Genomic DNA, 288,358 nt, shown 5'->3' with positions numbered 1-288,358 from the left:
TGCCCCGTTTCTGTGTTAGTTTACCCCGTTTCTGTGTTAGTTTGCCCCGTTTCTCTGCTGCTTCATCCCCTCAGTGCAGAGGGCATTTGGTGACTGCAGGTTCAGGGACTCTCGTGGTCATTACTGTGCAGAGGGGATATTTTCCCCCTAAGAACACAGCCCTGGCCGTGAGTGGGAGCCTTTGACCTCCCCTACACTGTGGCTGAGATCACACTTCCAGTACAGGTTGTGTCCACATCTTGCTTTGTCCTGTCCTAATAAACACAGCCAAGCTGTGTCATGGGAAATGTGCTCCTTGCCTGGCTTGTGTCAGGGATGTCACAAGCACATGGCATTGCCACTCCTTTGGTCTGTTCATTTTTATTCCTTTGGTCTTGTCAGGCAGCATGAGCATGTCCCCAGAGGAGGGATCTTCCCAGTGTCTCTTTCAAGTCGAACAGTTCCATTATTCCTTTTCTACAGATTAAGATTTTTTCGAAGTTACAGCTAAGAAGGGTAAATTTTGAGACAAGTTAAATGCCCAACTCACTGAACTCTATGGAAGAATAAAGCCTTCTATCTGCTAGTGGCTATCTTTCTGTGAAAAACATTAATCTTCAAAACGACTGGGGAAATGTGAGTAAATAAAATCACTCCTCAAATTGTACAGTCAGCTGAGAAGGGGTTACAGATTCAAAGCTTTGTACTTCCAAAACCCTCTTTGGATTCTTGAAGCAGAAGACCTTCTGGAAAAGTGCACATTCTTTTCAGGTCTTGAAACATTCCTGAAATTATCCAACTTGCTACACATTGGCAGTGCAATTCTGCAGCATCTAGATACTTCTCTGCTCATTCCATTTGTGAATTTGAGATGTTTTGACAAGCTTATACATTGCCAGTAAAAATACTGAATTATCAGCAAACTTGCAGTTTATCTGCAAAAGTGATGGGATTGATGTGTGTGAGCCCAGGTACCTGAACATTCTTTGTCTTTGCACCCAGGAGTTTTGCCTTAATTTTCTCTATATTCCCAGTCTTCCAACTGTCTGTACATATGAAAGCTACAAAATTAAGAATATACTTTCAGAAGTTTGTATGGAGACTGTATTTCCTTGGTCTATTCAGTCTTTCAACAGAGAAGTAGGATTTTTAAAAAGGCCTGAGATGTTTTTGAAAAGACACAGGAATGTATTTAAGACGTGTTTACACTACTTTCAGCTTCCAGTGAGCACCTGAGTTGAGTTTTCACTCGCTGTTACCTTGCACTGAATGAAGAAAGCTGGGGCTGCTAAAAACATCTTCTCTTTATCGCGCTGTAACGTGGCCTCAGAGGGGCAGTGTGAGCATCCCGACATTCCCTAACGCTGAAGCATTTCTCCCATGGTGGATCCTGGCACACGGATGCTTTTTCCAAGGTTAATTTAAAAACAAGTGTAAAAAAATGTGTATGATATTTTTCCTTCCTTAAATTTTTTATTATCTATAGTAGCTAAGCATACCTTGGAGAATTCCATCTAAGAGCACTCGAGCACTCCAAAGCCATTGCACTTAGGGATATAAACCCCAAGCTGACTCCAGGAAGCAAAAATGTACAGCATAAATTAAAAAGTGAAAGCTCCATCTCCTACCAGTGAATTTGCAAATACTCTTCTCTCCTGTGGAGTGTCAGGGACACGATTTCAGATAAAGTTGATGTCAATTAGATATTTAATAATCCAGTCAAACCTGCCCTTAATCCATATTTTGTGCTGATAGGCTAGTTCACAGATTAGGGGCTCTTCTCCCCTTTTTAGAAACTAATAGTATGATCTTTTTAAGAAGGTAAATTCTTATCACATTCAGATGGTTCTCTCATGGCTCTGTCACCCCCTCTGCCCTGAACTGTGGAGTTTAATGTCATTGTATTTATAATGATGCTCCCTGGCCTTCTCCCACGTTCCTTTTCCTGCTGTCCTTTCTTTGATGGAGCTCATTCTGTTGCCATACAGACTGTATGCCAAATGTTCCTCCAGCGATGATTATTTCAGATCAAAGGTTATTTTCCGTTGGCCTTGTTAAAAGGAAAGAAGAGTAGGGGAATTTTTTTTTTGTTGGTTCCACCACAAAAGTAGCTGCAAAGCAGTGGGAACAGGGGGTTCTACAAATCATAGCACTTTATTTTTGTTCAGCTTCACTTATCAATGAGTCTAAAGACAAAGGCAGAGAGACAAATAGAAGAGAGAGGTTTGTTGGTGACTTTTAGTTGAAGTTGGTTTTTTATTCTTTAATGAAGATGTGGTATGGCAAAATTAACTAATTAGAGGAAATGTTGGCAGGCATCCCTAAGAGCCCAGAAACTTGGTATGGTTTGACTTTTTTAGACAGATTTTTAAAGTTTCTTTCAGGAACTTTCACCTCTTTCTTTGCTGGCATTTTCTCTGTTCCACACTGACTTACTTTTTTTCTTTTAAATTGTCTGGTTGATTATCATAATTAGGTTAAACCTGTTTTAGCAGCTTTGTTGTCAGAACTGATGAAAGGACCACGGTACGTATTTTCCAGTCAGCAGATCCAATCCCAGATACTGCTCCCTGCAAAGCCTGTGTTCAGTGCTGGCTTGTGGGGATTACAGCTTGGGCAGAGTTGGGAACAAGTCAACAAGAACTCGCCTGTGAGGAAGCAGGGCTACACCACTGCCAGTTTAGAAGTACCCATTTCTGTTACCTCTTTTTAGTAGTTTGTATTTTAATGTTTGTTTACACGTTAATGTTATACACAACCTCACCAGCTCACTGGTCTGTCCTGCCTTCGAGCAGAAAACCTTCCAGTGCAGGCTGACCCACAGTTTGGCAGCAACCAGAGTCCCGCTGCTGCTAACCCTGCAGGGAGAGGGCAGGCAGGGAGTCCAGGGAAATGGAAACTGCCTTGGTGTTATTACAGAAAGAAGGGCCAGCACACGAGGAGAGCTGCAGCTATTGTGGTTGGGGCATGTGAAACCGTTCTTAATAACAATATCCTCCCACATCCATTCAGCATCTGTGCCTCACTAAGTCCTAATGATGTGTAATAACAGTTTCAGCCGAGCGCAAACAAGTGTTCTCTCCTCACAAAACACAAGCTACATCTTCCCTGTATTTAGGAATTGTATCCTATTATATCGAACAGGGGACAATCACCCTGCTTATCAGCAGTAAGAAAATTTTCCATTTAAAGTATAAATCTTTTAGAAACCTAGGAACAATTGAAAACAGGAAATCATTCCGGAGTTAGTAGCACAATGAATCAGAAGCTGCATTATGGTTCTGATTTGCAAAGCTGAATTGAAGTCATTGAGCTGTATCTAGTTAGCACTGATAAGACTGTGGTTCAAAAATGGTCATGGATTAAATGCAGCCTCCATGGCTCAATGATTACTGCCAATGTTCAGTGTTGATATTAATATTAGCAGCTCCTCAGCTGGGATCAGGAGACAATGCTGATTAGACACCTTGGAATAGATGGTTTTCTAAAGTACAGTTTCAGAATCTAATTTAAGACAAGATCAACCAAAAGAGAAATCAAATCCTTTTTTTGAAAAATAACTGCACACTGCAATAATATGTGAAAGATGGAGAAGAAACTACAGAACTAGAGTGCACAGCAAGCCTGCAGGAAAGGAAGATCACTTACCTCTAGCTGCTGAATGGCATTAACGTGTCACAATGCCTGTGGCAAGCTGCAGAGAGCCAGGGAAAGGAGCAAGAAGCTTTGCCACCTTTTGATTTCTCCGTTTGTTATATATCATCCATTTATGTTAGTCCTGGCTTGCTTTGATTGGAATCAGAAGCTGCCTTGTGAATAGTGCAGATACGTGTTTGACTTTTCTTCACTCTTACAGCAAGATCTACATTCCTCAAGAAATCCTCTAATTCAGAGAAATCTTACGGTGACATCTAGACTTGGTAGAAAACACTTCACATCCTTTGAGGGTTTTTTACCTTCAGTATCTAAAATAAATCTAATTTTAAACACCTACATTTCTTTTCAGACAGTTTCTTTGTACAAAACCTCTGTATGTGGAAAGCGAGGGTTAGGCTTATTGCACCCACTTCACACCTGTTTGATTTACTGAGCATTCCTCAGTGCTCTGCAGAGCCAAATAAAGGGCTAAACTATTGCAGCTCCATTGTGGAAGGGCAAGAGACACACACACACAAAAATACCTGTGAAGAGAATCAGGACAACTGAATTCCTGACCCCAACTTTACTGCTCTCTTGATTTTTCACTTTTCTTTAAGAGCATCATCCTTGTATTCCTTATCCTCCCCAGTATGGCATTCCACAAGGATTTATGCAGTGTACGTAGTCCTCGCTTCTAAATTTCCTAGAACAACAACACAGAGGCAGAAAGTCGGCTCAGAGAGTAACATTGCTTGATCGGCTGCATTTTAAGCTTTCTGTTGGAGTGTGGAATAAATGAAAAGTGAGAATACCCTGAGAAAGAGAATGTCACTGCTTTGTCAGAGAGAAAGGGTATTTATGGACTGGTATGGGAAGCTGATGTTGTTGTCATTTTGTGGTGAAATATAGGATTTCTTCTTTAATTACTATCAATCTTCAAGCATAATTAAGGAAAACCAGAGGTGAAAGTGATGCCCAAATTTTGTAGCTGGTTCTGCTATCAGGCCACACACGAATCTCTCACTGCAATTAATATCCCTTGGACGACTCCCACTGATGTGCAGCAGTTTGAAGAACAGAGGGACACACTGAGTGATATTTTGCTGCCTATCAAACTAATGGGAATTTGTGCATCTGTGACATTTAATAGGTGCAGATCTGTTGTCACGTACACATTTGTGAAACCTAAACTTGCATCAGCAGTAGGGGTGTTTACACTTACTATGCTTCTTCTTTTTATTTTTTACTTGACAAGGTTCTATACCAAGAGGCATTTACAGAGATTATTGCAAACTTGCCCGTTTTCAGAAGAGCATCTCTTAAAAACACAGAGATAAAACTCAAATTCCAGGCAACTTCAGGTCATGATAGATCTTCAGTTTCAGTACAGTCCTGGGCTTGTATTGATATTTTCATAACGACTAATCAAAACAAGATAAGAGGAAAATGCTTCCTATTTTACCTCCTAGTAAATTTTCCTGGAAAATTACTCAAGGCTAAAGTCCCAGTTATTAAAGTACTAAATTTTCAAAGCAATAACTTGAGCTATTCTTTTTCCCCTTCCCCCATTCCTCCTCCTCCAGGAGCAACAGTCTTCCAGCTGCCTGATATTGTGTAAAAAGCCAGGGTCATGTAGATGTCACATCTTTGCTGTGTCCCTCAGCTTCTTTGCACGCTCCTCGAGGTTGCCACGGTTTGGCATTTGGATGTTACCGATGTGCTAATTACAGAGGAATTTGAGGATCTCCAGCAGTCGGCTTTCTGACCGATTTCATTGTTGCAGCTGTCTGTAATCATTGTAAGATTTACCTCCCAAAATCCGTAGAAAGTCCATCTCTTTCTCAGTCTGTATGCTAGATGGAATAACCTGAAATATGGCCTTTTAAAAGGAATTACCTTTTAAGTGGACAGTGGAAACCTCCCCACCAGAAGTGGTGAAATCCTGAACGCTGGGCTTTTACATTAAATACCTTGGTGAGTCTGAAATGCTGCACAGATTCTAATGGGTGAGATCAAAACCGAGTCCCATGGCCACCTTCCAGAGTTTTAGAATGGAATAAGTCTTTTACTAGCTTTGTTTCCACTCTCTCACACAGGTTGGGTTTTTCAAAGCTCTGTGGATGGGTTTATGGATTATGCTGGAAACTACATTTGCTTAACTGAGATCTTAATCAAATGAGCTGCTTACAAGTGCAGTTTATAGGATTGCTGCCTTCACTTTTCGTGGGTTCTCCATCTTCTCTGTGGAACGAGCTGCATGGGGAATTCCTTCAGATCTCACACGCGCAGAACTCAGCCCTACACAGCATCTCCAGACATGGAGCTGGGTTCCCTCTGACTGCCCATCCTTCCCACAGGGGTGAGATTCAGTAAACCTTACCAAAAGCAGGGCTCAGTGGTTCTTAACCAGTTTGAACCACAAACAGTTTTTTTCTTACTTCAGCACAGTGGCCAGCACAAATCCTTCCCAGCTCACACCTCATGTGGGGTTTTCAGGTGTGCTTCACTCTGCACTGCCGTTGTATTTTATGAGGCTACATACAAAAATGTTTGTTATGATCACTCTAAAAAGCATGTTTGCTCAATTAAATGATAACTTGCTTTTTGCTTAACAGCCGATTTTCACATTTTTTACTTGTTTTAAAGAGAAAGCACAAGAAGGATTGTGTACAGCCCATGAGGTTTTTGTAAAAGTGAGTTTTTTATTAATAGGCTTCAGCTCTGTAAAGCCTTCTACGTGTGCTTCATTTGACTGCAAGTGTCATCTCTTGGTTTCCAGGTGATTACCCCCCATCAGTGCAGCTCAATGCGTGTCAGGTGCACAAATCCAAGACATTTCCTTAACTTGTTTATTCCCTATGTGAGACACTGGAGGTTTTTCAATAAAGGTTTTTAAGAAAACTTCCACAAAACAGGTTCCAATCCTTGCCCAGCTCCTGTTAAATTCACAATGCTCTCTTCTCCACCATCTCTGAGCAGCAGCTGCAGCAGCTCCGGGATCAGACTCCTGCCAGCAGGAAGCCTTGCTGTCCCCCAGACACCATTAGCAGCAGACTGTTCGTGAAGGTACATGTCAGGAGATTAAATTTTCTTGGCAAGCAAGGTAGCCCAGGGTTAAAAACATCAGAACATCTGCATGCTGGTGTCCTTCAAGTTTTAGCATGCTATCTTCAGGATTATGCCCCAGATTAAAGAGTTTTATTTTACCATCAAAGTTCTATAATGAGAATCTCTTGGAACAGGACACATGATCTGTTTTGCTCACTGCTCTAGGGGCTTTCTTCATCTTTTCAGGAGTTTGAAAACTAATGTTCTTTGACATTCACTTTACATTGACACTTGATATCCAGTAAATCAAAATAAAAATATAAATTTGATCTCTGGAAATCAAGATTAGTTTAATGTTTACTATCCTGATGCAAATTAGATTTCTCTTCCTGTCTACAGGGGGTCAGTTTAGAGGTATTACAGAGGTTTGTGTTGACATTCTACTAACTGGAACAATACTTTGGCTAAAAAGAGACTGTTTATTTAATACCTCTCAATTCATATATATAGCAAATCTTCTATGCATTATTAGTTTAATTTGCCTTCTGTTTCACATGTGAAACTGCAAGATTTATATTTTTATGACAAAGCCTTTCCCTCTAGTGAGAAAAATACAATGTTGATGTAACCGATATGCCTTTCTTTAGTTAATGACTCCATAACTTAAATTTTCAGCATAGCCAGAAGCGAAAATTTAAGACTGATATGTTACACACATATTTAATTTTTTTTAATAAGCTGAAGTATCTAGATTGTGATCTGAAAAAGTGTTGAAAATTTCCACAAGCAAGCTGTGGAAAGCCTGACAAACTGTTGAACCTTTTCTCTGTATCTTCACATGCCGTTCATCCATATTCTCTGCCTCCAGCTCTCCATGTGCAGCCCGATTGTCCAGCAGGGTGGAATCACAGGTACCGAGCTGCTGGGGTGATATTCCCAGTGCCTGGAGTATCAGAACCACTCATAACACTGAGGAAATGTTTTTAATTTATTTTCAATACTAATATTTTAATATTTAACTTAGCTGGCAGACTCCTCTGAAGTGAAACTGACTGTATGTTCTGGCAGTGCTTATTATGCATGGAGTAATCCAAGTGCTCTACATGGAGTACTACAAGCACTCTACAAGTAGTAATACAACAGGTCCCAAACATGGACCACTGTGCTATTGTAAGACAGCTTGTATTTCAGAAAGATATTTTTCATACATTTGCACTAGAATTAAAATTACAAAAATCACTGTAATAGTAGAATTCCCTGGGGGCAAACAAGTAAAACGGGATTTGCTTTGTTAATGAGTGAAAAAAGCCCAAGCAAATTCAATCCAAAAGCAAAAGCACACACACAAAAAAAAGAAACCCCCAAAAAAACCCCACCCAAAAAAAAAGGTAAAGAAAGAAAAAAATACTGTGTGGTAAAAGCTTCAGCAGCTTATTCTGCTATGAAAAAGTGCTTGGAAACACGTTTGTTTAAAACCAGGCATATAAACATCCCGTCCGTGATACACAGAGATATGCACGTTTGTGCAGGGCGTTTTGACATATTCCTGTTTCTGTGCTGGCACCAAAAAGACCATTTGCTGATCTTGATCTCAGACTATTTTAGAAAATGTGCAATTAAAAAGGGTGTGTGGTGGGGGGAGGAGGTAGGATTGCTGGAGTGGAATCACTCTTATTCAGGCTGCTAACCTGTTTTTGAAAGGTGGAGTGATTTACTGCTGTACCATGGCCATCAGCTCGTTAATAAAACTAGAAAGAACTGAAAAGCTTCCAAAAAGATAACTTGGTGGAGTTCCTCCCCTGATACATGAACTGAGGAGGAGCAATGCTTTAGAGTGCAGAAAGACTGAGCGTGCAGCCTCGTGAGTCCTGTGCTGGAGCAGTAGATGAGATCCATCAGCACCACGTCCTCAGGGAAGGCTGCTGGAAACGCCAGGGCTGGCCATGTTTGCTTTGGACCATGCACACCATGATGTTTGTTAGTGCTGTGCCCCGTGCACAGAGCAGAGCCTCGTGTAAATGTCACTGTCCTCTCCTGACACCGAGCTGCTCCAAAGCAGAACAGGAGAGGTCCCATGTGGGGAGCTACTTTTGCCTTGGGCAGCACAGGCATCCTGTTCAGCAGAGGCCTCTGTGGATCGGGTGCAGGTATTTCCAGCTCCTGAGCTGGAGCTGCAGTGAGAGCAGGTTGCTGCAGAGTGGAAGGCAGTGGAGCTGGGAGAGTTGGCACCAGGCGAGGGTTTGGTTCTGGAGCTGGAATAGGCACAGAGGTGGCTGCTGGTATGTAGCTGATGCTGACATACCTGAGGGGTCTGTTTTATGGTACAAGTCAGAGAGGAAAGAATTTCATTTTATGTGCAAAGAGTGGAAAATGATCAAGCAGTATTCAATATTGACAGCAGGCAATCATTTCTTATAGAGGAGTGGAATGAACAGAAATGTGAGTATTTCACCCATGGGTTGATACAGATAAACAACTGGCCAAGTGCAAAATTGTGTGTCAGTCTGCTGGGGAAAAGGGTAAGCTAAGAGGAACTTAGGAAAAGTGAAAAGTAAATGCAGAAACTTCTGGTAAGTGAATGGATCTATTGCTATGGGTGAATAGGCCCACCTGTGAACAGTCCCTGTCACTCCGTATTTCACTCATCAAATACAAGTTCTGTTGATAACATTCTGTACAGAACAACCTAATTAATGGACAGATTCCAATGTAGAGCAGCTACTGTGAATTTTCTATTACAGATTTTCAGTGCCTTTTAACTTCTTACATTTTCCTTTTAAGTAATTTAAGGACTACTAACTACCATAAATATGTAAAAAGTCCTGTTGTGTGTGCAGAAAAACAAAATACAGAGTCAGAGAGACACCAATTTTTTATACTCTGTGTGTGTGTGTGCCAATAAATGTTCTTAAAGTGTTCTAAAATGCAGCTTTGCATTGTTTTCTGCAGCCCTCTGTTGTGGGTGGGCAGTTTTGGGGGTTATCACCTTCCCTTTTCCTGCTCTCCTCTAAGTGGGACTTCCTTCGCTGTGGGCAGTGCAACAGCTCTGCTCTGCTCTACTTGTCGTGTCCCATTTGCTGCCACCCAAATCAAAAGCAAGTGCTTTGGCACATCTCTGAGACAGCTTTTTTTTAAAAAAAACAACCTTCCAAGGACATAACTACACACAGTGCCATTCCCGGGAACCAGGCTGCGTTTCTAAGCCCATTTGCTTTACTTTATGTGCTGCTTCCTGTTCTTTTCACATTCTCCTCTCTTTTGTCTTTTAAGCCTGAACTGCGGAGATTCTCAGGGCCAGATCAGAACTTTCCTTCCAGGTGAGATCAAAGAGGGTCTGTTAGAGGCCTGGTTGTCTCTTTTTCAGTTGAAAAAAAATAAAAATCAAACTTTCCAACATCTGCTGGAGCCGGCACAGATGTACATACACTCTAGTATGGCAGAGGATTTAAGGCAAATTTCTGAAGCTGTTTTCAACACCTTTCATTGCCCTTGATGTTTTATTTTAAAGGTTCTAAATGCCAAATCTTAGTTTGTGGATTATGACAGAAGAATCAATCAGTTGGGCTATTGAATTCCTTATTTCCAGCTGCTGTGTTCCTGTTGAGATACTGAAGTATATGAGCAAACTGAGATCTGGTTCATTATAAAATAGGTACTGCAATGTAACTTCTAAAAAGTGTTCATTGATTATGGAAATTCCACTGTTAAATTGAGAGCAATAGCTCAGGATCTCATACTGTTATCCAGGGAAGAACACTGGTTTATAACTGCTTTCCTGAAAGTGTTATCCTATTTTCCTCTTTCCATCACTTTATATTTCAAAATTTAAAGATTTTCAGTGTCAGGGTCAGCTCTTTCAGGAATAGGTAATGGCTGTAGGATCTGCTCATGATCAGAACCTCCATACAAAATTTCTCCTATCTACTATTTCTCACCTTTTCCCACTGCCATTTTCCTTTTTTTCCCCTTTCCTTTTCTCTCAGCATTCTGGATTAGTATGATTTATTTTGGTTCCACATGGGATAACTTCCTCCCTCCTCAGCCACCAGCTCTGCCCCACTGTCCCACAAATGTCACACACCAATGTGACCGAATTAGTGGCTTTTAGTCCTAACAGGGGCGACCAGAACCGTGCAGTTGGTGCTCAAACAGGCTCGTGGCACTAAAGACACAGTTATGACTATTATGCCAGTGGTTAGAAGGAAGGGAAAATACGGGCACAGCATATGGAGATCACTGCAGAGCCTGCAGATTGTTTTTGTACAGGAAAGAGGAACAGGGGATGACAAAACTCTGACCTTACTGTCAGCCTAAGAACTTGGCAGGAGAGAGGGCATGGAGACTGAGTTAAGGGCACCTTCAGGAGAGAGGCTGGAGATGCAAAGGAAAAATGAAGTAAGAGATGGAATTGTGCCCTCACCTCCCCAGAGCCTTGAACAAGTATTTGATTTTAGTGCAGAGGAAAATGCAATTGAATGAAAGGATTGGAGAAGGTGGGAAAAGACACAGTGAGAACAGCAGGAGCTTAAGAAAGCAACAAAGTCTGCAGGTGGTTTGAGTTGAGGAGGGCAGAGGAGGTGGCTGCAGCACTGTATTTATTCCTTCCCTGTCATTAGAGGTCGTGTGTGTGCATGTAATGGCATTTCTCTTGCAGCTTTTTCAAACCATCATCCTTGGCTGGTAGCATTTGTGCCACTTCCACGTAAGATCAATAACAAAGCCAAGTTCCTGCTGGACTTCATAAAATCTCAGGAAAGTCTCCTTTGGAAGGGTCGAAACTGCTGGGAAAAGACAAGATAGGAGTTTGCTCTAGGGTTGTTTTATTGTGCTGTTGTTACTCTGGAGGAGTGCAGCAGCATAAAGGGTGTTAGTTTGGTGGCTGAAGTTCTGGAGATGGAGAGATCCTCCTGTGTATGCTGTTCATCTGATAAATTTGTAATTTTTATTAGCATTTGCTTGGTTGTCCACTTCCAAGAAGGGCAAAGCATAGATAGGGCCAGGGAAACTTAGAGAAATTCTAAGGAAATTCTTCTGATTCTGGAGAAAATTGTTAGAGCAGCTGAAAGCACCACTGAGTGGTGGTAACTGTGGGGTGCATTGAGTTAGTGAAGAGTGTTCTACAAACCCCTCCTTGCCGTGCTGGAGGCTTTGTGGAGGGTAACAGGCTCTGTCCCTGTGACAGACACAGTTGGTGCAGCAAACGCTGGCAGCTGGGATGCACTCTGGATACTGGTGTTTTTCCACTGTGTTACCAAAATGTTTATGACAAAAATGCAAATTACAGCTGCAAGGCTTGCAAATGTACATGATGCTTTGAAGGAAAATGTACTGTGTGAACTCCTTGCTCCAATTTATACTCCCTCCTTTCCCCCTCAGGTATGGACTCCTGCAATTCTTCATTTGAGCCTTTAGCACATTGTACCTCAGACTGCGTAAGGAAGTTACTTCAAAGTTTTCTTTTGTGCACTGAACTAGATTTGTTTGTTTGTTCTGCAGCCAAATGCAAAACCTTCTCCAGCTGAGGCAAGTTTAACTGAGGCTCATCTTTCTGAACCTGCTGCTGGGGCTCTGAAATTGTGCCCTGTGTACATGGGGATAAGAGGTGAGACACAGCAGACATTGTTTGTTATACACTGGGTTTGCTTGGCATCTGGCAAAAACTGGGTATTTCTTTATCAATATTGAGTTAATCAGTGCATCCTGTCAGTCTCCAATGGCCCAGGATCGTGCTGTGCATGGTGGGAGTATCCTCAGCTGCAATGTGTGCCCCAGAGCTTCTCTGCAGACTGCCTGTGGTACCTATCTAAACACACTTCTGGTAACGTGTTAGTGAGCTGGGCAGGAATCACCACTCTATAAATCCTGGGAGAGAATGTAGAAAAGCCAGTTTCACTTGTCTTCTGGATGAAGCTGATGGGATATAGCTGAATTTTGCTCAGTTTCTGAATTTCTCTGAATTCTTACCTGAATAAATGTAGTAAGAGTCACCCAGTGTGTATCTGAGAACAAAACCCAGATTTGTAACATTTTTGACATATCTCTAGACCTTTTTCCCCAGTATTAGTTTGTGGGATTGCTTTCCCCAGCTTGTCCAGCACATTAGGTCTCCATAGGGCTGGTAGTTAGTGAGATGATTCAGAGGAGACATCCCTGGGGAGCCTGAGATTTCTGGGTGGGTGGTCTCACAGGAGTCAGAAAGAAACAACTGTTGTTACCTCTATGTCCTGCTGCATGGGAACAGAACCATTCCAGCACAGAAAGACATTTCAGCACAGGTTCCCCGAGTTTGGGGTGCAGCCCTGGGACTTGTCACGCTGTCACCTCAGCTTCTGTAGCCAATACAAACATGGGAACTGTGCAGCCACTTCTGCCCTTTCCCTTCGCTCTCTTCGGCCATGAGAGCAGGCACTCAGCTGCAGCTGGACTGACTGGAAAGGGGCACTTGGCAAAAGGCCAGCCTCAAATGGGTTGTTCTTGCTGTCCTGCAAAAAAAACCAAACGTGTTTTGGCAGCATCCCTTTTTAATAAAATGAAAATTTATATTTATGCAGAACGTTGGATGTTACAGTCAGAATAAAAGAAATCCGTATGTAAGTAAAGGAAAGGACTTATCAAAAGAAGCTCAGTATGAAAGGAACTGTAATTTCAGTTGCCATTGATACTCATTGCTAAACTGGTGATAAACTCATCTGTTGAGGAAATAAATGTCAATGTACTTTTGTAATTTAAATGAGAACTTGTAATATGGAAAATATGCTTCCTGTTCAGATTCTTAAAGGTTTGCTTTGAAATGGGAGTCCCCTGTGATGTCTGTTTCATTTTCTTTTATTGTTAAAGTGTTGTGTCACTGATGACATTTCTGCTGAATGCTGCCCAATTATAACATTGAACATCTGCACAGGGACATTATCTCCTCCCAGGGGGATTATGGGAAACAAGCACATTGGTAAACAAAAGAGTATCTGAAATTATTTGTAGGAAATTTAGTCACTTTGCTGGCTGCTAAAGGTTGAGTTTTACTAACAAAACATTTTTGCCTTTTATAGATAGATCAAATATTAAGGGAAAGAAAGCTTTTATAATAAATACAAGGAAAAAGTTGTGGTTTGCACTGTACTTTTAAAAATCATTTTCATGGGTGAGTGGGTGTTGAGGGGGCAATTTGCTTTGATTTAAGGTATGTGTTTGTAATATCCTTACTACAACATTTAGGGCAACTCTTAATTTATTCTTTCTGTGAAGTAAATGAAAATCTACTGAAATGCCCAGGATCACATCCAATAGTATATAGATGTAAATGTCATGTATTCAGTCTGAAGTTAAACTATATTATCTTGGTGCCAAGGTTCTGGATTTTTAACAATTCAGTTGATGCTTTAATTCCAATTATGGTTTTTGTGGTCAGACACTGAAATGATTATGCACAAAATTCCCATCAAAGTCGGTGGGAATCTCATGTGTGCAAGTTTTGCAGGCTCGGGGGCATAACCACATGCAGGCTATTTGCAGTACAGCTTTCACCAGAATCCTTTAACGCAGACCTTTGCAAGGGAGCAAAGGAGGAAACAGGTGGAGCCCCTGTCTCCCCCTGCTCTGTGTCCCTGGGGTAAAGGCACGGAGGGAAGATGAGTGCACAATCCAGCCCGTGCTGCAGGGAGCTGGGAATGTTCTGGAAGGCTGCTGCTGTCCTGGCAGGGCAGTGTGTGCCTGGCAGCGTCTGTGTGGCTGTGCCTTCCTCAGCCAGACCCTGCTCCTTCCCTCTTTTGTCACCTGAGCCTCGGACCCCTCCCACGGCCTCCCTTCTGCTCTGGCACTCTCCTCTTTTTCCTGGGCCTTTCCTTCGAGCTTGTTCCCTTTAACCTGACCGCATGGGAAGTTCAAAATCTGCTTCTCTCTCTGCTGCATCACAGTGATGTACTCAAGTGACAGATGTGTTTTCCTAATCTGTGTGTGGGGTCTGTCTTGGCTATGAAATTGGGAGATCAGGAGCTGCTGATCACTGCTAAGGGCAGTGGGATTCATTCTTGCTTGATCATTAAGGCTGCCTTGATAATCTCAAATTGTACTTACCGACAGTAAATGGCAAGAATTAATGTGCCTCCTTCCTGGTTTTAGTTTATCTTTACATGTTGGATTAAACAATAGCTTGTTCTGACCCTGGCAGTATTATAAATTTTGAATTATTCTGTTTCATTTCTTTCAATGACCACTGAAATTATCTGCAACAATCATCCAAAATACTGCAATTTAAAGTGTTATTGCAGTGTTTAGGACTGTTGCTGTGGAATGTTGTTCCTTAATTCTTACCTGTTAACTTTTATGAGGGATATAGCCATTGAAATAGGTAGGAGGGATTCTGTCACACAGGAAGTATTCTGTATTTTCTTAATGGATAAATATTGAATGTCTCCTTTACTTTGATTTATCTCAACAATATATCTGTCTGCAGTTCCCCCTCCCTCCCCACCCCAAAATGAATAGTCCTGCTGTTGAAATGAGAGAAAGTATGTTTCTACGTCTTGAAAATAGAACTAAAAATACCTGCTTGACCTGTGGGCTTTCAGACAGCTCGCAGTTGTGGTTAACACGAGCCCCCTGCAGAGATCAAAGGCTGGCCCCATCCTGCTTGAAACACCACTGTCAGTACCTTGTTGTTAGGCAAAAAAGTAAGAGAGTGTTCCCCTCTGCTGTGGAAAAGCAATGTTTATTTGATCTTGGCCCTCTTCTGAATAATTTCACTAAATCTAATTGCTCTTGATGTTTTACCCAGTACATCATGGGCTTTTTCAGAAGTAGCTCTTTATGCAATGGGTGAAGCTTCAGAATACAGTAAGGACCACTTCAAATATCTCTCATCAAGGCAAAGAATTCTAGATAGATTACTGCAGATCAATCTGTATAAACCCTGCATAAACACTGAAGCTCTTTTAAGTTAAAATGTACTTTACAAAACCCTTATTTTGTGAAAGGTGAAATGCTCTGCAATTATTAAGAGAGTTATCATGTGAAAAGAGCTAGAAAGGGCTGTTTAATTCACTGGTTCCTGCCAATTTATGATGAAACAAAACATATTATTAAATTCTTTCCAGGATATTTATTACCATACATTAAGATTTTATGTTACCACAATGTGAACTCCCTGCATGTCAAACGCCAGCCCTGCTTCTCACAGGAATGGTGTTCCTGCCATGTGCTGCTTGAGAGGAATCAAGAGACTTGACTTTTACTGACAGTCGTTGTGAAGGGCTTTGCAGAGGGCTGTGACATTTGGTTGCTGCTCACACTTGTGCTGCCATGCAAACAACTTACAAACTTTGCTGCACATCTCTAAGAGGTTTCCCAGTGAACCCATAAATGGGAATGACAGCTGGCAGGTGTTTTTCAAGTAGAAATCTCTGAAAACTGAAAATGCTCTTTGCTGGTGGGTTCATGTGTATGATCCCAGAGCAGATGATGAGCAAGGGTGATGCCTCCCTTTACTGTGAGACCGGAGCACGTGGGAAATACGGGTCCTCTGCCAAAGTCCACTGCTGCTTTGATGGGTGACGTAACCTCTGTGTTTTCTGTCACACAGTTATTGGAAACCTCTCTTCCTGACCCTCCAGACACCATGCCAGTATCAAGTATGAATTCGAATGAATCCGTGTCTGGGTGCAGAGGGTGCTTTGGGCAGACTCAGAACACAAAGTGGCAGGGGACAGATTGTCTCCCTTGGGCGAGAGGACACCAGCTGCTCAAGCACCATTTGTTCCCTCCTTTCCATTACTTTTGCTGCAGCCAAAGAAGCTGCTGAGGTAGGTGGATATAGAGGAGTTGATAATGTTTGGGGAGGAGAGTGATCAGGAGCAATCTCTGCAGCAGCAGTAGCAGTTGTCAGCCCCATCTTTTAGCAGCTGCAGGAGTGAAACCACCACTCAGTAAGGAAGGGCTTTTGCTTCCACCTCACACCCTCCTCCTCCTCGAGACAGAAGTGGGCTCATCCCCTGCCTTTATTTTTGCTTCCCTGTAGGTGTTAGATGGCAGCAGCCAGGGTATGGAAGAAAGAGTGGGGGCTGCTCTGAGGTCACCTTCAGTCATTCCACCTTTCACCTGCATGGAGCCATTAGGAACTCATTTGGCCCTTGAGCCTTTTGCTTAACTTTTCCCAAACTCCACTTCTCCCCCCCAGCTTTCATTTTCTCCCCGCGTTCTCTCATATCATAGAGTGCCTCCTGTGGCTCCTTTCTGCATCCCCCAGCTGGTCATTAGCTGGCAAACATTCCCAGCTTTCCTACTCTCCTGAAGACAGTTCTACTGTAGCTGTGTGGCTTCATCAACAGCGGGATGTTCTTTATACCTGTGCGTGCTGTTCCTGTGCCTGGAGAGAGGATTTCACATGAATGGGACACTGGGCTGGCTGGGCCTCAGTTCGGGACCACCACAGCTGCCTGGGGTCTGGGTGTGTTCAGGGCTTGGAGCACAAGCAGCCCTTTTGCTGCTTTCTGGCCTCTGGGGAAAAGAAAACACTGCACTGAGCCTGTCTATTTAATGAGTAAAGGAATTCAGATCAATAAAAGAAAATAGCAGCCGATCTGAAGGAATTCCCTAGGGCCCCAGGCAGCATCTCACACCCTTGTACACTGATTTGCTTCTGTGCACTTCCAGAAGAGATTTTCCACTGGTGCTGGAGACTGGACCAGGTTCCTCCTCTTCACTGCTCAAGGCACAAGCTCTGTCTGGGGTTGGCCTTTCTATAGGACTGAATTTTGTTCTGAGGTGATGAAGTGATCCCTCCTGGTACACTCTTGTGACTTTCACCTTCCCATTTTATTTGATGGGAGATTTATAAAGACAGAGCTCCTGTAGCCATCATCCTTGGCATTTACTTCAACATTAGATAGAATTTGTGATTAAAATCATGACTCTGACACATTAAACCAAAGTTCAGTGTGAAAAAAGCAGCTTTATCTTGTGTTATGATGAGTTCCTTTATTTCTTAGTTTTTCAAAGCTCCTCCCCAAAAAAACTTCTTAGTTTAAAGACTTTAAATTCAAAACATTTATTAATAATGTAAAGGGCTGCCTGCCACTCAAAAGCTATAAAGAAACTCTAAAATCAAAGTGAAATAGTTTCTTCATCAAAGCAAAAAAAATTCCAACTACAACTTTGGTACAAGCTTTAGTGGTGCTTTGCTGTGTTTTTAAGCCCACTTAATAAATCCATACCAGAGTCAGTCTTCAACACACAAATTTGCAGTCTGTCTCAGCTGGTCACTGTTAACCGGGATGGAACAAAGTACTACATTTTAAATCTTCTGGATTGTGTTTCTACTTATATTATTGATGTGTATGTGAGTTTCAAGACATCAACTGCGTCCAGCTTTTTTAAAAGCCCTTAATTCCTGCTGCTGTAAAATATGAGTTACCTGGGGAGAAACATCTTCACTCACTGGAAACCTGCAGCTTCCACAGGGTTCTAGAGACTGAACATCTTGCTGGATCTGGAACTGGTGCCTTTGAGAATGGCCCATTAGATCCACATGTAGCACGGGTCCGGCACCTCTAGCTCGGGATTTACGGAGCCCTTTGAGGATGTTTGCGCTCTGCCGGCCCTCAGCAGGCAGCACTCAGCCCCGGGAACAGGCGCTGATCCCCTGCCTCCCCCCGAGAGCCGCTGGGGAGCTCCTGCCAGGATCAGATTGCAAGGAAACGACGTTAAGGCAACCTCAAAAAACACCCCAAAAACGGTGGCTGACAAAATGTTTTCCCTTGGTGGAAACGAGCGTCAAATTACGTTTCACTACTATTTGTTTGCTTTGGAAAGGGGGGCTAGGGATTTTCACCTTGTCCTTAGGGCAGCAATTTGCTCACCTTACGCTTTCCAGTACTGAAAACATTTGTTCAGATTACTGTGTTTTCATTTGATTTGTTCTCTTGTTTATATAGAGGTTGCTTTTACGTAAGATCCAGTATAATTATTGACACAATTTGTTCTGCACTACAGATTATATCAAACTGGCTGGGACATAGAGTAGAAAATTGGTTTTCTTATGTTGCTTTAGGTCCCTAAACCCCCACCCACAGTCAGGTAAGTCAGCAGGCGTACCAAGCCCATGGCAACGAAGTCTCCCGTGATGACAGAACCCCCAGACTCAGTCTCTGGGCGTGGATCGAAATGTACCCAGCAAGCCGAGGCTTCCCAGCAAAGTCAGTGCCATTCCTGCTGGGGGCCACGGCAAATCCCACTGCAGGGCCAGAGAGAAGGGAGGGCTGGGAGCGGTGGGGACAGGAGGCTGGGGAACCTCAGGAGGGGCTGGGGGAGCTGTGGGGTGCCGGTGATCGCCAAGGATGAGTTCAGGGGGAGCCTGGAGGGAGCAAGTTGAGGAATGGGTTCTGCGGGTGGGATGGGGCAGATCTGGGGGAGAGCGGGGTCCGCAGGCACCGGAGCAGAGGGGTCAGGGAAGCGCTCGGAGAAGGGCAGGGCTGGCGGTGCTCTGGCACCATGACCTGAGCCCTGCCAGACAGGAAACTTCCCCTTGCCGTGAGGAAAAGCTGCTGAGAGCCGGGAGCTGCTCAGAGCTCCTCTGCTGCTGGCCTGGTGCTGACACTCGCTCCCTTCTGGACCGCTGTCCTCTGAGGCACGGAGTCTGGCAATGGCACGGAACACAGAAATCAGCGAAGGTGTCCTAAACCAGTAATGTTCATAAGTGTTTGAAAATCAACTTCGGAGCAATTAAATGCACTATTTTGGCAGAGTATTGAAGGAATGTATTTTCTAGGAATTCTTGAACTATAAGGTCATTCATTTTCCCTTGTAGTTAATTCTGCAGTGACATCCTCCTTGCTGTCACCAGTGTGACTGGAGTCCTTGTTCCCTTCCCTGTGCCACAAAATGCACTGGGTGGGACCTGCAGCGTTAAATTTGTACCCTTCTGCTGTGGCTTTCAAATATTTCTTAACCAAGTAGAAATGCTTGGTCTTAGATGATGTCATGGGAGTTTCAGAAGATTACATTAAATAGTTTTTTCCCAGGAGCTTGGGAAGATTTTTGGGATCAGTCAGAACAGCAACAAAAGAAACAATAAAAAAAAAGCCAAACCCTAATTAACCAAACACCCAAACCTTGCAAGCACATAGCATTTTACAATGCTGCATATATAGCCACAATTTGAGATTTAGATTTTTTCCAGAACATCCTTATTACAGAGGAGTTTAGGCCACACACTTATTCTGCTGAATAAACTGGGTAGCGGAGAGGGATGTCCTGGCAGCATTTCAGTCACACAGTCACTTCCTTCTGAACTCATGGAAACAGAGAACCAGGGTTTTTATGCTTATAACCACATTCAAGAAAGTACGAAAGATTCTGAAGCATTTTCTTAATATTTATTCATTTTTGTGCATTATGTCAGACATATCACCAGGAGCTTTTTATGCAATAACTAAATTAAAATGCTGGGACACTTTTCACATACTTGTGAATAGTAACATAAAATATCTTTCAGAATGGCTGAAAACATCTATTCTTTGGGTCCAGCAACAGTTAAACTCCTAGCTGGCACTTTGTGAAGACAGTTTTTAATTTGTGACTCTCTTTGTGACCTGCAAGAAGAGTGGAAATCATCAAAATGAATTTCCAGCACCAGGCTTCCTGTTTACATTGTTCAGGGGTAGTTACAGCTTGTTAACATGGACTTGCTGTTCATGGCTAATGGTACAATTGAGTCATCTCTGTGCAGTTCTCAGCCATTTAAAACTGTCGTAAAATAACCCAAATAATGGGATGATCAAAGCAATGCAGCTGACTCTGCATGGGAGTGTGACTGCAGCATTTGCAACCATTACTATGGAGTACTATAAATATATTCAGAGTAGTACAAAAGAGATATTCAGGTTACAAAAACTACAGTTCAGACCAGGATAGAATCATAAAATAAATATTCAGCTATGCTTGAGGTTCTTGAATATTCCCCCAAATGCCTTTGGGTGACTGCTGTGATGTGCCTAATTCCCAGTGAGCAGGTACCCAGCACTTGTTTGAGAATGAGGATTCATTAAAGCATCTCAAATCAAGCATACAAAAAGGGAGATACAAAGAATGATTAGAAGCCTTTGCTGGGTTTTGCTGTTTTGGTCTTTTTTCTCCTTCCAGTTGGCTGCTTAAAACAGGTGATTCCGGGTTTCTTTGTGGGAGCTATGATACATATGCTTTGCTGGGTCTGGCTGATTTCAGAAAGTGTTTTATTTTCCATGAAAAGCTTTTAGTTGTCATTGCACAGAGTGTTGTGTAAGTCAATGATAAATCAAACTAATATATTTTAAAAACTAAGCATTAGGAGGTTTTATAGTTTAAAAGAAATCACAAAAAAGCACAAGGGCTGACTTTTTATCACCTCTCCTTTGAGACCCAGTTTATTTCATCACTGATGTGAAGCATGTACTACAAAACAAGATGACCTGTTTTCATCCTTGCTATAATTCCGCTCAAGTAAAAAGCCTTATGCCAGGAATGAATTTGTCCCTATGTAAAAAAGGCCTTCACTCCTCCCAAGAGGAGACTGAGACTGGGTTCTGTCTGTTTTCATCAAGTCTCTTTATCTCACATCAAGGGGAGCTGATTGAACACAAGGAATTCCTAATATGAGTCACTTGTCATTCAAGCTCTTCTGGTTGAGGATTCAGCGTTTCCAGCTTTGTTTGGCACAGCCAAAAGTACCTCGTTCAGCAAGCCCAGCCACTGAGTGCAGAGCTGGCAACTGACCCACACGGGCTCAGTTTCTGGGTGCAACAAACAATACCAAAGAGAGGTGAATATAAATAAATCTTGCTTGTGGTGTTTTCTTCTAAATAGATTCGGCATATTGGGATGAACCTGCCGTGTTTCACTCAGGAAGCGCCCCAAACTAGGCTGCAGCAGCATACCAGGAATAAAAAATGATAGCCTGGCTTTTAGATTTTAGTGAGCATTTAGATGGAGGGATTTTTGATCAGTATGTACTCCAGAACAGTACTGACTGTATAGATCTCTCAACAAATAAATTACAGTTATTTTCTAGACATCAAAGTGATGGGCACTAAAATGCTTCCTCACTAGCTTTTATATAGATCTATATAACACTTCTATAGGTATTTGACATGACAGGAGAGTTTGCTTCTCTAAATAAGTGGGGTTTCTGTAGCTTTCTGAGGATCTTATCACAAAAATTCTTTGAATGTAACTTACAGGTAGACTTTCAGTTTACTTTGCAGCCATCAGTAGTGGAAATGTTCAGTAGAGGCAGAGTGCCTTTTTTTTTCATGATCATACAAGAGAAGCAAGAGACAGGAAATATGTGCCATGATTGCAGTCATTTTCCTTGTGACTTGTCCATCGATTTCATTTCTTGGTGTAGTGAGAACCCTTCTAAAACCCTCTGAAAAAGCTGCTGCTGCTGTTGGCCAGAATCAGACACTGTCAGTGTCTGAAAGAGACGTTGCTTAAAGGTAGTGGGTAAGAAGAACTACCAAAATGTTCAGTACTGTAATTTATTTCACGTTGAGTTCAGGAATTTAGAGGGAAAATAAATCATCTAAATCAAGCTGGGGTGATAAATCCTGTAAGTTTGTAATAGATCTGAATATTTTTTATGTTTTCCTTGGGAAGGGCATTTGAAAGTGCAGATGTGAGGGTCGTTATCTTAATGACACTGCAGAAATCTGGGCAGTCACAAAAGCTTTCTCACATAGTCAAACTGTCTTGGGAGAATCTAATTTGCTGTTGAGGTATAATACCAAACAAATGCTTTTCATTAACGAGCTGCATGAAACAGGATCAGTCTAACAAGAGCACTAGGCCTTTGAAATGTAAACAAAGTGGCTCCTCAAGGTAACATCCTCTGCCTTTCATTGAATCTGCCTTGAAAACAGCAGTTTCCTTGGCAGAAGAAAACAAACTTTTACTGGCACACTGTTCACCCCTCCAGCTTCTACCTGACCACATTTGCTATCAGGGGTGCTTCTGAGAAAATGAATACTGTTTTCTGAGTGTTGTAAAACCTTATGCTGCTGCCACAACAGTGGAGTTCAGCTGAGAGGTGGCAGGGTGGGAACAGGAGGGTCTGAGCAGCAGCAGTTCTCTTTGAACATCAGATATGGGGTTTGCACCACCACATGTTCAGTGCAAGGTGAGCACACCTTGCACCTTGCAGCTCACGCACGAGGAGCAAGCCCAAACCTCTGTCCTGCTGACTTTGGATAATTCTGACTTCACAGCCCATGCCTGTCCCTCCAGTTCAGCCCTGAGGTTATTCCAGTGAGGAAGATATAGCCCGGCTGATGTGACTTTTCTGCTCTGTGGCTGAGGCTTGACTATCAACAGGTATTCCCTGATACAGGAACAGCTATTTATGGGGATTTTTCTGTACAGTCACAGCCTTACAGATCTGAAAATAGCCAAGTACCAGTACCTGTACAAAATTATTTTACAAGAGCTTATCTGTACCTTATGACAAAGAAGTACAGATGTTAAAGATAGGATGAATTCAGTTCTTTTGGATCTGGAGACATGGTTAATGGCTTCTAAAATCTTAACTGTGTTGACATTGTTATACAGACACAAAGAGAATTTTATCCAAATCTGGTTCTCCTACTGAAATTTCTATCAGTAAGAGTCATCAAGTCACAGTGCTGCAGGGCACTTCTGTGTCAGAGCTTGGAAACTGGGGGGAAGGAGAAGAAATAGATCTCTTATAGACATTAATAAGCTGTGTTTAGAAACCACCAGACTCAGTTCTTAAATTCTGTAATCAGGAACTGTCTTGCATTAACTGCTTGTTATTAGAGCTTGACTGTAGCAGTGTGCACATTGCCACAGAGCAGTCTGCTGTGTGCAGTTGTCAGCTCCATCTCAGAGGTTGGAGACTCCCAGCACAGAAACAGAACTTCAGACTTGCAGAGGAGTCACTGATTAGGGCAGTTATTAACTACAAAAACATCAGAATGTATTCTATTATCCACCACAGTGCTATGAAGACTTTTAAGCCACAGAGATGCATTTCCTTCGAGCATTCTCTGTTGACAGCCTGATCCAAAGCCCAGGAAAGGCAGTGGAGGTGGATTTTAGAAGAGGCCATGGGGTAGTGAGGAGGAGTTAATTACTGAACCTCTCTGCACTGTATAGCAGTGTTGGTTTCGAGTCTCCACTGATTTTTTTGCTTTTTTAAGCTTTGATTTTCTAGCACTTTTCTATGCACTTTTCTGTGCACTCTCCCAGCATCCTAACACAAGTTTCAGTGGAAATACAAACATCTGGCTTGGCAGACACGTTCCTTCACTAATACAGCCATCAAAGAAACAGGTTTTGTGTAGAAGGAATTAGAAACAACAGAGGTAAAAGATCCGATAATGTTTCTGTTAATTTCTCTCAGAAAAGACAGTCTCCTAAATTTACAAGTCATGAAACGCAAAACTTTACACACTAGGAAATCAGCTTTAGTGTATAAAAGACTTTACATAGGAGATTTATCATCTCATAGCAAAATGCCATTTATGGTTGGGATGTGTTATGCAAAAGGTGGAAACAGCTCATCACTGGAGAGTGTCTTTCCCCTGCCATAGTGAGGAAATGTTCAGCTAAGTGGAAGTGGCCCATGGTCAGCTTTCACTACATATCCTAGTACATGTGTTTGTCAGTCCTGCAGCTTTAATGGGCAGCAACCCTAAAAACTTCCCTTTTTTTTCTCTTTGTCCTGAATACTGTTATTTTCTGTGATTTTTTGGGGAGGGTAAAAGATTGTTTACCCTTTAGACTATAAATACTGAAGTCAGTTTAAATAAAATTTAAACCTGCAGTGAGGGTATTTCAGGAATATAATTTCTATGTTTAGTCTCATCAACTGAAGCTTTCTCTTTTGTGGGGATTTTTATTCAGTGTGCAGTAAATGCTCCAAGCTCCAAGCCTTGGTGAAGAATGTGTTTTGACTAATTTCAGTTTTATGGGTGTCAGTTAAGAGTACCATGTGTCTCGATGTCAGAAGCTGCTTCTTTGTACTTTGTGGCCTCGTGGTTCACAGCTTGTCAGAGCAGGGGTGGTTTTGTCTGTTTGAGCTATGTCTAATGTTTATTGGAGATTTTACACCTGGACCATGAAAGCTCCTTAACAAACGGGGGCTGATTCCAAGCACAACATCCTCAGAATTTCTGTTTGATTCTTAGGCTCCTGTGCAAGCAACAGGAGGGCACATGCCAAACCTGACAATGAATTCAAAAAACTATCTAGAACTAAACCCAAATCCCCATACATGTAATGGGAAGGGATTTTCCCAGCATTTTCTTTCTGCTCACTGCCATGGTTTACATCCAATTATGGCATGTGCTTTCCCTTTCCTTTAAGTATGCAAAGTCTTGGTACCAATTTTCTACTTTCTGGTAGCTTCATACTAAACCCAAGAGCTTTCCTGAACAGGCTGGGGAAACAGTTTAGGAAATGCGATTTTCAGCTGAAACTTAAACTGAGAGTGAAGCAGAATCCTTGCTGTGTGTTTCCTACAGTTGTATGCAAAGGGGCTTCCTTGGATCGTTGCTGGTGTTCTGGGAGGCATCTCTCTTTGGCTGGGAATTTAAACAGTGAAAGTCCACAGAAAACAGAAAGTTCTTAGAGGAAAGAAAGAGAGAAAATGAGTGAACATTCGCAGCACTGTGGGAAGTACTGCCCAGGAATCTCTGCCTCGCTGGGAGAGCAAGAGCAGATAGAAGCTGGACTCTGTGCTGAGAGCTGCTGTGTCTGTGAGGGTAAACTGAACTGAGGCAGGTCCACAGCTTTTCTGAGCAGCTTAGACTGACCTTGGATTGATCATTTGTGTTCCTTCTGCTGCTTGTGGTGTGCTCTGAGTGCCCCTTCCCTGAGCAGGAGGGTGGCCCAGGATGGCTTACACTGCCCGTGTGTGTGCTCAGCAGCCCACTGGCTGATATCTGGCACTGGTCTTGCCACAGCCAACGAAATCATCCCACAGTAAAGGCTCAAACGTAGCATTTTGGGGTGGTGTTCCTGGAAGTGCTCTGTGAAGCTCCAGTTCTGAACCAGAATACCTCCATGGTATGCTCTGTGCATGCAGTGGGGGAAGGGGGATGATCAAAGGAGATGATGATCAAGGATCTTATTTCTCTGCCTTATCTAGTTCTTGTTGCTACATAAATAATGCAAATATAAGTGCAGTCACAGGGATCCCAGTCTTCCCTCAGCTATGAATATATTCTAATAGATTTAGTCAATTATAACAAAGATACGAAAATGACAGAAGTCTTTATTTATTACAGCAGAGCTTCTACAACAATTAAACAGCTCCAGTAAACCCAAATTCTTCTTTGAAAGGTTTATTGTGTGAATACTAAGCTTTGTGCAATTCTGGGACCTGAATTAAAACCATCCGTTGGGCAGTGGCATTTCTGGGTAGGATTGGAAAGGTGGGGAGCTTGAAAAGAAAGAACAAAGTCCCAGTTCCAGTGGCTTTAATTTGTTAAAGACCTTGTTAGGGCTATAAAACTTTACCAGGTACTGTAGTTGCTTAGTTTAAGGAGGGAGGTCTGGTCTGGCCATTCATACCAAGAGGTTGTTTCAATTCCCAGCCTTGAGGTTTATAGGCTGTTGTGCATTGAGCTAGTCCTGGACCATGGGTTTATTGAATATTTTGAGAGTTTGAGGTTGCCTTTCCTCTCTGCCTTAGATTCTTAGTAACTACTGGAACCTGAAACAGTTCGATCCAATCTGTGGCAGCATTTTGTATATGCTTTTGGAAGAGAGAAAAGGTTTTGTTTTCTTTTTCTACCATGCAATAATTCAAAAGAATAAAGCAGTCAGGAAGCACAGCATTTTTTCCTTCTTCTAAGCACCAGCTCCTTCTAATAACATGTTTAATATCTCTAGCATTCATCAAAGGATTATTTAAAAGAAACAGAGCCTGTAGGTGTGATACTAATTACATATGTGAAGATGGATTTTATGCCAGGGCTAAGTGTCTGGATTACTGGTGATGAATGGGAGAGGGTAAGGCAAAGCCAAGGCCACACCAGGAAAACTTCTCTTTTGCATCTCAACTTGCTCTTTGGCAATTGCACTCCCAGAGTTCACAAATAGACATTTGTCACGCTCTGAAATGGACATTTATAGGCTCTGAACTGTAGGCAGTCAAGGAAATGAAGAGACCATCATTTCAGCAGGCTTTGGATAAAGCCCAGAGGCATAATTCACTGCAGAGACAGGTAGAACACTGAGTCAAATTTCTTAAAAATATAACATTTGCACAAGGAGAGATGCAGAAAAACAGCCTGACAGGGCTAGCTCCACAGCAATTTACTTTATTTTTTAAATAAATTTCCTTGTTAAATGTCTCAAAAAGAGCATTCTCCCAAGAGCAGTGCCCACAGCTGCCAATGGTCTGACTTATTCCTGCCTGGTGAAGCAGGTCTGTGCTTTGGCTCCCTGCAGCTCCGTGGGTAAGGAGACCTGCAGTGAGTCTGCAAAATACAGCAAGTGCACTCATCCAGAGTCTCAGAAAACTGATGAAAAAACCCCAACCACTTCAGAGAAGTTCATATCTGGCCTTTGGAGTGCTTTCCTAAATTCATGCCTTCTGCAACTACACTGGCTTCAGATAATTTACAGAAAAAGTAAGTTTGAGCAATTGTTTAGTACATCTTGTACTGGCATCTTAAGCTGCCCCTCTGGTTCCCTTATCACCTGTGTGGAAGGAATCTGACAGTCTGTATTTAAAGTATTATTAATAAGACTTTTAAATTACACTTGTGCTTGAATGAACTAAATGCTTCCACATGACAAATTGATATGAATGGTTTTAATAAACAGAAAATGAGAAGTAGGCTCATCTGTCCCTGGGGGCTTAGCTGGCTCCATTCATTCTTCTTATTAAATCCTGTCTGTAGGGCCCTGTTGTTTGCACTGATTGATTACCTGACTCACCATAACTCGGATTTCTCCTGTGCTACCATTTCAGATGGCAGGGAGGTCCCAGGCTCAAAGTATCTCCACTAATAAGGCAGATTAACAGATACTCCCTGGGCCAAAATTTCCCTGGCTACAGTAAACTGTTTCTTGGGGGAGACTGGACAGCAGCAGATGAGTCAGAACTCTTACAGCTTAGACCGTATTTTGTCAGTATAAAATGCTTCCAGCTAACTCATTTGGCAAGAGATTAGAAGCTGAACAAAATTAAGTTCACGCTTCTTTTCTTTCCCTCTTAAAAAAACCCCAAACAACCCAAACACTGTAATATAATGGTAAGAAAATCAAGCTGAACTATAGGAACAAGAGCAAGTATTCCTCTTTCCTTTCCCCTGTTACAGGTAACCCCCACTACATAATAGCAGGCTTTTGTTTGGAATGAATGCTGTAAAGTTATGACCTATGTCAGCAAGCATTCATCATAAGAGTGAAATCTGCTTTACCTTTGACAGAGCATTTTATAAACACTGGTTCTAGAACTAAAAGAAAGATTCTGCAGGAGCACCTGGGGCAAGCAGCAATGGAGATGATGGTAACTATATTATTTCACTGGTTTGACATGGCAAAGTAAAATTGAAAGTAAGTAACAAATCTGATGCTAAAACTGTATTTACTCCAAGAATATAAACTATCATCTAATTGAATTTCAAGTTGAATATTTAATAAACCCAAAGCCAAGGACAGTGAAAACATTAAAAGCAAACTCTAGTGTACGTAACTGAACAAAATTGGGATTTCTGGAGCAGCTTCCCACTTATGTCATGGGCTTTGAATGACTGCTTTTTAATATATTCTGTTTCAGAGGCAGAATAGAAGACAGACCCTCTTTCCCATGGTGTGATTCTCCACTGTGCATCACTTTGGCATTACTTTAAAAGCTTATGGGATGCCCAGGCCTCGTTCAGGCCCTTACAGAGAGATGGTGTGAATTTGCAGTAGATGAGTTATGCCTGAACTCCAGCAGACAATTTTAGGTAATAGATTGCATGACTTGGGTTCTCCTGTCACATCTGGATGGATGCACATCTGTGTCACTGCCACAGAGGATGAACTATCCCACCCAGCTGAATGAACCAATGCTGATTACACACGAGGAAGATACACCATAATGACCTCAGATACTGATCTAAATATTGATCAGATTAATGACCTGTGACTGATGGTAGCTATGGAAACTATTTAGATTCCTTAAATCTTATCCATAGATTGAGATAAAGACACCACTTATCCAACAGGTTATCAGAAGATAACCATCTATCCTAAGCCAAGCAAGGATAGATGGTTATCAAGACAAGACAGAGATTCTTGTTTCTGTCTAAGAGAACAGATGAGTTCTGTGCCCTGGAAGGGTAGCTGCATGCCCTGCTTTTTGGGATCTGTCACTCACCCTTGAGCTGTGGTGTCACTGGAGGCTCCAAAGCTGCATTTGAACATGACCTCTCCAGCTACAAAGTGCTGACTCCGTGTAAGTCAGCGGGAGTTCTGATGTTGACTTGCATGGCAGCAGATTTGGCCTTTTTTGCCTGAAAGGCATCCTGGTACCTCAGAAGGCTCCTGCTCGTGGAGCTTGCAGTGCTTGGTCCACACTTCCCTTGGGTCTGCTCCTTTATTATGCTTGGACAAAGAAAACATCAAATACTATGAAATCAGAAATTTAGTATTTTGCACTCGTAACATTCTCATTATATATGGGAACACTTAATGAAGCAAGAGGCAAAAAGCAAGATTATCAGGCAGACTGAAAATAAGTAGCTTGAAATCATAATCATTCAGAGTGTGTACTTGGATATTTGGGGGGTAGTTTGCCAACCGATGCAATGTTACAATGGAAAAGTTGACAACATTGAGATTGTTGTGACAATGTCTGATTGTTATTTGTGTGTAATTTAAGGAGTAACCTAATCTTCTGTGCTAACACACATCAAAGAAACAAGGATCAGTATTGCCAAAGAGGGCAGTTTTATAATTTCCAGACTGTCCTTCTTACAGTACAGTTTTTGTACAAACCATCATTAATTCTGTGTATAAAGTACATGTTCAATACAGCTCGCTTGCCTTCTCTTCAGAGCTTTTCTCCACTAACCTTCTTTATATCCCTTAGTTTCCCATTCTTTATCTGTGTATCACCAGCAGTTGAAGGATGTCACTTGACACAATTGTATTAAACCTGGGTAAAGAAAAGTAGCTCAGTTAATACTTGGTAAGATAAATTAAACTGTACTTGCAGAGTTATGTCTGTGCAAAGTAGTGACCAACTATTTTCAAAACATTGTCCTGCCCTTTTAAAACTATATTTACCCATTTAAAGCTGCAAACCACTTTAATAAGCACAACATAATCAATCCCAGACTAGCAAGAACTTCAAGTATCTACAAGTAGCTCACCCTTACCAAAAGCCCCTGTAGGCATTTCGGTGCCTGACACATGTGCACATAGGTATTTATTTATAAAACACACATGGTTGTACATACGTTACAGGCATCTACATTAGAGTGTTTAGGTAAGCAGTTAATTCAGTCAGCCTTTTTGCTATTGATGTAGAAATAAATCTGCATCCAAGAACCGGCTTTCCATGGACAAAGGCAGAGCCGTTCACTGGAGGAGCTGAACTGGAGAGGAGCGGCGCTGGGTTTGAAGGGCTGCAGCCGACACGGGGAGGGTTTCTGTGTGACACACAGGTTTCCGTGTGACACACAGGTTTCCGTGTGACACACGTACAGACGGGAGCACACCGTGGGCAGGCGGCACGCACGCACTGCCCTGGGCATCCCAGCCACGGCGCTCAGGATGCCGCCGCTCCCGGAGCAGCGCCGGCCGCTCGCTGTGCTCTGCTCTGTGCTCGGGGTGTGTCCGTGGCCTCCGCCCGGCCGCTCGGTGGCTCCTCGGCCGGCGCAGGAGCCCGGAGGAGCCCGGAGGAGCCCCGGAGGAGCCCCGGAGGAGCCCCGCAGAGGCTCCGCGGAGCCGGGCAGGGCCGGGGTCGGGCAGCGCCGAGGAGCCGGAGACTCCTCAAACCGCAGCCCGGCAGGTACACGGCGAGGCTTTAAAGTACGGCCTTGCCTTTGCATCTAGTAAGGGAATTCTGACAGCATATTGGCACACCCACCAGGAACAAAGCTGCAACAGGCACCGTCAGCTGCCCCGGGCCATTACATAAGAATAAAAGATTGAAAGGTGTGCTGTGGGGATGATTCATACACCTGAGGCTCAGACCAGGTGCTCTGCAATTAACTGCATTAACCTGCAGCTGGAGTGAGTTCAGAGCGAAGGTTAGCTGTTCTCAGTTCAATTGGTTCAAAATCTGTACTGGGGATTATATTCAGTTATTTATATTGCTGGGGGTTTTTGTTTGGCTTTTTGGCTTCTTTTTCTGTCTGGTTCTGCTGAGAAGATTAAAAAAAAAAAAAGAGACTGCTTTCTGTATGTTGAGGTCTAATAATATTTAATGCAGGGTATACAGCAATTCTCCTTCTAAAGTTAGAGGGAGGAACCACAAAATGACATTTCAAGTTAGGATGACATTTATTTGGAATATCCACTGACTTGGGGTAGGTGGAGGGAGAGAGATGGCTTTGAAAAGCAGAATGCTTACAGGGATAACCCTTTTTCAGTTTTACAGAACATGGCAGGGCTTAAAAAATGTGCCTGCCTTAGCACATGGACAGACTACATGATCTCTTTTGAAATCTGCACAGGATCTTTTTACCCGCTGGGTTTAATTTCAGAATCCAGTATAGTCATTAAAGAAAATAAAATTATGTTTGTTCTTTCATCTGGAGCACAGAGCAGTATCAATTTTTCATTCCCTCCTCCCTTGCATTCCCACTTTCAAAAAAAAAAAAAAAAAAAGGATGTATAGATGGAAGAATTCACCCTATAGCTCCCCTAAAATCTCTGGTCTCCAACAGCTGCTTTGAATTGATTCTGTATACATGGTTGCCTAATGTGTGCATGTAACACTGTTCCTGTGCTCTTGAACAGGAGATTACCAAACTCAAATATTACATGTACTGAACTTGCAGTGAATCTAGAAAGGTCTGGCAGTGTCCTCCCCAATGTCTGAGTTTTCTGATCACTCTCTCGTGCAGCAATGGTGCATTCCAGCACTGCTGTGTCTGAGCACTTCCTGCTCGCCTCCATCAAGAATATTCTTCATTTAAGCACAGGGAAAATACAAAGTTAGACAAGGGGCTGGAGGCCACAGAGACATTTGCCAGCAGTAATATTCCATTATACTTTAACCGTGCTGTTGTCTGTGCATCCCATGCAGATATAAGTATTTCAGACTAAGCAGGTCTTGCCTCCCACTGTGTTTTAATCACTTCCATATAATAATAATTTAAATAGGAAAAAAAGACCCGTGAACATCCAAGAGTGATCTAAATGTAACACTTCCTCCCCATATTTCATTCTGGTGTAACTCCACTGTACAGGAAAGTTTTCTGTGCCTTACTCTGTACCACACCGGCAGTCTGTGGGTTTGAGCCAGATGGATTCTCTGTCAAATGCTTTAACATTTCTATCAGACTCCTGCATTGGCATGGAAAGTACAGCTTGTCATGTTCTATATGAGGAGGATAAAAGAAGAGACTGGATTTGGTGGCATCAGGATGGGTTGTGGTTTAGGCTGTGAGTGAATGTGGGGCTCAAATAGCCAACAGGCACTCTGGCCCCAAACTCAGCCTGAGAGGGTCTGTCTCGTCCTGCAGCCTGACATTAGAGATCAGACGTTCTGCCACCAGCTACAATTCGTTTTTAGTGTCATCAGGTGAGGGAAAGACTGGACTAGAAGCACACCAGCCATGACTTTTGGATAGAATCAACTTTTATATGTGACCTCTGCGGTGATTTTGTGAACTGTGACATGCCTGCCTTCACTACTGGCTCAGCCTCTCCTGTGCTTCTCTCACGCAATGTACACAAAGTGTCTCCTTTTTGTGATCCAGAAATAATAAATAGCACTTTTCGTGCTTCCTTCAGAGAACGTGTGGTTGCCATCACACTCTTAAAATCCAAATGCCAGATGGAGAATGCCCAAGGACAACTTACAGCAATGATTATTAAACCCGTATCATACATTCCTGCTAGGAATGTAAAAGGGATCAGCAGGTCAGGCCAGAAGCCCATCCAGCAGGATATCCTGTCCCTGCCAGTGCCCTCTAGCAGAGGGGTAGAACATAAAACTGTGGTGGGATTGGTACTTCCCCAATATAGCATAGTAAATACTGGGGGAACAACATATTCCCATGGGGAATATCATGTACCCATGGGAATCTTTGAACTGCTAAATTTTAGTTCTGTTCAGTTCTGAACTGTGTCAAGGATTGTTAAAGGTTAAAATTGCTACTATTATTAATCCATGCAAATAAAAATTGCCTCAGTAATTTGTATTAGTATAAGTTAGAGTGAGTGAGAAGACATGAGGGTTCAGGTAGACAGGTCTGGAATTTTAGCTTTAACGATCCGTGATTCTGTGATTCTAACATTTTACTAATGCAGGATCACCACATATCAGCTTTCCCTGCAAGGCACTTCAGAGTTATTGATAAAACTAAAATTGTTCTCTTCTTCTCCCATGGGGCAAACACACAGACAGCACTACGCAGTGAGGCACTGTAAGGTATAAACAGTCTTCTGCAGGGAGTAATGTATGGGTTTGGAAGTAATGAAAAGTAATGAATGGGTTTGGAAGGATGACAGGAACTGACTCACCTGTAGCACCCCAGGTTGTGCTGTAAGCAGCTGATGAAAGGCAACAGGAGCCCCTCAGCAGCTCTGTGCTCCAGACCCTTCTCTGGACAGACTGCAGCCCCTCAGTGTCTTTCCTGTCCTGTGGAGCCCAAAGCTGAGCCCAGGGCTCGAGGTGTGGTACAGAGGGTGCCCTGGTGCTGCTGCCACACCAGCGCTGGTACAAACCACGATGTCTTCGGCCTCCGTGGCCACCCGGGCACTCGAAATTGTGAGGAGGAGAGATTCTCCTGCAGCAAAGTGGGTAATTTTTTCCTAAATCAGAGAACATTAATGGTCAGAGAGAATTACTTCCCTCCTTTTGCACCTCCAGGTGGTACACAAGCATTATGGGTTATATACAATAGTGCCCAGGAGTGGGAGCTGCTGTGAGTGCAGCAAAGGCAGTCCAGAGCCCTGAGATCCCAGAGAGCTTGCTCGGGGTCTGACTGCTCCTGGCAATGGTTGGCTGCTTGAATTTGTATTTGTGAACAGGTACAGACTCAGACCCGAATGACAGAGGGTTTAAAAGATTGGTTTTACCTTGAAAAGTAGGAGTGGAAAAGTTATGGATGGAAATAAGGGCGGAAATGACAACAGGAGAACTAATTAATCCTTGCTATCATCTGCAGTTTTCACTGTGTTTATGCCTTTACAAGCCTAGATTTGGCTGCAAGATATGCAAACAGTGCATGCAAAAAGACTGGTGAATGAAGGTTATCAAATGGTGTTTATAAGAAAAGAAAGTCTGTGTGCATTTTCTTTTTTTCCTGCTCTTGTTTTTAGTGTCTGTAGAACTTTCTGCTGTGACCTGTGCTTTAAATTATAATATTCCTATAATATTAGAGTATAAGTGAAAAGGATATTTTCCTACCTTTATGTAATTTTAGCATTATCAGGTTTATTTCTGACCAGGAATCTTCTTTTTTTTTTTCCTGCTTTGGCTTTAGTTTTGTTTGTTGTTTTTGTTCCTAAGAGCAGAAAAATACTGTATCTTTAAATTAGGAGTAGCTGAATAATGAATCTTGGGCAGTGAAAAGGCTAATGTGCTGTGGAAGAGAAGGAGTTTAATCTAATTTAGTTGGAGGGTGTCTGTCTGTGGTGTTGTTTTCTGGACTGTGGGAATAGAGGAGGGAAGCTGCCCCAGTGAATGGTTCCTCCTGAGCCAGAAGCAGTGGGGAGTCCCTTAGATGCCACTGATCCGAAGCCAGGCCATGAAAAGGGGATTAAAGAAATGTTCTGATTTGCAATTCACACTAATGCACCCCATCGAACCTTTGGTAATATTTCAAACCACATTTCAAGGGAAGTGCCCTTAAAATAGCCAGCTAAATTGTATTAGAGCAATACTATACAACCCACTCATCCATTTATGATTTGTTTTTGTTTTTAATTCTTTTAACTCTTGGTGGTGGTGGCTTTCTAAGGCAATTAAAACTTTTGTGCATTGTGCAGATTCGCACTTGCATGGGAATATTTCTCAGTGTGCCTGTCCTATTAGGCAGACATGTTTACTTAAATTTTGGAGGAAAACTGCTACAAAGATGCTGTAGCTAGGAAAAAATAAACCCATTTGGTTTGGAAAACAAACATTTCTCTGCATGCCATTTAATTTTATTAATATCTAGTGGAAATCCAGTAAGAAATACAGGCTTATAAAACATGGCTAGAATAGCTATCAGCTTTCTTTTTGTGTGTATGATCCTTTTCTTTTACAGTTGTTATCTGTATGGCTAACATGTTTTTTTAATATCTATGTTTTTAATATATAATAGAATTTGTTACTGGAATGAAACGTGTGAGTTAAAAAGTGTCTGAATGAATGCATAAAAATATAGATGAGAATAGGATTATTGAATGGGATTAACATTAAACTGATCTCTACTTTTTTGTGCAATAAATGGGTGGCCAGAAATATTAAACCTGAAAATCAGTTATAGCTACAGACTTCTTAAATACAGGATTGTCAATATCGGTTCTCGTTCTGTTGAAACACACCATTGTTCCCCGTAAGTAATTTAGACTATTTTACTAAAAATCTTTAATGTACCAATTAACTCTTCAACTCCCTGAGCTGCTCATTTCATTTCTCTTTACTGCTGAAGTGTCAGAACATTCTCTCTCAGATGGATTATTTGGGTCTTCTTTAATCCCATTTCAGAAAGCCTTGCCTGGCACTGCAATTTCCAATGACTCTAACATGGATAGAATGGATGCAACTTTGATTTTCCCCATCAGCCATATCAAAGTGTTTTATTACACTGCCACTGTAATAGATTATACAGCATGAAACTTTGCCATTGCAGCGACGAGGGCTGCTGGTGGTTTTTTTTCCTGGCTTGTTTATGGTTTGCTTTACCTACAGAATATTTAGTTATGGTTTGAATTATCTCAGGCCTTATTGAATATTCAAGTTTTAAAATCTTTTCCTTACGGGACAGAAGAAGAGCTGGACTTTAAGATACAGATTATTCCTCCGCACATTTTTAGGAGGTGGGGAGGTGGATAGCTAGAGGGAGAAATGCATCCTTCCTGTGAGTTGGCACATTATTTGAAATCATGTTTAATTATAAAGTTTCATTAAAAATCTTTTGCTTAAAATTTTAGAAGCCTAATAAGATTTCCATTAATTTAAACATATCACTATTCCCACAACGGCCCAAGTGCTTTCTTTTTCCTCTTTCATCCATGGTTAAATATGTAAATAAAATGTCTAAAGTCATTCTTCAAAGAAGACAAAAGAAAAAAGAGCTGAGGGAAAAGACAGCCATAAAATTCCTCCCAATTCTCCATAACATTTGCCAGAGGGGGGCCAACTCCTAGCCAGGGCCTAGCAGCAGGGGTGCCTGGCTGCTCCATAGAATCACACATCTCAAATCCCACACACAGGAGAAAAAAATAAAATAAAATATCTTTTCAGCTGGAGCCATCAAAAGGCTCTTTTCATTTATTAGTTACAGAGGTATCTTCCAGTTGCTGATTTCTCAGCACTCTCATTTTTCTATAATAACGTTCTATTTGTTCCTCTCACTGACTCAGGCTCGTTGAATGTGTGATACTCGTAGATAGCTCTTTAAAAATATAGAAAGTAAAATAAATGATCTAAAGCAGGATGCACTGGCTAAGAGAATGGCAAGAAAAACAAGGCTGATTTAAATTGGCACATGAAAGATCAATTAAGAGAGACACAACTACAAAGCTTGGAGGTTCCCCCCCTTTTTTTTTCTCACTTTCATTTGTGTTTCCTTTTTGCCTCTTAGGAGAAAAAGGTTGCTATCAGTGCTACGGGAGATGTTTTATTTCATGTATTTTTGCTAGATTACTTTAATGTCAATGGTGATAGAATGTGCTTTACAAAAATACTTGCTGGGAAAAAAAAGAAAGAAAAGCAAGCTCCCAAACAATCCAGTTGGATAAAACAAACATTGAATATGTGCCTGTTATGCATTATTTAAATTCTACTTTTTTGTTATTATTAAAATTCTACTTTTTAAAGTAGAATTTACTTGTCCCTTGAAAAAGCTTTCCCCACACTTCCCTGCTACCCCCAGCTGAGCTCTCTAGAAGAGGAATCAGGATGAATACAAATACTAAGAAAACAGGCTTAGATTAATGAAGAATGGAAATGCCCCAGCACACTCTCTCTCTCTCACACACACACAGACACACTAAAATAAATAAAGCTTTTTTTTTTTGCTCATAGCACTGCCTGCTTTTGAAACATTCCCTGAGGAATCTGAAAGTGTCCAAGGAAAGGTCAGTCCCTAGGACCAGTACTTTATAAATATAATCTCCTCCATCCACTGGAAAGCCACAAAAAGGACCACGCTTTCCAAGCCACGTTTTTATGATGGCTTTTACTCCTTGGCAAGAACTGGCCACATCTTCAGGGCTTTCAGAGACAAACATTAGCCCTGGTTTGTTGTCCTTGCTTGGATCCATTTCACCCTTATCACAATTGAGGAAGCCAACAGTTTCCTTTCTAGAGCTGGTGGGGTATTAACTCTGACCCTGCGGGATTTGGTAGTTTCCAGGAGAATCCGTGTTCTTTTCGATAAGAAACAGGCACTAATGGAGAGGAGCCCGGTTTGTGTGGGTGAGCATGAATGAAATGAAAGAGAGATTTTCCTTCTTCATTAATATGTTCTCTAAAACTGAGCTCAAAGGGGGGGTGGGGGGGCGGGGGAAAGGGGATCTGAGCAGAGCTAATCTTTGACTTCTGCTCGCTGTGCTCCTTCTCCGTCTGTAAAACTGCGAACTGCAGTTTGGCTGGGGATTTAACTTCCTCCTTCTATAGCTCTGAGAGACCAATAAGCAAAATAAATCTCAAAGCTTAACTTGAAAAGTAAACACGACTCACTTTAGAACGATTGCCGTCTCCAAAAATCTGTAAGTATCTTTTCTCTAGTGGATGAAGCAACTTCCCCAAGGGTATGTCTCTAGTCCTCTTAGCGTTTCTTATTTAAGGAAGGGGGGGAAAAAAAGCAAGCTACTTTTCGAGTGATGCCATACCGTGATTAAACCCATAATCAGGTACTTTACCAGCAATCCTGCCTGTCCTGTTCATTTAGGAATTCGAGACAAAGCACGACATTTGAAAAAAGCTCAGACTCCAGGCTGAAAGCAACCATATTTTATTACCCTGGCAGCGAAGAGTTTATAGCACTCGCCATAAAATGCATCCTCCTCCCCTCATCCTCCCTGCTAAAGCTTTGCCCCCCCTCCAATAAAGGCAGTCAAGGAGGCACCACCTTCAGCCCTCTTATTAGGAGACACGAAGTCTGAAGCCTTCGCTCTCCCTGGCTTCCTACCTGAGCGAGGGAGGGCAGGCTGACGCCTTCTACAGAAAAGATCTTGTTAAACTTTCAAGAGAGGGCAACGGGAGGGAAAGGAGAAAGGAAGGAAAGAGAGAAGGAGAGAGAAACAAATGGGGCTTTTTCTAATCTGTGCCGATCAAGGAGAACCTGTAGGGGTCCTTAAGGAGGTTTCAAGGCGTTCCGAGTGATTGGAAAGTAATCACCGTGTCAGCTTCACCTTTCTCATGCAAAGTGGATGTCGTATGCGAGGCGGATCCTCCACAGGTTTTTTTTTTCTTCTTGGGTTTAGCCTTTTTTTTTTTTTTTTTTTTTTTTTTTTTTTACTTTATTTCATCCTCGGATTCAGCCGCCCCCAAAAGCCCCAGCTGCTCCGGCCCCGGGAGTCGGTGGCGAGCGGGGGGAGCGGAGCCGGCACAGACACCACGCACACGCCAGCCCTGCTCGGCAAAGCGCGGCGGAGCCGACCTATCGCAAACCCAGACCAGAGGGCGGCGAGGAGGGGGGGATTTTTCAGGCCCCCCTCTTCAATGGCTTAGATATTTCCTCCTCCTCCTCCTTTATTCCGCACTCGGATAAACCAATCCCCACCTCTCGGCAAGAAAGTGCGGAGCTGTGACCCGTTGGAGGAGAGGACAATCCCCGGAGACACCCGCAGCACCAAAAGCCGCCCGGGACATGTGCGAGTGGACGCGGTGATCGCTCGGCTCTGCCCGGACCGAGCCCTCCCGGCATCGCTCCGCCGGCGCGGCCGGGAAGCGGCAGCGGGGCGCAGGAAGAAGCGGAGGAGAGAGGGAGGTGGGAAGACGGATCGCAAAAGTGGAAGCCCGGGGAGCAGAAAGTTGCCGGGCTGCCCGCCGTAAGTTTGGCGCATCTGCGGGCCGGGGCCGCGTTCCCTTCCGCCGGCAGCCGCCCGGGCGCTCCCCGCGGGGCCGCCGCGGCCCGGGCGATGCTGCCCCGCTCCGCCGGCCCCGCGGCCCCGCCGCGCTCGGGGGCGATGCTGCGGCGGGCAGGGCCGGGCCGGGCGCTGCTCTGAGCCCCGCGGCCCCCGCCCCGCCCGGCCCCCGCCCGCGGCCGCGCTCCGGCCACACGCGAGCCGCCACAATGGGGCCGGCGGCCGGGAGCGCCGGGCGCACCGCGCTGCTGCTCTGCTGGCTCAGCGGCTGCTGCGCGGCCATCAGCTCCATGGACATCGACCGCCCCGGCGACGGGAGGTGCCAGCCCATAGAAATCCCCATGTGCAAGGATATCGGCTACAACATGACGAGGATGCCGAACCTGATGGGGCACGAAAACCAAAGGGAAGCTGCCATTCAGCTGCACGAGTTTGCCCCCTTGGTGGAGTACGGGTGCCACAGCCATCTGAAATTTTTCCTGTGCTCCCTCTATGCCCCGATGTGCACGGAGCAGGTTTCTACCCCGATCCCAGCCTGCAGGGTGATGTGCGAGCAGGCGAGGCTGAAGTGCTCCCCGATTATGGAGCAGTTCAATTTTAAGTGGCCGGACTCCTTGGACTGCAGCAAACTGCCCAACAAGAACGATCCCAATTACCTGTGCATGGAGGCCCCCAACAACGGATCGGATGAGCCACCCAGGGGCTCCAGCATGCTGCCACCCATTTTCCGTCCCCAGCGGCCCAGCAGCGGCCACGACCTGCAGCAGCACAAGGACAGCCTCAGCAGAACGTCCTGTGAAAATCCTGGCAAGTTCCACCATGTGGAAAAGAGCGCTTCCTGCGCGCCGCTCTGCACGCCAGGGGTTGATGTTTACTGGAGCAGGGATGACAAACAGTTCGCTGTCATTTGGATTGCCATCTGGTCCATTCTGTGCTTCTTCTCCAGTGCTTTCACTGTCCTCACTTTTCTCATAGATCCTCAGCGTTTCAAGTACCCCGAGAGGCCCATTATCTTCCTCTCGATGTGCTACTGTGTCTACTCAGTGGGGTACATCATCCGCCTCTTCTCAGGTGCTGAGAGCATTGCCTGCGATAGGGACAGCGGCCAGCTCTATGTCATCCAGGAGGGGCTGGAGAGCACTGGCTGCACCATTGTGTTCCTGGTTCTGTATTACTTTGGTATGGCGAGTTCCTTGTGGTGGGTGATCCTGACTTTAACGTGGTTTCTGGCGGCTGGGAAGAAGTGGGGGCACGAAGCAATCGAAGCCAACAGCAGCTACTTCCACTTGGCAGCGTGGGCCATTCCGGCCGTGAAGACCATCATGATCCTGGTCATGAGAAGGGTGGCTGGAGACGAGCTGACAGGGCTGTGCTATGTTGGCAGCATGGATGTGAATGCCTTGACGGGGTTTGTGCTCATTCCTTTGGCTTGTTATCTAATCATTGGCACTTCTTTTATTCTTTCGGGGTTTGTGGCCCTTTTTCATATCAGGAGGGTGATGAAAACAGGTGGAGAAAACACCGACAAGTTGGAGAAACTTATGGTCAGGATTGGTGTCTTCTCAGTCTTGTATACAGTGCCTGCAACTTGTGTGATAGCTTGCTATTTTTATGAGAGACTGAACATGGATTATTGGAAAATTGTGGCAACTCAACAGAAATGCAAGATGAACAATCAGACTAAAAACTTAGACTGCATGATGAATAACTCTATCCCAGCAGTAGAAATTTTTATGGTCAAGATTTTTATGTTGTTAGTTGTGGGCATTACTAGTGGCATGTGGATCTGGACTTCCAAGACTCTTCAATCCTGGCAAAATGTTTGTAGTCGGAGATTAAAGAAGAGAAGCAGGAGAAAACCCGCAAGTGTTATTACGAGTAGTGGAATCTACAAAAAACCTCAGCATCCACAGAAAACTCACCTTGCAAAGTATGAATCAACATTACAACCTCCCACCTGTGTGTGACCAGGTTTTAGGAAAGACTGTATCTCACCTTATAGACTTACAAATGTCCAAGTAGCAGTCAGAAATTAAAAAATGAATGGTGCTTTTTTTGTCAGAACAGTTTAATATCTCAAGGCACAAAAATGTATCGTGCTGAATTCAGGACCTGGTGAAAAACTGAAGGTAAACGTACTCACGGAAAGGTTTTCAGTGAAAGAAATACTGTGAATTAAAACAGTCTCTTCTGTTACTAATTTGTAGTTAAGGATCACATCCATCCCTCAGATTAAAAGAAAAACAACGTAAAAACAAAACCAAACACAACGACCAACACCTATTTAACTTTTTCATGTAGCTGGGCTGGATTTTCTTCAGCTTTCTGAGTAACAAGGTATAGTCAAGTTTTAGGGAGCAATGGTTTGATTTTAAAAGTGCCCGAGTGAGCATTGTCTCTCCAGGGACACTGAGGTCCCGAGGAGGCCTGTCCAGAGCAAGGATGCTCTCTGGGAAAGCAACCTCCGTGCTAACGTTAAAATCCTTTACAGCTCCTCCGAGCCTACTGGGTTTGGAGTGCCTAAAAATAGGCTCAATCTATAATGCTCACCAATATTCTTTCACCAAAAGAGAAACTTCCTGCACCAGACACAAACTTTGTGAATAAGAATAATGTGCAATACATTTTTTTTTCTTACCATGACATGAAAAGAGAAACAAGTATTTTGCTGTACATAAAGACAACAAAAGAAATCTCTTAACAAAAGAACTAAGAGGTCTAGTCCTCAGAAACCCTTTAGTGTTACATTTTGTGGCTTTTTAATGGAAATCAAGCCAATGTTATACACGTTTGGACTGATTTGTGCAAAAAAAAAAGGGGGGGATCAATTCAAAGAGACCCAAAGGGCTTATTGACTCTTTCTATTGTTAAACAAATTCTCACTATGAATAGATCAAGAAGCACTAGATTCTGCAAAGGGAAGCTTTGTATAGAGTGATGCTCTTTACTGTGCTGGGGGTGCACAGTTTTGTGCTGTATATATTTGTAATATACAATTATTTTTCATGCTCCACTATTTTATTAAAAATAAAATATGTTCTTTAGTTTGATAATTTTGTGTGTTCTAAACTTTCTCTGATGTGCTTTGCGGTTAATAAACTTGTTTCCTGGATTATTTGATAAAAGCACACTTTGAATATAATAGTTGTTGTTATACTTGCCTGCAAGTACAGATAGAGGGAACAGTAACTTACTCGAAAGAAATTGCAAGTTGGAATGAAATAAATGGATTTTGAAGTTGCACCTTTCTGTGAGCCTCTGCAACTGAGAAGAGTGAATGGGAAGAAGCTTTAGTGATGTAAAAAGCTGCAGTGATGTAGAGCAGTACCATGTTTACAAAGCACTGAAATTACAGCAGTGATCCTCGGTTGACACCCCTTTAAAATTTGCATAGGCTACGTTCAGCATGTTGAAGATCGATGGCTCACTCCACACAGCTGGAGCGCAGTTCAGGCTCTGCCCTTCCGGGAATTTTTCCCCCTTTCTAACACCACTGAAAGTATCACCATTTGTGGAAAGACTTAGGGAAGACCGGGAAGTACAAACGCAGGATTTGAATGCTACTTCAGGGAAGTTATCTGATGAAGCTCAAATTGTAAATACACTTCCAAGAAGGTTCTAGTGGAGTATGATTTTGTGTGAATGAAGTTTTCCATGCAGTTTTCCAGCTGATGACCTGGCTGGGCGATGGCCTGGTGAGGCAGGGAGGGATAGAACCTCACACGGGCTGCTCTAGAAAAGCCTCTGTCAGGGCTCTCATCACAGGGAGAGCAGAGGTCTTGATGGACTTGGGGAGAGTGGGGATCCTTGGGACAGTCATGTTGTGGCTGGGAATTTTCTGACGAAAGGTTCTTTAGTAGTGGTCTGGTTTTTCAACTTATCTGTGCAGTGTGACAGATAAATTTGTGCCTTGTACTCTTTTTAAGTGTTCCCAGCAGTGACGAGGACCTTGAGTGACAGAATTGATCTTGCAGGTATTATTAATAATCTTTATGTCTAAAGTGCACATACATAAAGCAGCTTTTGATATAAAATTTATCTTTTGAGGAAGAGAAAATATCTTTTTGCTCTTTTGTGCCAGTGTGCCACTGTTTGACACACAGCTTTGAGATGCCCTGGAAGTTAATCCTGGTCAGAGGATGCTGTGCTGGAGCCAAAGTAGGACATTGCACTAAACAAATCCACTTCTGAAACTACTGAATTAATGCCTGTGCATCTGCATATGCTCTGGCTAAGTCAATGGCATTAGATCCCGAGAAATACAGAGTTTTAAATTCTGAGCATTGCAGATTGCTGCAGGAACCCTTCAGGTGTGGGTTTGGTTACTGTGTGTGTCCCCTTGCCAGGGACGTGTGTGCCTCACACGGAATTAATCCCTGACAGAAGGGTCAGTGCTGGCTGCAGCAGGGACAGGTCTGTTTAGGGAATGCTCCCAGGCTTCGCTCTAATGGGCACTAGGCACTGAAATGAACATCTCACTGTTTCTGTAGGCTGTAGAATATTATTTGCTTTCATTGGTGATGATGAATTCTTACAGCCTGCTATCAAGATTCTGGAAGGGAAAAAAGTGAAGCGAGATGTTCAGCAGTGGCTGAGTTCCTGCTGCCATTCTGAGTTCATTCAGTTCTCAGCTTAGGCCCTTCATTGTCACCAGAGCAGAACTGCACCTTTTTCTATGAAAATGCCAAATAATTCTTGGCTGGATGCATCCTGTTACAGAGAGATTCCTGCTAAGCTGTAAACCAAGTATTCAGATTTTATTTCATGTTTGCAGTTATTCAGGAATTATTTGGAAATGAGATTCTTCAAGTACGTAATAATGCTAATTTCTTTACTTCAGGACTAGTACACTGTAAATGCAGCAAAGTGCAACGACTGGCTTTAAGGACATCTTAAGAATTAATTAATTCAGAAATTGTACTTCTGACTGTCCCACAACTCCTAACGATCTCAACAGTTTAATACTGAAGTTGCTACTTAAGGAATTGGAAGCTTATTACTGTTAAGGGAAAGTGATATTCTCATTTCAAAGCAATTCATTTAATATAGCATTATTCATAATTAACACAGATTTGTGTTCTTGTCTTAGAAGGCTGCATATTAGTTAAGTGATAATAATACTAAAAGTCATTAAGACAACATCTCAAAAATATTAAACTTCTTTATTTTTCACAGTAATTTTAAATTTTAGTGAAATTGTGTTTGTATTTTTATTTGTTGAATTTTATAGGATTTGTCTTTACTGTCAAGGCCCAATAGGTATTTGCTTATCTCAGACTTTTAGGAAAAGTATCTGTATGTGGTTATTTTAACAATCCAGTCACTCCATAGGAAACTTGTTGAGGAAGAAATGTTCAGTGGCATTTATCAGATAAAAATTCTAAAAGAAATGCATTCAGTTGGCGTGTACATACACTGTAAATCAAGAACCAGATGTTTGCCACAGGCTTGTGTACAGGTAAAAGAAAGGCAAAAAGTTCTTTTTTCTGGCAAAGGTATTTGGTAGAACACTTTGATTTACTGAAGAGAGATTAATGAGGTAAGAGTACGAGATCAGCAGGGGAAAATGGGATTCAGGGCAAAACCCCACAAAATTCTAATTACAACAGTAAAAGTCTTGTTTCTCGGTGAAATGCTGATGCTTCTCATAAATAGAAATATAATTAAGCTCAGTACTTGCAGGGTTTAGCTTGAGACCTGACATGTTGGGACACTTTGAGCAGTGCTGTGCAAGCGCCAGGGCCAAAAGGATGTGAGGGGCTCAGTCCAGGAATGTTCAGATCTCTTATCAGATTTTGCCCAGGCAGCATTTCATGTGTCTGTTATTATGCAGCCATTATTCACATCTGGCTGTCATCCCACGGCTCCAGAGCGCATGAGGAGCCCAGGAACAGCAGCGTCTGGGACTCACACCCTGCTCACCCCAGCCCTTAACACCCCTGGCTTCAAGGGGATGGCTCTGTAATGATGGGATGCTGCGTGCTCAGGTGGGCTTTTGATGACAGGTGGTCTCCAGCAACAGATGGCCTCAAAGGACGAACTCCGGTGCATTTGAGTTTAAAACATTTACGCATTTCTTAAAAAAAATTTGAAATGTTATCCTCGTGCAATGTTTTTAAGTATTTTAGACAGAGTAGCCAAGTTATTAACAGTGACAGATGATAAATCAGGGCATCCTTTAAAAGGTGGGTGATGGTGATTATGTGGTCTTGGAGCTTGCTTTGATCAGAAGTGACAGCCCTGTAAGGTCTGTGCCACTCAATCCCCCCTGAAGGGAGATCAGCACCTGTTTGCACTTTGAGGCTCCTCTACCTCCCACTGCCTTCCAGCACTATTTCATCTTTTTTAACACACTTGATGTTGATTAGCTTTAAGCAAAGTCATTATTCATTTACAAAACACTCCTTGATGGAGCTGACTGAACTGTATTTCAGTGGTTTGTGCTGTAACAGTTAAGGGTGTATCAACATCCCCATTACAAAAGCTTTATTTTCAGGAAGCCACAAGTTACAATCTGCCTGAGTGCTAATATTAACAGGTTTCAATTATTTTTGGTCCAGACAATAGTACATGTTGCCTTTGGGTCTGTTCAGCTCGAGCCTGTGGTATCCTCACACGTTAATCCAGAAAAGACACAGGATCAGCTCTGTGAAACAAACAGGTCCTGGGCTGGTAGATCCGATTTTAGCTCAGAAAATGCTGTTCCAAACAGCTTCAGGTCTTGCTTGTGAAGTGGAATGGATATTTCAGGCAAACGGCACAAACGAGGCTTTGACTTCACCAAGGGCTGTACAACAAACCTCAGAAACGAGAGCCCGTGGTGATTTCAGGTTGTAAAGCAGGACTTTGGTACGGCCCTGCCAGTGCAGATGTGAGTTCCCAGGGAGCCGGGTGTGATGGGGCAGCTCCAGCGCTCTGAGCACAGATGTGGGTCCTGCCCAGCCGCTTTGGGGGCCCAGCTCTGCTCTTCCTGTAGCAGCAAAGTCAAAGCTTTGGGGAGTTGTACATCAAAGGCGGGACTGAGCGATCCTTGTGCATGTTTGTAAGGCATTGTTTAAAGAGGAATTCCTTCATTTTGTTGTCATTAGTTTTTTCCTTCCATTCTTCAAGATCTCCTCGCAGATCTGCTCCACTGAAGTCAATGGGTGTCCAACTAAATTCAGTGTATGCTTTGAATCAAACTTCCTATCTCAGGGAAGGCATGAGCTGCAGGAAAAGTCATTATTTTGATTTTTTTTTTTCCACATCAGAGCATTTTTTGAAAATCCTGATGTGACATAAATTCATGACGCAGGAAAAAAATATCAGCGAATGAAACGATTTCAATTATATTTTCAAAAGTGCTGCTGTGTTAGAATGGACAAAGCCCAGTATGTTGCAAAACCACCTGTCATTTCAAAATGAAATTCAAAAATACTGGATGTCAATAATGTTGGAATGAAGATTTATTTTTGGTTTGGTTTATTTTTAATATATTTAGGCTTTTTGAGAACACATATTTATTGCAAAATGCTCAGTATTAATAAATCCGCATTTCCTGCTGGCAAGGCAGCTCCTCAGAAATTCTTCAGTCAGTTCCCATCTTTGCTCCTGCCTCTGCCTCTCCGGAGGGGCTCAGACCTGCAGCATCCCCGGGAGCTAACGAGGAGCAGCAACATCTGGAGTGGAGCCCACATTGTGCACCTCGTTTGCTCCTTTCCTCACTGATCAGCACCTCTGCTCCCCTTCCCCTCTCCTCCACTCCTGATCAGTCTTTCATCATCTGCATGTGCCTGGCTTCTCTTCCCCTCCTCTCGAGTGATCCCATCCCTTCAGTCTCTAATCTGCCCACACACAGCTCTCTGTGCTACTGGCCGCTACCTGCCACTGCTTTGAGCTTTTTTTGTTCCACAGAAACGAAAAGATATTTCAAAACTTGTGTTTTATCTCTCTTTTTGGGTAAAGACTGTGGTAAGAAACAGAGGTTCAAAGTTCTGGGCTACCAAAGGCGCTGATGAACACAGGAGACTGTCAAGAAGAGACTGCCAGTTCTGAGCAGGTGCCTTAAACCTAAAAATGTGCTTTTGTGGAAGACAGGCATTGTTTGGCTGTGTCTTGTATATTTGTTATTTTATAGTTCTTCTATCTGAGACTAATGTCTGTGTGAAATAAAAAACAGGAAAGGGACAAAGAACATTTGATCAATTGATAAAACAGGGGGGAAAAAGCCCCCACCTTTCACTCCAAAGCTTTTAGCCTGAGGAGAGGTTTGTATGCCTCAAAGCTGGCCAGTTTTTCCCAGCTATACCCAGCTGGTCTGACAGAAACCTTCTCCTGCCCTCAGCCTGGCTTCCTCATATCCTGAGTTGCTCCCAGCTATAGCAATGCTGCACTGACAACTGCATTACAAAGGAGACTGATTGTGACTCTTTGTGGTCCTATAAACAAATTTCGCCACAGGCCTGTGATCACCACAGTAATTTGATAACATTCGAATCACGGTATTGACAACAGAGGCTGCAGTATTGTAGGGGAGTCGCTTTTTGCTTTGTTTCAGTCTCGGTGCTGAGATAGGAACATCAAGAGTGCACCAAATTTTATGTTTCTTTTCACACTCTGTAATAGCTCTTCAAGGACCTCCTTTGCATATCTAACAAGGAGAACTGTGGGAAAGAGACTTCTGAATCTTGAATGCTGTAGGGTTGTCTTTGATAGCAAATTTCACAAGAAAGTAAACACTGACTGAGTGTGTCTATATGGAGTGAAACTTTGCAATCTGTGAGCTCCTCCAGAAAAGACAGGAGAGAGAAAATTGAGCATAGGTAGTAAACAGGCTGAAGGTGCTGAGAACAGAGCCATAGGTGAGGAGGAAGGAGAAAATTCCTCAGGGGAGTTGGCATCGTTTGAGTCCTAAGGCTAGAGGTGCACAAACTCAACTGCTTATTTTTTGCACATTAATCTAATCTGGTGCCTGGGAGTTTGGTTTCCACTGCACTGCTCTGACCCTCTGCTCTCCTCACAGACACAGAAAGGCATTCCAGGTTTTGACTCCGTGCTTCCCTGGTTATCCTGCGTAGCTGTATCAATATTTAGAGTGCACCTGATTATCGAGCTGTAAGCACAGGGTCTCACACAATTAGGAGAGTGTTACAGTGGTCCAGCTTCTGATAAACTCAAGTTGCCAATGTATGGTTTTTGAAATGAAGTACAGTGCAGTGGCAAGAGAAGTTTTGAAGAATAATCAAATTCAGAATTCCAGCCATTACTGGTTTTGTTAATTAACTTATCTGGGGCAACAGGTTCTTCTGCATATTTCTTTGAAAATACCACCCTTAAAGCCCACAGAGTCTGGACTGTGAAGGGGTGTATTACACAGCTCTTTGATCAGTTTTGAAAATTCCTCAAAGCCTTTCATTTGCAGGATATGATAAAACCAAATTTAAGGCAGAAGAAGGCACGTCCTCTACTCCTTTTTTAACTTCCAGATTTGGCTTCACATAGACTGACTGCTGATGGTTAGTGACCTCTGAACAAGGTACTTCATGGAGCAGATTCTGCTTTTATTAAGTATTCCAGGGAGCACTGCTGACCCCGGGGCATTGCCACACGTAGAGGATGAAGGGGAGAACGGCCTGGCTGAGTCCAGGTGTTTATTTCAGCCCTTGCTGTCCAGCCAGCCTGTCCTGTGCAGACACAGGTTGGAAAGAGGATGAAATGGAACAATGAGGTTGTCTTCCCCTCCCCGGGGCTCCGGCATGACACCCCACACAAAGTGGAGTCACAGCCAGAGGGAGGGCTCACTGGATCAGATGGGTGCTGACTGGATCAGATGGGTGCTGACTGGATCAGATGGGTGCTCACTGGATCAGATGGGTGCTGACTGGATCAGAGTGGGTGCTCACTGGATCAGAGTGGGTGCTGACTGGATCAGAGTGGATGCTCACTGGATCAGATGGGTGCTCACTGGATCAGAGGGAGTGCTGACTGGATCAGATGGGTGCTGACTGGATCAGAGTGGGTGCTGACTGGATCAGATGGGTGCTCACTGGATCAGATGGGTGCTGACTGGATCAGAGTGGGTGCTGACTGGATCAGATGGGTGCTCACTGGATCAGATGGGTGCTGACTGGATCAGAGTGGGTGCTGACTGGATCAGATGGGTGCTCACTGGATCAGATGGGTGCTCACTGGATCAGAGTGGGTACTCACTGGATCAGAGTGGGTGCTCACTGGATCAGATGGGTGCTCACTGGATCAGAGTGGGTGCTGACTGGATCAGAGTGGGTGCTCACTGGATCAGATGGGTGCTCACTGGATCAGAGTGGGTGCTCACTGGATCAGATATGCCTTAAAAGTAAAAAAAAAGAGATTCAATCTATCTATAAATAGCATGTGTTTCCTAGAAAAACAAAGTCATGAAAATAATAATAAGAAAGAACTTACTCTGAGGGCTCTGTTCTGGCTGCTGTTTCCATCTTACAAATTCTGCACTCAGATCTCCACCTGCTGAAAATTCCACGTATCTCTGGAGCCCAGAAATCAGACTAATGGTTTTCTCTTACCCTTGGGAGCCATAAGGCTCAAGAGGGCTGCAAGGGCCGCGGTGACCTTGCCCCGGCGCCGCGCAGTTGTGGCTCTGCTCGCCCCCCGAGCGCTGCTCGCCCCCCGAGCGCTGCTCGCCCCCCGAGCCCTGCCCGCCGGCTCGGGGCTGACCGCTGGGCAGCGCAGGGTGCCCGTCCCGGCCACACCAGCCCCAGCCTTGCTGCGGCCGTGCAGGAATTCCCTTCCCGGACTGCAGAGAGCTGCATGTTCCCGTTCATCACTCCCAGAAGCAGCGCGGGGTTTAAATACCAGCAGTGGCAGTGACCTTTTTGGGGTTTGTCTATGTTTTGGTACCAGTTTGAAGTGATCTTCGAGGCAGAAGCTGTCTCCGTTTGGCAGCCCCTGTTAATGCTCCTGTCCTGCGAGGGATCGCCCTCTGCCCGCTGTTCCCACCTCCCCGCCTGAATGGGGACTCCTCGGCCGGGCATTTAAAGCATCAAAGAGCTGCTGTTTGAAATGCAGCCCTAAGCAAACTATCCGTGTCTCCAGCAGAACTCAGAATGCAGGAGACTGATGTTCTGGTTCCCTGTTTGATGTGTTTAACACAACAGACATATCTACAACTTGGCATTTAAAAACATCAACAAAAACAAACAAGTTGGGGTCGTTTACATAACAAAAAGCTCCTTGGCCTTGCAGGAGGTTCCTTTGAAATGTACGATTGTTTCTGTCACCGACCTGCTCTGGAGCTCAACCTCTTGTTTCATACACACACCAAAAGGCAACATTTCAGTAAATGAGATCTCTTCCTTCCACAAGCTACGGGCGTTTAAAAAACCAAACCAAAACCAAACCCGGAGCTGCAGGGGCTCCACTGTTACGTCTTTTTCCCAAAGTAGTCCTTTTGAAGCACAAGTGCCAGCTTTGCAGCCGATTTTAACAAGTACAGAATCTGCTTGTGACTGATGTAGAAGTGTACAGTTCACACCACAGTTCCACAGTAACCCTGGGTCACTGCAAAGAGGGCTTCATGGCTTGTTTTTCCATTTTATCTATTCAAAACCGCGCAGGACTCAAATAGTTGTAGTCTGTGAGTAGCGTCGTAAATGTAAATGACAAAGTGTCCTTTCCTGTCGTCACAATCTGGCAATACATAAAACTCTCACCATGTGAATATTGAGGACATTGATATTTAAAGCCAGTAAATCATATTTCAAGGCAGGCTTAACCATTTAAAGTACAAAAAACGTTCCAGAACATTGTACTTTAAATGTACAAGCAGCACTTCAAGAGACTGTGTAGTCAGGTTTTTTCTTTTTTTTCTTTTTTTTTTTTTTTCACAAGGAAGGTCTCTCCCTTTTGTTTTGCTTATTTGCAGAAGTAATTTCTGAAGACAACAAAAACAACGAGCAGAACAAATTCCCATGTTAATTAGAGCTGGTCGTGTTAGGAAAGGAATGGTTGGTTTCTATTTGTTTTCTGTGCTCCCGTGGGATGAGTGACACATGATGAATGTGTTAGTGGTGTATCTCAGACCTCTAACGAAGAATAAACTGAGTACAGTGAAAGTAACAGTAGAGTAATCCCTTAAAATATACTGTGGCACTCTGGTGCAGAACAGAACAGGCTGGGCCCTTGAGCAGGGCCCAGAAACACGGATCAGTAACAAATAAACGCTCACAGTTTAATGGGTTTGAGTCTGCCATCTTAGGTCTTTATATGGCTCCAGGTAGTGTAAGATCTGATCCCCTCAATCTATAGTGTTTGTTAATCCTAATGTTGGCACCAGAGCTGTATCAGCCTGTTACAGAGGGTGAACTGAAAGGCACCGGGGTGGAGAGAACCATTCCCAGCTGGGGAGGCAGGACTGTGTCCCAGGGAGGCACAGCGGGACGGCTGCGGGGCAGGGACTCAGGGGTGCAGGGGCAGATCCCCCCAGCCAGCTGAGCTGGAAGCCACAGCTGCCAGATCCACCACAGCCAGCTCTTAGATCCACCACACTGCCAGATCCACCACAGCCAGCTCTTAGATCCACCACACTGCCAGATCCACCACAGCTCTTAGATCCACCACACTGCCAGATCCACCACACTGCCAGATCCACTACAGCTCTCAGATCCACCACACTGCCAGATCCACTACAGCTCTCAGATCCACCACACTGCCAGATCCACCATAGCTCTCAGATCCACCACAGCTCTCAGATCCACCACACTGCCAGATCCACCACAGCTCTCAGATCCACCACAGCTGCCAGATCCACCACCACCACCAGGTCAGATGTGCATGGAGCAGAGGTTCCCACAGGTGCTTTGGGAACACAGCAGGAGAGGTCCCTGTCTCTCAGGAAGGAGTTGGAGCCCACTGATGGTATCTGGCCGGTGTGCTCCAGTTCCAGAACACTCATGAAGCCACTGCTCTGGTTGGCTCTCATGGAGTGAGCTGGTGTCTTGCCGGGGCTCCCACATCTTCCTGGATTCCTGTGGGTAGAGGAACCAGCTTTTTTTGTATCAGGGCAAGACTATATCTCACCTCTGTGCTGGCTCTTTCATCTTCATAAATCTGATGAGAGCAAAACCTTGAATTACCAGTCTAAAATGTAGGCACAGCAAAAGGAGGGATGTGGCTTTTAGAGGGGAGGTTGAATGGAAGGTGCTTGGAAGAGATTGGAGCGTGGGATGTTGAAGATATGTGAGTGCCTGGTGACTTATGGAATTCTCATATTTAGTAAAATACAACATGTCATTGGGTGACTGGACTTTATCTTCTTAATTTATAATCCTTCATAAAACAGTGTCTCTGATGAGGTTTGGGAGCAATCAAAAGTTCCTATCATGGGCAATAAAAATAACAGACATTGTCTGTGACAATAGGATTGCTACATGCATCCCCAGTTTAGCATTTCATGGAGCAGTTATTGCACCTCAGCTTTAGATGTTTCAGTACAACTTGTCTTTGTTCATTGTTTCTTCTGCTAATGATATATATATATATATTATCTAGAGATTCTGCGTTATGGTCACACTGTTTTGCTGGAGGAGTTTGAGTCATCTGCCAAAATCTAGCGTTTCCCATAGATTATCTAAGAAATATCCCTCAACAGTTTAAGTCTGTGCTCTGCCCAGCTCCTAAAAATCAGACAACTACAAAAGAGATGTGAGGCAGCTGATACCATCAGCACAGTAAATCATTCTCACAAAGAAAACAATAAATTATAAGGCAACTTTACAAATTCTATTCTAGCTCTTGCTGCCCAAATAGGAATCTTTAAATCATGTTGGAAATGAGGTGACCATAGTTTATTTTATTGAAATGCTGTGGGTTATATGAGGGGTTTTAAAAAAAACTAGGTTGTTTTTGTTCCTGATCCCGGCACAGTGTGTGATTGGTCACCATGCTTTGGGAGTGCCTGTGCCAACCAGAAGCAAGGCTGATGCAGTGACTGGAAAAGCATCTTTTCCTGCCTGTTGGGAATTTTTAGTAAGAAGGAAAAAATGGTCCATGTTTCTATTTTTCCTTTAAACTGCTCCGCCTGCGAATTAGGCCACGGCCCCCTGGTGAGCACAGTATGGACAAGAAAGGCTGGGCTCAGTGGTGTTAACACCTGCAAACCCAGCGTGTCTGTCACACTCTGGCTCCCACGGAGGAACATCATGGACACAGGAGGTGCAGCACACCCAGAGAAAGCTCAGCTGGGGCTGAGCGGGGATGAATCAGGAAAAGGGCCTTATCTCCAGGAGTTACCAGTTATTGCTGTGGTTGGAATTGCACAAGGGTGGGAGGGGAGCGATGCCTCTTTCCACCGTGCTGGAGGAATGTTAGGCATGAGGGGTAATTAAAGCATTGTAATAACTGCACAGAATGTGTCACCCTTGCCTGCAGCTTCTCCGTCATCTCAGCTCACACCCTGCCCCTTTCTCTTTGCTCCACCCAAGCTTTGATTTCCCTCACCCACTCATGGCTTCTGTGCTGCCTCTCCACGCTGGCTGAAACTGCCTCCCACCTTCTGTTGCCTTTCCTCCGAATCATGATTGCCCTGGACATAATGACTGAATTAAATCAGTATCAGCTATAATCAATATTGTGATCTGTTAACAACCGACCATGCAGGGAGGATAAAGGGCATCAGACAAGGTGAGCAAACCCAAAAGACGTGGGCCTGTTTTCAGTGCGGACACAGGGGCCCAGCTGGTCTGGCTCCTGTGCTGAGTGGAGGTGCTCTTAGAAGCAGGAAGGGTTTTCCATCCTGAAGCTGAAGAGGAGGTAAAATGAAACAAGTTCAGGAAGTGCATGGAAGAGATCATGGCTTAGGAGGGGACCTTGAGGTAGCTTTTTCACCTGGTGTTTTAGGATTTACAACTGTCCCCAGTGGGCTTGAAAAGCTGCTTGAACACTGCGTCATTTAATGTTTGTTTTTTACAAGCATGAGGGTGTATGGATTCTCACTAACTGTAAGAGACAGAAAGGATGTTCTCCATTTTGATGTAAAATTTGACAATTTTTTGCCTCAGGGGTAATAAAAACTCACTGAAAAACACATCGTTTAGTTGTTATTATTTTTCATTTGGACTGTACTGACTATTTTAAACCCATGAGTATTAATTTTTTTGTTAATTAAACAGAGTGGACTGCAAATATTGTCATCTTCAGGGTGTGCAATGTGAACTCTATTTTCTAGCTTGTTTTTTGTCTCTAGTTCATCACAACCAAGCCCCGTGGAAAACACAAAATTTCTTTTTGCATCTTTCTAAACCCCGATTTCGATCTTCTTCTGAAGCACTGGAGGTTGGCCACAGCTCCAGGGTGGGTTTGGAAGCGGTGTTAAAGTCGTGCACGTGCCTGGCTGATGAGTCTCGCTCCCACACCCAGAGTTAGGCTGATTGCCTCATTTGGGATCAGGAAAGGAGGAATTTTCTCTGGTCAAACTGGCAGAGTTTGTTAGATTTTCTTTCCCTCCTGTATGTTCAACACACGCTTGGTGGAGCCATCTAACACACAGCGATCAGGACAGGCACAAACTACGTGTAATACACTTCATCTTTTCTGCCCCCTTTCTAACAGGGATGTGTCCCTCAGGCCTGACCTTCCCTGTGTGGTGGTGGGAAGTGTCTGGGAAACGTCGGGAGTGGCAATTTTTTGGGCCCTTCTTGGACTTGGTGGCTCTGAGACCCTTTTCTGGTGAAAAGCTCCCGTGAGACAACTGTTGGAACCAAATACCGATAATTTCACTGCTGTGAAACCAAACAGTTGATCTGTTTCTCTTTGGGTTAAACAGAGGTATTTTGCAGATATAATCGGTTGGCTTTAAACTCAGATGATACAGAATTTAATGGGGCAGGGTGGAGATGCTGAGTCAGCACTAAGCTTTGTCCTGCAGTAGAAATCTTCAGGATTCCTCTCTGATATCTGCAAACGTGGCAATCTCTGTTCCTGCAATGACCAGTTCCAGCTGGAAATCTCTAATTCCCTTCAAGTGCCCCCTCTGTGACCCCGCAGAACCAAGGGTGACTCAGCCAACACAAGGAAACCTCCAGGCCCTCTGTCCTTGGATTCCCTGCGTAGACTGCAGTGAAAGTCCAGGGCACCACGGGAAAGTTGTCAGCACCACAAAAAATGCAGGCTCAAGTGCGAAGATCCCCTAATTACATATGCAGGCAGGTAATTGAGTTCGTAATTGGGGCAATTAGGAGCTCAGACCTGAGCTGCTGTAGATGCTGGACCAGTGTTTGAATTTCTTCTCTCTGAAAACGCTGCACTTGGTGCGCAGCCCCACAGACACCTGGGGTGCTGCTGAGACCTCGGCACATGTCCTGTCTTCCCTGAGACTTCTGCTGCTCCTGCAGTTGTACAGATCATCGCCCACACATAATCATGTGCATTTTCTGGATCTCCAAGAACGAACATTGACCTCATTCTAGGGAATATAACTTATGTTTTTCTATTCCCTTTCTGTACAACATAGATTCCTTTTGGGCTTTGATGGATTAAGAGAGCAATATCTCTTCTTTTCATCATTCTTAATAATGAATAATAAAAATTCTCAGCATCATCTATGTTCTAAGAAGCTGAGCACTTCACACAAGTATTTGTTAAACAAGATTTTTTGTTGGTTTTATCCACATGAATATTTCATCTGCCAGGTGATTTCTCAATTAATGGGGCATTATGCAGTCCACATAAATAATACTGGGTTTCAACTATATTGAGGGGAAAAAAAAGAGAAGGGTAGAGAGGTAGCTAAAGCATATTCAACTTATGCAAAGATTGATTGATTTTGTAGGAGATTTCCCAATTTTCATCACCTGAACATTGCACTCCAAAATATTTAAATGAATTTTTCATGTGGTTTACTTTGAAACAAGACACTTACAAATTGCACAGAATCTTCTGCTTTTTTTTTTCCCCTGGCTCACTGATTTCCACAGTAAATGCACCAGTTGCACAGTTAAATAAATAATGGGTTTTTTAATTGCCAGTCCTCCACACAGTCCAGCTGGGACTGTGAGAGGTGAGCAGGATGATTGTCTCCACTTCGTGCATCATCACTGTAATTAAAGCCTCATATGCAAGATTAGACTTTCGGTCATAGCCTTGTATTACTTGATCTCATCAGCACTTGAAAGGTTCTTCCGCAATTAATGATTTTGCATAAGCATAAATAATTGTCCTGTGATGGACAGGAAGATGGCAACTCTGGTATTGCTAAGGCTGGGCGGCTAAAACAGAAATCAGCCCCCCATTCCAGTTCCATTTTTTCTTTTTTTAACCAGAATGTGATTTTTTTGGTTGGTTTTTCTTTTTAGCTTTTACAGAGGACGGTCCCTCCCGATCCAGTTTGAAATCTCTACATTGGTTTCTGATGATTGCCTAGGAACTTTGGTACTTCTTTTTTGTTTTTCATCCCTACCAACCTTTGGGTGAACAACCTGAACTCTATTTTTGCCTTGTTTTTCCTCCCTGGATCATCACATCCAAGTTGTATGCGTTGTCTTAACCTTCTGCTTACAAAGCACAGCTAAAATCCTTCTTTCCTGCCCTGTATCATGGGTGAAACGTGGATTCCTCATGTTGTGTCTTGGTAGGTAAAACCTCTTTCTGCCCACACCAGTGAATTCCATCTTATCTCAGTTTTCTCATCAACACGTTGCTGCAGGGATTATCTCCCGATGTCTGGGCTGGACTGTGTTGTGGCACCGTGTCCTTGTGTCCTCCCTGTGCAAGGTGCCCCTTCTCCACCACTTCAAACACTCCCAAGGCTCCTTGTGGATTCTGTTACCCAACGCCTTTCCTGCACCAGCTGGGTGTCATACCCACAACTGCTCCTTTTGATGTCACCTTTATCACTTAATTATTATTTTTCAGTTAAGCCCCTTTGGCTTTGTTTGTGTTACCTCTGTGAGCAGGTGGAGCATCTCTGAAACATCTCCTAAGTAATTGCAGTGTAATCCCTGTAATACCCTTGGAAGCGTCTCCTGTGCCGTGGTGTCTGTACAAAACCAGCATTAGTTAAACACCTGGTGTACTGTGATTGCTTCTTGTGGTCATGGCCAGTATCAGTGGCCAGGTTTCGTGTGGTTTTCCTGCCCATCACCTTCCACAAAGTCTCTGGGGAAAGAACCCCCGGGGTTTCTGTGTGCGCTGGGTCACTGCAAAGTGGGTTCTGATTCAGCACCAAGGCTCAGGAGCACAACTGCAGGGAAAATAAAACACTATTGTAATTGTTTAGGGCGATTGCGTGACGAGTGCATTGTGTTTTTTAAGCCAGGCAATCAAATCTTCAGGTTCAGGATATCAGCTGACTGCCCTTTGGTTGTGAAAGAATTATTGTATCACTTGTACCCAGCCTTACAAAACCAGTCAGGTGCATCCTTTTCTTTTTGGCACCCTCTAAAGCATTCGTTATATTTGTGAGTCATAATCACACTCCATCACATTAAATGCTTTTTCAGAAGTGACAGCCTCTAACAGGTCTTCCCCTATTGTCCCAACCTGGGCCCCATTCGAGTCGGTGACAGTTTTAAAAACACTTTGAAAATCCCACCCTTTGCCACCTGACTAATCCTGTTCGTGTATATGGCAACAAACCCTTAGATATGATTCAAATATGAACTGTGAAAATCTGTAAAAATGCTCACAGCTGCGTGAGTCTTAAGGTTTTGTTCCCTCTTGATTAAATATTTGGGGTTTTTGCTTAACATTCATTAATGCCAAAAAAGCCTTTGATCTTTCTTCCACGAGGGTGTGGAATCTGCCTTTTGTTAGCCAGCGCTGAGGCTTAACAGGTACTGAATAACTTTTGGTTACACAGCCAAACCTCTTAAGCAGAACAAAGATATTTTGCTTACTTACCTAGATCTGTACTAACACTCAGGTGCATTTTATTTATCAGGGTATAAACTTTTGTCAATGCAGTCTCGGAGGTGGCAGGCTAAGCACCCTGGATAAAGAGCTCCAGAGATAAGGGGAGAGCCACTCATTTACTACGAGCAGAAAACAATTCAAGAAGACAATTCATAGGAAGCTTTTCCTGCCTCTGTGGAGCCACAGATGTGAGCTGGAAGGTTCTGAGTCAAGCTCTGTTGAAACAAGCCCTTTGTCAAGTCCTATAGGTAAGAAATGCTTCTTTTACTGCCTGGCTTAGCACATGTGACTTCATTTCATTTTTTCCCCTATAGTTAAAACGACGTTATTAATGCAAGGATACTTCACTGGTTCAACATTGGAGTTAAAATCAGAAAAAGACAGCAAATCCTGGCGTTGCCGTAGCAGAACCTGCGAACTCTTCAGCCTTGCTTTTGAGATCGCTCTCTGCTCCTGCAGTTCTGCTGGAGACAGGGCAGTTCCAGCTGCTTGCAGGCAAAATAAGTTTGTTTGTGGCAGGAGCTGTATCCATAACCTGCAGCGTGTGCAGCGAGGCAGGGCGGTCTCAGCTCAGGCGCACACCTGGAGAGACGGGCGCAGGCAGGAAAACGCAGCGCAGTGAGACGCCTCTGCAGACAGATGTGTCTGAGCCCTGCCTCCTCCTGCTGCCCGGGGACAGGCCGGCACCTCTGGGCTGTGCCTGCAGGACGGCCCTGGCGTTTCTGGAGTGTTTCTGGAGAAATGAAATTCGGATGGAGTCAGACAGTAAACGGCAGAGGCTCAAACTGGTTGTTTGGATGGGTGGTTTAAGAGGCTTCTGATCCTTATTGGCAAACACCACTTTAAATTGCTTTGATTAATCTGTTTCCTAAATCATTCTAATAATAGTCAGCAAGGTACACATGTTGTACCTCATGGGTGTGATATCCCTGCCAAAAAGCCCTTGCTGTCATGCACAAACTTGTATGTCACACATGCAGCCAGGGGGAGAGAATAAGGGAATGGACCATTCTGAGAGCAGAGGTTTAAAAGGTTTTCCCCTTGTAATGCTGCAAAGAGTTTGGAAAGTAATTAATGACTGACCCACTCTGGTACAGACAGTCTGAGTCCCCAGGGGGATTAATCTGAGGTTTTCTGGTCATGCTCTGAAACAGGGACAGAATGATTCTCTCCTTGAAAATACTCTGAAAGTGCCGAGCGCCCGTCCTGTCCACCCCACTTCAGCCACAAATCAGATGCTGTTCAGATATATGAGCTCTGAGGATTAAACGTTCCTTTGTCCAAAATCATTTAGCACAGAGAAGTGACACCAATGCAGACAAATGCCTCTTTCCACCCCCACTGCAAGGCTTGTCAGCATTTTCACACAGGTCCCCTGCAACACTCACCAGTTACCAGGCCAGGAATGATTAATATTTGTGTTTATTTATTCTGGTATTGTTTGTGCTGCAGAGGGGCTCCCTGTGTCAGGACAGAATAAATGCAATCAGCCTGTGAGGGATGAGTAGCCCATACAATGGAAGCCACTCAAGGAGCTGAGATCATCCATTCTGACACAGCCTCTCAGGCTCACACACACTCACTTTAACAGAGAAAAGGATCTTTAGCTTACCAGGGAACAAAGCTCAGTATCACATCCAGCAGGCCCCATTCAAACCCCTAGAAGAGGATGCTATCTAAATTCCTGAGACTCTCAAGCTCTTTTGTTGAATGCTATGGATGCAAAAAGCCCTTTGATGATACAGTCACTGCACTGAGGGGAAGGGAACTGCAGCTCCTGAGTTACTTGCAAGTTCTTCAAACAAGGGTTGTTTGTTTTTTGGGTTTTTTTTTGCCCCCACATATTGTTACCCTGTGGTTCTGTGTCCTGTTAGAACAGATTGCAGAAATCCTCATTCCCTTATTCTTGGCCCCTTTATTATTTTCTTCTGAATCACTGCTTTATTTTGGTTGTGTCCCAAAGCAGAACTGTGACATTTTCTGGTTTAAAAATAGCGACTGAGGAAAAAAAAAGTAGAAGCAAGGTTTGTTTTTCATTGGTTTTGCTTTCAAAATCGCTGCAAGGTCTGGTGGAGAGCACAGCCATGCAAACACTGAATCAGCAGAACGGCACAGATGGTGATCCGTGACGAACTCACGGAAATTGGCGGCTGCTGCACGGGAAACCAGGAACCTCTTTTGCTGGACTTGTGGCCAGTGGAACAGAAATACAGACTCATGCACGGCCTTGCGCTGCCACGGTTGGGAATTGTCCTCTTTAGGCTGCTTTGGAACACCAGAGTTTTTAGCTAAAGGTTTTAAGAATTGTTTCAGCGGTTCGTTACCCGTTGTTACCTTCCGCTACGGTGAGCAGCTGTGAACAATACAGCAATAATTCAGCAGCAAGAATATTAAGGGTATAGAAAGGCTGAGGAAAGGGTTTATAGAAGGAAAGTAAGGAAGTAGGTGATGTCTGAAAAAACAAAGGGGAGTAGGGTGATTATGAATCAGAAGTAAAGGGAGTAAACAAATCGTTTCCCGTCACATTCTAGATACATTTACCTTCCCTGTTCTCTATACAGTGGCAGAGATATGGATATAAACGTTCAAGTTTCCTGCTACCATTCACACTGTAGCAGCACCTCTGAGTTTCAGTTCTGTCTCAAGACATCTGTGTGCTAACGCAGCCCAAAAACACTCTCCCTGCCCTAAATCATTTTTTCTGACTAGTACAATGTGATATTAGCAGGGCTTTGCAGCCACAAGAATCAGCTGTAAAAGGATGTTAAATCTAGGCCACTGCAAAAGAATCTAGTGAAATAAGGGAAGGGATGGAAAAGGAAGGAAAGTGAAACAGTAAAGATTATCAGAGGGAAAATATGTCCCACTTTTGAGGGTTTTCTTCCTTGTACTCCATTCAGAAAAGGGCACAGGTGAAGATGAACACAAAAAGTGGCACCAGGACAACGTGAAAAAAATCAGCCAAAAGGTTTGTGAGCCCATCACTGTGGCAATCCTGTGACATGTCAGCGCTCCAGACAGAAGTGTTCATTGAGACCAGGGGATGATTAAAGGCAGGATTTGTCCTACCTGACAGAGGGAATAAAGTGAGCGTACCATAACCTGCTGTCCTGCTCACTGGCAGGAGGACAAAACACAGTTTGGCACCAGCAGTCTCTGCTGCTGGAATATCACCAGAGGGGATGCTAACGCTGACCAGTTGGGCTGAGGGGTGTGATAGATCTCATTAACAACGGCAGATAATGACCCAGCCCAGGCTCTCTCTGAAATCAGTTACAGATCTGCTGCTTGGACCTGAGCACTGAAAGGTGTCACGGAGAAGCCCAAGGACAAGTGCTCAGGTGGTGCCACAGTTTTGTTTGCCCAGCTCAGGCAGAGCGAGGCCTTGGCTGATGGAGTGAGCGTGCTCTAGGCTACAGCAGTGCAAGGAGACGTGTGACGTGGTGTCATGTGTCATCACACACCACGTGTCACATGTCACATGTCACCACGTGTCATCGTGTGTCACGGGTGATGTGGTGTCACATGTCATCACATGTCACATCCAACACAGAGCGGCAGTGCTATGAGCTGTCCAAGGGGTTGGAAGGGCCATTAGGAGCCCAGCCCTGCCCAGTGTGACACGGGTGCCCGGTGCTGGTCACTGCCTGGCACAGCCCTGTCCCTGCCCGAGCTGCTGCACCCCTGCACTGCACACGAGGCCATCATCTGCGTCAGTCGTTGTGCATGGCTGTCAAATAGAAACATCCATTGCTTTTCCAGCTCAGACACAGCTCCTGTCTGCTGGGAAATCTCGGTGCAGCTCAATGAAGTGAGTGGGGTGCTATCAGCAAGGAATGAAGTTTTGGTAACTCAGTTGAAGCAGAATATTTCTATTCAGCAGATTTGTTGGCACTGCATCGGCAGGAACTGGAGATTCCAGGTGACCGAAAGAGGAGCTGGTTGGCCCACGAGCACATCCTTGTTTTTCTCCGGCTGTGCCGAGGGCTTTAGCAGTATCAGTTCCTACCTCTTCCCGCCCAGCAGATCTGCGTGCAGGCACTGCAGAGCCCCGTGGCTGCTGCAGAGTGGGAGCAGATGCTGGTGTAAGTTATTAAGTGTCACTTTCAATTCAGCCTGACAAGAATGAGTTAATGGAGGAGCTCCGTTACAATGGCAGACAGGAAAATAAAAGCCACACTGAATCTACTTTCCTTGTCTCCCTTGTTTTCAAAGACAGTGCTACTGGCATAACACAGAGTGCCCTGTTCATTCATTTGCTGATAATGCTGCTCCCTTTGGGGGTGAGGCACAGCTCCTTCATGGATATAGAGTAACTTATTCAACCACAAAGAGAAACCTCTTCCTTCCTTTAAATTGTTCACAGGCTACCAAAGCAGCTACTGATGATGACCTACATATTGCTGGCTACTTTTCTCACTAATAGCATTGAAAAACTGAGATAACAATCTTGTTTTTTCAAGTGCTTAAGATCTTATTGCTTTCATTCTTGTTTCTGCCAACTAAAACTAAGGGTTGTATTGTACTGTGTGAGTCTACACCAGGGAATTTCAGAAAATGCTTGACCTGGGTTATGATCTCTATATTTATAGTTATAAATACAAATTAGCAGGTTTAATAAGCCAGACAGAGAGGATCAGATAAAGCTGGTCTTCAGTTTTATCAATGGAAATGTAGAAATCTTGGATTCAGACCAAAAAGCTCACTACAAAATGGAATAACTAAGAGGAGGCTTTCACCTACTAGTCAAGCTTGGATGAAATTGTAGGGTTTTCCTGTCATTTGCTGTGCTGATTTTAAATCACACAGAGCCATGTCATTGATTTGCAGGTTCCTCTCTTACACCTTCCCAAAGTTCAGCCCCAGACTGTAGTGTGAAGTGCTTGAGGAGTGGCTGTGTCTTAGACCACTGTCCTGCAAAGGCACCTGCATACATCATTTATTTCCTATTTAAATAGTACTTCAAGAGACTTGAGAGAATTCTATACATGTTTAAAATTGAGTATATGTGCAAGAACTTGGGCGTGTGTGTGTGTATTGTCATATGCACGTTTTCCTTCTGCACGCAAGGGTTTTTGTGTTTTAAAGGGAGAGTTTACACAGTCAGAAATTCTACAGATCCTTAGGTTTAGCTGTAACTGCAGCATGGCAAATGGCACAGCAGCATAATGCAGGAACAAGTATGGCTTGCTCTGGAAGTTTTCTTCATTCCTCTAACTCCAAAAGTTTGCCTTGAAAGACAATTTCTTTAATGGCTGCAACTCCCACAAAGTTGCTAGTGAAGTGTTAGGAATATACACCTGGGCACTAGACAGGATCAGACACAACAGGTTTCCTCATCTCCTTGCTCTGTGTCCTGTGTATTTTAAGAACAGTTGCCAATCCCAGATCTTTCTCCATTGCTACAATATTGGAGCACCCTGACACCAGCTTTTCTTCTCTGATATTTCACAGATCAAGTAAAATCCTTGGAAGATCACCATCCTCTTTGACCTTTTCTTGATAATGTCCTGTCCTTTGAGCTGACAGCCCTACAGACGGTGTTTTTATGTCTCTGAGCCTTTCTGGTTCTCTGTCTGAAGAAGTTACACCCATGCACATCTGCTGAGCCATTAAGTCAGCATCATGTGCAGTGTTACAAGTACCACCTACACCAGTTGCTGCAGGTGGTTCTTAAATTTCAAAGACTATCTGACAGGACTTCTTAACAACTGCCCTTCAGTTTCCAGCTAAAACTCATTTTCATCTTGTAGTTCATTCCGAGGCTCAGCCCACTGGAGGCTTTTTCTGGGGGCGATGTGCATTCAAAAGCTTGAAAAAATGTGAGTTCTTTTGAAAGCAGCAACACCCCTCATCCCCCTTAGAAGTAAGTACATATAGATTCAAAGCCATGTGCTTTTAAAACTCTCTTTAGTCCCATTCTTTCCTTCCAAGTTGCCCTTGATTTTGCCTCTTTGTTGCTGATTCCTCCCCGCTCCCTTTAGCACTGTCCCTGATTTATATGTCAGTGCTGAGTGCATCTGATCAAAACATGGCAAAGTTGCTGGTTCAGCACTCGCAGCAGGGGATGGGAGAAATGGGCTATGTCTAATCCCACTTTGTGAGCGCTGTCACAGCCTGCCACGCTGCCAGTTGGCAAACGGGAGCTGCAGCGGAATTTGGAAGAGGTAATGACAGGTGCTCAGAGCACATCTAGGACAGCACGTGCTGCAAAACAAGCTCCTTACCCAGCCTGCTTAGACTTTAAAATAAAAAGCGCATTGGTTTCAAACAACAACCTGCATTAGAGAGTGTGCGAGGTGCCAAAGGGACAGGAAAACTGAGCAGGCTCCAGAGCAACGTCTGGGCATGTGATTGTACTAAATTATATCTACATTCAGTTCTGCTTAGAATGGAGTGGCTCTAAGAAGCTGAACTAGGTAGGGTGGTGGTTTTTTTTTTTAACTTCAGCCCAAGAAAATTTTGTGGGAGGAGTCACTTTGGAAAGGTGGGAAAGCCTTTACCCTCAGGTTGCCTCAGTAAGAAGCTCCCGCTGTGATACTTGAAAGCCCAATAGACATGTCTGAATTTATAATACACTCTTGAAGTATTCATTCATAATCCTGTAGGGATTTTCAAAGCCACAAAGAGGATGTATTTCTTTTAACTGGCTACAGGGAGAATATTAGTTCCTGCTGTAATAAACAAATAGTCTATTTTGGTGCAAGGGAAAAATTTGAAGAGTCACAGCAACGAAAGGGGAACAGTTCTGACACTCTTGGAAGTTTCTGTTTTCCTAAAATGTATGATACACCATGAACTATTCTCCCCTCTTTCTTTGCTCCTTGAAACCTCGCTGTTATAACCTGGTGCTCCACCACTGTGAATCGAAGTCACTGCGTTCCTACCAGGTAAACTCTTTGGCAGATGACTGCTCAATTCAAGGCAATTCTAAGACATAAAAAAGAAAAATGGAATGGAAGGACTGTTCTTCCCTTGTAAGATTTGTTTCCCAGTCTCCAGGCATATCACAAAGGAGGATTTGTGGCATTGCACCTCTGCTTCATGCAGCCACTTCTGTTTGCCTCCACGGCTTTGTATGGGCTTGTGCAGACCAATAAGTGTGGTCAGCAAACACAGGCCTCCAAGAATAGGAGCCAGAATGGTGATGAGCAGAGGCTGGGAGCAGCAGATTCCTTATACAATGGGATTCTGTTGCCACCAGGTTAAAGCTGAGTTTTGTTGCTGAAAAAAAAAAAAAAAAAAAAAGCAGCCATTTCTAATCAGTCGTTCAATTCCTAATCCTTGTCAGCAAAGAACTCCTGCAGACTTTTACCTCCTTTGCAGCATGCTGGGACAAGCCTTAATGTACACTGTGGATGTTGGAATTTAAGCATATCCATCCTCTGTGCCTCATGTGCACACAAAGTGAGCTTCATAAATAAGCACAGACCTTTGCTAGCAGCTGGGGTGGTTGCAAACACCAGCTCACACTGCCATCCTGAAAGAAGGGGTCTATCCCACTCTTGTTGTTGCTGTTGTTGTGAATGATGAGATTTGCTTTTAGAAATAGGGAAGGAGACAAATTTCAATTTGTTCTTAAATTTTTCTTTGTTCTAGACCATTCCATGTACTTGTTACTCTATGCTCCAGATGAGATACAATGGCTGCTTAAACTCAGCAGCCACAGCAGCCAGGGGAGGAAATGAGAAAGAACAGCTCACCTGAGGGGAGCCAAAGGAAGCTTAAAGCAGGCACAGTGTAAATTCACCCATTTTGGTGAAGAGAACCCAAAAAGCTCAACTCAGGAGAGAGCGTGCAGCACCCTGTCCTACTGAAAGCACCAATGAATCCTCTGATGACTGCATGTGATCAGGACCAAGCTGAACCTGTTATGTCACCACAAATCCTGTAGCACCAGTTGGTTTTGCTAGAAGTCTGTTAATCCATCGTGGAGTCAATCCAGTTTTGTTAAGCTTGTGAAATCAGAGCCTGAGGTGGAGTAGATGCAGATCACACTATGATGTGCCCACATCAGAGATCCTTCCCAAGATACCTATCTAAGAGAAGATACTGGAGAGAGAATCAACCTGCTTGAATAACTAGTGGGTTTAACTGCTCTGAATTACAAAAGGTTTCCCTGCAAAAGGGAACTCAAGTTTCCCTGGATGACCATGCTTTAATTGCACATCAGTACAGGGACAGCATCCTTGTTGTTGTGCTGCAATTTTGCATTCTGTCAGGCTCGATGAATTAGCACGCACTGCTGCCAGCGGGAGGGCTTACAAACAAATACATTGTAGTCACCAAAATAAATGTGACATCATAAAAGCTTGGGGCGGCACTGGGGAAATTGGTGGACTAAGCTGAACACTAAAACTCCTTATCAACAGAGGGCAAGGTTTGTTAAATTTACAGTAAATAAAAAAGCACCCAGAAACCAGGTGAAGGCTGCACTGCAGACTGCAATGTAAGCACTTCAAATCCACCACGGCGAATTCCCTCTGCCGTCTGAACTCCATCGCCCAATCTGCTCTCACCTTATTTAGGAGCTGGGGAACAGCAGGGTCTTTTCTTGGAAAGTCACTCTCAGCTCAGCTGGGAACAGCACACTGGAAGCAGCATTTTCCTCTATAAACACATTAATTGGAGTCCATTTCCCTCCTCTGCATGTGCAGAACCTGCACTGCTAATGGGAGCTCTGCAGGCTTGTCAGCCTGCTGCAAACATCCTTTCCTGGGTCACTGCAAGCTCAGCTGCCTTTCATTATGTACACTTTCACCAACAGCCTTTTTCTCCTGGAAAATAATGTTCTTACTTCTCCTGTAGTAATGCAGGGATTGAGATGAAACCTGATCTGCCAGGTCCATGTTCAAAATGTTCAAAATGTCACTGCTGGCTGTTAGAAAAGACAGAACCAGGCCCTTGGCTGTTGAGAGATTCTCAGATTTGCAGCACTGAACTTTATGAATTAGAATGGTCCATGAAGAAAATGGGATTTTGGTTAGGAGACAGTAGAGGTCAGTACATATTTTTTTTATTGCAGAAATCAGGGCTTTTTAATGACATTATAAACTAATGTACTTACACTTCATTCTGGATTTTACAGTATTTTGGACAAGTAGCAGGTTGAAAGGGGTCATGAAAATCCAGATACAGGAAATCTACAGCAAATATGCTGATATTTATTCTGCTACAGATTTTGCTTCCAAACCCCACAGAGAGAGAAGCTGGTTATCATCTGAGTCCCAGCCAAATCTGCATATGCCAACCTGGCTTTATTTGAGGAGATACATGGACATTTTACAGTCAGGAATTTCGCCCTAAGAACAGACCTTAGCCTGTTTTTCTAGTCTTTATAAACTGGCACCTTTTCTGAATACCCAGACATTTAAACTGTTTCTTTACTGCTGAGATTCAAAAAGTTAACAGTAAATTGTCCTTGTTTGTGAGCTACTTCAATTGTCATGCATATTTTATGTAATCATTTTCCATCTCAGTGAACTTAGGTCCACACATGAATTCTGCTATTTAGTCTTCATTAGTGAGTCTTTTTTGCTCTCTCCTTTAAACTGCTGTGGATTAAAATAATTACTTTTGTTTAATATGTGATCAGAGACTCACCTGGCCTGTCTCTGCAAGAGATTTGACGACGCCCAGGTCAGTGTTTTCCCCAGTGAGAAAGCTCTTTGTACAGCTCCCCTGGGAAGCTGAGCAGAGCCTGTGCCTCAGCTAAGAACCAGATTAGTCGTGCCATTTGTCACTTACAACTTCCGTGGTGCTTGAATGGGGCAGGAAATTACTGCCAGCGGAAAACGAGCTAAGCAGAGTGGATGGACACTTCAAAAGACAAGGATTTTCTCTGTCACAGCTGCCATGAGCTAATCAGACCTCATTGATAAAGGGGGCAAATATCACTTTGGGAAGTTAGAGCCAGATTACAAAGTTAAGGGAAAGCAAACTCAAATTTGAAAGGAAAAAAAGTCTTTAGATGCATAGATGTGGCAGGCACAGATGCAGATGAAAGCTGCAGATCTGCTTCCAGGAATGCAGCTCACCCTGTGGATTGAAGGGCTGGCACCATGGGCAGGGTGGCACTGCAACCCATTATTAAAGGTGATCAGCATTAGCCCGGATGTGATCCGTGCTAAGAAATCTGATCATGTTTACTTTGAAACGCTCCAGAGACTTTGTACTTTGGAGTGAGACCTTGAAATCTGGCAAGAGGGTGTTCTTTGCATTGTGCACAGGCTTTTTGCTTTTCCTTTGAAAGCTCACATCAAGTTATTGAAGACAAAAGCACCGGGGCTATCGCAGTTCGCACACGTGCAGCAGAAACCCGCTCGAGTTTGTTATCCAAGCCTCTGAAGATTTGTAAGCACATGGATACCTGCACCTCTCCCCGAGTCTGCATTTGGCTGAGCTGTCCTTTCACCTGCTCCATCCCTGAGATGGACTGGATGAAGACAATACTGAAAACTGGAGGAGAAAGAAGGTACAGAGTGTCAGGACAAAGCAGAAGTGTCAGGGAGAGAGGGGGATATTAAGACCCTGGATCCTGGACATAAAGATCTTGATAACAGTGGAATTATCAGGATAAGGAGACTGGCACTTGGAGTGAACAGGACCAAGAATTCAAGAAGAATTCATGAAGAATTTGAATTGTGTTTAATCACAAGCTTGCAGAAAGAGGGGAGATGTTTTCTTGGTTAAGGAAGCTGTCCTGGGAAACAGAACTCAGCTGCAGGATGTAATGCAAAGGCAAACACTGAAACCATAACTCTCAGAAAAGGAAATTAATTTATGTTGTGCCTGGTCCACATCTAGTCAGAGACACTAATATCTGATTTGCAGAAGTGCAGAGCAATTTACACTTTATAATAACAACTACTCTGAAAAAAAATCAGGCCTTCCATGTCTCAAAGCTTAAATTAATTAATACTTCTAGGCTTAATATCTCTGCACAGTTCTCCATCTGTTAAAAGGGATAATATTCTCCCATCTCAACAGCGTGTTTTAAAAATAATTCATCCTACGTACTGGAAAATAAGATATGTGAGTTAAACCAGGCCTCACATTGTAACAACTGCTCTGAGTGGTGCAGTGAGGGCTCTGAACAGCCCCTCTTGGCTCCCCACAATGCTGCTGCTCTGCCGTGTGGGGCTGTTGCAATAGGGGAGCACACACCTGAGCCACACCCGGGGAGCAGCGCTGGGGCAGCAGGGCTGGGGCAGCAGGGCTGCTCCCTGCCCCACATCTCCCCTCTGGGGCAGCAGGGCTGCTCCCTGCCCCACATCTCCCCTCTGGGGCAGCAGGGCTGCTCCCTGCCCCACATCTCCCCTCTGGGGCAGCAGGGCTGCTCCCTGCCCCACATCTCCCTGGCCCTGCTGCTCGGCGCTGGGGATCACCATTGCCATAGCACTGCTCCACAATCCTGTGTCATCACTCCTGGGGACACTGCAGAACTGGAACCAAATGTGCTGATAATGAGACTTCATTATGAGTTGAGAAACCACAGAAATTAAGGACTTAAAGGCTTGACATGTTCTCTTAGGTTTCCTTCTTCACTCCTCAGCCAGAGAGCTTCTCCTCAGTTCACCTGTCTCTGAGAGGGCTGTAATACCTTTTCCACTGGCTCAGTTTCTTCCTGCCTTTAGAAACATGATGCTCAGAAAAACCATCTTCCTCTCTTCCTCTAAAATAGCTGAAAATCATGAAGTAGAACTTAGAACCAGGAAAGTGAGAAGTTTTTTAGGACAGACATTGTACATATGAGAGCCATGGCCCCTAAGGGTGATGACTACAATTAAGAGTCACAGAGTTATGAGCAGCCTGCCATGTCCATCTCCACAGGAGACAAGGGTCTGTGTAAAAAGACCCCAAACTTTAGAGCCACAGCAATGGGAGAAGCTAACCAACCACTAAAACAGCCAATAAATGGATAAAAACAGCACTAACCTTAAAAGGGAGTTGTTTTTAAGACATTTGTCTAGCTCTTACCCTTTCCTATTTTGGATTATCAGCTCTTACTACTTTCAGTCATCTTTTCTAAAACCTTTGTCCAACCCAGCTAGCACATTCTGGCCGTACCTTTCAAAAGAGTTTTGTTTCAGGATGATGAGATCCCGTGTTACCCTCATTGAAAGAACAGCCTGTGCCCTGTGCACGTCCAAGTGAGCAAATGGGACTGTGGGGAGTCACCTCAAGTGATAAATCCAACCAAAGGGGGAATGTCGGGGATTGCTGACACTTCATGCATAGATTGGTTTATATTCCTTGTGGCTGGAATCCCCCATTAATGCAGGGCATGAATCAAGGGTGACTGTGGAGGGCCAGATGGTGCCGAATCTGACAGTGATTTAAATGAGACATCCGTGGTATCAGAGCCTTTTCGCTGTTTCTTTATGCCAGGGTAAATGACAGTCTCCTAGGGACATTACACTTTGGACTAACTGCTCCTGTCCTTTTCTGATTTCCAGGTGTTCACTGCCAGATTAATGTCAGAGGTAGGTGCAGGTTGGGTCTTGTATTTGTGTGATTTTGTATCACGGTGCGGCGGTGTGAGCCCATTCCGAAGCAGTTTTCCACATTAAGGTATCCCTATCACATCTCTGGCTCCTGTAAGTTCAGTGATAAGTGTGCTATGCTAAGCAGGCTGACACACCAGTGAGAGGAAAGAAACCCCAAGCTCGGAGATAAAGTAACTCCCAGCAGATCTAAACCAGTATTTACCGAAGGCTTGTGCTCGCCCATGCAGAACGAGATGTTCCACAAGACAGGAATGCTTCCTTTGATTAAAGAACAAGAGCAGAAGTGCTGACTGGTTCTGAGTTTTGGCTTCTGGTCTCCTTTCTGTCTTGCCCCTAATGAACATTTAATTGGCTAAAGCTCTGTTTATCCCTACAGTGAGCTGGCAAGCCCAGATAACTGTCGAGATTCTTGGATGATATAAATAGGCACAGTTCCAGTGAGCGTAAGGCAGAAATGCTGATTTACCCAGCTGAAAGCTTGGCCTGTTACATTCAATGTTTTTATTTTTCATTCTTTTTTCCACATGCAGCTGTATGTCCCAACCATACGCAGATGCTTCCCAGCCTAAGCTTTAGGATGGCAGCCTGCATCTACCTGATGTGTCTTCTTCCATCCTGCAGCATTTTAGAAGACAAAAGGAAAGAGGATTTCTTCTAGTTAGATATTTTCTAATAATCTTGTGACAGTGGGGAATCCCGATAGCTACAAGTTTGATCTCTATGTCTATGTGTATAAAGTTCTAGGGAATAGATGAGAGAGCAGCAAATGCTATTCAAAAATAAATACTATAATTCCTGGGGATTGAGTTCCAGCAGAACTAGTTGTGTATTGGAAGCAGCTTTTTCTGATAGCACTTAGACACCCAGGTAATCTCAAGCTTCCTGCCAAATGCACAGCCTTTGCAAAAGGTTTTTCAGGGATACCAATTTATATCCAAAAGTCTCTGCATGCATTGACTGATATTGGAAATTACTGACTTGGTTGCAAATATGTGTGGATGCCTGTGAGCAGAATTTGATTCTCTTCTGATTTTTTGCCTCCAGATTTTTCAGTTACAAAAAAAAAAAAATAAAAAAGAAAATAAATTAAAAAAAAAAAGCCCTATCAAATGAACAAAGAGCAATGTTTGTCACTGTCCTTCTCCCTTGCACAGGTGTGTAATAACATCATCCCTGCCTGAGCAGATGAGCTGCAGATTTCTGCAGTCACAGGCTGTCCCATGGCACAGAACCAAGGTGCTTTAGCTTCTCTTTTTGGAGAAAAAACATCCAAGGAAGGCATTTTAGGTGATGGGAACCCAAAGCTTCTTGGAGGGGCAATAAGCATTTAAAATGCTGTTACTGCAGTGCATGCAGGAGGATTTCAGCTGCTGCAGCAGGATGGAGCCTGAACTCCTCAGAGGTGTTTGGGAAAGGTACAGAGAGGCTGGCACACGCTGAGCAGGGACCTTTGGGGCTGCGTGGCTGTCAGATGTGCGGCAAGGGAAGGCACTGAACAGCTCTGTCCTGGCCGAGGCAATGATGCTTGTTGACTGTTTCCCTGCTGCTGCCGAGATAGGAAGAGTCACACTGAGCCCGACACGTGAGGAGATTCCGGGAGCGATTCCCCTGAGTCAGCAGCCGCTGCTGCCTGCAGACAGGGGCAGAGCCAGGCCGGGGCTCATTCCCGGGGATGGGAGGGGAGCCCGCGCCTGCTGCAGCAGGGACCAGCCTTCAGCAGGCAGCCGGAATGCCGGGGACATTTAGCGAATACAGAGAAGCTGTTTGCAGTCCTGATCAGCCTTGAGAATCCCACTTTTTCCAAACTGCACCCTGGCACTTCCTTGACTAATCCTCTCCTTAGCTGCCTTAACACCTCTTTATTTCAGAAATTGGCTTTTTTAGATTTATGCTCCACTAATTGGCTTTTGCACCCTCTGAACCCTTTCTGCTTCCTCCTGCATGCACCCCAGCCTCTTTCACCACCTAATCCCTTCTTTCCACACTTCCATCCCACCATTCTCTTTTTCCTTCTTTCTATTTCTTCCCAAAATAAGCTCGTACTCTTTTGCTACAACCCCTGAGGCTCTGGTGTTAAAAATCTTGGAGTTATGTTTTGGTGTTAAAAATTTCTGACTTTCCCTGACTTTCATTATCTGACACTTGTAAAATAGTCTCTGATCCACAAACATGGTATGGACACACCAAGCCCAGATTGGATGCAGTGAGACTGGTCCCAGTTTTTGTGGTTTTAGCAAGACTTGCATGATATTTATGTTTCTGTTTCTGAAAATCCAAATTTAAGGAGTCCATGTTAGAAAGGTTCTGCTTCACATAGGAAAAAAAAAACAAGAGAAGAAATAACTTCTAGTCCTTCTAGTTGTAGAAGCAGATTGCAAGTGTAAATCATCTAAATCTGAGAGTCAGAGGGAAAAATAAAAATAACCCAATTGTCTATATATTTCAAATCTCTTCACTGTAATCTCATAATCTTATTGAAGCTGATCCAAATTTTGAATACCTGCAGTTGGCAATGCTGAGCATGCAGTTAAACATGCTTGCAATTATTTGCACTTACTTATTATCACTGGCTTTTTTCTAAACAGAAACCAAATAAGTCAGAAAGATGGATTGCCCATACAGTAACAGAACAATGCTGCACCCAATGCAGACAAAAGACTCAAAGAAAGGAAAACAGGGCACCAAAGCTGTGCAGTTCCAAGGGGATATTTTAGGAACATCTGGTCTCTACTGGAAGAAGCATTTCTCCAAAAATGGGGAAAAAAAATCAAACAAAAAAGTAAAATCTTTACATGTATTCAAAAGCAAAACTTTAACGAACAGGCTTTGATCTGCAAATGTAATTAGCATTAGAATTAGAGATGGAATGGAGATTTGTCTAAAAGCATTAATTCAAATCCCACGCCTGATATTTTCTTATCACTGCTGTAATTCTAACAGTGCCTGTGGCAGATTCAGAAATCAGAAGAAAGGGACAAGGGCAGTAGGTCTCCCACTAGCAAAAAAAAAAAAGGGGGGGGGGGGGCTGTGGGAGTGAGGAAAAAGAGTGTGAGATGGAATTAATCTATAATATCCCCAACCCAACTCTATTTTCAATGTATGAATTATTTATCTCCCAATCTCCAAACGCCAATATATCTGTGTGCACCACTGCTTTGATCTCCTGCCGCTCCCCAGCGCTGCAATGCCTGCGATGAGGCGGCTGTGGGAACCTACGGGCTGCAGGTATGGCTCGTTTTAGCAGTGTCCCGGACACCAGCCGCAGGTTGCTGTGCCAGACTCTGGGATAACCTGTTTTCTGGCAGCTGCCCTCCTCTGGTGCTGCTGGCGCTGTGTGCTCAGGTCACACCGGGATGAGCCGCACTGGCCCCGGGTGACAGCTCGGCGACAGAGCTCACACAGCCCGGCTGCTGGGAGGGCAGGAAGGGTAAAAGGGTCCCTCCCCTTTGTGATGTGTGCTCCTGCCTGTGGAGATAGCTAACCAGCGTTTGAAGGGATGTCTGGGCTTGGGATTAACCTTGTTCCCAGTCCCGTGAGCATCACAGCACACCCAGGTCCAGACAAAGCTTGTGTTGGGCCAACACAGCACCGGGTGTGCCCCGCAGCAGCACCGGGGATGCCCCGCAGCGGGCAGGAGCAGGGATGGCTTCGATCCCGATGGCACCGGGGCTCCCCATCACCCACAGGAGCAGGGATGGCTTTGATTTGATGGCACCGGGGCTCCTGGCACCCACAGGAGCAGGGATGGCTTTGATTTGATGGCACCGGGGGTCTCCATCCCCCACAGGAGCAGGGATGGCTTTGATTTGATGGCACCAGGGCTCCTGGCACCCACTGGAGCAGGGATGGCTTTGATTTGATGGCACCAGGGCTCCTGGCACCCACAGGAGCAGGGATGGCTTTGATTTGATGGCACCAGGGCTCCTGGCACCCACAGGAGCAGGGATGGCTTTGATTTGATGGCACCAGGGCTCCTGGCACCCACAGGAGCAGGGATGGCTTTGATTTGATGGCACCAGGGCTCCCCATCAGCCCTTCACCCACAGACAGCTCTCAATAAGCTGCTCTCTCAATACTCACTACGAGGCTGCAAAAACTTTCCAACCTGTGACATCCATGAGCTATCACAGATTATGTTCACTCTGAGCTGGGTGGCCAGGTCACTGCTCCCAGACAGGAGGCAGAGCTCATATTCAGACACCTCTCAAACTCCTTTCTGGCCAATTCTTTTTGTAAATTGTGCTCTCTTTGAAATTGGAAGTAGACACATGGTGATTATGCACTTACCAGAGGGATTTGACCAAACATTTATAGGTTTCAAGTCAATATTTTAATTGTTATTACTATTATTAAAATTGCAGTTTCTCTTGATCTTGTTACAGTTTTTACCATTTTTTTTTCACTCCCTAAGAAAGAAAATAACTTTGGCAGGAACAAAGGCTGAGAGGCTGAGCAAAAGGCAGCCATAAGAGTCTTATCAAAGCCCCAACAGAGTGGGAATAATTATTCCCACTCTGTTGGGGGTTCTAGAAAGACCGTCTGAGGAAAAGGATCACTCAGTCTTTTCAACATGTGAAATTAAAGAAAACCACTAGAAATTCAGTACAGGCTGGGGAGGGGGAAGTAAAACAGGGGCAGCTGAGAGAAAGCTGTGGCTGCTCCTCTCCCACTGGATTCCCACCATTAGCTGACCACTGGCCGAGCAGGCTGTGCTGGGCAGTGCCACCACAGCAGCTTTGGAACAGAGCTCTGTCAGTAACTTTAATGAAAGGGAAAGAGCAGAGCTCAACACTTGGCTGCATTATAAGCCACATTTACCATGTTCACTGGCTCCCACTGTTGTGCTGCTTGTTTATTCTGCATACGTAAAAAAAAATCTAAGCTTTACCTAATCAACCTATTTGTTTAATTTCAAACACCTTTCTGTTACCTCCCACACTGGACTTCGCTCTTGAAGGAGGCACCTCTTAAATATTCATGGTACAGCCTTACATTGCACTGCTGAAAACTTTCATTTTTAACTATTTGGCTCCTGGTTTTTGAAGATTATAACCTGCCATAATAATTAATATTGTTTCATTATTTAGCTGGACTGTCCCATGTGTCTGTATCCATTTCTTATTTCAAATGGACGTTCTCTGACACCAAGTCCCTCATTTTCTTATGTTTTTCATGAAACCTCCCTCTGTGGGTTCCTGACAACACATCTTCATGCACTTGTCACACACAGTGTCATAGACATAGATCATGGTGTTCACTGTATCCCCAGGAGTTAAGAAACTAGTTTTATCTCCATTACACAAATGGGAAACTGAGGCAGAGAGGTGTGAAATGACTCACCCAGGGTCACACAGGAAGTCTGGGCAGAGTAGGAATTTGAATACAGCTTTTGCAAGCCCAGAGCTAATATACTGACCACCATATCAACTTTGGGTTTATTAAAAAAAAAATATATATACATATATATAATTAAAACTATTCAAGATCTGTAATTAGGGTTGACATTTAAAATGATGATGAGAATTGAATCAGCTCTAGTCTCTCGTAAAGCAGGGTTACCTAACTGACTGGAGATAGCCTCTGGCACATCAGAGCCCTACTCAAACAACTGGGGAGTGTTTCTGCTCCTAAATCACCTCTCTGCAGTTCACCTCAGGGTAAAGTCACAAAATGCCCCATTGGGCAAGGTCTGTGGTTTGTGTGAGCATTCCCACAGCTCCCAAACTGAGAGCCCCTGCTCCTGTGGCTGCCTTCCCTCTGCCAGTGGCCCTGCAGGGAGAGAGGGATGGCAGCGGTGTCAGGGTGGGCGTGGGCAGGGTGGGGTTGGTGACCTGCTGAAGCAAAGTGCTCGTCCAGGCCGGGCTGAATGCTCCACAGCAGCCATGCCAGCAGCTCACACTTTGCTAGTTCAGCACATTGCTTCACTCAGTGTTATGGTTAGGAATTATTGATGAGGGGCTTGTAAGGCTTGCTTTATTTTAATGCACGGTTCAAGTCAACGCTGGCAGGGTTCGGATCTCCATTTGGGATGAAACCTGTAATTGGTTCCTGTTTGCTTGGCAGGAGGTTTTACAGGAGATTGGCAGCAGGATTTGGGTTAGAGCTGAGGCTGGCTCCTGCCCGGGTGGCACCTCACCTGCAACTACAGCCACACCAAAGGCTGCTCTTTCCCAAATACCTTCTGACTGAAGTGGCCTTTGAATAAGCACATGTAAAATTAAAGGTGATCTCTCTGTCCTTTGGGTCTCCATTAGAAGGCTGCTTCTTGAATACGTTAAACAAAAGACACTGCACAGTTCTTTGGCCTGGAGTTTTGAGACATTTGTTGAGAAGCAAGTTAATAAAGTGCAGATTGAGTCCATAGATACAGTACTGACCGGGTCTCTGAGTCACTGCTTCGCCTCTGACCAGCTCCTGGAGATACAGCATACTTGTTATTCTTCAGAAACAGCAGGCCTTCACCTCCCCAGCGGGCCGTGGGAGCTTGCACAGAGCTAAAACTTTTTTCCAAGTGGTTGGCATCTTTTTTTCCAAGCCCTTTTTCATCTTCTTTTGGAAGTCCTTGGGAATGAGTATCATTTGCATTCAGCAGACCATTTCTTGTAGCACTGTGGCTGCTGCCTGCTGCCCTTTAATCAAAGGGCAGGAATTTGCCTGCCACACTTGGCACCCCTGGCAGGAGCAAGGGAGATCTCCAGCCTCTGAGGGGTGAGAGGTGCACACACCCCACTGATCTGGGGCCTGGGGTTCTGTGGGCTGGCAGCTCTGCAGAAGGGTTTATCAGTTAAGGTGGATACTAAGCTCAGGATTTATTTTATATCGGGTGGGAGGGAAGTTTCCAGTCTGAATCTGTAAAAAAGAAGCCAGACCAGAGCCTAAAACCAGTCCTACACTGGCCAAAGAAAATGAATGAGGTTCCCTACCTGTCTACATCTTGCAACCCTAAGAACAAACAGAATCTAAACTCTTCACTGATCTCTGCCTCACGTTACATAACATTTTACTGTTTCACTCTGTGCATTTTGCTGGTGTCTGGCTGCTCTGCTGTGCTTGCCAAGGTAATGACAAATGGCAGGAGAAAAAAGCAGAGGTTGGGAAGGGTTTGTGGAGGTGGAGGCTGGAGGCAGAGCAGAGCCCAGCGTGCCTCGGTAGCTGAATGTCAACTGGCGAGTGCCTTGCCATTGTATGGACTGAATCTTGGTGGGTTTGTGTTGGGAAAATCGCAGATCCCCAGCACAAAATTTTACCCGCAGGGCTAGCTGAGCTGTGTTATAAATGTGCTGTATACCAAGGGAAAAGTATTCTCTGGTGTCAGAAAATTGTTGGTGTTGCTTTGATTATTTTTTTAAAAAATACTTTCAAAGTGAAAAAGAGGATTTTTTTTTTTTTTTATCTTAAAGGGATAAAAAGCAGCAGGGAGTTGTGTTCCTCAGTCTATATGCCCTTTAAAATCCAGCACAGAATAGCCTATTAATTTATTTTCTCTTTCCCAGCATTGCGTTTTGAAAACTGCCCGTCACACTGCAGATGTGCAGCTGCCTTATTACTGGACCCAGAGCGATGCTGGAGGAATTAGGGGCACTTTTTCCCCCCATTGCCCCAGCAGCAGCTCTGGGTGACCACATGGCAAAAGCCGTGCCGGCTGTTCCTCGGAGGGAACCAGAGCAGATCAGCTCTGTGTCTGTGCACTGCCACACAATGTGGGGATGTGCCGCCGCTGCCACCCCTGTGCCACGGCTATTGTTAGCAGGTCAAAGCACTGAATATCAATAGACTAATTCCTTCACCCCTCCAACCCGTTCTCTGACTGGAATGTTCACTTCTATTGCACAGCTTTCACCTCTGGCCTCGCCATCTTCATGGCTCCGCACTTCAAAGAATCCTGCTCATGTAGAAAATGCCTTATTGAAGGAATGGTCAGAGCTGCACAATTATTTCAAAAAAACTCCACATTGTGTTTCAGCTGAGGACAGGAGAACCGGCGAAAGTCTGAATCACTTTCAAGATTCAGATCTAAATCCTGAGGTTTAGAAATATGAAAGTCAAAACTACAATGGTCCAAACACACAGAGCCTATTCTTTGCGCCTTGAAATGTGGAAAATTAAAGACCTGCTCTCAGTTTGACGACTCACCTTTCCATTTTCTAAGGCACCCAACAAAGTTCCCTCTGCTAATGAATACAGGTTTTGATTGTTGGATTACACAGATTATTTTCTGTCATCTTCAAGTCCTTTAAACAATTGCTGCCTTTGAAATCCCTTATGCAAGAAGCATATGACCTTACAACACTCCTATTCCTCTTTTGTATTTAACATCACAGCCCTCTCTGTGGTTACACACAATGTGGGGAAAGCTGTAGGTCAGGGCTGTGAGGTGATAGCTAAAAACGCAGGGCGCCCAACTATTGAAGCTGACACAAAATACACAGAAGAAAAGAGGCTGCATGGAAAAGGGTTTAAAAGTAAACATTATTTTTTATATCACATTTTGTTACAGTTCCAAAAACCAAGGAACATATGGTTGTACACAGGACAGGGTATAAATCAAAGGACAACAGAAAATTAAATGGAATGTAAACTCGAGTGCTGAAACAATCTCAAATTAAAACTTACTTGAAGTGTGGTTAAGAATATCCATACTGGTTGGGATTTATACTGGAACACCATTCCTGCCCCCCAATCTTTCTCTTTCCCTCTCTGTCTCTCTCGTCTCTGTTCCCTGCCATGTTCTTCTGCACTGATACCAATCTCTCATTAATTTTCCATAAGTGTTTCAGATTTCCACATTATCTTCTATTTTAACACAATACTGAAATTCACAAATAGAATTACCTGGTTTTGGGATGTCTTTAGGCAGAGAGAGGCAATGCTCGGAGAAACTGAGGCACTACTGGTAAACACCAAGAAATGTCAAGGCCCTGTTAAGGGCTGAGGAGTGTTTTCAATTCCCTGGGAAGCCACAGATATGGTTCAAACAGAGGGAAACATTCACATATAGTGGTGAATGATAAATCTTTTTGTGGGTGTTTATTGTGAGATTTGTTGTGCAGCATAATTCCTGGACTGGGATTTGAATGAAGAAAATGCTGTGGGCACAACAGGCTTGAAACAATAAACTCAACCTAACTTTGTCTAACTCAGCATTTAGAAATTTTATTGGCAGAGACTTGCAGAAAGGAACGAGAAATCATAATTCAGCAAATTCCTTCTATCAGCGCTCAACTTTCTGTCCTCGGAGTAAATTATTCACCTCAGCAATGACTCAGTTAGCAAAGATTAAAGGCTGGATTCTGGCACCCTTGCTGTTCCTGGTGAGCATTGTGGAGCACCCTGTTGAATGCTACAGACACATCACCCAGGGTAGGACAGCTCTGTGTGAAGAGAGGAGTCGGTGTTTGTGCTCAGAGTCCAACACAAACATCCCCAGAGCCCTTTTGTCAGCCAGCTCTCAGACTGGTGTCAGTGGGAGCTGTGGGGCAGCTCCCCCTCCACGGAGCAACCACAGCCAAATTCCAGGGGCTGGGGAACCACAGCTGACCCTCGAATTTCCCAACCCTGTACCTGAGGAGGGGCCTTCCCAGGAACAGCTTCAGCCAGTCCGTGTCACCAGGGTGGGTTTCTGCACAGGTACACAAAGCACCTGGCATTTTACAGGGATGTCCCCGTGTTCCACAGCTCTGCTGTCACCTTTGCCTCTGCCTTCCGAGGTGCTTTAGCTCTGATGGCTTTAGCAGTGCAGGTGTGCCCTGTCCTGACAGCAGTTTTGGGGTTGTTTCCTGAGTTTTACTGATAAGCACAACCCCTTTAGCAAACAAAAGTGTTTTGCCTTGTTACTCCCAGGATCAGAGTTGTCTGCAAAATGCAAAAGTGTGACCTTTCCCCTGTCAATACAAAGGCAGAAATGAAATTTCAGTATAATCAGCCATGTGCAAGTCTTCTGAATAAACAAACCTCATGAAACTACAATTATTAAACTAAATGCATTTGACTCCACAAGCCTTCCATGAACTGGATACCAACTTAAACTGATAATTCTCTGCATGGAAAATTTCAGGAATAATATTTTTTTTCCTGTTAACAAGGCCTGAAAAAATAGCATGGAACTGATACTCTGTCACTGTACCTGGATCTGCAAAATTCAACAGGTGGAAGTTGAAGTGATAAAATTCCCACAGAATATTTTGGAATTCAGAACTGCTAGGCAACTCACAGAAAACAGCCCATATGCCATGTAGGCACTGATGTTTCATCTCTCGCTTCTCCCAGCTATCCTGAGCTGAGAGTTATCATTTCAGCTTACTGGAAAGCACTTGATGCAGCCAGTTCCTTTTAAAATATATTTTGTTGGAAGTTGTTAGAAAATTCAATAAAGAGACTTTGATCATGATCCATTCATTGACTTTCTTGGACTAACTTTTATATGGGATTTAAAGTGGATTTGAAGCTTCTGTTTCAAAAGCAAAGCATATTTTCCAAATTCCTGCAGTGCCTCATGGCATCAGCTTTGCTTTTGAAATAGAGAATGAGGATGCAGAGATATTAAAGCTAAGCTCAGAGAAACATGATTTTCACCCCCTCTAGAAAAACAGGAACATCCCCACTCTTCCTTTGAATACATAATTAGTGCTAATTGAAGAGACATGTCAGAAATTTATGCAGCAGGACAGAGCATAGAATGCAAAGGGGTTTTCCTATCAATGCCAGAGACAAGCCAATGAAGACCTGCAGTTTTTCCCCCTCCTAGGTGCTCATGCCATGGGCAAGACCTACAAGTCGTAAGTGGCCATGCACAGTCCTCGTCAATAGTTCCCAAAACACCTGTATGGGTTCAAATAATCTTTTCTCCCCTGTTCTGTCCCATGGAATTCAGGCAGGTTCCTGGAGCAGCACCGAGGTTATATAAATTACTTTCTCCATGCTGATTCCTAGTTCCTGCCACCACAGTGGTCGTACTAACCAGGAAAGCTTAGCCCCAAAACTCCTTCTCACTTTCTTTGACAATAGAAGGTAGGTATCCCTGAGCTCTGTGCAGATCCCAATTTCCAAATGAACTCTATATGCACATACAGGCCTTTTGGACAGTTAGCAAAATTTCCACTGAATTGTCAAATTTGTACTCTTAATAGAAAAGGGTGTCCTTCCTTGAAATCATAATCGCTCCTTCAAACACTTATCATAAATCTGAAGTATTATGAGCTTCTCAAAAAATAAAACCAACTTTTTAATGTGCAAAACATCCTTTTTTTCCCTTAGGTCCATCCTTGTAAGAGACCAAAACCTTTCATTTCATGGCCACAATGGGATACTTGGCAATGAGAACTTAGTTCAAACAACAGTTAACAGCAGGGGCAGTTAATGCAGCTTTGTTACACGTTGTTACCTGCATTGACTGCAACAAACAGCTTCTCTTCAATTCTGTTCATGCCTAAATGAAATGGATTATAAATGAATTTAAAATCTTAGTTTTTGCTGTGACTTGGTGCCAGCCCTGAACTCATCTCTGCTCTGCAGCATCCCCAGAGCCCCAGGCTCAGCCAGCACAGAGATCTCGAGGTGAGTTCTCCTGCCCCATTCCGGGGTGACCCCCAGCACTGACTTGTCCTGCCTGACTCCCCCACTCAGCAAGAGCAGAAAATTACATAACACACAATTCCTATTCAGCTTTTTAAATTTTCCAGCTGTTAAGCAATTCCCTGGATCCAAATCAAAGTCTGCAGATGCTCTGGGGGTAAAATCTCTGCTGAACGAATACCACAGCCTGGATGGAATTGCATTATGGAGAGCATTGATGATGGCTCCACGAATTTGCCTGACTGTGGGTCAGTCATATGCCACAGAGTCCTGTCCTTATGTCCTTCACATCACTGTTTTTTCTGAAATATTATGCTCCTATTCCTTACTCTGAAATTCCTGGGTCTCCTTCAGTCCCCCTCAGTGTGACAGTAAAAAAGAAGCAGCTGGAAGGAGACCAAAAACTGGGAAGGGGCTGTGCCCTGAAGGGGCAGGAGGCCAGCAGAGGTGGCTCCTCCTTGCCCCCCCAGGCTGTGCTTAGGAGCTGTGCCTAGGAGCTGTGCCGTGGATTAAAGCTGTGCCCAGGCTTTTGTCAGGTAAATCTGGTAAATCAGCTGCACCTCCATGTGCCAACTCCATGTCTGAAAATCATTCTGAGCTTGGGAAATGTTGTGTAGGTGTTCCTTACTATTTGTGAGAGCATTTTTACATTTAGGTTCTGTACAATTAATGATTGAAAACTGAATGCAACCCTAAATTCTGGCTGGCATGGAGCAAGCATTGTTACAGTGCTTGCAGTTGTGGCTGTGGATGCCTTTCTAGGCTCCTCCAAAAGCCCAACAAGAAAGTGTGAAATACAAGTCCAAATATTTATTCCCATTAATGCGTGTTTGCCCCAGCTCTGCCTTCATATGTTTAGTCTGATTCATTTAGTTCTTCTCTCTTGTCATTTAAAAAATCTCCCACCATAATAATTATGCCATGCTGCCAGGAGATAAGGTAGGAATAAACCCTGGGTGAAAAATCCCAGTTCCTTTTGCCAGGGCTTTCAGGAATGGTCTCTGGGAGTGCTCACAGCGGGGTCAGTGCTTGCAGGGTTCCTCTGCTGCTGGGGCTCTGCAGATCCCTGCAGCTCCCAGGGATGGGCCGTGCTTGCAGGGAGGGAAGTGGTGTCCTATATTGCAATACCCAAGAGCCTTCAGAGCTTTTCAGTGTGCTTTATAACTGTTTGTGCCACCCAGCTGAGAAAATTACCAAAACAAAACAAAAAGCTGGTAAAAGAGACAATTAAATGACTTAGGTTGAGATGCTCCATAATTTATTGCAGATCTATGAGAGAACACTTGTAGAACCCATTTAATTCATTTAATAGTAATGCAAACATTGATATAAATTAAAACTCCAGAACGCTTTCTCACATCTTTTCTCTCCCCATGAGAGGTGAATGAAAATGATTTATTACCCATAGATTATAATTGCTTAAAATAGGTTATGATGTAAGAAAAAAAATCTAATCCCTTCTACCAGGCAGGAGCAAAATTCTACAGACAGAGAAATTACATCTAACGCCAGTGTGTTAGGGAAGAAACATTCTTCTTCTCCCTTTGGGGAAACTCTAAGAACATCTTTTTAGAACTGTCAAAATTCACAAGCTGTAATAAATTATTCTTTTTCATTACCCATTTATTAAGCAGGCTGTTTGGTATAATAGCAGAAAAATTCTGTCTAATTTTTACAGTATTACACTACTGTGATTTCTCATTTGAAACAGACAAGTTATCAAGAGCAGTGATGTGTTTTATTCTGTATGTTGGGACCATCTTTCCTCTGAATTCTGATGAAGACAACTTTTGAAGCGTGTCAGGCTCTGCCTGTCAGAGGGCTCCGTGTCAGGGAGGGGGGCTGGCACCTGGGGCTGCCCGGGTGGGGCTCCTGCCGCAATTAAAGCCGACATCAGAGCCAAAATCCACTGTGAGGTTAAACACAAAATCTGAAGAAAAGCAGATCGCCAAATATTATACCAAAATTTAGGAGTGTTGTAAATGTTGGCTATAGGATGCTGCAGGGATCTCATTAACTGTAATGCTAATGTGAAATTCTGAATGAAACTTTAAATGGATAAAACCCTGGTTTAGGAGATGAGAAATCTGGAATAGGGTTCTGGCTGTATCACCAAGCTCTGTATGATTCTGAGAAAGTAATTTATTGAATACAGTCATTTAATATTCATAAGCATTTATTATACTATAATTACATGAGTATAATTTATATTGTGTATATACATGTGTGCATATATATATAATAGTAAAGGTGTACTCAGGGTAAATCTGCCTCAGCCCTGGTGGTGAAAGTGAAACACCAATGACTTTGCTTTCATAAAATGAAAGTAAAAATACATATTCTTTTTCTTCTTCTGGTTTGCTTAAGCTGTAGTGAAAATTCACACTCTGCCCTAGGTTTATTGTGTGTAGAGGGATCCAAAGTTATAAACCACACTGTAAGCGGTGACTATAATGGCTTTATTTAGAGCACTATTATTATTATTATGATGATGCTCAATTGTCATGGGCCACACTGCGTTCATCCTCCCCATGCAGAAAATCAAACGTCTGAGCTATAATACCAAGATTAGCACCTTCACTTCCACACTTGATGCTGTGCAGGCTCCAGAGACATGCCTGGCCAGACCTTCAGCTGGCCAAATGAAACCCTTGCAGGTCCCACACATGCCAGCGTGCTCCCCTGAGCTCACCACGTGTCTCACCTGGAACTGCACACCTGGTACCTCATAACTACACAGTGCAGCCCAAAAACAGGAGCACGGGAGCAGAGGGAACAGATGGCTGCAGTCAGGCTTTTAGCAGACATTTGTGAGCCCCACTGGCCCCCTCCAGCCCCCCAAAGAGACGTGCAATGAAAACAGAAAGAGAAAATAAAAGCCACCTATCTCCTACACCCTGGATGGCAACGGCAAGGCAGGAATGCTGCCCTGTTGGCTCTGGTTGAAAATATATAAATAAATGGTGGTTCTAAACCCACATTGTATCTTTACAGCCAGCAGCGACATAAAGCTGCTTTCTTCAGCTAGGAAGTGGATTACATTTTTATAACTAATCCGCAGCTCTTTGCCTGAAAAGATTTGCTAAGCCCCCCCTTGCCACTTTTTCTTTTAGGTCTGTGCACTCCAAAGCTTCCTTCCACCTTCTTCCTCCTGCTTCCCAAAAGTAAATGCACGGCTGTTTTTTTGAACTCACAGTACGGAACTTTGTTTGTGCCTTGCATTGTTAAACAGGATTCACAGACAGGGAAAAAACCCAACACCCAAACAACTCAGTGCTTCAGTGATCCATAAAACCATTATAGGCAACATTTCAGTTTCAACAAGTGCCAAAAATTCTCCCCCCTCCCCCAATATAAAAATAAAGCAGAAACAAAAATAACAAGGCTATTAATCTTTCATTAAGTTAAAGGGATGAAAAGGAATCGCTTAAAGTATCATTCTTTACTTGCACCACAAGATTGGATGCCCCCTGCTAACTTCAAAGGCTCTAAAAGAAGCTGGTTAATATTGTTGGCACAGAACCAAACTGTGGTTTATTTTAGTTTTTCTGGGTTTTTTTTCAGCAAAAGAAAACATTAAGGGCTGGACACTGATTGCTGAGGAACAGCTATTGAAAGAGGGGGCCTTTTGTGCTGCTACCAGTAATATGTCAATTTTCAGACACGTAAAAGCTGCTCAAAAATTGTGTCAGTGACGGCACGAGGACAGAACTCTGTAACACTGCTCCTGTTTGCTCTGTACTTTCAGCTCAGACACAAATCACTGGTTTTCCCTGTGTGCCAGAGTGCTTGGACCAGCAATAGCTTCAGTGAAATGTGGGCTTTATGCATCCCAGGAGAAGTAATGGATCCCCCATAGGCCACAAAGTCACTCACCCACTTCCCTCACAATTGCTACTCCGCTTTCCTTCCTGCCCAGCCCCAGAGTTTGTGTGACTGACAGAGTTCTGTGTTAGGTTCCTGCGAGCAGGGGTTTCTGCACAGTGCAGTGCAAGCTGCTCGGCTGCTGCCTGGCAGAGGGTCAGTGAGGCGGGCAGGGCAGGGCAGGGCAGGGCTGGGCAGGGCAGGGCAGGGCAGGGCAGGGCAGGGCAGGGCAGGGCTGGGCTGGGCTGGGCAGGGCAGGGCAGGGCAGGGCTGGGCTGGGCAGGGTGGGGCGGGGCAGGGCAGGGCAGCGCAGGGCGGGGCAGGGCAGGGCAGGGCAGGGCAGGGCAGGGCAGCGCAGGGCGGGGCAGGGCAGGGCGGGGCGGGGCGGGGCAGGGCAGGGCAGGGCAGGGCAGGGCAGCGCAGGGCGGGGCAGGGCAGGGCGGGGCAGGGCAGGGCGGGGCGGGGCAGGGCAGGGCAGAGCAGGGCAGGGCGGGGCAGGGCAGGGCAGGGCGGGGCGGGGCAGGGCAGGGCAGGGCGGGGCAGGGCAGGGCTGGGCAGGGCAGGGCAGGGCAGGGCAGGGCAGGGCAGGGCAGAGCGGGGCAGAGCGGGGCAGGGCAGGGCAGGGCAGGGCAGGGCAGGGCAGAGCGGGGCAGGGCTGGGCAGGGCAGGGCGGGGCAGAGCAGGGCAGGGCTGGGCAGGGCGGGGCGGGGCAGGGCAGGGCAGGGCTGGGCGGGGCGGGGCGGGGCAGGGCGGGGCAGGGCGGGGCAGGGCAGGGCTGGGCAGGGCAGGGCAGGGCAGGGCAGGGCAGGGCAGGGCAGGGCTGGGCAGGGCAGGGCAGGGCAGAGCAGGGCAGGGCAGGGCAGAGCAGGGCCGGGCCGTGCTGGGCAGTGTCCGTGGCCGCCGGTGATGTGCAGCTCCCGCAAGCCCCGGGCCGGGGTGCGTGTGCGGCACGGGCAGAGAGCATTGCCAGCACTTTCCTCTCCTCGGATGAAAGAAGAGCTCAGGCCCCATCCCACGGTCAGCTCCAGCCTTTCCCTGCAGTGGAGAGTGAGGAAATGCTGCCTCCAACTTCCAGCATGGGCTCCAGGTCTTGCCACCTGCTCTCCCTGCCCTGGGTGTGAGAAAGTACCAGCTGAGAATTTTAGTGCCGTTTAGGGAAATATTCAGTGCACACAAAAGGAGTAGATATTTCTAAAATGCAAACCATACAAACAAAGGGTAATTGGAAGTATCTGTTTCATTTGATCTGTTGTCACTTGGTCCCCCAAGGCAGCACTACGGGATCTACCCTTCCCAATCCATATCACCAAATAAAACTGATATATCCCATTTGTCCCTGGGAAGTTTTTTTTTCTTCTTGCATCAGGCTATTAATGCATAACAACTGCAAATAAATTTGGCTGCATTCCCCAAAGTGTATTTCGCCCAACATCTCCCTGTCATGCTTCTATCCATTATCTCCCCCAACTATTCCCTCTGGGCCAGATTCAACATCCATCACAAAATGTACATGTAATCCACCAGTGTTTGCATAAGGTGTATATGCATTCTTGCATATGCCAAATACGACAGATATCTTAAATTCCTCCTTTAAAACCCTTCTCAGGAAAAGTCTGTTATACTGTTGCTGTGATGGATAGTGTCCCCCTGGCTTCTGATAAACTATGTATTTTATTTGTCTGAGCTAGTCCATAAATTTTGGGGGCAGGAGGAAAGGGCATGACCATTATCCTTTCTGGGTTTCTTTCAAGAGGAAGCGCACATTTCCTGACAAAACAGCAAATGGAGCCAGCTGTGCTGCTGGCAAGGCAGGTTGCCCAATGCTCCCTATTATGAGAACACCTTTCAGTTGCTCGTGGTTCAGCCAAAATGCATCTGCTTGTCCTGGAATGTGTGATCTCAGCTGACTGCTTCAGTCATCTCTGGGACTAAGATGAAGGATTAAAAAAATCCTGGCAAACAAAGTGGCAATGATGCTGTTATTTGTCTTCACGGAGCCTGCAAGCATGAGTTATGTGTTTAGAGTAAGTACTTCAGTGATAAGCACTGCAGGAAGGTCCATTAGGGAATGAATAATCCTGTCTCAAAGGCAGGCAGGGGTGTCCATAAAGTGGGAGGGACACAGGGAAGCCCTGAAAGGCTCTGCTCTGTCCCTGTATGCTGAGGGAGGCCTGGCTTCTCTGGGAAAAACATGCAATTATGTAATTAATAACTGTGCCATAACGTATGAACAGCAGGATGCTGCTCCACCACCATCCCAACTCCTGGCATTTTCTTGTTTTTAAGTGCCTGCGTTTGACCTGAATAATTTTCTTTTAACATGTTCCTCTGTGTGTGTAATAAATAATGGCAACTAATGCAAACAATCCAAAATTGAGCAGCTGTGTGAACTGTCTCAGGTGGAACAGCTCCTACATAACAAAAGGAATTCCTTCCCTGAAGAATTAATTTTCTCCATCTCTCAGATTTTCTGGTGGAGTTCCCAGCTGGACAGGACAGGGAACAAATTCTCCAGCAGTGTCTCTGCCAGAACCTGAGCAGGGCTACAGGAGCATCCCCTGGGTGTCCTTCCTGGATGTGGGATTGGTCCAACCCCATCGGCAGGGAATTTACTCCGATTTTTGTCAGCAAACTTCCCCTTGCAGAGGGGAGCTCTCAGCTGCCTCCAGTGCACCCAGGACCAGCCCTGGGCCAGGAGGATTTCAGCATCCTCTGTAGTCTGGCTGCATCTTTGTGACTCTCACTGAATTTATGCTTCACTTTGTGTCATATTTATCTTGAAAAGAAGGGGTTTAAGCTTGGCGAAGCGAAAAGACTTTTCAGGAGGGGAAAGGCTGGTTCAGCTTGAGACGGCTGCCTGTTAAATGTTATATTAATGATAAGATCCTAAAAGGGCGGTCAGGGGTGAGCAATCTTGCTTTCCTTTTTTACACTATCTTTGCTGAAGTTTCTTTTCCGCTTACAGAGAAGGGGAACAGTTTTCTTCTACTTTCTTTTTTCTTTTTTTCATTTTCTTATCACCAACTTCAACCACAGGGTCAGCTTTGATTTGGGTGAGTCAGAAACATATTTATCTCCGAAATTCTCCCTCTGTGCCTGGGAATGAAGTGTTTCTCCTCATCTCAGAAGAAAGAGATGTACTTTAAATAATAGCAGTGCCAAAAAAGAAAAGAAAGGGTAATGATAGCAGTTTGTTTTACCTGCTACACAGTAGGCCTGATTTAAATGTTGCTGGTACATATATGATTTTAAGAGACCTCTTCAGTTTCTCCATGACAATGTTTATGGTTTGTTTATAGAAAGGGATCTGTACTCCAGACTTTGTTCTAAACTCTGCTCAGCTCAAACGGTTGTTACAGCAGATAGGCTTGACCCAGTCCTCACCCTGTTTAAGACGTGTTTTATTTTTGCAGGCATTCCATAGTTGCAGGAAGCACTCAAGCCTTAATCTGGACCACTTGTCGGGTAGTGAAAGGAAAAAAACAACTTAGGGAGCAATCCTCTTGGAAAACCATACACGGGTTTTAGGGAGAGCTCAGCAGGCCTGCAAACGCTGTAGGCAGCTTTGAAATCCCCGGCCAAGGAGGCTTTGTTGTTGATGCCCCAAGGGAAAAGCCAAATGCAGCGCTCATCTCAATGCGGGTGCGGATCAGCAACAAACGCACATTTTGCACGGTTTGAACCGCACGTCCTTCTGCAGTTTTGGTGCAAACAAAACTGCTTGGAAGCCCAGAACCCCTGGGAAGTGTCGGTTCTCAGAGCCCGGCAGGTATTTCCATGGTCTGCAAGAACGCGGATTGCTGTCCTCAGTGCCGATGCCCTCGGGGCAGGCAGATGCTGCTCCTGGCTGGAGCTCTGTGCCAGGGTCACACATCCTGGCTGGGCTTTGGAATGCCCCTGGCCTCTGTAGGAACCGGGCAGTGCCAGGGCAGGCTCTCCAGTGCCTGTGTGGGCAGCTGGGGAGAAACTCGGAACACTGCGGATCTCAGAGCGCGCGGCGTTTGCCTCTTTCTTTAGCAGCTAAACCATCAGTGTTGTTCTACGTACCGTAACTGTGTTTGCGGGAATCAGTGTAAATACGGGGGTTTTTGGGTAATATGTTTCCTCTTCTTTGTTTGTCCATTTGGGGGCTACACAGTTCTCACTAAACATCCCTCCAGAGAACGAATACCCCGCTGCTCAGAGATCTGTCCCTTTGCCGAGCTCTGTTTCCACTTAGAGGCATATTCAGAATTCCTCACTTGATCAGGCTGGTGCTGGAGCAGCCCCGGATCTGTCTGAGGAGGGCTGGGAGCAGATGCTGATGGGAAGAGACAGGAATGCTGCAGTTCCTAACCCAGGGTAACCTGCCTGCAGGGAGAGATTTCTGCCCAAGCCACAACACTTGGAGCCTGAGTCATGCCCTGAAGTAGAAAGCTTCACATCCCTTCAAAAACTGCAATCCAAAAAAAAAAAAAAAAAAAAAAAAAAAAAACAACCAAAAAACTCTCATGATTTCACAAAACTTTTCGTGCAGTACCTTCGTGTTTCTTCGTGGAGTCCCATTAAGTTCTTGCCTGCACCCTTTGCAGGGTGACAGTGAGTTCAGTAAGTCAATTATGATCAGTTCTGAAATAGATTTCCCTTCTGTCACTTTTCTGTTTGATTCATTTCAATTTAATTAAATGCTCAAAATTTAAAGTCTATCTTTTCCATCTTGAAAGATAAATCCTTCATTGTAACTTTTCAGAAAATTGTCTGTCTTTTCTTTTGGAATAAGTCTAAGTTTTTACGCTCCTGAGAGATTGTTTAAGCAACCATCTCTTCTCTGCTGTAAAAACAACATTTTAAAGATGCAATTTTGTGTGAAAGAATCTGGTTCAACATGTAATTCTCTTCTGTCTTTGATGGATCATTTGCTCAGACATAATGAATTCTGCTGAATCTGATAACTTTATTGCTCATAGAGTAATCACAGTGAAGTAATGAGTTACTCTATCATCATTTTTGCTGTATTTCTCATTGCTTGCCTTTTACACTTGAAAAAAGTCCTTGAGTTCTTGATTAGTCTTCTTGGCTTAAAGGACCAGGCTGAAAGAAAAAATTATTCCGATTCTTTACTTTTGATTCACCATTGCTTTGAAATAATGAATGGTATCCTTCCTTATAATGACCCAAAACATCAAGGGTTGCTTCCTACTCACTATGAAAAGACACAGGTCCAGCTTTTTCATTGGGATAAAAAACTTGTTAATGAAATCAGCACAGTGGCTCAGATGGGTTCCCCTGTTAGACCTCCGACAAGAGAGTCACAGATCTTAAGAGGAAGAAGAAAGGGAAGGAGAAACAGAGATTCATGGGAGAAAAAAAGGGGGGAAAAATGTGATTTCAGATGGTATCAAACAAAAGAAAAGAATGTTACCATCAGTCCTCTCCCACCAAATTTGCCTCTGCCCAGTTCAATGCTGGGCACCGCTCAGGTCAGGGATTTATTAAAATGCAATAAAGGGACAATATTTCTGGAAACATGGAGCCATGGTGGAGCTACTTGAAGAATTCTCCTTAAAGCAACTGATTCAAACCCAACTAGGATCTTCTGCATTGATTTCAAGAGGCTTTCAATTACACCAGAACCCTGTGGGGTTGAAACAAACGCTGAGCAGGTTGTTGGCAAGGTGTGAGAAGGAAGCCAACACTGCTGCTGCTAACAGAGCTTATCATGGACAGAAACACCTGCACTGCACTCACTGGCATGGGAACAGCACCCTCTGTCCAGGAATCATGTGCAAGGAAAACTGGCACAGGCCTGAGTTTCGTGAAATGCTTGAAGAGTTAAAATTCATCAAAAGTTTGAGACTTTTTGTATTAGAACTATCAGAGAAGGATTGTATTTACTTCTCACCCAGTACATTTTAGAAGTACAAATGCCCTTCCATGTCCTATTCCCAGCAATGACCTCTACTGTCTGTGCTGGACTTGGGTATTATTTTTTACTGAAATGAGATCTCTTTAATCAGCTTTAAAAACATTGTGAACTGAAACTGCTCTTTTAAAAGTTTAACTTTACTTTCATCAATTTATAATCAGAGTTCCTCTGGTATGTTTGATTCCTGACAAACAAGGATAAAAGTCTTGTGCCCCCATTGCTAATGAGATGATAAAACAGCAGGGATCAAGTTTTTAATTACTACAGGCTATGCACTGGAGAGGTACCAGTGATATTTTCTATTGCATGTCTAAGTTGTAACTTCAGGCTTATGACAGTCATGCTGTGTTCCTCTGCCTTTGATGATCACTCATCTTTGTCTCCTGAGAACATACAAAAATTTCTGAGCTGGGATCCTGGGGGGCTTGCAATTACTGCTGTAACCTGGCACAGGTTCCAGGGTAGCACCAGCGCTGCTCAGCGAGGATCCCGTGTCTGAGCGGAGGAGAGCACACGCAAAACGTGGGGAACTTTTCTTCTCCCACAATCTAGATTCTCAATCTAGTTGTTCCTTTAATAATTACGCTTTTAATTAAGCGGGAGAATAATTTAATATTGTTCCCTTTTTTCCTATTAGAAGCTCAATCTATTACCTTCTCATACATAAAGCATAGGGCCACAGGCACAGAGCGATGCACGTTTTTGGCACTAGGGGACCCGGGTCTTGGAAAATTGTCAATACAGGCATGTTTTTGGCAATGATCGTCATTCCTGCCCATGTTTATAAGCTTGTTGAGTGAGTTTTGTTTCTTTGAATAAAATTAATATTGATGCAAGAGATTAAATTGCATTTCTAAGTAATAAATAGTTGCATTATTAGAGAGAGAGAGCTGAAGCTGATAATGTTGCAGACCTATCTTTCTCTTCCCCAGTGCTGCAGATCTCCACCACACCGATCAGCCTGCACATATTTGGCCATTATTCTGGTTATTCCAATGCTTCTCTTCCCTTTGGCTGCACACCACCATCCCACATAGGAGGGAGCATTTCCTTTGGCTGCAGTGCAAGGCAAGCGGGAGGAGAGCCCTCAGTGGCACAGCTGGGCTGCACTGAGGGTGTCTGCAGGCCACCTGCAGAGTCACCTCTCTCACCTGCCCCAGGGCCACAGCCCTGCTTCGACCACTAGAAATTGTGGGGAGGAAAAAATCTGAGGAGAAACACTCTAAGTGTCTTCTCACTGAACCTCTACGAGTTTTTCCCCTGAATACAAGGTTTATCTTCCCATGAAGGAGTTTGTGAAATCTGAACATGAGCCCACCAGATTTTTCAAATCAAGCAAAAGGCTCTTTCCACATGGGCCATGTACCCCCAAAACTTCCTCTGAACCCACCACTGCTTTTTTTCTGCCACAGCTGCACAGCTCTGCCACTGTTCCATGGGATCCTACAGATATAATTTCCTTTGAATTCCTTTATGCTGAGAGAGCACTCTGTGCAAAAATTATTCCATCCCTATTTTGTGTTGCCTTTTCTGTTTAATCTCTGCTTGATGTGAGAGATAGGTATGTCTCAGCCTTTTATCCAACTAAAATGAAGCTGCCATTCCTTTCCTTAGTTCCTTCACTTTATACTTCCTCTCTGCAGCTAAATCTTAACCCAGGAGAGAGTTTTCCCTCTGGGGAAGGAGTGAAGACCACAGAAGTAGTGACATCTCCAGTGGAGTGAGCAAGGGGAAGAAGATGAGTCTGGATTCAGGAGCAGGAGGTCCTCCTTGAGTGCTGAAGTACAAAAAAATAAGAAACTACTTTTTCTCTGCCTAAACGAAGATTTTACAGTGGCATCATTTGTGTCAGGGTAAAATACCAAAGGACACCCCGTGTGCAGAGATACTGCAAAGTACTCTGTGTAAGCAACCCTTACCTAATCTATTCATTTCTGTAAGAATTAGGGGTTCTGATCTGACTTGGACTCTCCAGGGACTGCATGTCAGACAAATGCTGCAGAAATCAAGAGCCCAGTGACCCACTTCTCTCTAGCTTGAGGATAAAACCCCACTGCTGATGGCAGCCCCATCCAGCCCAGCTGTAAATAACCATACTTAGGGAAACAGGGGGTGACATTCACTTCAAAAAGTACTTCACAAATCTGAAACTTCTATTAAGTAACCAACCATGATTAATGCACTTGGCTGTAGAAATCAATTATATTTTAAAAGCAAATCATGAAGGAGACTTCATCCTTGTTTTCTTTTACAACTGATATGACAGATCAAAACTGCAAACACTACAAATACTGCACTGACTGGAACCCAAACACAGCTTAAATGCACAGATTTCTTTTACAAATGTAGGACATCCAAGTAACAGACTATTGTGTGTGGAGGCAGTCAATGGCACTTCAGAACTTAGGGCTCATATCAACTCCAACTACTGCATAAACAGAATCAAGAGACATTTAATATGCTGCATCATGGAACTTGAAATGAAGTTGACCATAAAATGTGTATAATCTAAACTGCAGAAATCACTCCACTCTAATGATCTGTTCCCTAAAAAGAAAAATGTAAAGTGTTTAAAAGATTTAGCAAAATCTGTGCATAGACTGAATAAATCATCATGGGTATCAATTATATATTGAAAATGGTGTACAGCTCTTATAACATCAAGGACTGGTTTTAATTACGGCTTGAGTGTAACTAATATTTTCTTAATTTTAATGAATGTTGTCCTATTATAAGATTAACTTGTACTGAAGCCGGAGAAGCCTAAAGAATTTTCAATTAAAAGAATTGCAAAGACATTTGAGAGGTACACCAAGAAGAGCAGATTGTTTTGAAATATGTTGGATTTTGGCCCAAATGCTGTTCCAATTTCTGACTCAATGAGTCATCCCACGGGAGTATGGCAAGCAAGATTTGGCCTTTTTTCCAGAAGTGTAAAAGGTAAATATTGCAATGGGCTGCAAGGGAGAAGCTGTAGTAAGTTCTAGTCTGTACAAGAGAAATTTGCAAAACTAAAATGATTCCAGTACATCATTGTAATTCTTAATAGGGAGGCACATCAATAACTCCAGCTCTCCCAGGTTCCCGTGCTCAGCTGTGGCTCATGTTCAGCTCAGGTGCTGTGTTTACATTCAGCCACTGTGACAGCTCTGATGGAGCAGCACAACTCCAGCAGCAAGGCAAGCTCTGCACTGAAATATTGTGCAAAGGTCAAAGAACCACCGGGAAGGCTCCTGAATCAAAAACAAACAAAAAAATGACTCTGCATTTATCATCCTAATTTCAAAGCATTTTAACATTTTATTATTGAGGAGGGATGGAACTTAGGTAGGGCAGGGCAGAGAAGCAGGGGTTTGAGAGGTGCCAAGAGCCCATTTTGTGGGCACTCAGAGTGCCCCCCTCTGCCTGGCTTACCCAAAAGGTGACTACGGTCAACTACCTGCTATTTATGTTCAGGATTTTTTATTTGGGCCCATTCTTAGGCTACTGGTCATGAATGAGCTCTAACGTGGGACATAAAGAAGCCGGAGTTCAGTTTGTGGGAAGCAGCTGGGTTTGTGTAAACACATGAAGTGTTAGTGCAGAGATCAGAAGTCATCACTCGACCTTGAAAATGGGCTTTGAATAAGGAGGAGAAGGAACTTCACGTTGCTTTTATGCTAAGACTATGCTACTGTTAAATTAAAGTAAGAATTCCAAACCGAAATATTCATGTTCACAGAGAAATGAACACAGCTCTTGAGGCTACATCCACCTCAAGCCTCGTGATTCCTGCATGCTAAGGACAGAAACATTTGCATTTGGCATCTCACTTTTCTTCAGCAAATTTATTTCCTGTGACTTTTCATCAGAAGAGCTGTAGTGTGTATCGAGAACATTATTTTGCTTATACAAAAGGAAAACTGGATAATAGGTGCTTTTTATGTCTCCTACTGCTGGAGAGCCATAATATTTAAGTCATAAATGGGCAAATGTCAAAGCAGGTCTCCCGCTGTGCCTGACTCCCTCTAATAATTAGGTGCTGTTTTGTTGTGCTGTGACTTAGCTGTGAGTCCAGCTGTCAGCTGACATAACTGGTAATGGAAGGACCACATTCCTCATAACCAGACAACTCCCTTCAAAACCCATGGCATATTTACAGCCCTCACATTCGCAGGGTCAGGTTTCAGGCCATAGCTGTGCACAGCAAAATAGTATCTCAGCCTATGTGACTGCAATCTTAAATGCACAGATTTGACTGCAAAAATTTATATTCATACAAAATAAGGAGGACCAGACCTTCCATCCAGCCGTGAGTGGGCCTTGCCTTTTCCTCTCCCATCCATGGAATCAGAAAGAAGCCCCATGGACAGAGGACCTCTGTGGTTCCCAGCCACCACAGCAGACATTTGCAGCAGCAAACCACTCACAAAATTTAGCAGCTTTCCAAAAAGCAAGGCAAAAATGGAAGAAGTCAGCTGCAAAGGTCATTGGGAGCACATCCAGGTGTGGACAGACGGCTCCGATTTGTGTTTGCCAAAGGAAAAACGCCACAGCCGTTCATGGCTCGCCTGTGCTGCTGCTGTTTGAAAGGGTTTCACCATCCTGCCACCTTTGCCAGGCTCTGTAGGCTCCTGCGATGCTGCAAGGGCAAAACCCCTCTCTTGGGGCTGACAGCTCCTATGGGAGAACCTTCCCATCCTGACTTACCTGTTCTTTGAAGGGCACAGGCAGCAACACCCGTTCAGTACCTGCTGGAGAAGCTGCTGTGGCAGAGTTATTTCCTGGCCGAAGGGAATGAGGGGTTGGTGATGGAGTGGTGCTGCTGTGTGGGCCGGGAGCTGACTGGCTCAGGGGACTCTTGGCAGGGTGCATTGCAGGGACAGGGATCTGTGTCCCAGGCCAGCACAGGGATGATCATCCTGGGCATCTCTCGTAGCCTGAGCCTGTCTGGAGACAGCGAGAGAACAGCACAGGTGCAGGAGCTGCTGTAGTGGGACATCTCCCCATGCTGTGGAAGACTCGGCTGGAGGGTGGGAAGGGTGGGGTCTCGAGAACAGCCTCTCCACGAGGCGCCCTTGGAAAGGAAGGAGCTCCAGCTCCGTGCTACTCCAGCCCAAAGTTGCTCCAGTGCAACGCTGGGGATTAGGAGCTCTTTGTGTGCTGCACAAAACACGCCAGTGATGGGCTGCACAAAACCTCCCCGTGGCAGCTGTCACACTTGTGCTGAGCTGCGCTGCAGCAACCAGTCAGGACATGTGGATTTCCTGGGGAGAGGAGTCTTCTGAGGATTGCTGGTTGCTGTATTCCAGAAAATCAAATCAGCTCCTCCCTATTCCATATTCGAGCAAGAGCTCCCTGCAGAAGAAGCTTCCTCCTTCAGCATGCACTTAGGAAAACAAGGCAAAAATAGCTCATTCGAAGCCAGTAAGGTTCAGGAAGAACATTGAGAAAACACAGAATCCTCAACATCTCCCTCCCTAACCTTCAGTCTGTGAAACCTTCTGTGGTGTGACACCTTTTTTTCTGGGCAGAATCTATAAGGGCAGTCCCATATTGCCAGAAAAAAAGGTAGGAGACTGGATTTTGGATAGGAAATTTATTTGCCACAGCATTCTATTGGACAGAGAAATTATATAAAAATTTTAACTGAAAAGAAAGATGATCACTAAATCAGTAAGTTCTAGGGGTTTACTAACAGCCCTGTGTTGATCCTGGTGAAGATGTTCATTCACTTTGGTGGTTATAGGAACAGGAAAAAAAGCACAGTGAAAAAAAAAAAAGGATAAAAGAGGAAGCAACGTAAGATATTTTTCTGCTTTCTAAACACTAACTAATCAATCACCCGAGTTTTTGCTAGATAAGAAAGTTCCAGTGGTGGCTATTTGTGAGATACTTAATGCACAGAGACTTTTTTTTAAAATTATTTTTGCCCAGGAGACAAATGTGTAACCATATGATTTTTCCCCCTGCTATGTTAAAAATGCATTTATATTTTTTCAAGCACACCCCGATTAAAGAGGGCACATCTGTTTTAAGTCCTTCTTTATGAAAATTACTGAGCTTCCTCTGAAAGCTTATCTTTTAATTTCAAAATTCTTTGTAGCAATAACTTAGATAATAACCAACCATATTTCTGTCTTCTTTAGAGGGGAAAAAAAAAAAAAAAGAGAGAGAGAAAGAAAGAAAGAACCATTTTGAGCTTTGAACTCCCCCTCCCTCCCCTCGCTGGGTCTCCTTTGAAAAGGCCCCCCTCATTTGCGTTTAAAATGGATGTTTCATACTGGTTGATTAGTGTTCGTGTGGGATACCAGCCGCTCCGAGCGCAGGGCTCAGCTTGAGCCCTGCGGATTATTCATCAACTTCCCCGGCAGGGGGGACCCTGCCTCTCTCCCCGCTCAGCACCAAAGTGTTCAGCTTTGCTTTTTAACAGGTTTTTTTTTCCCCTTTTCACAAAGTTGTTTCTTTTTTTTTTTTCCCTCACTCCTTTTTCCCCATGAAGGGGTTACTTGAGTGTACTTTCCACAGCAAACCTGCCCCTCCCCGAGCAGCTTCCCTGGGCTGAGGGCAGAGGATGGATGGGGCTGTATTCACCATATGTCTGTCTGGTTCCAACCATTGTTTAAGGCAAAGATCATTTAAATACGTAAATTGGGACCTGGAGAGGCACTCGGGTTTATCATCATGGCCATTTATGGCATCTCCTTTATTTTTTTTCCCCTGGGTCTGACTGCTGTTTTGTTTATCCTTTATTAAGTTAGCAAAGATGTAGAGGATGTTAGGCTGTGTCTGTGTTACCAATATTTCAGTAACATTTATCATGGTTGCTGTCAGCATTTTGAGCACCAAGTCTAAGCCAGCTCTGAGAAGACTTCTACAAAACTGCTATTTGGCATCAGCTACCTGTGCGTGTTTGTGATCTTTGGTTGTTATTGCTCATCATCCCTACTGAGCTGATGCCTCAGAACCAGTGAAAAGGGGCTGTCTTTGTGCAGAACAAAAATAAATAGCAGGCAATTTCGTGTGCCTGAAATGCAGCCCACTTTTGTGTCATGTGAGCACACAAAAGATGGGTTCCCTGCAAACCCGGGGTCTCAGTCCCACGAGCCATTATGGATACAGGAATACCGGTGCCACATGAAGAGGTTTTCCAGACATTAGTGAGCACGTGCATTTTCCTTTGCTCCTTTGTCTCCAGCTGCCTAAGGGCAATCCTCCTTCCTTGAGCATGGTGACTACACATGAAATTATCATGTCTACAGAACGGCAGAATTACCTTCTTTTAATTTTACCCATCTGAACCAGGCATGAACTTTGATGACTTGTTTTGCAGAATCTACTGCTGATGGAAAGAACCCAGCACCTGCAGAGTGTGGCCATCCCCATCCGTACTCACACTGGAAAGGAATATCCTGTATCTATGGTGTATCCTATTCCCACCGATGGAATACAGATAACTGGTTTGGGTCAAACTCCTAAATTTTAGACAGCAGAGACTGGGGGAGAATCTTCACACTTACTGAGACATGGGATGGTTTGGTGCAATGCTCACAATCATTAATTCTTCTTAAAATTAACAGCTACCACGAGCTGAATTTTATTTTTTATTTCCTACTGCCATCCCTGAAAGTTCTGAAAAAAAAAAGATTTTTCTTCTTCAGTACTTTCAGTGAACTGTATTTCTCCTCTGGGACATCTTTAATCTGCTTACAAGGAGGTTAGTAGGAGTAAGAGACACAGAACAGCACGAAGCAGACTTTGAAAACAAGAACTTCTTCACACCCACATGGGCACCCACAGCTCCCTCTTCCCGGTGAATACAAACCAATGATACATTTTCTCTCTCTGTGACCTTATTTTTTGGTTTTGAACCTCTACCTCCTGACGGAGCTGTCTCACCATGAAACCACTGCATGTACAGGTCAGATGCGGCATTTTAAAACATTTCACATCCAGATGCTCCTCCAGGAATTGGTGCTTGGGTGCTCCCCTGGTTCTGATTCCACGGGGGCTCTGACAGCTGTGTCCAGCTGCACAACCACCTCTGTCCAGCAGACAGATCTGTAAGGATCTGGAAACTGTGGTCAAAGAGCGATTTTGGGTCTACCCAGTGCTGGACATACACTAAAGAAATTATGCAGCCTGAAGCTGAGGGTTTAGATGCCTAAATCTCTCAAAAACTTGTCTGGAGCACAGGAATGTTTCCTCTGACAGCCCTCAATGCTTCCTTACTCCTCTCAGTTTTGTGTCTGCCACAGCCGTGACCACAGCAGCATCTGAGTGTCAGCCGGAGGAGCCTCATGTGAATTCTGCCTCTTTCTTCCTTTTCCCAGGAGGAATCCATGCAACAACGACAGGAATTTAAATACGTCCGTGGATATTTATACATATATGCATGTGTACAGGGACCAGCGGAGCCAGTAACTGAGCTGGGCGGCTCTGCAGCCAGGAGACAGAGGGGTGTTCCAGCACAGACATCAGAAGGAATCCATGAGCGAGGTGGGGATGACAGTGACGCTGCTAAGTCAGAGGATATTGCAGAAGATGTTGCAAGAGATGGAAATCCTACACATCCTACAGAGGATGCTGTACTACGGGGGGTGCCGTCCTCACCAAACACTCCAGGAGGAGCCGGGAATATCCCGGGAATATCCCTGCGCCGGGATTTCTTAGGGCTGCTTCGGCAGGGTACTGTGAACTGGTACAGCCCCACTGACCCGAGTGGGTCTGAGCAAAGAAACTGCACCAGAAGAGACACCGAAGAGAACCTAAGGAGCCCTCAGGGATTTCACTCAGACGTGTCCAGAGGCACGGGGGCACTCCAGAAGCTTTGCCCACAAAGCACTGGGGGCAGGGGTAAAGCCAGGGGTACCTGACTCATCCAGCTTGGACCTGCCCATCTCAGTCCATGTTCATCCTCTGCTTGAGGGATAAATACATCGTAATATTCAATATATGGGACAGCACATCTACAGCTGGTACCGGCCAGCGGAGCAGCATGGCTCAGAATTCCGGCCAGAACAGATTTTAAATGCAATGCAGTTCTTACATCTTCAGATTACTGTTTCTGACACCAAGATCTTCACCACCGCAATCACCACCCTTCCTCACAGGAGTCCCTGTGCAAACCCATTCAGCAGGATCATTTGTAACATGGGCCATCAGGCATTTGACATTTTAGAAGTTAAACAAAACAGAATTTTTTAAGTCAGTACCCACCCATATTCCAAGGGAAGCAAGTGAAAAGGTGACAGATGTTCTGCATGGAGGCAAATACAAACTTTAACACGACATAAAATGTGTGAGAATGATTTAAACTAAGTTGCAAAATTAATTATTGACGGTTTAAAATTGTAAAGCACCATTTGGGCTTTAAAGAATGTTCAAAATAAAGAAAATAACTCAGGTATTTATTGTTTTGCTTCAATTTACATTGATGCTATAAATAGCTGACAAGAAATGATGACAAATAAGCTATTGTAACCCTCTGGGAGTTTATTAGGTCGTTTGTGAGAGGTCTGAATAGAGTCATTTGTTGCTCTCAGGTGTTTGAGAGTCTCTTTACCCTTGGGAAAGGAATTTAACAAAGGAGTGTATTTCAAAGAAGGCACTCTGTGTTTTCCACCCTTTTCTGAAGTGTTTTCAAACACACTCCAAGCTAAAAATTCTCAGAAGTGAGAAAAGGAGAGATACATCAGATGACCCCTGAAGCAGCTGACAATCCCAGGGAGCAGAAGATATGGTCAGATTTTAGATGCTTGAATCCCAAATACATTTTCACTATAGGAGGCCCTGATTTATTTTTGCCCCACCCACTGGGTGCGAACTTTGAAATGCACAATACAAAAGTGCTGGACTAATGCCCTACTTGCATTTTTTTATTTGGCTGAAATGTGACATGTCTTATTTTTCGTCTGCTTCCAAAAACACCGGGCATGTCCTTTGTTACAAAAGACATTGCATCTGCCTTAATCTATATATCTTCTTAATTAGCTAGAGCATTAGCATTTGTTTAGGCTGTAGTAAAACAGGTTGTCAGGCAATAGCAACACAGCCATCAAAATGAATCTGCCAAAACAGCTTTAAGGGAAAAAACTAAGGACAGGTTTGACTGCCCAGGGAGCATCCAGGTAATCTCTGCTCCAAAAGCAACGGCCCAGCCAGTCCCTTCATGGGATGAAGGGTAGAAAGGAAGGCCTGGGGAAAGGAAAAATGCAATTTCATCTGTGTCTGTATTTTTTGTAGTGAAATTTAGGAAAATTAGTTTCAGCGTCACCCATCTGGTCTGCAGTTCGGAAGGTGCGACCAGGTGAAGTCACCAGCTCAATATTTCTGTGTAAGATACTCAGAGATGCAAATCTGTGGAAGTTTTAAAGTTAATAGTGACAGTGGTGAAATAACTCAGTCTAACTGAGAAGAGCAAATTGGCGCTATGGGAGTCTTGAACGCAACTGAATGCAGCAGTTGATGGAGATCAGGTAATAAACAAAACTGGGAGGGTTTTTTCCGTGAAGGCTACTGCTGATGGATCCAAGGCAAGGCTTAATATTCTTTGTTTCAGGAAAAGCATCCTTCCGGTACAAATTTTGGTTAAAATAACTTCCAGTTGTAGTGGTTATCAGAGAAGTCAGACAGAAGTAAGGAAACCACGGGCTAATACATCGTGCAAAAGCCTGATTTTGATTAGACAGCTGTCACAAGGACAGCAGTTAAGACAAGTGTCACAGGCATCTCTGGCTGAAAGAGAGGCAAATGGACTCACTGGATTCATTGATTGGGACAGGGATATGCAAAATAATAGAAAGCAGAATTTGGCATGAATTTTTCTTCTACCATTGTTTTGTCATTGATTTCAAATAATGCTGCTCAATCTGCCAGCACCACTGCTCGATCCTTCACCCTGTTAGTCACTAGCAGTACAGGAAAACTACAAGTGGTTCAGAGATTTTTATATTTTGGTATCAGGACTGAGCTGTATTTCTTGCTCTATACAACCAGATGTTCTATTTGTCACTCCAAGACCATGAACCTGGTTTTGGTGGGAACCATTAAAAACTCTCAAAGTTTAGGGGAAAAAAAGTGTCCTTCTAAAAAAAAGACTTTTTAAAAAATGTACTTAATGACTTCTAGGGCTGGAAGCTGGTGGTTTTTGTTTTACTGGGAGGCTGGAAGATTTCACTGTGTTTTTATAGCTTCTGCCAGTCCCCTTTCCAGATTCAGGCAGAAGTTAATGTTTGAGAATGAGCAATGTGAACAGAAACTGTTTTCAAAGCACCTTTCAGTTTTCTGGATGGGGTTTTGTTTCCCTTGACAGAAGTCTGAACACAGGCATTTCCGACCTACGTTTTTGGGAGCTGAGCATTGCCTGTCTGTGCGTATATAACTCATAGCAAAACACTGTCTGTGTTCCCAGCACCCTCCAGAGCTGGGTACAGAGGGCCCCAGATCATCCCAGAGGTGCTGCTGTATAACTGTTCTGCCACAGAAAAACCCACTTCCAGCAGTTCATAGCTACAGTAGAAACTAACCAAGTATCACAATCTCTGCACCCGAGTTTGGGGTCTCAGTGGAATAAAGATGCCTGGGTACTGGACTGAGTTCCCCTGCACAGTAAATGAGGCTCAGGAGGAGTCCCAGCTTGGTCACCCTAACATCTGCTGCGGGACTGGAATCCCTGTGTCCCCTTCCTGTCCCTGGCTGGCTCCAGGCTGGCACAGCCGGGGGCTCTGCAGAGCAGCAGCGGTTCCTGAGTGCCTGCACTGGCTCAAGCCATGGGCTGCACGAGGCTGCAGTCCTGTTTCCACCACTCTCAGAAATTATTTCCTGCCCTTATTCAGGGCTTCAAGAGCGTACTGTCATCCACTTAGACTCTACTTGAACCCTCTCTCAAGTGAATGCCCTCCAGCTCTTGTCTTCAAACAGTGGTGTCCATCCTCTTTGATCATACAAGTCATGTAGACTTTTCAAAGGCAGAGCTGATGCTCACGGCCCCTCTTCCCTCCTGCTTTCTGATTTCTTGACTGGACTCACTGTGCATTCAGTTCGCAAGTCATTCATGCAAATAAGGCACTGCATACTCAAAAGATGTCCAAGATGAGGAATAGCTGAGATCAGACTGCCCCTATTAGAACAATTCATGCAGCCCACATATCTTTTGCTTAGGCTAAATTTGAGAGCATACAAAAACTTTCTTGTCAGTAGGAAAATATTTTAACTGTGACTACAGCTTATTCTGGCTGCCACTCACTCCTGGTTACTCTCTCTCTTTATGGTCTTTCCATATCTTGCCCATATTGTCCTGGATGTATCCACAGACCGCATGCATCCAGCTTGCAGAGATTTATTTACTCCTAAGCTGCCTCTGGTGCAAAGAACCTGAGGAGTTTTGTCAAGACAGTTTTTGTGCTGGGAGAGTAGAGAAGAGTAATTTGGAGTGCCTGAGGAAATCTATAACCAAAAAGTTAAGTGCATTTGAAATTAGGCACCTTCAAGAACAGAGAGCATCTGAGCAGGAGATCCCAGCATCAGCTTGGTACAATTCTGTATTGCACACTGCAAGCACACAGAGTCTGCTCCTCCATCGACATCCATGGAAAGCTCGTCACATAAACAATTTAGGTAATTAAACCCCGTGTATTTATTTCTGGAACCCTTAGAATAAATTAGGAGCTCTGCAGAAACCCACCATAGTCCCAGTAGATGAAGCCCTGCCTGCTGTCTCTTACCAAAATGACCCAACAGTTAAGGTAGGGCAATTGAAAATCAGCTGCTGATACTATTCTACAGCAGAATTAGTTCAGTTGTGAGAGCTGATTCCCACCAGATAATGACTCCTGCCAGTTCCCCTGGCAATGCTGACATCTGTGTTAGTAATTCAGCACATGAATGTGAGACTGAGCTGGTCTGGAAACCAAACTGTGGTGCAGGAGGCAGTAAGAAATGTGTTCAGATGCTGAACTGAAATGCATCCTTGGGATCTGAGGTTCCAACCACACTTTGGAAGCACCTAAGAAATGAAGCCATTCCATTTCTTTCTCATTCTCCTGATCACCACCAGGGAAATCGGATGCCATTCCTGGGATCAGCACACCAGTGCAGCCTCTGTTCGTGTGCTCCCAGTCCCTCCACAGCTCTGCTTTAGTGCACTGCCTCACCTGTGAGCCCTGCGAGGCAGGTCTGGGCTGAAACACTGCATAATGAAACAATGCACTCCTCTTTCCTTCTCAGGCAATCTTTGCTTCCCCTCATGATGTGGTGCCTGTTTGTAACTCCTGTTACACGTTGGAGAAATATCCTTCCCTAGCGACAGACGCGCTCCTTTAAATATGCAGCAGTAGAGATTGGGACCTATTAATTTTAATTTACTGCGTTATGTATCAGATCATTGTGATTGATTAATTCTAAATGAGAGATGCTAAAATAAGATTTAAGGAAAAGGTTTAAAATTGAAATTAAGCCTTCATTATTTTGGTGCTCAGTAATTTAAGATGACAGTGCATTCACTAGACAGCATCTGAAGTGCTAAGACAGCACTGAAATGCTCATGTTATAGAGAGAGGGCAGTACAAGATGACAATGTGACTTCAGGCCTTGACAGACCTGTCTGTCTGTCAAATATAAGAGGAAGAAATAAGAAACTTATAACTGTCTTTGACATGCTGCAGCAAAGTCTCTGAAAGCTACGAACCCTCAAAGAAAGTCTACAACTTCTGGCCAGAATCTTAAAGCAACCATCAGTCTGGAGTCCCATGGAACTGAGCGTGGGTCAGTAGGGAATTAAATGCTCACCCCTGTTTTGGCATCATTGCAGCACAGAACTCACAGGCAGCCTGGGACAGACTCTGCACTGGGAAAACTCACAGGTCTCTGCTTACCCAGACTGCAGGTAACCACCCCTGCCCTGCTTCCCAGCCAGGCAGCTGCTGTGGGAAGTATAACTGCTATCCCTGCTGCAGGAAGTACCACAGAAAGCCAAGTTTTCAGGAGTACAACAGTCTGTCTTAAGAATTATAATGTCTCTGGATGACTTGCATGAATGAAGCAGTAGGACATGAGTAAATATTGCCACGGGTGGAAGTACATGTTCAAATGCAAATTCCTTTGAAAAAGGTCAGGGAGCACCAAGTGTCGGGGTTTATTTTCCTCATAAATACAAACCCAGTTGCCTTCATGCAATAAAATGTTCAGAGTAAATAAGCTGCTATGGAAACAGAGCCCAGGGTGTGTGGTTTGGTCGATGCAGGTAGCCAGGTGTACAGAGCGTGTAGAAACGTGTCTGACTCTTAGCTGTGCTCTTCCACCCTTTTCAGCCCTGCACCCCACACTCATAGGGAGCCAGGAGCAAAGTGCTTTTTCTAATACTTTACTACTACACTGAGGAATTCACTCTGCCTTTCGTAACTCAGGATATCAGTCACGGATTTGTCTTCTTGGTTGTCATGGGTGTGTACTTGTCAGATAACCAAGAACTCAACCCATCTTTCAGAAGAAATTCTTGGAATATTGAACCTGTGAATTCCCTTGCTCAGGCAGTGCTCTGGGTGGTGGCTGTGGTCTGACACTGAGCACAAGGCAGTGGCCACCCCGCCCTAGGTGCCCGTGTCAGTGACACCAAGACCGCGCCCAGCACTGCGGCCATGCACAACCGCAGTGCCACGAGGCCACTCATTCTCATGCACAGCACTGACAGAGGTTTCAGTGAAAACATTTCAAAAATGATTTTGCAACTTAAGAAAACATACTTCAGCAATTACCATTTCCTTTACCATGAAACCAAATTCACTGTACATTACAGCTTTAAAGCTGAGATCTAAGGTTCAGATCAACTCTTTAATCCTGACTGTGGCTTCGGGTACTTCCTGATATTTATGAGAAATGCTCCAGGCCTGCAGCTGGGCTTTGAACAAAAAAATAATGAACTTCGTTGACTGTGAACAAAGTTCTACACTATTTTAAAGAAAGTTAAGATGTGACATTTTTTAATCCAACATTAAATCACATAACCCAAATTCTCTGCATAATTCAGGAACGTTCAAAGCAATAAAAAGACAATTAGATCAGACTGGGTTGCTAAATGAGCTGAAATCAATCTATCTAAACTTGAGAATTCTTGCTAGTTTCTCTCCTGAAATATGCCTATGTTACTATACAATATCTGAATCAAAATACTGTTTCAGTTCTATTCTAACATACTCCATTCACTAATTCTCTATCTCCTCTTGCTAGCTAAAAATACAGGTAATAAAGGATGTCTTACTGAATACACATCTTACAGAATTTCATCCTTATTTACAGAATATGGTTTACAAATCTAATTATAGTATTAATTCTGGAGGCCTTGTTCCTGTCTGTATAATGTGACCTCTCCATTTAATGCAGCTGTTACTGAGAACTTATGCCAAATCGCTTCTTGCTCACTTCACTCAGGATTTGGACACAGCTTGGCCTGATCTGAATTTTTAATGGGCAGAAATTAACAGAAGATATCAAGTTGATAAGAGTACAGGGGAATTTGGCAGGGATATGACGGTGTGTAAGTAAGGGGCCCTTTTCTCTTCAGGAGACGGGGGCTCAGGGCACAGTGTGACAAACAGGGCCTGGAGCGAGCAGTGAGGAACTGCAGGGATCAGATGCCCCGGTGAACAAGGAACACACCAACCCCAAACACACTCTGCCTCTGTTTACACAGAACGTATTGGTGTCAAGGGGAACAGGAGAAAGTCCCACACCTGCTCCAAGAATACAGCAAGGGATGTTTTAAGAGAAGAGATAAAAAGAATAAGGGCTTAGACAAAAGGAGTAAGAATCTGAGGGAAAAAATCAGAAATTAGGGATGAAAAAAGTAGACTAGAGAACAGCAGGGAAATACGAAGTTGAAACCTTTATTTTCCCTCTTCTTGAGAGAAAGTACTTGCATGATATTTGTTATGCAGCTGTGCATTATCTGCTCAGTAGCAATTTTTTTTCTTTTCTGTCACACACCTTTTGCCTTCTGTTTTGGGATGTAAATAGTGCTTTGCCTGTCCCCATCTTCAGCCAGGACAGTAAGTCAGCCTCCCCTGTGCAGGCATATCAGCTCCTCTATCCCAAGCACCATTACAGAAAATGAAATGTGGCATTCAAAGCTTGCACTGGGAAGAAGCAAGGCTGTTAGCTCATGAGACAGTATCTCAGATACCAGACAGTCTTTAAAACTTTGCCTCTCTTACTTTCGAAAAAAACTAATTAAGAATGTAAAAACACTGTGGTCCAGACTCACAACCAGTTAATACCTACCACAGGAACGTGAATTTCAATGCTTATTTTTGAGAAATTCCCATTTGAAAGTTTCTTAACAAATATTTAATGAGATTCAGGACAACATGTTGGGCTTCTAAGAACCTAGCCACACATGTGAGTTACTGCGTTCTGTTCTGAAGGATTCCTTGTTTCCTCTTGCTTCAGCACAGCAAAGAATGGTTTTTATTCTGCTCTCTTGAGGTGGTGCCTTTTCTGGGGTTAGAACCCAAAGAGCTGGTGATACCTGGTCATGGTATGGTGAAGGTTGAATGTGTGAAGGTAAGAGTTCAACGTGCATTGTGAGGCATTTGTAATACACTTAAACATTACACTACAGGTAGTGAAGTACTTTCCTTACTGTGTGCATTGGAGTCACTTATTTATTTACCATGCAGGATCCCAAAGTGCTTCTAACTACACGAGCTAACAGCTGTCTGCTGGTACAGTTCCTGGCTCCTACCTCCTCAGGCATCTTTTTCCTGTTTATACTTGTACATCAAATGGGCCTTTGGAAAAATCCCTGATTTCCTTTTGTTCTGTTTTCTTTGTTCTGTTTCCATGCGGTCTTTTCCCCTTTGGGGATGACATGTATGGGAAATGGCTTATTGTAGCAACAGGAGACAGAAGGCAAAAACAATTGCATCACGGGTAAAGCAAACATCAAAGCAGAGTCCAAGCCAAAGAGCTGTGAAAAAAAATATTTCATATGTGATATTTTGACGTGTTGAAGTCCAGCTTTGGGAGGGTTTTTGGCAACACAAAAAATAAAATGCAAACAGTTACTATTTTCCAAACCTTGTTTGTCTTGGTGTTTCTGTGAATCAGCCTGGGGTGAGGACATGATGGACCTGCTGCCTTTTCCACATTCTCTCTGACTACGAAAATCCTCTAAGGCTACCTGTACAGCCAGTTTTAACTGGATTGAATTGTTTACGAAAAGCAGGTCTGAAAGACTGTGAACCAAACTGGAACCTATCTTTCACTAAGTACTAATTATCTGTCTGACAGCCCACGTATAAAAATTAGAGTGCTTATTGCTGATGTTTATTTTCACTTTATAAGGAATTGCTGTAGGTAGCCAGCCTGATTAAGTACTTTTAACAATTCCCTTCTAAAGATAATTAAGTTCTGCAGTGAAATGTAAGGAATTTGGCATAAAAAAAAAAATTAAGCAGGCAGATATTTTAAATGAATAAACAAACATAACTCTTTCCAACACGCATTCTGCTTTCTCATGATTTACATAACGTAAATTACTTTGACAACATCTTTATATTCTGTTTATCTTAAAATACTGCTGAACCAAAATAATCTGCATATTGTGTTTCTGCAGCTTTAAACCTCTGACCTACTGGAGAGTTCTGCAGGCTACAGAGCAATAAAAGTTGCTACTGTGGGTGAAGAGCCCATGGCAAGGAGTAATCACTGCTCTTAAAAGCACTGAACACGCCACATCTAAGTGTATGCATTGAGTTTGTTAAATATTTATCCAGATTTGTAAGTGAATAATGAAAATCATGTTAAAAGTACTTCAGCTATCTTTAAGCAGCAACATCCACACCTTTGTAGTTTGAAAGCTCTTCTTTTTAATTTCTGATAGAGAACCTGGCTGCCCAAGTGGGTTGCTGTGCTGACATAGGAAGCACAAGAAAACTGGCTTTGTGGACAGACTGACAATATGAATTAAACAAAAAGAGGTATTCCTATTATTTAAGTACTAATCGTAACAGTGTCACCCACTTCTACCTGGAATAGCAGAGAACAAGGAAAAGAAACCTTGCTCACTGACGGTACCTCAAAAATTGTAAATGACCTCACAGGATCAGAGTGGTCTTTCACAAGTATTTAATTAGGTAATGTTATCTCTCGTCCCGGGAAGTCGGTGTCTCCGAACACATCACAGCCATCTAACTTTTAAGCAAAGGCACACTTGTAAAAACAGAAATGGTGCACGCGAGCCCTGGTGCCATCTACAGATCATATCTTTCGTGGAAAAGCTCGCTAGAGAGTTAATTCCCACTTCAGACCCGGGGAGGTCTGTTAGTTCTGTTGTGGAGTCCAAAATACAAGCGACGATTCTCTGTAGCAGCCATGGCAATCGGGTCAGCCTCGGTACTTAGAAAAAGGCGATTTTTCCCCCTTTGCTGCTGTGGAGGGAGGGTCACTGGTGGGCTGTGAGCTGTCGGTGCTCGCTCAGGCTGTGCCACATCACCCCTGGTGACAGCCGCGTGCCCCGCTCGGCTCCGCTGCCCGCAGCGACCGCGCTTCCGTGCCAGCGAGGAGGAAGCCAGGCTTGTTTTCACTGATCATCTGATAAAGTCAAAGTAAAAACGCCTTGTGATAGATCTTTTTATGATGAGGGTTGTGTGCCATTGCTTTATAGTCCCACGTCAGTTTGATCAGTCAGTTAAGAAGTCACGATTTCTAAAGACATATATTTATTTTATTGCTGTGAGATACAGAGCGTTAAGTGCATGCATATTATGTGCACTAATTGGAAGCACTTTAAAATATTTTAAATGTATCAATAGGTTTTCATGTACTGCATCGGATCGATTTTAAATTTTCCGAAATAAATTCTTTTGGTAAATGTAGACACTATCAACAGAAAGAAGGCTCTGTGCTGATAAAGGGGTCAACAGGGAGTTGCTTGGGTGTCTGAATTGCAGGGTCAGTCATGCTTAAGGTAAGCCAGGCTTAAACACGGACAAAGTACAGCCACGGCTTTAACGCTGCCGAGCGACGCTGCCCTTCGCTGGCACAACGTCAACTTTTATTTCTTGTTTGACTGCTCCACCTCCTGGTGAACTGAAATTTACCACTGGTAAATGGTAATTGGGTGACGGGGAAGTCACCTTCAGCGGGAACTTTCTCCGCACGCTCCTCCTGTGTGACACCGAGCGCGCACCCCGCACCGCAGGCCGGCACCCGAGCGGAGCCTCGGGCCGGCACCCACAGCGGCGCCTCAGGCGGGCACCCTGAGCGGAGCCTCGGGCCGGCACCCACAGCGACTCCTCGGGCCGGCACCCACAGCGGAGCCTCGGGCCGGCACCCACAGCGGAGCCTCGGGCCGGCACCCACAGCGGCGCCTCGGACCGGCACCCGAGCGGCGCCTCAGGCCGGCACCCGAGCGGCGCCTCAGGCGGGCACCCCGAGCGGAGCCTCGGGCCGGCACCCACAGCGGCGCCTCAGGGCGGCACCCGAGCGGAGCCTCGGGCCGGCACCCACAGCGGCGCCTCAGGCGGGCACCCGAGCGGAGCCTCGGGCCGGCACCCACAGCGGAGCCTCGGGCCGGCACCCGAGCGGCGCCTCAGGCCGGCACCCGAGCGGCGCCTCAGGCGGGCACCCCGAGCGGAGCCTCGGGCCGGCACCCACAGCGGCGCCTCAGGGCGGCACCCGAGCGGAGCCTCGGGCCGGCACCCACAGCGACTCCTCGGGCCGGCACCCACAGCGGCGCCTCAGGCCGCGGACGGAAGCCCTGCCGCCATGGCGGGCACGGCCGCAGCAGCCCGTGCCGTGGGGGCGGGGCAAGCGCCGCCCGTCGGCTCCCTTCGTCCCTCTCCGGCGGCGCTCGGCAGCCAATCGGCGCAGAGCGCGCCTTCCCGCCTCGCCGCGCTGTCGCGTGCAGGGGGGGCGCCGTGCTGAGGGCTGCTCCGGGCCCGGTGTGCGAGGCGGGCGGTGGCTGCAGCGGGGGCAGAATCGTGCGGGGGCCGGGGGAAGGCAGATTGCTGTCTACAGGCAGGTAAGAGCAGTGTCCCCGTGCGGCCCGAGGGCAGGCTGAGGTGAGGCCGAGGGCTGGTGGGTGTGCCTGGGCGCGGGAAAGGAGGGGCGACTCTGGCTGGGGATTTTGGCCCCGCAAACTGCTCGAGGCGGGCAGGGAAGTTCGGGCCAGGCTCACGGGGCAGGAAGGGTGTCCGTGAGTGGCGAGGGTGGGTAGGGCTGGGTGAGTGGCTGGGTGGGTAGACCAGGCTGCAACGCTGGTAGGTGCTCTGGAACAGTGTGGTCTGCTCCTGGTGTAAGGGAGCAAATCAGGCTGAATCGAGTCTCCAGTGAAAGTTGAAGGTAACATCAGAGGGCCCTGGCTTACGCTTGGCTGAGGCCACAGGTCCTGCTGTGCTCTCCAGTCTGATCGACTCAACAGCTTCAGATTTGTGGCGGCCTGTGCCAGTCCGTGCAAACCTGACTGAAAGAGCTTCCCCTCACTCCCGTTATGGCTCCGTTAGTGTGGAGATCCCCGAGCAGGGAATTCTGCAGGGATGGGTGTCTTTTACTGAGCCAGTTGTAATTAAAGCAGGGCAAGTGCAATAGTGCTGCTCGTAATATTTAGTGGGATAAGGATGGGGAAGGAGAAGATAGAACATTAATGCTGTAGGTTGCTTGTTTTAGAAGATGACGGGAAGAGCCAGAGCCAGAGCCAGAGGGAGACCTCCCGCACAGGGATCTGCTCTTCCTGCTGTAGGAGATGCACCTGTAAGTTGGTTTTTCTTTCTAATGAGTGCAACCAGGATTTGAAATGTCATACCTAACCTACTTTCTGTTTTAATATCAGGCAGATATGTTAGATGTTCTATGTGTGTATGCATATATTCTGTTGGGTGTAGGGTTAATATAACTCTGTTTTATTAAGTTTCCAGTAACATGAAACTCTGAATTGTGGGATTGCTCATGGCTGTAGGTTGCAGTTCTTCCAGCCATGACACTTTTTAATATTGTTTATTCACTAGACACTAAAATTACAGAAGATGTTTTTATGGAATAACTAGTCAGTTACTTGAGGTATCAGAGGGTCTGCAGAAAATGAGAAGTCCATCAATTTTAGTTAGAGCTTAGAAAGAGGAGATTTGCATTAGCTATTAGTTAAATGAATAACAACTTAGAAAAAACATTTCCACACTCCAGTATTTTTGAGTTAAAGTGTAGAGTAATAACTCTGCTCCTTAGGATAGGAAAAAAGAGAGTTAAACTTCCATACCTCTTGCCCTCGAGTATTTGAATGTTCTCTCCTTAGTGAATGTTCTGTTGCACTCTTGGAAGCACGCTGTTTGTTCCCAACTGTGGCAGGTCCAGCAGGGTGTGCCCAGCCAGCTGCGCGGCTGCCAGCAGCTCCAGCAGCCCCTGCAGCCCCTGCAGCCTCCGCAGCTCCAGCAGCCCCTGCAGCCCCCGCAGCCCCCGCAGCCCCCGCAGCCCCCGCAGCCCCTGCAGCCTCCGCAGCTCCAGCAGCTCCCGCAGCTCCAGCAGCTCCATGTTCCTCCACCACAGTCGGAAGAGCCCGGGGGCCATGGGCGCCTGCGCGGCTTTGAGAGCGTCCTGCAGGAGAGAAGGCCAGAAGGTCAGAAAGGCTGAGAAATTCAGTGTCCATAAGAGCATGTGTTTTGAAGAGAATACAGTTAGGACATTCTTTAGATTATATTTCTCTTCCTTCTTTTCAAAATGAGATTTATTACTAAGATTTGAAAGATGTTTGCTGCATAACAAAAGCTGACACGTAACATTTTGTGATTACTCTTAAATTTATCTAAGTGCCTTTCAAGATTGAATTGTATTATATATTTTTATTTATATAATAAATATGTATGTTATGTGTTACTTGATTGTGATTCTGCCTCAAATTTTAAACCATAGGATTACAGGTTTCCTCGGGGCTCCAGGATTTGTCTTTACGAGATAGGGGTGGACGTCGTAGAGATTTCCATGACCTTGGGGTGAATACTCGGCAAGCCATGGTACATGTTCAAGAATCCAAAACTGGTATGTTTAAATTAAACTGTAGACATATAAGCAATTTGAAATTAAAGATAGTTTCCTTTATTTCTGCTCTTAGTTTCCCCTAGAGAGCCAGGTAAAAAAAATCATTATGGTGTGTTAGAAAAAGATAAAAAGTTGTTCCTGATACCTGAAGAGGAACATGGAGGGTTTTCCTGACAGCTGAAGGCAGGAAGCTCCAGTGGGCACATGAGTGTCTGATAACAGCGTGCCAAAGCTCGCTGAGCCAGAACAGATGCAGAACACAACTGACCTCTAATCTTTGTCTGAATGCCATAGCTTTAAAAAATTTTCTCAGAGCTGTTGAATGACTGTAAACTGGTACCATGTTTGCGTCTCTGTTCAGGTTTTTCAGGAAGAATGGTAAAACTGACCACAAATCACTTCCGCCTGACGTCTCGCCCGCAGTGGGCCCTGTACCAGTACCACGTTGGCTACAGCCCTGAGATGGAGGCGCGGCGGCTGCGCTCGGCTCTGCTCTTCCAGCACGAAGAGCGCATTGGAAGGACCCACGCCTTTGATGGGTCCATATTGTTCTTGCCAAAGAAACTGGAGAATAAGGTGTGATATGAGAATGCTGTTTGATTTGTTGCTTTGATTTGCATTTTATGGTGCTTCTTGTTTCTTACTAGCTAGGGTGGTTAGGGAATTGGTGTCCCACAAGCAGTGTTCAGTTGTATTGAGTATATCCTTATAAGCTAATCTGTTTGTGTAGAGAAATTTAGTAATAAATGCTTGGTTCTAATGCTTAATTTCTGCAGGCTAGAATCATCCTCTGCACAGAAGTGGATAGTACACAGAGTATTTCTCCTTTAGTTTCCTTTGTACTTATATCTTTTTGTAATGTCTGTATTTTAACACTCACATAATTGAAAGGGTGGATGAGTTGGGTGTATGTGACAAGGTTTTGGTAGCAGGCGGGGTCAGGGTGGCTCCTATGGGAAAGGGTCAGGGTCAGCCCTGTGTTGGGCACAGTCATTGCCAGCCAGCTTCAGAATAGACCCATCACAGGCCAGAGCTGAGCCCATCAGCTAAGTTGTTGGCACCTCTGTGTATTTAAAAAGGAGGGAAAAATTCCAGAGCAAAGAAAAATCTGAGAAGAAAGGAGCACCAGAGGGAAATAACCCCTGCCCTCTGTGCCTTGTGCCACTCATTGCTTCGCTGGAGGGACTGAGTGTAGCCAGTGCTGTTCACAGAGGGGCCAGAGGAGTCCAGAGGGAAGCTGAGTTTGGAAAAGGGAGAGGGGGAAGATGTTTTCACTGTGTGTGCTATTCTTTGTCTTTTTGCTTCCCAGTACCTGAATCAGTAATTAAATATATATTAGTTGGCAATATGTTAAGTTTATTTCCTCAAGCTGAGTTTTTTTTCTGTCATGGTCATTGGTAAGTGATGTCCCTGCTTTCATCTTGATTTCAGCTGCTCTGGGGGATAGCCCCATTCTACCCCATGAGTTGTCTTCACCCAGATGAGCAGAGCCTTTATGTTGTAGTTTACAGTCCTAGTGGGAGATCGAATCCACATTGCAGTTAGTCTTGAGTTACTGCTTAGAGTAAAAATGGCCAAGTCCAGTTTGGTATTACTGGAGCAAAATCCAGATACAGCCCTGTTTGCTCTAGTTTTCTTAACCTTATTTCACTTCCTCAGGTTACTGAACTGTTTAGTAGGACTCGAAATGGGGAGGATGTGAAGATAACAATCACACTGACTAACGAGTTGCCACCTACTTCGCCTACTTGTCTGCAATTTTACAACATCATTTTTAGAAGGTTTGCTGTACAAGTTATGTCTCTATAAGAAGTCGCTCTGAAAATATTTGACTTAAGTTTTTCCATTCCTAGGAACGGGCTACAACAATTAAGTATTAGATATGTAAATTTTTAAGCCTTTGTGGTTACTGTTACTGTGGGGCCAAACACATGGCAATATTGTAATGTGCAGTTGTGTGTATTGCTGGCCCACGTTATTGTGAAAGGAGTTTATGCTGTTGGAGGCAGTCAGTCCTATCCCTACCTCCTGTGTGTACGGGTTCACCTCTTAAACCAAATAGTAGAGCAGGACATTGAACTGGCAAATTCCTTTTTTGTGGCTGTAGTCTTTCCTCTTAACCTTGGTACCTGGGCTGTGTGGTTCATCTGAGATGTTTGGGCTGCTACCTTCAGCTGGTTCGGGAAGGGTTGGGTTGGACGTGAACTTACCTCACCTGGTGGTTGTTAATAAGTGTCCATGACCTTTATAAATTGAGTTTAATGAGAAGTTCATGTTTCATGTAGTCAGAGAACAGTGAGTTTGTGCATAGGGATTGGACCATGCATGATGTGATAAACTGAGTAATAGTAATAAAAATAAATAACATCTATATTTCAAATTCTAGGGTTTTGAAGATGCTGAATTTGCAGCAGATTGGACGTAATTATTATAACCCCAGTGATCCAGTCAGCATTCCTCATCACAGGTTTGGCAAAAATCCTTGGGTTTTGGAGGGGTGCTGGGCCAAGGGTTGCTGGCTTTCAGGGGGTGTCCTCATTCCCTGCAGGATCCCTAGAGGGTGCCGGGTGCTCTGGCTGGCCCTGGGCCTGCTGTACAACTTGGTAGGCTTGAGTTTGCCTGGGGTTCCATCATGTGGCTGTGGTGTACTCCCTGCCATTAACCTACCCTACACAGCCTGGTTGATGGGAGGAACTGGGCTGGATAAAATGCTGGTCTTTCTCTTTTAAAAGTGTCCTGAATACCTACACGCTTTGTCTGTGAGATATTTAATAGCATGAAATGGATTTCTTAGCTTTTGAGGCATTCTTTCTTTCAGTCAGTTATAGCTGCATCATTCAATCAATCTTATTTTAAGCTGACTAAAGATAGCTACCTGTAAAATTTTTTAAATTTTGTTAACCTTCAAGAGCTTGTTTATATTTGGACCATGGTTTCTTTGTGCCTTCAGTGCTCTCTGGTGTCTGTGAAAGTGGACAGGGATAAGAGGTGAGAATAAAGATGCTCTAAAGCACACTAAGATTTTGTGTGCTCTCTTTTGCCAGGTTGATGGTGTGGCTGGGCTTCACAAGTTCCATCCTCCAGTATGAGGAGAACATCATGTTGTGTGCAGACGTGAGCCACAAGGTTCTCCGTGGGGAGACAGTGCTGGATACTATGCACAGCCTTCACTCCCAGGTTGGAGAGGAAAGGTTTAGAGATGCCTGTGCTAAAGAGCTGATTGGTTTAATTGTTCTCACAAGGTAAGTCTTTTTTGACTTTTTGTCTTGGAGAGCTCTTTATGCTCCATGCCCTGAAGTATGCAGTAAAGCATCAGAAAGCCTGAAAATGCTGTCACTGTCAAGCTAGCAAACTGATCAAGGTGACAGCATTTGCAAAAGCAGGAAGTACACACTGCTTTTCTTTTGGTTTTATTACAGTTCAGCTTTTGGTAGAACTGAGAGCCTATACGATTGAAAACTTGAAGTTATTGCTTCTGAAAGGAGCAAAACATTCAACATGAGTATTGAGATTAACTTTGTTGTCCTACAGTTGTATTTCTTTTCTTTTAAGATGTAAACAAAAACTGATGAAATGTTTATGTAGGTACAATAACAAAACATACAGAATCGATGACATTGACTGGGATAACAATCCAAAGGGTACCTTTAGAAAATCTGATGGTTCCGAGGTGAGCTTTGTGGAGTACTACAAAAAGGTATGAAATCTTCCCTGTATGTTTAATGCTGTAACTTGGAATGTTCAGTCCTTGTTACAGGTTTATTTAGGATGTAATTTAAATTTGTAATTCATAGTATTTTTAACAGAATTTTGTATAAAGGACACTGTGTAATCTGAGATCAGTAACTAACCTGCATAGCATGGTTTGGTGGGAGTAGTCCATCCCAGTGAGTAGTTGGTCAGGCAAAAAGGCCCAGAGGGCTGCATGGGTGAGCAAGGAGCTCTTGGGAGAACTGAAAAAGGAGGCATATGGAAGGTGCAAGCAGGGACAGGTGATCTGGGGGGAATACAGATACGCTCGCACAGCACGCAGAGCTGAGGTTAGGAAAGCCAAAGTGCCTCTGGAATTGAGTGTATCTGTCATAGCTTAACCACTGAGGCATACCACTGTAATTGTCAAGTCTTTATGCATATCAGTTTCAACTGAAACGGGATGGAACTTTAAATAAACAAAAAGCAAAATTTGTGTTACATATTCTACTTCAGGATGGAGTTCAGATTTTCTCTGCTGTTTTGCCTTTCATGTGATCTCTTTTTTCTTGTTTTGTTTTTAAATGCAATCCTTTGGATGGTTTTTAAGATGGGGCTCTCTTCAAGAAAAAGTTAAACTATGAAATGGGTTTGTTGACTGTCAACTTGGGTTGCCTTTCTGTGGCTTGCTTTGGAGTTTTGGGGTTTTTTTCTATGCTAAATTAGTGACTCCTAGACAAGACCAACTCTTGCCAGATGCAGGGGAAGGTTATGTGAAGGTTAAGTTTCAGAAACTTCACTTGGGAGTCTCGTTTGATTCCTGTGATTTCTTGAATTAAATTGCTCTGTAGGGCAGGAACTTTGTCCATTGCTGAACTGGAAGGAGCATCCTAATATTGAGTTAGATACTCCAATTTGATTCTGCCTGAAGCAAGGCACAAGCTTTGTTTCTGTTGTCTCGTACACGTCAATAGTTTGATGGCACCAGGAGAGAGAATAGTGCTTTCCTGCTTGGCCTTTTCTGACAAAGCCAGTTCCTCTCAGATGTGCTAATTGGAAAAGGTTACTAGTTGCTTTTGGTTTCGTTTTAGGGAAAAATACTCATTTTCTAAAGTGAGCATTATTATTCAGGAAACTGCTTGTTTGTTATGAGTAAACTAACATGCAGTCTGTATTTCTGATACAGCAATATAATATAGAAATCAGTGATTGGATGCAGCCTGTCTTGATCAGTCAGATGAAGAGGAAGAGCGGGAACATACAAGGATCTGTGGCTCTGATTCCAGAGCTGTGCTCCCTGACAGGTACTGTATCAAAGCATCAAACCATAATGCCTGCTGACATGGGTATTCTGACAGCAGCCTTTTGCCAAGTTCAGGAGAATTGTTTTGTCTGTATAAATGTGAGTTTAGGAACACATTTTGTTGCTAAAAGATTAGATACTTAAATGGGACTAGAAAGTTCGAGGGGTTTGATGTTGCAAAGTGTTTAGGTACGGTGTTCAACATTGGCACACTGATAACTTGTAGAGTTCTGGTGGTAGAACTTTTGTTGGAAAAGAGAAATTTACTAGAAATTGATGATAATTTTGTAAGATACATAAATATGTGTTTTGGTCTGAGATACTCACTTTGCACTAGCAGTACCTGTCCCATCTCAGCACTCTCTTGTTTTGATTTGAAAATGGAAATGACTGCACTGACTTGTGTGGTTTTGTTTAAAGTGCAAAAATCCAGATTTTTTTTTCTATGCCAGTGGGAATGTATATACAGGAAGCAACTGAAAACCTTGGTTACTACTGCCACCACTTCCTGTGTCTGCAGGACACGGATCGTTAATCTGCACGACCTGCAGGTTTAATTTTCATAGTCCTTAGTCTTGACTTTGACTCAGAAGAGGCTTTGCTGTTCACAGGATTGACTGACAAGATGCGCAGTGATTTCAATGTGATGAAGGACTTGGCCGTTCACACCCGGCTGCCCCCCGAGCAAAGGCAGCGCGAGATTGGGAGGCTTCTGAGCTACATCCAAGAGTACGGCACTTTAATATCCTCTCTGTTTCTGTCTCATGAAAAATTCGTATCACAAACTCCTTGCAATAAAACTTCTGAAATCTTGCTAGTTTAAAAAAGTCAGGAAGAACAAATGTCTTACGTTTTTAATTCAAATCTTGTTTTTAAACAGAGATGACAATGTTCAGAAGGAACTCCGAAACTGGGGTTTAAGCTTTGATTATAAATCAGAGTCCTTTACAGGAAGAGTTGTTCAAGGAGAGAAGATATTTCAATCAGGAAACATGGTAAATAATAAATCAATTTGTAAAACCTGATGAAACAAGTTCTTAAGGAAGGAAACTACTTTTTGGTTTATAAGTGAAGGATAAAGAGGGAAAACGTTATACACAAGTCTTTGTCCAAGCAGGAGACTTGCAAACTTCTTCAGTTGTTGCCAAGTTCTGGTTAGAAACCCTTGAAGGCACTCCATTACAATAGTGTTGTCCTTGCAAAACAGTCCTTCTGGCCAGATACACAGACGAGGAGACTAGAGATGTTTCTAATTAGTTTCCATTTATTAAAGAGGTACCGAGGCCTTGAGATGAAAAGCCACTCATTATTTCAGTTCAGTAGATAGAACACAGACAGTGTATGTTCGCTCCCAGGTAGGATGACCAGTATGAATAATGTAGAGTTGAATTAAGTCAGAGCTTGTGGTAAAACATGAGATACTTGCTCTGTACTGGAGATTCTTGTTTTGGATGGCTGCTGGATGGACAAGGGCATTTTGCACAGCTGTACAGATCAAGATCTTGTATTTGGTAAAGCTTTTTTATTCCTGCTATTTAAAAGATCTGCTGTCTTTATAATAATACTTTTCTTTCTCTCAAGCAGTTACCTTATTAAAAAGAAAAATGGGATAACAATAAATACATCAAAAGCTTTGTCTTTATAGCACAGAATCTGTGCAGCAAATAGTAACAACTTAATCAGCTAAAAATCCTAAGTATGTTTGGGTATTTAGGAATGAAGCATTTCAAGAGTATCATTTCTTTGTAGGGCTAGATAAAACTTACTTTAAATTTCTGATGTTAGCAGTAAGGGGACAGATGAATATGGAGTCGTGTGTTCTAGGCAGAAGTGTTCCAGCCTGCTCTGGAAGCGTGTCAGGAGCGGCTGCGCTGTGGGCTGTGGGGCAGTGGCTGTGCTGTGGTGTGGGCTGTGGGGCAGTGGGTGTGGGCTGTGGGGCAGTGGCTGGGCTGTGGGCTGTGGGGCAGTGGCTGGGCTGTGGGCTGTGGGCTGTGGGGCAGTGGGTGTGGGCTGTGGGGCAGTGGCTGTGGTATGGGCTGTGGGGCAGTGGCTGTGCTGTGCTGTGGGGCAGTGGGTGTGGGCTGTGGGGCAGTGGTTGTGCTGTGGGCTGTGGGGCAGTGGCTGTGGTATGGGCTGTGGGGCAGTGGCTGTGCTGTGGGCTGTGGGGCAGTGGGTGTGGGCTGTGGGGCAGTGGTTGTGCTGTGGGCTGTGGGGCAGTGGCTGTGGTATGGGCTGTGGGGCAGTGGCTGTGCTGTGGGCTGTGGGCTGTGGGGCAGTGGCTGGGCTGTGGGCTGTGGGGCAGTGGCTGTGCTGTGGGCTGTGGGCTGTGGGGCAGTGGCTGTGCTGTGGGCTGTGGGGCAGTGGCTGTGGTATGGGCTGTGGGGCAGTGGCTGGGCTGTGGGCTGTGGGGCAGTGGCTGTGCTGTGGGGCAGTGGCTGTGGTATGGGCTGTGGGGCAGTGGCTGTGCTGTGGGCTGTGGGGCAGTGGCTGTGGTATGGGCTGTGGGGCAGTGGCTGTGCTGTGGGCTGTGGGGCAGTGGCTGGGCTGTGGGCTGTGGGGGCAGTGGCTGTGCTGTGGGCTGTGGGCTGTGGGGCAGTGGCTGTGCTGTGCTGTGGGCTGTGGGGCAGTGGCTGTGCTGTGGGCTGTGGGGCAGTGGGTGTGGGCTGTGGGGCAGTGGCTGTGCTGTGGGCTGTGGGGCAGTGGCTGTGGTATGGGCTGTGGGGCAGTGGCTGGGCTGTGGGCTGTGGGGCAGTGGGTGTGGGCTGTGGGGCAGTGGCTGTGCTGTGGGCTGTGGGGCAGTGGCTGTGGTATGGGCTGTGGGGCAGTGGCTGTGCTGTGGGCTGTGGGGCAGTGGCTGTGGGCTGTGGGGCAGTGGCTGTGCTGTGCTGTGGGATGTTTGGCAGGTGCTGATCTGCTCTCTCTGGCCTGCCTGCAGTTTGATTACAACCCTCAGTTCGCCGACTGGACCAAGGAGACGAGGGGCATTCCCCTGATCCGCCCTGTGCCCATGGACAGCTGGCTGCTGATCTACACCCGCCGCAACTACGACGCGGCCAACACCCTCCTGCAGAGCCTCTGCAAGGTCACCCCGTCCATGGGCATCAGGATGGGCAAGCCAAACATGTGAGTGTCTTCAGAGAGCTGATGGAAAAATCATTGCCGTGTTAGGCTGTTCAGTGAGGAGAGGGTGTAGTGTGTCACACAGCTGACTTCTGTGAGATTTTCAGTAAAGCAAAGTTGCTTTCACTATGCAGATTGCTCAGTTCTCTCTTGTGACTGACTTCTCTTACTCATGCTTTATTTCTGAGAGCTTTTTGCATGCCAAAACTAAGAAGTATTAGACAGTCGTTGAGCAAACCTTTCTCTTAGGAATATTTTCTTGCTGACTTTGGATGTATTCTGGTTCTGATCTGTTCTCATTGGAAATATCTTCCCTTGAGTACTTGTACATGCCTTTAACTTTGAATTTCATTGTGTTGGGAAGCTTAGTTGGAGGTGATTCCTTTTAATCTTCAAAATGTGTGAATATTGTATGTTTGTTAGTAGCTGTAAATGTGATATTTCATACAGTATTGGTGCATAGTGAGCTTTTATGCTTTTGCTGAAGTTTCAATAGCTATTAGTTGTTTTTCTTCTGAAAGCATTTTCTCTCTTTCTTTTCAGGATTGAAGTAGATGATAGAACAGAAGCTTATTTAAGGGTTTTACAGCAAAGGGTTACCCCAGACACAAACATAGTATGTATTTGAATCCATCATTTCAAATCCTGTTAATCTCTGTAATTGGTGTTTAGTGGGATTTGCTCTCAGAAATACAACTCTGGGCTCCTGAGAATCCAGTGCGTACCTGGTCATCCTCCTGTGCAAACCTGAGTGACAATGGGTATCCTTCTGGATAAGAGCCCGTGGTTCTAAAGTACAGACACTGACACTTTGCAGTTACTTCTTTCACTGTGAACATTTGAATACTTCTCTTGAGCATGAGAAGTTTTTCCTAAAGAACTCTTAAGTGCTGTGTAAATCTGTGAATGCAGCTTCTTACAAAGATTCTTTTTCCTTCAAAGGTAGTTTGTATTTTGTCTAGTTCCCGAAAGGATAAATACGATGCCATCAAGAAATATTTGTGTACAGACTGTCCCATCCCCAGCCAGTGTGTGCTGGCTCGCACTTTGAGTAAACCACGGACTATCATGACAGTAGCAACAAAAATTGCCTTACAGATGAACTGTAAAATGGGTGGAGAACTCTGGAGTGTTGAGATCCCCGTAAGTATTTTCTTATAAATGCTAACTCAATGGGAACTCCTCTTTATTAGGCTTTATTTAGAAAGCAAGCCTTTTTTCCCAAGAAAGAAAGTTGAATGTTCTTTGTGTCATTTGTTTTGTGTCTGTGAGAAGGGGCATGAATTTAAATATAACGTAGGGAGACATTTAACCCAAGAATTCAGTGCTGTGCTTTACTTAAGCATCCTGATGCCATACAGGTTGTCATGATTGTGTTCCCCTGTGCCCTGACCCATGCTGTGTGATTGCTTTGCAGCTGAAGCAGGTGATGATTGTGGGCATTGATTGTTACCATGACACCGTCTCTGGAAAGCAGTCAGTTGCAGGGTTTGTCGCCAGCCTGAATCAAACAGTGACACGGTAAGATCAGAATGCCAAAGGCAAAGAACCCCCAAAACAATAAAAAAACAACCTTTCCTTTGACTGGAAAGTAGCTTCAATGTGGTGGCCCATCATCAGGAAAATTGAAAATTGGTTTGCTGTAATGGTTAATAAGAAATATATTGTGAACTTTTTCTACTGCATCCCTTGAAGGAGTGGCGTTGTCCTTTCCCCACGCCACTCGGAGAGGGGTCAAATGGTGGAGACAGGGCTGGGATGAACAGAGGGCATCAGGGTGACAGGTTCTTTCCCCTTTTGAGTTGATGTGTGTGAAAGGTTTTTTTTGGTTGAGAGGAATTTTAAGTCATGCTAAGGCACTTTTACCACAGGGGGAATATTCTCATAGAACCCCAACTCTTCCTTGGCTGCATTGGCCCACAACACCCATAAAGACTAAGTGGTCATGGGCATTTAAAAAAAACTTCACTGCAGTAAGCCTGGGAAATGCTTTGAAGGTCTCTTTTATTTTGTTCTTCACAGGTGGTTCTCCCGCTGTGTTGTTCAAAGTCGTGGGCAAGAACTTGTGGATGGAATCAAAGCCTGCTTGCAAAGTAAGCGAAGGAGTTGTGCTCTTGTGGAGTCAGATCTAAGAACTGACTCCAATTCAGCTTCCTCAAAATTCCCCTCCCCTGCTGCCCTGAGGGGAGGTGTTATCAACCTGCACTTGGGTAACAACAGATTAAGCACTGAGTTACAAATACTGCTGAAAATGAAGAGCATTTTGTGTAAATCTTTCACTGGTCCCCATGTTTCTTTGCAATAATTAAAACCTACTTAGCAGTGCACTTCCAAAAATGCTTTAAGGGAGTTTGATTTCAAGGAGGGCACCTCCTGCTGTGAGAGAGGCCAGTGGAGCAGGTGTGTCCTTGCCTCTGTTCTGTTTGTGTGGGTGCACAGGCAAACCAGAGCTCTTCCTGCAGGTGTATTTGTGTAGCATGATCCTGACCCATTTCACATTACTGAAGGATTGAGCACCTTAGTTTTCCAACTCACTGCTGTTCTTCCAGGAGTAAAAACCCAATTTTGTTTTGGAATGAATTGTCACTACAACTATTGGCTTTTACTCTCTTTTATTTTTTTTAAGCTGCTCTAAGAAACTGGTGCAAGTGGAATAAGTGTTTGCCCTCTCGTATTTTCGTCTATCGTGATGGTGTTGGAGATGGACAACTCAATACTCTGGTTAATTATGAAGTGCCTCAATTTCTGGATTGCTTGAAGAGTATTGGTACTGACTACAGGTAAATCTGTTTCTACCAAGCCTCTTCTCTACACTGCAATAGACACAGAAATAGAAATAGACACAGGGATACAAAACAAGGCTATGAATGAAGACTGTTGTCATTCCATCCTTACTGATTTTCAGTTGAGCTCAGATAACCGTTTTTCTGATGGTTATTTACATGATTTCTGATACCTGACTTGTAATATAATAGGAATATTCTTAGTACATGCACCACATGACTGCAGTACACATGTATGCACATACACTCTTTGGGCATTCTTGATGGATGTGATAATTTACTTTTTTCCAGCTGGTTGATCATAGCCAGACTGTTACATGTCTGCCAAGTGCATTTTTTTTTCTTTCAATTTCTTAAAGGAAGTTGTCCAGTCCACTTACATTTTCAACATTCTGCTTTGAAGCTTACCAACTGCAGTGACTTAATCTGCTCTGAAAAATAAAACTATTTCCGTATACTGCAGGCAAGCAGAGCAATTGAAGTGCTCAGTTCTTCTGTTTAGCTTCTGTTAATGGCTTTACTACTCTTAAGACAATGTTTTCTATAGGAAACAATGGAGTAGAGAGTAGAAATCCAACCTGTATTTAGAAGATCCCTTCTTGGTCCATTTTCTACTTCTCAATAAGGTTAAAGTTGGATAGATGAAAAAGCAGTATGAGAGTTGCACCTCAACTAAAAATCTAAAGTTATGAACAATGTCTTATTTAATTGGAGTCAGTAAAGACTTTTTGGTGAAATTAATGCCCTGCAACTCCAGAAAATCTGCTCCTGAAATACTCTTAGTGCAATTTTCCAGGAGAGTACTGTTTTTTCCTTTTCCTATCTTTTAGTCCAAGACTTACTGTGATTGTAGTGAAGAAACGAGTGGGTGCCAGGTTCTTTGCTGAGATTGGTGGAGGACTCAAAAACCCACCCCCTGGGACAGTTGTTGACACGGTGGTTACCAGACCAGAGTGGTAAGTTCCTGCAGAGCTAACATGCACTCCTCTTGCCAGCAGCAAGGCAATGCATCCAATAGCACACGGACTATGGGATCAAGTGTAAAATACTTTCCACACTTGTGTGGCTCAGGGGGCTGGAGAAAATGAGGAGTATAAGCTAAGAACATGTGCAGGGGGAAAACTGGATAGAACAAATAGTTAAAATTGTCATGGTCTCAAGACCTGTTCCATAGAATGAGATTGTTCGTGTTCCTCCAGGTCTCCTGGCCTTTCAGACACACAGGAAGCTTTTGTGGCCAAGGCCTGGGCATACTTCAGGGGTTTAGTCAATGAGCATAAAGTGACTTCAAGAAATAAGACAAATACATAGGGACTTGCATTTTTCTGAGACAAACAGCCCTGCGTGGAACAGACTGGTGGGGTTTGCTTTTCCTCTCACAGGTACGATTTCTTTATTGTGAGCCAGACAGTGAGGAATGGCTGTGTTGCACCAACTCATTACAATGTAATTTATGACACCAGCCAGCTGAAACCAGACCACGTGCAGCGCTTGACCTACAAACTGTGCCACATGTACTACAACTGGTCGGTGAGTGTTGCCTTCCCCTGGGCAGGGACAGCCTCACCAAGGCAGAACAGGTGTCCTTATGACACTGCTGCAGCTCCAAAAAGCCTGCAAGGATGCCCTGGCACCTGGAATGGTTTGAGGCCTGGATGGTTTATTGTTCCCTGATCTCTCTGAAGATTACTTCAATTTTTATTCTCACTAGGAAATAGTTGTTTCAAGTAGAGTTCCCAAATTGTGTGTCAGAGGCAAAATTGAAATAACTTCTTACCTGCAGAAATATTCACTCCTTTATGTGGAGGTAGAACTGTGTTGCTGCATTTCCCTTGAGGCCTGTGTTGCACACCCAGCTCAGCACAGGGTCAGCTCGTGCCTGAGGTGTGCTTCAGCTTTGTCACTTCAGCAGCCATAAGTATCAGAGGTGACTGAGCCCATGTCCCACCTTCTGCAGGGCCCAGCACTGAGTGTAAACCTGTGTAAGAGGTGTAAGGAGGGCACCGGAGTTGGGAAGTTGGGGGCTTTTTTTGCATCAGTTCTTTGGTTGTGTTGGGTGTGTGTAAAGTTCTTTTCCCAAATCTGCATAAACAACAGGGATACTAATTTCACAAGTACACAGACTTTGGATTCCAGGGTTCTTTGTTACAGTGATTGCATGCTTCTTTAAATTACTTGAAAAAAAACTGCCCTCTTTTCTTTTTTCCCCTTTCTGCAGGGTATTATCAGAGTGCCTGCTCCTTGCCAATATGCCCATAAATTGGCTTTCCTTGTTGGTCAGAGTGTTCACAGAGAGCCTAATCTGATGCTTTCAGACAGACTGTTCTACCTTTGAAGTTATCAGCCAAACAGAAGAGTGTAGTTCCTCTCTAGGGACTCTAGAATTGTCTGGGGTTTTGGTTTAGTTGTGGTTTTTTGTAAGAGATGTGTAAGAGATTGCACAGGATATGTGCAATTGTGGAAATTATTTTATTTTCATTGTACCAGGGAAAAGCTTGAGATGGCTGATCTGCATTTTGAACAGGTGTCTGCTTGCTAGAATAACTTCAAAATTTTTATGATTTTTGATACTTTAGTAAATAAGTTTTTCTGTGCTTCTTCACAGAAGTGTATTGGTTGGTCCTATTTACATTTTGGGGAGGCGTACACAGAATTACTTCCTGCGTGAAAGATAGAGTTAATGCAGACCAAAATCCAAACCTTTTCAGCTAGCACATTACCCTTCCAATTTTCAAAATGCTTTGCTATTGTTGAGTCCTTGTTTTTCTTATCTGTTAAAATGAGGGGCAGATTTTGTCTCCTAAACTGTTTCATACCTTAAAGGGAGGCGATCAGGCACTCGTGGTTACCAAGGCTTTAAGGCTGCACAGTGATGCTGAACCTCCGGAAGGGGTTTGAACAGTTGTCATTGTAAGGGATTTGCAAACCAACCAGAAGCTCTGGTGCTGGCTCAAGCCTCCCCCCGGAGCAGAGGGGAGTGAGGGAGGATTTTTCAGGATGGGAGAGCTGAGGATAGAGTGATGTGCTTTTGCTTTGTCTTGTAACTTCACAGTCACTACAGTATGGGAGGAAATGACTTTAGACAACTGCACGTTCATCTCTGAGAGGAGCTGAACTGCTGGGCTGGTCCTGTTTAAGCACATGCTTGTTAAATGAGAAAAACAATTTCCATCAAGGAGTATCAGTGCACTGACAGCTTTGGGGTTTTTTGGTTTTGTACTTCCAAGCAATGGGAAGCAGCCCTGGTTTGTTCTTCATGTCTGAGGTTTTCACTGGTCACTGTTCTGCAGTCCAGTTTGTAAAACAAATAGCAGGTGTGGGGATGGATGTTGATTACAGATTTTTGCAGCAGGCAGAGTCAAACTACTGCACATGGAGAAATTTGGATTAGTGCTGGTTTTCTTAACCACCTTGTTGTGAACCTTGTTGGTTTTCTTTGTGAGATTTAAATAAAGTTGTTGCTGTAATCCTCGCTCGTTGGAGCCTGTTCTATGTATTTGCTTTTGTACTTCACCCCTGGGCTTCAGGCACAGATGGGACAGTTGCTTTGGAGTAACTTTGCGACCATTTTTTACCTCTGGCAAGCTCCTGCACTCCTGCAGAGAGATGAGCCTTTCTTTGTTCTGCAGTAAACTTCAGCAGCCACTGGCATTCCGAAAAAAGGCTGACACAAGAAGCCAGCAGCCGATACAGTGGATTTATGAACCATACTGCACTCTACAAAATATCAAATTATTTATTTATATAAAATATAATACACAACGATTGTACACATGCACACACCCACACAGTACTTTACCACAAATGTAGGCCAGTTATTTTCTTTAATTAAATGTTATCATCTAGCACACAGTATTTTACAGTAATTTACATTGTTATCTGAAGACACAATGGGGAAGCTTTGATCATTCATTTATAAACCTTCCATAAATTACAAAAAGAAAGGCAGTCTGAAAAGTATGTATAAACAGTAAAAACAATTTACAAATGGACAAGAATTACAAAATAGTAACAGCCAATGACTGCCATCAGTGTGTAAGATTGTTTTTTGTGATATGCCAATATTGCAATTGAGATTTGACTAGAGCCTGGTGCAGCCTCGTTACTGCCTGTGGCTGTAACACAGTTTGTCCTTTTACTTTAGACGTACTTTAGCCTGAATCTGACATCAGCAATATGAAAATGCCTTTGAACCTAGGACTGCACCTCCACAGAAACAAAACTTGGGGAGTAAAGGGGTTTTGGTGTGGAGTTGGTTTCTTCCCAGTAGCTTAGAACAGTGAACCAGAAACCCCAAAGCTGGAGGTTGGATGGTTGAAAGTGGGTGAGGTTCTGAGTAACTTCCACTGCATCTGCTTTCAGTGCAGTGAAAATGTTGACAAATCAATACAGGTTTTGTTTTTTACTGGGGGGGAGCAAAAACTAAAACGTGTTTAGCACAGCACTTCCAAACTCCCAGGAGTTCATCAGACATTGAATGGAGTCAGTGCCAGAGTACTGATCTCCAATTACCGTGGTGGAGGGAAGATGGAGACAGCTGAATACACAGTACATACAAAGTATACGCTGCATATTTATTCGACAGTACAAATCATTGTGCATTAATAAGGCAAAACATCAAGGCTGATTAAACTAGGAGTTTCAAGACCATTTTTGTTAATGATTAGATACAGTGGGGTGATCTCTGTGAACCAGGAATCACTGAAGAGAGTTTTCTCCCCCCACTCATGGTTAAAGGAGACTAAAGGCTGAGATTTTTCCAATGGAGTTGCAGGTGTTGAGTTAACTTCAAATAAAACCATGTTCTTCTGGTCTCAATCTCACAACATTTAAAAAAAATTTTTAGGAGTTTTTGCAACAACAAATCCACTTCCTTTTTTTCTTGCTGTTTTGATTAAGCAATTCACATGATTCTATTGATGTCGGAGTTAAAAATGCAAAGATCTGGTAAAGTACTGCATAGTCATGAAAGCCCTAGTTTTGACTTAAAAAAAAAAAATAAAAAATACACAGACTGGAAGCTTTACAAGTTGTCCAGGAGCACATGACTCATTTCACTGCACCAAGCTTTTTCAGCAGTTTCTTGCCTTTGGAAAGCAGCCCCTTTTTCTTTTTCGAGGACATATCCCTGCCTCTCCCGGGACTACCAGAGCCCATCATAGGTGACGGAGGTGACCCGGAATGGAGATGAACTGTGGGGGATGGTGCTCTCCGGGATGTACCTGTATTCTCAGGAGGAACCTATTAGGTACATTGTTATCATTTATTCAATGTTCGAAAGCTTCAAAGCCATCATTAGCAAGAAAGTTGGTAACATCACTTGTCCCATTACCCACTTAAAGCAAAAGGGCTGGTTTCTTTCTTCTCTCTGGCTTAAAATACTGCATGGGCTTATGGAAAATACGTCAATTTAGAGAAAAAATTTATAGAAATAGAAAACCCACCAATAAAGCCCAGTTTTGGTTATACGTTTTTAAAGGAAAAGTTGGATACACTTGATTTGCCATAATTCTGGCCACAAAAGCCACAAAATTGGCTTTGGTTTTACATTTCAGTACTCTGATAGTACTAAAATGGAGAGGGATACTTTTAGCTATAGATTTAGGAAAAATAAATGTGTTAATCACTACAGATTAGCAATCTATAGAAGTCAAACTCTTTTCAGAAGAAATTACTTAAAATGCTACATCACTTACTTTTTAATGTCCTTTAAATGCCTTTTCTTTAAAATTGGCTAGCAAACTTTATGTATAGATTAGAGAAGATGGCACACTGGCTTAAAAAAAAAAAAAGGAAAAAGAAAAAGCTAAAATGAACCTTAATTGCAATCAAAGAAAGCTTAAAGACCCTGAGTGCTTGATGTGTATGCTGCAGCTATGAAGCTGTTAGATGACAGCATTCCTAAATATTTTGAGCAACTATTTTTTTTTCAGTCATCAAAAGCACTTGGATGAAAATGCTAAATTACTTCTACTCAGCCTATCCTAACTACAGTGCCCAGGTGGCAAAATGGTTACTATCAATTAAGATGATATTTTCATAGTAGAATCCATGCTGTAGGGAGTCCTGCTAGCTTGCAGTTCAAGTTAAAACATCAGCAATTTACTGGCTCGTTGTGCAACAGTGAGTTAAGCAAAGGGGCTTCAAGCCTACTTTGATTTTAAATCAAGGTCTAATTCTAATGAAAAAAAAAAAAGAAAACAGAAACCAAAACAACTTGGTAAAGCACCCCAACGTACACCTGAAGATACCAGATATTGAGTCTAATGCATTCATTCAGTGAGCTGCATGTTCAGGTCAAGACTTTTATTGCATTGGTAAACCAAACAGTTGCTAATATTGCAAAGGTACACTTGCTAGGAAAGATCCGAGAGAATCGTACCATAGGAAGGGACTTTTTTCAGAAGTGTTGAATAGTTGGTCTTAGGCAAACTGGGGTATAATCGACTGTGGAAAACACATTTTAAGGCAGACAATTTCAGTAGCTATATTTGAGTGTAGTGAGTTTCAAACCAACTATCCCCTTATAAACTACCGTCCGTGCCAGCGTAGGCGTCACTGCTGTTTCGGGAGGGGTTGGAGCTGTTGTGCTTTTCTCTTGACAAAGGAGCTTGGAATTTTTACATCCCAGCTTGGCTAACAATGCAATATGCAGCTTTGTTTGTAGGGTAGTTAGACATCAAACTCTCCTTTCTATGTAAACATAAACACTGAGCTCGGGAAGAAATATGTTCCAAACGCTGACCTTCATAAAAAGTGAGGTCTAATCGACTTCTGAGGATTCCTGTTTTATAGGATTTGTCTCCTAAGAAAGGAGTTGACTTGCCTAGGTACAGTAAAGGCATACAGCCTGTTCTTCTGTGGCCAAGGGTTTTGGAGACATATTTCTTTTCTTTTCCCCCACAATTAAGTTTCAAGACTTGCATTAGATAGCCAGGTAGCTTTAATTGAAATCTCTATTGGTATCTTCAGTTGCTCACTTACGTGAAGGCTACATTGCCTTATTAAGGTGTGAAATGAACACTCTTCTTCTGTTTCCAAGCAGATGAGCAAAGAAATAAAAATATATATAAAATATATAATATATAAAAGTATTGCAGTGATGAAACAAAACCAAAAATGAGATACTCTAAACATGATTAATTCTTTCATAAAAGAGAAGTCTCTGAGCAATTAACTATTGCCAGTTGGAACAGGAAGTCGTGAGGATTAAAAGACGACCACTCTCAGTCCATCAGCTGCAGTTACAGTTTGTATTTAGAGGAACACTGGTACCAGTCTTTTGTGCACGAGAACTTTTTTAGTAAGAGCAATTTAGAAGCTTTGGGAAATAACTATCACCAGGAAAGAGCTGCTTAAATTCAGATTATAATGGAAGGTACTGTAATGACTGCAATCAGACAGCCAATTTAGTTTCTCCATTTACAAATGTAACGAGCTAGCGAAGGCTAAAGTCATTTTTCCTCATGTTTTATTTTACGTATTTGAAAGATAACTTTAAATGGGCAAATGAATTTAAAAGTAATGTTAAAAATAATGTCTAAATTATATATGAGACAGAATGAAATGGAAAATGAGAATTTAAGTGTTTCTTAGTCGGTTGCTTACCCTTTTTGCTTTCGATCGCATCGGCGTGTCATGGACGTAGCGCGAGGGTGCGTCGGAGAGAAAGACTTCAACATCATCAGGCACTTCTTCAAGGAAGTTGGAAGGAACCAGCCCCTTTTGTCCGTTAAGTTCACCCTGCGAGCAGATGGAGTTCCAGTGAATGTTTCATTCAATCACATGTACGTTCCCAAGGAGGGAGGGAAATATTTTTGCCTATTTCAAAGCTGGTGAGGAAGAGGAAATTCCCCTCTAAGGTCACTGGGGACACTGAGAGCCCAGACGTTCCCATGTGCCCTGCCCCTCCCCAGGCTGTTGTGGGGTAACTGGTGCTGGGGAAGCTTGGAGCAGTTTGGGGTGACCAAGCAGAAGCCAACTCACGTAGTAAAATCCATCTTCATCAATCTCACCAAAGACGGTGATGATGTCCCCAGTGCAGAATGTCAGCTCGGCCTGTGGGGAAGGAGCAGGGACAGGCAGGTGTTAGGCAAAGATTAACCTTTTCTTCATTAATAGTAAATCCATTAAGATTTCCCCCCACTCCTTCATGTTAAGACATTGGTGAAACCAAACTGATCTGAGAGCCAAACAATTTTTTTTTCCTCGGAGTTTTTTCCTCAGCTTGCTAAACCTGGCACCTCTCCCACTGTGGCGCGACTCCCTGTGACCAACAGCTGAGACATTCAGGCCTTCAACAACCTCAACAAACTTTGAAGCTTTGAACTACACAGCTTCAAAGGGCCCCATAATCAATCCCTGTGGAGGAGGGAACACACAGGGGTGGGACGTGGCTCAGGCCCTGCTCTGTGTACCCACTGACAGCTACAGGACAGCTGAGAGAGCTGCTGGTCACAGCATCGGGACTGCCGGGCTGGGGAGGGACCTCTGGACACCATCCAGTCCAACCCCTGAAGCACAACATTCCTGCAGTGGAACTGTCCTAGAGTCTCTTCAATAAAGCCTTCACAGTGGGCAGCTCCACTCTGATCAGCAAACAGTGCACTGGGCTCTTGTAAATTGTCTGTGGCTTAAATGAAATTTAAAGGTGGGGTTTTAAAATTATTTTTAATTTCCTGCGGTCATGGGAGAGAGAACAAACAAAATCTTTGCAATAAATCAGCACAATTTATTTGATTTGTTGGCCAAACGACTTTGAAACACCATAATTTAGAAAAAGATCTGGTTCAATAAGAAACAGAGAACACCCCGGCTGTGTTTTAAAGCACCAAGTCCCACATATTTCAAAATTCACTTTCTCCTTTAAAATATCCCAAAGTGTTCTACAATTCACCAATTAAAAACAAAAGAACATTTTAAAGGATAACTGAAGAAGCTCATAGGTAAGCAGTGTTTTTCAGAGCTTTGAGTGTATCCTGACCATCTTCCCACAGACAGAAATGGAAACTGATCAGATCTGGACTGAGGGACATGACCATGTAACACCACAGCCATGTAGAAAGGGACTATTGCTGCTGCTCACAAATATGGGGACGGGAGACTGGAAGATGGGAGATAAACCCGGAATGGAGATGGAGCTGATGCTCAGCTGGTTTTAAATGAAGGCGTGGCTAATGCTCAGCTGTTTAAGATACCCTCACCTTATTATAAAAACAAACAGTCAAAACAAACAGTCAAAACATAAGATCACAAAAGCTCAGATGCATTGATTAGGAGAAAAATCCAATATACTCTGGGTGCTGTTCCCATGCATCACTCTGGCTGAGGTTGCTGTGAAGGAGGGTGGATTTTTGGAGGTTGCAGGGGTTTGAAAGCAAGTGGCACTACCAGCTTGGCATGAGCTAAGGCACTTCTCAAAAAGTATCATGTTCTTATGTGCAAACATCCAGAGGAAATTGGAAAATAAAAATCCCCTACTATTTCCAACTGTGCTTTTTTCCTTACAGACTTTTGTTCCATTCATAGGTACACACACACATTGCGTAACAAATACATCCATCGGCAGCCACGGCTGACTTCAGTTGAGCCATACTGTATAAAACCTACAGAGGGTATTCCCTGGTTTTCTTTGAGCCAGACCCACAAATCTGCTCGTGCAGGAGTCGTAACCTTGGCACCCCCAGGCGCTCACAGCCACTGGAGCGACGTGTGCAGTTCTGAGCTCGGTCCCCGCGCGTGCCCCCAGCCCGGCTGTGCCCGGCCCCACAGCTCTGCCCCTACCTCCACATCCACGTTGGGAGAGCTCTCCCTGGGGTCGTAGTCATAGAGTGCCACCATCCTCCTGGTGGTCACCGGCTGCTGCCGGCCGCTCCGCCGGCTCCGCTCTGCTCCAGCCGCGGGGACAGCAAGGCAAGGAAAGCAACCAAAGTTATTTTGGAAGCAAAATCCTGCTGCACCTGTTCCTCACATCCTTCTCACAGCAGTGCAGGAGCCGTGTGGGCATTTCTCTAGCTCAGGGATAAAGAGTCACAGATGAGCGGACCTATTAACACGGATAAAGGATGTGGAGCCACGCACGGTTCATCAATAATCATCAACAGTGCTCGGGCTCTCTTTATTCTAAGGCACTGAATGCTCAGCACACCGTGCACAGCAGACTCCAAAGCTCAGGGTGCTTTCTGTGCCCAGAAATCTTTCAGGTAAGAAAATCCGCTTTTTTTTTTTTTTTTTAAATCAGAAAAGAAAGTAACAAGTGTAGTGGTGGAGCTACAGGTCCCCATCTGCAGCAAATGGTATCACCAAGATTAAATATCAGTTGCATAAAGCCATCCAGACACTGACACAGAATGTATCCCCTGGGGCAGTAAATGACTGCAAGATTTAGATGCATCTGCATAAAAATGAGGTAAAGTGGATGCAGCCAAGTTAACAGCACCCAAAGTCTGAAGTGAAACATCTGTATTTGCTCTTACCAATTTTCTCAATTGGTGTGTTCAAGGGAAGGAAACCTTGTTTAAGAAGCTGATCCATCATCTCTTCATCATCTGCTTGTATCTCAGAGACCATATTACATGGGATAAGGCCAATTCTTGTACAGGTTTCTCCACGGTAAAACCCATCAGCATCTTTGTCCCCATACACCTGATATTCAAAGAATGATAATATTGGTCAAAAAGTTTTAGCATTTAGGAATTTCAGTGCAGGCTAAAGGCTTACCAAAGCATAGATGACGACTGCAGTTTAGATAAGGAATTATTTTAGTTTTGGACTACTCTGACTTATGCTATAAAATTGGAATTGTTGCATTTATTTAACTTGTGACTTTAGATACATAAGCAGAATTTGGACTTTTTTTTTTGTTAGCAGTGAAAGCCACAAGAAGTGCATTAAAAGGCATCAGTTTCTCCCTGTGCTGAGCCAGATGTTTACTTGATGTTTATCCAATTATTATGGCACTATATTCAAAATGAAACATATGCAAAATTGTGCCAAAGTGTTATTATTTTAATTCAAACAACTTTTATATGATCAAAAATGCTTATCTCATACATAATGTACTTGATGTATGTACTTAAGCTCTGCTATTGTCTTTTGATTTAATTTAAAAACATGATTCAAGGTGTAAAAAAAAATACCTGAATGAGATGCACATTTTTGCAGAGGAAAAGAAGCTCTTAATCAAGTTCTTTTTTTTTTTTTTTTTGCATAAACTATGTGAGGTAAGTAAAATACTGAACAGAGTATTTAACAGCACAAAGATTGTGAGTTAGGTACAGGCATTTGTGTTAGAACCCAACCCAACCCAGAGGAAGGCAGTCAGTATTTTAATAGTTTAAATTACAGTTTAATCTCTGAAATGGGTAATGTTCCAATGAGCCAATTTTTTTTTTCAGATTCTGTTCCAGACCACTCTGAAATCTCAATTCCTTGGACTGCCAGCAGCTGCTCCTTCTGCCTCTCTCAGTTCTGCCCAGCCTGCTCCACAGCAGATTCCAGGCTGCAGGAGGAAACACTCCCTGCTGCTGATCCCACAGAAATATCTGCTGGCTTTTTCAGACCACGCCAGCAAACTGCAGGGATTTGCCTTGCAGCTGCACGGGCAGAGGCTGGGGTGAGCTGGGCTGGAGGGGAGGCTGTAAACATCAACAGAGCCCCAACTGTCCCTGGCCCCTGACACAGCCCAGCTCTCCTGTGCCTTGCTGAAAGGCAGCCACGGGTATTTTACACCAAACAGCCAGAAAAGGGAACAGAAACACCTGACAGAGGACTTGAATTAATCCAAAGCGTGCATTAGCCAGGAGGGTTCAGCATTTAGAAAATGCAGCAGCTCTGGTTTGTACAACACTCAGCACTTCTGGGGTTCTCTGCAGCAAAGATCCTCTCTGAAGCAGGTTTTCTTGCAGGATTTGTGCCAATGGACATAGGGAGCTTCAGAGTGACAATTTTGGGCTTAACCTAAATTTTTAATTAAGTCTGGCCCTAACTATCTACAGCAACTTTGAGGTTTTTGCCCATTTTGTAATTATTTTTCAGCCGTTAGCATTAGATATTAAGTTCCAGGTCCAGTGAGATTCACAGCCTGAACCTCTGAAGGAAAAACCCCTTGGATTCTGATCAGCCAGGCTGCTTTCTCCCACGGTACAAAGGAGACCCTGTTTGTAAAATTGTTATTTGTTCCTTGGTTTCAGATCTCACCTTAATGATCTGTCCTTCTTTAAATGGCAGCTCCTCTTCTGCAGCATCAGGGTTCGGGGACATGGTCAGTGGATCATAGTCAAACAGTGCAACAAATATTCGAGTAGAAATATCTTCTGTGCCAGGATCTGTTTCAGATTCTTCATAAATATCTGGAGAAAGATGATCGTGACCGCCGTAGCCATCTGTGAAAGTTAATTCAGAAAAGAACAATTCAGTAATACACCTTGGCCTCACTGCCCAGCTATCCCAGTTAATATTTGAAATGTGTTTGGCATTTCAGTCAAAAAAGACCCAAACCTCACTGCATGTCCTATAAAGCTTGGTGGGGTTTTTTCCAGAAAATTATCAGAAATTATCAGTTGCTATTAAACTACTAAACAGCAAAGTCATCGCTTAGTGTTTTCTGTCCCAACTTTGCTGACAGAAAGTGAGCTCTGGCAAGTTCAATCACTTCCCTTATGTTTTAATTAAAATGAAAATGAGAAAGAAACCCAAACTTGTCTACTGTCTCACTATTAAAAAAATCCCCATGTTTTAACAGATAATAGAAAAGAAAGAACTTGGATACAAAACTTGCTTTAAGTAGTGTAAACACAAGCCAGAAATCTTTCCTCCTGTGAAATAAAGGCTGCTTTCAAAGGAGAAGAACGAGGACACGAGAATCTGGCATTTGTCACACCATCATCCCAAGGCTGCTTGGTTCAGCAGCAATGACCTGGCAGGAGCAGCACGACAGCCTCCCTGGAGCTGATTCTCCTCCCCAGCATTCCCAGATCAGTGCAATTCCACTGACATCGCTGACGTTCATCCTGGTTTACAGCAGCATGTGGGACGAGGAGCAGCCTCTGCCCGGCCGTGCCGCGCTGCAGAGCCTAAGCAGATTTCATGCACTGCAGCTCTGAGTGCTTCTGATCTACATTTCAGTATCAGCTAGGAGATTCAAAGAATCGTGCCCACCAGGGGGATCTTGCTTTTAATTTACAGTACAGGCATTTTAGTGTGAGTCAGTGAAAAGGGAGAAATATTTAATATTTAAAAATAAAAGCATTCCTCAGTGATGGGTCTCTTTCCTTCAGATACTCCCCATTTCTTACATCTCTCACTCACACACAAGCCAGTGAGAATTGCCTGGCACTGCTTCCTTCTCCTCATGATGATGCCTACAGTATTCACAAATTAAAGTCCAGATGAGGGACAGGAACCAGACCAACTTTACGTCTTCATGGAGTAAATTTCCATGAACAGCTCACAAAACACTTTCTGCATTTGCTTTCCATATGTTTCCTGATTTTCAGTGTGGATATTTGTCATTTGCAGTTTAGAGTGCAAGTTTGAACAGGTATGTGTTTGTCTTGATTCCATTATCTTCTCTGCACTAATTTTTGGATTTTCTGGAATTCACAGCATATAGATTAAGTCATCATTAAACCAGAACAGAGACTAGTGTCAGAAATATCAAATCTAATAAATATATGCAAATTCTACATTTACCAGTTTCTATTTTCCCTGCTAAATTCCAAAAAGTATTCAAGAGAATGGAAAGTGAATGCAAGATGATGGCTGATGAATGGAAGGGTGCATGGCTGGATGGATGCTGAATGGCCACATTTATTTCACTGACCACAAAGTAACCTGCCAGCAGATTTCTTCCTAGGTAAGATCTAGCAGTGTCTAAGCTTAACCAAGCTTAAACAAGCTCCAGTAGCCACTAAATTTAATGAAAAAACTCCCAGAAATGTCAGTGATGGCTGATTGACGGCCCTGTGAAGCCCCACCACACTCATTTTGGTGGAGCTGTTTTCAGCCCACTTCACCCCATTTAACCTAAGAGTAGCCTGGCTCCAGACAAGTGTCTGTTGTTCCATTTTTAAGGACTTCCTTCCCAGCCCTGAGGCTGCAAAGAACAGAAATGCACCAATCTGTCCAACTAACCAATGGAAGGGACCAGCACTGGCCGGGACCTCTGTGGCACTGCACTGCCGTGGGAGGACCTTCGCCCTGCGTGCTCCACCCTTTCAGGCCGTCCTGCAGAGGCTGGGTTACCTAAAAGCTAAAAAACAACAACAGAAAAAACAGGTTTGTAAGTTCCATGCATGGCAACATCGTGGTTACGCGGCTGGACATTAATCAGGTCAATCACGGTTGGAAGCACAAGCTCTAAAGGCAACTAAACTTAGCTTTTAACTGAAAGGTTAGCTGAAAAGGGAATACTGTTGCCTGGCAAACCTGCAAAAGAAAAAAAATGGTTCCCTGATTTATGGCAGAGTTTTGTAACCAGCAGTCACACATCAGAACAAAAAGAAAAGAAAAGAATAATTTTTGCAATATTCTTTTGCCTTTGTTGTTGCTGCTAAGGTGGCGCTTTAGTGTCCTGAAGAGTGGCACAGGCAGTCTGAGAGCTGTGGAGCTGGGGCTGCCCTGCCAAGGCAAACCTCGCTGTGTCCAGCTATGGAGATCCCTCCCGTTGGCAGCAGGGGAGAACCAGGGCAGCTCCTCGTGTCTCTGAGCACAGCGAGTGCTAGAAGGGCCCTCGTTGCCAAAGCCCTTTACAGGTGAGTGACAGATGCAGACAGGGATGCAGACACTCCATCTCACGTCACAGCTGGCTCTGCTCACTACGCTGGCAGCAAACTGGGCTATTTAGGTAACTAGAGGTGTATTTTAGGGCTCTCCAGAGTTTATCATGCAGCCATTGACATTAATACAGCTTGGTCACCAATTCTGATGGGAGAAATGTGTAGGGATCGTTTCAGCCTGAACCGGGAGGCTCGAAGAGCAGCAGCTGATCTCTGCCCTACGTGAAATGCATCAGAATGGAGTTCCCACTCTGGGCTGTCGCAGACTGAGGGTAAAGAACTTGCTCTGGTCTTTGGGGAGCCTACAGATGCATCCCTCACACCCAGAGGCTCTTCTAGACATTAATGGGCAGAAATGCAAACAGGCAAGATGGTGCAGAGCATCCTTGGAAGATGTGCAATGGCCCTGGCCTCTCCCTTTGGAAGCAGCTCTGTGCCTGCATTCTCCTGCAGAGATGCAGTCTGCAACTTCAAAGGCAAGAAGAGATGGTCTAAAAAGGACGGCAAAGTAGTGACAGTGCAGAGATAAGGCAGAAAATGAAAATATGATGAAGCTGTGACTCCATAAATCTGGGTCACTGTCACACTGGGGGAGAATCTTGATTCTTGTCTTGAGATGTTCCATGATAAAGAGCATATCCTGAAAATTCTGGGAATGAGATGAATAAAAACAACACAATGAAATTAATTCCTTGACAATAATAAAAAAAAATTAAAAAATACTGATGAAACATCTGGCCAGTTAAAAATGCAGCTTTTTTTTTTTTTTTTAAAGCAACATTCAGATGAGCAAAATAAAGAAAAGCAATCTTTTGGAAAAATTGTAGTTCAGCTAACCCTTAATTAAAATTTAGATTCAGTTGTCCTTTAATAAAAGCAGCCATTATTATAATTTGTTCTGTGGGAAAATCATTGTAAAGCAAATTAATCTGATTTCAGCAGGATACAAAAGAGGACCATAAACGAAAACGCAGAGTAATAAACAAAAATGAATGGGGAAGTAAAAAAAAAAAAAAAAGGGAAAATGTAGCAGACGGGTCCAAAGCATGGACTTTAAAAATCAATTTGGGAAAAAAAAATGAAAAAAGAACAATAAAAATAAAGAACAAAAACTAAAGAGAATAAAGAAAACAGACTGATTTGGCAAGCAGATGTTAGAAGGAAGATATTTCACACACCAGAGAGTCTTCTGCATCTCTGTGGAATGGCTTTGCAAGGACAGCAGCTGCCCTAGAGTCAGCTGGTTTAAAGTTGGTCTTCCAGCCCCCCTGAACGTCCTCGTTAGACAAGCGATCTGTTCTGTGGCCTCTCTGAACTTCGCCCTTCCTCTCGTAACTGGGCTTGGCCTGGTCGCTCCTGGGCTCCACAAAGGAAGGCCCCAGGTCCCCGAAATCCTCCTCGATGCTGCTCTGCCGGGTCAGGGTTTTCCTGCGGGCCAGCAGCGGCCGCGGGCCCCTCCGGCAGGCGCAGGGCCGGGCACGGCAGCCGCAGGCAGGGCCGGGCTCCCACGCGTGCCTGGGGCCGAAGCGCGCCTCGTCCTCCTCGCTGCCGCAGTCCAGGCCGCTGTCGGGGCTCCGGGACAGCGAGCGGCTGTACTTGCATCCTCGGTCGTCCGCGGAAAACTCCTCCAGGCCTGGCGTCCTGTGCGTGCCCGGGTGCCACGGGCCGTGCTGCTGCTCTTGACTGCAGGGCCTGGGCGCTCTAGAGCCTCTAGCTACCCTGGGGTTCTTTTTATAGGGCACACCTAAACCCTGCTTGTACAGCAGTTCAGAGTATTCACCATCCTCTTCAGCTACTTCTGGGATACTGAAAAGCCTTTTACTGTGGTGTATCTGCTGTGAAAAGTCAGGCTGCTCCAAAAAAGTGGCTTCAGTGGTCTTATTCTTATCGTACTCCTTAAGATTATGTAATGTTAAAAACCAGACAGGGAACAAAGAGTGTGTGACAGAAAATAAAATGGGAGGGAAAAGGGACAAGAAAAGAAAAATAAAGACAGAATTAGTTTTAGAGCAATGGCAAACATAAGACATGCAGCTTTTATAGTTGAAAAGGATGTCATGCTTTGAATGAGAATCTGTGAAAAATAAAGACATGTTTAAGAAGCTGCTGGATGTCAGATAGAACATGAGAGGTCAGTACAAACAACTGAGTGATGCCCTTGACAAGAATAAACTCATGCATTTGAAACAGAGTAATGAAAGCTGCCTACAGGTTCCAGCATGGTGAATGAGAATGGCATTAAAACTCGCTCCTTGCCCCATGCCAAACTGCCATTTAATTTTCTTTGTAAGCAGAACCCATATCTGAGAATGACAGCTCTGCCCTAGCAAGCTTTCTTGCTTTGCATCTCTTGAAGTATCCTATATAGGTAGCAAATATCTTCAGTCTCCTGCCAGAGGAGAGCTCTTCTGCAGGCATCATTAAAGGAGTTCTGGTTTCCTTTCTAAAATTCTAAAAAACCTGCACCATTTTTAAAGCTTGGATTCCATGGAAAGACCCCTGGGATGCAGGGCTGCTCTCTGATGCCACCTGCTCTGCACTGCCATCAAATCTCTCATCATAATCTTGTACCTGCTTCATAAAACCAGTATTTGAAAATCAGCCGTGAGCAGAAGTAAAAGTCTCTGTTTATGCCAGAAGCAGGTAAAAAACTATCCCAGCCTGGGTAAAATAAACATTCTGGACACACCAGATATATTTTGCAATTTTCCTATTTCATTTCCATGAAACACACAGGTTGGTCTGACAAAGAATCCTACAAGTGTCTTCGGTGGGCTCTGGGAAGAGAGGAGGGAATAAATGCAGGAGGTGCTGGTTCTGACTGACAGATTTATTGATTCTGCATCCCAGAGATCATCTCTCCTTGTGCTTAATGCCCAGATCAGGGGCATCTCTGGACTCAAGAGCACCCATAAATAACGACAGGATCATCTTGGAGATTTCAGCAGTATCTCTCTCTGAGCATTCTGTACTTAGCTGGGGTTTGGATGTTGTCCCCTTTCAGGCACAGGGGACTTTCTAAGTTACTTTATGACTATTTCACCTATTTTCATTTGGTTTTAAAATGTGTATAACACCTGTGAAACTTGAGACAAAGTGCCACAGAAATGGAAAAAAAGATCAGTTTTGATTGACTACTACACTTAGAGAAGCCTGCAAACCTTAATAGGTCAAAAACCATGCCCTACACCCATTAAGGTTCTGGAACTTTCTCAGTATCAACACTGGCAATATCGATTTAAATCCAAGAAGTAAATACAGCTTCTGATGCATAAAGAACAAGAACAGTCTAGGGCTTATTCTATTTGCCAGGGGAAGGGGATAGAAGCAGCCTGCAGAAGGATTTCAACCCTTATGTTGGTGCAGTAACAGAAACACTGACAATTTCTTCTTTTGAAAAAGCGCCTGTCTCATTCCAGACAGTATCAGAATAAAAGGACTGAATTTACAGCACATGAAAGCAGTCAGAAGAATGGTCAGAATTCTTGTACGCATGAGAATATAGTATTGATTTTAGTTAAATAACAATCTACTAAAAAAAAGTTGACCTGCGGGTTTGTGCTTTCTAAGAAAACACAGTTTGTGTAATTACTACACACACGAAGAGGCAAACACAATTTACAGGTACAAATGTAATATGGGAAATATATCTTCAGTACTGGGTAGGTTAAGTGTTTTGCAAATCTTTAGTTGTTATACTGAAGTTGTCTTTCACGATGAATATTTCTGTTTCAAAGCAGTATTTCTGGAAGGTATTTCCTACTCTGATGATTCCCTAATAATCAGAGCACAAGGAGTTCTGATAAAGCATTATCAAACAAAGCTGAAAACAACTCCCTTTCTTACATGAATGCTTTAAAGCCTGTGGAAGGCATGGGACTAGCACTGGATACACGGACAAATCACTCAGACATGAAAAACATAAGTTGTTTTCTAAGTTTTTACAGATCTCCTTGCTCAGAAACAAATCATTTTCGGGGTAGCACATGCAGTGCATCTTCCCAGAGACACGGGGAATGTCCCCAGATGTAGAACAGAAACTGCAGCTGCAACAACCACATACAGGAAAACAGTAAACTAGTTTAAAGTTTATCTACTAAATAATGAAAAAAATAAAGCAATAGATGCATTAAAGCGGCCCAGTTCTAGGTCTATAGACAGTGTGAGCTTTAATGGTCTGCAGAACCCGTAAGTGACTGCAAGAAATGCTTTGGAGGCAGAATCCGAGGTGGAGGAGCTCCCAGGGCCTCCCTGAGCCCGCTCACCTTGAGCGCGCCGTGCGAGGTGAGGCTGAGCCGCCGCCGGCCGCCGTCCTCCAGCTGCATCTCCGAGTACAGCTCCTCCTCGTCCTCCTCCAGGATGTCCGACAGGTCCGAGCCCCGGCTGCTCTCCGTCTGGTACTCATCCCCGTGGCAGTAGTGAGGCTGAGGGACAAGGTGAGGGGAAAACCTTTACTGCCTCTAAAGCTGATAATCCCCTGGATAACAGCATGAGGACTAGAGCATTTCCTGGGCTGGAATGTCACTCTGGGAACCACTAATGAGTTACATCACGAGGCTTGGGCTCTGCTCTAGTGGAGACATCGTGTAGGAGTTGTTTTGCCTGTTTATGATGGTAATTCAAGAAATCCTATCTTAATCCCAGGTGATACAACAAAGCATATCTCCATCCACAGCACCAAATCTAGTTTTAGTCTTGATTAAATTCTCCTTATTAAAGAGGTCCTTCATGCATCAATGGACTTGCTGACCAAATTGTAAAAGCCTTAGGATAATTCACATATCATCTGTTCTTCACAGCTGTTTGTTACATCACCTCATAATTTAAAAGTGATCAGCATTTAATTCTTGCAGGATATAACCACCATCGTATGCTACAGCTATAGATGATGGCATTTGAAGCTTTAATTCTCTTAAACATTGTAGGAATAGACTGGCTAAATTCAGTTTCCAGTGCCTGCTGGAAGGGAGGATGCCCAGGAGATCCCTGGTGCCGAGCACTCAGCTCCCATCAGGTCCCAGTAACGGGAGCATCCCCCTGCCCACGGCTCAGCCTCTCGCCTCTCAGCCACAACGCGCAGGAGGTGATCGGGGCAGAGCTCAGCTTCATAAAATACTTGTTTCCCGTTGAACACTTGATACAATAACTGAGCCAGGTGACTTACTTGCTTTCCAAGCTCTGACCCTTTCAGGAAATCGTCAACCGAAGCTCCCCTTCGTTTGACCTTGGGGGAATCGTAACCATCCTCCTCCTCATCGGAGTACTGGGCTGCGCTGCTCCTCTCGCTGAACACGCTCCTCCTCTCCATCTAACAGAGCAACAACACCAGAGGACTGTGAGGCAGTTTGTTCCTGCACCCAGTGGCAGAAATGGCAAATAAGGAGACTCAAGCACACCACATTTAAGTGTAATCATGGTTTAAAGCATTGTTAGTTTCCCCTGGCTGGAACCTTTAAGGAGTTTTCCACGAATGTTTTGCTTGTTTTATTACCCTCGCTCATAAACACAACTACCTGATTCTGTGTTATTACCAACTCAGCTGCCAGCCTTCCTCCCTGTTCCACTTACCAGAATTCTCAGTATCCACAGCAGAGGCTGCTGACAAAGGCATTTCCGCTCAGCAGAGTCAGCAGGTGACCGAGCCACAATGGCATTTTTGACCTCAATACTAAAAAAGACACAGAATGAGGCTCTGGGCTCTTGCTCTGAGGTGTCTCTTGGCCTCAGCAATTCCTGCTGCTTGCTCTGGTGACAGTGCCCATCAGCCACCCAACAGGGGGGACGAGGGCAGGAGCAGGCACACAGCTCCTTCTGCAGCTCTTAAGTGAAGAATTTATACCACAGGGGACTAAACATGGCAAATATCACTGGCAGAACTTGATTTAGTTCAGAATTAATTCATCTATAAACTTCTGTCCAGATTCCTGAATTAAACATTTCAAGCATCACTTAAACTAATTCAGTCAGACATGGTTCAGAGCACATGTTATGTCAGCAATTTTCCACACCAGAAAAAGTATTTCTGTTCTCTTTTTCTCTATATGGTTCTTAAATCAACTTTCACCTCATAGGCCAAAGAAACCAATTGCCTTTTCTCCCTCTATTACATCCCAGTTTTCTTCCTTTATAAACAAAAGAAAGGTATATACACATGCATACACATGTATTTATCAGACCATATTGATCCAGAGTTATTCAGGTTCTCAAAAGCTGGCTCAATTTACCCACTGGATCAAATGCATCCCAAAACAGGAACAGTCAGTAAGTTGGGGCTGTTATGACATGTGTGAACTGTCAAAACTAATGGAGTTATTTTGGAGATACAGTGGGAGACTAAAAACTGGACATAACTGATGATTGCCAGATGAAGGACCAAAAAAATGTATGAAATAAGTGACACCTCAGCTTGCACAAAGTAACAGACAGTTGTGAGCAGCTTGTGATGAGAAAGCAACTGCCCAGGGCACTGGGAGTATTTAAATACTGTGTATTTGTGTGGAAAACCCACAGCACGCTGTCAGGATGCAGGATCAGCTGTACTGACCCCAGAGCCCCAAATGTGGGGTTTAAATGAACTAGCAAAGGTCTGAGTCAGTGCAGCAGCCATGGGTCACTGTGGTGTCCAAACCAGGGGTGTCCCTGGGCAGTGCCCTGCTGCTGGCAGCTCCAGGAGGAGCTGGAATGAAAAGCAGTTGCAAACACGTGTGACAGTGTAGCTCTGAGAAGGGCAAATAGGTAAAATTCCCTGTGGATCCATGACAGCAGACACAGGAAGGCTTTATGAGCCCAGAATTTCAGCACACTGCTTCTTCTCAGACTATGGATCTGCAGAGTTTGGGAATGATTACCCGCTCCTTAAAGCACATGATGAAAAAGTCTTTGGTGGGAAGTGCCACAACGAACAAACCAGCCCAGAAAAGCCTCAGGAAGAAGTTTGTCTTTACCCTGCTGCTCTCTGCCACTCGTTGTGCAGCTTCTCTTGCCATGGCTTTTGCGACGGTGTTGGGGACGGGAGTGCCTTGAGGCTGGGGGAGGATTCTGTTGGGGGATGGAGACCTCCTCCCCTGGAGTGGGCCATGGAAATTGGGTGGCTCCAGCATGTGTCCATGGACAGGGGACACCGAACGAGTCTGCTCCCATGACTCATCCCTTTTTAAATGTGGGCCTAAATGTTCTTCTTTGGTTTCTGGGGCTCCGGCACTTGCTAATGGCTTAGATTTGGGAGCAGTTCTGGGGTGAGGGGTTGGAGGCACCAGGAGGTCAGATGGAATGGCAGCAACAGAAGAGTCCACGGATTCCCCTTGCGCAGAGAGCGTTCGGACGGTCACCTCCCTGGCTTCCAGACTCCGCAGTCTCAGCAGCTCCACCAGCGTGCTCTCTGCTGCTGGGAAGATCACCTCTGCCACCTGAGTGCACAAACAAGCCTCTTGTGAGCATGAAATCATCTGCTGCCCTCCCCTCAGCCCCACTGCAGTACAACCTTCAAAGTCTTTGCAGAGTGAACTGTTGCCAGCACAGAGTGGGCTGCAGGAGCCCACACCAGGCTCCACACCACTCACATGGGGCCGGCTTCTATCCTCCCAACCCCTTTGGCCAAAAGGGCTTCTAGAAAGGCAGCAAGCTGTGCCCAAACAAAAGAACAGGGTCTGCTGGCAGCTACGAAGCCCCTGCACCCACCCCAGGGCTGTCACACCTTTACCTGCCAGCTGAAATGGCCCAAAGCAGACGGTCACCGTGGCAGGAAGGGAACTCACCCGCTGCCCTTTGGCATAAACACCATAACCTGTGACACTGGCGCCGTGGGATGTCCCCGTCGCCGTCAGAGCCGGGGGCTTCCAGGACACCTGGACAGTCCCTGGCGTGGACCCAGCCCGGACAGCAACATCTTGAGGTGGAGCTGGAGGACCTAAGGGAGATGGGACTGGTCACTCTGGAGCCTCAGACCAGAAGTGCAGTGAACTAAGGTGCAATGTGGGCTGCAAGCTGGAACTTCAACATTTTCCACCAGCTGATTAAAGGACAAGTGTTCTCACAGTCTTTTGTCTGCACTGAATCAAAAAATACACCCACTAACCTCTTAAGGCATTTTCAGTAAGTCAGTGTAATAGCACACCAAATACCTCCTTAATTAAAAGGCATTATCCTACTATATATAGCTCTACTTTGGCCAGAAAGCCCAAGTAAAAATATCACAGAGATTATTAGTTCATACATTTTTCAAGCATCCTGTTGTGTTAATGTAACCATCAAACCCTGAGCAGAGTCTCCTGCTAAAACGTGTCAGAATTAGGGCTCAGCTGCAGCCTTGTCTGCGAACAGCCAGGAGAACACAGACCTTGGCTGCTCTGAGACTGCTTTTCCCAGTGGACTAAACACAACCAACTCCTGTTCATCCACCAAAAAGGCTACAAACACTTCAACTGCGTGCATGATGCACGTGCAAATGTCACACATCATCACTGGCAAACTGCCAGTGCATTTCACTGGTTTGCTGTCACTGGATTTCATCCTCTTGTGGGCATGGGAATAAAATCACGGTCGTGTTCAGGACAGTACAGGCACAACAGGAAATTTTTGCTCATAGCACCCCTGCATCTATAAAGTATTTTTAGCTGCAAGTTGAGAGTATGCAAATTGACCTGATACTATTCTTGGCCAAGAGAGATTTTGGCTCAGGATTTAATTTCTGCCTTTCTGATCATCCTCTTCTATTGACAGCCAGCATTCCCAATCCAGCCAGGCTGCTCAGTTTGCAAGAAAGAATGCATCTGATCTAACCCAGCATCTTGCCAATGACAATGACATTAATCTGCCCCTGCAGAAGTCACCTTCCTTTCATTCTCCCAAAACCAAACAATCCCCAGGGAGTCTGCCTCAACCTTCACAGGCTGTAGCAGAGAGAGGTTTAATAAAGTGCAGTGCCTGAGGCTCAGCATGGTTTCTATTTCCTCCCATCATTAAATGGGAAATTATTCCTGATGACTTTTGATGGTCTTGGTCATCAGCATAAATGTTTGTTTTGGAATTCTGCTACACTTTGCTCCTCATGGGTACTTTTACATAAATTAGCTCCAAAAAACCGCAGCAGGCCCATTGGTCCTGATCCTGTACTTACTTCTATTTTTAGATCTGAGTGCCCAAGAGAGAACTACTTCTATTTTAACGGAAGCAATTCCGTTGCTTTGATGAATCAAGATGAGGAGTTCAATTGCATGACACACCGTGATGGTAACTCCATCACTGACTCCACATCCATCCTTTCCCTTTGTTCCAGTGACTCTGAAATACAGGCATCAGCCTCTAATCACTTCAACTGCTGCTATTTTATTTTGCTACACAACAGTGAGAAGTTGACTTGTTTCTGTGAAAGTGCTCTCAGTGAAATGAAGCAGTGGGGAACATTCTGGGATGTCTGGATCTAAAAGCTGAGGCTTCACTGCACTTCAGCTCCTCAGCAGAGAACAGCTCATGCACTGCTTAGCAGCCTTCACAGCTAGAGGGAGATACAGCATGTTCAGTGTCTGGCCTGGAAAAAACCCTCACTCAAAAGGCCTTTCCTAAATAGCAAAGTTGAAATCAGTTCAAGCCACCATCCAGGCAGTGCCTCCCAACTGCCCCAGGACACATCCCCGGTCTGAAATGCCCCCCTCCCAGCAGAGTCCACAACAGCACTGCCACTTTTCCCTCTGAAATGATTCCAGACTGAAGAGCTCAGTGTGAACTGAGGACATTTTCACTGAAACCATTAATCATTAGCACCAAAACAGGAGACACAGCAGCTCAACACCCCTCTGCTCAACCAGCACGGCTGGTCTCCACCTCTCCTCTCATGGAAGTTACACAGGCCAAGGAGGGGCCCAGAATGAACTCCTGCCCCTCTGCTGGAATCAAACCCCAGCGGGAGTGAACAAACCCCAGCTCAGAACACGCTTCTGACATTTCACTTCCAGGGGCCACTTGTACCTGAGTGTCCCTCCAGAGGCACCCAGGGACCCGAAAGATTGAATACATGAGGGGGCTCTGACTCTCCATGATTAGATGAGCTGGGGTAGGTGAAGTTATAAGGAAAGATATTCAAATTCTTTCAGGTGCTGCCATACACCCCCAAAATGATGAGATCATCCTTTAAATTCACTACGTTATTTCTTGTCTAGTTTTCAAAACTACTTCAATGTTCTTAAATAATGGGAGATGACTGACAACACTTACCAACACTCCTAATGTAAAAGCCAGGTGGGAAAAAACCTCAGACTTTCCAAAACACAACGACTCTGTTGACTTTACAAAGTCAAATTGTACAATGTGATGACAACTTCACAACCGAAATGCACTTACATCCCCTAAATGACTCTGTGAAGGTTAAATTATTTTATCTAGTATTTTCAGAGAAATTCAGCTGAAGAGTTTTGGGGTAGGGAGGATAATACCAAACCTGCTGGCAATGTAGAAAATTCCACAAAGGCTTCCTTTTTTTCTCGTTGTTCCAAGGGAAGCTGCCAGGGCATCTGATGGGGCTTTGCCATGACCTTCACCTTGTAGGCCATATTGGGCTTCAAATTAAAAAAATGGTACTTGTAGCTAGCAGCCTTGACAATGTCAAATTCCTCCTCGTTGAGGAAGATGACATGACTGTAATTACTGTTTGTAGGGAGCCAGGACAGCTCAGCAGAAATCTGGGTTATGTTGTCCACTCTAAGGTTCGAGGGGGCTACGATGACGTCCTTGCCCACTAACAAAGTGCACTGCAGCTCGTCGGAGTTGCCCTTGTTGGTGATGCTCTGGATGGATATCCGGTACGTGCACGTGGAAATGTTGAGCTTTTCTATGAGAGCCTTCGTTCTGCTTCCCAAGGCTATGTTCATCCGGATTTCCTTGTCCACCAGGACGTTGTAGCTGCTGACGGTTCCCCAGCCGGGGGGCACTACCGGTGGCTCCCAGCCCACAATAACACTTTTGGCTAGTTGTTTAATAAGGGTGATTTTTCTAGGATAAGGCACAATGTCTTCTCCGATCTCATCAATGTTCACATCCAGAGTCCCTGCGCCGTTGCTGATCACGCTGGAGTCTATGTGACTTGGGGGACTTATCTCCAAGAGATCTCCTTCCAAGGGAGGACCCGAGCGGTTGATAAAATTCTGATCTTGTTCGCTGCTGAGTGTGCTTGATAACCGGGTCTCGTTGTCTTGAACAAAATCCACAAAGTTTGAAGGGACTAGTCCTCTTTGTCCGTCCAGAAGTTCTCCTGGTGAGAAAGAGCAATGCCATTAAAACCCCCAAAGCAGAATACCTTTTTCATGCCACTGCCTTGAGAGTGGACAAAGGTAAGGGGCAAAGGATGAGTGAAAATACAGAAACAACATCCCCAGTTTGAGAACATAAAGGCTTGTTAAGGGAAAAACCAGAACTGCCAGTAAGCTTTTTTGTCAACTTAAATCTTGCCAGCAGGAAAAGCTGACACTATAAAATATCTTATAATTAGCTTTGCCTGCAAGGAGCGGCTTTGCTGGTGCAGAAATTCTTTTAATGAACACCATGATGATAAAGCTAATTTTAGCAACCGATTTAGGAGCAGACGAAGGAAAGAATTTGGAGCGTGTTTGACAGACAAACTGATTTCAATCTGCATGAATTAGCATGAATTCATGGATTAAATAAAAAATACCTTCATAGAAGCCATCTTCGTCCATGTCTCCGTACACATAAAGGTACTTTCCTGCCGTAAGAGGGAGCTCCGCCTCTGGATTTTCATTTGGTCCATCGAAAGGGTTGTAGCTGCGGGGGGACAGGCAGAGTGCTGCTCAGGAAAGGGGCTACAGCTCCAAGGAGGGCGATTTCCCCAGGCAGTGTTTTTGCTCCCCTTCTGAGACACGTTCTGAGTGGGCCTGGGTCAGTTTGTGCCTGTGAGGTCCCACCCTCCTCCCTCAGGAGCTCTGCCCCTAAACCCACGTCCTTTCCTGCAGAATTTACTTGGACGCTTCTCACTTAGGGCTCTTGAAATACACTGGCCAAAATTCTCTTTAGTTTTTAGAGTGAATTAAAGCAAACTCAGTCGTGGGGTCTCTGTCAGTCGCTGTACTCAATTTTATGTTCCTTTTACACAAGTTTAATAAACTCCTACAGAGACAACGTAAAAGAAGACAAAAACAGTGAGTTACATCTAAAAGAAGCTACTGAGAGACAAAAAGTACTTATAAAGTACTTAAATCCACATCCATCCTGAAGGAAATTGTTAGCCACGGAAATTTTCATCATGACAGTACTTTATGTCTGAAATCTTAATGTGCAAAGCAGTGATGGACTTCAAGTCTTTTCTTGCTTGAAGAAGTAATTTATAAGAACAGATGGAGACACCCTCTCTAAAGTAGGAGGTGCCCAATTAATGTGATTTAGACACTGAAGGACAGAAATGCAGAGGCCATGCTCAGCCCCCTCTGGCAATTCAGGCCCGTGGACAGGGCGCTGTTTTGCAGCCAGTGCCAAAAGGAAAGGGGTCTGCTCTCCATAACTTTAACTCCATGCAATAATTCAGTGCATGAATAAAGTGAAGCCAGAGCTGATGCTGAACATTACAACTGTGTACTGTATCTGCAATGAGATGTTTTACCTATAACGGGCAATGCAAAGATGGACTTTCCCAGAATATCTCTGCTTTGAGGTATTGGAATTCTGATCATTATCCATCTGTAGAGGGGGGAGAAAAAAGACAATGTGATTTCAAAAAGAGGAGGAATGGACCACCGTTTTCCTGACAGGTGATACAAATCAGTGAACACACAATATCAAGGAAAAAAGAATTAAATTCTAACATGGAACACAACTGGTTAATTTCACTCAGAAAGGCGTATTCCAGTGACCGAGTACTTAAAACAAATGCTGAGTTTAGAACTGGTGCCACTGTCAACTTCCAAACACTTGCAAACAATGAGTATCACACAAAATATCCCCCCTTGCCAATCCAACCTAATCCACAACATCAGCATCTGCTGAATGCCGCCTTTTCCACTAACTGAAAGAAATAATGTATTTTCTTCTGGATTTAATATCACATTTAATTCAATCCTGCAAAGCCACACATTTATTCTATTACAAATCTGGTCTACAAAACCTGGAGATTTAATTGTGGTATTGAGTCAACACAGACTCTGCCTATTTTAGCTCTGCACGAGGTCTCTAGTGGTAAAACAGTAATTTCTGCTACGCTTTGAGCTAGTGGAGGTTTTAAAGTGAGAGATGGACTTCCCTCCACTTACTGCACAGTTTGCTGTGAGCCATTGCAGAAAAAATTACCAACTTTTTGCCTGAGCTTGAGAGAACTTTAATTAAGGTAAAAATACTGGGTTAACAGTGGGATGAAATTAAATAAATTGTCCAAGAACTGAGCAAAATTTTACAATCTAGACAGAGTGAACTGCAACTTTCAGGTCTAAACTGGTCCCTGCCAAAAGCACTCCAGAAAAATACTGAGTGAAGTCCCTTTTCCTCTGAATGAACTTTTGAGGGGTGGTTTAGCCCAGCACACACTGTCCTGCCAGCACTCAGCTCCAGCCCCAGGACACTCCCAGCCAGCTCCCAGGGATTCCCCCTGTGCAGCACTGGGGGATCCAGGAAAATCTGCCAGGATTACCACTCTGACACATTTATATGGGCACCTCATCGAGCACACAACCAGCAATGGTTATTCTAGAAGGCTTTTTAAATAGGAACAACCAGGGCAGTTGCAAGTGTATTTTTTGCAGAGTATCATTTATTTATTTATTTATTCCAGACTTCCCAGCCTTATGCTCCATTTTTTACATTTTCTTCAAACACTCTCCCTTGGGTCTGGGTACCTCTAAAAAGGAATGGAGCTTAATTTCTGAGAGCCTGCATAATGTAAGTGTGCATCACATAATGACACTCCAGAAGGCACAAAACGTACAATTCTGCAAAAGAGGGCTTGACATCCTCAGTGAGAGATAACTCAAAAATAATGGAAAAGGGGAATTAAATTTGACGTGCGCTTCCTCTGTTCCTTGCTGTTAGTTCTGCTTCCCTAAGTCTCCTTGCTAAGCTGCTTTTTCTGTGGCCTCTTCAGAAAGCAGTGAATGTTTCCACTTTTCAGTAATGCTGTTACACAAACATACACAAACATTTCCTGTGGGTAATCCTCAGAAACGCCCATGGAATTCCCACTATACAAGAGTCTAACATTTTCTTGAATATCCTCAGGCTTGTGATCCATTTGGAAACATTTTGACTCCATTAACTCTCACAGGTCCAGCAGCAAGGAATGTAACATAGGTAGAAAATATGCACACAGTTGCAACTTATCTACTCCTGTAAAGACTGACAAAGGGTTTTCTTGAAATGAGAGGTAAAATCTGAAGATCATTTCCTCATGGCTGTCTGCCCATATAAACCAGGCTATTTAACAGAACTTAATACCCTTCTACAAAGTTTACAACATTTGTTCTATGCAGTTTTTATATTCAGCATTTGTCCTAAATATTAAAAATCAACTTGCTATGGCACCTCTGAAAAGCTCTTCTGAGCTTCCCACTGGATTTCTACTGGAATTCTACTGAAAAGCAGAAAAGCCTCCTAAGAAAGGAAGAACAGAACCTCTCGAAAGTATGATTGAATACAAGATGTGGAATGAACAACAGGATGCTTAGTGACAACATCCTGCAAGTTTCACTTCCATTTGCCAGGCTCAGAATCCTTTGGGAGAAGCTGGGGAGGCTGTGAGCAGGTGGTGGTTGCCCTGCTGTAGGGGGGAGATTCACACATCATAAAAACCAGGCAGAGAACGAGTCCTGCAGAATGAACCATTTTCCTGTAACAGCATCCCCAGGGCACCACAAGGAACTCCTGTTCCCTTTGCCCAGGCTGTATCAAAGTCACATCTTCTGCGAGACAGAATAAAGCACTAATAAACCTGCCTAACACAGCCCTGCCCCACAGCAGACACAGCCAGAAATGCTGGTTTGCACCTCACCCAAAATGCTCTGTGTGCATCACTGGGGGCTGAGATCTTCAGAGAAGCTCGAGTTCCTCACACACCTGATTTTTATCCTGTGTAAATGGGACATCAACTGCAGCTTCTTTGAAAATATCCCTTAAATTCCCACTGATCACATTCCCAACTTGCCTCAGAAAATGAGAACATTCATGTATTGATTTTTTTAAAAGCAGGTGGATCAACCTGCATCAGCCTGCTGGAGCAGAGAAGCCTCAGCCCTAAATCACTTTTTCAGTAAAAAATTCAAAAAGACTCACGTCTGAATCAAATCTGCATCTTGGGGTACCAGATCTTGACTTGGACAGGAATGTAGGTTTGACAGACAGTTGTTCTGGTTTGTCTCCAGATATCTGAAGGGGTCGTATAAACTCTGAGATCACACAACGACTTCCAGAAGGACTCTCATGACCTGGCAGCAAACAAAACACACACGAGAATAAGGAATGGTTCTCGAGCAGAAACACTGCCAGTACACAGCAGAAGGTTATTTTCCTCTCCTGCTAAAAATCATTCAAGAAGAAGACTGTGGTGGGTAGACTGCAGAGCACAGAAGCAGCTCAGCCTCCCAGTTCCCAGACTTTTGGTAAATTGCTTAAGTCAACAATACAAACCAAACAATAATGCAGAAAGTGAAGGCATTTTAATTCCAAGAATTCAAAAGTAAAATTTCCCCCAGTGGAAAAAAGCCCACCTTGGTTTGAGCACCCTGATATGTTTGGGGAAGTCATGAGACACCCTGTGTAACACACCCAGCACTAAAACTGCCGTTAGAACCTTTATTTCTTTTGGGGACTCTGTCGTGTACTGGCAAGTAGAATGGAGTCATACATGTGCCTTCTAAAAAAGAGACTGAAATGCTAATGATTTAAGTGGCAGGATATTCACGCTGAAATGAAGTTGTTTGACTCTTGGCAGGCAGGAGGTGCCACGAGCACCTGCTGCACATTCCGTAAGAGTTCCTCACTGACGCCAGCACTAAACCACGTAATTTGGTCCCGTGCCATCTCTCCAGTTTCTAAAATGTGGAAACTAAGGCTGTTCACAAGGAAAAATCTCTGAAAATCCTTTTGGAATCTTTTTATTGTGCTGTTTTAAAACAGTTTAGAAGAAAGGAAAAGACAGATTATACTGCTCATTGAACAGCCTAAGGAGGCTGAACACTCTTATCTCCTCCTGACACAGGTGAAAACCAGAGGTGAGACAAGTAAAAAGAGCAAAGTCATCAAGGTTCCAAGAAAGACTTGGTACAAAAGCTTGGTACAAAACACTTGTACATTTTTTCCTTTTACTGTCAGTTTAGTCCCCAAAGCACATGAAAGCAGGAATTGTGAACTGAGCTGAATTTTACCTGCAGCATGAGCAGAAGTTACAGCAGAGCACAGTGTGCTGCTGACACCTCCAGATGTGCAGAGTGCATTCTGCCTCTCATTAACACAATGAGCCTGTGCTCTAATTTCTCAGACCCTGAATATGTGTAGGTTCAGCATTTCCTCTCCCCTTCTGCCAGAAGTCTGGACAGCAATGTTTTGCTACTGAACTGCAAGATTCCCAGTCCACGTCACCAGGAATTATCAATGGAACCTCTTTATTCATACTGCAGAGGAGAATAAGCTCCAAGAATATCATCAGAGGGTTTTTCTGGTGTGCTCATTAGTCCAATATGATTAATTTTCTCTGCATCACTGTAATTTACAGCAGGACAGCTTAAGCCCATTGACAGCAGGGAAATATACAACTCACCATAAAAAAGATTAATTACAACCAGCCCCACTTAGAGCAGTCCCCAGACTGGAAAAGGGCACATTTTTTATTCTTGGAACCTTTCTCACATATCTAACAGAAAAGTCCTCCCCATTCAGGAACCTTTAGCCAATTCAGCTCCTTCTGTTTGCTGTTAATGTGTTTGCCATATCAGGCTGTCAGCACCAAGCTATAAATAATCGGGCCAACTCTGATTATTCATTGAAAGGAAGCTGCTGTTTGGTCTCAGACCTCCTGCATTCTCCAGGCTTTGTTTTTAAATTACTGGCACGACGTACAAGATGTGGAGGAAGGTTCTAGGGCAATGCAGCCCTTGCTCTGCAGACATATAGGATAATAACTAGCATAGGAACACACATTGTCAGGAACTCCAGGAATATCAGGATGCTGAAAGATACGGATCTGTCTGATTTTTTTCACTTGGAAAATAAGGTACATAAAATTTACCCTGAGTCCTTAACACAAAGGAGAAAATTGTGGTGTAGCTGTGACTGCATGAAGGGCCTGGGCACAGCTCTGGCCCCAGACAGTGCTGGAAACCCACACAGCCCCCACAGACACCTCACTGTCCTGCAGAGGGACTGAATACCCAACAGCAACAGCCACAAACTGGGAAGAACAGATTTCCATGTCAGCCCTATCGAAGAACTTCAGCAGTGAGCTCTGTGTACTCTGGAGAGGAGCCTTTAGTAAAGGTTATGAGACAAATATCATATGTAAATTCATGTGGACTCTATGGATGTAGAGCCACAGCTGGGTTTAAAAAATAAACACAAGCATCATCAAGTAATGCCTTTGCAAAATTGAGATTCAGAGTGCAGGAAGCACATTCCTCCTGAGTATCTGTAATCTCCTGGTCATTTCTGCAGAGGATGTCTGCTCCTGCAGGTTGTGAATACAGGGATGCAGGCAAAAAAGGCTGTATTTCAAAACTGGCCTAAGTTTGCCTCCAAAAAAAGAAACTGATTGAACCTGGTTCTGGTGTTCATCCAAGGAAATTACATGGATGGCCCTGGGCTTGAACAGCAAAATGTGAAGGAATCAGACCTACAGACTGTTTTAAAGCTTGTTAACTGGAAACCTACAAAAAAGAAAACAAACAAACAAAAAAAACCAATAAAACACCTTTCCTTTTATATTTTCCCTCTGGAAAAAAAGGGAGTTAAAATATACAACAGGGCAGCTCATAAGAACACACAGCAGCATGTAGAAATGTCTTTTTTTTTTTCTTTAAATACTAGAGAAGAACCTTATGAAGCCACAGGGGTCTTGTCCATGAAGTCTTTTTAAATCCATATATGCTCAAAATGGTTTTTGTTTTCCCATGACTGGGAAATATTTGTTAAGAAAGTCTGAAGAATACCCTATCAAGGAAAAAGGAAGAGCACCAGACCTAATTTAAACGTTTCAGGAGAATTAGATCTGTCCCTGCATGCATTACAGTTGGACTCTCCATTTTATTTACTGCAATTGCTGATTCCATATGGACTACCCAAATTATCCAGAAAGACCATTTAAATGAGCCTCTTAACTGATGAATAATAAATCTTAAGGCTTCTGTATCTGATTGTGACATTATTGTATGTTTAAAGTGAACTTTTCATGCTCTAATCCATCCTGGCTGGGTTTATTTCATTTCCTGATACATCCAAACATCACCAATTAACGCAAAGCAGCTGGCCATTAACTGATCTCATTTCCATCATTTGCTTTGCTCTGAAAGCTGTCCCTGTGTTCCCTCTTGTGTTCTTTCTTCCTCACACATAATAAAAATAATTACACTTGTGGTTTGAAGAACTTGCTGTACTCTACCATCGTTATTGAGAAAGGGTTGGTTTCAATAATTAGAAATCCTGCCCACTTGCTCAAACATGACTTTATTGTTATCAGTGCATTCATACCGAGGATGAATGTTGGCCAAGCACTTCTGATGTTTAGACACAAGTGCTGCAGGCCCTGAATTCTAAGTCCCATAAAAACCAGTAGGTTTTGAGAAAAGGTTTAGAAAGAAAGGCCCTTAAATGCCTTGGGTACAGACCTGGCTGTGTTTGCTGTGGTTTTACTCAAGGGTTACTTGGGAGATTTCAGTTTGAAGTTTTTAAAAAGGTTTTTCCATTACCATTAGAGGAATAAATATAAATTCGTTTGGAGAGTTTGACTGAGTACCTTAAAATGTTTAGCTGATTTTCATTTTTCATTAGATCAATTGCAGTGATACAGGCTGGACCTTCACTTCTGCCTGAAGGACGGTTCAATACCTAATTACCTTTCCTTTTAAATTAATTGCTGCTTTGAAAATCCTGTCCTTAGAGACATGAGGGGATAATGCTGTATATTAAGGAAATTTCTACTAAACTCTTATGGCTATCAGGAAATGCCTTGGGAATTCCCCATTTCGTGTACTTTAGTTTCCACTCAGGAGAGGCTCGCAGCTCCAGAAAAGCCCAAGCACTAAGAGGGACCACGGTGGGCACGGCTGCCAGCAGCTCCAGTTCTGTGTTCAGGGAGCCAAGGCACACAAAGCAGAGCCACTGAGCTGAGCTGAGCTGAGCTGAGCTGAGCTGAGAGAAGGATGTCACCTCGGCACCTTCTGCCTCGGCTTCACATCGAGTTTAGCACCCTTCACTGACACTGACTGCTCGTCTGCAGCAGCAGGGAAATCATTTCTGATTTCCAGGCCCCTGTGCCTCAGAGTTGTTCTAGAAGCTTAGGAAAAAAGTCAAGACCATTTGATTTTTCCCGTTCCTTTTCATACTTATTTTAAAGCAGCTTTGGGGGAATCTGTAAGTTATGAGAATGACCTGAACTGTTCCTCTGCAGGACAGCTGAAGTCATTCCAGCCTGGGTGACACTGACCACACTCCCCACATGGAATAACACACAACCTAAAGTGTCATTTACATGGAAGTTGTTTTCAAGAGTCCCCAGGTAACCTCTTGCTTTGATCTCTGTAATTTTCCAATCAATAATGGATCGTTTACAAAGCTCTGCACTTAGGAGAGCCGTTGCCTCTGGCAACAGGAGATGACCTGGTGAAAGTTCAGCACAGATCTTGGATAAACACATACTGTTGACTGTGCTGGGGACTGTAAGTGTAAGAACATCAATACAGATGCAAATGAATTTTTTTTTTTTTACTTTACGTTCTCCATTTCTTTTGAAATGATTTTTTGCTTTTTAAAAGATTTTACTTTCAAATTTTTAAGGAGAAGTGCATGATTTCTGTTTAAACAAATGAAACTGAGCCCAAACAATTTTCATGTCTGTCAAAACACTCCATTTGGTTTCCCCATATTCTACTCAGCTCTATTTATTTGGATGATTTTTTAATGTAATGGCCAATGCAGTGTGTGGGGTCTCCGTGCTTTCTTTCCCCATCAACTCTTCCGTCAACAAGACAGCAGACCTACTCCTGCCCTGAAACAGGGAAGGGTTTACAACAAAGCCTGGATATGCAGACAGTCACTCACAGCAGAGGTACACTTTCACATGAGGAATACATAATTTTAATGCTGAACAGGTTTCTCATCACTACACTCAACAACACTTAGGGAGAATTTTGCTCACAGCAGTGCCCAGGTAAGACTGGAACAAGCTCAGCGAAGGCTTAAGAGATACTCTGAAATTTAAACAAGTCACCAAACAGAAACAGGAGCAGATTCTCTCTTCCACGTGTGCAGTGAACTCTCTGTACATCTCAGACTTGCATCAGGGCAGCACCGGCACCGATAACTGCTGGTCCTTACCTTTGCCTATAGAAGTGGCTATTCCATTCATTAACTGGGACAGGGATTTGCCAGGAGAGCCAGAGAGATCCGAGGGTGCCAAGGAGCTGCTGCTCAGGAGGTCGATCTTGCCCGCCTGCTGCCGGAACCTCTCGAGCTCCCTGGACAGGAGGTTAAACTGCTCGCTCTGCGTCCGGCATTTCTCCTCCAGCTCCCGGACCTTGGCCTGCACAACCAACACAGGCATGCCGTCAGAGCACAGCAGGGCTGCCTGCAGCAGGTTCTCTGAGGTACCAGGAAGCCAGGACAGGCAAAGGATTTGGGATAAACAGGCCCACAGCCTCCCTCTGAATCCTTGCCCACACTTAGACCCCAACCCGCGGGCAGCCCTGTACTATTGAGGCGATTTCTCCTTTCATCGCCGGTCTCCAAAGGGGAAATTCCTCATCGTGGATTTTGGCAGTGATAAAAAATCACTGCCAAGAACACCTGCAAAAAGATGCCACAGTTTTGTGACTTCTTCACGCATCTGAATGTCAGTTTTGTGTGCTTTTCCAACCTTCTCTAATGATCAGGTGTATTTCTGGGGTTTGCCCATCTTCTGCTATTAAGCTGAAGCCTCCTAAGTTGTTACATTAACACCTGTGTATTAAAATCCCAGCAAGAAAACCCCCAGTGACTCCTGCAGAATTTGGGCCCAGCCACTGGCTGAACTGCCCTTAGAAACAATGCTGCTCACTGTAAAGCCAAACCACAGCAGGCACCAGCCAAGAAGAGGCTTTTGTAAGGGTGGGAGAAGTACCAAAACATAACATTTCTGTTTGAATTTTGAGGCATCAGGCTTTAACAAAATAGAAGCTAAAAGATAAGCTTCAGCTGGGAATCTGCCTATGTACAGCTCATGAACCCCTGGTGTGAGAAGATGGATGAGGTGATGTCAAAGACATTCCCCGGCTGAAAGCAGTGACAAAGGGCACAGGGAACTCAGGGGGCATTCTACAGGTTTTACTCAAAACATATAAAGAGTAGTGAAGACCCCACAGCATGAAACCCCCTTTTACCCAGATCTGCACATTCACTGTACCAGCTAAATTAAGGATATAATAATGTATCCCACTCCGGTCCTTTATGATGAACAAACACCACTTTCCTTCATTAAAAACCCCTCTTGTGCTTAGTTAAACAACTGTACTAACAAAGGAAGTCTGGATATTAATTAAATTCATTCAACTGAATTAACAATTTCAGTTTCTTTAAAGAAAAATAACATTCTCAGTTCATATCAGAAAAACTGTACATTTTTTATATCAAGAAAACAACATCTATTACATACCACCTGTAAAAAGACCCTAGCTAAAGGAAAATACTTACAGCACCCAGAAGAACCCAAACATCCCAATTTTCTACTACACAATGTGGAACTTTGTTCCTTTTCTAGTAACACATACGTTTTGAAAGTTGGAATGAATTTTGAAGATACAATTTCTTTGCATTCATAACACACAAATGAATTTATTTCTGCAAAAGAAATCTCAGGGTATTCACCTGATTGATTATGAAACAAAACACAGTAAGAATCAGACATTGTGGGAGTTTTACATGAACATGAAATGCTTGGGGTTTTTGTCTTTCATCTTTTCATTGTGGTTTCGAGCAAATGAAATGTCTGACTTTGTTGCTTGTTAATTTTCTGCATGAAAATGGCATCTATGGACAGTGTCAAAGGACAAATTAAGCAAACATTAAGCAAACAAAGAAGTAAACTGCTTTGGGTTTTTTGGTCCCCACTTTCCAATGAAAAGTTTAAGGATGAGCTATTCAGCTCTCTAAGAATATTTACTGACCTTTCCACATGCAGTTATGGGAACTCTAGCACCACATAAAAAATAAAAGCATCACAATCCAGACCTCAACAAGAAGCTAAGGCATCCTTAAAAATATTTTTGAAGAAGTATTAATATTATTATTTGTTAACTTAAAAATTATTTGTATTTTGGTAACTGCCTTTTTTGTCTTTTCTTCTGAGCGTGTAGAAATTTCAAGTTTTTCTCTCACAACCGTACGAAGCCTGGAATAAAAATGCCTTTACTGCTTTATTTTTAGCAGGGTGGTGAGTAAGACGTGAGCACGAAGCTGGTACTTTATAAAGAAAATCTGCCATAAGATCCACGACTGAGCTTCCAGGAGGCATCCCCATGCTCATCCCTGTTCCCTGACCCCAGGCATGTGCTCACTTTGTCAGCCAGCCAGAGTCACCTCACTGGAGAAAATCTACAAATCTGTGTCGGGCCCTGCAGAGCCAGACGAGCTCACAGCCTCAGCATTCCGAGTTTTTATCCTGTGCCGTGGCTCCTGCCGTGCACCCTGTCCTGGGAAGGGTGGCACAGAGGTGCCCCAGGTCTCTCTAGAGCTGCGGCTGCCTGCAGCAGCGGCTGGGGACGAGACATTCCTGCTCAGAGCAGACTGGATGTCTGTCACTTGGCAGCTGCCAGGCTCCTCACACCGCACCCAGCGCTGCTTCTAAAATTCAAACGGCTTCTGGAATGGAAAATGAAGCAGACTTCATCCATTGCAAGACAGACACTGTGCACACAGGACAGGTAAGATGATGAGCAACTTTCCAGGTGGACAGGTTTGAATTCAGAGCAGTAATTAGCATGTTCTGCTGTGCAGCTATTCTCTCACAGTTTAACTGTTTGCAGAGCAGCAATGGCTTTCCCTGGGTGGCTCCAATCAGCCTCAGGTGAAAGTATCACATGAAACAGTCTCTGTATTAGCAAAGAAACCATCTGAATTCAGACAAAATCCACACAGTCAGAAAGTTACAATCTTGAGTGAATTACCAAACCATTCCTACTGGGCATGCTCGTAAGGAAGTGTATTTGAAAACCAGGATCAGAGCTCTCATTAAATCGTGCCAAGATCAATTTCCTGTAGAAAAAGTATTCTGATTTTGATGATTTGGTATGAGGCCAATAAATGCAAAGCATGCTTGCATAACAATGGTTCTAGCACGCATCCCATGCAAGGTGAGGCAGGGCTATGGTACTCATTTTCAAGGGAAAAGTGCAGGATTCAGGACAGGGAAAGGAGAATTTATGCCCTAAAATACCTGCATGCTGTCCAAGGTGTTCTGGATGAAGTGCAAAGCAATAAATTCCAAACAAGACACAGTAAACAAAGAGATGTGAAATAAACAAAGAAATAAAAACAGTTTTGAATACTTTTTTTTACATTTCAAAGCAAAGTACATTAGAATAGTTACACATGTAAAAACATGCATTAACACAAACCACGCTAGAGAAATCAGCACTGCTGCTGATCTGAAACTGCAAAAGGCACATTAAATAAAAGGCTAAAAAATAATGTGCTTGTGGCAATAAAAAGCAAAAGCTTTGGAAACTTGTTGGGGTTATGCAAATCAGAGGTTGCAGACAAATCAGCTCAATAAGAATTGTGCTTAGCTTGAGGGGGTGAATAATCTCTTGCCTGACTTTCCACCAGGCATTAAATAAAAATTTCACCTTATAGTCTGAAAGCTAAAACAAACTTTATATATATGATGATAATGAAAGCCTGTAACTGAAACACATTCTGTGGGAATATTAACTTTTATAGATACTAGCAAACAAATGCTTTTTTTTTTTTTTTAAAGTTGGTCAAAGCACCAGGGAAAAACCACCTTTCACTAAGGCATAGCCAGCAAGTACACACACAGAAACACTGTGGGAAGGGAAAAAGACTGGAAATTACCTTGAGATAAAAGCAGATTTCTAAAAGAAATATTGACAATGCACTTGCTATTATCAACCCATATTTTTGCATGTCCTTCAGGACACGTACATTAACACTTAATAACCATTTAATGCCTTTTCCTCAGGCAGAAAAATGAAGTGCTCTCTCTCCAGCACAGCCTTTGAAGGTTTTTTGAAGTATCTCAATTCTTTCATTAGGTTTACAATTTCTGGTTCTTCAACATGTTGCTTTATGTTTATTAGACAGTATTTAATTAGGAACCCTGGGTAACTGACCGGTATTTGCTGCTATATTTCCAGCCTAATAAATCAAAATTCTCATAATTAATCACTCCCTTTAACAGTATTTTACAAAAAATGGAACCTCTAAAGAGAAACATACATCACTTCCAACAGCTCAGCTTAATGCACTCCTAACTGAATTATAAATCTTAAAGGATGCAATTACATCAGAAGAGGAAAAAAAAAAAACCCATTTGCCTACATATTCCTTGAAATGTGCAAAAGTGACGATGCTGTAAAAGTTGTCCCGTTCAGAAGGGGCCCTGAACAAGCCAAGGTAACCCAGGGGATCTTACCTCTAGCAACTGAACTGCTCCCTCATGCTCCTTCTTAGCTTCAACCTGAGCCTTGTTTTCACGGAGAAGGAAGAAGGGAAGAAGAGGGGAAAGGAGGAAGAAGGAAATTTAATTAGTCATGCCACATACAATATGCTGTAAGCACATAAAGCAGCACACTTATCCTCAAATCCAGAGCCAGTTTCCATCTCGCAGGGGCGGCTGTGCCAGCTCTGCTCCGGCACTCCGGCTCCAAGCCTGGGAATCACTGCTTGTTTCAGGAGGCCCAATCTCAGCCAGGCTGCAGAGCAGGGGCGTTTGTTGGACCAACACAAGCGTGCTCATCACGCTGCAACATCACCTCGGAACTCCCCGAAACCCTCTCAATCCAACCTGAAATGGAGTTTGTTATTTGTTGCGGGGTTCGTGGTGCAGAAACCTCCCAGAGCAGCTGGGAGAAGGCAATACAGAAATTAAGCTCATTCTTTTAATGAAGCAACAGCATTTATCACCAAAGTAAACAGCTCACAAAACAAGGCAACCACAAGACAGGCTGTTTGAAAAGAGGAGTGCAACATTTATGGTCCAATCAACTGAGTCAAAGACAAAAAGAGGGAATCAATAAGGGCAGAAAAGTGTATTTTATGTAGCTTAGAAATTCAGTTGTCAAATTTTGGTTGGGAAAAGTCTAAACCTTAAAACCAAATAAATAGCACTTATTAACTTTGGGTTATCCTCAGTTTACTTTCATTTAAGTTTTCAGTGTCTCCTTTATTGAACCTGGCCCAAGATCAGCCCAAATGTTGTTAACCATTGTGTCACTCTGCATATTCCTCCCCAGAGAAAAGTCTTAAACCCCTCCTGTTTAGAGGAGGGCAACACCCCACAGCCTTTCTAACTGAATGTGCCAGACAGTCCCAGGATGGACACAGGTGCAGCTTTGTTTAACTTCATTTCCCCCACTGGTCAGGGCTGCCCTACTCCTTATTGCCTTCAGCAGGAGCTGGGTCAGGCCAGAAGTCCCCAAAACCACAGACCCAAACCCACAAACCAAACCCACAGACCCTGAGTGCCCTCCCTGTCCTTCAGGGTGACAGAGCCCCCCTGCCCCTGCAGCACAGCCCCATTCCTGCCTGCACCACAGTAATAACTCTCACTGCAAGCAGGGGATAAAACACTGGCTCCACGAGCACCAGCAAACGTGATAGCAGGTAATAGAAAGCCTTGAGTCATCCATCATGACAAGTTTAATAAAACCTCCCCAGAGTGTGAGTTCTGGATAAATGATAACAGAACCTGCATCAATAGCTATCTCTCTTAGACATCAAACTGCCTTGTATTAAGGTTTTCTTACAGAAAAAGACCATCTGATTCCCCATTAACACAAAACCTCGATGGACAATATTATGTTCTTCCTTTTAGGCTGAAAAATCTGATCAGTCTGTACATATATGAAAAAGAGAATGAACTCTTATTTATATTCAAAATGTGCCAGCAAATGCACCAGGCTGTAGCAGTGACTGGCTCTGCTCTGAACTGCACATTTTGGTGGTTCATCAGCACCTGTACAACAGCACCAAGATGTGCTGTGAAAGCCATCCTGCTACTGCCCAGACCTTCTACTTCCCTTTGGAAACACTTTTTAAGTAAAGATGACTCTAATAAAAAAAGAAAAGGGAAGAAAGAATTTAACAAGCACGTACTCGGTCCACTGGGAGGCCAGCTCTGGATGAAATGTGAGCCAGCAGCTCCTGGTTCAAGCTCGCAGTGATGTGTTATAGTTCCTTAGATAACATATTTATTTAAAGTATTCATCTGCTGAGCTTGTTGCACTGGGTGAAATAGGAAGTGCAACACAACCTGGGCTGTGCTCGGTGTCTGTCAGCTGCAGCTCAGCACCAGGGACAGCAGGAAGAGTGGCACAGAGATTTGTCTCCTGCTGCCAGTCCAAAGGAGGATTTATTAGAAGAATGCAACAAAAATTAGCAACAAATGCTGTATCTTTCTTTGATTTCTTTCCTTTGCCAGGAAATTTAAGTCCAAAATTTATGAGGCCGCTCTAATAATAACAGCTGAATATAACTAGAAATGGCATTTTGCAGTGTGCCTAAGTACATTTATTGAGGAAGACTAAAAGAAAATTAACTGGAAGACTTCATTTGGTCAACTACAGCTTTCTATTTCAAGCAACTATATTAGATACATCTTTTTTTCTGCTGAGAAGGTCCCTCTGTGCAAATTCTCTACCAAATTATCATTAGCAGCATTATTTCTGTGTTTTCATCTAGTCCAGCAATTGGAAAAATCAACATTAGCACTGAGACAATTGCTGCTTTAAGTGACTTTGGCAAGACTGAAACTCAACATCATGTTTTTTGTACTGTGATGAATACTGAGAAATTGCATTGTGAAAAAAAGAAGCCTCAAAGTGATTTGTGAATTAGAAAATGACCTTGGAAATGAGGTATTTAAGCAACTGTTTCGTTTCTGGGGGGGGCTGATGCTGACGCTGGCTGGACACCAAAGCCCTGCCAAGCAAACACGACACATTCTTGAAAAGGAAGATCAACTGTGATGTGTCAGTACCTTGATGAGACTCTCTTTAATCTAATTTACAGGAGAAAGGGAGCAAGAACTGCATGTCTGGCAGAGGAAGCCAAAGAAATCCCAACAAAACACTGGTATGTCAGTGAGAATGTTAACAGCACGCTGGAAATGGTAGAGACCTCGCACTTTGATTACCAAGAAATTAAGACCAGATTCCTCCGTGACATTTAGGAAATGCACAAGTATTACCAAGCCAAATATAGAGGGAAGCAATGGAAATACAAAGGAAATCCATGAGACTGTGTCCCTCTTATCCCTTTTGGGCAACAGAAAAACTCAGATACAGTGGGGTCAGGTTAATGCTCACAGGCATGAACATTTATAAATCCTTTAGCATAGCCAACAGCCCCTTGTTACAGCACAGCAGCTGTGCCATGGAACAATCCAGGGCAGGGACCAGCTGGGTGGGAATTCCTTCAAGAATTCCTTCTCACCAGGAGATCCATCCCACGCCGTTTTCTCTGTCCACGCAACTCTGGTCCCACCTGCCCCTGTCCCCACGTACCTCCTGCAGCAGCTCCATCTCCTGCCCTGCCCTCTGTCCCCACGTACCTCCTGCAGCAGCTCCATCTCCTGCCCTGCCCTCTGTCCCCACGTACCTCCTGCAGCAGCTCCATCTCCTGCCCTGCCCTCTGTCCCCACGTACCTCCTGCAGCAGCTCCATCTCCTGCCCTGCCCTCTGTCCCCACGTACCTCCTGCAGCAGCTCCATCTCCTGCCCTGCCCTCTGTCCCCACGTACCTCCTGCAGCAGCTCCATCTCCTGCCCTGCCCTCTGTCCCCACGTACCTCCTGCAGCAGCTCCATCTCCTGCCCTGCCCTCTGTCCCCACGTACCTCCTGCAGCAGCTCCATCTCCTGCCCTGCCCTCTGTCCCCACGTACCTTCTGCAGCAGCTCGATCTCCTGCTGTTTGGCGTTGAGAACAGCCAAGGCTTGCTCATGCTCCAGCTCCAGCTGTTGCCGCCGTTCAGCAGCCTCTCGCATATGCTGTGCCAGGGGAGAAGGAGAACTGTCAGGGCACTGTAACAATCCCAGCTGCAGCCACACGAGCTGCCACGGCCAGGGAGGCACATGTCCCCTCCACAGAAACCCCCCCGGCATCCCTGAGAGGCAGGAGGGGAACCAGGCTGGGTTTGAACTTGGCCAGGACTTAGAGGTGCTCTGCCAAAGCCAAACTCAGGCATCTGCACATGAGCCCCTCACAGGACCCACGGCTCTGGCACTGCCATGGATGTGGCCTTGGGGATGCACAGGTGAGCAGGACCCATCTCACCCAGCAGGCACACGCTTTCATGGGGCTTTGTGCTTAAAAACTAAAGCGTGGAAAAAAATTACCTTGACAAGTCCCTAAGTGCCTCTTTATCCAGGACAGGCTGCTGTGATTTGTTTTGCAAATGCTGACCCAAAAGAAACAGCTTACCTTTGCTGATCTCTGCCTATTATCTACAGAAAATTAGACAGAACAAAACTAACACAGGTGGATTTGGACAAAAGGGACTATACAGTGCTCAAAAACAACTTCTAAAGTATATTTGATGCTAATGACTCAAAGCAATATGAGAAAGTTTCCTGGGAAGAGCACAAGCTGAACAATGTCAAGATACCCTTTGCAGATAGAAATCTTTTTCATTATAGGTTAATATCACTCCCCCAGCATCACTGTAGCTTTCAAACACCCTCTTAATAAAGGGGAGTTAAGAAGATCTCTTTCTAGATTCTGATCTCTTCCCTGGTGAAACTGGTATTAAAGATTTTTATTTTCCAAATTACATGCTATTCCCAAAATAGTCTCAGAGCAGAGGCACAATGTCTTATCTGTGGCACCGAATTATTACACACAAACCCATTAGCACTTGGAAACACAAATGCATGGCTAAAACTGACAAGAGCAGCCCAAAATATCTCTTACTGTGTACAAGAGAAAATTCTATCAAGCGTATTTCTACCCTGTAATGAGCTGTTATTACCTGCTCCACACTACCCACAGCACAGAGGGACAGCCAGGGAGGCTGACATCGCTCAGCCTGGATACATTTGCAAAAGAAGCAGAAATTTCTCCCCCTGGCCTCTGCTTGGGATCTATTTACTTTTTGTTTGAGCAAAAACAACAACAAAAACAACAAGATTTCCCACTTTGTAAGTTTTGACCCTCAACTATGGCTTGTTTTCTAGGAGTTTTGTGAGGATTTAATGTTTTGCCTGTAGGCATTTCTTCACTGTACTGTACAAAAGTTCATGGGTAATACCTGCTCTCAGTGTTTTATAATGACCAAGAAGAATGGCTCTGATTCTCATCTTACCTGAATGAACATCACCCATTTTACCAACCAGTCTTCCTCATTATTTAAATTAGCATGAAGCTGCATTTACTGAGCTCAGCAGCTTCCATCAAATCTCATGTAAAACTGGACATGGATGGAGCATCAGCACATTTCTTAAATTCAACAAATGGTGAGACAATCAATTTTCACACCTTTAATTAAACCCTTTAATTATCAGGAAAAAAAAAGCTTTCTCAAGATTTAGTATCTGAATTGGTACAGCATATTTTGAGCTCTTACTATTTTACAAAAGCTCCTGCAGAACATTTCTAGTCCTTTGAAAAGATCAATAAATAATTAATACTGTGAACATAGAGTGAATCTATAAAATGTAATGAAGAAACAGATTGTGATCCATGATCTGTGATCTTCCCCAGCTTTTAATTCCTGTGGTTCCTAAAATATCTATTTAACGATCTGGAGTGTGCAGATTTTAAGGTCAGAAAAGACCAGTTGGTCATCTGTGTTAACCTGAGAGCACCCCTCAGCCATTTCAGCACTGTCATGATCTACTGAAAGCAGCAAGGATCTCCTCACTCAGCATCTGCCCCTCCCTGGCACAACAATCACACCTCCCCCAAACCAGGGCAATTCCCCTCCTCACACACTGGCCTCAAACTGGTTCTCTGCAGGTCTGATCTCTGCCCCCTCTCTGCACATCAGCTGCTGCCCCTGCTGCTCCGGAGCCTGAGCAGGGCAGGGCAGGGCAGGGGGATGCAGGGAGCACCTGGGGAACAGCAGGAGAAGCTCTGAGCTGCTGGATTCCTCCATGCTTGGCTCCCACAATGAGCACACAGCCATGGCCTGTCTAGGAGGTGACAATGACAATCCACTTGTCTGTGCCATCACTGTCCTTAGCGTCAGGCAGCTTAAACCTTTCTAACGTGTAAATTTGCACTTCCCTTCTGCAGCCTTTCTAGAGGTCCTAACCATGCTGTTCCAACATCAGAAGGCAAACAGAGCATAGAAAAAATACAGCAGGGACTCCCTACATCAATACAATTGTCAGATAATGCTGTGTCCTTCAGAGAAAGAGTGAAGAAGTCACCTCGTCAGGGGATCTTTCAGACCACAGGCACGAATCCTGCTGAGCAGCACAGAAGGGACAGGGGACATCCTGCATTTATCAGTTTTCTTTCCAACTACAGAGCTAGAGTGCTGTGAGTACAAACTGCTGAAAGAGCACTTCAGAGCCTGCTCAAATGGTTCTTGTTTCCTCTGCTTCCTCACGGGCACCAGGGGGTTGGACAATGGGCAGCCCACCCCGGCTCCAGCTGCTGCAGCGCGTGCCTGCAGCTGCAGGCCGAGCAGAGAGCCCCGTTCTGCCCGTGGCAGTGACTGCACGGCTCCAGACGTGCTGGGGGACGCCAGAACAGACCCACGGCTCTCAAGGAGCCCAGCCTTGCTCCCAGAGCAGAACTCATCCACAGTGCTGAATGGGAGCAGATTCAATTCTCACCCAAGCACTCTCATCAAAAGCCTTGGCATCTGTGCTCGCAGATGGGTGAGCACCAGCACGGGGATGAATGGGAAACGCTGCCTGCACACAGCAGAAAATCAGAACCCTTCTGCACGAGAGGCACTGTGAACAGCTTCAGAAGTTAGCTAATTCAGCAGTTCTTCATCTTCCCTTTTCTGCTTTGTTGATACATCCTGAATTTCTCAAAAGAGAAACTGAACTTCTTTTTACACAGGGAAACTAGGCTAAATATTTCTCAAAACTTTTTTCCAATGGGCTGGAAAGCTGCAAGCCATTTCTCCAAACTACTAATTTCCCGAGCATATGAGGACACACATGAAATGCACAATGAACTGCATCTGCTTGGGCAGGGCTTGGTGCTAAAAAGGAGCTGTAGGGCTCCAAGCCTGTTCAAGGTACTCTGCCAGCTCATAAGGGTTCTGCTCAGGGCAGAAAAGCACTGAACATGAAAAGCCAGGATCTCTGTACCCACCAGAGAACTTTTGTTTCAGTGAAGGAAAATTTTTGAGTTCTTAAGCAGAGAGATGTACAGAATGTAAGGGCCACAGTAATATTTTGTAGCCAGTCAGACTGGCAGACACAGCTCTCTAAAGTAAAATACCTTGGCAGTTTGCTCATACTCTCATCCTCTCTTTCTCATTTTGACTTAAATAACTCTATAGTGAAAACCTACATGTAATTACTTAGTAATGTCAGATAAAGGTCTCTAAATATGTCTCTGTGCTGGTCTGAGGTCCCTTGTCAGTAGCTGGTGCACTGCATTCCACACATTTGATCAGAGCTGAGAGGGGCATTCAGTCCCTGGGTTTGCAGAGCCCTCCCTGGCTGAGATCAGGAATAATGAACAAGCAATGGAAGTACTGGATTGCTGGAATTCAGGATTTTATACACACCTTTAGGACCTGCTCTAAGTTCTCCAGCTTGGCTTGGAGCTGGTGTTTTCCCCTTACAGCCAAATCTCGTTCTTTGGTCACTCTGAGAAGGCTTTCTCGAAGATGGTCATAGTCTGATTTTACCTAGAAAAAATAAAATGAGGTTATTGCCCAAACTGCAAATGAATGAAGGCAAAACTACACCTGACACAAATACTCCTTCATGTTACAACAAAGAAAGGAAAAAGTTCAAAGGAAATAGGAAAAAAGCACAAAAGCCCAGAGGGGAATGCTCACTGAGGAAGCTGTGTGTGTCTCATACACAGGGAACATTTTCTCTCAGCAAGGACTACAGTCTAGCAACCAAACTGGAGCCATGCATAAGTCCTGTCAATTTACATACATACACTGTATCATGCCCAGAATGAATGACAATCAAAACATTTCTAAAGTCTCTGCATCTCAGGGGCCTCAGAGATGGGTGTGCTATATAAAGGGGCAGAGATCTAACATATATATATAATACAGCTCAAATTTACATTTCTTCTGTGCTCTTTTAAGAGTAAACTGACTTCAGAATAAACTCAAATACACATGATCAGCCTGTGTTAACACTTGAAATCATTGTGCCTACAATTCAAAAATAAGTATTCTTCTGCAACAAACCCCTTGCTCTCCCTTAAAACATTTGTATATGGAAGGTATTTAAAGGTTCAGATAGTCGTGAAGTAAGATTTGTTTCATGATTTAACTCACTTGGTCCTATGTTAACCAGTTCAGTATGATCAAGTCTTTTTATACAGGATTTTGTGAATCATCAGTGATAGTGACCACTTCAGAAAACAAGAAAATATACTGAATTACTTTAGCCTGCCAAGGAAAAGTTCTTTCTTTAATTCATCAGCTGAAAATTTAATTTCTTAGCCCTTTATGAGTTTGAGACCTGTATTGATGCATAGCAGGATTATTACAGCTTGTATCAGATCAGAAACTGCATTTTTTACATCAAGAAAAAAATCAAGCAGGAATAAACATCTGGGTAAGAAAAACCCCAACATAATTTTCACATACTGCTCCCACTTTTCTGCAGTGTTTACAGGAGGGAAGAAAGCAATAATGTTTCCAGTGAGCAGCGTTCCAAGCAGCATCTGTTTTCCTTTGTCACTGGAGCACAAACAAGGCTGGCAGGTTCCTGGCCAGGGAAAGGCAAACCAGCCCAATGCTCAGGATTCAGTCCTGGGCAGCTCCTGGTTCCTTCTGACTCCACTTCAGGAACTGACAAGTTCCTTCCTTTTTCCCCCCCAATTTAATTACTGTGGGGGTTTTTTTTGTTTGTTTGTTTTTTGTTGCTTTTTTTTTAAAGAGCAAATTAAGCAATCTCGGACATGGATATCTCTCCTGGCCGTTTTCTAATGCAATGTTTTGAAAGCTGATTCAGCCCTTTTATTTGCCTTCTGGCTCCAGTTTGTTAACTTGCAAATTTTGCCATGGACCAAACAATCTAAATGGTTGCAGCCAGCCCTTGCATTCAGCTCTGCAGAAGGGCTCTTTGGCGTGCAGTGGACTAGAAAAAAAGAGAGGAAAATGGAACAAATCATGTTTTCCACAAGAACTGATGCAATTATTGTCAACCTCAGGATTTTTTTTTTCTGTGCACAGATTTTTCTTTTCCTCTCAGTTCTTTCTAACGAAGGAAACTGTTAAACAATGGATTTTCAGAATCTATTAACTCCTGCATCCTTTGTGTTGTATTGCATTGCTCAGATCAGTCAGTGTATATTGTTGAGGAATAATGGGGTGGAAAAAGGAAACAGTGAGTTATCAGCATCAATGATGCAATCCTGTTGTTGTCTGGGATTCTCAGTTCATTTCCTGAGGATTAATGAAGTGCAATATTTTGAAAAACTTACGAGAAGAGGTTATTTTTGTCAGACTTTAGTCTTCCCTGTCTCCTAAACAATTCCTACCAACTGAGCACCTCTGCAAAGAACTTCTTCTAAAATTCACTAGTCGTCTTATTCTGAATATTTTTGGGAGCTAGGGAGCAGGGTACCTTCTGCTCTGAGCTTTTCCCTGCTGGCAGGGAAGGGGCTCTCAGAACAAACAGCTCTCATCAGGCTGCTGATGTAATTTTGGAAAGGGATGGATTAGAGACAGGTAGAACTGCAGATGTTTTATGCACCTCAGGATCTTTCACTTAGGATCTCAACGTGCCCACCTGAATTAGTCAAATCTTAGGAATGCACCAATGATTCTGATAATTTCTCTACTTTCTCTTCTGGCAGATCAGCTTTTGAGCAAGGTTTTGATTTTGAGTATTGGAAAGAACAGAACCAAATCTACCAAACACCTTCTGTTAACTACTATTATTACTTACAGAAACACCGACACCTTTCAATATTTCTACAGGATATTCTTGCCAGGACTTTCTCCCCTGAAGATCATGTGTTACGTAGAATGCTGTGATAGACACATTTATATAACCCATATGGCATCATAAAGCTTGATGAGACTATTACTTCCTTTTTCTTTTTTAGACAACATTTGTTCTTAAATGGGACTTTAGTGCTCTCTCCAAGCAGGCTGCTTAAGAACATATGGGATATACATGAACTTGAATTACTCACGGAGCATATCAAAACATCAACGTTCCCAGTGGCAAAAACAGTTGACCTAAATAGAGTGCATCAGAAACAGCTCTAATTTCATGACAGCAACAGGGAACATTTTGATCCATGATGCTTCTCTGTTCAATTCATCAACCAATTTATTTTGCATCCTGTATCTTCACACTTACTGAACGTGCCCTCATTTGAGTCAGTCTGAGGGCCAGGGTTCTGTAAAGTGCCCTCAGCTTCCTGAACACTTGCACAGAAAGCAGCTACTGAAAGCCATCCCCAGGAAGCAGCAGTTCATGTTCTTGGTGAAAAGCTCCACCAGCCTTATCACCCACCACAGGCCTTGGTTCCAGGCATCAGAGAGCTGCAGCTCCCCCAGCTACGGGCACTGTTCAGAAAACACCACTGAGAAAGCACCATGAAAATGGTGTGGGTTTAGGTACTGTGGAAACATATTCTGAATGGATAAAGCCTATTCTGTTTTTATATTAAAACACTGACTCGTTTGTACTCAGATGAAGAGGAAAACAAGTCAGAGCCCAGTGCCCCAGCACTGCCAGGGTCACAAAGTCTCCTCACACGTACTCCACACCTGGAACACGATTTTGTTTCACTCAGCAGAGTACCAAACTCACGTGAGTTATGTACAGTTTTACATACTCAGACGTAGCCAGCCTCATACCTACTCCCTTCCAGAGTCAAATTCCATCACACTGTACAAAAATGAGCAGCGGCTTCCTCAGTGCTACGTAGCAGAATTCACCAACACTCCTCCGGCCCCATGTGCCTGGATGAAGCTGGCCTGTTTTTCAGGCCAGCTCTCAAGGGTGAAAAAGAATAAATTAATTTAGGCAGGTTTTCCCCTTCAGGGCTGAGCCCTAACTCTGTTAGAATTCTGCTGCAACCTCCACATCCAAAGCTGTGGATTTTCACACATTCTGAACAATAAAATGCATCTAAACTGCACAATCTATCATCAGCCTCAGTGTGTGGCAAAAGACCTCAGAAAACCTCTTATGCAAGGAGGAAGACAAAAGGTTTGTTAACATCCAGGGTATGTGACTACAGTTACATATTGTGAGATCTGTTACAAGTGAGACAGCACTCACAGTTTTTGTACTGAGGCTGTGATATGAGATCAGTAGTGCAAGCACCCAGAATTTTTGCACGATACCTTTTAATTTATATTAATTAATTCATTTAATTATGTGAATGTATTTGATAGATGTGAAGAAACAAGCACCCACAGAATGACAAATTCTGACATTATAATAGTAAAAGGGAATTTTATTTCTAACTTTGTGGCTAATGTGACAAATGCTGACCTCTGTATTTTAACTTGGTTTTAAGAGACTTTTTCAATGTTCCTCAGGACAAACATTACCTATAATAAAGCACTATCAGCCATGTAAGTTGTGCACTTACTGATAGCAAGAGGACTCACATTTTTAGTGTCACCAAAGTACTGAGCCCTCATTGCATTAATGATGCACATTACTGTGTGCCAGCTAGAATATAAAATTGCCCAAGTGAGACTTTATCTTTATGTGCCTCGTGAGGTAAAGAGCAAAGGTAATGTGTAAACAACAATAAAGAGAAGAGAAACACATTAGGAAAGGGAGAAATTTGTAGACAGATGGATGAATAAAATTAAGTGATGCTATGATACACATGGCTTCCTCCTATCATAAAGTATTATAACTCTGCCTTTTTACATAAAGCCAATTTAAATTCATCAGCAGCAGGAAACGTCAGGCCTGCTTCGATACCAGGTGCTGCACACAAAGTGCAGACCAAATGCAGAGCCAGCTCTGAATTCTGGTGATTGGCAGGGCCCTGGGGGCCTCATCAGCCCCCTTTGGCTGGGGAGTCCAGCAGTGGCCACGCTGTGACCAGCGACCGTCGGAGCCCAGAGCGCAGCTGCCTCTGCTCCGAGAGGGGCTCTCAGCAGAGCCCGTGTGAGTAACAGCCCCTGGGATATCAGTGAGGTTGCCCAGCAACTCACTTAAGCCCTGTAGAAATCCCAGATTGGAGTTTTATTTTTAGCTAAATGTAGCCCTGTAAAGTGGCTGGTTCATGATGTTTCTCCCCTGAATGCATATGTGGTGAGGTGAGGCACGTCAGCCTCTCCTCCTCCCAGCACAGTCACCCCATGCAGAATTTGCCAGAGATAAATCCACATTGCAGGCACAGAGAGACCTTTTAGTCCCCAGCAGGCACAAGTAAGAACCAAGGAAAAACACTTACTGCTAAAAGAGTTTTTCTCTCAGGACCTGGAATAGCTGAGACTACTCCATGTGGCAGGGGAAATAACTGCTAAAGAGAGTTTGGGGCATTTGCTGCTGGCCAAGAGCCTTTCAACGTTTTACTGAGCAATTTAAAATTGCAATTTTAAGATGCACAAGGGTAGGAGAAAACCCCAACTGATAGACAGAAGTTTTTCAGAAAAAGAGGAGAATTCTTCAATCGAGTCTCACCAAAATCACCAAAAAAGTCTTTTACCAAAGCCTACTACCAATTTACAACACTAAGAAAATACACATCAGAGGAACGATGCACCTCTCTAAAGTCCAGAAGCACGTCTTGAATGTTCACCTGAAAATCACATTTGTTCCTAAGACAATTTTTTTGCGATTTATTTTCAATTAATTTTTTTTTCACGTTGTCACAGAGAAGAAGCAGGCAAATCAGAAACCAATGATGTGGGTAAGATCCACTTTCACCCAGCCTGCAGCCTGGTCCCTGTAGCAGGAGATAACCAAGGAAGCAGCTGGAGAGCTGTGCTGTTACCTGGTCATGCTGCAGGGCTCGGGGGGACACAGTTGCATACTGAGGGCTCAGGCGATTCTTCTCGGGCACAGCATCCTTCAGTTCATTTTCCTAGAGCAGAAGCAAAGAGTGTTACAGGCCATTTATCTCCATTTCAGCACATCCTATTAAGTGCTTAAGGAAGCAGTGGTTTTGCATTATTTGGTATTAACAAACTATTAAGAGCAGTATGAGGCCCAGAGCCAAAGGCACGGAAGGTGCAGCAGCTGTAATTTGCAATAACAGCCAGCTCTGCCATAAACCCCCATGTTTTCAGCAGTTGATCTGATTAAAGATGTGCAAGCAGAGATGACCTGGCTTCACAGGCCTGGTGCCTACAAAAATAATAATATAAGTCTCCCCATGGGTGCAACGAAGAGCTCAGACCTGGCTGCCTCACCTCACCCAGGGCTGGGAAGAGGAAGAGACTCAACTCCCAGAAAAAATAAAGCAATTTAGGTGTCTAGAAAGCATTTTGAGGGCAAAAGCCAACAACTGCAATGTACACTCATGTACACACTTTTACATTCACATATTTCACTTTACTTTTAATGCATATCTATTTAAGACACGAGTAAACAGCCACATTCTAACTCACACACTCAGAATCTGGGTACAGCATCTCTGTCCCACAGTGACAGGCAAGCCAGAAATGCAGGGAGTCAAAAGGTAAGGAACCTAAAGATCAAGGTATCAACTACAGCCCCAGGAATGTATTCTTATGTCTTTAGACAGCAATACAAGCTGGAAAAAAATAACAGTAAATAAAACTCAAATATACAGTCTAAGGTCAAACTAGCAGGGTTGAAAGGCGTTATCAGGTCACACAAATCAAAATGGATGGAGCTCAGGAAAAACCAGCAGCATCCTCGGATACTTCTGACTATTTTGTTTCTGCACAAGTTCCCAAACGTAGTTGTTGATTAAATCTAAAATTCAATTCCTTATCAAAGCTGCCATCAGTCATGCTGAGCAATCTGTAACCTCTCCATCCCACAGTGTGCATTACACAGTCTTCTGAAAACACTGCTTACTTCTGCCAAAAGCTACATTAAGGTGGGCAACACTTGGCCCATTTTTGAATGATTACAAATAATTTATGATTTTGCATCACTAAATCCACACTATCAGCAGATTTCTCTATGAATTCTGCTGAGGCCTAAAGAAAAACTGTTCAAGTAATGCTTTATCACAATTTGTCTTTAAAATTCTCAGTATTAAAAACCATATAAATTGGCAATTTTTGATTTACCAGTGCAAGCCCTAAAAATGGAATTTCAAAATTATATTAAATGTTTTTCATACTGTTTGAAACCAAAAAACTTGCTATTTTAAGCATACTTTTCTTAAGTCAATTTCAAAACTTTCTGCATGTAAGATATTCATGTTTTTAATGGTAAACTAACCTTTCCAATGACCAGAAGTTTTTAAACTGTTTATCTAAATTGTCTCCTAAGCCTCACTGCCTGAGCACCAGAAGCAGTGAGGTTTTACAGATTTCTGCCTAATGCCTCCTTGACCAGTATCCAAGCAGGTGTGACATTCCAATCTGACAGAAATTAACCACTGGGTTCAAAATCATCGAGTCAGCTGAACAGGGAATAGCATCATGTGAGTAACTTTTTTCTATAGAAAACTGACATTAACTGTCAGGTTTATAAAACATCCATGCCCAGAAGGCCATTCTGAGTAGCACTGATCAAAACACATCAATTCATCCCACAGGAGCTCCTGCACGCCTGCCCACACCTGGAACTCCAGCCTGCTTGTTAATTTGGGCACGAACCGAGGACAGTGAAAATTAGTTCAGCTTAAGTAAAGGCGTGAAGGTATCAGAACATGTCCTCAGCTGTGGGAAGCTCTTCTCCTGACCAAAGGTGCTGCTGCACTTGGGGCAGATGGCAAAGGGCAGCACGCTGCCTCTGGGGCAGGTGCACCACCCACCCCACAGCAGGAGCTCAGCAGTCAGCACTGCTCAGCCCTGCTCAGTCTCCTCTTCGGGGTGCAGGTAAAGTGGCAATCAGGCTCTGCGAGGTGCCAGACACTTCTGAGGGCTGAGACCAGAAGAATCTCTTAGCTCGCGTTGCATTTTCAGAGGAATTAAATGGATTAAATGAGGTGAATTAAGTCGGTGAATGATTTTATACTCTCCAGAGCTGCAGGGAGCAGCTCCTCGGACGTGCAATAAACAGTTGTGTCCTACTGAATGCTGAGGCCCCCCGTGTGTGCCATGGGGTGTCTGCTCTGCACTTCACAGGGGACACAGCTGCACTGCCTGCCCGGGAGCCTCAGCACTGCAGGGCCCTGCCACGTCCGACTTCGGCTTCCACGGATCAATCTGCAGCTGCTACCGATCAATACTGCTCAGCTGGCTCTAAAGGGGAACAAGCAATAACGGGGTACCAGGTTTTAATAGTGTTATCAAAAGGAATTAAGCAGAAATGGAGGGGTGAGGAGGTGAAAGGAGAGGAGGAGTAATTGATGGCACCTTAGGCCAGCAACTTTCACACCCTACTTAAATTCTGCAGAGTGCAAAGAGCTTTAGGAGAGATAACACAGTCAGTCCCACCTGAAGAAAATACATTTTCTCATGTTTTTTGCAGGAATGAATACAGCTAGGGCAGTGACTATCCCACTTTCACTGACCCTTCATTATAAGCCTATTTCTTCTCACTTACATCTCTGCTCAATACAGTTGGAAACTTCTCTCAGCACTCTTTCTCACTAATCAGGATAAAGCCCACCTGTGTTCCCCATCCCACTTGAATCCACAAAGATGAAGAATCACCTGAAACTGTATCAGGAATTACTGGACAACTTCCAGCCTAAGTAATACACAGACTAAATTTCAAGTGGCAGGATTGCCACTTGAAATCCTTGCAATAAGGAGAGAATGTATTTGTATATATCCCTCAGTGTGTTTGGAAGTGACAAACAAATGTAAACTTGAAATATTTATACTGCATGCTCAGAAAAAAAAAGCACTAAGGAACAAAGAGTGAGTGGTTTTGAACCAATAACAGGTGGTAAAAGCTAGAAACTGAGCCAAAGTCTTCTAAATTTTAGCCAAGTGCCCTCACTGGGCTGTGTCTTCTGGAAATGATCCAGGTCATAATTACTGTCAACTCAGAAACTCCAAAAATATAAGCTTCAGTGTGTTGAGTTGGGTCACCCGCGAGCAGCGCCGAGCCCTGCAGCTGAGGCAGCAGCCCTGGGAGGTGCAGCAGCGAGGCTCAGCCCTGGCCCATGGAACCACCGGGACCGGGCAGCGCCCACGGACCCACCCCAGCCAACAGCTGGGTGCTCTCAGAATCCCCCACGGCCAGCCCCTCCAGTGGTGGGTGTTTCCAGAGGCTGTTCTTGCACAAACACACTCTGGTACCTGTTACACCTCTCCTCTCTCACACCTCCCCTCCCTGAGCCTGTGAAACACCCCCTGGCTTTTGCAAAGGATGCTCATCCATCACTGCAGTTGGTGATTTTCTGTCTAATCCACTGACTTCAGTCATTCTTCCCTTACCAAGATCCACCTCAATATTTCCCAGATTAGTTCAATATAAATCTTCAGCAAAAAAAGACAAAAGTTAATCCCAGCTACCCCAGAACTAAACTCTACTCAACAAGCAATTTGTATATTAAAAAAGAGATTTGAAGTCATGTAGAGCAATGCCCTGGGAGAGAATTAGTTTTCTTCTTAGTAGGTAGGACAGTGCTATGTTTTGGATTCAGGGTGAGAGTTATATTGATGTTTTAGTTGTTACTAAGTAGTCCTTACTCTAAATCAAGGAATCTCCAGTTTCCCAAGCTCTGCCAGCAAGGAGATGCGCAGGAATCTGGGAGGGACCATGGTCACAACAGCTGACCCAAACTGGCCACAGGGATGTTCCACACCACAGAACATCACACTTGGCATGTAAACTGTGGGGAGCTGGCCAAGGTGGGATCCTGGGAAAGCTTTGAAACTTCCAACACATTTTTAGAGAGACCGATGCCTTTTGAAAACCCCATCCCCTCGCACACAATGGCAACCCCTCCTCGTGATTAAATAAACAGAGTATTCTTCCATTTTCTGTCCTGTACTTGGCAGCGAGCACTGAATGCATTAACCACAGGGCAACACTTCTCACTTGAGCTCTCACACCTGCCACCTCCAAACAGAACCTCCGAGTCAACAGCAAGAAGAGGTCAGCAAACACAGGGCAGCCCTCAGACGTGCCAGCCGTGCTGGCACCAGCCTGGGGACGTGCTGCCAGGGATTCTCTGCTCCTGCCTTCCCCACTCCCAGCCTAATAGCTCTTCCAAATTCTAAAGGGGACATGCAAACAGGCACCACTCTATTACTGCCTGGACCTGAGAGGAAATTTTGTTGGATTTCACAATTCATTTTGGAACGTGGCATGACTGGGATTGTTACACTTCCTGACAAGAAAGCAGTACCAGTCCAAAAACAAACCTGTGGAAAGCATTACCATGCACTCTTCCCTCATCCCTCCTAGTTTTTATTGAAATAGCTTTTGACTTCTTAATACAAATTTAATGAGAGTTTTGTCCTTTTTCTCCCTGATGCCCTCTCTCCGTGTTCCCCATTTATTCACTGGATGTAACAATTCTGACAATATAATTGTGCCTAAGAAGCAACATCTCACTGGAGTCAGATGAGGCCTCCCATTTAACCTATGCAAATCAATCCACTGCAGCTGCTAACAGAGACAAGTAGAGTGCAGGTTAAGAACTCATCAAGTCAGTTTGTGCACGACGGTATAAAGGCAAATGCTGACCAAATGGAGCAGACTGAAGTGCAAGTGGAAAGGAAACAGCACTTCATGCTTCCAAATAAGCTTCTTGCCCGTCTCCAGAGGCTTGACATGGGGTTTCAATGATGACTTGCACAGTCTGTCACCCCCTTTCTCGTGATGTTGCTACACAGTGCTCATTAAAATTAAAAAAAATCAAGGGCTTGAAGCAATTTAATTAATAGTCTTGCATGAATCCAAGAATTTTACAGATAAATGAATGTGGAAAATTGACTATAAGAAAATAAGCAATAGAAGTTGCTTGTAGAACAATTTCACTTTCCTCCAGAAAAAACCCTGATAATTTTGTCCCAGATTAGCATCCATCAACAAGCTACAGAACAAACAAAACCCAGCCTTTTTCTACTGGATACAGAAAGAACTTGCATGGAGCTGGTATTTCTCCTGCTGAAGCTTTTTCTCCAAGTTAAACACAAGAAGCACAACCCATACTTACATCTGTCACACACGTGCTGACACCTCAGTCACGCTGGATTCGTGGCAGGACCACAGGCAGCATAATTTGCAAAAAGAATCTGAAATGTCTTGAGCATGTCAGACAAAATTCCAACCAGCAGGGATATTTCCTGCTGGATGTAAGGACTGCTTCAGGCACTCTCAGCTCCGACAGGCATTTTGATTTAAGAAAACAACACTAAGGATGATCTGCAGAGTAAACCCAAGCAGAAAACTGACAGTCCTCCCAAATGTACACCAACAGCAGAGCCCTTGGTGTGCTGGGTTTTGGGGGTGCCCAGAGCCCTGCACAGATTTAAAGGCTCACACACCAGCACACACTTCACAAAACATGAGACTCTTCATAAAGAAACAGCTATCAAAAAGCAAATATAAGAGTCATTAAAAATAAATTGTGTTACCTTATATATAAGTTGCATCTTTTAAGGTGCAGAAGCGAAGGCATAAATGTGTGATCATAACAGAGCAAAAGTAAAAATTCTCCTATGGATTTGAGGACTGACTAAAAAAATTCATGGTAGGAGGATGACTTTGGTAGATTTAATACAATCTGACACCACTGTCTGGGTAACAAGGTTCTACATTGCCTGGAGAAAGGCATCTGTTGCCCTGTGTGCTAGTTTGCTCATCCATCAATTATTTTTGTTTAAAAAAAATCTTATACACTATCCATTTATTTGTAGCTCTTTTTCACTGAGAATTACTGCTGCCAGTAACCTGGAAGGACTGCATTGGGACATTCTGATCATAATCCCCTGTGATAGTTCTCTGTTTGGATGGTACACGAGCAGAATTCATCCAAGAGCAAAGGGAAAACCTGCAGTCTGCAGGTACATAAGAAAAAGAAAATTAAGAATCTTCTGATCTTTTCTCATGTATTTTGGCCCTGTAAATGACTCACTTCAAAGGTCAGGTTCATGACCTCCAGTTCATTTTTTATTTCTTCCAAGAGGTGGATTTTAAAGGCAAAGCTGACTCATCCTCAATAGTAGAACTAAAGAACCTCCCCATGGCCAACAGAGCCAGGCTGAGAGGCACAGCCTGTACAACAAACTGCCTTTAAATCCTTTCTGATCTTATCTTTGCAATTAGTCTCCACATAATGCAAGAAAAATACAGACTGTCCTGCACAGTTCTGACCATTAACAGCAGAGCACTGGGCAAAGTGGGAGCCGAGGCAGGCAGAGAGAAACGGCTTCCACGAGAGCTGCTGCTGCTGCTCTGCTCCTGCCACCCAGGGCTGCGACACTTCTGTTCCACCTGACACTGCTGGGTGCACATCAGTAAGAGGAAAGTGGGGCCAAGCACGGTGCTGAATGTCCCCTCCCCGTCCCATGAAGGGGACAGATCTGTGCAGCACTGGCTGCCACAGTCACCAATTCCACAGTTAGAAAGCTGCACTTCTCATAAATTACATTATATAAGTTAGTGGAAAACTATTCTATACAATGAAAAATAAACAAACAAAATAGTCTTACTTTTTTTAGGTGTTTTACTATTTCCATTTGATCCTTCCTCTCAACTGCCAGGGTGAAGCACATGTTAGCAAGTAGCACAGGAAAGTAGTTGGACATTTCATGATGTTAGCATTAAACCTAAGGAATTCCTACAGAGAGCACTAACAGACACCAGTGTTCTCCACTACCACTCTTAAGGTAAAGGAAGAACTGCTCAGAAACGCTTGCATTTCAAATAAAATCACTTCACAATTGGATTTCCTTTGTTTTAAAAATAGGAGCTTTTCCGTGCAAATTATACTTTGTTCTAACAAAGGAAAACAAATGCAGCTTTACCCCTCTAATCAGCAGGCTGAATTTAGCATAAGAAACACTATATAAAAATAGCACTTCTTAAAAAGCACTGCTAAATAAGGGACACAGGAACTGCAGCAGTTTATTGGCCTTGGAAATCACCAGTGTCTTGGCACCATAGCAACTGGGAGCAGATGTTATGGAGGAAACACAAACAATCCATTCTCGGTGTTATTTTTCACTTCAATAAAACTCTGAAGATAACAAGCTTTGTACGACCAACTCATTTCATTCACACTCTTTTTGCCCATTCCTCTGAAGCATTTTCTCCATCAGAGGGCAGATGAAACACCAGATTCACCTGGACTTCTGAAAGATCCCCCTAGTTCAGGATCACACGGAACCACATCTGATTTGCTGCTGCTCAGACTATGGCCATCACTCAGAGCTGTTCATCACAGTCTCTACCTTATTTTCTTCACCTTATGGCACATAGTATAGACATTACAACCCTCTCAACTCTTTTAAACATGAAAATGGGTGAAGTGATAACTTTAGATATATCTAAGTGCAGCGTTTTTATGACAGCATCCACACATGAGTAAATACCAGCAGCCATTCTAGCTGCAGCTCTTTGCAATGAATCACCAAATATGCAAGCTCTCCTCAAGACATTACTTTTTGACTTTATACCTACCATGGCTGAAGGAAGTGTAGTATTAGAAAGTCAATTAATTTGATTTGTGGGCTGAAGAAAAATCAGCATTTCTTCAGGGGCTTTTCTTTCAATTATTTTTACATTCTCTTCTCAACACATTAAAATAATCTGTGTATCTGATATACAGAGGTTCTAATTCTCCTTTGCCATGGCATAGTCCTGCTTCCTTCAGGGACAAATTATACCCAAGGGAAAGAAAAATTATCCACTGCTAAGGGAGAAAGGAATGAGCAACGTCCCTGCTCTTGTGTAAAGGCACAAAGGAAACATGGTGTGGCTTAAACATTAACTCCTTTTGCAAGCTGGTATCAAGCTGGCACAGTCTGAAAGGGATATTCCTCACTGTTCCCTGAAAAAGTATTTTCTTTTCATCTTACCATCATCCTCCATATCTTTTGTTTCAGTTGGTAGTAAATTGCTCTTTTGCCTTGAGACCAGAGGATGAGCTAAAGATCTAAACTCAGTTCTGTGGGTCACACCAAATATTACACCAAATGTTTAATAACAACTCAGATGCAGAGCAGGGTTTTAGTGGCTCCTGCACATGTGTGAATTCCCACTCACACTTGGTGATAATTCATTAGAAACACCTCATCCACATTTTCCACTCACTCCAATTTCTCTAGTGGCAGAACAAACGAAAATCATCAGCTAAAACACACGAACATAGTTGTTCTGATCAGCCCTGGAGCTCATCAGGGACAAGGCTACAACAGAAGCATCCTCTAATCAATTACCTACAGAAGCATTAAGGTTTCCATTTGCTGATCAGCAGAAGGCAGGCAGAGGATGGATGAGCAGCAGTGGGAGCGGGGGATGTCCCTGCAGGTCCCCCTGACCCCGGGCCCCTCTGTGCTCCCCTAAAACATCCACAGAGGATGGATGAGCAGCAGTGGGAGCGGGGGATGTCCCTGCAGGTCCCCCTGACCCCGGGCCCCTCTGTGCTCCCCTAACGCTGCTCAGCCGGCGCCTCTCCATCTCATGGAGACACCTCCCAGCCCTGATTAAACTGTCACCATCATCGTGCTGCTCCTTGGAACACACATTTATTACCCATATTGAAACAGAGGAAGCCATTTCTTGATCTGTTTCACTGATCATTTCATCGCAATTAGTCAGATCAGCTTTCACAAATATTTCTCGAAAAGCTTTCCTTTTTGTCATGCACCAAGAGCAGAGAACAGCAAACAAGATCAACTGTTGTCATGGTAACATCATGCCCCAGCAGGTGAAAAATTCAGTCTCGTGGCACTAAAAAAGGACGAAATGTACTGAACCTAAGCATAACATCAACCACAGCTCAAAAAGCTTAGTGTTTTTTTTCAAAGATTGGCAGATTTTTTAGCAACAAATGTAGAGATGCAAATGTTAAAAACCCCCATGTGAACTCTGGTGACATCAGTAATTATTCATCTGTCTCAGAGAAATTTCATTAGGCAGAAACTTACATTAATATGTTGCATAATTTTGGAAATCTCTATGAAAAGTTTAGCCCAATTTTTAGAAGTTACAACTGACTTGAAAACAGAACATAATTTTTCATTTCAAGACAGACACAAGACAAATATGCTGAATAATTTCAAGGATTAGGTGCCAGAAGCATCATTCAAAAACAGCTCTTCATGCTCCAGAAATTCTGTTTTCAGAACAGATAATATTACAGCCTTCAAGTAAGACTGTACAATCAATTTTTCATCTTCTGTGAAGCTAAGAAACACTAAACAAATTTGAGTAAAGCAAAGTATTTTGGGCCAGTGCTTTCCCTGAATGTTTTTTTTAAGGAAAGCTGTACAGAACCATGCTCTGATCCCTCTAGGGTCCAACCAAAGCTCTCTTAACTCAAACTGTCTCTGAGCGAGTGCCCACCTCAAAACACTTCACTGCCATTCAAATGGGGGCTTGCTGATTTTGGATTCCTCTGCTGGTTGTGGACAACCCTGAAAGGGTGGGCAAGTAACCAGCAAAGAACTCTTTGGAAAAGTGGTCTTAAATCACAGAGACACAGAATATTCTGAGCTGGAAGGGACCCACAGATGATCTGGCTGACACTGAACAACAATATTAAACCAGAGACAGTCAGAGACACACAAACCACCACGCAAACACACAAGTCTTTCAGAACTACCACAACTTCTTATTTTACTGTCATGAATCTGTTCTACATCTCTGCAGTTTATAAGGACAATATTCAAGGCATTTCTGAGGAGAGCAGAACACAAAATACTTGGTGTTAATATATCATAAGAAACAACACAAAATCTAAACAATATACTTGCCACTTTACTTTTTCTTATCTTCTCTTTCCTAAAATCTCATTACTGCTGCCAGGTAGATATCTATGTAGTATTCTGCTTGGTATGAAATGGAAATAAAACTAAACCATCAAGGCCCCAGCTCAGGGATGGAAGCGACTGCTTAAGATCAGTAAAACAGTGAAGTGATTTATCTGGCCCCCCGAGTATCCTCCCCTTCATTAAACCTGACACGAATCCAGAGTCCTGACTGCTTTCCACGGGGCAGAAAACCATCAGCCAGAGCTCTGCACCAAAGTCACACTCAGAGTCATTTCTTTACTATTTCCGAGTCTCAGCAAATGCCCTATTTGGCATCACCAGCTGCTGTCGAATTAGCCTGGGTGCGGCTGACGAGGTGCGCGCTACCGCCGGTCCCGGCGCATCAGCTCCGCCAGCGCTCACAGCCCCACGGGGCAGCGGGGCCGCCCCCCTCGCTCAGAGCGCGGCGAGCGCGTCCGTCCTCCCTCCTCGTCCTCGTCCTCGTCCTCATCCTCATCCTCATCCTCGTCCTCATCCTCATCCTCCCTCCTCGTCCTCATCCTCGTCCTCCCTCCTCGTCCTCATCCTCATCCTCCCTCCTCATCCTCATCCTCCCTCCTCGTCCTCATCCTCGTCCTCATCCTCATCCTCATCCTCATCCTCGTCCTCATCTTCATCCTCCCTCCTCGTCCTCATCCTCATCCTCCCTCCTCGTCCTCATCCTCCCTCCTCATCCTCATCCTCATCCTCCCTCCTCATCCTCATCCTCCCTCCTCGTCCTCATCCTCATCCTCCCTCCTCATCCTCATTCTCCCTCCTCATCCTCATCCTCCCTCCTCATCCTCATCCTCCCTCCTCATCCTCCCTCCTCATCCTCCCCCCTCATCCTCATCCTCATCCTCATCCTCATCCTCATCCTCATCCTCATCCTCCCTCCTCATCCTCCCTCCTCACCAGCTCGGGCCCAGGCACAGCCAGGCTTCCCTCTGCCCTTTCCAGCTGTGCTGCATCGCCCTCGGAAACGGGAATTCATCTCCCCGGCTGCTGTGACCTTTGAGCAGCGCTGCCCAGGGGCTGTCCCAGGGAGGGTCTGCGCCCGACACCTCCACCAGAGGGGAGGAGGCAAAGCAAGCAAAAGGGGTAACTGGGTAAGGTTTGATAAATATTCTTTATAAAGGAAGGCTGAGCCGTGCTCAGCTTCGTGCTGCCTGAAGTACCTGAGGCAGGGAAGCTTTCTGTGGTCTGTAACATCGATAAATATTTACATTCTGCTTTATTCTTTCAGTAATTAACTGCTGGAGGCTGAACAGGAAGATTTAAGCTCTGCTCTGTCTGTCTCCTGCTATTGCTGCATCCCTGAATTAGACCAGGACATTCGGGGTATTAAGGCATTTGTATTCGTCTAAATAACTGAAGCTCAGTCACAGCTGTTTCCAAGGTAAAAACTTGACACATCAGGGAAGCACAGAGTTCATGGTTTTGCTGCTGGCCCATTTTTCAGTGAGATGTGTAAAACAGGTAGAGACTGCAAAAGATTTTGCCCTCTGACACTCAAAACAACCTGAGCAGTAAGAAATTCAGTTTCTTTTTGCCTATAAGTATCAGCACCACTCATACCCTGAATATGGCTTTCAAAATCTCTTTCTCACTGTCACATTGGATAAAATTCACATTGGTTTATGTCCTCCTCAAAAACATGCACAGTCTTTGTCATGGTTACATTTCCTGATATTTAACCGAAGTTTTATATTTAAAATATAAACAACCTGAAACCAACTCATAAGTCTGGAGACCATTAGGGCAACCAACAGGAAGAGTCTAATCAGAGCACAGAACCCTCTTCTGCACAAAATACCAGCTGATTAACAAATAATTCTGCTTAAGGAGAGAAATGGAAAGGGGAGGAATAATGATGCAAAACACCTATGATTTGTGAACTGACTGAAAAATAGATCTTGACTTGAACGATACAAAGAGGAGAAATAAACCCCAAACTTAACCAACAACTCTGCACAGTGAAAATAACCCTGCTCAGGGAAATCACTGCAAACTGTGGGGCAATGTAAACTTTATTACTACTTTATTATTATTATTACTACTACTGGAATAAAGTACTCCACTTTACAAAATTAAGTGCTGAAAATTTCTCCTGCTGAATTAAAGATTAAAAAAAATAACTCCAGTGCTAATAATATTTAGCCTTAGGCCTCGTCCTTTCTAATTTTTTCATTTCATAGAAATCAATTGTTGAGGCAGCTGTAAATTTAAAGCTTTGGAAGTTCCCAGGAAAGGCTGTGAGGAAAGGAGAAAAGAAAAGAAAAGAAAAGAAAAGGAAAGGAATACTGAAAAATACCAGCCACAAAGAATCTCTTATATTCTCTATTTCAAATTACTATTTATCAGAACTGAGAAAAAAGATTTTACTTGATTAAAATAAGCCTCGTGTGTCATCTTGGTACAGCAACCTCCTGAGCCAGCCACAGACAATATCAGTGTAATTTCTGAGCCCTCCCAACTCGTCAGTTAAAACCAAACCTGTGGTGGAAAATCTGTTCATGAAGAAGGAAATGGATCTCTCACAAGGTAATTGTAATTCTCTATGCAAAGCAAAACCTTGGAGAACATTTTAAAACTACACAAAAAATTTCCAGCACTTTAGACACTTGAGACCAGATACTGTCAACTGTGCTTCTACCTATTATGAATTTCATTAACATATATTTTTTTGTTCCTATTGAACTAATTTTCAATTAGTGCTTGTTTTTTCTCCTGATGTATTTATTTGTTACAAGGAATGCCAAGAGATCTTAAGTCCTCAAGCAAACTAATTAGTTTTAATAAAGACAGAAGAAATTAGTTTGGGTTAAAAATTAACAGATAACAAATTTAAATTATGCTTCTGCTTCGCAGTGGGCTGAAACAGAAGGTTAATCAAAGGGGAGTATCAGTTTATCTCCCATTATGAATAAAGATTTGGAAATTAGGCAACATTTCTAGGCATGTGAAGAACCGAAAATCAGTGAGAATTTATGTGTTCATACGATGGCTATCTGAGAACCTCAGGAAAAATAAAAGTAGGCCACAAGATAGCAGGGAATATTCCAAAGAAATGGAGCTTAGCTGCACTGCTGAACACGTTAACTCAGAATTATCAACAATATTCACTGGAGATCCACTCTGCCCCGTGGTTCCCAGGGACACTGCCTGGTGTCTCATCTGTCACCTGAACACAGCAGCCAGGTGCCCTCTGCATTTCACTCCAGGCTCTGGGAGTAGCTGTGAGTGCCTCTGGAAAGTCTGGGAGGGGAGGGATGGGAAAGGAAATGATGCCAAGATTTTTGTCTCCTGGAGATGGAGATGAAATCTCCCCAGACTGACACTGGGTTGAAATGAAGCTGAGCACCACTGAATCTCTCTGATGCAGCTATCACCAAAGTGAAGAATGGAAGTGAAAATTAAAGATAGCCCCAGATGGCTGCACATTTATGAAGTTTTCTAAAACATAAATTTCATATAACCGGTTATTTTTTCCAGCTGTCTGCTAAAGAATGACACCTGCCTGCAAAAAAAGTGATTACCAGGCAGCACCGAGGTACCAGGGATCAGATGTCGACAGGTCCCCTGTTCCAGTGACAAAATGTCTGTCATCCTAATGGGCAAAAGAGCACAGAAAAGATTAATATTTCTCCTAAATGTCCGAATGCAGAAGATTTAGTTCCAGAACTGCTACTTAAAGCATTTCCATTGCCTGTAGCACTAAACCAACTTCTGTTTTCACAAAAGCATTCTGACAGGAAGATACATCTCTGAGAAGCATTTCTTAGCACCTCAGAGCAAAGGATCTCTGCAGCCGTGGGGAGCCGCCTTTGGCGAGCTCATTCCTGCCTCAGTGGACACTTCGGGGCGGCCGGACCGCGGCTGGGGACAATCTGATGTAAACGTGCAAAGCCCACGGGCTCACGCTCACAAACTGCTGAAGGAAGAGCAGTGGCTAAACACGGTGCTTTTGATGAAATGTTTTACATTTCAGTGTATATATTCAGCTTTGATTTAACTCTCCAACCCTTCACAGGTAAAGGGCTGATCCCAGCTCCTCTCCCTTGAACAGAGGCTCTCACAAACACGTCCTTTATTTCCCTGCGTGGGCCTTAAGAACTTGTGAACCTGAACTACCACGAAAACAAGCGAACAGGAAGGGGGAGCTTCACCTGTTCTGTTTACGTGCACGTAAGAAAACTTTTCAGCTGCTAAAAAGAAAAGTTCTCCCAAAGGGCTGATGCGACTTCTCTAATCCACATGCAAAAGAACGAACCCCAGACAGAAGGCAGCCTTGTTTCAACACACAAACCCCAGGTTTGCCCTGCTTTGCTCTTCCACATCACCCTCACATGTTTCACACTGTGCTCCTGGCAGGGTTTGTCCCACCCCAGCACTTCCAAGTTCCCTTTGCAGCCTGAACACAGCAGTCTGTGATGTCCTGCCTTCCCCCAGAAAAGGGAATTCTGGAGACAGGAATACGGGCATTTCCATACCTGTGCCAAACTGTATCCACAGCACATGGGCCCCACTCAGGAAACCACAAACCAGCTCCAAGGGCAGTAAGACACCTCCTGTAAGCTGCAGGTAAAGCGATTTTGTGGAAAGCCAACAACAATTACATTGTAAAATACGTCACAGGCAAAATTCAAACACCTGTCTCTACCTGGAAGATGAAACCCAGATGCTTTCCCTCTCCCTCCACAGGAGACTGTGAAAACGTGGAGTGCAGGGTGTGAATACAGGACCCAGCACCGAATTTACAATTTGCCCCAACAGCAGCGAGAGCATTTTGATTCTCTCCTAGATCTGCGTATCCCTCATTAGCAATCCTTTCCCTCCATTAGTGCTGTTGTTCTGTTTGCTGAGCTCCCAGCAAATCAACACTAAATTGAATTCTATAGAGAAAGTTGTTACAGGCTTTCTCCCCCACGCCTGATTTAATCTCATTTTCTTCTCCTTCACTCTATGCTACATTTAATGGGGAAATTATTTCTAAGATTGATTTCTGATGATAATACTTATCACAGTTCAGAGGATTATTCTTCCTGTCTATTTTTGGCCAATTCGCAAAGAAAAGATTTGATCTGGAACAACTTGTGAAGGCCAAAAGTGATATTTAAACAAAAGATAATTTCTTTTCCCTTCTGCTTCCCCTTCACAGCACTACACCCAGCCTGTGGCAGGAGACACAAAGTCCTCACATATTTCCTCCTTTCACAAATAATACCAGCAAATGGGGGAGAACGGACAGAAGAACTAGAAATAAACCAGTATTATTCACTTGAATTAGATGTATAATAAAGTATTTTCTTTATGGACAAGCCTACACGTAAAGACATTCTTCTACAGTTTTCAAGTGCTCTGAAATTCTTTTAAGAAAGGAAAATTCTTATTTATTGGTGCTACATCATGAATACAACCTTCTGTTTAAAAAAAAATATTCTCCATATAAAATTATCGCTTTTTAAACCCCTGTGCTTAAAATTGTTTGAAGTATGGTGGGAGATTATCTGCTTAATCCATTTCTTTCACTTGGGCATTCCAGATTTCATGCAGCTGTGCAAAGTTAGTTCTGCTTAACAGACCTGGGCAGCTCCTCATGAAGTAGAAAAAGAGTCAGGAAAAAAAATATACAGCCTTAGGGTGGTTTTAAAAAAGGGAAAGCTCAGTGAAATTGAACTACAAGGGAGAAATTCTGAGTTACATCTCTTACTGATGCTGTAACTAGCTGGAGAATTCATGTTACCTTTCTCCTTTTATTTTCTGCTGAGAAGGCAGCAGCTGAGGGAAGCTTGTTAACTCCATTTCCTCAAACTCAGGATTCTGCTTCAATCCTTGTCAAACTGGGAGCTGCCACTGGATGAGGAGCCTCAAATGCAAATTACTGCGGCCCTCAACACTCAAATGATGCTGTATTTGCCCAGAGGAAATGAAACTCCCTGCCAGCGTGTTTTGTATGTGTGCTTGATTCAGAAGATCAGAATCTGAGCCTTTTCTTTACTGTTTCCAGCATAATTCAGCATGATTCAGTCTTGGTGCTGCCGAGACTGTATCACCTTAAATGGGCTTTAACTATGTAATTAACCAAATGAGTTCACTTCACTTTATTCTTTCTGTGAGAATGGCCGGATTGCAGTTAGTGCCGTCTCCTGAACTCAGTCTCTGAACCATATGTAGGAAATGAAGAGCAGTTTTCCCTGAAGGTCCCAAATCACCCTCAGTGAAGTGATCTGCCTGTGCCAAGTAGAGATGGGACACTGAGTGTTCTGGCAACCCCCATCTCTGCCGTGGGAATCCCTGTCCTGGGCCCTGGACAGGTTGGAAACCATCCAGACTCTGAACATTTTCTCTCTGCCGGATTGTCAAATGCCATTATTTCTTCTTATGTGGAAAATGTGTGTTGAAAGTTGCTCAAATGCCAAAACTTGTCCAATCCTGCTATAATGTAGTAGAGAATAATTTCTAAATTTAGGAAGTAATTGCTTTGCTGTCCAGTGAAATGAACACTAAAAAAAATAATTTCCTCTAGGCAAGTCCTCATGTTAAACACCAATTCAGCCTTCAGTGAACACAAGCACTAAAGCTTTGGGAAAAATGAAGCTGTGCAGCTCCACTGTTGCCGTTTTCTGTCTCCATCGGTGCTTGCTGTTTCACAACACAATCAAAATAACAACATCCAGTGCTTAGATGTCATCCAATACACACTTACAAAGTGCTGGGCAAATAAAACCACTCAGTTCTCTTGGGTAATATTCCTTTTTGTGGAGGATTCTGACTCTCCCAGTTGTGGTTTTATTAGAATTCTGAACAAAAAACCTGACATTTCTTTGTGCAAATGAAAGGATGGAAAGGTTCTAGTTTCAAATTACAGTCTGCCTGACACTGCTGCCCTAAAGCAGTTCCTTGCCAGCCTGGATCTTGGGAGCACTAAGGCTTTGATTTCAGGAATTTCAGAGGACTGAATTCCGAGTTTCTAAAGAAAGAGGCTGGAGTGACCAACCAAGCAAACAAGCTGGCAACAGAACACACTGCCAAATGCCCAGCCAGGTAATTGGTATTGCTCCTGCTTTTGAGAAAGCACCAGCAGTGGTTTGCAGGCGTTCACCTGGACGGGTTTGAGCTTCACATATGTTTGATAGAGCACAGGTTCAGCGCTAGACACGTTCCACATTTAAATTATGATTTCACCCTTCTTCAAACTTGGCACCAATCCTGCTGGGGGAGAAAAGGGCAAACCAAAAAACCCAGAGAGCAAACTTGCCATAAATGTTCAAAAATAATCAAGGGGAAACCAGGATGAAGCTGCACAGACCAGTCTGAGAATGGGAATCACAGACAAAACCAAAGACAGATCCAAGGCTGTCCCACCAAGCAGTGGCAAGCACTGCAAACTCCCAAAGTACTTTGTCACCTTCGAATCCTGCCTGTCTGTGGGAAGGAGAAGACATTTAGTCCTGTTCCTAGTGGTGGGCTCCCAGCTCCTGCCTCCTACAATAAAACCCTCAGCAGATTCCGTCACCTTGCTGCCCACAGGCAAGAAACAGCCCTGCTTTAGACATGGGCCATTTTTAAAAGCAGTGCTTTGTGCTGCTTGTGAAGGGTTAATGCATTCCCAGGGAACACAGGAAAGCTGTTAACAAACTTATGGAACAAAACCTGCGAGTCTCCAGCTGCAGATCAGAAATTCACTGTTGTTTACAAGGGTGATCATCTGCTATGGCAGAAAAAACGTCACCCCAGATGAGAACAGTCAAATTTCCACTTCTAGTAGGAGCTCTTGCTCCGTGGGATCAGACCTTAGACACTGCAGTGTATCACTGCCTGTGTCACTCCACCCAGAAAATCTGGGATCGTAGGCTGGGGCCAACACTGCCACACAAAAGTATCAAGGGCATGAAAAGCATCTATCAAAAATGTCTCTTTGATATTTTCTGTTTATCATGAAACCACATTCATTTAAATAAATTACTACAGAACTATGAAATACCACAAATCATGGCTTTGTAGAAGTCTACTTTTTTTTGTTTAAAATGAATTAATTTCAGGTCATGACCAACATCAATCTGAGCATTACCAAACGATCCACAGAACACTTGAAAATAAGACCCACAATGCACAGTAACTGTGTGTCAGGGAGCTCAGCAGATGTCACAGATAAATACAATGTCGCTCTGGGTTAGCACCCCAGAAAACACACGCAGCTGGTTTCATCTCACTTGCCAAACAATTCACTTTTTGCATAGGTCTTGGTAGAGAAAAGAAAGTAGGAAGCACTCAGCACACTGCAAACTTCTGGTCACTAACTTGGCAGACACCCCCAAATCTCTTCCTCTGGATCATTCTCTTTTTCTCAGTCTGAAAAACAGATGCCTCCTCTGCAACCAAAAGTGAGCACTTTGCTTTGTCCTCAGTGTTTGCAAAACTCACCAGTATGACTGAACCTCCAGATTCCTGCCCAGGACTGGGATGTAGAAGGGGCTACTTGCAGATAGGAATATTCTGTGAGAAATGAAGTCATTGGAACTGTACTGGACCATTTTAGCTTAGGCTCTGCTAGGCTTCTGGAGTTTGGGAGTTTGGGGTTTTTTTTTAATTTTGAGCATCTGAGTCTCTTCTAACTACACTAGAAAGTTTTTATATCAGGATCTACCTAGGGACCATTTGAGTGTCATTCATCTGGATTAACCCCAGTCCCTTACAAATAGTAAATCCTGAAAAGTTAAAATCTTCCATTGGGTCATTAGTATGTCCCTAAAACGTCCTACCAGATTAACCCAATCACTTATTTTCTCCCTCAATTCTGGGGGATGACTCTAATCTCATCTGAATGAAATTCATCCTAAAACAGAGAAAAAGGGAGAGAGGGGAAGAATAACAGAGTTCGCTCAGGATAAATAATCACAAAAGCAGGAGCACCAGAAAGCTCTTACTCCACAAAAAGTGTTCGAGAGCAGCACTCAGAGGACTGAGATGACAAAAGCCTTTGCAGATTTAGTGATTCTGAGAGCAGGGGCAGCAAACCAGAGCTCAGTGCCACACAGGAACCCACTGCACATCTGCCATCCATGAGAGCCTTTCTCTCCAAGCAGAGTCTTCCTGGGGAGCAAACTGAGACAGATTCTCAGCTGAATTTTAAATTCCTGTCTTGCCAGCAAGACCGGGTACATCCCGTAGCTCCCAGGAGGTTTAGCCCACAGCCTGAAGTCCCACTCTTGCTCTCAATAACCCCTGGCAGCCTGGGATATAATAACTGATTTTTGTGGCATTAGAACCCTTCCTGCCTGCTGCAGTGTTGTGGCTCTGCACGGGAGGCCACGAGTAGAACCACAGAGGAGTTCAGCACTGGAAGAAAGAGGGAAACATCCATCCTCGTTCTTGGCATTTTTTTAACGTGGAACTTCATCTGCATCCTCAGAAACGAGAACCTCTACAATCTTTAAAACCTCCTGTATTCTAAACTTCTAGAGGATGGTGATGGATTTTTGAAGACTAAGCAAAAGAGAGGTTACATTTAAAATATGGCCCAAACTTCCAAATTGAGCATGATACAAAATCTTTTACATTTTCAAAAAACATGAACAAAGAAACCAGTGCTGGTACACTGCTGTAACACAGCACTGACCATTTCCAAAGCTGTGAGGAAAGGTAGGTTAATGTGACCTAAATTTCACTGGTTTTTAATCAGCAACTCTTCAAAAGAACAGACAGTACAAGAGTAATGGGGGATTTTCCCATTGTTCTGAGCAAGCTTTATTACACATCCTCAGCTACACCACGCAGTGACAGGCAGGTACACAGGCACAGAACAGCTTCTCTTTTCAACTGCATGAGCTAAGAGAATAGGCTGCTAAAAATAATTTGTTTTGTTCAGCAATAGCTTTTGTCATTATTCCTCTTTTTGCGATTTTGCAGTCTGTGAGGAAGGCTAATTTTTCTTCACAGATCTCTGCATGTGTTCTAACAGCTCGACCCAGGCTCTGATTTTTCAGCCTGCTTAGGAACCAGAAGAGGCATTTACAGGGTGGGAGACATTCATGTCGCTTGAATCAAACCTACTTGAGACACTTTTATTGCCATATTCTAAAGAAAAGATTCAAAACAGGAATTGTGGGGGAAGAAAACGGGAAAGACAAATATTAAAGCTGTTATTCCCTAGCAGAAATAACCACCTTGCTTTTATTCTTGATGTTTGCAACTGAAAAAACCCTGAACACTGTTTGTTCCCAGGCTCCCCTTGGACTTCAATGCAGCTCCACACAGTGGGAATTCCTGTCTGTGCCTCTCTCATCCCAGCAGAGCTGAGACCACGGGCAGCAGCACCTTCCCCTGGCTGAGGCTCTGCCCCCCTGCAGGACCCTCTCCTTCCCCTGGTGCTGTATGGGACATCCCAGCCCGTCCACAGCTGCACCAGAACCCTGCAGCTGCTGCCTGGACACAGCTCCCTGCTCCTGCCTCCACAGATGCTCTGAGAACCACAAAGTTTGGAGAAGGACGGGACTGATGGAAACCAGATGGAGAAATCAGCAACAAGCCCAGAGGACTTCTAATGAGTCACAGATCACAGTTGGCAACTTGGCCTTGGAAAATCATCATAAACACATTATTACAGGGCTTTTGCAGCTTCTTATTTCACCAGTATTTTGGAACTGTGGAGCTTTTTCCTTTTATATAAATTTACTTTTTGTATCATGTATCCATTAACAGCAGGTTCCCAAAAATCATGTTTACTTTTGCAATACACAGGAAAAATTAGGCCCCTTAAATACATTTTCAGATCACTCAGATTATTCTTTAAATTACTATTCAAGCTGAAACAGTTATTTTGAATTTGCCCAGAACAAAAATTTGGAAAAACTTCTGATTTTCTTCAAAGCCATCCTTATCCTTCCGTATTGACCACTGTACATCTCTTTAAATAAATTAGACGTGTATAAATCTGAATCTGCAAATCAAATCTGGCACTGGACGCAAAACATCAGCAAATTTCACTAAATACGTTGCCAATTTGAGTGACTAAACACTTTTTTATTGGTGGATTTTTTTTTTTTTAAATTTTTAGCTTGAACTCCTCCTGACAATAATTCACAGAAAAATGTGACATTACCAAATCTATGCTTTCTGTAAGAGCAACTTCAGTCCAAAAACACTTCATGGGCTAAAGCATGGATGACTTTCTTATGCACCATCCAAGATAGGCAAGTTTTAAGTCCTAAGTGGTTTCAAATGGTTATTATTGACCTGAAGGGAAAGGGCTTCACTCCCTGTAATATTAGGTAAAATATCTAAATTAGCACATTTAGCAAAACCCCCAGGTGCTCAGCTACTTAAACATGCTTTAACACAGATTTTACAGTGCCTCCCTGACTATGCTGTTCAGGTTACTAAATATGGTGTTACCTTCCCCCAGAGGCAGAGATTTCCCACTCACACTCGAGGGGTTGTCTTGGTTTTAAAATTAATTATATGGTAATGTGCTAAAAATGCTGCTACATGGGAGGACTGCAGCCTTATTCATTTTATAGATAAGGACACGGTCCTATTTCAGGAAAAATTATTTCCAGAATCTGAATACTTGAGATCTTGCACAGGGTATGGCCCAGCCCGTCTGTCAATCCAAATGGGTTCATGTGACAAGGAGATGGACTCCCAAGGCTAGAATCCAAGAAAGACAACTGAAATTAAAATCCAGAATTGAAGTCAAAGGGCCCAAAAACCTCCAAAACCCTCCTGCTGATACAGCAGCAAAGGGAAATGGGGTGGGAAAAACTCACAGTAATTTTCTGTATTGGTGATGTTGTGCAAAAGTAGATTTTTTTCCCCTCGGTTATCTGCCAAGGAGAAACACATAAATTGCAGTTCCCTGCAAGTAACTACCAAAGTCAAGCATTTGATTCACCAAATTTTCCCATTCTCTCTCTCATGCTCTCCGAGGCTCTGGCTCTGAGGCTGGCAGTGCTTCCACTGCAGACAGAATTTACATGGCATGCAGACATTGCAAGGACATGAGGAAATCCAGGCAGATTGCTCAGAGAATTTCCATCATTTCCCCTTGGCAAGGGAAAAGCCGAGAGAGAATTTCTTTCTTTCAAGGTAAAGCTCAGCTGCACTGAAAACTACAAAATATCCTCCTAAAATGACGAGAGGAGGCTGCTGCCCTCAGCATGGGCAGGAGTGTGCAGCCTGTGTCCTGTTCTGCTCTTTGAAACAAGCAGCTGTGGCAGAGATGCAACAGAGGGACAGAAGGATTTTAGGGAAGAGCCTTTGTGACAGCCAAGAGCTTCTCCTTGGAGCAGGGCTCAGCTCAGTGTCCCCTGGTCACAGACTCACTGTCAGAGACAGCAGCAGGGGAAACATTTCTATCTCAGATTGTGCCCTTTGGGCAGGGATTGCAAGGAAGTGTAAAAAGGCTGCAAGCCTAAGGCTCACACAAGGCCTGTGCTTAAACTGAACACTGGACTTCCAGGATGGGAGAAGGCTTTGCTTAATAACAATCTGGAATGATAGAAAATCCAGGAGGCATCTATTATTCAGTCAGTCAACCCATAAAAATTGCATGACTTTTAACACACTTTTTAATTGCCCTTAATTATTAACATTTACATTGCTCTCAAAATGACAAAGTGTCTCAGTTGGAGACATGGTTAAATTTTTAATAACATTGGAAAGCAAAGCAACAAATCTCAGAGTGTGGACTTTAAGCCTACACAATATTACCTGTGTGTGTATTTAGAGCATGTGAAAGCAAAGTCAGACTCCCTGTGAAAGACTCAAAGCAGTTTGCAGAGCTGGAAGTACCTCGGAATGCTGAAGGCATTAGGAGCTATTTTTCACAGGCAAATAACAGAGAGACGCTTGCCTCTGTCTTTAATGGGAATTAGGAGGTATCCAGCCTTAAAAAAGGAGCCAGACTCACAACTGTCAAACGTCCTGGTCTTATAGGAAATGGAAAAAATATGGAAGAAAAGTAGGAAAACTGAGTTTGGTTCAGAACTATGGCTAGAGGACAAGCAAACAAGGCTCTCGTTTCCTTCTGATCCTTCGGAAACAAACCTGCAACCAACACTTCTTACTTCAAATGCAAACAATGAAAGCCTCAGGTGACAACTAATGCCCAACTCCATGTGCACAGGACATGATCAATCTGCTAAAACTAATTCCTGAAGCTGTAAAGTTGGGTCATAGGAAATTAATTACATAAATGAGAAATGCCCAGAATACATCTTCTCACTATTGCTATTCTTCCTATATTTAGGGCTTTTAAAGTATTTTTTTACATCGACTTCAAATCAAACTATTCCCAAATTTGCAAACTACACAACACTTTTACAATGAGAAGTAGGAACAGATTCTCTTATGAATGCATTTTGGTCAGTTTTCTTTATCTTTTACTTAGTCCCCAACTTCATAACCTTGGTTCACATTTCAGAATCTGACAGGAGCAGGGCTTATTCCAACTAAACCAAATTACAGGTATTAATTAATGGCTCATGCTTGTTTGCCAGCTCCTGCAAGCAGAAGGCTAGATAAAAGTGTATTTACAGCAGAATTTAATTACCCATTTTCAAGCCACTGGCCTCCTGGCAAAAGTCTCCCAATGTAGCGCAGAATAGGACTTGGATTAAGAATTAATTTTCTGTCAGGAGTGATCTGCAATTTAATGGCTTAATCAAGTTTGCTATGAAATTGGTCGGGAGCTCTGGAGCCTGATGCTGCCCCAGAGCTGCTGCACCACAGACAGGTTTCAGAGATCCCTAACTCAATCATCAGCCAGCAAACCCAGAGCTCTCCCCATAATCAGGAACTGCCTCTGGCAAGTTTACGACTCCCATCACAGAGATGCAGCCCATGGGCTGGAGTTCAGGGCAGGCATGGGACTCCTTCCTCCTCTCCCAGCTGAATCCCCAAACACACTGTACCTGCATGGATACCGAGGTTGGCATGGAAATGCAGGCCAGAGTGTGTCAGACACATCCTCCTTTGTCTCCTTAAATCGCAATGCCAACAGAGAAAACCGTTAATAAAGACAAAGGGTTTTAGCACAGAAATGCTTCTTTCAGCTGTATTCAGAACTGTCCCTACCGTGGGCAGTGCACGGAGCTCCTTCTATAGGAGCACAGCTGAGGGTGGAAACAGAGAGGAAAACTTTGAAATCACAGCTGAGATAAAATTAGCTATGAACTGAGCCTTCTGACTGTTAAAATTTTTAAACTTAAAAGATCTTGATTACCTTTAAAAATCAAATCAATCCACGTTTTCTACTAGAAGCCAACTGATAGAATAGCAACAGCCTAAGTGCTGAAATAGAAAATGTCATGCTAGAAATAAGGGTACAAAAACTGTTCTCTTGAGCTTTCAAAGCCAGATTTTAATGGTCTCAGAGGCTCCAGCCTTTCAAAAATATGAATAAGCTTCTCACATGGGGTATTTAGCTGGGCTGAAATACTCCAAACAAAGTCTCTGCAAATTATCACTGGTTGTCAAAGTATCCTGGTGAGAACTCCTAGAAGTGCTTTGAAGACCACACCATCACAGCAGCTTACCTTTCTATTCTACTACTTCTTCCCTGCTAAGATCATGAACCATCCTGATGTCTCCCGTTCTGTCTCCCAGGGATATTTAAATCACATCTGGCACAATACTACCAGCACATCCAAATGCTCTTTTTCAGCACTGATGGCTGCTTTCTTTCCTTCCCCTCCAAAGATGGCTGAGAAGATAATTGTTAAACTCCTCAGCATCTGAGCGAGTTAGTGGGTGTTCCATGAGAAAAGCAGAATGGTCATTCACAAAAAATTCAGAATGGTCGTACAAAAAACTGTCAACTATTTAAACACAATTTACGCTCTCTCAAATAAAGTCATTCCATGCTGGATTCCTTTCAGCATCAGACAGTGGCTGGCTTAATTCTTCACTTTGTAAATTCAGAACAGAATTTGCTTCCTGCAATCATCTTTACATTTCCACACTGGATTCCTTCCCAGGGTGAGCTGTTTGGAGCAGCAGCAGCAGAGCCCACCCCCTTCTCAAGTGGGAAGCCAGGCTGCAACCCTCAAAATGCCAAGGCACAAAATAGCATGCTTGTCCCAATTTCTTCATGTTATTTTGGTATACTTTAGGAAAAAGCCCAACAACACATAACTCATTAATTATAACCTTTCAAAAGTGTTTTCCTTTCCCCCAAACTGCTAAAATTTAGCAGAGCTGCAGCCAAAGTTCTAATAAAACTATTTTTAGCTTTTGTCACACAGAGAACATCATGAAGTAGGTCTCATCCTTCTATTAATGCAAATGTATTTAAGCAGTCAGCACAGGAAACTTTAAATATGCTAATCACTGCTTCTCTGGACTCCAGCCTCTAATGCCTGTGCTGATGTGTACACATCACAGACAGGCTGAGGGAAGGGAACACCATCATTTAACGTGGCAATAGGTATTCACAACGCCATAAAGTGACAGCCACATGCAGATTTTATTGCCACATTTATATATTTCACTAATTTCCACACTCAACAACTGTTTAATACATACTGGTCTTATTTTCTGGTGTCTGAGCTGAACTGTGTGTTAAAAATGGAAATGCTTCTGATAATCACACGCACTGGTTTTGTTTTTAAAGTGGTTCAGTGCTGATGAAAGGGACCAGATTGGAGTTCCCTGATAATCCACAAGGAAAACAAGGCACTGGCGGGGCAGTAGCTCAGCCAGCTTCCCTCCAGTGCATCTCCACTTAAATCCCTGAGAGAAAAACTAAAAAAAGACAACACACACATCTCACATCTCTAAGTCCCAGTCTGACTCTGCCTGCTCATATTCTTGGCCTTGCTTCTTATTTTTAGTGGCAGGGAAAGCAATCAGAGAAAGCAATGCCTGTCTGGGCTGCTGCCCACGAGCTGCTGGGCTCATCCAGCAGCACACACCCCCCTGCCCAGCACACACATCTCGGGGGTGCTTGGAAGACCTCATGAATTTTATCTAACAAAGCATTGAGGTGAAGTATTAAATGAAGAATTAAATGCTTCTCATCTCCTGGGAGTCCCATCAGGAACGAGATATTCTCTGCAGCATGGTGCAGTGATAAGGACAAAATACCCAGGACAGATGTACATAGCTCTTCACTTTTATCAATGCTGAAAATTAATATTTTTAATTATCAGTGTGATCAAAATAGTAGAAAATATTATTTTGAACTTTACTTATCTACTACAGGGTGTACAGCAGATAGTGTCACATCTGAGAGACAAGGCCTGGAGAGCTGTCCAAAGCACCTGTTAACACCTAATCTGTAAAACTAAACTAGAAACGGAAGGAAAGAAGACCATTTTTTTAATGACACACAAATAAGTCAGCAGTTGGAGGAGAATGTGCTAGCATAGACATAAATAAACAAATAAAACCACAGAATTTTAGATAACAAAAGTAACTCAGCCAGAATACTGCAAAGAGAGCTACAAGGCTCCATCATACGGCACAAAAACACAACAGAGCCTCGTGGCCAGAAACTGGGAGGGTTTTATTGTGCAGTGGCAGCTGTGAGCCCAACACCTTCCTCAGACTCCTTCCTGACACAGTCAGGGAAAATCCTGCTGCCCACAGGGAACCAGGAGCCAGTTAATAAAGAGATAATGGCTCATCCCCATCCTAACAGATATCCAGCTACAGAACTGTTTTCTTATCTCAATAACATTTCATAAATAGTATTATCCTGGGATTTTTGCAAAAGATCAAATCCCATTAAAATGCATCTTCCAGTTATCTGTGGAAATATTGGGTAGGTCTAGAATTGCATTTTATTTTCTGTTAACTGAACTGTTACAGCAGAATATTTGAAGTGTTTGCACTCATCTCCTCTCCAGAGGAAGATGCCTGTGCCACTTTGTTTCTGGAATTTTACCTGTTAGAAATGATCTAAAAATCCACAAAACATGTCACCTACTGCTTAAGAAGGAGCCAGGGAGTTTCAAAATACGTTCATGAGTGGTCTTAACATGTGTCACATTCTGTTCCTTTATGACTGCCTCTCACATTTTCTTAATCCTGAAAGACCACACAGAGAAAGAGCTAAATTCGATTTGCCTTGCTGAAATGAGGTCTCAGATACATATTTGAGCCCATACACTCAAGCCAAGATGCTTTTGGCTCTATAGAAGCATATTTTTAAAATGTGTTGCAAATTATTTATATAGCTCATTATCTCCTTGCTGTGCTGAGCACGACTCCTTCCCCTCGTCCACCCACTGCCTCTCAGGTAAATGGGTTGAATGTGTCTGAAACTCTTATTTTTTTAAGAAGGAAAAAATTAACCAGTGCAGCCACTTTGGAGGCAATTTCAATGAAATCCAGCAATGAGATCTCCCCATCATTACATCCTGCAGACAGGGCACTGATGTTGCAGCTTTCCTTCAAACACAGAAAGTCGAGGTTTCTGCAGGAGCAGTACGGGTCCCTCACAGACAGCTGTGTGCACGAGGGCAGAGTAAGAGAGAACATCCCAAGTGATGATTGCTGCAGAACTGATTTAATCTCATGCTTATCAAAGGATCTGCAGTACAACACCAGTGACATTGCCTGTCCCAATTATTTACAGTGGCAAATAACTGAAGTATTGCACACACTTCCTCACACATTTCACAGCACTCCTGCATGGTGAGCACTGAGTATTTCCAAGTGTCTGAAGGCACTCACAGCTTCATACACTCAATTTTAATCAATTAAAACCAGAACTGGATTGCTTTTCTTGGAGGGCAGAATGACAACTGCTTCTCCAAATCAGAGGTGCAACCTCCAAACTATTTAAACTGAGAAGCAGAAGTTCGTTTGCCTTTAGTAACCTGGTCTCGTGTGACTCCCAGATTCATTCTACCCTCATCACAGTGCAAGTAACTTTCTCAGTGTCAAGTTCCATTTCCTGAGACACAGCAAATGCTCCAAGCTGCAAGAAGTTGCTGAAGGACAACGCTGAGAACTACGGTACTTTCAATTTCAATGCCAGCTTAATTTACCGTAAGAATTAAAAATTCTGGGACAGGAGTTTGCAGCTGTGTAGTTACTTTTGATCTGAACACCAGCATTCTGCATGACTTACCTTGTCAGCTTTAAACTCTTCACAGGAGGACCTTGTTTGGTTTTTTTTTTTTCAGACCAACATTTGTCAGTAAAGCACCTCCTGCATTTGGAATCTGTGCTGAGATCCCCAGACTGAGATGCAAATATAAAACATGCATGAGTGCCAAGCACAGGATGGGACAGGAATTTGTGAACTTCAACACACAGTAATGCTCCTGTTCACACATCTCAGTTTTGCTGGTTATATCTGATGAAAAGGGACAGCTCAGAAATACACTTTTATACATCTTTTTGACATTCAATATGCTTTTCCCCAGTACACCGTTTATCTCTGATGTACATCACCAAGCCATGGGCTCATCATAGGCCCTCATATCCATATTCAGAAAGGGATTTCATTTAAAACATCCTTCTCCCAGCTGTGTTGACTTTACAAAGTGCTGTACACTCTGTACAGCATTTATATAAACCGGATTTTTGATCCAACATTTCTGGTGTTTTTAGCCAGTGAAAAGCAAGTCTGGTAGCTCTGAGCAATGTTCTTGCTACAGATCTAATCATTAGAACTTCTCCAGGAAACAGAGAGAAATGTGCATCCAAATCCTGCTCATGTCCATTCACCTGCTGTCAGAACAGTTTGATTATTCACCCAGACAAGGCTGGTTCGTGCTTGCACCACTCCTCCTGCCACAGCCCTGCTGACTTCAGTGGTACTGCTGGTAACCAGAATTTGGCCCACGTGAAAAAAACATGAACATTGACACTAGCAAAGAGACTTGCAGATATTTGGAAATGGAATGCAGACCCTTCTGGTTCGAGATCACCAATTTTAACAGGACAGAGATTCTTTTTCCACCCTGTTTGCCAGAGTAGTGACTGCAGTTTTCAGCTTTATGAAGGCTGCTAAAAACCCTTTAAAATGCATTAAAGGACTCACTCCAGTTCAAGAATAGGAAGACAACCAGAAGATGAAGAATCAGTTGTCTCATAATATAAAGCCCAGCAACAAAATCAGTATTTAGTTTTTCAAAGCCTGAGCACATGCCTGAAACAGCTCTGGACCTGAGAACAGAGGTGTTACAACTGTTCCCACTGGAGAAAGCTTTGATATTCACCATCATTTTCCTCACCTGGGTTTGATGCAATCCCTGTTTGAAAGTAAAATCTAAATTCTCATGCATCCTGTAAAAAGGAGTCGAGAAGTCCCCTAAATAATTTCTGAATTAAGTCTCAAGCCAAAATAGAAACCCATCACAAAATACACTTCTGAATTCAGCAGCAATACCACTGGGCCTAAAGATATTTGTATGGGGTTTAAGATTTACATTTTTCAATATCATGTAAATGCTTTGCCTCCAGCCACTGAACTGGACAAGAAGCCTTGCAAATGAGGCCACTACAATATTCTGCAGTGTGATTCATTAGGACAAAAGTTAATTAAATCATGTTCTCTCCTCAGACATACTATTTTCTGTTAAAGATGATTAAACAAGAGACAAATGTAATTAGGACACGGAAAAGTATAAGCCAAAAAGTTAATCTTATAATGTGTTTCAGAAAAATGAAGTAATAAATCACCTTGCCTTTTGTTTTGCTGTAACTGATAACAATAACACACTGAGATCCTTCAGCTCTCCTGTCTGATACAAGTATTACATTTGATGAGGCAATTTGGAGTGAAAGCAGGGCTGTGACAATAGACATTACATTTAGGGGAGAGATAATAAATATACAGCTTGACTTATGCAGATGGTGCCCTTTCAGAGAGCAATCAACACACCACCGGGTGGTGAGTGAGGTTCATGAAAATACACACTACATCCACAAATAACAATCAATATGTGAAAATATATATATAAACTGTCTCTTAAACAGAATCCCAATTCATAATCCAGAAAATAACTGACTGAAGGGAGGCAGAACCCCTGAATGTGTCACTGGTTCCTTGTTGGTCAGATGTATCCAAATGACAGAGAGCAAAACACAAGAGGGAAAACCATGTGCTGAAAGCACTGCCTGGGCATAAGAAAATCTGCATTCAATTCCTGAGTGTGTCTTTGACTTTCTTTAGACATTAATTAGCTCATTTGGTCTGTTCCTTATCAAGGAGGAGAGATAGCAATGTGCCATTGGTCCTGTCTGCTGGATGCACTGCTCAGTTACCTCAGCTGCACTGAAGCCATTTGGGGATGTCCCATAGCCCTGGAGCCACAAACCCCAAAGCCTTGTTTGTAACAGAAGCACCCCCACAGTTTGAATGTATCATGTACAAGAAAGGTTACCAGAGGCATTTCAGCTGAATTTTATAACGCAGCAGGATTAACAAGAGAAATCACAGCTACAGACCCAGAACACTTGAAAAGCACAGAGCCTGTTCTGTCCAGAGCCGTGACAGGGCAGGGCTGCATGGAGCCCAGCCAGGCTGCTCTGCCTCTGCTCCAGGGCTCACTGCCTGGTGCTGCTCTGACCCCTGAGCACGCCTGGCTGCCCCATGGCACTGGGACCCACACGGGTCCAGGCAGCAGCAGAGCCCGGGAGCTGCAGCCCCTCCTGACCTGTCCTCACTCTGCCGCTGCTCTGCTCACCACAGAGCAAAACAACGGGATATGGGACTGAAGGTGTCTTTATTGAAAGGTCATATTCCAGTCAGCAATCTCTTTAAACTGTGGGAGTAAGAATATTATGTTCTAGGGAAGAAAGAAGAAAGGTCAGCCTGCTTTCATGGCTACTAATTTAATCCAATCTTTTACTGGACATGTCTCATTGTTTGGGCCTTTAAATATCCTTCACTGCTTCTACTCATTCAGGAATTTAATGACCTGCTTGAAATATGATTAGAAAAAAATGCTTCTTAAAACCCCATTAAGATCTATTTTTGATGGAAGTTTCCTTCATAGCCTGCAGCTAAGAAAGGCTTTTATTACGCTGGCACTGTATCAATAAACTTAAAACAGAATTCTGCATTTGCACAGGTAATAGCTGATCTAGAAAATACCATTAGAAATGGAAAGCTGTATTAGTCACTGCAATGATATAGAGAGAAAACTGATGACGGATTGGTAAAGCTCATTAGGACTCAGTGCCATGTATTTAAAAATGCTTAAAAGAGATGCCAAATTAGAAAAATTCAAATACATTGTGATCAACATCAGCGTTTTCCAAAATCCAGACACTGGCTTTGGCCATGGACATTGCTGGTTTCACTGCTAAAACTCTCACCTGTGTACAAGGCACAGGAAAGACAGGTAACCAGAAAAAGTTCCTTTCCTGGAGCCAGCTGTCTAGGATAAACACCGATTATTACAACCAGAACAATTAATATGCTGTATTACTATACTGGTGTCCAGACTCACCATTCTGCCATCACTGAGAGACTGAAAGCCATCTCTCAATAGCAAGCAATTAACAACCTTTCTTTTCTTACAGCACGCTTTTTGCCTGTTATGTGAACACCTCGTGTCACCCCGGTAAACAGCGAAACCCAGCGAACACCTGGGGGGAGCACCGGAGGTTCCTGCTTTGCACAGAGGCACAAGGGCTCAGATGGAGCTCAGATGTATTTCAGAGAACCCCTGAGGTTCACAGAGGCCTGAAGCAGCTCCACGTTCCCCCCAGGGGCACAGAGGGCTGCACCTCAGCAGTGCTGTTGGTGCAGAAACTCAGCTGCTGCGGCGCCCGTGGCGTTGCACACACAGTAATTCCACACACAACAATGGCCTTTTATCAGCCCTCTCCAAGACTCTGAGCAGTTTAAATGCAGCCAGGGAGCTGCACGTCATCCCTGCAGCTGCAGCAGTGCCAGGCTGCTGTGCCATGGTGACACCGGGCACCCGCTGCGAGCGCTGCACTCTGTGCATGGAAAGGGAACCACAGCCCTGCTCCGGAGGGGACAGGTCTGGGTTATCACACAGGCAAAACTGGCTTTGCTGAAACACGGGCTTCTTGTCCCACAGCTGAGGCACACAGTACCAGAAGGAAAAAACTGCACCCAGCTCTTCTGATCTCCAGTGGAAATGGCTAAAAATTGTCATTATTGATACAGCTGCAGCAATTCATTAAAAATTAAATAGGAGAGAACAGTAGGTTAAGATTTAGCCCCAAAGTACTGTAAGTGCAGTATCAAAGAAACATGACTTAATATTTTGTTGGGGAATTTTAGACCTGGCATCAGAGCTTCTGTCTCTCTCAGTATCCACACTTCAAAACTATGGAAACAACAGTGTTTTAAGTAGAGGCTGGTTTGGGTGTCCAAAGTTTACCCTTTATCCAGAAGGCTGCTACTGCCCAACAACCATTTAGATTTCGTGTGTTCCCCTTAAAGCTGGCAAACAGAGCAGTGAGAATGGACTCCAAACAGACCCAGAGGCACAGCCTGACTGCTGCAGTCATTTCTCTTTTCTGTTCCCAAGACCCAAATCCAAACCAATGCTTTTTGGTTTACAGCACTTTATGATGGTTCTTGAAGGCACAAATTATTTGTGTGTAGGAAATAACCAGCAAAATCTCCACTAATTCCAGTGGTGTGCCAGGTTTGCCTCAAGTTGTCTTTTTTAAGTGTACTGGGTCTGGGTCTACAAACAACCACCTCTCTTCTCAAAGGCCTCCTGTTAAGGGAAATCTGACACAACTTTAAAAGATTGATTCCCCCTTTTTTACCAGAAATGTCTTTCACCAGACCTTAACATTCAGTTCACATCACAGCTATGTAATTATTCTTTTCAGAAGCAGAGATGCAAAGAAGGCATTAACAGCCGTTCAAAAGATCACATTTATGCACTTTTCTCTTGTCATATTAAATATAATTACTTCTGATGCAATCAAACTCATATCCTTCAAATGGATAAATCCAGCACCAAATTTAGAACCTCAAGCTTCAAATACCAGGTTCTTAAAGCAAAGCTTTAAGCCTTTACTTTCAGTTCAGTGAGGTACAAAGAAGAATAGTGAGAACATAAGGTTTAAAAATGGCATTTTAAAATTAATTTTCTTTAAATGATTCTGTTAGTTACTGGCTGCAGAGTGCTTTGAAGATCAAAGGTGATTTATGAACAACATCTCATAACTCAGCCACCAGGAGATGGGAACCAACTAACTAGCCAACCCTTCTAAAAGTTTCTTCTCTAAATTCAAAAGGTGCCTGAAAATCAGAACATGTGCAAACACAAGAAATCCAACCAGAAAAAACCTGCTGATGTTCAGAATCAAGTGTCAGGATGGATACACCAAACTGGATTGGAATGTGCTGATTAGAATGTGCTGACTGTGCACAGGCTCCTGCACTTTTACTCATGCATCCAGACCTAAGCACTGGAATTATTTATGTCATATTTTTGGCTTTTAAGCTCTCATTTCATCACAAGCACCTATGTGTTTTATGTAAGTACTACTGTCAAGAAATCAGTACAAAGTACATGGCTTTGAAGAGGGTGGAGTTAAACCCTCCCAAACTCCCCCCTCAGAAATCCCCAACCCCCTGAAGTTGTGCACATGCAAACAAAAAAACCCCACAACCAACCAAAATCAGCAGCATGGATTGCAAAACAGAACTTATCTCCAAATGCATCAGTTGCCATAAAACTGTAAGAACAAAGACAGGACTTACTAAAAACTGCCAGAGATGGTGCTTTTGATTTAAGGTGGTGACATGAGACTTAGAAATCTGTGTCTCTTCTATAAACTGGGTCTGATCAAATATTTTCTGTGAAGTTGCAGGCTGCAGACATGATGGATCATTTCCAAACTGTGCAGGATAAAAGAAAACAAGTCAATGGCCAGTTTGTTACACCTGTGCACTTGCTCTTCCTGGCACACAGCGTGTTTCCTTAACGGGTTTTTCACTGCATGTGCCCCTAAAAGCTGCATGAAAGTGATGGTTAATTGTCCATAAAAGCCAATCCAAATAAATAAATTCAGCCTTGCTGAATAAACATTTCTGTCAGGGCAGGCAACAAGACTGAAGTCCAACACAAAACTCCAAAATAAGCCATAAATGGTATCATCACTGGTACCTCAAAAGAAATTCATTTCAGAGGGCAAATGAAAGAATTCAGTTTCAACACGAGGACGTAGGGACATAGAATGAAGCAGAAAAATTCTGTCCAATAGTTATCATTACACTCTGCAAGTCTGCCAGAATATCTCTTCATATTAACAACAAATTTCCAGCAAAAGTTAATACAAAGCACCATTAGAAATCCTGGAGGTTTTTTTGCTGTCTCACCCACTCAACTCGGGTACTCCTGAGCTTAAGAGGGATCTTTAGATTTGATATTTCAAATCTTTTTGGATGGAGTCAGAGAAGACAACATTCTCAAATTCCTTTTCAAAAAGGTTTGGGAACAACCACCTCAAATGCACATTTTCACTCAAATATCCTTTGAAGTCCACATGCTTCTGAGAAAACTTGAAGGATCCTGAAGCTGGGATAGTTCAAATCCAGTTAAATCTCTCCTAAGCATTTTTTGCTCTGGCCAGCAATCAAACACCATTTGCAAAATGACTCAATAGAGGCCATGAATCATGGAAATCCAAAGCAATCCAAAGCCACTGAAACCAGTGGGAAAACTCCCCCGATCCCTGGGTAGGATCCCAGTTGGTTATAGCTCAGCTCCACAGCCCAAGAAAAGAGCCAATAAAGCACTTCCCCTCGGGCAAAATTAGCTTCCCTTCCTCTCACCAAGTCAATCAATTTTAATGCCACCTACATCATTTTAAGCTGCTTCTTCAAGAAACACAAGAACTAGGGGAAAAGTTTCTTAAAAATAAAGAAGGATTTAAAAAGCAATGTAACATAGCATCAGCATTGTGACAGTTGTAAATGAATCCAAGTTTGATGTAAAGTCTAGCATGAAATGCAGTTAACTGGTCCTTCCTAGGCTCAGATTAGGAAGTTGCTGATATGATTCCATATTCAGATCCTCGTGCAAGTGTCCTCTTCATGGACAGGAGTGAGTGGTGGCTGCCTCCACAAGGATCAGATGTACCTCTGGCAAAAAGAAATGCCATGATTTTCAAGACTTAATTTATAGGGCTACAGCTCAAGTGACAGAATGAGCTGATGGGAAGAACAGCAAATATGTGCAAGGAGGAGACCTCCACTGGCAGGGTTCAATTTTAGAACTTCCAAAGCATGCACAGCGTGGAGCATTTGAGCAGTGCTGGGGGACAGCCAACCTTGAGTTCAGTGCATCCCTCGTCACATACATACATTGAAGGCTGAGTGTTCAACAGCACAGGAGCACTGATAAAAACCCAGAAGAAATGCAAGTGTAGAAATAAGGGTTTTATCAGAATTTCTCACTTTTAAGAGCGTCAGAGACAACGTGTGATGGACTGAACACAGCCCCCATTCCCCACAGGTAGATAATTCAGAATTAAAGCTGAGCCTGGGGGAAGTGTTTTTGGTTTTTATTTATCTGATTTGATTGGTAATAAATTATTTTCCCCAAGTAGAGCCTGTTTTGCTGCAACAGTAATTCCTGGGCGATGTCTCCCTTGCCTTGTCTTGATCCAGAGCCTTTCATTCTCTTTCCTGTCCCCTGAGGGATGGAGCAGCTTTGGTGGCACTGGGACCCAGCTCCCAGCCTGACTCCAGGGGAACACAGAGGGACTTCTGCAGTTAAGTTCTGTGAGAACTTCTGGTGCATCCTCACTTTTCCACAAAGTCTTCACAACTCCCTACCATGTGATCTATCCTCACATCCCTCTTTTTGCAAGATTCAGGTCACAATAACCAAGGGCAAAGTTGTTGGAACTGTTGGAAGAGCAGTTTTAGAAATAAACTGTTTGCAACTAGGGCTCTGAAGCAGCCAGGCACCTTTCCATAATACTTGATTTGGGTTGCATTTCACTAAATAGAAAATAAAAAAACTGAGTAGAAATATCTGCTGATTAAGCTCAGCAAATTAAATTCTGATGAGCCCCCACCTTTGCAGAGATGGCTTCATTTCAGCTACACTGAGGGGGCAGGAGGGAAATTGAGAAAGGCTCAAAGCTAGCCCACACAGAGCAGTGTCCTCAGGATCCAACACTCTGCAGCCAGCAGGAGAACACGACAATAACTCCCTTCCACCCAGTAAACAACACTCAGATCTCGTCCTCTCTGCAAACTGTTGAAAACCACCAAGGTATCGGTTCCCACCTCTCTTCAGCCAACAGTTCTGCCCCCTCAGTGGCTGCATTTTCACACAAACATCTCTGTGCTTCTTCCTCGTGCCAAAGAAAACTTCCCTATGGGCATCTGCCAAAGGTATCCAGCTGCCCTCCTTACGATGCTCCCTTGCTCTGGTACCTGGGAAAACTCAGGACCGTTCAGCCAGGGGCACAGCAAGGTTACACCCATCCCCAGCAGTGTTACAGAACTTCCTCCCACACTCTTGTTCCGTTTCATTAATCCCAAATCACCTGCTGAACTGCAAACCCCTCTGATCAATCACTCTCATTGTCACACAAACGTAGCACAACACCCTCTGGAGCCTGAATTTGTGCTAAAACCCATAATGTAACAGAAGAAGGGAGAAGATGACAAGCATGAATAAGTTCTTCCAAAGACTCTTATTTTTTTCCCTGGAATGGAATTCTAAAAGTACCTCTGGATAGTGTCCCTCCACACACAAAATGGCAAGGCATTATGAATTGCATCCTATATGCACAGCTAAATATCAGAGGTTACAGTCTAACAGATTGCACAGAGCTAATGATAGAAACTTCCACTCGTACCCCCACATTTCCATCTATTTTTAAAAGCCTTTACTTACATAATGTTTGGTGTCTTCATCAGCACAAGTCTAATTCTGATGCCAGCATCAAGGCTGGACTCGTGGGACATGGGCAATCACTCAGAAAAGGATGCATCCCTACAGTTCTGCTGGGCTTGGGCCTGGAGCTCAGGATCTTTTACTTATTTATGAGTTTCCTGAGGAGAACCAGTGGCTGCCTTGTGTCAGCTGAACAGGATCGTAATTCAATCCTCCCTGGAACCTGTCTAGCTGAGTGACTCATTAGGGTGCAGGCTGACTGCTGAAGAACCGTTGACAAAGCCTTTTGCTGGGGGAAGATACATTTTGAGAAGTCGCTTCATGCAGCACAAGTTATCAAAGTCTGGTTTTGAGAGATGGCTTCATTTCTTAAAGACATAAACAAACGCAGCGGCGCACGTTGACACCGTGCAATGTTTCGCTGCAGGGATTGTGTCAATGGGCAGTGGGATGCCTGATGGGCACGAGCCTTCAAAATGCAAGTCCACAGCTGCAGCTTGGTGTCCAAGCACGGGATTTGCAGTCAAAGTGTTATTTTGCAGAGAGTTATTACTGTTCTTGTGGAATTCCAGCCTTCCCTTAGGGCTCTCTGAGTACAAAAGGCAAAGAGTCCCCTGTAGTTTCACAAATTTACAGCTCTAGTATCTACAGTGCCTCTACAAATGCAGGTAAAAGTCCTGTCAGAGCCATAACCTTATAATAATATCCCTTGCAGGGTTTTCACTCAGGAAGGTTTCAGGTAACAGAAACAGCAGGAGGAGCTGCCCCTCTCCCAGAGACAACTGCTACAGCACACACACGGGTGGAAAGTTTGCTGAAGAACTGAAACAGTCTCTGCAGAAAATCCCTCACAGGAGCTCCAGTGCCAGACTGCTGCTGCTGCTGGGTGCTGCTCGCAGCTCTGTGTGCAGATAACCTGCCCAGCAAAGGCTTGCAGAGGAACCAAAACATGATGGGTTACGCTCATAAGGTCAAATAAGTTTGTTTTTAACATTCATTAATTTGAAAGATGCTGTCCCTGTGTCATATCTTTTATGATCTCTGACTATACATTAGAAATAATTCAGCAATTGACTTTGGTCCTAAATTGCAGATGATGAATGCATGGTGATCAAAGAGTCAGCAGCCAGGTTACAGAGAGGACAGCAACGTTCAACGTGGAAGGCAAAATGTCAACAGTTGTAAGTTATCACTCTACTGAAGTTATTCTTAAATGTTGAGCTTGTAATGTAAAGCACTTCAATAAATCCTTCACAAAACACACTTCAATCTTCCCTCTTATATTGAAGGGATTATCCTGACCTACCTCTGCTTTTAACACTCTGCCTTTTTCCTTTTGCCTCTATCAGAGCACAAATATTCAGTATTAGTGAAATAATCAGCAGTATTACAATGCGCAGTAGTTCTGCAGCTCTGTACTGTGTGGGTGTGTGCAGAGAAAGACACATTTAATACAGATACTAACCAAGATGATGTATTTTATGTACTGTCTATTATTAATTTATTACAATTTATTGCTGTCTGATTAAGTCTAAGTAGATAACAATAAGACTGTGGGATTAGGAGCACTGTGAAAATGCCCCTTAATTTTTCAGGTTAAAGATATTGCAGAGAACAAACTCATTACCTGCACTGTGGTAATGCAAGACAGCGTGGCAGAGTTTCAGACAAGGGATGTGACACCACACAGTACCCACAACACAGAACAATATTGCCTGTCTCCAACCTCCACAAGCTCCCAGTGTGTATTTGTCCATTGTTTCCCATACAGCCTCTATTAAAAGATTAAAAGCTATGAAATTTTACATCTGCCTGCAATTTTACCCAGAGGGAAAACTGAAGCCATTATGACACTGAAATAAAACAACATTATGTGCAAAAACTAATGTGATCTTTGTGATTATAAAAAAAAAAAAAAAAAAAGGTGGGGTACTGCATCTTGCCCAAAGCACAGACTCCTCACTGGTTCCAGAACCCCAGAGCAGCTCCTCCTAGGTCTGCTACGAAAACTGATCCAAAAGTCAAATCCCAAGGAAGCACAAAAGGTCATTTTTATTGATTTCCTTTTCTGCACACCTGCCTGCAGCTTCCAGGGCTGATCCCTGGTTCCTCCCCTGCCGCTGCCCCTGCCTGACCCGGTGCAGCTGATGACATCTGACAGGGCCCCGTGGCTGCAGGCACCCACCTGTACCACCTTCCACACAAACACTCTGCACTCTCCAGGCAGAAAAAAACCCCACTTCATGTGCTTTGCAATCTCACTGCATGTTTTACTTTTTGACTGAAAAAGAATCATTTGTTTATTACAATTCTGCATTATCACCAAATCTTACCCAAACCAGTGGATCTGCACAGCCCCTGACACAGGAGTGTGGCTGAGGTTAACTTTAAATTGCACATGCAGGAAAGGGGGAGAGATTTGAGAAAGCATAACAAGCTCCTGACAACACCAGAAAGCTTCTAAAAGAGTGCCTAAGAAGCAGGCCTTGAGGAGTTACGGAAATTCCTGTTAGAAAAACAAAAGCACCTTATCACTTGCAAAATTATTACTCTCCACAAGAAGAAACTTGTTGTTAATCACAGGACTCAACCAGTGAAACAACATGGAAATTCACAATTCCTAAGCTATTGATTTTGAACTTGGTCACCACAACACTGCAGACCTAATTTCTCTATTCAGGATGTAATTTCTCTACTCTACTCAGGATTTGCCTGCAAGAAAAGAGAAAATATTTTCTGTCATATTGAAGTATGGAAATTACTTCATTTCCTCACTCTTGCATGTCTTTTTTTTTTTAACCACACAAGTGATATTAAATGACAGGCAAGGGCTCCATTTATTGGGAAAATAAAATTTTTTTATAAGTACTACGCTAATACTCCTAGAAATGGTCCCCACAGCACATTTGGTGCCAGTAATGGTCAGCATAAAGTCCTCACAGAATGCCTCAAATGCAGCTGGAGGAGCCCTCTCCTGACACCTTTCCCTCAGCGAGGCTGCACCATGCAGGATGCTTGGTGCAAAGTTTTAGTGTTAAGTCAGATCCTCAACCCGGTTACAACCGAGAACATGGAATTACTTTGATGATGTTTGTCCTACAGTATGAGAGCTTCTTGGTGTGTTAAACCATCACCAGTTTTGTACCATGACATCATATTTCAAAGTCACAAAACAAGTTAATTAGTGAGATTGTGCCACCTCGTCCTTAATCTCATTAGAAAAGACTAATGGCTGCAGAATCAATTATTTCATACAGATTACTGCCTCAACACCATCAGCCTTTACATTGCACAGGCTCATTCTGAATTTCAATTCCATTGTAATTTCCTCCAAGTTTAATTACAACCCTTCATTAAGTCCCTTCTTTAATCAACTTTATAGCTATGTCCATTTATTTATGGCTGCATATAAAGTAAGAAACAAAGAGCAACTAACAAAACCACAGGGCCAGCAGCAGAGCTTTCCCAGGATTTGGCCGGCCCTAACCTCTGCTCCAGGAACTGCAAGCATTCCTTCCTTTGAAATATCCACAGTAAACTCATAACAAATACAAAGAAGCCAAATTTTTTAGCTAAGGTTTACAAAACCATGACACAGTTTTTATTTTGCAGTTCCTGAAAATCCAGTGGGTTCGTGATTACATTTACACACTTCATTGTTCAGTCTTCTGTCAATTCAGTTTTTTGGGCTATGCAGGTGCTGCATTTTTCAGAATAGATAATTTCATTTCCAAAGCAATAATTGAGATTTTTCAGCTTTACACTTCACTGTTTTCATAAACAGTTTGTACTTCTTTCCAATGCAGTGTGGGGAATGTTAGCCATGAAAATCATTATATCTGAGTGAGCATCAGTGGAGTTGGCAGCTAAATGCTCATTCTATAAACACACTAACACATAAGCATTCTCCCAGTATAAACACTTGTTGGACCTAAAGAGAAGCGTGCCAGTACAGACCTGCACAATACCAACATCTAAATCATAATTAACAATCACAGAACATAATTAATTACTGCTTGGCACTTTAATAGAAAAGAGTAATAATTCTTTTACAACATTCTTATTATTTCAAGAAAAAAGTTTAAATATTCTCCATTAACCTGAGGAATCTTTCTCATTCGATCAGAGAGGTGTGAGATTTCACAAGTATTTGACTCTTTTTAGCTGGGCAAAAGGGAAAGTTTCTGGTCTTCAGTGATCTACAGTGAATGAGGAGATTGCAATGGCCAGGAAAAGCCTCTGCCCTTCTGATATCTTTAATTAGCTTTACCCATTTATTTTCTTCCCCTCTCTCAAACTAATAAAAAGCTAATTTATGTCCCTCCCTAATTGCAGTGTCAGAGCCAGCACAGCCATCCTCTCCTGACCATCAGATCCCCCAGTCTGGAGCTATTTTTGCCATTTCTTTCCCCTTTACCTCACACCCACTTGTTTTACACCTGCCTCCTGTCCCTCCAGACATCGGAGACTGTCAGAACCTGCTGCCCATCCCTCACCAGACTCCTTGATTAGGGCACAGTCCTTGCCACCCCAGCCCCAGGATCTGCCCTTGCCCATGGTGCAGTCAGCAGCTGTAAAATATTTTGAGTTTTCTGATGCTCTGAGCATGAACTGATTTGTCAGGAAGGGCTATGAAACACCAAACACTCCTATGCCAAGCACTATGAAACACCAAATAAATTCGGAGTAACAAATTTCTCTATTGGTTAGACATGTTTCTACTTTTGCTTTGTTTGCTGATTTCTTTTCCCCAGCATAGTAAAACAATTTCTTTTCATTTCTTGATAAAGAGCCCAAGTGGTTTTTTTCTTCAATTCTGTCTTTCATGTTCTCATGCATAACTGACAAAACTATCCAGTGACTTCTTTCTTTAAGCTCTATTAGAATAAATGTACCAAAAGGAAATTAGCAACAAAAATGAGAAAAGCCAACACCCTCTCTGTATGCAAATTTCTTCCCTTAAATACAAAAAATGAGACCATGGGAATCCTATTTCACTGAACAAATTAACAAAAGGTCAGAAAGCTTGATCTTTGTCACTGGTGTACTCTGTCTGAAAGCTGAACTTCTATTTAAATATTTATAAAGGAGAGATGTAATTGCAGGTTGAGAGCTGTGAGAGAGCTCTGTATGCACAAAAGAGGAAACTGAAAATATTCGTGACATGGGAGATGTTCCACCAAAGGAAAGTTTGGGTGAAGGAAAGGAGTATTAACTTGGCATTTTAGCAATTTCTGGATCCAGGCACACAAGGAGTGTCCTAAGCCTTTTATTTTTGGGATCTGTTATGGGACACAGACACAGAAGAAAAATTTCAGACCAGCCACTGAAAACTGATGAAAAGATTGGTTCCAGATGATGACAGGACCACCAGCATGATGGATCCATGTTTCATTTTTATGGTTTCTTTATGAAATAAAAAAAAAAAAAAGGAGGAGAAGCAGCTGCACACATGTCAAAGGCGAGAGAGCAAGCAAAGATGTTCAGACCCTGCTGCATCCATTAAATGGGCTTGCCACCAGCAACAGAGCCCTCTCCCAGCAGATTAAGGGTTCTTGCTACATCATCTTCCTGCCTGCCTGATGCTAGTTTAATTAAACTAAATTTATACTTTTCCCTCTAGCTTGATATCCAGTTTATGGAAGTTTCTGTTCAAGTTTTTCTCTTTGGCACCGCAGGAAAGCTCAGAGATTCCCCAGCCAGTTCTTCCTACACAAACCCCAGATACCACAAATGGTCCCCTCTGCATCCTTTACCTGTGCTCCCCTCAAGCCCAGATGTGCTTCCCACATGCAGGGAATGTTCCCATTTCAGTAAATTCCCTTCCAGTCACAGGAAGCCCCAGCCCAGAACTGCTCCAAAAAAGAGGCTCTGCAAACCGCAGCAACCAAAGGGCAGCACAGCAAATGCTCACACATTTGTGAGATCATATTTTGAGAGGAAAAATGCTTAAAGAACAACCTTGCTGTAAACTGGATGCTTGAAAGGAAAGTGATTGCAAGATAAATAAAGTCTAAACTCTATCAAAAATACACACAGTGAGCTTGACAGGAATTCTTCTCAGCCATCTGAAGAGAATGAGTATTCGGCTTTCCAGGAAGAAGAACTATCTGTGGGGTCCCTACCTCATTATCCCCATGGTACTGGAAGTTTTGAAAGCAAGCTGTCGCTGAAGTGGGCTCCAAAAGAAAGAATCACAACTTCTTGTTAGGGAATTTTTTGGAAGCATGTAACAAAACGTGCTGGTTGGTTAGACAAGGCAACATCCCAAAATACTCCACTGATGACACCTGGTGGAGTTGCACAGTGTTTTCTATCAGCTTTCTGAATACATTCCAGACTGCAGGCAACCAGGCTATCAACCTTTGAGACAACAGGTCACATGAGAATCCCCACTGCACAGTGAACTCACTGGGAAACCTTTCATTCCGTTCTGCACTCATGGCATCTCAAAGGAAAATCTCTGTGTGCTGTAGAATCCAGCATTTCTTAGTAGAGAGGCAAAAAAGAAAACAGAAATTACAGAACATGGTCAGGAAGGTGCAGGCCATCCTTACCAAGTCCTTGATTCAGAGTAAACAATCCTAGATGTACGATCCATGAGCAAGGGCATCAAAAAGTGACAAGATCTCACATTTCACTAATATTTGGAGCATCAGGAGGACAAAAATGGAGTTAAGTATTTATTAATGAGCTCACATCTATTCACATGAACTTTTTTTGTTTGTTTTTGTGAGGAGATTGCTTAAGAAAAGCATTGCAGTGAGAAGTTCCTGAGCACCTCTTGTTCAGAAAGTCTCCTCAGCAGCAAATTGTTGAAGACTGGAAGAACATGCACACCAAAGATAACTCTGCACTTGCCTTGCTCATACTTCTGTCCAAGCAGACTGTTGATCATTGCCTGAACTAAGTGGACTTTTACTCTGAATTCATTTTATGTTTCTAAAATGATGTTGTACCGTGTTCCTTACATTCCAACACCCATCACTGCCAGCTGTGCCATTAGCTTTAAATCCCAGGCTTGTTGGAACACCCATTATTCTGCTCAGAGTTTTTGTACTCTATCCAGTGTTTCTGGGTCAGTTTGGGGGCTGTGAAGCATTTAAAGATTGACATGTGAGCATCCCTGGCTGGAACATCGGTTCAGAGCATGTCCCTGTAAAGGCACATTGAGCCTTCAGGTGCAGAGTGCATCTCAAAACTCGGCATTTGAGACTTCCACAAGTTCTACCATCTTGAAGGAAACCCTCATGGCACGTTGGGAAGAGCCACATGAAGGAAATGAGTGGTGTGTTGCCACTGCCCTCTCCTGGGTGAGGTGAACAGGACAGACATTGGTGCTTCCTGCGGCTCTGGGTCAGCAGGAAACTGCCACCTGCAGCTCCTCATTTTTATTTTCAAGGCGGCGTTCTTGAATTTTATTTCTGTGCTTGCCATGCAATAAAGATGTGCAGGGCAGTAACCACCACAAAAGAGCTGAGTGGCAACTGGCGGCAGAAAAGTAACCTGAACTTTCCAAGGAGCTGACAACTTGAAGCCCCTGTTGATTTCAGCTTTAAAAAAACCCTTCTTCCTTTTGAAACTCAGCTCTGGTGATAGAGAAAAATCTCTACCTTGAAATGCAAACACAGACACATTTTCTGGCCTGGGATGTGGAAGGCTGTTGCCTTTAATAATCTTGCTTCCTCCACTGGTTTGGGCTGCCAACGAAACCAAGCTACTCTGGTGGCTGTCAACTCTTTCATAGGACCAAGAATAAATGAGTAAGATGTGTTTGTCACCAGACAAAAAAAATCCCTATATCTCTGTCCAAATACCCCTCCAATATCAGCCAGACTGAACAATTCCCACCATGACAGCAAAGAGGAAACACTACTGAAAATGCTGAGTTTAGCTTGAGGCTAATTACACAGATCTAGCTTTGGGTGGATGGTGATCTTGATTGTGAATGGGAAGATTGTTGATTAGATTTTTTAATACATAAATTTAAAAATTAGAGCTCACTTGTCACTTGCAGCTCAAAGTAAGAAAGAACAATAGGCATTACTGGAGGCTATCCAGGCATGCACAGTCCCAGCACTGGAACAGAAACATCCACAGTGCTATCACCAGAATGATAAAATGAATGCAGACAGTTGGCAAGGAAAAAAACCCTGATAAGCAGTAAAATGTTCACACCAACCAATGGAAAAAACTGCAGAAAAACTATGATTTACTTTGATTTGACAAGTGAACTATGTAGCAAACTGAACTACTTCCTTCCAAATGAAGGAATAAAAACCAGCTAAGGACTGGGCTTTTCTTTTTCTTTTTTTTTTTTTTAAATTTGAACAATACAATCTTCAACTATATTAAACTATAAACTATTAATCTACTTTTCCACAGTTTTCTGCACTTTTTTCCATCAAAGATGACCATGGCTCTGTGCTCCCTCCTTCTGTAACCTTCTTACCACACAAACCCTTCCTTCATCAAATGAAACTCTTCACAAAATCCAGCACTGGAGAGAGCTCTGCTGAGAAAACTCCTGTTTGCAAAAGCCTCTTCTCACTTCTCATATCCTGGCCTTAATTTTCCTCTTTTATGCAGTCAATATCACATTGGTTTGCCCTTTCAGTTTAAAAATTTCTCAATCACTCTGATTTTCATAATGGCTCTTGCTTTAGCTGACACCAATTCTCCAAAGCACTGCAGTCTTGAGGGTTCCCATATTTTTAGCTGCTGTGCCAAATTGCTCTGAATTTAATTAGTTAAACACCTAGCTGCAGAAATCTATCCTAAATTCAAAGTGAGAGTCTGCTGTCAAAGTTTTTATGATAAATTCAAAGCAACTTTGGTACCTTCTGGGCAGGAAGTTCTGATGCAAATGACTCATGGTGCTGTGTGACATCTAAAAACCACTTCTAGCTGTAAGTCTCAAAAAGCAGAGTACCACAGAACGTGTCAGTAAATCCTGTGGCCAGAGCAAGAAATGTTATTCTTGGGGAAAATACAAATCTGGCTGTCTAGATGGAATAACTGCTTTATTTATTACTCTTTAACACTCTGATGTAAAATTTACAAGGATAAACTAAGATAAAGAGGCAAGAGACATGTCTAGACCACCGAGTATTTCTTTCATGGAGTATAAGCATCAAAAAATTTACCAAATTTACAAATTAGAAAGAGGTTGTTGAGCATAATGGCTGGCTGATTTCTCCATTTTATTCTGCTGCAAATATGGGCACCCTCTGTGTACTGGAAAACTGGGACAAGAAATCCCCCCTGTGCTAAATGTGCACAGAACCCTTCTCCACAGACCGTGAGGCAGCTTTGCCTTAACTCTCAACTCAAACCTGGACAAACCTCCTCACTAAGAAGAAAAGTCTTTATGAGCACCAGATATCCATTAAGGTTGAATCTCCCAGAATATTCTTTTTAATAGTAACATTCACAACATCTCATATATTAACACAGACTTCACATTCAGGTTTCATAAAAGTACAAAGAATGTCCACATGACAGAGCTGTCACAGCCACATCCCCGTTCAGCAAAGCTTTTATACCTGTTTTTAGCACCATGTATGAACAAGCCACTGTATCACTCTGCAGGAGCCACCCACTAGCAAACATGATGCCTCTCTTTTCCCTGGGGCTGTTGATTTTTATTTAAATGAATTATGTACCAGCCAGACCAATTTTTCTTTCATTTCACACATGTAACTAATATATTTCTTACTGGCATTATCCCTGAGTGATATTACCAAAAGTCTAAGGAGAATCAGGCCTTTAAGCCCTAAGTATTATCAACAGAAAATGTAAATCCTTTAAAAAGGATTTGAGGTGGCTTTTTATGAGAAAATGACAGTCAGGAAAACGTCTGACTGCCTCTGACATAAACAACAGGACAAGAGCTGAAGATTCATCTCTGTGAAGAAATCTGAAACCCAAAGTGAAGCCAGAACTCATCTGATAGCAGCTGGTATCTCTCAACAGCCAAACCATCCCACTTTGGCATCCCCATTTTGGCAGCAGCAAAAGTATCATTTTGGCAAAAACAGAATCTCCCCTCGCGAGGCAAACAGCACCCTGACCTGTCTTGCAAAGCCCACGACTTCCCATCCTGTCCCAGGGGCAGCACTTTGAACAATTCCGTGACAAACAGCAGAGCTGCCTCCAATTCCACGATCAGCCGCCATCAGGGCTCTGCTGATAATTATAAATGATGTCACGACCAAGTTTAAATGCATCTGCCAAAACAGAAACTGAACCTGCAGAGAGAGGGAATTTTTTTTTTCAGTGCAAGCCTTTGACATAAGCCCTGCTGGATCTGTGCCTACATAGGCAGCCAAAAACATTAGCAAACAGAGCAGCCCTACAGCACGGCCACCTGAGCACTGCAGGCCTTCCCCTGCGTTCCAAAATCACTGCAGTCCACAGCTTTAGCTCTACAGGTGAGAATCTGTCAGCCTGGCCAGGCACTAATGGGCTCATCAAAAGAGATTCTCAGCCTGTGGAGTATAAAATCAGACAGAGATGCGTCCACACCGCACTTGACTCTCCAGGTCCAAGCCACCCCTTAGTATAAACACCACAACTCTCTCTTCAGATAGTGAGAATTTGGCATCACCTGTATGGAAACTATAAATGATGCATCAACATTTATTAGCATCAAACATTTTTCAAAATGTACTCCAGTTACTGAGATTAAAGATATTTATTATTGAAAATGAATCACATTTACTATACAAGATCAAAAATAGAAATCTCCATGGGATTATTTTGTTTATCATTAGAGGTATATAAACACCTACACTCGACTTGTCTGGGCCCTCTTACAGTCAATGAAGAAATGGGCACTTTAAGATGTAATTTATATCCACTCCATGACAGGTACTAAAAACAGAAAGCTTTCCTTCCCCATCTGAGTTCTATAACTTACTGCTGCCTGAGCATTAGTCATTCCTCATGGTCTCTGTGATGGTGCTAAAACTGGCCCTTTCTGGCCAGACTAACAGCAAATTTACCTTGACTTCCCACTTGCTCTTCTTATGAGTCATTTAAGGCTCACCTGGACCCCACACACATCTGTGCTTACACCTTCATTCCATGTGGAGCTGTGCCTCGAATAGCTGCTGCCACTTGCCCTGCTCCAGGGGAGCTCTTTGAATAAAGGCAAGTTAAATAACTATATTATCACAGGTCCAGAATTAAGCCCAGGAAGTGAGAATCAATTTACTTTGACTTTCCTATTAAGTTATATTAAGATTAGTTAAAGGATTTTCTTTTTCCATCTGCATCCCGTATATGCAAAAGCGTAGAATTGATGATATGCAAGTCACATCTATCTTCCTCTTTGATCCAGTTAATGAAACTGAGATTCACTGCAATTTCCTGCTTTCCATCGTTTAAGGAATGTGGTTACTTTGAAGATTCCTTGAAGCTCACTGTATTTTTCCTTATAACTAAATTCTACTTCTCCTGGATATCTTATTTCTTTATCACAGCCAGTACAAGTTGTTAATATACATCTGTCTAAAGCATTCTAGACTGACTGAGCTCCACAAACTTAAATTCTGACTTGAATTGATATACAAAATTTTCTAGAAAACACTTTTGCTTTTTCTCTCTCTCCCTCACACACGAATCATGTATTTCTAACTGCTGGTGCAAGTACTGGAGCAGCATTTAAATGATGGGTTCAAATATGCTAAAATGGATGAAAAGGTGTCTTCATCAAGTTCATGGCTCAGCTGGTACCAGGTCAGCACTGAAGTGGCTCAGGACAACCCCCTTCTCTACCAGAATGTGGAATCCAAAATTATGCCATGACTCTAGACATGCAGGGAAAGAGGAAAATGCTTCTCCTCTCCAAGAGTGGCAAGAATACAAAGAGGAGAGGCCAAAGCCCATGGCTGCTGCTGACCAATGCACAATCTGTGCAATTCCTGAGCAAAAGCCTCCCTGGGCAGCACACTCCCATTGCCTTGTTGCCCACAGACTCTCCTCTGCCCACGGTGCCACCCAAGGGACACTCCTGAGGCAGGAACAGAAGCAGGTCGTGCTGGAGGGGTGGCTCTGGCAGTGACACCCGTGCAACACAGCAGGTCAGGCTGCAAACAGCACAGCAAAGCCACAGGTGAGGGAAGGGAACGAGGCTGAGTCAGGCTGTGAAAGTCTCACTCCCGTTGTGCCAGATTTGGGGGCTCTGCAGCGAGGCTGTGCAGCCCAGTTTGGACAGAGTCCTGCTGAGCTGCCGCTGTCTCAGGGATCTGCTGCCAAACCCTGCGCTGCCACTCCCTCTCTGGAGGAGAGCAATACCCCAGAGGGGTGATGGCCAGAGGCTGTACACAACTACCCTGGGGTATTTCCCAAAGAAATGATCCTCTGATTCCAGGACTCTATGAACCAGAGTCCCATCTCTACACTGACCTTCCACCCCTCACCTTCCACAGAGCAAATCAGGGCACATCCTATTTCAGTTCTGCAGGAAAGCCATTAGCACAAATACTGGAATACATCATTCCAATTAAAAATAAACAACAAAACCCCACAGCACCACATCTCCTGAAAGTCTTTACCTTGCACATTCTGCTGGCAAGCTTAGATAAGCACGCTAGAGGGAAACTAAGAAAGCTCCAGACGGGAAAGGTTAATATTGCTGTGGTATGGCTTGGTTTTGCACAGTGATTAGGCTCCCTGCCAGCCTGATTCCTTCAATGTTTTAACTATCTGCAGCTGAGTGATTACATTAATAAACTTCCAGTGCAGACAGCATGCTAAATTCTAGCCACTGTTCATGTAGGAAGAGAATGGATGACTTTAAATACACTTTCTCTTCTAAATTCTAGGGGAAAAAAAGGCAAACCCTGGCCTGATTTTCCCAGAAAGAGCCCTTCCTTAGAAACCTCCAGCAACCTCTTGATTCTCAGCAGGATTTTTAGGACTGGGAGAATTCCCTCTCAGATGAAGAATTTTTTTCTTTATTTTTAAGGTTGCAGCAGCAGATCTAACGTTCCTCTCCATCACCCATCACAGGTCTGTGTAACTTAGATCCCAGTCATAACATCCCCAGAAATTACAGCCTGAAGACCTTAAGGTCAAAAGCATTCACCTGTACTATCTGGGCTAAGAGAATAAATCATCAGCAATGGTTTATAATCAGAGAGGAATTTAGCACATCATAGGTGAGACCAGAAATCTTCAGGTCAAGTCCAACATAAACACAACCCTGAGTGCTCAGACTGGGCCGCACAAAATCCCATCTGTCCTACAAGCAAATTACCAAGTAAGGATGGGGAGCAAGTGAATCCTGTTATATAACAAACAAGTAAGAATATCTGCACATTTGGATGACAGGCAGAATGTTTGCTGGCAACACAGCGGGAGAGACTGAAGCAAGGTACTACAGCCACGTTGTTTCCCCAACAGATCCGAGCCAAGCACGGTGAATGCCTCTTTCAGCAGCTGGAATAAATGCACTTTGCTTCTCTGCAACAGGAACATCCCTGCCAGCCCTACAGCTTGACCTGTGCCTCCACTGTATCCTGACAGGAGACAAAAGGAATATTTGCAAAGTGAGCCAGACACACCTTCCTGCAGGGAACTACAGCACCTCTTACAGCCCTCCATGAAAGTACTGGTGCCTTTTCACAAAACGTTGTTCCATCACTTCACTCACCAGCACAAAACTGCTGGATTTTTTATTTTTAATTTCTGCATCAGGAAATGACTGACAATGTTTCACGTACGCTGTACAGAAACCTACACATCTGGTAATTTTACCCAGTGGAGCAGAGCTGTGGTGTGGGCAGAACATCCAGGTTTGAATCCCAGCTCTGCCACTGACTCACTGCAGAAATTTGGTGAAATCACGTACCCTTCTGAACAAAATGGGGGTAATAATCATTCTTACCTAGGAGATGTGCACTAGGACTTTGTTAATTAATGTCTGTAAGGACTTTGAAATCCCAAGATGAAAGACAAATTGCATCATATGAATCCATGAAACATAAAATAATGTTATCTATGGAATAATGCATTTAACACTTCTTTAATGCATTTAACACTTCTTAACCATTAATCCTGTGCTTGTAAAAGGCAAACTGCTGCCATTCCATCCGAAACAGACTTGCATACAGAGAGCCAGGAGCCAATAAAAGCTATGGACTCTGCCTCCAAATCTTCCTTCACCTCAGTGAGGAGGAATTCATTCAACCACTGCCAGTATCAAACACAACTGCCTGGAGACAAACATGCAGGTTGTGTATGAAACAACTCCATGACTAAGAAAACAAATAAGCCTGTTTTCTGTCTGCTTGATCATCTGCAACCTGATCTTCAGGGGCTCCAGCAGAACTGCTCTGCAGCCCTTCAAAAGACTGAAAATGGACAGGGCAGCAGGAATCCACCATCACCAGTCCAGGCAACAATCACAAATCTAAACAAATACAAAATAATGGCAAAATGTAGATCATCTCCAAGAAGGGGAGTTTACCCTAAATGTAGCCATTTATTAGCATGACTTTCTCTTCTATCTTTATGGAGAAAACTTGAATATCTGTCAGGAACTCCTTATACCTGAAGCACTGGCATAAGGGACTGAGCAGGTGCTCTTGACAGTACAAGTAATAACCTGTTGCTGCAAGCATACTTCCTCAATAACCCAATGTATTTGGCCCCATGGGAATAACAATTTGAAATAGAATTCTGCTTTTCCCAAGAACACCTTTTGGAAAAACCTAGAAATGAATAGCAGAACTATTCACAATAACTAAATATTATGGCCATGAGAGATTAGGAGAAACCTTGGGCTTCCAGAGCAGACATTTCTTTTAGTTAGGAACTCTGAATTGAAAAATATTCAGTCACCTACACTGAGAAAAGTGCCAGAGGCACCATGTAAAGACTGCAAAAGTAAAAGGGTTTTTTTACATAAATAACATTCCTGTAGCACTTGAAGAATGGGTTCATTGAGAATTACTGAATTCAGACAGAGAACAGGTCCAGGAAGCACTTAGATAAGGTAAAAACTAAAGCTGGGTTAAACCTCAGCCAGACAGATGCTGTGGAAAAGCAACACTGAAGATGAGCAGCTTTGTGGCATTTCTGAACACTTCCATCACCTTGGCAATCTCTGGGTGTTCGAACTGGAGCGCTCAGCACTGTCTATGCTTGAGTCAGAATTAGTGATGAAATCAGACCTACCTTGTCATTTTGTCACTATTAGACAACAGAGAATAAGCTCTTTTAGTGTTTCATAACATAAGCTCCCCAAATTCCTGGTTTATTCATGTGGCCCTTTCTTCTGGCTTGTTCCAGTTCCAACTCATCCTTCCTGAACACAAATCCTACACTGACACAAAAAGGCAAAGCTTTAAGATGTGTTTTAAGTATTCCACACTCTTCATAAATGGTTTTAATTATTCATGATGGAAATAATGTGGCTTGTTTCTCACACTGCTCTCCCACCCTTCCAGAGGTGCCCGGTAGGTTCAGCAGACATGAAACACCAAGTGGGATATTGTGATATTTCCCCCGAAGTATTTACTCAATGTTTTTATTATTTATGTAACAGTAGTCCACTATCAATCCAAGAGTGATGGAGAGTGATAGTTAAACATTCCTGTGGGACTTCACAGGCCTTCATCCCTGAAGCAGGTTTGATGGAACTATAAAAATCCAAATGTATTTTTTCCCGTGCACGCTTACACTGAATTGCAACAGCAGGACTCACGCACTTGAGAAGATTTATCACTTACTGAGTAACATACATTGCACCAACCCATTATGAAAGAAACCCATTTCAGCCCTGAAGTTATTCCAATCAATTAGAAGTTCTGATAATAGGAACGACATGGACCTTTAAAAGCACTGCAGCTCACAGGCATGCACTATTCTTCCTAGTTAATGCCAGCAATTATACTTTAAATGAATGTTGCAGAAAACAAAAACTAAATAAATAGTGCTACATGCCTCAAATCTGCATTTTTCTTACAGCCATGATTGCTATGAAAATTCTGTGCTCTTGGCAATTGTTACACACCACAAACAAATATCATTTTACCCTCAAGGCAGATTTGGTGTCAAGGACAGTCCCTTTTTGCTTACTTAGGAGTTTTAGTTTGGAAGGGGAGTAGGCCACAAATGACAGGCTTGGGAAAAGCTAAACTGTGATATATTACTGGGGACAAAGCCAGTACCAAAGACGAGGAATTAGGGAGGATCCTGTCACTCATCAGCATTTCTGAACCCAGTATTAGATCAGCCAGCTCTCACAAACACCAAATGGTTCTAAGATGGAAGGCTAGACAGACAACAGTAGAATCCCTTTATATATGGAAAATAAATGGATGCTGCCTTTTAAATCTTTGTTTTCCACTCCCCCTTCTCACTGGGTTTTTTTAAGCCTCTCCACTTCTTCCCTCCTCATTCAGTAGCCTGGGAAATCCTACAGGATCTGATCTAACTTCTACAAAGAACAGCACACAGATCTAAAGTGGGCAAACTAGGCTGGTAAACCCCAAAAAGAACACCAGTGCAAGTGAACACTTTGCTCCAGACACCTTTCCTGGTGTACAAAAGGCCTTATTTCAAACAATAATTTCCAATTCGCTACAGCCAGTTCCATCCACACATTACAGTGGATAACCCAGCTGCATTAGGGAAGATTTCCTGTTACTTAGTTACAGGAAATCAGAGTGAGAAAACACCCTTCTCAAGAGCAGCATGGGCCCTTAAATGCTATTAAATAAAATGGTATCAAAACATTAACAACATGGTTGGACAAAGTGTTTTTTATGTAACAGACTAAATTTTAGTTTCACAAACCACAATGTGGCAAGAGGGGGGGAAGACAACACATCTGAAAGTGGCTAAAAAGTGGGGTGAGGAGGAAGGAGAAGGCTTTTCCTTTGTGCTCCCTCAATTGCTGCATCACTCTGCTGTGTCCAGCTGGATTTTTGGTGAGATTTTTGCTGAGAAGTGTTGGGTGCCTCATTCAGTGAGCTGATGCTCAGGACTTGGCCAGCAGCTCTTCCTGCAGATCAGGGTTAGGGAATGCTCCAGGTGCTCAGTGTCACTTTCAGTGTCACACACTTGTTGCATCAACACTGACAGTTACGTTTACTGAAACGTGGATGTTTGTTTATATGCACTACACAAATATTCTGCCTTCAGTATTGTTCACTGCTTTCTGCTCAGAGCAATTCTCCCACAAAGAATCAATGAAACCACCTGAGCCCCACAGACTCCAGTGTGTCACACCAGTGGTGTCAGCAGTTCAGTGGCCTCATTCACTGTCTGATTCTTTGAGTTCTCACCACCACAGACAGCTTGCCTTCCTCTCTTGTTCTGTTTCCTAAATTGTTCTGTCTTATTTTAAGACAAGAAAAAATTGTGCATTTCCAAAACTTGTTTCATTAGGTTATAAAAATATCAGCAGCTTGAAGCTTTATACACTTCACTTCCTTGTAACAGTATTTACAGAACTTAAACAGAAGTTTTTCAAAGGGAAGTTAGGTTGCAAGCTGAGCATAAGGTTTAGGGCTTATGATAATTAGTAACTGTCAATATCAAAGGTGGCAAAACTCTCACTTGCATCAAGCAGCTGGGATCAATATCTACAAAGAAGTCACTGAGCAGGGCTGCTTTACTCTGGCTACATGAGAAACTTCACCTTTTGGAGCTATAAGGAAAAGCTGTGACCTCCCATCACTGAAGGAATTAAGCTGAAGTCCATTTGAGCCATCAGAGCTGTGACAGTCGGTGTGATGTGAAGGACCAGCCCTTCCTCCCAGCTCCCCTCTCCCTTACCAACAGAGGCTGTGCAGGACATTACTCTAAAGTTTATAAAATCCATGCTGGCATTTCTGCCCTGGTGGGAATCCTCCAGAAAAGCCCAGAGGGCACAGGCAGTGCAGCTGAGACACACATGGCTCATGGCTGACAGTGCAAGAAAAGATCTGCTGCCAGTCATTCAGAAGTTTCATTCCCTCCTTTGTTTGGGTCACCCACTCCTTGCATCCTGAAACAATTCAGGCTGCACTTGCCATGGTGACAGCTCTCTTGTCACTCTGTGACTGTGCAGCACAGGAACGGCAAGAGCTCCACATCCTGAGGAGCTCATCCCTGCCCATGATTAACAGGAACAAGTGCCTTAATGGCAGGTTTCCTTTTAAACACAAAAACATCAGCGGTACCCACCTGCCCCACCAAAGAAACCCCATAAAACTGCTTTACAGTCACCTCTTTGTTCTGATTCTAACTCATCCAGGAGCCACCAACATGGCAACACAGCAGCATTAACTGTACTTAATCTTCAAATAAACCAGAGTTACTAAAATCCCAGGGAGTGTATGGTAAGTACATTTATACAGAAGATTTAAGAGTGTTGAGCAGAGAGACCCTTCCAGCAGAGAGACATTTATAGTTCCAGTATACCCAGCAGGTGAACAGGCAGCCCTTAGAATACACAAACTGACTGTAGCCACCATGATTTATAATAGTAGTAATTTTTTTAAAGATTAATACATTTGCAAACTCATTACAATGAGTAGCACACAGCCAGTTAATTTAAAATGGAACAAAAAAAAAAGGTCTGCTTCTAGAAGATCAATACTTCCCCCTCCTCCTTTCTTATACAATGTTTAATTAAGAGAAGCAATACAATGGATTAATGTTAGACCAGGTTCTGCAAACAATATCCATGTATTTCCATTGACCCTGCTGAACGATCCTGGGCAAATAAACCTGGAGCACACTGAAAACTTCTCGCCTGCAAAACAGGCAGAATGATATCAACCATCATTCTTGAACACTCAGTAAAGAGTTTTCCTACTGAGAAGTGCTATTGCAGACTAAGGGCTACTCCAGACAAAATGCAGGTTCACACAATTAGATTTCAATATGAGATTATAAACTTCTAAGTCTGACATCCTTTAAAAAAAAAACCCAACACCCAAAATTCATCCAGTTCTTCCTCGTTTCTAACTACAGCTTTCACTGCAAGACCACAGAAGCTCATTGCCACGGAGCCTTCCCAGCAGATAAGGAAAGTGAGGCAGAAGGATCTGCTGTGGCTTATCAGAGAACACCCATCAGAGCCACCGACAGGACTCAGCCTCCACAGCCAAATCCTGGCCAGGAAAGCAAAATGAGACTGATTTCCTTCAGGGCCAGAGCTGGTCCATCCACAATGGAGTGCTTAAGCTGCATTGGATAGTGTATAAATATGTATAAATATGTTTTAGGCAACAAGAGTGTGAAACTGTACATGCAGTATGACCAAAAGATGGTTCTGGCTCGGAGAAAGGAAGAAGAGCTCAGTCTGTGAGTGGACACGCTGCTGTCATTTACAGAAGTGCTCCTTTAGCGAACCAGAACCTAATGAATCACCAAGCATTAAAAATTGATCATCCCTACACAGCATTCTTTAAACTTCTGTATTGATTCATGTTTTCATTTTGCATAATGCACCAGAGCCCAATTAAGATCTGTGGGAGGTGAAGGGGTGGGGGCACAAACTGAGAGGTTTTCTGTGTTTGTTCTGTGCTCTGGTCACTTCAAAACTGGGATGAGCAGAGCTATCAGGAAAGCAGAAGGGCTCCTAGCATCCTGAATTTAATATTCATTTGATCATTACCTGGCATGCCAGAGTGTTTAAATCTAACCCCTCCCCTGCTCTGCCCTGCAGCAAAGGCAGCCAGAGCCGACTGCAAAGCATCTCAGCAAAGTAAGACAATTGACCTGACAACCGAGGGCACAAATCTGGTGCCAGAACAAACCATCCACAAGATTTCTACAGTCATTGTACATAAAAAACCTGATCAGACTGTTGGCTTCAGACAGAGCCTTATGTCAGGCCCAGTATGACACAAGCACATTTTCCCAAACTACTTAAAGGTTATGTAATAGAGATCTGCAGAGCATTAGCAGTCACATGACACGTCCCACTAAGATTTCAAACTGCCACCTACAAAATTTAATTAGCAAGCGGTAAACAAGAGAGAAGGGAAGAAACACACTCCTGGAGCTGACAGGGAAGAGTCTTGAGGTTCTAAACTCTGTGCAGGATTGGGGGCAGGGAAGTGGGGAGAACAGAAAGTCAGACAACAAATAGGTGAAACTGAGTGTCACAGAGGAGGGAAATGCAGTAAACAGGGGCCAGATGCAGCCCTGGAGTGCTGGTTACAGTGACAACCGTGAGCTCCATCCTGCTGCATTCTGAGCACCATCAGCCCCATCCATCTTTAGGAAGTGTTTAGCAGCAGCACACTCCCAGGGATGCTGTGCTGTGCTACCCCCCTGCTTGGGAACAGGCACAGGTCTATAAAAGTCCTTGCTGATTAACACCAGAGAACATCCCTGAGTGAGAGGGGCAGTGTAGTCTCTACAGATGCACTTGCCACACCACTGAAAAGGCACCATGATACTCCATGCAGGAGTAACAAAGAGCATCTTTTCAGCTCTGTAAGAAGGAGGCACAGAAATATTCAGCAGAAGCTGAAAAGGTAAAGTCCCAGAATAAATTCCCTGTTCTGGAGGAATTTAGCCTTGATTTAGGCTTTTTCTAAGCCAACTGTAAACAAGTTAGCCTGCCTCAAGAAAGGCTTATTTTCCTTTCAAAGTTGGTAAGAGGGGGTTTTATTGTAATTTTTTCCATCACACATCCAGCGTAAAAACTTAATGAGGCTGTCTATAAAAATTATTTATGCTCCTCAGTCAAAGAAAATAAATCAGTCTAATCCCAGGAGAGGTGGAGCAGGAAAAGGAAAGGGGTGCATGTGATGGCTGCCCACCAGCTCACCGTGTTCACATCAAGCCTTGAGGATGCTGTAGGATGATCTTTAAAGGAAAAAATGGAAGATGCTTTCTAATTGTCATTAGCTGAGAGCAGGGAGGAGAATCTGTGCCACGCTGTTACATTCTCAATGCCTTCCTCTTGACTGTTCACAGAACACCCTGCACTGCTGCTGCTTGCTGATCAGCAAGCACTGGGCACAGCAATACTCACTGCTCTGGAAATCAAGCCTGTTTGTAACAGAAAAGAGAAACCTTTGTGACAATTATTTAAAAAAAAAAGGCAAATATCAAACCTACAGTTCCATTTCCTCTGTCCTGACACCTGCACTGTAAATGTTTCTACCAGACCACAGCCAGCAGCAGGGAAATGAGGCTCTTCACTCCTAACTGAATGTACCCATGAGCACAACAGAGAGTTTAGCTAATCAAATGTTATTCCAGAAACCTCCACACAGATTCGAATTCTTCTGACACTCAGCAGTATTCTTCCACAGATCAACAACACACAATGCAGACTGTCAAGTGATTTATAAGTGGCATCTAGAAGCCTCTGTTGGGATTCAGCATCCTGATGGAAAAAATAGTATTTGCTCTGAAAATCTCATTTCCTAAGCAGATCAAATAAATAGAATGTAGTGGAAAGAGTTCATTATTATTCCCATTTACAGAAGGAGAACAGAGCCCAAGAGATACTAAATGCTTAGCTCAGGGCCATTCACAGAATCCATGGCAGAGCTGGAAGTCCCACTCTGATCTCCTGATCAAGCACCACACCACAAGCACGAGCCAAAGTGTTGAGCCACAAGCCCCTAGGCCACTCTAATTTCCTCACCAAAATCCCAACCACAGGTGGCTTTACAATCATCATTTAATGAATGAACATGCCTCCAACACATCATTTAATAGGATGGCTCCAGCTGGCAAAGAAACCCTCAGTGACCACACTCAGACTTCAGTCCCCAGCTGCTGCAGAGGAGCCTGAGCCGCTCTGCAGGGCCGTGGCACCACTGGCCCTTCCCAGAGCCCCCTCGGAGCAAAGAAGCCTGACAAGAGCCCTCTTCTCCACTGGGCAGACACTGGTTTCATGGCACTGAGGAAGCTGCATTTCCCCAGCACTGTGGCTACACTCCAGTTCTGTTCTTAATCATGATATTGGGGTATATTTTTCAATTCTAACAGCAAATGCTGTTCTAACAGAGAAAATGTTGCTGTCAGCAATACTTCATGACAATCCTCATCTGTGGTGGACAGGCAGCTTACAGAGAACAACAGTCAGACAGGTAATCACCAGTGGCACCAGGTGTTTTCCAGAAAATCTGAAATAGATGTCAGTTCCTTGGTCCTATGCACAGAGAGACTTTCCAAACCATAGAGACGAACTTATCTATACAGCTGACATTGTATCAGAATAGGAGATACAGGCTAATGCTGTGAGAGGGGGAAACAAAGGATTTACACAAAATTCCAGTTTAGTCAGAACCTTTTGCTGAATAATAACCCAAAAATAAGTCCCAGGAAAAAAGTCGTGACTAACAGATATTTCAGCTGGTGTAACGTATTTCATAGCAGTGATGAGGGCCTGAAACAATTTCAGTGAAATGACAAACAGCCTTGACTGTCAAACCATGCTTCATTCAACATAAATATTGAAAGGACAGGACAGTGATGCATGACCAACTAGTTTCTCATTACAGAATAAAGTCAGACTGATTTTGGATATTTACTTTTGGCCTGTGGTGGGCCATCTGACACGCAAAAAGGAAACCCCCCAGCACCCAAGGATACTAATTATGCTGTGATCACAGGCTTATTTCTCTTGTGGCAACCCAGAAGGGTTCAGACTGTTGTAATAAGCTACTGCCAGCAAGAACACTGTAGTGCTGGTATGTTTATTTGATGCTCAGTATCACACACCTACCCTACAGTGGTCACATACACGAGCCTGAGCACATCTAACATCTGTCTAACACAGAGATACATTCAAGAAGATACAGTTTGAATCTATGCAGAAGTGCATACAGAGCTTGTACAAGTATGGGATTGGCCACATCTATAGAGAGATGCTTCAGATTTCTGAGCTTGCAACTGTCAGTCAACGAAACCAGCATTTATCAGCCATTCAGACCATTCTCATGCAGAAATCTATGGCACTGCACTGCCCCATGTTTTGCTCCATCTCACTTTTCCTACCCCTAAAACCCACATGCTGTTTTAGAGCTGTAACTTGGTTATAATTCCAGAAATTTCAACACACTGCCTTTCTCGAAAAGATGCTCCAGGTAGACAAATATATAAAGTTGGCTGTAATAACAGTGCCCCTCTGCTCACTGCCTCTAGCATGCAGTCATGCTGTATTTTAGCTGGCTGGAGCTCATTCAGGTATGTAAGGAGGGAAAATCAGGGGTGCTCTCCAGTCTGCAGGCAGCATGACCACCTCACTGATTTCATTTAGAGTCGGTCTTTTCCCTATTAAAAAGGAAACAGTCTGCACAAAGCCGCTGACCAGGACCATCAGATCAAAAAGGAATAACAAGAAGGCACCTAAAAAAGACCCAACCTCCTTTAAGGTTCTAGAAGTAGCACATATGTATTTCAAAGGCTGTCTACAGCGGTGAGTCCTGGCTGACATCTGTAATGTTTGATCTGAATTACGTTCTTCATTTGTCAGCTGGGCAGACTTGAAAGCCTTTCTCTAATAAAAATCTAACACCTCCTGATCAAAAAAGCCAAAATACAAAGTGACTACAGCAACTTTCATATCAGTGCCCATATAATGCTATTTTTTATCATATTGACTTTATGGGAATGCTGTGACTTCCCCTCTACTGCTTGGTCTGTGGTTTTGTATTTCATGCTGTTGCCTTAAGGCAGCTCTTCTATCTTGCTAAGCAATGGTCCTTATTTTTATCTGGATGATATCAATCACAGTATTCCTCCCCTGTCACAGAATACTGGGTGCAATTCTTAATGTCACAACCAATGGCTTTGCATTTAGGTATTTCTTCAAAATAAATCCAATCCCTTAAGAAGCAGACTCTGTATTTGCCAGATGCAGTGTCAAGACTCATTAATATAAGTTATTCTGGTGAGTTATTTTATACACAAACCCTGCATCGCTACCTGCACTGGACAAAACAGCCCAGGCAGTGTTTTACCACTAAAATATCAGGCAGCAGTAGCTTAAAAAAGAAAAACCAAAGCTTTCATATGCACTCAGATTTTCCTCAGTCACAACTGCACTAAGCCCATGTACAGCTGTAATGTCGACCATCACATCACTCTGGGAAAGACACACCTCCCCTGCCCAGCGCCACAAGCAATAGCCAGTTTTGAAAAGAGGTTAATAAAAACCCTGCAGTATCCCCTGTAACACTGAGCACAGCACACTGGTGCATGCTAATTAACTGGTATTTATGGGAATATGCAATCATAAAATGCTATTATTCTGCTATACGTGCTCGTATGCAGAACAGACATCCCCCCAGTGCTGGGTACGGTGTGTCCATACATACGTGTGTCCGTCTGTATCTATCTGAAAATCTCGCCGTTCTGTGAAAAAAGGATGAGGTATTTGCTTGCAATCGGTCTAATTTAGCATTAGATGCCAGACAGATGCCACGTATTTTCACGGCAGTGGCTCTGTGGAAGGGCAGTCACAGTGATGACTTTGCCATGACACGACAATATACATTTGCAAAGCAAACACATTCCGTGGGGATGCACCATGCTGGGGCTGGCGGCAGGGACAGCTACCAGCCACTGTCATCACTAACTTTGCCCACAGACACCAGCACGGAACAGAAACACTGCCCATCAAACCTGCCAATATGGCTTTTATTTTCTTGGAAACCCTAAAAGTGCCTGGGAAATGACATCAGATTAAACATCAGTCGGAGGGAGGATGGAATAATCTAGCAAGAGTTTAATCCCTTTACCTAGTGCTCGTGCACGATGCACATTTTATTATTCAGAGCAGCACCCAGAAGCAAAGATCCAGTGAAGGGCATCACCAAATTGCTGCAGAATAATAAAGTTTGCCTGCCTCCGATAAGAGTTACTGATGCATCGCCGCCCGCCCAGAGGGGATTCTCCCCCGGCACACGCATCCCCATCCCCGCCACCCTCCCGGGGCCCGCAGAGCCCTGACCAGCCCCGGCTGTTTTCAGGGGGGGGTGGAATCCCAGCGTACCTGGGCTCAGGCGCTGCCGAGGGCGAGCAGGACGGAGCCGGGGGCGCGGTGCGGGCGGCGGGGCCGGCGGAGGGGCGGCAGCTCCGGTGCCGTGGGCGCTCGGTGCCGGCGCTTCACGGGCGCGCTGCGGGCGGGCAGGCGGGGAGCCGCCGCGCCAGCATCATCGCCGTGCACGGCCGCCCGAGCCTATGAGGCGGCAGAGCTCGCTCGCAGCCGCCCCAAGATGGCTTTCCCCGCTCGCCCCTGCCCGTCTCACATGGCCCTGGCCCCGCAGCGCGGGCGCGGAGCCGCGCCGGGAGCCGCGGATGCGCCGCGCCGGAGGGGCCGCGGGGGAGGCGGCTGCCGGGAGCGCTGATGTTCCCTCGGGGTAATGCTATCGCAGGATCTTCGCAGTAGGTCATCTGTGGCCTACTGGCACGAACCAATGAACTGTAAATGTGAGCGGCAATTTTTTTTTTTTTCGCTGCCCGGCCTGCCCAATGGAAGGCGCGGAAGCTCCGATGCAGAAGGGAATTAAGGCAGATTACCTGGAGCATCCCAACCATTCTGCCGCGCCTCTTCTCGGGGAAACTGGGGGCAACGCATTCGCACAAAACTTCTAAGGTGCAACAACATCTCCCCAGCAGGCAGAGGGAGATGCTGTAAGGGGACACAGGGAAAAATTTTAAATAAATCCAATTTTAGAAACCCATCTTCAATCGTTTTCTCATTTGTTTTTTTGCTCCCAGTTTCTCCTGAGCACAGATGATCTGAGTGACAGAATCTGGTCACTTTGGGAGTGCATTCACTACAACATAACTGAATTCTCCAGGCTGATGAAGGTTAAATCATCAAGAAAACATCAGAATTATAACGAGTGGTATTTCCATATTTTCCTTTTAGTATTTTACAGGGGAAGGAAATACTGCGCTTTCAAGGCACTATTTTATTGAATTCTGTTGAAGTATCTAGAGAAATGCATCCCTCAATTCAGTAAGGTCTTTCCTACAGTCCCTTTTCAGATACCAGTCTTCCTCCCATAGTTTTACCCACAGGCATAATGAGGAAGAGGAGGAGAATTTTCAGAAAAGTTTGGCATTAACAAAAGAAGGCAGATTTCCCCTCAATCCATAGCTCTTTATGAAGTGCACGGGGAGCACCCTGCTCTCCAGGAACTGCCAGCATCTGCTGCTTCTCTGGAAGGAATTAGGAGCCATGGAAGAGGGATTTGTCAGATGATCTCTCTCTCAAGTTTTGTCTTACCTGGATTTCCAGTTCACTATCAGTGTGAACCCCTGAACCAGGATCTTTACTAAACAGCTGAGGAATCATTCCACACTGGCCTTGTCTGTACTTCTGGGTGCAGCAGCTCCATCTGAGCACCTCACCCAGACCACGGCCCCCAAAGCTTCCAGCAGCACTGAGAACCACCACTCCCACTTGGATGAGACACACTTCTCTTCAGAGCTTTAGAATTCAATCATGGACACAGTGTGATCTGCAAAGCAACTGGCTGCTGCTGGAAAAATCTGTCCCTCATTATATGAATGAACAGCCAAGGATCTGATCCCTGGTGATGTGATACTGCAGGAAAAACAGATGAGAAGAAGGTTTATAGACAATCTGTGCTTCCTTCCCTGAAGGTCTGCATTGGCACATTCTAGAAAGACCAGAATTTTCTGAATGACAAGTCCAAGATCTAAAAATAAGGTCCCCAAGACCTCTCTGCTGTGCAAATCTCAGCCCCAAATGACCTTCCCTGAGCTTACTCATGACTGTAGCAGGAACAACAAAACTCTGGCATTTTCTGAGGGAAAAGCTGTTCCTAGCCAGGTTCATATGCTCATTCCCAGATTAGATTATGGCTCTAATCATCAGGCAAGGCACTCTTTCTTTTATAACCAGTTTGTGGCATAAATGGATTTCTTTTTTTTTTTTTAAGTCTAATTTTGGCAAGTCAGATTTTTTTTTCCCTCAGTTGAGCTACAGGCAAGCTTCAAACTGAAATGTTCCTTCCAACTGTATCGGCACTCACCACACTGTGTTTCAGCACCAGGCACAAACCTGCAGCATAGGACACAAAGTGGGACCAGAATATTCCAGGTGGCACATTTGGGAGATCTGTCTTGTCCAGGGGACTGGAGGAACGTGACTGTTCCCTCCTGTGCATTTGTACAAACAAACCCAAACCTTGCTAGGCCAGCCTGATAATTGAAAATCTGTCAGATCACTGTAAAATGTTGTTATTAACATGTTACACCGAGCCAAGCCAGCTCTCCCAATTCCTGTTCATGGGTGGGTTTGAAACGTGTCTCTCTGTACACGGGGTGTGTGGGTACATACGTGGATAAAATATGCAAATTACCATAAACTTTCTGGAAGCCTTGTTTTTAAAATATGGAAAATTTTATGAATAAATTTGATCAAGACACTCTGAAAGTAAAACAGCAACCAGTTTTTTAAACTACCAGTACAGACTCACTGCTGTGAAGGTTTTAAAACATATTCTTTATCTCAAGAACATGCTTAGCAATTTGAGTCATAAAAATTTGACATATGCAACTTGTTATGCCACAGCAGACGAGAACTGACATTTTACTGGAACTGAAAGATGTTAGGGCTTTATTATCATAAATATTTTATTATTAATTTGGTAGTTTATCTGGCCCAATATCAGCATTACAGATATAGCTTGATAATAATTTTTTCTGGCTGCAGTTATGCTGTTGATGGGCCACTGGCATGTCGGAGATATATAATATATGTAACAGTTTTGCTGAGAGAAGAAAGAGAATCACAGCTCTGTGTGCCATGTATCACAATCCCAAAAGAATGACCCTCCCTTCTGATAGACATTCATTAGAGAAATAGAGAACAAAAGACATTTCTGTAGATGCTAAGGACCCTATGAAATACCATTTTAACTTTTAATTTGTAACTTTTCACAGGCTAGAATGAATTTCGTGTCCTTTCCAGTCTGAGTTACATGGAACAATTATTTAAAATATGCCCTAAGAGGTGAGTTTTCCTCTCAGTCCCCTTCGTATGAAAAGCCAGTCAATAAACCGAAACAGATGGAGATAAAGCTTCCCCTTGCTAACTGCACTTTTTGAACGAAAAAACAATGAAGGAGCTCACCTTCCCTGCTGCCAGGACACGCCCAGGGCCTGCTGTGGAGACGAAGGCCAGCTGTCTCTGAAGCCACAGCAGCTCCTTCTGAGACTGCTTCAGTAACTCCTCGGTGTCTCCTGGCATCTGCCCCAGCAGCCCTTCCTGCAGCACAGGAAATTCTCCATTTCTCTCTTGTCAAATACATGGGAACAGGGACATAGATCTGTCACAGCTGAGCCTCTGACTAAACAGCAGCATCTGCTCTAGCCATGGATCCGGATTTCTGCAGGTCAGTTCCTGTGTTTAACCCAAGAATCCTCTGCCCCCTAAAATCAGTCTCTCCACAGCAGCAGCAGCAGGACATCCTGCACCCCAGGCACCCCAACAGCTCAGGCAACTCCCTCTGGCTGATCAAGCCACGTTAGGTAGGGAACAAGCTGGGCAATCCCAGCCTTTGGCAACTGGAAGTTGCTCCTCTCACGTGATTCGTTGCTGTACAGAGGGCTCAGAGATGCTGCTGGGAGGGCACAAAATTGGTACAAGACAATGCCAAGAAGGGTTTGATGTTGGGATAGCGAATACGAAGTACAGGAACACCACTGAGAATTCCAAAGTACAAGCTTATATCCTCAGTGGAAGTCTTGACTTGAGTCTAAACCAGAAGTATTTTGAATTCAGACCCACACTCTCCTCCACACAGGATAGCTTATTGGTATTAAATATTGTGTAAATTGTCTGTTTGAGTGAGAAATGGACAGATAAATATTTTGAGTCTAAAACATCTATCAATAAACTACTTTCAATGTAACTGTTTACCAGCACAGTTCTGCATTAAAAATAGAACTGGATTTTTACCTACCCTCAGGCATCCCAGCTGATTTTGGAGTCCCTCACACTCCCCTTGCAGCAGCTGGATCTCCAGATCTTTTATGCTTTTGGATTGTTTGTTGATACTTCGCAGATGTTGAGACTTAACATTGACAAAGTGCATTTTCTGCTTTAGAGGCAGAGTTCTGGTGATTGTTTTGGTGATGACAGCACTGTTATTGGATGACAATGTCAATGAAGTTGAAGGGTTGACAGCCTGGTAAGGAGAAAATACATTTTTCATGTCATTCCTGCTAAAGCTTTGTCTGAAGGAAAGAATTTAATTCAAATTCTTTCAAAAATCATAGCCTAAGTGCTTTATTTGAAAATTTTCTTCCTCAGACATTTCATTCAAGCTGTGACTAAGAGACAATCTTGCTTGATCAATCACAGGTAAAGAGATTGGGATAACACAAAGGAATGAAAAGCAGACAATTTATTTTCTTTTCCGTGTTTCCCCCCCGGCGGATCGCAGCCGGCCGTGGCTGCGGCGGTGCCGATGTGCTCGCCACTGGATGGCAACCGAGCGCTGCTGCTCGGCCCCCCCAGCGCAGCGTCCCGCGGCTAATGAGGGAATTATCCTGCTGCTGCTGAGCCTGCAGCTCGCCCGGAGCTCCGGGATGCCGCATTCCCGAGGCTGTGCTGGACCACGGCAAACCCGGCCCGGGAGCAGCGCCGTGCTCCGGACTCGCTGGGCGGGGGCGGAGGGGAAACTGAGGCTGGCTCCCGAGGGCAGCGGACGGGAGAGCTCCGGGCTGGGAGCGATCTCGGGGGTGTCTGCTCCCCCTGCCCGCACCGGGGGCTCCAAGGCCATTTCCCACCGTTCTCCCCTCACCCTCTGCAGCTTTTGCCCTTTCCTGGGGCCCGGCTGGGGTCAGCTGGAACCAGCCCCGGCTCTGGGCGCTGCATCCGTCCCATTCCTGCGTTTGGGATCTGCTCCGGGGGTACCTGACCCATCCAGGCTGCCTTTGTGGGGATGCTCGGCGTGCTCCAGCCCAGCCCAGCAGCCCCTCCCTGGGGAGGGAGGGGGTTGCTGATGTGACCAAGGTGCAGCTGTGCCAGCTGGAACAGCTCACACCGACTCGGCATCTTTAAAGCAAAAAAAGCTCCAAATTTTGAATGATGGAAACCGCTGCCCCAAACTGGAGTGGGGGCAGAGTCCCACAGACTGATCCCGACACTGGCCTCCAGCAGGTCCATCAGGAGCCAGCACGCAGCTCCTGTGTGCCAACAATTGATTTTGTTGTGAATGAAGAGAGTCAGGGAAGCAGAACCAACCTGAGGTGTGTTGTATCTGCTAAATCTGCACATGAATATTTAACTGGTGACTCTCTTCTATTAGGCATTAAACCGTTGAGTAAATGATGCAGTAAAAAGTCTGACAGTTGCCAAACACTTAAGTGTTTATCGATTTTTTTAAAGCTTTTTTTTTTATCTTGTTTGTATCTGCTGAAGGGAGAAGCATTGAAAGCTCTGGAGAGAGGATCCATTAGTGAACAGAAGAGATGAATCAGAGGAAACATCAGGTAAAGTTTTTATCACTGAGGCACCCCAATGTCACTGGCAAAGCGGTTTCTCTGTCGGCAACAGGGCTGTGCCTCCATCTCAAGGGCATCCTGGGTTATCCTCACTGCTTCCTTCTTCCATGCCAGCCTCAGACTCAAGGGTTTTTGGAAAGATGTTGCTCCCCCTCTTGCACAAGCCACACGTGCAAACAAATATGCAGGAATCATCACAAAAGGCATTTAACATCAGCATCTAATTTCTTTATTGGAGGATCACTTCAAACTGACCAATATTTTAAATTAGGTATCTTACAATAAAAGCAGTAAATAACTCCAATTAGAAGAGTAAAAAGGAAAAGTCATAATGGGATGGTCCTGTAATTGGTTAACATCCACAACATAACTCCTAAAACTGCAGAGAGTTACGTACCTTGTGCTGGACCATGAAACAAACATACCAGGGAAGCCAAACCCGAGATAAATCTCTGTGTGCCCTGTGCCAGACAGGGTGCAGACAGTTGTTTCACCTGACATTCATCACCTCTGGATCGTGTCAATGCCATGAGAGATGTCTCAGCAACTGGCAGGAAAGCACTGGAAGGTTTCAGAGCATGTAACACTCACCTTGCTCTTCTTAACATTTACTGAGCTGCTCTTCTCTTTGCTTCTGCCCTCAGGTCTGCGGTTTGGAGACTTCCCAGATGTTTGTTTTACTTTCTTGTTGCCCTCTCTGGACTGTGGAACAAAATCCATCAACAGCTTATTAAAATGCTTTAGAATAGAACTGAAATGTCTCAGTGATGCTGTTGGTCTTAAATCAGTTTGTTCTCGCACAGTGAAGCCCAGCTGTCACCGCAGAGCCCAGGAGAGCTCGTGGCACAGATGAGATGTGGCACCAGGCAGGACAGGGCAGGTCTCAGTCCCTGCTCCCCTCCTGCCCCCGGGCAGTGCTCGCTGGGTGTGAGCTGTGCTCCTGCCGGGGGACAGGAGGGGACACCCCTGCAGCCCCAAGGACTGGAGGCATTATTAGGAGCAGTTTGCACCCTGCACGGGCTTTGTGTCCCTGTCAGTCTCAGGAAGAATCTCGTGCTGGGTTTGCCTGGGAGATGGATGGAGCACAGGGATGTCAGGGGCTGCACTGCTCCATCAGACTGCTCGGGCTGAGGGGGCTCCTTCTGCGGCATCCCTGGAGCTGGGTGGGACACGGGAGCTCCCGGGGAGGGCCCTTTGTTCCTCTGCTGCTCCCAGTGTGGAGCACAGGGTGCAGCGTGAGCAGGCAGTGCTGGGTTAAGTGGGCTGGATATTTTAGCATTGATTCCTTTTCAAAATGCCGGGATACTGCTGAAGCACAGGTCAATTGCACAGCGTGCTGCACTCGGGGTAAGCCAGTCTCGCCTCCCAGAACTCACAGACCTAAACAAACATCACCAAGCACGTGGGGAATTGGCCTCACGCCTCCCTGCTCAGTTCAGGGCAGCTCAGCACTCCTTCCTCCAGGAAGGTTGGTGCCTCTTTCCTCGGTTCATGGATGCTGAGCTGGACGCTCCACTATGAAATGCCCCCTGCCCCTCGCTCTGTGCGTGCCGTAGGCACTGGCACAGCAGCTGCTTTCTCACTTTACTAACATTTAATCTCGTGTAGCCAAGACCGCTCCCAGAGGGTAAACAAAGTGACTGAGATCTCTTTTTCCAAACACCACTACCCTTATTTCCATCTCTTCTCTGCTGATGGTGAGTCAGGCTGTCTCTATTTGGCCAGCATGACTTGGTGTTCAGTCCCGTTTGAGGTGTGGATCTCATATTTGAGGAAAGTTGAACCTTGCAATACCAAGCAAGAAGGTCTTTTTGGAAAAGGAAGTTTGGAGACCGTTCTTTTCTCTAGTCAGATCTCAGAATGGTCTAATTACTGACCATTTACAGCAATTGAGTTCAGCTTTTATTGTTCTTTCTGCATTACTGCGCTGTGTTGTGGCACTGTGGGTGTCAGTGTGTGAGAGCAGAACCTTTAAGGTTATAAAGCTGTCAGTGAAATGTTCCCCTTTAATCTCAGAAAAGATATTTTAATGCAGTTAAAATAATGCCACATTTATTTCTAGTATAAATCGTAGGGAAGTCAACAAGGGCACTTATTTATATCTGTGTAGGATGAGCTCAATGGAAACCCAAGAAAAGCATCCTGGCCCACAGGTCTGAGTCACTCAGTGCTCAGCACATGCTCCCCTCAGCAATGAACCAGCTTTGGTGAGGAGAAACACAGAAAGCAGCTACGTGACCTAACCCCAACTCTCGTGTATGGATATCCAATCCAGCTGGATTGCAGGGAAACAGAGATTTTGCCTTTATTTTCTCCAAACTCACCTGAAGTTTATGGTAATTCCTGTTATTTTAGGGATTAAAAAAATTAATAGATCTGCTGTGATTAAAAATAAATATCAACACTTGCTGAATTTTTTTGTCCTGTGAATTTTTGTTTTCTTCCTAAGACTGATTTGTTCCATGGTTTTATTTGCCTCATATTGGAAGGAAAACCATGCCCAAAAAGACATTAGGGGGTACTGTATAAATGGGAACTCTGACAAAATCTATTTATAAATGGTTTCAAAGTCAAGAGAGCACAAGTGTGCCCAGCTGTCAGGCCTTGGGCCTGAGCAGAGCATCAGAGCTCTCCCCCAGCCTGTCCTGGCAGACAGAGGGGGACCTGGATCAAATCTTCGGGGCACAGGGCGAGATTACTGTAACCCAAAATTACCCTCCCAGATTAACTCACCCGCAGCTGGCAGCTCTCCAGCTCTGTGTCAGAAATGCCCTTCTCTCAATACTCTGCTAAGCACTTTGAAAACCTGCTGAAGGAACTTGGGTGGTTCTTATGATGGTTCTGAACCTAATTTTAGGGGAACTTTTTTTAAATCCTGCCATCGGTGACTATTGAGGAACTGTGTAGATACGTGCTGAGAAATAGCTCTATATTGTAGGAGAAGTCTAAATGCAAATTAATTTATTTAAAAATCAGTGTAGCACTTGGTAGGCAGCTCAGAAGGCAGGGACTGGTTTTTAATGTGGGGAACATGAAAAGGAGCTGTAATTATTTTTAACAGTGACTGTTGAGAATGTTTGCATTGGGACAGTAACATCAGTTCACCACAAATGGGGGTATCAGATGTGGGGAATATAAAGACAGACCAGGCAAGCCTTGCAGGAAACCCAGGAGAGAGACACAGATATTAAACTAGAGTCCTTACTGTGGATTATTTGTTGTGGGGATAAACATATTTCCTCAACTGAAATGCAAGGAGCTGGTTTCCAACAGCTGCGTCTGCAGCTCCGTTCAGACTTATGAGGACACCCAAACTGGCCTGGTATCAAAAGCTCCACAGGCTCTAGAGCAACTTTTCTTTCATAGAATTGGCATTGTGATTACAGCCACGACACAACCAAAATACTCCCAGAGGAGCTGTGTACAAGTCGTGGCTTTGGAGCTCACAGGTAGCTGCATTCTGATTCTGCTTCTTGTCCACACTTCCTGTTTCAAAAAGCATCTCCACTTTTTCAGCTCTCTACCAAGCTGTAGGACTTGGGGGTTTCATTCATTGTTTTGCATACGAGAGGCACATCCTACTCCAGAAAGCATTTTATGAACAAGGCTCTACACAGTTCCTCTACATGGTAAGATTTTTAAAAATGCTGATTTAAAATAGTTTCCTATAACCCCACCCTTCCGAAAGGAAAACCCAGGCAAGTTTTCAGAGAAATTCTGGTACGCCCTGGATTGGAAATGGTTACTCACCACTTTGTCTTCCTCTTGGTCTTTAGTCAAAGGCTTACCCACTTCTGAAAGTGATTGATTTGCCTTGGGGGAATCCAGCACGGAATAGCCCTGATCCACGATGTGGCTGATAGCCTTCTTCTGCAACAGAGGGAAAGTGACTTGAGAGCATTTAACCCTCTAGAGAGAGCCTAAATTGGCTTATGGGACTTCTGACTTTATTAAAAGTCAGGCAGCACCATTTCACAAGCCACAGCTCCGAGGTAACAGGCACAGTACTGGGATATTTCCTCTTTCCTTTCCATGTGCCTTTGCTTCCTCCTTCCCTGCCAGAGCACTCAGAGCCTGTCTTGCATCCTCAAGCTTTGGAGATGCTGGGTGGGTTTTCTAAATGGAAGCAGCTCATTTGTACTTGTGCAGGTATTTCAGAATCTCAATTCATAATTAACTGTAGGCTCACTATTTAAATGGATTTCTTTTAGATGTTTTTGCATAGTAGCCACCTGAAACCCAACACTGTATTGCTTAATAAGCCTCTTGAACTTTTAACTTTTGTAATCTTCTAGGAGGGTCCTACATTATATATTTTAAATATACTCCAGTGAAATAAAGATGTACTCCTCCACATGCTGTTTGCCTCAGGGGAACAGAAGGAGGTTGGAGATGAACCACCCCTTGCAGCATCTCTTGGGAGTCAGTGGAAAGAATCCTATGGGAATTGATTTGACCCTAAATAAATGGCCAGTCCCTCTGAGGCGCAGGTTTTCCTCACTGGTTTCTCACCATCCTCACCCACTGCAACCCGGAGCAGCGACACTTCCCTGGTGCAGGAGGAACCCCTGGCCAGTGAGAAAAGATGCATCTCCCCAGGGAGCTTCTGCTGTTTGGGCACTGCTAACGATGTGCTTAAGTAGAATTGTTTATTTTATAGCAAAGTTCCCAGATGTGGTGAATTTTTTATTAGATACTAAAATGTTAACGATGCTCTGAGTTTCTCGTGCACAAATGAGCTCTTTTCAAAAAACCTTACGCTTGAAACGTAATCATCATGGCTCCCAAAACGAAAATAAACTGCAAGTCAAGCTTCATCTCCAGAAACATCAGTGGACTAATGCATGTATGTAAATACTCCAGCAGTGCCTTTACAGGAATAAAGCCACAACAGCCTTTAACAGGTGCAGCTTCATTTCTTTTGTTCCACATCACAATGAAGAAGCCTGAACCTAAAAGCCCCCTACTCCTACCGAAGTGAGCAGGTGATTCTCATGGGACAAGCAATGCCCAGAAGAGGGCCCAGAGTTGTGCTTTACAGACAGCACAAGAATGCAACATTTTCCTAAACAAAAAAATGTGCAAAGTAAACATAGAGAAAATTGTATGGCAACACCCTGAATTATTGAACGGCTAGCTATGCAGAACAAACATAATTAAAGGGTCTCATTATCTTCGAAATAATCATTGTAAATAATGCTTTAGATAATTACTTCATTAGTTCTCAAAACACTGGCTTTTATTCTCCTCTGAGATTCTACCCACTATCTCTACTCCGACTAAATTGCCAAAAGGGAAAATCAAAAGCAGAGCAAGCATGTGAGCTGGAAATGCAGTGTGTGCTTGTATGAACTGATTCAAACCCAGGATGTTTTGAAATGGTTTTTTTTGCAGATTTTCAGATGGTTAAAAGCAGTTTGTTTGGATTTTTTAAATGCATGTATTTCTTTCTTCAGATTGCTCTCTGCTGCAGTCAGACTCCCTTGCTTGCAGCTATATTTACCCACTTAAGGATGGTTGGCAGCAGCGTGGATAGAACCAAGATTAGTCTTTGTCATGGATGACTGTCCCTCTTAAGTAAAGCCACATACTGCCATTTTTCTTCACTACAAATACCACGAGGTAGATTCAATATTAAAAGAAATTATGCCTCTAAAAGCCACAGCCTAAACAAAAGGAAAGCCAGAGCAAGACAAGAAATGGGCAGAAAATCTAAGACCCACAGTTAGGTGGCTCAATAGCTAGGAATGCCTGCATTTGGAAAAGAATCTTTTCTTAACAGCATTCTGTCAGTGCCGCCAGTAATTAAAGTAATGGCATAAAAAAGTGACAAACATTTTTCTGGTCGAGTCCCAAGTCAATCTGGAGCACTGCAGAAGGCTGAGATTTACCAGCCATGGTATTTTAAAAGGCATTTACCAAAAGTTCATTAAAGAAATTAAGTAGCAAGAGGAAAACAGCAACTCTGCAGAGCAAGTCAGAAACCACCCAACCCTGAGATGGAAAGGGCACAGCAAACAAATCAGCAGCATTTGAAACTCTTAAAAGGCAATTAATCTGCACAAAGGTGATTACTGAAATTTTGAAAAGGGAGGTCAGCAGCAACCACGAAGTCTAGACAGAACTGAGACGTATTTTGGGAAATTGAATGCTTTTTTTGTGGTTTTTTGGTGTTTGTGTTATGCTTTTGTGGGTTTTTTAAAATAAAATTACTCCAGTAGTAAGGTCACGTTTTGCTGTAGCACATGTCAAAGGTCCTACAATATTTGCTGTAAATGTGGAAGCTTCAGGTTTTTCTCCTTTTCACCCCCCCCACCCAGAGCTCCCTCAGTAACACAAAGCTGCCAAAGGACCTTCCCCAAAGCTCCCTCTTGACACAAAGCTCTCAGAGCAGGTCGGGCACTGAGGCGAGAGAGCTGCAGCTGCCGGGAGTGAGATGTTCTCTCAAGCTTTCAGTTGATGTTGCAGAGGGGACTGGAGCTTAATTGCTCTCACTAACTACGCTTCAGGTCTCAGCTTTTCCCTAGACTCGGGTCCAGACTGGTAGCTGTGCTTAAATCAGAAATCCCGGGGAAGGCCCGGAAGAATACAATTAGAACTAATTGTGTTTTCTGAGCGCCTTTCCACCCCACTGAAATTTGCAGCTTTAAGTGCACAGGCTGAGAGGGAGCTCGGAATTAAATGGCTTTGTCTGCCCCACTGCCAGCATTCAAAGGGTTTGCCTTCCACTTTCTCAATATAAAACCCAGCTATAAATTAAAAACAAAACAGGGCCCAGCCATGCTTTTAAGGGCCAGCACCCTTCCTGACCAGCAGCCTGGTTTGGATCAGGGACAGAACATGGTCAACCTGCCAAGTCATATCCTGGCCAATGCACATCACCTACATCGTGGCCAAATTCCTGGAGCTGTGTGGGAAATACTTCTGGAAAACCCTCATGAGACCCTGCAGGGGGAAATGCTGATTAAGATCATGAAACCAGTTGCATGAATTTCAACAAACTTTCCTGATGGCAGAAACATTGCTGAGGGTTATAGAAGGCTCAAAAAACTAAAAACCTTTCAAGTACAGGAACAGAACAGTTGTGTGCAGTACTAACCAAATCACCCTGTCAAACACCACATAAAGGACTGTCAGGTGAGCTGCTACACACACAGCACCTCTGCCCGGTTGCACTCTCTCAACTGAGTCACGTTAAATCCAGTTTAATGTTGCCCAGCTCAATTTACTTTCAACTGACAGTACCTGGCACAGCCTGACCCAACCAAGCGTCACGTTCTCTCAGAAGTATGGATACAGGAAATTCAATTTTGTATGCAAAATAATCCATGTCTTCTTCCTACTTAGTGCTACATCTTGGTAGCTATTTGCATCATCTTAGCCATTTTCTAGGAACTATTTACTCTTGACATTAAAATCCTTCTTTCCCCTCTTTGCAGTAAAAAGGACTGAACTGCCAACAGCAGCCATGGCTCCTCACAGTACGTAGGCACAAGGACTTTGTCGGTACTTACCATTTCTACGTATTTCCCTTTGTAAAAACCTTTATTCCAGAAGTACTTTCAATCTTCAGAACCTTATTGCAAGTGCTTATTAAATGCTGTTTTTACTCCCAGACGCTCCCTGGTGAGTGCCCTGCTGGTGCAGAGGAGCTCCCGTGTGACAGAGGTGGCTCAAGGGCTGCGGGGGCACCGGGGCCAAACCCCGCCCGCGGCAGCAGAGCCCGAGGCTGCCCCGTGCAGGGTGCCAGGGCTATTTCCAGAGGGGCCTGGGTTATTTCCAGAGGTGCCATCCGAGCCACATGAACACATCAAATCAAATTTAACACTGACTAACCTAAGGCTTTAGATTCACACCCCAACCGCCCCCCTGGGAATCCCCCAACACAACCCGAAACAAAGCCCACATCCAAACTGTGCTCTCAAAACCACACTAAGCACAACTTTCATTTTTAAATGTGATTTTTTTTTTTTAACAGAAGCATCCTTCCTCATAGGCAGCAGTTTCCTCCTTTCCCTTTGTCTTCTCAATTTTATCAGGCTTCTATCAATCAAAACTCACAGTGCTTTGATAAACCAACCCTCCTTTCCCTAAAACTCTGTTCTGTGTTTTACATGACACAGCAGAGGCAGAATTAAGGCAGAATAACAGCTTTAGCTAATTCTAGAGATTCATTCCTGTCCAGCTTTGGTGCTTTCCCCCGCCTGGTGAGAGGCAGCAGATACCTCCATTTTAAACAATCTGGCATTTTGGTCATACTGAACTTTGTAAGAGCAGCTATGTAACATTTTCCCCTATGTTTCTACTGACAGGTAGTCATGAACTGGCCATTTTCCATGTGCTTTGGCATAAACTCTGCATGCAAACCCTCACTGCTGTTAGATTGTCACAGGAGTTGTCACAAATTATTTCTATATGAAGAGAGCACTCACTCAAATGAAACCTTGGGGGTTGTCACCTCAACATTTCTCTGAAAAAGTTCCCCGATGGGCACAGCTTAAATTAATAAATCCCAATATTTTTTTCATAATTATCTCTACCCCTTTTTTGGTAAAAATTTGCAGGAAAGACACCACCTTACCCTGAGAGCAGGCAACCCAGTGTTTGATGTAGGTCACTGCAGAAACATCAGCCTTGCTCAAACTCTTACTGGGAGCATTCACAGAGGCCCCAGTAACACCATGAACACAAGCCAGACACAAGAGACTCGCGTAGATGAGTTTATTAGTGCATAGGTTAGAGATTTACTCCCCTCAATATGAACCAAACAAAGAGGTTCATGCGAAAAGGTCTGTTTTGCTTTAAAACAAACTCATTGAGGCAGCTGTTCCACAAGAAGTAAAAACTATGGAGTAGCCTATTCAAATTTCTGGTCTCGATGGGCAAATTACTGCATTATAGAGAAAAAAATTCAACATGACAGGATTTTGAGGGTCAGTTTACATAACCAGCTGGTAAACAGCAGGAGTGATCCCCCCCTCATCTAATTTGAGTAGCTGTATAAATAATATTTACTGATAAAAATCTAGAAAACTACAGAATAAAAAATATATTTACCTAGAATGAGCATTAAGGCAACCAATCCTTCCTTACTTTGCATGTAAACTTCCTCACAAACACCAGTGAGCATTCTGGACTTAGAGGTAAAAGAAATTTGTTCATTACTGAAGCCGAATTTTTCGAGCGACTTCTTTGTGGCTGACTTGTAAAGAGACCAATAATAATAATAATAATGATATTTGTTTTCTTTTTTTAAACGTTTGACATCTGAATAGCTCCAGCACATTCACAGTATACCTGGACAGCAAAGCAGGAATATTCATACATACAATATAAATTGTAAACTCTGCTGAATTTTATGAAGTCTGAATTCTCACTTACTGAGTTAACTTTGATCTCAGACACTTTCAACAAAACCTAAGTTTAAGGATGCTAAACTTGTAGGACCGAGTTACTGCAGTTAACATGAGAGCTGAATATCTGAAAACATTGACGAGTATAGTTTTAGACTATGTTTAAAAAGGCACAAATTATCCTCTCCTCTATTTCTCGTAGAGTGTAAATATACCTACATATCTACATGGATATGCTTCAACAATGAGGAGTCACAAACCCAAGTTACAAATACTTTACACACAAAAATACAAAAATAACCTGTAACATTAAATGCAGTTATTTGGGTACATTTGAATTCTTTCAAGCTTTCGAGTCGTGCAAGCTGGCATTACAACAGGCATGTATACACCAAAACACTTCATTTATGTTATATCCACACAAACTTCATAACAAATCAGTGTCTCAGTTTGTATTATGTGTCAGACTCTTCTGGGGGAGTTCATCCCCGTGTGCTATATTCATACATCAACATCAGCGAACTCCAGAACAAGAAAACTTGATTTGGCTATACAAAGTCATTTCTGTCATATTCATTTAAGCAATAAGGCTAAACTGATCCATCACGTTCCTTTGCACATGAACTACCTGGAAAATTACCCGCTCAAGTGCAAACTCAGCGTGTTTCAGAGCTGTATGCTTTTACCAGAAATGTTGCAATTAACTTCTTATTAACTATGAAAGAAGTATTTAAAGCAATTAACCTTGAAAGAAAAAAATAAAAAAACTGGCAAGTGTAAAAAAGCTTTTTTTTTTTTCTCTTTTCTTCCCAAGTGTAATGCACTAGGCAGTTAAATGAGCAGTCTTTTCAGGATAAAATATTTTAGCACTTGTTGGAGAAAAAGCATAAAGTTTAAATAGGTTAAGGTGACTAAATAATTAATGCACTTAAACACAAGGCTACATCTCATAAAAACATTCACAAGAGTGCTAACAAAGGCAGCACTGGCAAGGTACTTAAAGTCATGATTAGAATTGGATTAGCAATAGGAAAAAAAGCCAAACAGTCAAAACTCAAAAGTCTCTCAACTCCCTATTTCAACTGTAACACTGAGATGTGAAAAAAAATCCTGTTACTTTAGTTCAAAGCAAGTAGGACCAAGTATCAGTCTTGCAAGTGTCTAGTTTGTGATGCAAAATCCATACACATCCTAATACATTCTGATCTTCATTTATGAGTAAACATTAAGAGTGATTTTGCTTTCATTTTTAACCATTAGTGACAGGTCATCATCCTGGGACAGTGTCAGGCATCATCTGTGGAAAAGGTTTGGTTTTACTGAAGATGTTTTGGAGTTTCTCAAGGTTCATAACTCTTGGAATGTGCTTGCTAGGACAGAGTTGTTGCCAGGATAATTCCAAGTATCAGAAGCAATACAGTTACACATATTATTATGAACATCAATTTCTGCAGGGAAAAGAGAGAAAAGTTAAGATTGAAATACTTTTTCAGAGACAGAATTGTTTAAATATATTCAGAGCCACAGTAATACTGACACCCAGGCTGAGCACTGGAATTTTCTTTCTAAGAAGCAATCACTGCTATGATTTCCTTGTTTCCTGTTTCTGACATACGTGTAACTGTGGTCACAAGACAGAGCCATCTGTGCAACATTTCCCTGTTTTCCTTTAAAGAACAAGGGTTGTTACTCATACCCAACTTCTGTAAACATCATTAGAAACAGATGTAGGTCAAGTCTAAGTAACTGCTCACTGCCACCCTCCTTGGCTAAATATTTGCAGCCTGCTCAAACCTTTACATCTGCACCCTTAGAGGAATTCACCAGAAGGTCAGTATAAACATTGTGTGGGTAATAGCTCAGAGGAGCTGCAAGGGTTAAAAAAGGAGAGCTGGTTCTGTGTAAATGCATCCAGGTGTGACCCTGGGTCAAGTATTTCTGACTGCAAGTAATGACACAGTAAATTCTGCTCCCTGCCCACAGACCAGAGCTCAGCAGGATCTCAAACACCAAAATGAAAGCCTAGATGTTAAAAAGAGTGTTAGTACAGAAATCTGAATTTCTGATGAGCTGTCTGAACTGACACCTGCTCGTGGTGTTCTGTACAGAGCTTAAAGACACTGCATGTTACAAGTTCTACTGCACTCAGACAGGTTAACTGCTATTCCCTACTTGGCCTGGATCAGCATTTTCTGGACAAGAAATGGTACATTACTACAGCAAAAATATGAACACTGAAAAACATCTCATGTTCTAAACACATTGTTATCTCCCACTGTTTCATTTAGTCTAGCATTAATAAAGAGTTTCAAAGTAAGAAATTTTAAGATGTTCTCCAAGGCATAACAGCCAACTTTATGATTACAGCCATCTCCTTTTTAAAAAACTCTACAGAAACCCCCATCTGATAAAGTTCCAAGTGTACTCAGCATTCCATATTGTTTGCTGATGTGAACTTTCAGCATAAAAAAAAAAAATTTCCAAGAGCTGCGAGCCAATTCTTGGCTTTTTGCTGTCATTTCCTGCTGCTGCTGGGCTGGCAGTGGCTGCACTCTGTGCACTGGGCAGGTCACCAGCAGGCGTCAGTCTGCAGGATCCACATGCAGGAACTGTCACAGGGCACAGAGAGCAGAGCCAGCAAAGCACTCAGTCCTCCCCCACATCCCTGCACAGATATTAAGGGTTAGCAGAACAACACAGAGGAAACAAGAGCCAAATTAGTTGATTAGTTACTTACTGCCACAGTGGCAGGAAGCCATGCATGCTGAGGTTATCCAAGCATCACCGAATACCAACAGACAAACCAATAATTAGAGCTACTATGGCAATCAACACCACTGACACAACGATAATTATCCACATTTTCTGTCAAAAAACAAGGTATTGTTAGTATTAAGTACATTAACACTTGCATTTATTTTCAGTTTTTCAAACAGTTTTTAGATCCACAAGCACTTTTGTTAAAGCCTCCTGTATTCTCAATTTGAGATAAATTTATCTGTATAATCTTGCAAATGTAAGAATTAACATTTTTAAACAGGTAAACTCATGTGATTAATGGCTACACAGTTATCAGAGATGACACAACCACCATTTACAAACATATTAAGAGGGCTCTCTTAACACTTCTGAAAAGATCCTTTGTAAATGAGCCAGGCGTGTTATCTCTGTGTAAATCTGTATCTATAGAGAGATGAATTATTCCCTCAAATCCAGCTCACCATCAAGAGCCTCACCGAATTGCACAGCATATCAAAAGGGGAAACTGGAATGTAAAAATAAACTACTTAGTAGTCTGATATCAGAATATATTATTTGGTGTCTGATGGGAAGAAAGATACTGAAACAAAACAAGTGCCATGGAAAATGCCGGAACATTCCTTTGAACTCAAGTCCTCCACAAATTCAGTGTCATGGCACAATGTCACACCCTTCCCAGAGGGAAGATCCCCCTAATTTATCTGTAAAACCAATAACTAAAGACAGAATTAAAAAAAAATAAGCCTATTTCAGCAAAAGCACTTTTATTTTTCCTGCTAGCAAATAGATTTTATAGCTTTAAATCCAGGTAAGTTTACCAGTGACAAAGAGCAAAAAACTTTTAAGGTTATTTAGAATCTGAATAGTTTAAGGTATTGGGAAAGCTAGTAAGAAAAACATGTGAATTCGTCTACTGGAATAATACATTAATTATTCTTCTGGGGTTTTTACAGTCTGTAATGGCAGCTCTGAGCAAAAAATTGTGAACACACCCTTAGCTGTGCATGAATTGCTGATCTGTTTTCACAGTCCAGGAAGTGTCTGTCTTCTATTGGTATTATAAATTTACAATATTAACTATAGCAAAATAATTCACATTGGACATGCTCCTGTGCTAAGTTAAAATGTTCACTGGCACGATTACAGAGACGACATACCCTCCGTGCTTTACTTTGATATTTAACTGCCTTTTTTGTCTCTTCTTTTGCATGTTCCACATAATCCGTCGCATTCATCACGTTCTTTTCTATGTTATTGATCATTTCACCCTTAAAATGAAATTTTGAAGAAAAAACCACATTATTGGAACCCGTGAATATTCGTTTAATGAATCTAAAAGAAAGGCTCTAGAACATCCAGAATTACTTTCACAAGTCCACGATGTACATACTGGGGATGACATTTTTTCTGCTTTGGCATGTAAAGGAAAAAGGGAATGAGAAGCAAGGGCTCACAGCTCTCACCAAACAAGGAATGTTCACGAGCAGGGCAGGCAGATTTCTCCCTTGTGCAGGAACAAGTACTGACCACCTGAAAACATCCCTTGTGTGGGAGGGATGTTTTAACAGCCAAAGCTGAAAGTGACACACTCGAGATCAGAAATCCCTGGTGTGTCTGAAGTGCAAAAGGACATGGACTACTTCCACACAAGGTTCAACAGCTCTCTAGGAAATGCACACATACAAGTTCCTCAGAAATGGGGGATTAGGATGTCAGTGTGTGACAAATTCAAATTAATTATGAAGAATGAAATTTGGCAATGAAATGGAGGATTGGTGAAAAATGACAACAAGTCTGTTACCTGTGTCTCTGTCCATCAGAAGAAATAATCAGCAGCAGTAAACAGCAAAGCATTACAGAATGATGCACAAGTAACTTTTATTCATATGTAATTCAAAAGAAACCTGCTACCAATTTCTCTTGGCTGTTTAATATCAAAGCAACAAAGGACTTCTAGAACAAAACCCAATTACAAAAAATAGTCCTTTTCAGGCAAGTTTCTCTTCTTTTCACTTTCCTGCAGAAGTCAAACCATTTTAAGATCAAAGTTAAAAATATTTTTGTTGGATAATTGGTATTTAAAGACTAACAGAACAAATTTATGTACATGTCAAGACAAAGCTTACAAATACGAGAGATGACTTGAAGGACTTGTCAAGCCCTTTATGTTCCTGTTAGTGACCACAGCAATTGCACTTCTGTGTGAAGTGCAAGGTGCACACAGCCTTGCTGACACACCTGTCATTCCACTATAGCTGAGAATCTGAAATTCCCAAGGCATTAACCAATATCCCAGGAGACAGCTTTTCGTACTTAAACATGAACAAAGATGTTCCAGCATATTACAATTAAGCATACTGAAGAAAATATTAAATGTACTGACTGTGTTGGCTATTGAAAGCATGTCCTGCAAGTACATTGAGATGGTCAATTTGCCCACAACAAAACAAAAACCTCCAGTGATTAACTTTCATATATTCCAATCACAGCCCAGAACCACTCTAAGTCTGCATTATCTGAATATAATCAACTGCTTCTGCACACTGCAAAGAGGAAGAGTGAGGAAAAAACCCACCATCCCATAAATGTGTTTGAGCTGGTTCGCTTACCTGAGTCTCAACAAACATTGCCATGTCCATAAACATCTCATGAAGCTCCCGAATGCTGGACTCCAGTTTCATAATATCCTTGTGACGTGACTCGATTTCATTCAGGGCTTGCCTGGTAATTTGAGAGTCTGATATAATCTTTGGGAGAATGGAAAGACACATGGATGTAAGCAAGGGCCAACACACTTGTAAAGAGCGGGAGCAGCAGAACAGAAGAGACGTAACTGGACCAGGAATACTTACATCAGAAGTGAAAATGGAAGGATTACCACTCTCTAACATTTCTTCCAGTTCCTCATCAGTGGTGGTCTTTCCAGCTAGGACAAAAACAACAGGACTTCACATTACATCACTTATTCATTATTGAACATAACAGTTTACCATCCAGAAGGATGACAATTCAGAGATAATTCCTGCATTGAGATTTTGCAGGATAAAACCCTGTAGTGTCCAGCCACTACCAAGGGCCATTTTGCTTATCACAAAATCCAGAAGGTATCAAGGAATAGTCAGAAACCAAATGTAGATTCAAAGCTACCATGAAGAATCCTGGTCAGGGTCTTTCTTTGTCAAATTGAAGAGTTTGATCAGAAACATTTACAATCTACGTATGAGCCTTGCTCTGTGGAGTGTTCTTCAGAATGCTATTCATGTAACACTCAGTATTTACCTATTCCATTCAGTCACATCACTCACCCCACCACTGTGTGGGCAATAAAATCTTTACATAAATTTGATTTTACCAACCCAGGATTCCATTCATGTTCCGCACAGAGAAGATGATAACCCCCAGTGTGCCTTCACTACTGCTTTGATGCAGTTTAGTATTGCATGTCTGAGCCAACTGAATCCTATTGATCACACTGGTACAACAAATCCAACACAGCCAAAGGATTTGTATTGTACAGTTTTAACAATTACATATCAAATCCCTATTCTGCCAATGAAAAATAAGTTGAATATCTGCACCAACTTATGTAATTCTGTCCCACCAGTTGAAAGATACAGTTTGACTATTACTTTCTGATGTTAATACTCAAGAATGCTGCAAAACCTGCTTTAAAATTTGTAATGTTTAAGAAAAGCTGAAGGCTCTAATTGGGTCATAACAACTTTAACTTGAAAGAACCATATCCTGAGGTATCGGGGTCCCTCCCCTCAAACACAAGCAAAGAACAACTTAACTTGCCTAATCAACTCTACTGAAATGCTGAATTGAACCATTAGCACCAGAGGCTTAATGACAAATTTGAAAAGCACATGAAAAGCAAAATTTTCTTATAATTTGCCAGGTTCTGTGTTTGCATTCCCCGTTTCACCAATGTATGTAATCACTTCTATAAAGCATATTAAAAAAAGAGACTAATTTTAGGCACTTTTTAGACACCTTCTAAGGTAGATGCTGTAGTTCAAAGTAAAGCCAGGAACGTTTCTAAATACTCATAACAATGAATTGGAAGTAAGTCATATGTGAGTCAGTCAACAAATGATTAAAGCACATATAACACCAGCACTGATTTTATGCCAGATGAATTTAACAAGTGTCCTTGTAGACAGAAATGGCATCAGATAAAAAGAGCTGTTATCCTGTTAGGCATGTTAATTTTGGAATGGCTTTTAGTAACACTTGCTGTTTCAGAATGCAGCTTTTCTTAATGCCTCATTTAAAGTTGCAACATTGGATGTAAATGAAGCAAAGGAAAAAGATAATTTCTTTATTAATTTTCAATCTAAAGGAAATTATTGAGTGAGTTTTCTCTCTTTTCTTTACAGCTGTTCTAAAAAGAGTAATATCAAAGAGTTTGTGCCACGCAGTAAAATTGTTTCTTTTCTCTCACACACTTCGAGATGCTGTCCAAGATCTCTGATGCTTTGTACCACATTTCATGAATACACGACACAGCAGGTACTAACAGCAGGTAATTTTGGGATTTCCAGAACCGTGTTTGGGTCACTTACTTATCTCTAACTGTCTCTGTATCCGGCCTTTGCTGCGCTCCCGGAAAAGCGTTTGGGTCTCGTTGTACTCGGTCATGACCTCCACGAACTTGTGTGCCAACACGGAGTGCTGGTGTGAGGGGTCGGACACGGGACAGAAAGGGTCATCAGAAAGGGTCATTTCTGTCATACACAACAGCACTGCACAGCAGCTCAGAGTGCCACTCACTGCCCAGCAAAACACCACGGGACATGATTTCACAACAGTTAAACTCATCCTCCACTTTACCAGAATCCACTGATTTTCTCTGAACTGGAGGGATCCTACCTGTGTTTTTCTTATCCTGAGGTCCACTGATGTCCGGTTAGCATTTTCACCCTGATCAAAACTCTGTTCGATAGCTAAGAACAGGACAAGAGCACTGAGTCAATGGCAGTTATTTAACAGTCTAGCTCAATTGCTTTGTAAATATTATTATTACTTTTTAAAGGTACAAGCTCCCCATAGACATGTGTAACATTTCAGGGGAGGAGAGGGGTGGCAGTGATATATAAATAAAATTTTAAAATAATTTTGATGATTGGTAGAGATCTTTAAACACAGTAACTGCTTCAATCATACTCTAAACAGAGTTACACTACACTCTGTTACACTCTGGAAAAATTTTAAAAGATGTCTTTTTGCAATTGAAGTTAATCTTCTTCCACAATATCATCCCCCCCAAAAAAAGCACTTCAGTTGCAGAATACATTTCTACACGGAGGAATAACTTTGCACTGTAATTTTCTAGGTTATTTCTGAAAGCAAGGAGCTTTATTTGTCCTCACAACTTACCCTTTAGCCTGGCCCGGATTTTATTAGCAATCTTCTTTATTTCCTCATTTAGTTCTTCAAGTTCTTCCTTCGTTCCTTTAAAACATACATTTTTTTAAACCATTAATGATTGATAATAGTAAGTCAGCAAGAGTCTATGAATCTACCTTGCAATCTCAGAATTGTATTCAGTACAGCTATGCAGAGTTGAAGTTTATTATCCTCCTAAGTACTTTAAATACTGTTTTTATAACAGCAACCATCAGGTTCTTGCTTCTTATGATAGCCTTACACCTGGGAAATGTTATTATTACCAAGCCTTCAACTAAACCAGGTGATAAACAGTTTTTTTAGCACATTCAGGGTAATGTTAATTTGCTAGTCAAAAGCTAAATGCTACTGAGTTCTAAGTACAAGTGAAAATACAGATTTATCTCCCCTTCTTCTCAGCTGTGTTGTGTACCACATGTGCACTGCTTTTACACTCACTAACAGATCCATACCAGTTACCTTCTGAGGAATTCTACCCCGAGCATTCATGGAGAGCTTTGCTAGATCCCTGTCACAGGGCTCACTGAAGGCACTGCACTCACAAGAACACACACGGCTCACAAGTGCTCTCACTGTATGCTCCTATACAATTCAGATGCAATTTTGAGCACGATTTTTAGCACAAACACAAGCTGATAAATGAGCTGAGACCACAGACTTTAAACATTTGGATGAACCCTGATTAAACATGAGATTTGCTGAAAAAGCAGCCTGCAAAATCAGCTGTAGGAATACAAACATACACCAAGGAAAACAGGGGGACAGCCTAAACTAACACCCGAAGTTCAGTTTTCATCAACAAGATGAAACAACAAGATAAATGTTAAGCCAGCATTGCAACATTCAAAAAAAAAACCAAAAAACCTCAGCATCTTTTCTTCCCTTTTCTTTGAGCCCTGCCCAAAGCACAGACATGCCTGGAGCCAACAAGGGTTCAGAACAGAGAAGAGTCCATGGGCAAGTGCCCTGAACTTCCGAATTCTCTGCTCAGAAAGCACAACTTCACTTCCAGCTTTGGGGTTCAAGCCTCTAAAAATAGGGCTCCACATGGAACTGGAAGTACTGCTGCAGCAGCTGGCTCTGGTGTTAGACAGGACCTTGACCCTACTGAAGCATAAGAAGAGGACTTGGCCGTATAACCTTCAGCTGACAACTTCAACATTTTCACAAATTAGAAGAAACAGAAGTAACCTCTCAGTTTCTGAAGAAAAAAATCACATATTAACGTGAGTTTTGGTCTAGAAAAGGTTTGGATCATGCAAGAAATATTCTGGAAATACATGTTTTCAAATGAGACTTTAAAAAAGTCAGAATAAACAAATGGAAGTATAAATTCAATATTAAAAATAAAAATATTTACTTAGTGTTACATTTTGCATTCTGAACACCTGAAGTTCCATTCCTGTAGAGAGCTAAAACAAAGAAACAATAGGTCAGAATACCCAGCCACAGTTATGTGAATCTTAAAAATTACTCACTTCCTTCAGGATTTGGTGCTGACAGGATAATGCTGTGCTGTTTCTTCACTTCTTCCACATTTTGTGCTATTTTTGCTATATTATTTCTAATTTCCTCAACCTAGAGGAAGAGAAATATGGCAAAGAAGACATTAGAATAATTCAGGGCAAATATTTTTTTAAAAACAAAACCAACTGCTAATAAAACCCAAACAATTTCATCTGTAAGTACCAGAGAAAGAAATCCCAGCAGAAATGTCGAAGTTTAAATAGTCTGTAATTTTTTTTTAACTAAAAAACAGTATTGTTAATAGCAAATATATTCTATATGGCAAAAAACTTAAGTGCTAATATTCTTAATAAACAACTATTTTAAAGTTCTATTAGCAAATTTCTTGTTGGTAGGGAATTAAAAACATTTCTCTGTAATAAATACAGAAAATACCCTGACATAAACTAATGAAGTGTTACCAACATTTGTTTTGGCATTTACAAACAATCCTGGGTAGGATATGTAGATGAATTGTTAAACCTAATTATTGAAGTTAAAAGGCACAGAGAGAAAACAATAAGTCTTTAATCCATGGTGAAAACTGTAACTTTACCTGTTGGAAGAAGTCATCCATAAAATGGTCTTTTTCAATGATAACTGTCTCCCCATCTTCATTTCCTTTATGCTGTAAAAGACAACAAAAACAAATCTGTGAAATAAACCCCAGGACACTGTTCTGAAAAAACAACTTCTGCCACATTGCTACAGCACACACATCTTCGTCAACAGTCTGCAGAGTAAAAGAAAGTTTTTCTTTTCTGAGGACTGTAATCTAAAAACAAATAAGCAGAGAGGCCACAGAAAGTCGGCTGAGTGCTGCGGAGCTGTGACAGAAACAGGGCCGGTGCTGAGGTGCTGAGCGCTCGGGATGTAACAAGCTGAACATCTAAGCCAGCCAGAACAAAAACCATCCACCGCTATGCTTCTGCCCTCAGGTGCTTTCAGGGTGCCATTCCACACCAGTTCAGCCATAATTAGTCTCTACTAAACTAGAAATACATTGCGTAGCCGACAAGCCCTCAGAGCCTCTCCCACAGCCCCAGGGCACACGGCCCGGCACAGCCCCCGGCTCAGCTGCCGAGCCTGCCCAGCACAATCCGTGCATTAACTGTAACTCCGACACTATTTTTATCACGGGAACGGAGAGAATTAACGTGCATCATATGAGGGCAAAGAGTTCAAGCTTCTGTCTTCTTTAATTCCCTCTGTGGAGCACAGACTGTTTGAACGGCACTGAATCAAATTTAGAACAAAATATTACTCTCAACATACAGTCAGTGGGTTATCTGTTAGAAACAAACAAACTACAAGATAGGTATCATGACGGGATTTTCATTCCAAGACACCTTTTTTCTTACAAGGCCCTCTGCCTCTGATCTTCTAACACCCACTTTCTGCTCCTAACCTCTGATTCTACTACCCAAAAAGTTTGGTTCAGGTTTAATTAGATTACGGGAGATACACATTGTTTGTGTGACAATTCTGCAATTCAATCCAGTGTCAAGCACTGCTATTATCTTATAAAGGAGTTACAGTCAATTAAGATCCAGGCATCAAAATCTACGAGTGCCCCAAATCTTCAGGGAGAAGTTACTGTACTTGGTGCCAGCTCCTTTCCTGCCAACTCAGGGAATGCACAAAGCCCTGTGGCAATGTGTTTGTCAGAAATCATGTGGGTTTTCTGCTTGGGGAAACAATAATGCCCTAAGTAAATACAGGAACAGAGATGTCACTGCTCTCCTGGACCAGCCTCCAACCACACAGTGCTGGGTGTCATTGCAGACCTTCTGCAGTTTCTCATTTTGGGGAGATAACGCTGGAACTCAAATTATCTGTCCTTAGAGATTGTCATCAATTAACAGTCTTGCTTAACACAAATAAGGGAGGAAGTCTGTGCCCAAATGAAGTCACCCGACATTCTACCTTTCCCAAGACTGCACTGCTACTAAGCCATGAGCTCTAAGTTAATATTAAGGAAGGAGCTACACTTTAAAGACATTTAACTTCATTATCTATGCAAAAGAACACCTTCTGTTTATATTTACTGAGTAAAGAATAATTCTTCTGCTTGTTCATAACTGCATCCTGTATTTAGTTATTTGAACTAAAAATAATGAAAATGGTACCTACTAAGAGATTCAAAATGTCAGCTTTTTGATCAGATCTTAGTAAAACATGTAACACCTGAGTGAATCCTAAATGAATGAACGACACACAAATTTGACTCAGAAATCTGCCTGGAGATGCTCAGCTGGGAGGCAGATGATCATGACTCCCCAGCCCACAGCCTGTGCCACATGTATTCCACTTTCATATTTGGTTGCAATGACACCCCTGACAGATCAGTTTGTTCTCTACGATTTGTTGAAGGACAGCCCACTTCAGCCATCACCACTTGAGACACCTGATAAGTTTGTCAACCTCTGTTCTCTACGTCCTTAAATCAACTCTTACCTAAAATACAGCTCATTTGGTAACTCTCTTCCACCGAAGTGATGTGCTTTCGTGCTTCTTTTGACAAGCACACAGCTCACCAAGAACTCACTTTTATCACTGAGTTTAGCAGAAACATACTGCTCTCCCTGGACTTCACCTCCCCGGTACAAGCAGTATCACAAAAAGCTGATAAAAAGTTTCACGTCAATGCCAAGAGCAATCTAATAAAGTCTGTTTGCAGCTCGTACCTTGACCTTGGGACTCCAAGTCTGGGATACGCAGCTCCATAAACACTCAGAGACCTATAAAATGTCTCAAGCTCCCCCAGGAGTTTGTGCTGCTTTGGCTGGGACAGAGTTAACTCTCTTCACAGGAGCTGGCACGGGCTGTGTTTGGGATTAGTGCCGGACCAGTGTTGACGACACAGGGGTGTTTCAGTTACTGCTGAGCAGCACCTCCAGCGTCAGGGCCTCTTCTGCTCCTCACCAAGGAGGCTGGGGGGCACAGATGGGAACAGCTGTCCCCGAGTGACCCAAGGGGTACTGCAGACCACATGGCATTATGCTATGTATAAAGCTGAAGTAAGAAGAAGGAAGGGGGGCACCTTTAATGTTAGGGCATTTTGTCTTCCCAAGTCACTGTTATGTGTGACAGAGCTCTGCTTTTCTGGGAATGGCTTGACCCCTGCCTGCCCATTGGAAGTAGGAAAGAATTCATTTTTTTGCTTTACCAATTAAACTGCCTTTACTCTCAATCCATGAGTTTTCCCACTTCCCAGTTCTTGTTGCCAGCCGGGTTAAACTACCGATATTCACAGTATAATTTCTCAGCTCCGAGCAGAAGTTATCCTGATGGTTGATGAAACTTTTGTCACTTCCACTACCTTACAGAATTGCAGAAATAAGTCAGGTTGGAGATATCTTCCTAATTACTGACCTTTGAAACTGAAAACAGCTTTTGACTGAAAAACGTGACTATTACTTGCCCTTGAAATTCCATTCAAGGTTAGCTCTTTCTCAGTGCAGATCACGTGTATTGCTCTGGCAGGCTGCAAGGATAATAACCGATCATTATTCCAGGGAATCAGCCCCAAGGAGTACATTATGGAGTGTTACAGCTTCTGCCTACAGCATCTGCGTGTCCAGAAATCCTTCTGCATCCGAGCAGCCAAGGAGGGCTTGCAGAGGGCCAAGGAGAGCTGAGGCAGCTTTGGCAGATCAATCATTAACACGCTTTCAGCAGCACTACTGTACAACCACAGAAACATCAGATGGCAACCCACTGCAATAAATCACCTCACACTGCTATGACATGGAAGGCACACAGCTCATCCTCAGAAAATTCCATGTCTGAACGAAGCCTCACATCAGAGGCTGACTCGGGGAAAAACAACAGTCGTGTTTTCCTCCTTCTGGAAATGCTCATTTTATGTTTGTTTCCGTGCCACCCAATTCTAACAGTTTTAACTTCTGTGACTTTGTGGTTTTTCACCTGTTCCTAAACAGTTCTGGGGGCACCAAGTGACCATCCAAGAAACAGTTCAGAAAAAAAATCAATGCAGTTCTGTTCAAGTTACAGGTCCTTGCTTAAAAAAAGCTACAGTCAAATATGAACTTCCAGATTGCTATGTACTACTCATTTTTCAAACATTATGGGTAAGATACCTTCATTAACAGTCAAGAGTAAAGAAATATAAAAATCACGTATTTTAAATTATTTACCAATCAAGCATGAAAAATGGATTCCAATAGATAGCTCTGCATCCACTTCAGCATGTAACAAGGGGGTAATTTTTGAGCCATGTGGACAGTGCACTCTAAAACATCACACTGCTTGAGGAGAGCCCTACGTCTAACCTTGTTCTGAAATGATTTAACAACAAAAAGAAAGCAGTTTTATTAACAGACCTTTAAAGGGACATCTCTTTTTATTTAATACCTGATGTTAGCTAAATGCACTCAACTGAACATCTGAACACAGACTGTACAGCTCTTTTAGGGCCATTTTAAGATGGACTTGTGTCTGTGAACAGCAAACCACTGAGGGCTGGGAGCACATTTTGCAATCATAGCTACGTACTACTCATTTTTTCTTCCCTAAACACCTACTATAAACCACTGCTGAAAGCAGTGTATTAGATCAGAGAGAACCTTTTAATCTTACACTTGTGCTCAAAATAACTAAAACCAGTCTGGGATTTGATCCATTGTCCAATTAACTGTATTAGAAATTTCAAACAGCTTAAAGAAGTTCATTTGGGCCTGCTCAGAGTAACTTAGAAATGACATTAAAATAACCCCCGACAGTTGAACAAACACAATTGTGGCTGCTATCTTCTGAAAAAGCATGTACTTTACAAAACTTCTTTGAGCTAAGAAAACAAGAGGAAGCAACATTATCTGAAGGCTGTATAATCTGCATGTCATCAACCACTTCTTTCTCCAGCAACTGTCTAACTACCTAAACATACTGTATTAATTAATTAAAAAATAACTGAAAGTTATGCTAATTTTGTGTTAATGAACCACAAACATTGATAGGCAACATTTCTCCCTCTTCTTTATAATGATCTAGGAAAAATTAATTGCAAAATATCTTGCTTGCTGCCCAATACCATCCAGGAACACACAAACGAGGACACGGAAAATGAACATTTCTGCTGAAGGCAATAGTGTGCTCAGTTAAAACAGGTCAGTGTGGGCTGGCTACAGTCCTGAGATCTTTTTAACTCCTTGGGTACTCCACTGGTTTTTTGGGGGAGATGGGGTGAGGGAACTTTCAGGTAAAGTATGATCAAAGGCACACATAATGAAATCCTCACGCCAAGGAAAAGAGGCGAGGTATAGTTATTTCTGAAGATTTTGCAGGCCTAGGCCTGTTTAAAAACCACAAAGTCTGTGTTCTGCTCTTCACTTAATGATTTAGCCAAGTGAAATACAATGAAACGACATTAATAAACCCAAACAGTTCGGAAAATAGGCAAACGAGTGTTAACACATTATTTCTTCAGATTCATTATTCCTTTTCAAAGCACCTTATCCATGTGTCAAGCATCTCTCTTCAAAGTGTTTATTCTATTAAAGGAAAACTACTTCACAAAACCATTAATCTTTTGATATTTCAGATAAAGATGTAAGATGGAAGCTGCTACTTCAGTGAGTTCCCCATGGAAATGGGAATATCCAGCTCCCTTGGATATGCAACTTTCAAAACTTCATGTCAACTACACAGTTATAACTGTAATAAAACATAGACTAGATCTTCAGTAACTTTTACCTTCATTTGATGTTTAAATATTCTTTTCATTAGAAGAAAACTTTTAAGTCTCTAAGCTATTTATTAATTCTACAGGCAGTGAAAATTACATTGATGAACATATGAAGCACTTCAGCAATACCGGCCCATATATACTTAAAGCAGCAGCCTGCTCCAGGAATGTTTTCAGATGTCAAATACTAAAGCTGGCTTGAAAATTCCTCTGTACAGCTGCATTAAACACTTTTAGCTCTGTCAATGGGGGGTGTGCCAGGGTGTGTTATTGGTTTATTTCATTTACAAAAACATAGAACAGGATTAAGTCTATGGGTATAGGATTATAAATTATAAAGCAATTTTGGACCACTATGGGTTGCTCTCTCTATCTGGGAAGCACACACCAGCATTGAAATTTGGCACGTGTTCCCACAACCTGGACATGTTTAGAAACAGGAAAAGGGAATGAGTATACCTGAAAGAAATGACACTGGTTTTTTGGCATGATTCCAAAACATCATTCCTGGTAGAGAAACTATAATTTAATCACCCTCGACCTTTTCAAATGCCAATTCATCCTTTCAGAGAGGAAGACAAAGAGACTGGATGGAGCTTCCAAAATGTATTTCGTGATCCACAGGATGAAAAAGCCCTAAACCCGAATGCAGCTCAACACAGCCCAACTTCTACATATACGTGGAGTACTGAACTATCACAGGAACTCCTGTGTGTTCTCCATTTCCATTTCTTTTCAGGAAAAAAACCCAAACCAAACAAACCAAACCCAAAACAAAAAAAAACCCCTCAAATAACCTTTTATTTTACCCAAGCCATATCCTGTTGCAGACAGACTGATGGTGCCTCCCCTCAGCTCTCCCTTCTTTTTTAGGATACTCTTTCCAAAGCACAAATAAGGGAAAGGAAAAGAGCGTATAAACAGCAGCAGCTACCATTTTGTAAACACGCGGAAAATAAAGCCTGCAGAGCGCTTTCCTGCCGCATCATGGCCCAAGAGCTCCCGGGCGGACAAACCCACCCCGCTACACCGCGGGCGCCTCCCGCACGGAATTACCGGGGCGTTTAGTGCCGACCAAGCCGCTTCGCAGAGGCCAGGAAGAAGCGGAGCGCGGCGCGCTAGAACAATCGCACAAGGTGGACCTGTGCTGCCAGACCCCCGGGGACGGATCCCGCGGGAGCGGGGCCCTCCCAGCCCTCGGGACCGGCGGTGCCGCGGAGCCCCCGCCGCTCCGCTCCGCGCCGCCCGCCCTGCCCGCTCCTTCGCGCGGCCACAGCGGCCCCGCGCCCCCAATCCAGTCCCGTCCAGTCCAGTCCAGTCCAGTTCCGTCCCGTCCCGTACCTCCGCCAGATCGGCCAGCCGGTCCTTCATCCCCGCGGCGGCCCCGCGCTGCCCTCCGCGCTCCTTCCGCGGGGCCCGCCCGCCCAGTGCCGACGCGCACGCGCGGCCACCATCCCCTGGGGGCCCCGCCCGGCGCCGTGACGTCACGGGGCGCTGCTCGGGCGGGGCCGGGGAGCGGCGGGGCCGCGGGGCGGGGGAGCGGGTCCCGGGGAGCGGGTCCCGGGGAGCGGGTCCCGGGGGCGGGGGAACGGGGAGCGGGTCCCGGGGAGCGGGTACGGCGGGCGGGGGAACGGAGAGCGGGTCCCGGGGCCGCGGGGCGGGGGAGCGGGTCCCGGGGAGCGGGTCTCGGGGAGCGGCGGGCGGGGGAACGGGGAGCGGGTCCCGGGGAGCGGGTACGGCGGGCGGGGGAACGGGGAACGGGCACGGCGGGCGGGGGAGCGGGTACGGCGGGCGGGTCCCGGGGAACAGCGGGTCCCGCGGAACGGGCGCGGCGGGCGAGTGGGTCCTGGGGGACGGCGGGCGGGTTCCGGGGAACGGGCACGGCGGGCGGGGAAGGGGCACGACGGGCGGGGAAGGGGCACGGCGGGCGGGCGGCCGGGGCACGGCCGGTGCGGCACTGGCCACATCCAGAGCCCGCCTGGCGCAGGTGACCGTGCCTTGGCGGGGCGGTTGGAGCGCATGGTCGCCAGAGGTCCCTCTGCCACCCCGAGCTGTTCGCTGGGACTCTGTGGATGCGTGCGAGGGGCGCGACCGCAGAGAGAAATCCTCGGTGCGGGAGACTTCAGGTGTCTGAGCGGTACCGCAGGGGCGCACCAGGGAATTCCCATCCCACGAGGGATCCCCACGAGGACTTATAACGCGATTGTGGGAGATTATAATGAGAGAAAGAGTTGTAAAAAGGTGTGATCTGGTTATTTTTTAGTGGTACAGCTTAGTCTTAAAGGCCTGAGAGTTTGTAGGAAAGAGAGCATGCACAGACTATGGAAGGCACAGGAAAATCTCCCGTGGGTTTGTGTTCTTGGGTGCTTGTTAAAAAGTACTGATTTAGACTAGAGTCAATTAATTACCTTTAATTGATTCAGTTCGATCATAGGCAAACTGAGGAAGTGTGGGCTGGATGCAGGAACAGTGAGGGGGATTGAGGACTGGCTGAAGAGCAGATCCCAGAGGGTCATAATCAGTGGCAGAGCGCCCAGTGGGATGCTGGCACGGGTGGGGTTCAGATGTGCTGTCCAGATCTGTGGCTGTTTATCCCCAGTACTCCTTTGTACCACTCCACATCTGCATCTCCAAACACTTTGTACCTGCTGCCTTTTATTTTGTCTGTTTACAGAGAGAGTCGCTAAGTTTGTTCACAGTTGACCCGAGTTAACATACAGGAAATGTAAAGGCCTTTTAAAAGTAATTATTCTGCTGATTACCTATGGAAATCATGGACTCTAATCTTCCCGGCAGTGATCTAATGCTGCTGAAGTGTTTTGCTGCCTTTGCTGAATGGGGTTATCTGGAGCAGATGTTTTGTGCATTCTCTGAGCTGAACACTTACTTGTATGTGGTGATAAGACAGATGATAAACACTAGTTTCCACACAGTAATTTATCTTTGTAATGATGAAATAAGCGTTTGTCAGGAGCTCAAATGCTATGGTAATGGAATTTTAAATTATTCCAAAGTAAAGTGTTAGATGGTTTGCAGGGAAAACACAGTTTACGAATAAATTAGTTACAATATTAAGAAATTACTAAAGCACAGTGAGTGTTACATACACAGTTACATATTGCTTTTTCCCCCGTGTTTATATTCTTGAAAACTGCCAAACTCCACTGATGTGGTTTTATGGGCTCCTATTTATAAAGGCATTCCTATTTGTCAGAAGGAGAGGTGGAATTCACAAGGGTTTTATCAGGATGGCATTGTGCTGAGAAAAATTTTAGACGAGTTGCGTATTCTGAAAAAATAATCCTGACACCTAGAGGCACTCAGCAAAAATGCTAAAAACCACACAAACCCAACTCATCCCAAAAAGGGAAGGCAAATTCAACATGCCAGTGATTTTTCCAAGAAAATCTTAGGCAATATTTGGATTGGCATTACACTAGCAAATATGCAAAAATTACAGCCACTCTTGTAAAACTTTGTGTATGTTTTTTGTCTACATCAGTAGGAAATTAACAAGAAATAAACTATGTTTTTATATATCACCTGCCATGAACTATTTTCCTTGTCAGTTCAATTCATTCAGAGATATGTAAAAAACATATAATCTATTTATTCTAGATTTTGGGGGGTAGGGGGGCAGCAACAAAGATAGTAAAAGTAATTTAAGTGTACTGGATTTAAAAAAATACCAGAGGCCTTAAAAATCAGTGTGAACCCCTGACCTTGGTATTTATAGACATATGCAAAACTCTTGGTGTTCTTTGAAAGTCAGTTTTCAAACAACCTTTTTCCACTGATGCTTGGACAGAGTTTTGAGATCTTAGAGAACTATTCTAAATCCAAGACTTACAAAACAACTTTTGCTTTCGTTACTTCACTCTCTGGTGAATGTGGGTCAGTGTGTATGAAGAATGGAAAATCATGGTCATGAGGCACATTTAAGGAAAGCCCCTTTGACCACAGCCCATTTTACCTGAAAGTTGTTCAATTAAACCGTCCTGCTGTTAAAAACCTCTTTATTCAATCACGCTGGAGGCAGTTGAACAGTTTTTCCTAGTAACTACGTGCCGTTTTTTCACTTTGTCTGTGGCGAGAGCATCATCAGCTGACTGAAACAGCATCTCATGCGATTTTAGTGATGCGATAGGGAGGCTGCTGGCTTCCCTGAGCAGCTCAGCCTGGCACAGGGGCTGTGTCACCCACAGCAGGACACCTCGAGAGTGACCGCTCCTGCCCACCCCACCGAGGCACTGCTCCTTGTCACCTGGCCTGCATCCCGGGCGGAGCTGCCCGGCCCGTTCGGTGACCATCTGCCACCTCGAAAGACGTGCCCGAGTGCTGCGTTCTGGGCCCCTCACTGTAGAAGGGCCGTGGAGGTGCTGGAGCGTGGCCAGCAAAGGCCAACGAGGCCATGAAAGGTGTGGAAAGCGCGTCCTACAAGGAAAGGCTGAGCGAACTGAGAGCATTGAGTCTCAAGGAGGCTCAGGGGGCACCTCATGCTCCCCACAGCTCCCTGACAGAAGGGCGTAGCGAGGTGGGGCCTGTCCTTTTCGCCGAGGGAAGGGCTTCAAGGGGAGAGCCAGATATTTGACAAAACGTTTTCGCTGTTCAGGTGGTCAGGATGCCAGCGAGGCGATGGACTCGCTATCCCTGAGCTGTGTACGAGGATGTGGCGCTGGGCGATGCGGTTTCGCGGCGTCGGTGGCCGTGCCGGACGGGCTCACAGGGCCCGGCCCAGCCCAGCCCGGTGCCGCCCGCCCCGCGCCCGCCGCGCTCCCTCAGGGCCGGCAGCGGGGGGGGCCCTTCCCCGCCTCCCGCCGGCCTCCCGCGCGCCGCGCACCACGTGACGCGCGGCCCCGCCCCCGCCCGCGGCCGCGCGGCGTCGCTGTCCGGGTATTTGAACGGCGCTTCCGCCATTTTCCCTGAGCCGGGCACGGAGCGAGCGACGCGGGGAGACGCCTCGGGAGAGGTACCGGCCCGGGGCTCTGCTCCTCCGCGCCCCCGTCGTGGTTGGGGCACGCGTGGCCGCTCTGAAAAGCGCCACCGGCGGGGGCGGCGGTCACCGTTAGCTCGCGGCTGGGATGGGATGGGCTGGGTGGCGGGGAGGCTGCGCCTGAGGGAGCGTTGCGGCTGCGGGACCCGAGGCGCGTGGCGGTTTTTCGCCCCCGGGAGCGGGGCGGTGGAAGGGCTGGGGCCGTGCACGGCTCCGTCCGCGATGGAAGGGCGGGTGGGATGTGAGGGGTAGCGAGCGGGGTTCCCGCGGCCCGAGCCGGTGGGGGGAGGCGGCGCTGCTCAGTCATGGTGGCTCATGGCGGGGAGCGCGCTCGGCCCGGTGCGTGGGGGAGGCCCGGCCGGGGCGGACCCCGCTCGGGAGTCCCGCAAGACTCGCCGCGGCCTCTCCCGATCGGGCAGCAGCTCCCATTGACCGGCGGGATGCTGGTTTTGGGTGGGCCGGGAGGACTCTCCGCAGCGTGAGGAGCCGGGGTCGGTCGTGGCTCAGTCGCCCTACGGAGGCCGCGGCTCGGCCTCGCCGCGGCGGAGCCCGAAAGGCGCGGGGCGCCGGGGGCGGGCGGGGGCGCCGCCGCCGCCATTAGCGCGCGCTGTGCCGCCGCACGCGGCTGGGCCGGAGCACGCGGAGCCGAGCGCGCCCGGGAGTGGAAACGGCCCCTTCCGGCGGGGCCCGCGGCCGCTCCCCGCGCTCGCTCACTCGCTGCCATTTCCCCCGCAGACCCAGCATGGCCGCCCAAGGAGAGCCCCAAGTGCAGTTTAAGGTAAGGGAGTGGTTCGCAGGCTGCGTTTGGGGGGTTTTTTTCCCCTTCACTGGAAAAGTAGTAGGAGAGATTCCCGAGTGCCGACGTGGATGGTGGGTTTGGTTTTGGAGTGCTGGTCTTTCCTTAATGGGGCAATTTATTGTAGTATTGCATACAGCTTGTACAAAAAGAGTCTGTTAAACTCTGTTAATCTGTTTTATTTGTAGTTTAGTGTAATAAATTTTAGTGGATCTTTTCCTACAGAATGATTTTTAAATTTGAGAACTGAAGTTCACTGTAAGAAGTGCTGAGAGTGAGTTAGAATAGCCTGCTTTCTGTTATGTGCTAATTGTTCAAATGTTTCAGAAGAGAATTTTCTGGTGTTTTGTGTGGCTGGTGGGTTGGTGGTGTTTTTTTTGTTATCTTAACAGCCAGAAGTCCTGAAGACTGCTTCTTGATGGTTGTTACTTGGGTTTCCTGCAATGCTTGGCTAGCGTATTCCAGTTCATGGTGCAAATGTTGGTGGGTTTTTGGTTTCGTTGGGTTTTTTTAATTGTAAGATAACAATGGCTTTCTCCAGTGGATGTTTTAATCATTTCTTTTCCAAATCTGGTCACATTCAGGTTGAAAGCCCTAAATATTCTTCATTCTGTTTCTTGTAATAGTTCAGTAGAACCATATTCACAGTGGATTGTAATTTTTACCTACAAGGACTGAATAAGACTAACCAGAGTTAAAGCATGATGGGCTTAACAGATTGGTTCCCAGCACAGGGAGTTGCTTCATGGGGAGTTCTGTCTCTTGTTTACAGCACCTTGTAGGAGCTAAGCTGTTTGTAGTAATAAATAGTATCTGTGCTAGAATAGCTGATAAATGTCTAAAAATGCATTTCTTTGACTCTTTTCCTTTATCTGTCCACAGCTTGTTCTGGTTGGTGATGGTGGCACTGGCAAAACAACATTTGTAAAGCGTCATTTGACTGGTGAATTTGAAAAGAAGTATGTAGGTATGTCTGAAGAAAGATTTGAGCTCCAATACCTTACAAATGGATGTACAATCCATGACTTGCTAAATGCATTGCTTTTTGTTATTTCTGCAGCAACACTGGGTGTTGAAGTTCATCCTCTGGTGTTCCATACTAACAGAGGCCCTATTAAATTTAATGTATGGGACACAGCTGGCCAGGAGAAGTTTGGTGGCCTGCGTGATGGGTATTACATCCAAGGTAAGATGTTTGGGGCAGGGAACAGTTCTGTAGCTCTTAGACTTCAGTCCTTTATTCTGCTCTCGTTGGCCACACTGGAAGCTGTCAGTGTGGCTGCACTGATGAGCTAGTTTAGAAGCCTTCAAACTCTTCATGTAGGTAGGATAATGTCTTTTGCTAGACAACTTGTGCTAATATGGGAACGTGCTGAGGTTATGTTTCAGTGGGTTACTGTGGGCTTTGGTATTAGTGAAAGTGGTGCACCTTTAATGACCAGATACTGCTGGTGAAATTTGGTGGCTAAGGGCGGGGGGGTGGAATGTGTGTGATTTAGTAAGTGCAGATTTTTGTCTGTGTTGCTGTGCTCAGGCCAAGGGCTTGGAACACACTCTTTTAAGATTTTCGATACAGTGAGGAAGTTGGACATCTCCATGCCATAGTCCAGTTGTTTTTCTGAAAAAGTGCAGATAAGATTTCCTTACTGCTGCTTGGCAAGATGTGTGTCCTGTGTTACTTCACTCACCCGCATATCTTTATTATATCTTATTTTTGTAAAGTATTATTGAGTTCTTTGAGAAACTGCTCTGGACAAGGGCATCCTGAGATGTGGACTGCAGGCTCAAAGCCTTCCTCGAAGCCTCTTTAGCGTGAGATGAGTTAAACTGGTGTTAACTGTTGATTTCTGTCAAATATTTGGGCAAATCCAAGTTGGCTTCTGTAATCCTATATATTCTCATATGATGTAACACCATGTTCCTCAGTGATACAGCTGAGTTGGTAAAACCAGCTGGTCTGAGATGAGGCAGCACAGATGTGAGGTGACACAGTCATGGGCCAGGTTCTGCGGACTTGTGCATTGAACTTGTGAACAGAACAGGAGCTGTCAGAACTGTGATGCTGAAAGGGCAAAGTTAATGCAGATGCTTAACCCTAATGTGGGATATCTCTGGGTTCCTCTTCTCTATCCTGTCTTGTAAGCAGGTGGTTACTCCTGGTGTAACTTGACTTCCCTTCTCTTGCAGCTCAGTGTGCCATCATAATGTTTGATGTAACATCAAGAGTTACTTACAAGAATGTACCTAATTGGCATAGAGATCTGGTACGAGTATGTGAAAATATCCCCATAGTGTTGTGTGGCAACAAAGTGGATATTAAGGACAGAAAAGTCAAGGCAAAATCCATTGTCTTCCATAGGAAGAAGAATCTCCAGGTAAGTCAGTAGGAATCCAGTTGGTGGGGTCTGTTGAGTGGAGTTGTGTTTTGGACAGTAATTGTGCTCTGCCTCTGTCATTATAGGCAGCTTCACATCTGTTGGCTTTTTGAACAAAAATTCAGGGGAGGGGGAAGTGACGATGTTAAGGATGATCATCACTGGCTTGGAGCAGAAGCTGTGATAAGTTCTTAAAGAGCTTCTGTGCATTTGGCTTTAACTGCTCAGAATCTCATCTGATGACAGGATTGAGACTGCAGTAGATCATGTCACAGGAGAAAGGCAGATGTACTATTGCCTCATGAAAGTTTCATCCTTGATGAGATTTGATGCCTTTCGGTTCATAGTTTCTGCCTGAAACTGTTTGTTTCTAGACACTTAAATCATAACTGCTTATGAAAATGCAAACAAAAGCCATGCAGTCCAAAAAAAAGTAAGGTAAAAGAGTTGATCGTGTATTAGTCTTGGTATGTCCTAAATATTAAAGGGTTTTAAAAAGAATGTCTAATATGTACCTTTTTCAGTATTACGACATTTCAGCTAAGAGTAACTACAACTTTGAGAAGCCTTTCCTGTGGCTTGCTAGAAAGCTAATTGGAGATCCTAACTTGGAGTTTGTTGCCATGCCTGCGCTCGCACCTCCTGAAGTTGTTATGGACCCAGCACTGGCAGCACAGTATGAGCAGGACTTACAGGTCAGTGGCAGAGGGCACGGAGGGCAGACAGCTGCCTGGTAACTGGTGTCAGACTCCTGGCACAAGTCGCTGAAGAACAGTTCCTAAGTGTAAATTCCTTTGTTCCAGATTGCTCAGACCACTGCACTGCCAGATGAAGATGACGACCTGTGAGGGATGAAGCTGGAGCCCAGCGTCAGAAGTCTAGTTTTATAGGCAACTGTCCTGTGATGTCAGTGGTGCAGCGTGTTTGCCACTTTATTATCTAGCTGAGCAGAACATGTGCTTAATCTTTGGGATGCTGAAAGAGATGAATGGGCTTCGGAGTGAATGTGGCAGTTTAAAAAAAACAAACAAAACAAAATGAAAAAAAAAAACCAAAACAAAAACCTTCATATTTTGGACCTGCATATTTAGCTGTTTTTTGGACTGCAATTACTTCCCCTTTTGAGTTTCAAATATAAGACTGCTGCAGTCACATCAGAGTGTTAAGTGGAAAATCTTGTTTCTGTCATTCCCATTCTTTTGTTTAGGTAATAAAGTTGTATTTCAAGTATCTCTAAGCAAGTGAACTTTCATGCATTGTTAGGAAAACTGTTCAAAGTGTCTTCTGTTCTTCATTTGAGGGTAATACTTGATTGTCTACTACTGCATTTCTCATTCTGTTTTCCTTCCTGCTTCTCATATTATGCTCCTCTTGCTAATTCAGAGCTAACAGTTAACCTTTCCTTTTTTTGTTGGCGCATAGAACTAAAGCATCTGGGGAAAGCTGAGCTGCCAGGCAGAACTCCAGCAGTGAACACTTGTGTGGCGTGGCAGGAGTGTTCCCAGCAGATGGGAGTGTTTGTGGAGCAGGGTGGCTGGAGAGCAGAGCCTGCAGTTCGGCTTGCAGATGCTACAATTAGATACAGTCTCAACTCCTCACTGTCACTGTGTCCTACAGTTACCTTCAGAGCTCTGTGTTTTAGCAGCCAGAAGCAAATGGCATCCAGGTCTGTTAGGCGACTTCAGCTGTGTCTTTGCATGGAACAGCAGTAGAACTATAGCTGGTTAAACGAATTCTAAGCATCTTCAAGTTCACTAACTAGAAAACAGCCATGGTTTGAGCTAAAAAGCTCTTGCCTACCCAGTGGTGTATTAACTAAAGCCACAGTGATTTAAACATCTAGACTTTACTGTAACTGCACCAAGATCTTAATTTGAAACTGGCTTATTGCAGCACAAATGGTGGAAAATGTCAACTTTTAACACTACCTTGTAGAGATGAATCTTGGTCAATATTAGTACTGCTAGTCAGCAAAACTTAAGTTTAGGATTTTTTTTTTTCAGTAGTGTTTGAGTACATGAAGCCTTGAACTCTTCGGTTTTGTATTTTTGGTTTCTTAATAAAGTGGAGCATTTCATTTATTCCTTTTAACTTGCATGTTTGTGTACATAAATTACTTGAATATTCAACTTTTGCTATCCAGTAGCAAAAATTGGACTATGATTATTGTGCAATATTGCTGTAAAGGAGCCATTTTTAAGTTAGTTGAAGTTGGGAATTCTTGGTGGGTTTGGGCTTTTTGGTTCGTTTTTTTAGCTACTCAAGCTGAGTTGTGCATTAAGACTTGAAGCTTCTGGATGAAAATGAGGAATGTTGTACACTTGCTGTTTGTAAAGGGACAATCTCCCACTTAATGTTTCATTGATTTCTCGCTGCATAACCTTGCTTTAACTTCTGTTACAGGTTCTTGCCTGTAGTGTTACTAATTCCCTGTGCAGCTCATGGTTAATCCTGCTGGCTTGGCTGCTGCTGCTTTACTAGCTGTGGTAGCTTTTTTATCTTCAAGCTCTCACTTCTGGAAATGTATTACTCAAAAACAGAATGGAAAACTTCTGTAGTTCTGCAGTATTGACACACTTCAAGATGAAAAGGCAGCAGCACTGGAGTTGTTTGTATGGTCTCATAGCTTGTGAATGGTGTCATCTTTACAACTCACCTGCTTGATACAGGTACTGTCCTTGGTATGATTCCTCCAGAGCAGCTGGAAAGGTGCAAAAGCTGCTTAATGACTGCTCTAACTGTTGGAAGCTTTGCTCTGTAATCTTCAGTGCTGCTCCCAAGTCCAGAAAAATCCAGCTCTGAAGTAGATAAGAATAGTAATCCTGTGAAAGAATCTCTTCAATTTCTCTTCAATTTGCAATGTTTTGGGAGTGGAGTAAAGCCCACTTGCAGCATTAGATTTATTCTGTTTACTCCCTGTTAATTGTTGATTTTAAATAATGCAGGTAGCCTTAAATGCCCATGCAGATTGCTCAGTTCAAGTTCTTTAACCCTTCTGAGGAAATTTTCACTAGTTGGGTTTAGAGAAAACAAAGCCTATTTAGTCAAGTAGAGGAAATTAAAGTTGTGTTATAAGAACCTGTTTTCTAAAGTCACATCAGTGCCAGGACTGAATGGAGACTGAAATCCTTCCCTGCAACTCATGCCTGACTGCTCTGACTGCTCTCTGCTTGGATCAGGTAACTGTAGTAGTTCTGTGTTCCCTGCACACCACTGGGGGAGTTTTCCTGCACCAAGGTCTCTGGTTTCAGGTTGTACTGACAAGTTCCTTAAAGCCAGACCCTGCTCGGGGGTAACTCGGGCAGGACAAAGAGCTGGGCTGTTTACTGGTCCTTGTTCCAGGATAAAGCTGGGAGGGTTCCAGTGTCTAAGCCCAGAGAGTTCTATCACAAAAGCAGCTGGAAAGGTGCATGTGCAAAGCAGCTACAGCAAAGGCAGGAAACTGGCAAAGGAAATGTGCTGCTTACTGGGCCTTGAAATGAAGAGAGTTAAAGGCTGCTTAGGAGTGCTGGGACTGCCCTTGGATCTCAGGATTTCAACAGAGAATTTATATTTTTTTTCCTCTTTAGAAATACTGGGTAGCACTGGAAATCTGTGTGCCAAGAAGGGTGTACCTACAAGTTAAAACACAACAAAATTCGTCTTCTCCCTACAGAAATTTGTCTGTTGTGCTGCTATTACAGTCTGAGACTGCTGGGGTAAACTTCTGCCCTCACCTTGCTGAAACAGAAGTGCATGGTTTGGTTGAAACCAGTTCTTTTCCTGGCCTGTACTGGTCCCTTCCTCACCTGAGTTTTGACAACAGTTGGTTGTCCCTCGTAGGCCAGGAGTGATAGCAATGTCTTACAGGTAACTGAGATGCTTGAACATCTTTGATCCCTCTTTTCACCTGGCAGCCTTAATTTATAGCCTGGCTTTGTGCATGTGTTGGTTTTTGCTGAGCTGAAGAGTTTGGCTTTTCCTAGCACAGGCTGCTGAGTGCACATCTGCTGAAGGAGTTCTGACTGTGCTGTAACTCTTGGGTTATCTCTGCAAGTGGCCAGGATGGGCACATGCTCAGCTGGGCATTTGCTTTTGGAGGATATCAATGACTGTGCTGTCCTAGCCAGGAGCTTTTCCAGATAACAGTCTTGGAGGGTTTTGCTGATGAGCCCAAACAAGAACATCCTTACTCGTCTAATTACTGACACACAAGGCAGGTTGTTTATACCAAGGCTCTAGCACAGCCTAAACCTCCTTGGGTCACAGATTGGAGTGGGCAAGACAAATACTTTCAACTGGTTTGTGTGGGTGATTATCTTCTAGTTCACTAAGTGAAGTGAGAGTTCAGTGAGTGAATGACATTTCCTGCAAATGCCAGTGTTCTGAAATAGGCCCGTGTTTATATTGGGGCACTAGTTCGGTACAGGAAGAGTTTGCTTGATTTTTGTTTTGTTTTGGATAGTAATAGTTGATGTCTGTCTTGCTGTGATCCTGGAATTCTGTCTCGAAAACTCTCAGGTTCCCATGTTTATTCTACTTATGTGAAGGGGAAAAAGTTGAGACTATGATGACAAATTTCCCCAGATAATACTATAAACAAAAATTCATATTAACATTACCAGAAGTTTTAGTGGTTCAAACTTACCTCTAAAGTCATGGTTTTAATATATTTAATACAAGCATTCAAAATCGAATGCTATCAATATAGTTCAGGTTTCTAGGAGGCAATTCTCAGAGGGTTGCTCAGAGTTGCCTATTTCTATGTTACTAGCAAGGACTGAAAACCAACTATAAAATAGTCATAAATAGGAAGCTCTTCAAGGTTCTGGTGATCTATACCATCTAAGAAGAAAACTTCACCCAGTGTCCTTCCTCCTGTGACTGCTGAGAAGTCACTGATTACACTCTGGAGCACCAGGACCTTTCATGATGCAGCCATTTAAGTCTCTGTACAAAGTGTTAAGCCAAAACCAGCAAATCAAGTCAATAACAAATGGTTCTTTGTGCTGAACTTTTTCAGTGAAGAGTTTGCTCCAGTCTGATTTCCCAGCAGTGATAATTCCTATTGGTCCTGCTGTATACACTCTCCACTGCACAAAACCAGTGGTAGCTTGCTGATGGCTTTATTCCATCGTGGTGGCTTTTTAAAAAGTGCTGGAGGGGAGCACTGTGTGTTTTGGTCAGACTGAGAATACAAAGGTTAATTTTCCTGTCAGACTTTTTCAATGGATTGTATCATTAAAAAAAAAAAGGGGGGGGGGGGAATTTCTGGGTCTAGGGATGTGATCTCTGGGCAGGTTTTAGGGAAAGAGCTCAAGCCAGAGAGGTTTGTTGCATTTACAAATTTAAAGGTGGGTCATAATTAACAAGGAATGTGCAATTTTGGGCATTATTCATTGTCTTTTGATTCTGGATCTGGTATTTTTACTTCTTCCTTGTACCGGATGTTTAATTTGAATGCGTAAGTTGAGGTCTAGGTATAAAACTTATTTCAAACTATAGCAAACGAGTAATTCTGCCAAGTTTATGTGTGAAAGAAGTGTCTGAGACACACCACTCGACAGGCAGGAGTGCAGGTGTAGCCAGGCTTAAAGCGAGTAGTTCTTAGCTCTCTAAGTGAACAGTTCTGATGAAGCTTTAAGATAACTTTGTCCTGGAGATCGGATGGTTACAGCAGAATTCTCTTTTCCTGCTGCAGCGGACGGGATGATCTGGGCGGACGGGGCCATTCCGGGGTGATTCCGGGCTGGAATGAGCCCCGGCTGCCGCAGACGGGGCCATTCCGGGGTGATTCCGGGCTGGGATGAGCCCCGGCTGCAGCGGACGGGGCTGTTCTGGGGTGATTCCGGGCTGGGATGAGCCCCGGCTGCAGCGGACGGGGCTGTTCTGGGGTGATTCCGGGCTGGGATGAGCCCCGGCTGCCGCGGACGGGATGATCTGGGGTGATTCCGGGCTGGGATGAGCCCCGGCTGCCGCGGACGGGGCTGATCTGGGGTGATTCCGGGCTGGGATGAGCCCCGGCTGCAGCGGACGGGATGATCTGGGGTGATTCCGGGCTGGGATGAGCCCCGGCTGCCGCGGACGGGATGATCTGGGGTGATTCCGGGCTGGGATGAGCCCCGGCTGCCGCGGACGGGATGATCTGGGGTGATTCCGGGCTGGGATGAGCCCCGGCTGCCGCGGACGGGATGATCTGGGGTGATTCCGGGCTGGGATGAGCCCCGGCTGCCGCGGGCGGGGCCGGGCCGGGCCGGGCCGGGCCGAGCCGCTGCTCCGGACGCCGCTGCAGTTCCTATTTCGGCCGCGCGGTGGCGGCCGCCGCCCGCCCAGCGGTCTCGGGCTCCGGCCGTAAATGGATTTTCCTTTGAAATCCGCCAGAAGCGGGCAACGCACCGAGACCGCCACTGCCGGCGGATTTTCTCGTCCTGCTGCTGTTAGCACAGCAAAGCGTAGGCACCACCATAATTTCCCCCACTCTTTATCAAGTTCAGGGTGAAAAACTGTTAAAATCAGAGTTTATTGCATGATGACAGCCAACACATTGATAACTGAGGCTGAGCTTTAAAGGATAGCTTCACCTGGGAAAAGAATCATCCATTAAGTGCTGATCACCTAATGTTACAAAACAAAAATGCGATGAGGAACGTGCAGTAGCCAAATCTATCACAGTGCTGTTGTGTTGTTCATAGTCTGAGCTTAGAGTAAAGTTATGCTATGAATAGCAAAGTGAGCAGAAAGCTGGAAGGATTGGTGTCCTGAGTATTATAGTTCCCGTTTTGCTGTAAAGAGATGTAAATAAGGGAGAAAGATGCTCCTCACAGACCTTCAGATCTGAAGCTCGGGGAAGAGCAGCTCTGTGATGGTTTTCTCTGCTGTCCTTAAAAGCAGCAGGGACCTTGGGTGACAGGTGAGAGATAAACGTGGTTTAGGCACGTAGCATATTCTGTGTTGCAGTTCGAAAGGCTTTCAGCTCGGGTCATTTTCCTGTTGCCAGATTTGTGATTCCTTTCAGCTGAGTCGAATTTTTTGAGTGCCCTTTGAGTGCTGTGGCTCCCAGGCAGGGCACTGCCCCGTACCTGAGGCCTGTGCTGGCCTGGCAGCTTCAGCAAAACACATTCGCTGTTAATCACAGAGAAAACAGTGCTATCTGCTTTAGTTAATCACATTTTCCGGTCTTATTTGTATTTTAGTTGCCATCTATGGAGTGGATACTGGCTACAAGTGGTTCACTACTAGCAGAGGATTAATGGTTTTATTCTCTCTGAGCAAAAAATCCTGCTTCTGAATACATGGTGTATATCCCTGGCTGTTGAAAATCTGACATGTTAAGTTTTGTAATGCCATTTCCACAGGTGCCGGCCTGACTACAGAACTGTTTCTTCCATCTTTAACTCTACAGATTGATGGGTGGCTATTCCTTGATGTTTCTATCTCCTGCTCTTCATCCCAGCTTTACATGTGCTAAAAGAGTCTTAGAGCCCAAAAGGGAAACACTTAATCTCTTGAAAAATCATTATTTCTAACTAATTAAAAAGGGTATGAATTAGGTCGCATCAATCATCTTTAGCTGTGCAATGACATTTCTTTCAGGAACCTATGAAAATCACTGAGAGATTGACAAATCCTCTAGAAAAAGGAAGGGGAATTTCTCTGATCTCCATATCATATCCATTTTCATAGTCAAAATCACATTTTGAATGGTTGATTTTATTCCCATTTACTTTCCTGCAGTGTGCATTAGGAACAGTGGCAGATAAAAATGGGATTTTTTTCTTTCACTTATTGTTTTGAAAATATGTTTTTAGGCAGTTCCATGATTCCAGGGTGTGTCTTGTGATTTTTAGGATCTTTGGGATGACTGTTCCAGCCGACAGATGTAAGTGATTATTCAGATTATTAAGCATTGCAGCAGAGTGAGAATCAAACCAAGAGGAATCACTGTGGCTAAGAGAGGTCATGGAGGAGAATTTATGCTGGGTTTGGTTTATGTGCTGGCCCAAGAGCCAAGACTCAGTACCTGAAACTATATGACTTGTTCTGGAATTCAGTTTTCATGCTTTTAAATTAGTTAATGAGTTGCATTTCAGATTTGATGGCTCTTCAGATTTTAATAAGAGTGTAGATCTGGAAGCTTCTGCCAACTCTTCAGCCAGCTCTGATTTCTGTCCCCACCCTCTCATTACTTTTGCCACTTAGATCTAAAGTAGGAAGCCACAAAAGCCAGGAACTGTGTCATTCCCCATAGGATAAAGAGTCTTTAATATATATGTCTGTGAGAACCTCAGACCTTCTTGCGGAGAAGGAATTTCCATTGGCCTCTCCTTTTGTGCTGGTGAACTTTTCACAAAGTACTCAAATTAAAACTTCATGGAGTTGCTTTTACCCTGAGGAGCAAGAGGCAAATATGTAAAACTGCGAGAGAAAAGCTGGCACAAGTCCTAGAGGCAAAATTTATCATGGTTTAGGGATTATTCATCATTATCATGTAATACTATAAATATTATTTTAATATTTGTGTAATTAAGAAAATCTGACTACCTGGATGATCTCAAAACAGACACAGTTACAGACAGCGGCTTCTAGCAAAAAGGATTTGGCTTAATCCCATAAAAAAGGATTTATAAAATGTTTTATTTATACAATTATCCAGTTTTATGTAAGCTTGGCATTAGGGCTCAGATAATCAAAGATTTGATGAAATTAAATCTTTGGGATTGGCACAAAAGCCCAAACTACTTTGCAAAAATCAGCGCATGGAGTAAGATGTTCAAGGCACTACCATGATACAAAAAAAGCCCAATGAACAATAAATAGACAATAAAAGGACTACTCCAACAACTATCATAGGAAGTGGGACCTCATTCAAAGAAACTTTAAATGTATAATTTTTTCTATGGTTTTATCTACCTGCTTAATTGGTCTTTGTATCATCAGTGTCCTAATGTTTTCATAAGGAATATCTATATCTAGATATATATATATATACACTAAATCAGCTTAATGTTACATATGTTGCACAATAAAAGTATTTTTATTTGATTAGGTCTGAATTTTATTGCCAAAACGCTGTATTTTGTTTTCTGGCATCAACCAGCGACTTCTCATATTCTTAATTAGAAAAATATTTTTCCATGATAGTGTTAGCCTTGTTGAATTAACTCCAGGATTTGTGTTTGTTTTCCTTCTCTCCAGCCTGGGCTGTTCAGTTTGTCCTTCTGAGCCTTGTCAGCCCAGAAAAGGTTTCAGGCAATGCCCTCGTGAGTGGGGCTGCTGCCTGAGCAGTTTGACCAAAACTTCGTCATTTACTCGGTTCATCCTGGGCACTGGAGCCGTGCAGGGGCCGCCCTTTGATGCCTTCTGTTGGGGTATTTTAGGGGGTGTTGAGGGTGTTTTAGAGGGCGTTGGGCAAGTGAGAACTGCAAAGCCTCAATTCCTGCAGCCTCTGATGGTTTTTTTCAGCACTTTTGCGGTTCTTTGCGGGTTTGGAAGCTCTTGAGCCGCTCAGCAGCCGCTCCTTGGGCCAGTGAAGAGCTCCTCGAGTGCCTTTGTCACCTCACACCTGAGGCTGCTCGCTCAGCTTCGGGCTTGTGCCAGTGATGGTCACAGCCCTGGGAAGCTGCACCTTGCCAGGGATCGTGCTGCTGCTGATCACTCTGACACGGGTGCCAAGGAAATCTGGGTGGGCGCCTGTCCCTCCCTCCCCTACAGCCAGGGCAAACTCTCTATGCACAGTGCTTTCCATAAGGTATAGAAAGCCTCAGCTTTATTTTATAAATTGTTTTAAATGGTTCCTTATCATTCCTTGAGGGGTTTTGTTTGCATAATCTTTTGCTATGTGTTGGAAATTTGCGCTGAAAACATTGGTGTTGATACTGGCTAAGGTGAATTCTGTTTGACTGTGAGGGAAACATGAAAAAGGAGAATGTGCAAGGACATCAGTGATCTCAGAAGTCACGGAATGATGGCAAAATATAGTTGGAATGCACAAAAAGAACAAATTTAGCTCCACCTTCATGCTGCAAGGTAACACTGACTGTTTTTGTAGCATCTCTGGCAAGCCTTTGTTCAGCCTATCCTTCAAGACATCCAGTGCTGGTGCTTGCACATCCTTTCCATCCTTTCCCCCACGATGTTCTGCCCTGTACCCAGCCTTTCTCCTTCTCCTCCTCTGCAGTGAGTGTGTGAAGCTGATTTGATCCTTTCCATTAATTCAAATCCCTGTGCATTTCCTGCCTTATTTCTCATGACTCTTGTTGTGCAGGTGACTCCCCAGGCACACCAAACATGAATTTATTTTGTTCAGGATGGTGTGTGAACCTTGGAAATGGTGGCTCATACCGGGGAACTTCAAGCCCCACAACAAAAAAAAGCCCACACCATCCTTCTAGTAAATGACTTACAGGTAAGTACGAATGAAAAGAGTATTTTGTATTAGTTCTAAACAGAAAAATAAGCATTGGAGTGCCGTAGCTGGATAATGTAATGAGTACTGCCCAGGGAGCCACAGAAGTGAAGCTGTAGCCCCCAAATCTGTCTGCACCCTTGGATAGTTCATGTTTGCTGGCCTGTGCTGCCCACAATTTATTTGTTTCTGCTGGTACAAGAGACACAGTCACACTTGGCTTGTCATGGAAACACATCCTTAATGCCAACTACACAACCCTCTTCCCTTTTCCCAATACAAATGCACTTTCACACAATTTGATGTCAAAGTTTCAATGTAAAGAGAAGCAACAGATGCTGCTGGGTGAGTTTGTTCAGTCCTAGAGAAAACTTGCAAACCTAAACTGACCTTCTGGTAAATTTGTCCGTTGTTTGGTTGGGAAAGTGCTAATAGAAAAAGGGTTTTTTAAATTGTTCTGAGATAATGGGTACAGTGTGCTTGAAGCTGTTGCTCACTCGAAAGCACCCAGAGCTCAGTGAATATTTACCACTTAACAGAATGTCACAGGGATTGTGGCAAAAGCTGCCTGTGGAGAGCTCAGCACAGCGGCATGAGAGGATGACACACCCACGAGAATAAACACTAACAAACAGTTTTTAAGTAAGAACAAAAAACCCCTCTCAGTTGTGTATTTTGGTTCTCTTTAGAATTGCAGTCTCGAGTTAGGAAAGCATGTGAGGCTGCACAAGTTCTTAGCTTAAATAAAACTC

The 288,358-nt window shown here is 43.8% G+C and overlaps 5 protein-coding genes and 1 long non-coding RNA gene across 13 annotated transcripts; 4 read left to right on the top strand and 2 right to left on the bottom strand.

Annotated features, from left to right (window-relative positions):
* Positions 1 to 39,281: 39,281 nt before the first annotated feature.
* FZD10 (frizzled class receptor 10) lies at positions 39,282 to 42,079 on the top strand. Its single transcript, XM_069030714.1, has one exon. It carries the CDS (start codon positions 39,282 to 39,284, stop codon positions 41,037 to 41,039), a length of 1,758 nt encoding a protein of 585 aa, XP_068886815.1. The 3' UTR covers positions 41,040 to 42,079.
* A 69,638-nt stretch (positions 42,080 to 111,717) lies between these two features.
* On the top strand, positions 111,718 to 128,176 carry PIWIL1 (piwi like RNA-mediated gene silencing 1). Its single transcript, XM_069030979.1, has 21 exons — positions 111,718 to 111,802; positions 112,447 to 112,530; positions 113,122 to 113,389; positions 113,683 to 113,808; positions 114,170 to 114,384; positions 115,468 to 115,589; positions 116,195 to 116,275; positions 116,853 to 117,050; positions 117,394 to 117,505; positions 118,685 to 118,802; positions 119,413 to 119,530; positions 119,682 to 119,796; positions 121,737 to 121,924; positions 122,465 to 122,537; positions 122,864 to 123,064; positions 123,339 to 123,442; positions 123,944 to 124,014; positions 124,548 to 124,701; positions 125,535 to 125,660; positions 126,087 to 126,234; positions 126,923 to 128,176. Exons 2-21 carry the CDS (start codon positions 112,450 to 112,452, stop codon positions 127,037 to 127,039), a joined length of 2,736 nt encoding a protein of 911 aa, XP_068887080.1. The 5' UTR covers positions 111,718 to 111,802; positions 112,447 to 112,449; the 3' UTR covers positions 127,040 to 128,176.
* Positions 128,177 to 128,450: 274 nt separating this feature from the next.
* Positions 128,451 to 251,932, bottom strand: RIMBP2 (RIMS binding protein 2). 6 transcript variants are annotated; one of them, XM_069030873.1, is made up of 28 exons: positions 251,835 to 251,932; positions 248,071 to 248,187; positions 244,912 to 245,022; positions 242,775 to 242,999; positions 241,943 to 242,077; positions 210,702 to 210,839; positions 176,968 to 177,057; positions 171,581 to 171,703; positions 167,769 to 167,873; positions 164,302 to 164,352; positions 163,081 to 163,101; positions 159,990 to 160,194; positions 154,740 to 154,891; positions 152,086 to 152,162; positions 151,144 to 151,253; positions 149,914 to 150,723; positions 147,236 to 147,387; positions 146,426 to 146,887; positions 144,646 to 144,789; positions 143,747 to 143,905; positions 140,660 to 141,376; positions 138,838 to 138,955; positions 136,903 to 137,087; positions 135,180 to 135,348; positions 134,488 to 134,591; positions 132,691 to 132,762; positions 132,313 to 132,447; positions 128,451 to 129,945 (listed from the first exon to the last, which is right to left on the bottom strand). In XM_069030873.1, exons 1-28 carry the CDS (start codon positions 251,835 to 251,837, stop codon positions 129,754 to 129,756), a joined length of 5,082 nt encoding a protein of 1,693 aa, XP_068886974.1. In that variant the 5' UTR covers positions 251,838 to 251,932; the 3' UTR covers positions 128,451 to 129,753. The 6 variants fall into 6 exon arrangements, with proteins under 6 accessions (XP_068886974.1, XP_068886969.1, XP_068886970.1 ...); XM_069030868.1 differs by lacking the exon at positions 140,660 to 141,376; XM_069030871.1 differs by lacking the exon at positions 140,660 to 141,376 and having other exon boundaries at positions 129,858 to 131,735.
* Positions 243,864 to 245,038, top strand: LOC138119241 (uncharacterized). The gene is made up of 3 exons (XR_011155446.1): positions 243,864 to 244,065; positions 244,238 to 244,308; positions 244,965 to 245,038. It is a non-coding gene; the product is annotated as an uncharacterized lncRNA (long non-coding RNA).
* A 1,095-nt stretch (positions 251,933 to 253,027) lies between the features above and the next one.
* Positions 253,028 to 270,500, bottom strand: STX2 (syntaxin 2). 3 transcript variants are annotated; one of them, XM_069030707.1, is made up of 11 exons: positions 270,400 to 270,500; positions 263,908 to 263,979; positions 263,324 to 263,423; positions 261,816 to 261,890; positions 261,309 to 261,382; positions 261,002 to 261,110; positions 259,286 to 259,359; positions 259,043 to 259,180; positions 257,591 to 257,701; positions 256,478 to 256,538; positions 253,028 to 255,121 (listed from the first exon to the last, which is right to left on the bottom strand). In XM_069030707.1, exons 1-11 carry the CDS (start codon positions 270,427 to 270,429, stop codon positions 255,021 to 255,023), a joined length of 945 nt encoding a protein of 314 aa, XP_068886808.1. In that variant the 5' UTR covers positions 270,430 to 270,500; the 3' UTR covers positions 253,028 to 255,020. The 3 variants fall into 3 exon arrangements, with proteins under 3 accessions (XP_068886808.1, XP_068886807.1, XP_068886806.1); XM_069030705.1 differs by having other exon boundaries at positions 255,035 to 255,121; positions 256,411 to 256,538; XM_069030706.1 differs by lacking the exon at positions 256,478 to 256,538.
* Positions 270,501 to 273,924: 3,424 nt separating this feature from the next.
* Positions 273,925 to 278,459, top strand: RAN (RAN, member RAS oncogene family). Its single transcript, XM_069030836.1, has 7 exons — positions 273,925 to 274,027; positions 274,787 to 274,829; positions 275,730 to 275,814; positions 275,908 to 276,033; positions 277,035 to 277,222; positions 277,747 to 277,917; positions 278,026 to 278,459. Exons 2-7 carry the CDS (start codon positions 274,794 to 274,796, stop codon positions 278,068 to 278,070), a joined length of 651 nt encoding a protein of 216 aa, XP_068886937.1. The 5' UTR covers positions 273,925 to 274,027; positions 274,787 to 274,793; the 3' UTR covers positions 278,071 to 278,459.
* Positions 278,460 to 288,358: the final 9,899 nt, after the last annotated feature.

Source organism: Aphelocoma coerulescens, chromosome 15 (assembly GCF_041296385.1).
Source record: "Aphelocoma coerulescens isolate FSJ_1873_10779 chromosome 15, UR_Acoe_1.0, whole genome shotgun sequence".
NCBI lineage: Eukaryota > Metazoa > Chordata > Aves > Passeriformes > Corvidae > Aphelocoma > Aphelocoma coerulescens.
The sequence above is the reverse complement of the archived record's forward strand: the minus strand, read 5'-3'. Positions and strand labels throughout refer to the sequence as shown.

What these genes read in the sequence shown, in the direction of transcription:
- RIMBP2 (XM_069030873.1), bottom strand. An exon ending in ATCAGCTGGGATGCCTGAGG is followed by an intron (nt 242,078 to 242,774) that starts GTAGGTAAAAAT and finishes CCTGTGCTGCAG; the next exon opens with GAAGGGCTGCTGGGGCAGAT. An exon ending in CGAAGATGGCTTCTATGAAG is followed by an intron (nt 150,724 to 151,143) that starts GTATTTTTTATT and finishes CTTTCTCACCAG; the next exon opens with GAGAACTTCTGGACGGACAA.
- PIWIL1 (XM_069030979.1), top strand. Translation starts at nt 112,450, where the DNA reads ATGACGGGAAGAGCCAGAGCCAGAGCCAGAGGGAGACCTCCCGCACAG. An exon ending in TATTTCAATCAGGAAACATG is followed by an intron (nt 119,797 to 121,736) that starts GTAAATAATAAA and finishes GCCTGCCTGCAG; the next exon opens with TTTGATTACAACCCTCAGTT. An exon ending in AATCAAAGCCTGCTTGCAAA is followed by an intron (nt 124,015 to 124,547) that starts GTAAGCGAAGGA and finishes ATTTTTTTTAAG; the next exon opens with CTGCTCTAAGAAACTGGTGC.
- FZD10 (XM_069030714.1), top strand. Translation starts at nt 39,282, where the DNA reads ATGGGGCCGGCGGCCGGGAGCGCCGGGCGCACCGCGCTGCTGCTCTGC.
- RAN (XM_069030836.1), top strand. Translation starts at nt 274,794, where the DNA reads ATGGCCGCCCAAGGAGAGCCCCAAGTGCAGTTTAAG. An exon ending in AGCCCCAAGTGCAGTTTAAG is followed by an intron (nt 274,830 to 275,729) that starts GTAAGGGAGTGG and finishes ATCTGTCCACAG; the next exon opens with CTTGTTCTGGTTGGTGATGG. An exon ending in ATTTGAAAAGAAGTATGTAG is followed by an intron (nt 275,815 to 275,907) that starts GTATGTCTGAAG and finishes TTATTTCTGCAG; the next exon opens with CAACACTGGGTGTTGAAGTT.
- STX2 (XM_069030707.1), bottom strand. Translation starts at nt 270,429, where the DNA reads ATGAAGGACCGGCTGGCCGATCTGGCGGAG. An exon ending in CAATGTTTGTTGAGACTCAG is followed by an intron (nt 257,702 to 259,042) that starts GTAAGCGAACCA and finishes TTTCATTTTAAG; the next exon opens with GGTGAAATGATCAATAACAT. An exon ending in CATAGTAGCTCTAATTATTG is followed by an intron (nt 255,122 to 256,477) that starts GTTTGTCTGTTG and finishes TTTTCCCTGCAG; the next exon opens with AAATTGATGTTCATAATAAT.